At 42.4% G+C, this 243,283-nt stretch overlaps 12 protein-coding genes and 1 long non-coding RNA gene across 22 annotated transcripts; 6 read left to right on the top strand and 7 right to left on the bottom strand.

Moving 5' to 3' along the window:
- Positions 1-2,494: 2,494 nt before the first annotated feature.
- On the top strand, positions 2,495-25,251 carry prrc2c (proline-rich coiled-coil 2C). 2 transcript variants are annotated; one of them, XM_061077588.1, is made up of 35 exons: positions 2,495-2,862; positions 7,686-7,855; positions 8,008-8,182; positions 8,331-8,440; positions 8,758-8,883; positions 8,993-9,267; positions 9,658-9,737; positions 10,076-10,212; positions 10,462-10,549; positions 10,774-10,945; positions 11,027-11,669; positions 11,762-11,934; positions 13,175-13,427; positions 13,536-13,746; positions 13,830-16,484; positions 17,075-17,238; positions 17,338-17,492; positions 17,602-18,016; positions 18,124-18,209; positions 18,303-18,497; positions 18,584-18,838; positions 18,931-19,023; positions 19,175-19,276; positions 19,385-19,556; positions 19,745-19,960; positions 20,846-20,899; positions 20,986-21,107; positions 21,188-21,402; positions 21,531-21,762; positions 21,853-21,963; positions 22,162-22,356; positions 22,455-22,552; positions 22,755-22,881; positions 22,982-23,224; positions 23,328-25,251. In XM_061077588.1, exons 2-35 carry the CDS (start codon positions 7,741-7,743, stop codon positions 23,577-23,579), a joined length of 8,715 nt encoding a protein of 2,904 aa, XP_060933571.1. In that variant the 5' UTR covers positions 2,495-2,862; positions 7,686-7,740; the 3' UTR covers positions 23,580-25,251. The 2 variants fall into 2 exon arrangements, with proteins under 2 accessions (XP_060933571.1, XP_060933572.1); XM_061077589.1 differs by lacking the exon at positions 20,846-20,899.
- A 1,085-nt stretch (positions 25,252-26,336) lies between these two features.
- On the bottom strand, positions 26,337-33,965 carry myoc (myocilin). Its single transcript, XM_061078842.1, has 5 exons — positions 33,479-33,965; positions 29,998-30,063; positions 29,827-29,919; positions 27,000-27,211; positions 26,337-26,918 (listed from the first exon to the last, which is right to left on the bottom strand). The coding sequence occupies exons 1-5, from the start codon at positions 33,963-33,965 to the stop codon at positions 26,337-26,339; spliced, it is 1,440 nt and encodes a 479-aa protein (XP_060934825.1).
- Positions 33,966-38,652: 4,687 nt separating this feature from the next.
- Positions 38,653-49,252, bottom strand: vamp4 (vesicle-associated membrane protein 4). Of its 2 annotated transcripts, XM_061077867.1 has the most exons (9): positions 49,075-49,252; positions 48,495-48,609; positions 46,870-46,971; positions 44,434-44,480; positions 44,190-44,240; positions 42,775-42,875; positions 40,767-40,846; positions 40,049-40,100; positions 38,653-39,952 (listed from the first exon to the last, which is right to left on the bottom strand). In XM_061077867.1, exons 2-9 carry the CDS (start codon positions 48,495-48,497, stop codon positions 39,927-39,929), a joined length of 462 nt encoding a protein of 153 aa, XP_060933850.1. In that variant the 5' UTR covers positions 48,498-48,609; positions 49,075-49,252; the 3' UTR covers positions 38,653-39,926. The 2 variants fall into 2 exon arrangements, with proteins under 2 accessions (XP_060933850.1, XP_060933851.1); XM_061077868.1 differs by lacking the exon at positions 48,495-48,609.
- A 1,295-nt stretch (positions 49,253-50,547) lies between these two features.
- Positions 50,548-51,890, top strand: rangrf (RAN guanine nucleotide release factor). The gene is made up of 2 exons (XM_061078430.1): positions 50,548-50,571; positions 50,727-51,890. The coding sequence occupies exon 2, from the start codon at positions 50,752-50,754 to the stop codon at positions 51,319-51,321; it is 570 nt and encodes a 189-aa protein (XP_060934413.1). The 5' UTR covers positions 50,548-50,571; positions 50,727-50,751; the 3' UTR covers positions 51,322-51,890.
- Positions 51,891-54,586: 2,696 nt separating this feature from the next.
- Positions 54,587-56,472, bottom strand: itpa (inosine triphosphatase (nucleoside triphosphate pyrophosphatase)). The gene is made up of 8 exons (XM_061078171.1): positions 56,402-56,472; positions 56,156-56,213; positions 56,007-56,071; positions 55,850-55,923; positions 55,735-55,766; positions 55,537-55,649; positions 55,085-55,161; positions 54,587-54,870 (listed from the first exon to the last, which is right to left on the bottom strand). The coding sequence occupies exons 1-8, from the start codon at positions 56,462-56,464 to the stop codon at positions 54,735-54,737; spliced, it is 618 nt and encodes a 205-aa protein (XP_060934154.1). The 5' UTR covers positions 56,465-56,472; the 3' UTR covers positions 54,587-54,734.
- Positions 56,473-56,641: 169 nt separating this feature from the next.
- mettl13 (methyltransferase 13, eEF1A lysine and N-terminal methyltransferase) lies at positions 56,642-61,326 on the top strand. The gene is made up of 9 exons (XM_061078361.1): positions 56,642-56,879; positions 57,290-57,562; positions 57,656-58,124; positions 58,217-58,416; positions 58,501-58,690; positions 59,471-59,638; positions 59,771-59,983; positions 60,087-60,218; positions 60,730-61,326. Exons 1-9 carry the CDS (start codon positions 56,727-56,729, stop codon positions 61,014-61,016), a joined length of 2,085 nt encoding a protein of 694 aa, XP_060934344.1. The 5' UTR covers positions 56,642-56,726; the 3' UTR covers positions 61,017-61,326.
- Positions 61,327-69,382: 8,056 nt separating this feature from the next.
- On the bottom strand, positions 69,383-77,076 carry LOC133011158 (uncharacterized). Of its 3 annotated transcripts, XM_061078864.1 has the most exons (9): positions 76,974-77,076; positions 75,214-75,318; positions 73,454-73,558; positions 72,513-72,578; positions 71,881-72,136; positions 71,605-71,748; positions 71,122-71,256; positions 70,754-70,858; positions 69,383-69,979 (listed from the first exon to the last, which is right to left on the bottom strand). In XM_061078864.1, exons 1-9 carry the CDS (start codon positions 77,052-77,054, stop codon positions 69,759-69,761), a joined length of 1,218 nt encoding a protein of 405 aa, XP_060934847.1. In that variant the 5' UTR covers positions 77,055-77,076; the 3' UTR covers positions 69,383-69,758. The 3 variants fall into 3 exon arrangements, with proteins under 3 accessions (XP_060934847.1, XP_060934846.1, XP_060934848.1); XM_061078863.1 differs by having other exon boundaries at positions 71,605-72,136; XM_061078865.1 differs by lacking the exon at positions 71,605-71,748 and having other exon boundaries at positions 72,064-72,136.
- A 3,785-nt stretch (positions 77,077-80,861) lies between these two features.
- On the bottom strand, positions 80,862-84,139 carry LOC133011157 (uncharacterized). 2 transcript variants are annotated; one of them, XR_009680724.1, is made up of 4 exons: positions 83,706-84,139; positions 82,549-82,653; positions 81,871-82,355; positions 80,862-80,921 (listed from the first exon to the last, which is right to left on the bottom strand). It is a non-coding gene; the product is annotated as an uncharacterized LOC133011157 (long non-coding RNA). The 2 variants fall into 2 exon arrangements; XR_009680723.1 differs by lacking the exon at positions 83,706-84,139 and having other exon boundaries at positions 82,549-82,825.
- Positions 84,140-98,605: 14,466 nt separating this feature from the next.
- On the bottom strand, positions 98,606-101,736 carry pigc (phosphatidylinositol glycan anchor biosynthesis, class C). The gene is made up of 3 exons (XM_061077949.1): positions 101,687-101,736; positions 99,877-100,108; positions 98,606-99,767 (listed from the first exon to the last, which is right to left on the bottom strand). The coding sequence occupies exons 2-3, from the start codon at positions 100,102-100,104 to the stop codon at positions 99,111-99,113; spliced, it is 885 nt and encodes a 294-aa protein (XP_060933932.1). The 5' UTR covers positions 100,105-100,108; positions 101,687-101,736; the 3' UTR covers positions 98,606-99,110.
- A 905-nt stretch (positions 101,737-102,641) lies between these two features.
- Positions 102,642-108,565, bottom strand: tmed5 (transmembrane p24 trafficking protein 5). The gene is made up of 4 exons (XM_061077495.1): positions 108,251-108,565; positions 107,542-107,639; positions 106,553-106,733; positions 102,642-104,795 (listed from the first exon to the last, which is right to left on the bottom strand). The coding sequence occupies exons 1-4, from the start codon at positions 108,437-108,439 to the stop codon at positions 104,577-104,579; spliced, it is 687 nt and encodes a 228-aa protein (XP_060933478.1). The 5' UTR covers positions 108,440-108,565; the 3' UTR covers positions 102,642-104,576.
- Positions 108,566-109,451: 886 nt separating this feature from the next.
- On the top strand, positions 109,452-153,329 carry suco (SUN domain containing ossification factor). 4 transcript variants are annotated; one of them, XM_061078826.1, is made up of 24 exons: positions 109,452-109,695; positions 129,217-129,331; positions 131,710-131,814; positions 132,128-132,444; positions 133,282-133,422; positions 133,773-133,962; positions 135,982-136,093; positions 136,864-136,994; positions 137,218-137,285; positions 137,388-137,495; positions 138,652-138,757; positions 140,447-140,467; positions 140,675-140,730; positions 141,417-141,508; positions 141,882-141,947; positions 142,301-142,384; positions 144,486-144,576; positions 144,697-146,070; positions 146,703-146,790; positions 146,907-147,011; positions 148,119-148,273; positions 148,483-148,574; positions 149,600-149,652; positions 150,086-153,329. In XM_061078826.1, exons 1-24 carry the CDS (start codon positions 109,643-109,645, stop codon positions 150,641-150,643), a joined length of 4,281 nt encoding a protein of 1,426 aa, XP_060934809.1. In that variant the 5' UTR covers positions 109,452-109,642; the 3' UTR covers positions 150,644-153,329. The 4 variants fall into 4 exon arrangements, with proteins under 4 accessions (XP_060934809.1, XP_060934808.1, XP_060934811.1 ...); XM_061078825.1 differs by having other exon boundaries at positions 149,597-149,652; XM_061078828.1 differs by lacking the exon at positions 133,282-133,422 and having other exon boundaries at positions 149,597-149,652.
- Positions 153,330-155,060: 1,731 nt separating this feature from the next.
- Positions 155,061-164,870, top strand: mysm1 (Myb-like, SWIRM and MPN domains 1). The gene is made up of 20 exons (XM_061078824.1): positions 155,061-155,116; positions 155,522-155,594; positions 155,724-155,794; positions 157,035-157,109; positions 157,207-157,291; positions 157,436-157,534; positions 159,026-159,554; positions 159,643-159,865; positions 159,941-160,071; positions 160,158-160,261; positions 160,793-160,870; positions 160,963-161,045; positions 161,127-161,181; positions 161,479-161,529; positions 162,615-162,689; positions 162,927-163,115; positions 163,201-163,333; positions 163,489-163,594; positions 163,704-163,761; positions 164,393-164,870. Exons 1-20 carry the CDS (start codon positions 155,061-155,063, stop codon positions 164,729-164,731), a joined length of 2,613 nt encoding a protein of 870 aa, XP_060934807.1. The 3' UTR covers positions 164,732-164,870.
- An 860-nt stretch (positions 164,871-165,730) lies between these two features.
- On the top strand, positions 165,731-176,543 carry oma1 (OMA1 zinc metallopeptidase). Of its 2 annotated transcripts, XM_061078822.1 has the most exons (8): positions 165,731-166,417; positions 168,249-168,477; positions 168,777-168,950; positions 169,583-169,690; positions 171,582-171,710; positions 171,961-172,035; positions 173,298-173,447; positions 175,972-176,543. In XM_061078822.1, exons 1-8 carry the CDS (start codon positions 166,044-166,046, stop codon positions 176,296-176,298), a joined length of 1,566 nt encoding a protein of 521 aa, XP_060934805.1. In that variant the 5' UTR covers positions 165,731-166,043; the 3' UTR covers positions 176,299-176,543. The 2 variants fall into 2 exon arrangements, with proteins under 2 accessions (XP_060934805.1, XP_060934806.1); XM_061078823.1 differs by lacking the exon at positions 171,582-171,710.
- The last annotated feature ends 66,740 nt before the right edge of the window (positions 176,544-243,283 follow it).

Raw genomic sequence — 243,283 nt, 5'->3', positions numbered from 1 at the left:
ATGAGGTCAAACACAGCAATCCGGATTGGTTTCATTTAAATCATGGTACAGTTGTAGCAATAGGAATCAACACATTTAATTGGAAATCAGATACCAATAAATCAAATCAATAGAGAAAGTAACATAATGTCTTTTTCCTTTTCGCACCATTATTATTTTTATTATTAATAATAATAATAATAAAAATAATAATAATAATAATATTTTTAAAGCAGCTTGATTTTATCGTAAAGTCAATTTGTGGCTAAAAAGATTGTGAACTGACAATTGTTATGAGTTAAAATAAAAGTTTCCAGTACATATTCACTTAAAGCTGTTCAGATGATTGTAAACATATTTATTATTTTTGCATTATTATTATATTTACAATAAATCAAGACAATTTATTGACAGACATACAGAGAGACAGAGTTGGACTTTAAATATATTTCAAACTAAGCGCCCCTCGTGAACCGCCGGTACATCCCGGAACAAGAATTGTCCACGCGTGACTCGTTTGCATTCGGGTTGCCAGGTCGTGAGAGTCCTCTGGTGTGAATGACATTACAGGGATAGCGAAGGTTTTTTTTGACAATGAATACAACATTTTTGTAATTTATTTGAAAATATATTTTGTTAATTCAACCACGTGTGTTATAAGTGTTGATGTATTGATTACATTTCTAGACATATCGAGTAACACTGGATATGTTCTACCATACACATTGACCACAAAACGGGTCAGTGGGATTCTAACCAGCATACATCTGGTATTAACATGGAAACAACATGCTCCTGAGTCAAAGACAGACCAACAGCACTTATAGAGTAGATTTGCCATTCACTACTCTGGCTAAAATCAAAATATCTTCACAATATGATATAATACAAATATCATAAAATGATTGTGAATTTATAACACGTACGTTTCTGTTTCATTTCTAACTATACCTACTGTCAATCTGCCTGTAGCTACTAATTCTACATTTTTTATTTTATTACGAAGCTACATTTCTTAGCAATGACACTGCTGCTGGTTATCAAAAGCTTCAGGTAAATTGATGGAAAACCTTGAAAATATTACAACTGTTGCCCCCTCGACTTTTGGCACAACACAAACAGAACTGAGTGTTTGTGTCCAGCTTTTAATTATTGTTGGTGTTAGTGCAAAGACCCTGCAGGATCTATCCCTGTTTTAAATCTAGAGAAATATCTGTGAACATGTGTTTGATATCACACTTCCTGTCGGATCTCTAACAACATGTCTGCATTTAAAATAAATGAAATAATAAATTGGGATCATATATGGTATTAATAGTATAACGTGTTAATCTTTATGTGGTTAAGTGGCAGAAACTTGGACTATGGGCAGAAAAGGTCTCTGGTTCGTCTCTGGTTTGACTCCACGGAGAAACAACAAAAAGACGAACCTGGATTGATCTGTCCAAAAATCCAAGCGGATTCTCCCTACCCTGTCTAGTGCCCCTGAGCAAGGCACCTTACTCCCCCAACATCTGCTCCCCGGGCGCCGTACATGGCTGCCCACTGCTCTGTGTGTCCTGCACCAGATGGGTTAAAAGCAGAGGTTAAATTTCCCTCCTTGCATGAGTGTGCTTGTGCATGTCTGTGCATGTGTTTGAGACAAATAAATGTATCTTAATCTTAACTCATTCATAACGCTTTTTTAGTACAGCTCTATCATACTGATGCCATTGATGTCAACAAGAAACAAGAGTTTTTTTTTATTGTTTAAAGGAAAATGCATGGTAACGGTATCTCCTGTGTGAGCGAGCATATGTGATATGTGTTCATATAAACCATAATGATATTATATATCATTTTATACAATAATATTGTCTTTTGCACACTCTGTCTACATATTCTTAGACTCATAGTATATTATATCACCTATTGTATAGTCAAATTCTTATATTCATATTCATACCTCTACTATATATTATATCATACTCTCTGTATATTCTTTGTTTACATAAGTCTATATACACATATTTATTCATGTGTACATGTTATAATTACGATATTATATCACCATTACTATTATTATTATATATACTGTTGCTGCCATTATTACCATATACTGCTTTTATATTGGTATAATTACTATCATTTATAAATATATATTATGTTTTATTATATACTATATATACTGTACTATTCTTATATACTGTCTAACAATACCATCATATCATCAGTACTATTACCATCATCTTGCATCACTGCACCTTATCTACCTATTTTATTGTATTTTATCTTGTGCTTCTGTTTTTTTATTCTTTCTACCTCAATATTTTTAATTTTATTCTATTGTATTGTTTTTTATTGTATTCAAATATACCGGCTGCTATGACAACTTAATTTTCCTTCGGGGATGAATAAAGTAATCTATCTATCTATCTACCTATCACCTGCCCGGCGGCTCGGAGGCTGCGAGCGGGGGATGAACCGGCATAAATCTGGCAACCCCGGGCTGCCATCTTTGATTGTGAGACAGGCCGAGGCGCGAGCGGGGCCTCACACAACTAGGAACACGGTCTGGAGCGAGTGGACGGGCGGGGACATACACGGAGACACGGGGGACTGAGGACCGGTTTCCCGCAGAGACGGCCGAGGACACGAGGACGGAGCGGCGGACCGAGACGGCGCAGGAGACCCGAGACCGCAGCCGTGCATGTGGAGAGCGGGTTCGCTGGCAGCCGACGAGCTAAGTAGCTAACCAGCGTTTAGCCCGACCTGGGTTAGCGGGCTAGCCAGCTTTTGTAATCCGCCGGCGAGACACACTTCTCCTCCGCCGCGAACCAGAGGCCGACCCCGGCTGGTCCAGCGGAGCCGAGCCGGAACCGACCGGGACCAAGGAGGCACCAGGTGGGTGTGAGCTCCGTGAGAGGTGAGAGCATGTGGAGGTTTCACCGGCAGCGGATGTGTTGCTGGTGGCGCCGGGCTAGCTGGTTAGCACGCTGCGGCCACTGAGGGGATGGAAGTGGGTTTGATGGCGAGAGAAACGAAACTGTGCGAGCGAGGCGAGCCGGCGGCCTGCTCGTGTTCCCGCAGGATGCAGCCTTGAACCCGGGCTGCTGGTCGGATTCGGGAGGTTTCTGAGTTTAGCTTCCATCACAGCGAACGTGGCTTGTGGTCCCGGTGTGGCTGAGTCCCGGGCGCACAGGGCCTCTCTGCCCGCAGCCGGCAGGAGCCACCCAGCCCACCGGGGGTCCGGCTCCTGGAGAGGGATGGCCTGCACATTTATCAATGGCTGAGATTTTGCTGAAACGACTCGATACTACAGCACTTTAAGATTTGATTGTGGTGGGACTAGACATTCCTGTAACGAATCACGTTGCGATCACGTCTCTATTGACGAGTCATGAGGACAGAGCTCAGTAATTCCCTTGCAAGTCCAACCGTCTCCTTGCTTATCGAACAAATGTGATCTTAAAGTATCACATTTTTACCGTGTGCATGTTTTCGGGACTTTGTCATAGTTGGGGTGTGAAAACCCGGTGTGATTTATCATTAGGCAACATGGAGCCGTTCTTCCATATGCATCCATTTCAAATGGGTCCACATCTGGCTCGTTTTAGGGAGGCCATTCAGACATGTATGGATTGGAGAAGTAGTTTATTGATCGGCTAGTCAGCAACATGGCTGTATCAGAGATCTGCAGCTGAAGGTGGAAGTATCTACAGGAAAGCTCAGGTTTTGATTTAAAGACAAGAAGCACCTTTGAGTGTCCTTTTTATTTTCCTCACCTCAATATACAGACTTTAAATATAGATGGATTTGGGGGTAATATGTGCATTATGCATGCAGCTGGATTAAGTTTCCTTAAGCGGTCCCAAATGCATATCTCAAACTAGAATTGGCACCAACAAATGAATTTGAACAGGGAGAAATTTTACATTAAGGTAATGAAAACTCAGCCACTCTCCAGTTTCTCATGTGCTTAGTGAAATCATCAGCAGGTCCCAAGGGAGACCATCTCAGTGGTATTGATGGCCTGGTGCTGGAGCACCACAATAATCTTAAGTGTCTTCCAATCCTCGACTGCCCCCCCCTCCCAAATAATATTTATTCGCTTTGCGTGCGAATAAATAAAATTGAGCCAAAAATGGTAAGCAGCGGTGGAGATGTGGGGAGGATCTCTCTGCATTCACCCTGATCCAATTGAAGATTAGTAGGTGGATGCTGAATGTGTGCTGTCAGTTCAAGGACCGTGTATGATGTTTTTTCTTTTTACAGGCCTGGTCATGTAGTATTAGTGAGGAATGATGGCTTGAATGATTTTCACCTCCTATCACATCTTCAAGTTAGTGCTCTGAGGCTTGTATGTCAATATGTTGATAATTTCTCCATGATTTAGGTGAGCAACAATCTCAAAGATATTGCTACGCAGGATGGTGGATCTCCTGCTGTAAAGCCTTTGCCCCCATGGCAGAAAAACACATTTTACTGGCCACTTGATTTGATGCATGGGAGATTGTCAGCAATTTTTATTGCGTTAGTCAGCCTAAATTTATGAGAAATATTCTAAACATGTTCACATGCGCACTTGCACTCAAAACTGTTTCTTGCCTAGAAGAAATGCCCCCCCAGGGGTGAAGGGCCCTGCTGGAGGTTGGGTTGTGGAGATTGAGACTGGTTGGCTGTGATGCTTTTGTGAGCTTGATGACAAATCTGGGATCTTTTTCTTGCCCCCCCTCTCACAATCACCTGACAACACTTATAGTCCACGGCCCCTTCGGTTTCCCCTCATTGCATGTATGGCCGTGTTAAGACCTTTTATTAATATCTGTGCCAAGCGATCTTATCACAGGTTTGTGTCTTTGCATGCGTCAAGAGTGACCACTTATGATTTGATTTTTTTTTTTACCAGTCTGAGAGTACAGGTGTGAGAGCAGGAACAGATCTGATACAATCAAGGCTCAACGCGTTACATCTTTAGGATTTATAAAGTGAAAATCAATATTGTGACTGTTCCCACAAATCAATGTATTCGAAAAGGAGTAAAAGTGTAAACATATTTTCAGTTCATAATGAAACAGTTGCGAGTCAGAGTCAGCTGAGTAGGAGGTCCATCAGTGTGGCCCATGGATGCCTTTTTGTTCACACAGCTAAAAGAATTTGGTCACATGCATCCCAGACCACCTCTGAATGTGACCTGGGACTTCAGTGTTTCTTGGATGATGTCCTGATAGCCTGTTGCTACAGTTTAAATGATGCCTGCACGTATTTCCACTGACGCAGAGAACATCAGTTGAGTAGTCCTTCAATGTGGCCAGGACCACAATCGCATTCACACATTTTAAAATAATGTGGACACATGTGGCCCAGACAACCTCTGAATATGGTCTGGCGTGATTGGACAGGTATCAAATGATGTCATCTGTGCACACAGGAAGTAGCACTGTTCTTCAAACGCACCCATATCTATCCCATATCCCTCTGATAGCCGGACCTATGCACACTATTTTGCACTCACTCATCACATAATCAAAGCCTCATCTTCCACAGATCCCTCGTCCCTTAGCATTCTCAGCAACATGTTGCCTATACAATCTATGGGTGCTTTGAAACCCAGTGAAAACAGCCTATAAATGCACAATTTAGCCAAAATTTTGCTCCAACTAGCTGATGTGCAGACCAGTGAAATGCATCAGTCGTATCTCATCTGCAGGATGTGCTCTCATCAGTTTTTGAGCCTCTGTGTGAGACACTTCAGTAAATGTATTTTTATAACTTATTTCAATCCTATGCTCACTGCATCCCCAAGCACAGCACACTTCCATGATGACTATTAGCTAGTTGGCAATGATTAGCCTACTTAGCATAGACGTGCTGTGTGTATCAAAGGAGGGTGTAATTGTAGTGTTTTGGGTTTAAAGGGCCCATATTGTGTTAAATACATTTTCTGGGCTTTTACCATCCGTATTAACTTGAAGGGGATCAGTAGGGACCCTCAAAGTATGAAAACAGTCACTCCGGACTTTTTCACTCACTCTATTCTCAGAATTATGTTATAGGAATGTCTCGTTTTGTACTTCTATCTGTCTTTTGGGATCACACTCGTCTCTCAGCCCCACCCAGGCGATACCATGCCTCCAAACCCCCACTCCCCGTCACCTCCAAACCGAACGCGACACCCCAAGCAGACAGGTTGCTGATCGAGAGGCAGAAGAGAGGACATGGAAATACACAGTGCAGCAGTTTTTTGACTTTAAACCACTGATATATCATCTTAGGGGTACCAGTACCTCAAATTAAGTCCCAGAAAGGTGTAAAATATGGTCCCTTTAACAGTAGTGCGGTGGACAGATGACAGGTGTGCATAAAGTGTTTGTGCTCTAATAGACACGTCGTGAGGAAAAGGGACCAAATGGTGTGTGTCCAGCAGGGTGTCCTGTTTACATCACTGCCAATCAGAATGGCGAGGAATTGGCATGAACTAACATGCACACGTGCCTGGACTGGCCACCAAAACAAATCTCATATTACAACACACACAAACAGGACTGTTGGCTTCTCAGGATGCAATTACTGCACCATATCTTTACATGGGAAATAGATGTTTCATTAATGTTTAAGATCTCATATATGACCTTTTGAAGTTGACCTTTCACAAGAGGAGAGTTACATCTTGGACACACCGGAGGCGGAAGCACCACGAAACGCTCTTTGCTTCCTATCTAACACACTCAACGGCCAAAAAGTGAATCTCTTTTCTACTGTGGTAGACTCACTCCACAACAGGAGGGCTTTAAAATTAAGTATTCTTGCTGAATTCAAATTTTCTCCCTTTCCATCCTTCAAGCAGCATTACCGCACCTGACTATTTTGGTTTTAAAATTGATTTTCAATGACGATTAATGCAGCTGTCTCACCTAACAGATTTGTGTAAATTATTCCCACAGACTTGTGCTAGTCTGCTTGGCCAAATGTAGAATCCTCATTCAACCTGGATTTCAACAATGAATGATCCAGATCATTTGTGTCTCAATTGTCCTTTTATTGTTTTTTATTGAAAAGACAGATTTCCCTTTCACTGGATGTTGCTTTGCAAAAATGTTTGAAGGCCAAGTTACAGCTCGAGACTGAGCTCATAAGAGCTGTCAGCTTCCCCCCAGCACACACACAGACACTGTTCCCCCACTGCTACGTTAATAATAAATGAACTCTGTGTGACTCAGGAAAGACACTGCTGCCCGAACATGCTCTGTCCTTGGTACTACTCACTCTTACTCACTGTTACTCACTTTTCTTGTCACCCCTCAATTTCCTAAATTAGGCAGAATGTCCCTTCTGCCCCCCACTCACTAGTCAGTGGGTCTTCCAGCTTAATTAAAAATACTTACATAATAATATTACAAAATTAAACTGATGCTAACCCAAAATCCGGATCCAACCCCAACATTGTCCGATTTCATCATCACCATCCCACGCACCATGTACCATATGTACTAGTTAGGTTAGTGCATAGCTAGTCAACTAAAGGAATACAAATTGCTACTTGACACCAGATATACTGTAATTAAACAAATTTAGATTTTGTCAATGTAAAACACTGCTGGCATGTTGCGTCTCGGATGTTTGGCGGCCACATGTCAAGCTGGGGCTGCAGCCCTCCTTTCCCCATGCTAATGCACACATACTGAGTGTTTCATCATAGATCTCATTGTCGTCTCTCTGCTCTATAGGAGGCTGGTTCTGGTGGCAAGGCCAAAGGACCAGACTCAATGAGGATCCAGCGAAATGTCCGAGAAGTCAGGGCAGAGCACAAAGGCAAAGGATGGCAAAACAAAGTATGCAACCCTTAACCTCTTCAATACCTACAAGGGCAAATCTCTGGAAACCCAGAAGACTGCAGGTAAGCAGGTTCCTTTTTAAAAAAAAAAAAAAAAAAAGTTAATGAGAGAACTGTGTGCAGTAGATAAAAGAAATGTATTATCAACTCAAAGGATAGTCAAATTCCTGGCCTGACATTGTTAAAAACTTCATTTTGCTGTTTCTTCCAACCAGTGGCTGCCAGACATGGGCTCCAGAGTTTGGGCAAGGTGGCTTCCAGTCGGCGCATGCCCCCTCCAGCCAACCTGCCCAGCCTGAAGGCAGAGAACAAGGGAAACGACCCCAACGTCAATATTGTCCCCAAAGACGGTAGTGGCTGGGCGTCCCGCAACGAGGCAGAGGGGGAGAGGTAAATTGAGTAACTTGAGCTTGTGTGTTTGTGTGTTCAAATACTAACAGAAGGTGACATCCCATTTACTGAAGCTCATCTCAACGGAAAAATAGGATGTCTAAATTAGATGAAGATTTTATAGTTATGAGTGTCTTGTGTGCCACAGGCAACAGGATACACCCCCACCGCAGGTCAAACCAGCAGTGGTCCCGCCACCGGAGCCGCCTGTCGTGGGCAGCCGGTCATGGGCCAACAGCAAGCAGACACAGCTTGACGGTAAATATCCTCTCCACTTGCTCCCCTTTTGCACCTATTATTACAATATATATTACCTTTGTCATAGTGCTGTGGTTCCACCTGGCATTGATGGCAGTGACACTGTAAAGTACATTTTCCATATCTTCAACTTGTTTACACCACTTCGCCGTCTTAATGGGTTGCAGACTATTTGATTACTGATAAATGTACGGATATGCTGGAAGAGGTGATTTACAACTGAGGATTCGATCTTTCAGTGCTGCTCTGCAAGTCACTATTTTATATTCAACCTTGTGATTTCCATTCATTCATAACCCTGCGTGTGTGTTGTGCAGGAGCTCCTCGTGTGAGCAGCCAGTTTCACCACGAGTTTCCAAGCTTGCAAGCAGCTGGTGAGGCAGAGAAAGGGGACAGTCAAGAGGAGGAGCCTTATGGACCTGGCCCCAGCCTCAGACCTCAAAGTACGCCCACACTCATGCACATCAACATCATTCAGTGGTCACTGTTAATGTTCTGTGTCCAGGAACCCAAGTTAAATCAAAAATTCTTCTTTCCCCTCTGTCCTGGTAGATGTTGGCAGTTGGAGGGAGGGCGGAGGCAAGAATTTGATCACTGCTCCCGGCCCTCCTGAGATGGATAACAGGGTTCCAGAGGAGGGAAGTGCGAGCCTTGATACCACCACACCACCTGTAGAAGCTGACGACCCTGGCCGAAATGTAACCGCTGACGGTCAGAGGGAGAAGGATGGTGGGCCTCCTCAGCCTAAACTTAATGGGGGGCAGCAACCTCCTGCTGGGGTGCCAACTCCGTTTGATCCTGCTTTCAGGAGCATGATGCCACCCTATGTAAGTCACAGTTTAATATTCTAAACAGAACTCGAAATATCACAGCTAAGCCAGCAGTGTTCTTGTTTTTAATTGCAGGTTTAAGTTTCTATGATGGCTGCCTTACATAACCAGCATTCATTTAGAGTTGCGGTTCTTTCTGTCTAACGCTATGCATACGCTAGATGCAATAAGCATATGAATTGTAGGGGAAATTTAAAAAGAAGTTTTTATAGACAAGCCAATAGCTGAAGCCTGTATCTTTTCGTGCTTTGCCCTCAAGAGGGATCCTTGAGTAGCAAGCTGGTTTCCTATGTGAACGTGTGATTTAAAAGCAAGTATGTTTCTGGCCTCACAGTATGTAGCTGTAGTTTTTATCTTGTCCTTACCCTGTGTGATGTGTGTTTTTAGATGTTCAGCGCTTATCCTCAATTGTCTGCAAGCGCCGGGCAAGCAAACGTCAGATACCCTGTACCACAAGATGGAGCAAAGTGAGTCCACATCTTAATGACTAAGCCCTAGATACCTCTAGGGAAAAGATAAATGTTTTAGTTGTCTTTAATTTGACCATTTAACAAACCGATCCTAATTTGTGTTCTTCCTGTATAATTAACAAACCAGTTAGTCAGTTTAATAAAACAAGTATTTGTAAAAAGAAATTCACCCAGGTTTCGTTAACAATGTCACACAGAATACCGTTGTTCATATCTTTATACAACAAATAATTTGCCTCCATTCAAAGTTTTGGTACATGTCAGACAGATATGACACTTCCTTCATATTCTAGTACTTTATTTTGTCTCTTCTTTCATCTCTACTGGTCGCTCAGAGGTTCGCGTTCAGCACGACCCCAGCAGGGTCCGCCTCAGGCCTGGCGCCTGGAACCAGACAGGCCTGCAATCATCAGTGCGTCAGAGCTGAAGGAGCTGGACATCTTGGACGCTGACACAGACGAGGGCTGGGCAGGTCAGTAACAGCACATTATTTATAAAAAAAAGAAAGTGTTTAAAATAAATGGTTTGGATTTATAAAGAAGTTTTCTTGTCTTGATCACTCAAAGCGCTTTACATTACAGTTTGACGTTCACCCATTCACACACCCATTCATAAAGTGCATCTATTAGCAGCACTTTCTTTTCTATGAGGGGTTCAGCATCTTGCCGAAGGCCACAGCCGCCCAATAGCGAACCTCAACCCTTTCCCTTTCTCATTCCAGGAGCTCAGATGGAGGTGGACTACACAGAGAAACTAAACTTCAGTGACGATGAGGAAAACCAAGCTGCTAAAGAAAAAGGAGAAAACTGGTGAGTATCTTGAGCTTAATATTTAAACATGCCTTGCTTTTCTGTAATTGGCCAATTCAGTCCCTACTAGTATGCATAACAGTTTTTTTTTATCAAAGCATTTCTTATATTTGTAGATATCCTACCTGCAGAAAGTTTCCATAAAACTACAGTTTGAATATCAACTTTAGGAAACCAGTTGGAAGAACCAGTTTTTTTCTAATCATGTTGATATTCTTCTTCAGGGGTTTGATGGGGAAAGTTGAACGTATAAGACCTCGGCCAAAAGAAGGTCATGAGCGGTCTGAAGACCGTGGGGGCAACAAGACCTTGCGGGCAGACAACGTAGATCCGAGAGCACCATCACCTAGCGGTGTCGGGCAGCACAGTAAATCAACTGCTTCACAAGACCACCAGGTAGAGCTGGACAAGTGCACGCTGATCAATTTAGCAGCAATATGGGAAGTCTGTGTTGGTAATAATATCTTTATTCTCCAGGCTGGGAGTCGTTCTGTTAGTGGAGCAGCTCCACGGGGGAACAAGCCACAGGCTGCATCAGCACCTGGTGCCGATGAGGACCCTGAGGCCTGGAGACAGAAGCGCAAGAAGCCGTCAGAAGTTTCTGAAGCTGTAGAACGAGCGAGGCGTAGGAGAGATGAAGAGGAGCGGCGGATGGATGAACAGAGGCTTGCGGCCTGTGCAGAAAAACTCAAACGTCTCAATGAAAAACACCGCCAGGCAACAGAGGGCAAATCCTCCCCTGCTCAGTCCACCACCAATGAGGCAGAAGCTGCCCCTGAGATTGCCCCCTTATCAGCTCCTTCTCCTGTATCCAGTCCTGTACCTTTGGTCCCAGTTTCACAATCGCAAGAACCAATGCAAGCCCCTCTGCCAGAGCAGGTGGTTCAGATTGAGGAGAGGATAGAGCCAGAATTGGAGAAAGTTGAACCAATAGCCGAGGAGGAGGTTCACTTGCCTCCTCAGCCCAGCCCTCCCGTCCAGAGACCTGTGGTCGTTGCTCCGGAACCTGAGAGCGAGGAAGAGAGCTCTTTGGCTGAGGTCGGCCCCCTAATGGAGGAAGACCAGGCTGACCGGACAACAGTGCCTATCCAAGACTATTTCAACATAGAGGACAACAGAGGTGAGCAATATTGACCTCATCTCAAAGTTGTTTGAAAATGATATATGGTTTCAGTCATAAATCCCAATACTATTGGTTTTGTTTTCCTGCAGTGGATGAGCTCCACCTGTCTCTGCCTCACATGGACACACCAACTGGTGAGGATGTCTCCGTGGCACCCCCACAGCTGGAGGGAGAAGCAGCTGCTGCTATGCGTCCATCTCTCACCTCAGGCTATTCCAAACAGTTTCAAAAATCTTTGCCACCCCGTTTCCTCAGACAGCAGGTAAGAGTGTCCACATTCAGCTTCTTCAGTTACAAAGACCTAAGTGTTGCTGGTTAAATCAATGAAGCCGGGCTCTAGGTAGTGGGCTTTTTTCTTTAATCTGAAAGGGACTTGGATGTTGATTTTTAGTTTGATCTTCCACTTCAACATAAGAAATGTAAGAAGTACCTTAAAGGTTAATAACATATTTTTCATTGTGAATCTGCTCATCAATTCAGGCCTGAAGTGCACGTGGGGGGATAGTGTACTGAGAGCAGTATTTTGAGGACATTTACGTTCTTAATGCACACATTTAAAGTCTTGTGGTCGAACATTAGTCTTTGAATATTAAAAAAAATCAATACATTTTGAATGCTTATTTACTATTCAAATGTTTATTTTCATTCATTTTCTAAATGCATTGGAAATGTAGTGCGCAGGTCACAGGTGTGGAGCATGGGTCGGCTGCATCACTGATCTGCTGCTCACACACAGGACATGGTTAAACCTTACCACCCAGCCCGTCCACTCTGCATCTGCCAATCGGCTTGCTGCTCACCCACTGCGAGGGACAGCTAGCCACTCAACAAAATCACGACTCTTTGCTACACATCTTCCACTGCAGGCTAAAGACACATCTCTTCAGACTACACCTATATTAACAAGATGTCTAATAATCGATTTTTTTAAAATTTAGTTTCGTTGCATTTAGCTGTTTGGCTTTTTTAGTTAATGTACTTACTTGATTCTTGGGGTTCTGGGTTTGTACCCTCACAGTTAAATGCGCTTATTGTAAGTCGCTTTGGATATAAGCGTCGTCTAAATTAAATGTAATGTAACATTTGTTGTCCAAACAAGGTGCCTCTTTTTACAGTTAACAACATGGTTTAGTTAACCCTTCTGCCAAGAAAGAGCGCTATGCACACAAAAAAGAAAAGAAAGCGTTCCCAAGAAAACAAAACTGCCCTCCAAATCATGCGTCTGTGACAAACTACACATAAAGACATGAAACTCAAGTAATAGATGCACTGTTGCTGGTGTGATGTCAACATGAGACCCTGAATCTCTAGAGGAGCAACACTGCTGTATACATGGTACATAATAATAGATGACATTTAATTAGAAATGTAATTTTAAATAATTATTTTAAATTCAAATGGGATAATAGAGAAAATTTGACTGCCCAACTGTATTGTACTGTGTGTATCCTTAAAAAAACAATGAACTTTAATCGGCTTACTGTTACTCTTTCGTCTTTCAGGAGCAGATGAAGCAGCAACAATGGCAGCAACAGCAGAGTGGGGGCTCTGTGTCCCCATCAGGTGGTGGCACTGTTCCAACTACGCAGCAGCAACAACAGCAACAGCGCTCCATCTATCAACCTATGGGCCCCCACCACCAGCACCTGGCCTCCATGGGCTTTGACCCCCGCTGGCTAATGATGCAGTCCTACATGGACCCTCGCATGATGTCAGGACGTCCTCCAATGGACATACCAACTAATATTCACCCTGGTAGGGAAACATGTTGAATATGAATGTAGACTTTACTGAATGAGTACGTAGGTTTATGATGATATATGTGTCAGACTGCATGTTCAAGGTCACTCTCATGCATTTCAGGGCGAATGCCTCCAAAGCAGATTGTGCGCAGAGAGCCTGGTGACAACTCCAGCTCCAGCTCAGACTCCTTTGACCACTTGACCCGGCCAATTCGTGACCATGGCCTTCCCTCGGACTCACGGATGGTATGGGGATCGGACCCATACCCACAATCGGAGCCTTTACGTTCTGTAACTCCTCCAAAAGGACACAATGATACCAAGGAGCAGAGGTAAAGGATATTTATGAGAATGTTCGGCTTACATGGAAGCCTTTATTTTAAACATGTGATGCATCTATATTTTTCTTTTACAGAATCGACTCTAGTCTGGATCTAGATAGAGTTCTCCCAGCTATATACCCCCAGGACCATAGTGCATTGGACTCTCGTAAGAGTAACTTCTTCCGGGACCCTCCTGAGTCCCTGTCAGCATTTACCCAGGGCCCAGAGGACTTATCTGGGCCTCTAGACCTCCCTGTAGTCTCAGCTTTTGATTCTGAGGAACCAGGCCTACCGAGTGGGGAGGAAGTAGAGGCTCTTGGTCAAGCTATGCTCCAAAGGAGCGTCTCCCAGGGCTCCAGTAACTCCCTCAAGCTTGATGAGCCTAGGTTTGATGGGCTACCCCTGGGAACGAAGTCCCTAGAGCCACAGGACACAGGGGAAAGGGCTGAAGATAAGCTCCAAAATGAACTCTACTCCCAGGCTACAGTGACGAACCACAGGGCTACACCTCCTGCTGATGGATTACACAAACAAGAGAAGCTGCCTCTGCCAGTCCCCAGCAAGCAGAAAGCTGAGCTGCGCTGGGGAGGTAGATCAGGGGCTGGACGCAGAGAAGGACCAGGTGGTGAGAGACCAGTCCGCAGGTCTGGGCCAATAAAGAAACCTGTCCTAAGGGACATGAAAGAAGAGAGGGAGCAAAGAGAAGAGAGAGAGAAGCGTCACGAGAGAGGGGACAGACTGGAGAGAGGGGAAAGGGGAGAAAGATCCAAAAAAGATCAGTCATCCAAGGCTCCTACTGCAGCTGCTGTTTTGTCTGAGGGCTGCAGACCTCAGAGTGAAGCGAAGAGAGAATCTACAGAGCTTGAGGAAACATCGACTGGCCATCAGAGAGTTAGAGACTCTCAGCCTTCATCGGGTCCTCCTACTTCTTCTTCTCAGGAAGAGAAAGCAGACAAACCACCCAGCAATGACAAACATCCAGAACCCAAACTGCCTTCCAGAAAAGAGTCCAATCTTCCGCCGCGTGCCTACCGACGGGAGGACAGAGAGAGAGACCGTGACAGGGACAGGGTTAGGGATAGGGACATGGTTAGGGATAGGGACATGGTTAGGGACAGGGACATAGTTAGAGATAGGGACATGGTTAGGGATAGGGACATGGTTAGGGATCGGGACATGGTTAGGGATCGGGACATGGTTAGAGATCGGGACATGGTTAGGGATAGGGACATGGTTAGGGATAGGGACATGGTTAGGGATAGGGACATGGACAAGGACAGGGACATGGACAAGGACAGAGATAGAGAGTGGCCTGTTGATCCAAGTTTCAAAGGACGTGGCAGAGGGGAGTATTACGCTAGAGGACGCAGCTACCGAGGTACTTACAGTGGTCGCAACAGGGGGGGTCGCGGCAGGAGTCGAGCAGAGTACCCTTACAGAGAGCCCCGATCACGCTCTGATTTACCTGCAGTGGGAGGTGCTGCTGCCTTTCGCAATAGGGAAGAAAGTGAAACTCGCAGTGAAAGCTCAGACTTTGAGGTTATTCCAAAACGCAGACGACGACGGGGTTCAGATACAGATTCTGAAAGTGAAGGCGGGAGGGAGTCTGCTAGTGATACCGGACCCTCTGACCGCGAACCTAGCACCAAACCTAGCCGTCCACTGAGACGAGAACTCCCTGGTGAGGTCCGATCTGGGCCCCACAAGCCGGGCTTTGGACCTCCTCAAACAGGAGAAAGGGCTGGATTCAGAGTGGATGATGAAAATAGGCCCAAGCCAGGATTCCTTCCTAAAGGAGAACCTTCTCGGCGAGGGAGAGGTGGATTATACAATAGACGAGGTGTAGCAAGGGAACGTGGTGGCCCTCGCTCTGCCCCTCTTAGACGGCCAATGCCCAGAGAGTCTTCTTCACAGTGGCCCTCTAAACCCATGGAGACATTTAGGCCTGAGGAAATGGAGTCGGCCCAAAGATATGACAATCCTCCCAATGACCGACGGCCACCTAGGTCTGAAGGCAAGAAATTTGTGGACGGACCACAGAGTAGCCGAGAGAGGCCTCGTAGATCCCGACCAGCACGCCCCCCCAGGCAAGATAAACCCCCCCGCTTCAGACGCTTGAAGGAGCGGGAGGCGGCTGTGATGGGTAGTGGAGAAACAGCCTCAAGTCCACCTTCCCATTTACCCCCAGTGCCTGCTACTGCTGCTAGGTCTGCCCCAATATCCCTTTCCCCAACCCTGTCCAGAGCTCCAGGAACCTCTGTTACTGTGCCTGCAGAAGGAGCAGCAACTATGCCTGCACCCGACCTGCCCTCTACTATAGAAGCGTCCTTACCTGAGACGGGCAGCCCCACAATCGCTGCGGTCGGTACCAAGTCCCCTGATCTGTCCAACCAGAACTCTTCAGATCAAGCCAATGAGGAATGGGAGACTGCTTCTGAAAGCAGCGACTTCAACGAAAGGAGAGAGCGAGAAGAGAGGAAAGGAGCAGCGGAGGCCGCTAACGAAGCCACCAGTGCCTCTGCTGCGGTACCCGCACTTCCTCAGGGCTCTTTGACCCCCAATAAAAGCCCACCTGAAGGAGGGGTGACTCCAAAACGTGAAGTTGCTCCTGCAGCTAAGAGGAGTTTCTCCAATCAGAGGCCGGCGGAGAGACAGAATCGTAGAGTCAACAGTGGAGCCAAACCAGTCCGGGGCTACACTGGGGGCAAAGGGGAGAGAAGGGGAGGGCCCAAAGCAGGGCGCAAAGGGTGAGTTTGAAACAATCAGGCTTTTGTCTTATGTTAGGCATTTACTCTGTCTGCTTCCATTAACACTTGCATGGAAGGGTTATTCACACACAACTTTTGTAAACTAATTGTTGATTAGTAATCAGCCCAATTTATGACTGCACTAAATAATACTGGAGAACAATCTACGTACCTCGATAAGCTGTGAAGATTGGAATGTGTTTAAGAATTATCCTCTAGTGTACTATAATTAGCCGTTAAAATGTTTGGTTAAATATGGAATCAGTGTGGTGGTATTTATAGTCTGTGTACACAGAGAATTTTTTTTACCTTTTATCGTCAACACTTCCTGTCCAGTAGCTTCTTTGTTTACTCCTTCAGTCAGAGGATGTTAAAAAGATAAAGAGGCTTAGTTCTCCGTTTGCAAATGAGATCTCTTTCAGATTAGTTCAGATTCCAAGTCAGTCCTTTTTTACACATGAGCATTCTTATTTTCTCAGGCCTTGTTTACATCCACTCTAATGTCAGTACTGATGTCACTGACTGGTTTGTAACAGTGTCTTGTGATTAATCTAAATTTTTACTTCTGTCTCAACATATCAAACCAACAGCCCTTTAGCCCACCAGAACTCAGAGGCATCAGCATCAACAGCTGGAGGAGGAGCCCAAAGACCTTCGAAGGAGCAGTCTGCCCGTCGCAAAGATGAGACCAAACAGGTCGCCAAGAAGCCCAAGGAGAATGCTCTTTCTCAGTTTGATCTCAACAATTATGCCAGTAAGTAAAAACATGTATTCTCTGATACTGTTGGGCCCGGAATCTACTTGTCTAGATGCTTTTTATCTAAAAAAAAAACTTGTTGTCTGGTCATTGAAGGTGTTGTGATCATTGACGACCACCCAGAGGTCACCACCACAGAGGACCAGCAGTCCAGCACCGTTGATGACGGCTTCACAGAGGTGGTCTCGCGCAAGCAACAAAAACGCCTCCAGGATGAGGAGAAACGGAAAAAGGAAGAGCAGACACCCCAGGTAGGAACAGGGAATTTCAAAACATATCATTTGACAGCAGTGTATTACTTTAGTTGAGAAAGAGCTGTGTGTATAATATATTGTATTAATAAAGTTACAACTCTTACAGAACTGGGGTAAAAAGGGCTCCGGTGAGAAGGGCAGAGGGGGAGGAGGAAAGCTGCCACCAAGATTTGCTAAAAAACAATCACTGCAACAACAGCAGCAGCAGCATCAACAACATCAACATCAACAACAGGCCTCACAGCCTCAGCCTCAGAGTGCTGCAGCCTCTACTCCCCAGGCCCAACAGAAGCCTACCATTGCTGTCCCCCAGCATCCTCACCTGCCCCCGACCCAGCCTGCTGCATCCCCTCAGACTCTGGAAGGAACGGTGGCTCCTCTGCCCACTATCCCCCCTGCTGCTGTGGACTTCACCTCCAAAAACCTTCCCCCCGTACCCACCCAGACGCACATCACTCTTGGTACAGAGCTGTGGGACAACAAGGTTGCGGGCTCCACTGTCCTTCCTGATGTGAAGAAGCGTGAGTGGATAAGTATATGTTGACAACTTGAATGTATTTATCAAAATGTCTCTTCAGGAGTGAATCTGTTGGCCTGTTTTCTAAAAAATCCAATCTGTGTATTCCAGTTGGTCCAATCAGCCCTCCTCAGCCGCCTTCTGTGAGCGCCTGGAACAAACCTCTCACCTCCTTCACGGGCACGGTCTCCTCTGAGGTAGGCAAAATGTGCCTGTGTTTTGTGACAGCAGCATCCACTTGCTGTATGATAAATCATGAAATGTAAATGTTTTGTCATTTTCCTTTTTAGGGTGTGAAGCCAGGAGCTGAGGGCAGTGTAGAGTTGGCGATCGACAGTATTCAGTTTGGAGCACCATCATCTGCAGGCAGCACAGACAGTGATGGAGTTCCAGCGTTGATGGAGATGGGCTCTGAAAACAAACTACCTGCTCCCAAAGAACAGAGACAGAAGCAACCTCGAGTTGGCCCAATCAAAACACAGAAGGTAACACTCCTTTCTGCTCATGCTTACACAATCCAGATTCATATTAGTTTTGTGGAACTCTGCTACAGACTTCATTTCCTCCCCAGCTTCCTGAAATGGAACCAGTGGAAACCAAGGAATATAAGCCAGGTCCCATTGGTAAGGAGCGTTCTCTTAAGAACCGCAAGGCCAAAGACGCACGTGGAGTAGAAGGCGAGGGCATGGAGGGAGGAGTTCCTGGAGGAGGCGTCAGCAGAGCCACCGAACCCAGTCCTCCCACCAGTGACACTGCTGTACCAGAGCTGGGAGACATTGAGGGCATGATTACAGTCCCCTCAGCAGAGTTCATCAGTAACTCAAAGGTATGTCACTATCACAATTACTGTCCCTCAACTATCTGTACTCGTAGTATAACGTGTTAGTTTGTGATTATAATTGTTTGTTTCCATCTCAGGAATCTGTCACTGACTACACCGCCCCCTCCTCCTCACTGGCTGATAGTGTTCCTACAGGAGTCAACAAAATAGAAGAAAGTTTGGTGGCAAATGTGAGTTGACATCCTTACACTTGAGAAAACCTTGTTCATCCTTCATTTTGATTTGAATAAATGAGTACACTCGGTTGTGTATAAAACATTTTTTTAATTCCAATTATTTAACATTCTGTAAATGTGTGGTTTCCTTTCTTTTTTGTCTCAGGTGGCACTGCCTCATTCATTGCCCATTCCCAGGCGAGAGACCCTGCAGCAGAGCTCCAGCCTCAGCACTGTCTCCCCTGCTACTGTTGACCTAACACTCAAGGTACACAGATAGTACAACACATTCCAGGAAACAAACATTTCCCTATGAAATACTCTTCTCCTCTCTAACGTTTTAATGAGAGCTGACGTCTTTCTGTCTCCTGTACAGATGGAATCTGCTCGCAAAGCTTGGGAAAACTCCCCGAGTCTGGAGAAGAATTCTGCGGTCACCTCCTCTTCGTCCCCCATCACGTCATGTGCATCCTCGTACTCTTCCTTCTCCTCGGCCTCCATGCCTCAGATCCCTGTGGCTTCTGTTACTCCCAGCACTTCACTGTCAGGTAACAACAGCTCGACTTGCATTTAGCATTCATTTCCCTCCATATTGTCTGTTGACACACACACTGCTGATGTTCAGCACTGAAGTTACTGATTTATTTTCTTTTGGCATTTCCTGTTGTGCATCAGTAGTATACAGGCCCCCATCATGACTCTGTGTCTGCACCATATGTTTACCTCCACCCTGCAGGATCTGCCACCTACACAACGTCCTCTCTCAGCACCAAGACCACCACAGCTTCTGACCCCCCAAACATCTGCAAGGTGAAGCCCCAACAGTTGCAGGGTGGCAGTTTGTGCTCCAGCAGTAGCAGCAGCAGCAGCAGCTTCTCTCAGCTGGGCTGCGTGCCTGCCCTCCTGCCCCAGCAGCAGACCCCACAGGTGTACGTCTCCCAGTCTGCAGCAGGTGAGATTAACATGGCACTGTTTCCTGCATTCTACTCATCGTCATTTAGTGGAAATCGTTTTAGCCCCGAAAGTTCACAGTTTGTTTCATCTATAGCAGGGGTATTCAACTAACATTTTAAGAGGTCAAGTTAGAGAAAAATTCTTGAAGCAAAGGTCTGGAAGATCATAATGTCAAACTATTAAGTGTAATATATATTTAAGTAGCCTAGTAGTTGTATCAACATCTGCATGTACTCACAACCTGACTGTCAAATCAAATGAATTCAGTACGATTCAAAAACTTTTTGACAATACTTATTGTCACGTAACATAGAACTGAACATATATGTATGATTGCAGATATGTAGAAAGTTCTCATTAACTAAATAAAAGTAAGACTGCATTTGAAAATAAGACAAAATAAATAAAATGTGAAAATTGTGCATGTTCAAATAAAAGGCTTAACTTCAGAAAAATAAAGGGAGGAAAAGCTATAATTTCATTTTTTCTGTTTCACATCTTGACTCAAAAGTCTCAACCAGTTTTACAGATTCTCCGTCTCACTCCTCTGTTTCTCAACTTTCTCCGTCTCACTCCTCTGTTTCTCTCCCTTTTTTTTTCTCTACCTTTATCGCTATCTTTCTTTTTCTTTCTACCGTCTTTTCATGTGTAACTTGCCTCTAACTCTATCTGTCTGCACTGTAGAGTCGCAATGTTAACCGCCTGGAATGCACAGACTTGATTGGTAGAGTAGTATAACGTGGGATGGTTTAACTCGCACGCAATTGGTCTCTGCGTTTCCTCATCTGCTAAACCACTATCGTTAAGACCACAAAAGCTGCACCGGTTACAAATAGAAGCTCCCCGTCAGGTTTTAAATTATAAGCGTCTGTTTTGGCTGTAGGTCCGGGTCAGTACGGGACGGCTTCTGGGTCCGGACGCCAACCACGGTCCACCTGTTAGTGACCCCTGATCTATAGTTTCATATTTGAAGAACTGCATGTCTGCTGGTTGTCACTAATATTTTATTTCTTGTATGTCCAGGTTCTGCAGCTCAGATTCCAGCATTCTACATGGACACCAGTCACCTCTTCAGCAGCCCCCACCCTCGCTTGGCTCCTCCCTCCCTGGCACAGCAGCAAGGCTTCCAGCCTGGGCTCTCACAGGTAGCGTTTTACTTTTTGAGAATTCAGTGCAGGAATGCTTAAACCTTGATGATAGAAATAACCTGTTTTTCCCACCTCAGCCAACAGCAGTGCAGCAGATTCCCATCCCCATCTACGCTCCACTGCAAGGTCAGCCTCAGCACCAGCATCAGCACCAGCATCAACACCAACACCAACACCAACATGCGCACCAACACGCGCACCAACACACACACCAGCCCCAGCTAGGACTCGGCGCTGGACCTCCAGTGTCCCAGCCACAAGATCTGTTCAGCTCCTCGCTGCAGCCTTACAGGTAACACGAGACCCACCGCAGGACACTGAGTTCTCTCCTCACAACAGAAACGCACAGAGGGGCCAGTCTCGCTGCTCCGAGGCGCCATTGTTCCTGTCATCTGATCCTGCTGATGTGTCTTCCCTCAGGTCTCAGCAGGCATTCATGCAGAGCAGCCTGTCCCAGGCCTCCATGATGCTGTCAGGACCATCTCTGCACAGCTACGCCAGCGTGCAAGCACCTGACATGGGCAAGGCTCAGTCCAACCTGGCCTATCAGCAGCAGTCATCCACTCAGCACATTCCCATTCTGTTTGAGCCGCAGCTCAACCAGCCCTCCGGCATGGGAGGCTCCCAGCTCATTGACACACACCTGCTGCAGGTAACCAGAGCGCTCCCAGGGAACATTTCACTTTACCATAAAATACTGAGCCCACTGTATGGCTTCCATCTGACACGTTTCTTGTTTCAGGCTCGACAGGGGATGAATCAGCATTCAAACATGTACTCGGGGCAGGTGCAACAACATGGCCAGAGTAGCTACTACAGCAACACTCAGTCGCCCAATTCAGCAATGCAACAGGTAACACACATGCAAACATAATGGAATTGTAATGTTTGTAATCCTTGTGAATAGCTTTATTCATTTTACCACTTATCAAACTTCCACGTGTTTGATTTCCAATGTTGTGAAAAAGCGCAAGTTTCTGTTGTTTATATAAATCGGTAAATTGTTTGTTTCTCAGTTTCAAACACTTGTGCTTCTCTAATTTCCCTCAAGGTGACGGTCCCTCACCCTGGTTCCCAATTGTCTATGTCGAACTATGGCTCTGGTGGAGGCCAGCCCCTCCTGGCACTGCCCCCCACGCCGCCTCAGGCCCAGCCCCCCAACATCAACCGACAGCCTCCAGTGTCCCAGGCGTACCGCAGCATCATGGGCCCCAGCCACAACATGATGCCGCCACCCACCAGCAAGGTACTGTAGTAGTGTGTACATGTGTGACTCTGTTTGAATCAAGAGGTTGGTTATGACTTTTTTTAAAGTGTATGTTCCTGTGTTATGACACTCTGCAGATGGACATGGATCTTAAACTCTTTGGCAGTGGGATGGACGTGAAGCCTGGAACTCCTCCTGGAGCCAGGAGCACAACGCCCAACTCCAGTCATTACAGGTACAACCCCAAAGCACATCCTCACACTAACTGACAAACACACACCAAACCTGACTTCTTAAAAGGTCAAAAATGGACAGAATCAAAACAAGTTGAAGTGGCAAACTTTGTTTGCAAGGAAATTCTGCACATTGTGAGTTGTGTTTTTATTGTAATTAATCTTGTACACACAATTTTAAATATCCTGCCGGTTTGCCTGCAGGGCCAGCTCCACCTCTCCTAGCAGCCAGTCCAGTAAGATGAACAGCATATTGTACCAGAAGCAGTTTCCACCCAACTCTGCCGGGATGAGGATGGCGCAGCATTTCCCTGGACAGTTCAACCCTCAGGTATATTATTTACATGAATTTTATTTTGACTATTTGTAAAATGCACCTGTTTTAAACATGAATGTAAAAGGATGCATTGATTTTTCCCTCTTCCTTTCAGATGCTCTCTCAGCCCAACATAGTTTCTCCTCTGGTTCGACCTCCTCACGCCAACTCATTCGCTGGAGGTGTTCAGCGGTCTCCCATGGGCCCTTCAATGTCTGGGAATATGGGTGGTGGGCTCATGCCTCATCCCCGACCCCAGTATCCACAGCACAGCCAGCATCTTTCCCGAGGACCCCCTGGTCCCTCGATTATACCCAGAGGCCCACATGGGTCTATGAAGGCTGAACAGGACCTAAAGGTCTTTTCAATTTTCTTATCTTTTGTCATACTGATTTGTTCATTTGGCCAGTCTGAGATGGGTGGGTTGACCATTTTTGTATTTTCCCTCTATCCCCCTCTAGGCAAAGCAGCGGGCTGAGGTGCTCCAGTCTACTCAGAAGTTCTTCGCAGAGCAGCAGCTGCTTAAGGCACCGCAAGTCAGCAACGCTTCTCGACTTGATCAGGGAGGAAAACCCTCCCTCGACACCTCTGCCCAAAACCACCAGGCAGGAGGCGAACGCCCCGATTCTGACAAACCCCCCATCTCCACGGCCAAGCCCATAAGGACTGGCCCCATAAAACCGCAGGCCATCAAACCAGAAGAGGGCAAGTAAAGAGCTCCCGACCGTCCTCGGATGACAATACAAATGGATGGAAGAGAAGAGGAGAGAGAATCTAGCCCCATTCACTCAGTCACCACCTCTTATCTGCCATGGGGGACATTTTGGGGGAGGAGGATGAGTTCGGTAGAGATCCAAACGGTAGTGGTTACTGAGAGTAGGCACTGCCCTGCGTATATATAAATATATATATATTCCTATTCCTCTTCTTTCTCCCCCCGTCTTGTCCCACTGTAGGTTGGGGCATTTGAGTTGGATTCTTCCATCATGTTTAGATGCCGACCAAATGGCCGCACAAGTTGTCCAACAGAAATCTACTGTGACGGTAGATAAGAGGAGAGTTGGAGAGAGAAAATTTGAGATGAGATTTTGCTGCTGAGTTTGCCATTTTTATAGCTCTCGATTTCTGTACCTATTTTATTTTCCCAAATAGTATCGTGCGTATTATAGGAGAGACCTGTTTCGTTAACGAAAGAATGAATCAGATGTTTTTGTAGTCCAAACAATCTTCAGTGTATGTAGTGAAGCACACTTTTTGTTGCCTAATCACCCATCGTAACCAATCCAGAGATTTGTGCTCATGCACACGCTCCCTCAACGGTTTCACCCACAGTCACCGCACAGAGACGTGAAATAAGAAATTATGTTGTCATTTTGTTTTTTGTTTTATCAGAATGGTAATGTGAAAAATCGCAGCATTTGATTGACTTAAAGGATTGATTTATTGATTAGTCTGCCTGTGAGCCTTTGCTCTCCTGCCTTCTGCTCTCATCTTCTTGCCTGAGAATCACTGACGTGTTGGAGTGTGTGTCGGGTTCCAGTAGGATCAGGAGGAACCTCGTATCTGGACTCTCCTGTATATTTAGCCAAAGGTTGAAGCAGCGCAGCGATGTCGCAGCCTTTTGGATTGCTGTTGCCTTGGCAGCAGGGTTTTGAGTGGATTTACAGGATTACATGGAGGATGTATGATCACTACACGCAGCTGTTCCAGTTTAGGGGCTACTGTCACACAACCTTTCACTGCTTTAACACCCATCCTCGCTGTCACACACAAACACACACACACACACACACACTTCCCTGCAAAGCACCCAGATCTGCTGCTATTGACTGAAATCAGTGTCCTTAGGTAGAATAAATCAGGATAGGGCTATTTAGAGGTTATAGAAGTGGCGAAGAGTTGATTGTTAAAACAATAGAGAACTTTTCAGTGCGAGTGTGCGTGCGTGTGTCAACCCCCCACATTAAGGGGGGGGGGGGGGGACAAGAACAGGACAGAACGAAGAAAACAATGGGCAGAAGGGACACTTTTTGTTTTTGTTGTCTTTACTGATGAGAGCAATCAGTGCTGTTTCCTGTCTCTGCCTCACCTCGGCTGGCTATCTCACCCACGATGCTCTCATCTCGGGGTTGTGGTGACGAGGGTCCTTCAGAAATGTACAGCGGTATGCACCCTGAGGGGGGGAGGCTGTCCTCCACACATCCACCCCAGCTGGGGGAAGAGTCCTTGCATTGGAGGAGGGATGAGGGAGGGAGGGTGGGTTATGAATTTTTTGTTTTGTTTTTTTGATTCTTATTTTGTTTTTTTTTTGTTGTACTTGTACAGGGGTTTCATCGCTGTATTAAAAGATGTACGGTCTTATTTACATTCTCTTGGTTTGGTTACAGAAACTAATAAAAATAATATACTGTTGATCTGTGTCCAGTGAGGTCTGGTTTTTACTTGAAGCCTTTTCCATAATTAAGGTGAAGCATTTGTTTCTTTATACCAGAGCTAGAATCAACCTCCCTTCTAAACACTAGATGGCACTGCAACACATAGAAACCTCTCAGATTTAACTAGTCACCACATTCAGATGAGGAAAACCTTTGCAACGCGTCTAATTGATCCAAAAATATGTAAAGTACAAATGATTTACCATCTAATGCCTGAGGCTTATTGGAAATGAGTGACAATTGTATTAAGCCCTGTTTCTGTTTTATTTAATTATTGATAATTATAAAATTATAATTATTGTACTTTTTAAATTCCGTATTGAGGTCAAGAAGTATGAGAAATGCCAATTACTCCCTCAGTTCAACTTAAAAACTGGGAACATCTCCAACCAGATTTTTTAAATAACAATGTATAGCTTGCAAATGAAGTGGTTTTAATAGGGTTTAATCTCTGAGGTGTAAAATGCCATAATAACCAGATTAACTTGTAATTTAGGAAGAAGTTTATTTCATCATGATTTTGAACATCAACAATGTATAGTGCATGCAATAATCCATACTGAGTGAGTGAGCGAGCACTTTATTTAATAAAACAGGTGAAACATGGTACTGTGTTTGGGTTGTAAATAGTATACTTTAATTATCCCACTTTGCTGCTGATGTTAAACCATTCTCCATCTTTCAGACCTCAAATATAATGTGTACTTATATCTTCACAGAAAACAGAAAAACAATAATACATCTGACTCAAAGGCGGTACAAAAATATTTCCTCTACCAACATATTTGTGGTCTGTGCCACAGCAAGAGTCCTCCCGCTGAGAAAAAAGAAAGCAAACCTGCAGGGGGCGCTGCTCCTCAAACGTCTTCACTTCTTTGTGGATTCCGGTAGTTTAGCTCCTCTACACCTTGGATACTGATGTGTTGTCTTTCTAACTGCTGCTACCACACACACACGTTTGTCTCTAACGCTCTGAGTCTTTGAAGCAGGAGCAGGTGAGCACACGTCTCCTCTCAGCACTCACCGGGGTCGGCCTCAGTTGACCTGCGTGCGACCCAGCCTGAGGTCGTAGGACACTATGTGGAAGTTGTCCCAGGCAAACAGCTTCCTCTGAGCCAGGCTGTAGTCGACCATGGAGTTGTAGTGGTACTTGTTCCTGAAGGGGATGGCTATGGTCTTCCCCTGGCTGGTGGCGGTGTCGTACATGTAGTTGATGACGGTGGTGGGCATGGCGTAGCTGGACACGGTGTACATCTTCCCACAGATGATGAAGGAGTTGGCCACCGAGGTCTTCCTGATGTTGGTCTCCCAGCTCTTCTTCACCTCCAGGGTGTTGGGGTCCAGCTGCGAGATCACAATGGCCCCTTTGGCCTTGCTGGTGGAGTAGACGGCCCACAGCCCCTGCTCGTCCACGGACAAGTCGATGTCCGTGTAGCCCCCCCATGAGTAGGGGTACTGGCCGTGGAAGCCGGCGTGGGGGAGGTCCCGACGGGCTGCGGTGCTCTCAGAGGCCAGGTCGTAGCGGATGAGGGTGCGGCTGCGGCGTCTCTGATAGTAGAGCGAGCCTCGGAACACAGTGGCCCCGGTGCTCTCCACCAGCTCGGGCAACAGCAACACCTGTCACAGACAATAACCAGTTATGATCCAAGATATTTTGGGCTTTTTCCCATGAAAGAGTATGAGCCATGTGATACCCACCTTGGATGGAAAGCCTTTGGAGAGTTGTTCCATGTCTTCATACCCAAACAGCTGCCTGACGTCGGTGCCAATGGCGTCGATGCGCCAGATCGTGTTGGGTCCATAGGGGGAGACGGCCTCAGGGTCCTGCATCCAAACACCATATTTACCTGCTATGTTGTCGGCTTTCCTGTGAGTGACAGGCTCCCCAACTGAAACCAGCTCTCCGCAACCTGAGAGCAGGAAGGAGTGGACTTGTTAGAGGGGGAGGATATTAACAAATACAAGTCTTGTTGTTCAGACAAAACATGAGGGAAGTTTGAAAGGCCACACAGCCGCATTCACAACAAAGACACGGATTAAGCAAATTTGCCCAGGATGTAAATGGTGCAAATTGGAGACGCATCAGTTCAAAGGGATATTTAGGATTTATGAATCGTTTAAATAAATATCTAGAGATAAGTTGAAAAGGGGCAGAAACTGGAGTGACTGAGAGCTCAAACCTCCACCAAGGCCCAATGATCTCCTTAAAATCAATCAAGCTGCACCAGTTTGCACACACCTCTAGATATCAGTTCCCTAAATGTGCCAGCTTTTTTACATCAAGGAATTCTTGAATTATTTCATGAGAAATCATAGAAATGATCAAATCAACACCCTGGATCAGTCACCCTGATTTGGATCTGCACCAAATTCACTTCTCCACTGACCCATATACGCATGAAAATCTGTCCAGCAGCTTTTGTGAAATCCTGTTGACAAACAAACCAACAAACAAACTGGCGCCGGTGTCGGAGGCTGAGCTGAACATAAGCGTTCGCTCAGGTTCACTGTCAAAGTCTGTGCATTTGTCGCTGTGTAGTTCTCAGCTGTTTGTACAGAGTGGACTCTAGGGGCAGCATTACTCCACACAGTCAATGAAAAGAAGGGATTCAAGGAAAATCACTGTTCAAAATATTTTCAATTGAATCAAACAATTGACACCTATCCTGGTGATGTATGAATCTACGGTGCTTCAGTACACAGAGACAGTGACTGTTTTATTTTTTGATACTGGGAACACACTAAGACTAATGACCCAATGTGTGAAGCTGGGGAGGGGCTGGTAGGTTTGTTGTTTGCCACTGACTGGTCTGTTTCCCCTCTCACTAATGATTTCCCGTGGCACTGCCATCTGTGGTTCAGATCATGGTTTAGTTTATGGTCATGTGTCCCTGAGATGTTATGAAGTTATTTAGGGTCGAAGCTGAGGTATCGATCCAACCTCAAGAAGCAGATCTTTCTTGAAACCATTCAGGGGGCTTCTGGTTTAAGGTGACTTCAGGACACAGTCAGTGGTCCTCGGGGGGTTAGGGATCTACAGGTACATGTCTGTGGCTGAGGGATGATGGAGGTTATGTGTGAGCTGATCAGAGGTGTGATGATGTCAATGTTTCTCGTCAATGAAGCAGACAACAGGTCCAGAGCTGCAGCCTGAAGTCTCTGTTCGCTTCAACTTTGTCTGCGTCACCACCGTCAGGGCAGCAGCTGCACTATGTCTCATCTCTGCTTCTCTAACTAGGAAAAACGATAAGGCCGTATATTTACCACTTCCTAAAATACACCCTCGCTCTCAGGTCCAGGACCTAGCACCGGATTTAGGGTTAGATGGGAATATGTTTTATAAATACACCTATTACCATGGAACTTGTGTGTGGCACAGCCTCATCAGAGATCATGTGACCTCACGTGGCGACTCCACGTGTGTGTGTGTATGTGTGTGTGTGTGTGTGTGTGTGTGTGTGTGTGTGTGTGTGTGACTGACATCCTTGTTAGAGCCCATTTACGAGACATCCACGAAAAACTCGGGGCGGCCCTCATACCTACAAACTGGCACGACACGCCCAAATGCTGCAGTATTAATAGCTGTATTTGCTTTGAGGCTGTCAGCGGGGGGGGATGAGTGTCATGTTTGCAGGGTCAGATAGACAGAGGGGGATTTGGGGGAGAGGGGGAGAGGAGGGTGAGTGACAGAAGTATGAGCTGGCAAGACTCTGGAATTTAAAGGATCATCATAGTGTGCTAGAAGATCTTGGCTCTTCTGACCATTTGAAGCTCTGACAATCTGACATGTTTGAAATCGTCTTTCTTATTGTAACAAACAGCCTTCGGGTCTTCCTTGTTGAAATATTGGTACGCTTTCTTTGTGTTATCGCCACAAACTGTGGGTCAGTGGAATAGCATGAAACTGGCTGCAGGAAATATGTGTCAAATTGCCAAATTGTGTGTGAGTGTTGGTTTGTCAGTTTGCAGAATTACACAGTTTTTTCCCGATTGCCATTAAAGACAGGGAGAGTCAGGGAAGAACACATCAAATCTGAGTGTGGATCAGGGGGTGGATCCAGAATGAACAAAAATTTACATTGTAAGACAAGTTGACTTTTGACATTTTCATGGATCTAGGTTTTAAAAAATCCAGGTGTAAATAGAAAGTAACTAAATAGAAAGGGCCCATTCTAGGATAAAGAAAACAACAATTCGTAAATTTCAGAAAATATCACGAGGATTATTTTATATCAAATATCTGCAAATAGATCCCTTTCACCTGAATCTTACACACTGGACCTTAATCACTAAATCCATGCAGAGTTATGCAGATATGTGTTCACTTAAATTGGCTTCAACAGAATGGAAGTAAACAGATGCCTCAAATTATTGAAATCTTCATTAAAACCTCAACTTAGCTCATGGTAACTCTTACCTGAATGAGAATGAAAGCATGGATTCAAGACAACGCATATTCGGTGACAAAGATCAAATAAAAATATATTACTGTATATCTCCTATGATAGTTTGAAATAGGTAAGACCTGTGTTGTTATCAGCGGCATCAGGAGCTGGCACCTCCGTCACCTCAGCCTTCAGCTCCTGGAAACCTGTTTGTCCATACTGCCACGCTGAGTCTGAAACAGAGAGACACGGAGTGAGATGGAAAGAAAAGAGTAAAGCTGAGGTGATTCTGCAGAAAAGATATATCCCACCTCTCAGACTGCTGCTGTCCCTCTGTCTGTTGGGTCGAGTCATCAGGTGAGACAACTGACTGGAGCCTAAACACACGCACACACACACACACACACACACACACACACACACACACACACACACACACACACACACACACACACACACACACACACACAATTTCATGATTTTATACCACATCACTTATCATACAATAGGTTGCAGAGTGCTCCCAAACGTGTCTCTGACAGTAGTGACAACAGGAAACGGGACAGCAAATTAACAAATAGCCCTGAGTGGATTCCCAGCTGCTCTGGAGTCAGACAGTCGGTGGCCTGGCCGACTCACACACACGACACACACACACGACACACACACACGACACACACAAACACGACACACACTTGACACCTCATCCCACCCCGACACTGTCAACTTCCCATCTTCAAAACTTCAAACCAGACGTCTGGCTCTTCGTCTTCTCCTCTAACACTCTCTGATATCACTTATTTTTCTCCTCTTCTCTTCTCTCATATCTCTGATCTATGTCTATCCTCTCCTTCTCCTTCTCCTCCAGGAAGTCATTACTGTGTAAAATAAACAAACTGTAAAACACTGTGTGAAACACTGTTTGGAAACTACAAACTGTGAATATAAATAAGAATGGATCATTAAAATGGATGTGTGGTATTTGTTTGTGTTTGTGTGACCGTGGGCGACTGTGAGTATGTGTGTGGCCACGTGCCTGCCGTGCTCTAGCCTGTGCAGTGTCCCGTGATTTCAAGGCGGATAATGAGCCTCAATGATGCAGATAACATTAAATGTTTGCATCTGGAGGCTGCTGCTGATTCTCACTGTTGATGAAGAGGAGGAGGGAGCTCTGGTAACGGAGCAGATGACAAACGCCAGGAGAAGGTACTTGTAAAAGCTATAGGTGTGTGTTTGTGTGTGTGTGCGTGCATGTGTGCGCCGTATGTGCCCTTTGTGTGGAGAGGAGAATATAAAGCTCACAGAACGGACAGATCCTAATTTCAATCTGTGGAGCGGTCGGTCTAATCATCCTCTGCTACCAGAGTTCAGTGCAGCTGTTAGCTCTCAGCTGGATCCGGTCCTCTGCCGGGCTGAAGCTCACTCCGAAGACAATTTTAATGTGGAGTGTACAATCAACAAAGAGACCAGTTCATCCAAAGGGAGTCACGATACATGGACGTCCGAGATCAGCTCGGTGATTGAGACATCACAGGAGTTCACTGAACATTATTTATGTCTCCTTCTGGTTCACGTTGAAAGAAAACATCTGAACGTCACGGTGAATTTCCCTGAGTGTTGGGAACAGGCTCAGATCCAAGTTAACTTCACGTACTTGCTCTGAGACGAGAACTCTGATAATAAACTTCATTTGGACAGTGTTCTTTTCAAGTTTGAAGGACTTTGGTCTTTTAGGCTGCTGGGCCGTGATAACAGTCCTCCATTAAAAACAATTCCAGCTAAATTTCCCTTTCAAATAACCTTTTCTTCTGTTCACTGTTCACCCTTGTCAGCATCATGTCACAGTTTTAGTTTGCTGAGCTATGAAGCCCAGGTCTCCCTTACTGGACACTGAACAGGTTTGTTGTCTTCTTACCTCCAACTGGACATTATGTATTTGTGTTTGTTTGTTTGATATTTATCAGGTTTAGGCAAAAACTACTCAACCAATTTCTGTGGAATTTGTGGAGAGGTGGGACATGATCCAAGACAGTAGCCTTGACATTTTGTTGTGGATCCAGGATTGTAAATTTTTTAAATTTCTTTAACATTTTGACTGACTCCTTGATTTCTCAGAGAATAGTTCATGGATGGATGGAAATGGTTGGAAATCTGATTTGGTTAGGGGACTGATATTTCTGAAATCTGGATCTTGTGAATTTAAATGTAGTTTCACAAGGGGAGTGTTGGAATGAGCTCTACTGAGCAGGATTCCCATTAAATATTCTGGAAGGATCTGTTGATGTTTGGAGATAAACAGAACCAGGATTTCTTTTCACTTTCTTTAACATAGTCAGAGAGGGCGTTAACCTTGGGAGAGGTATCGTCTCTCTAGTTGTGGTTGCAGTGTAAATGTTTTTCTTTGTCTTTTTTACTTTTAAAGTCATAAAATACTATAACAACTTATCAGATGGTTGATTTTGAGAGACAAGTCTTGGTTTGACAACAATTCAAACTCATCCTCACAATTAAATATGAACTTGTATCTCCTCTCTGCTCTGGTGCCGCACGTCTTCCTCTCACTATGATCTGTTCTACATGTGTCTGTCACCCTGAGGGGCCCCCTCTGTGTATTTCTGTCTGCAGGTGCAAACATGAGGAGCTCAGCAGATAACCTGGAGTATGCAGGAGATGGGCTCTCCTAATGCACAGTATTACCGGTGAATGGGGCCCTGGCAAAAAAAAAAGAAGGATTTACTGCTGCCAGAAATCCTGGCTTTTACAAGAAACATATTCTGAGAGCCAGGAGGGCCGGCTTAACTGAGAGAAACCAAGGAGCTGGTGACCCACAGGAGAAGGTGGGTGAAAAGAGGAGCATGGAGGCTAATTAGAGGGATATTTGGCCACTGCAAACACACAGCATACCAGAGCCTAACCTCACTGGCTCCAGGATAACTCCTAACGTCTTTGGAGCCCTGATGGTTTTATGTTCTTAGACTCCAACCCCCACATTTCATCAGCCTTGACCCACCCGGCGTCATCAAAAGCCCCCGAGGTGAGACTCAACCGCCACTTCAAGGGGGTGCATCATGTTTCAGCCGCCCCTCCCCTCTCCCCCGGCCAGGTTATTCGCACCCTGCTCACCATGCGTAGGGAAACACCAGTCATAAACAAAGCAGGACCTGCTCATAAATACCGAGCTGACCCTCCATGGCCTGCCTCCATCACCCCTAAATGTAGGCAGGAAACGGGAAGCAGGGAAACCTGAGACAAGTGTCTCTGCAGACTCACAGGGCAGCCAAGACTTTAACTACACAAGTGGAACGCACACAAGCAGGTACATGTGTCATGTACACACAGTGTTCCCGCCCTGCTTTTTCTTGTTTGTGGGTGGATATGGGATCAGGAGGAATCTGAGCACAGAAACAGATACACACACATACCTGGGACCCCCCAAGCTATGCACTGGAGGCTCTATACATGCATGGTATTCCATACATAGAGACATTTATGTCATTAATATCACTTCACTGCTCCACTTAACCTATTATCCTGAAGTCAGAGTCACCAACACATATATCATCAGGGAGACAGTTGTTGGGACATGGAGTTCTACATCTTATTAACAAAGGATTAGGGCAGATTTTATATAACAAATATATATATAGAGTATATATTTACATTTTCTTTGATTTAGCTGTACACTTAAAATAATAGAATATTTACAGAAAAAAAACTTTTTCTTAATTATACATTTCACTAAGCTTTGCACATTTTTCTAATAGCTGTAGAGTGTGTGGGGTTGTTGCTCACCTGCAGCAGGTCTCATCGGGCCACTGTTCTGCAGAGATTGGCTGGGCGGCGCCACGGGGGTCTGCAGAGGACAGGGTCTGCTCCTCAGCTTCTCCATCTCCCTCCTCATCTCTTCCATCCTGTGCTGCAGTGTCCCCAGCTCCCTCTCCAGACGCTCCTTCTCCCCCCGCAGCAGGTTCCTCTCCCCAGCAGCCCGGTCCAGTGCCTCCTGAAGCTCAGCCTGGACCCTGGCTCCGGACGCCTGGGGACCCCCGGTGTCCCCACCTGTCAGACGGGACACCAGCGCCTCCAGCAGACCGAGCCTGGCCTTCAGGCCCTCCATTTCTGGGCCACTGGTCTGTGGGCAGGTGGACTCCGCAGGGCTGGGGACAGTGAAGGTGTATTGGCATCGCCCGCTGCGGTCGTTTCCCCTCCAGAGAGAAGCTCGGTCCTGTGCTTCACCTCTCAGCAGAAGACCACACATGCACAACAAGAGCAGGAGGAACATACCGGAGACAGTCCCTTAACACAGACTCAACCTCAAATTCTATGAACAATATCTTTAATGTCCAGACTTCTTTATTTCTCAGCTCAGAAATCTCCTCACAAAAACTCCCAATGTCAGGTGCTGTCTGCTGCTCTGGTTTCTCTCAGGTGTCTCTCGTGTTCCTGCTGTGACGAGCTGCTTCACCTCCTCCTCTCCCTCTCTCTTGTTCTTCTCTCCTCAGTGGACAGGTTCTCTTAACACTGAGCTCTCCTCCAACAGCTCACAGATATTTATACAATCTGGAGGGGACGGACGGAGGGAAGCAGGGGAAGAGAGGAGAGGTGAAAGGGAGGGAGGGGAATAGAGGAGAAGACTAAAGGGGAGGGTGGGGATCAGAGGCAAGTGCGTGTGTGTGTGTGGGGGGGGGGGGGATGAAAGAAGTAGAGTAAAAACATCACATTTGCACACACATTTTAAGTGTTTAACTTTCTGCAAACCACGTGTCTTGGATTTTGGAGTTTGGCTTTTTGATTTCTACACTCCCCCCTGCTACGTCTTCATCTATTTGTGTTTTATCCGCCCTGATGTACACAATGCTGACCCATTTTTCCGAGGGGATTTGGAGGACATTTGACCCCAGCGTGGTTGGGTGAGCCGGGCCTCGTCGGATATAATTACCTCCTGAGGAGCCGGTGTCCTTTTTCCTTATTGGTAGGGGTCCTGAATGTGACACAAGCAGCCAAAAGGGCCACCGCTACTAAGGGTCGGCGTTACGAGTCAATCAATGACCTGATCCCCAACATAGACATGGGCCCAGACTCAAGTCACCGCCGTTTTGAAATGTGTGAGTGAGCCGTCAGGGGTCATCTGCATCTGCGCTCACTTCCTTCCACTCGCTGCCTGGGTGGATCTGTCTGCCTCTCATCTCTTTTCCTTTAACACAATATCACAGACGAGCTCCAACCGCAGCCTCCGAGGCTCGCTCCCGCAGTCATGTGATACATCGGATGAGCGCTTGTTTATTTTCAGAGAGGATGAAAGATTTGAAAGTGAGACACTGCGCCGACACGTGCATCTTTCAAATCCCCGGCTTCACGGCGCTCAGCCAGTCCTCATATCCTGCCTCTTTGTTCGGGGCTCTCTGAATCCCGGCTCTGTGTCTCCTCGCTCTAGTGTGCGTTCAAACTCCTCAATCATCCACCTCTGCTGACCCGCCAGGTCACCCTGAGCTGTAAAACATCACCTGACGCAGATGCCTCACTCCAGAGAGGCCAGAGGGCAGAGGAGGCCTCCTTATGGAGGTGAGGGGGGCGGGTGAGTGTGCACACTTCAAGGTGAAGTGTGCACACTCTTGAAAACACACCTCTTCTTGCAGGTTGATGCTTCTCCTGCCTCGTGTCTCTGCACATGTTCTGACATTCATCTGGGCGAAGTTAACTTGATGATTGGGAGGAAAGTAAGACAAATGGATGAGTTTGATTTCCTAAACAGTAGTGTTGCAAAATATCAAGGTGTCGACACATCCTGTAACGGGAAATACCTTGAAGAGAGGGAGGAAGGGGAATGTGTGACACGTGTATAACATGATGGAATAGAGCTGTTGAAGAAGGAATAGCTGGAAAGAGAGAGTAAACCCACATGTAAACAGATATGGAGGCATAAAAGAAGAGTGGGGAAAGAAACACATGGGAAAGTAGGAGAAGTGAGGAAGAGGATCAACTTCAAAGTGGGAATATTCGAGAAAAGGACGAGATGTGTTTAAAAATATCACAGTATCGTGTGTAGATGGTCTGGAGATTGATTCTCCACTTCCTCTGGCTCCTGACACATCCACTGCTCTGTGTGTGCGATCAACAGTCTCCCCTGGACAGGGTGTGTGGGAGACTGACTAATGCCGGTTGGCACGTTGTCCACTGTTCTCAATTGAGAGTTTATTTCACTTTAATATGACTCATATAACCACTGCTATGCCCGGAATCTGAAGTCATCCAGCATGAGCTCCTACCAGAGGATCAAAACATCCTCCGCTGCCAGTGCGGGTGTGTCAGCAGAGGCAGGAGGGATAAAAATGTCTCATGGTGTACCGAAATACAGCTTGGCATGACAGGGAAGGATTTATTTTCCTTTCGCTTGAGCACAGACAAAATCCTGACCAGAATCAAACACTATCTCATTTTCTGGTAAATTTTTGAATAGATTTTAAGATTTTTTTGTTAACTTTTAAGGCCCGTTCTGGAGTTCCACCTAAGCCCAGTCGTAACCTGAGGTACTCAGCTAAGGCCCTGCTCACCATTCCACAGTCTCGGCTGAGGACCAAGGGTGATCGGGCCATTTCTGTTAAAGGATCCCGACTCTGTGGAACAATCTCCCTGAGGAGATCTGTCTGAATCCCTGTGTACTTTCTCATGACCTCCCTGGATTATTTTGAACAACTTTTTAACCTTTAACTATGCAAAAAAAAGCTCTATTATTATTCTTATTTTATTTTATATATTTATTTATATATTTATTTATATATTTATTTATTTTCTGCCTCTGTTCTAAACAACTGAATTTTATGTGTCCTTAAGACCTTTTAATTGTTTGTTCTTTTTTGCCTTAAATTCAAACTCATAAAGTACCTTGCAACTGCATTTTAAAATGTGTCGTATAAATAAAGTGCACTATTATATTAAATGCTGTAAGAGCTGTTACATTTTCGAGCTGCTTGTCCGACCAGGACTTCAATTATCAGAGTCAACAATGCATCAGGAAAAACCTCACATGGAAAAACAGACATTAAAACTATGTACCTTATATTAAATGCATAACTGACGATTATGCCAACGGTACGCAAAAACAAAAACCTTCCAACCACGGTTCTCCAACCCAGAATCCACCAGTCCTGTCACAAAGAGCATTGTCCCTATAATTTCAAGGGAGATTAATTATTTAACTTTAAATTAGGGCTGGGCAAGTTAACTCGTTTTAATCGAGTTAACTCATCACTTACTTAACTCAGACAAATATTTTATCTCGCATTAACTCAGGTTTGATTATTTATTGTTTTATTGTGAAAGTCAGGCTTTTATTTTGTGAAAGTCTGTTGTTGACTGCTGCGGAACCGGAAAAAAGAAAATAATTGCTGGATAAACAACCATGGATAAGGGTACGGAGCTTTTACGTGGCCATTTTCATTTTAAAGTTCTTCCAGACGGCGGAGTCGACAGAACCAAAGTAATTTGTAGCCACTGCCAAGGTGAATTTTCTTATCACCGGAGTACTTCTAGTCTAAAATATCACCTGAATGCAAAGCACACAGTTGATATCGAAGAGGATAACATTAATGCCCTGGCAGTGGCATTGAGCTTTAATTTTGTATTTGCTTTGATAACATTGTTAAGTTGAGATTTACACTGAATATTTTATTTAACTGCTACTGTATTAAATGCTGATCTTTGGGTTTAAGGTAAGTGTTTGCACAACAAATGTTATGGCACTTTCGTTCATATGGCAGAACATTGAAAATAAAATTGCGCTATACACTACTTTTTAATTAATTATTGGATTTTGCGTATACAAATGCGATTAATCGTGATTAATCAGGGAAATCATGCGATTAATCGCGATTAAAACTTTTAATCGTTGCCCAGCCCTACTTTAAACGTCACTTTAAATATCAAAGGTGCTTATGAGACAGTATTCTCACAAATCTTAGATTGGACTCAGTCTTTCACCAGAATCTGGCTACTGGAGGACACTCCCTAAACATGTATGTAAAGAAGTCCCCATCCTTAATGAAACACAGTGTAAGTTGAGTTACTGGTCACTTTCATTATACAATTCATATATATACAGTAGTAGTTTGAGTTACATGCACTCTATAAATAGAATTATAGTAGATTTGTTGATGATGGGGGTTTGTGCAAAGCATTTAAATGTTTGACCAGACTTCTGCTTCTTGGATAGCGTCTCTCTAATAAGCAGCTAATGCCAGGGGCCCTGTAAACGTGCAGGGAAATTAACAAATAGTCCCAAAACTAAGCCGGCATTGCCTCTGATGGAACGTACAGTTCCACGAAATGGATATGATGAACTCTACAGGCTCAACCAGGACGATACTACCTGATGTCACTGAGCAGGACTCAGCCAACCAATGGCATCAAAGCTACATCTGCACTTGAAAGCTCTGGAAGAGATGACACGACCTCTTTATGGTAAAAAGCTGCAATAAATCCGGCACCTCCTGCCACGTGCAGCAGCAATGAGTGCGGGCTGTAAGGCCATCTGCCTTAGATCAATGAAGAAGTAATAGAACTGTGTGGTTTTATGATCGACTCCCTCAGAAGGGTTGTGCGGCGGTGGCAGAGCTGTCGCAGCGCGTGTGCGTCTCCTGTCCTGTGAGGGCGAGAGCGTCTGTCAGAACAATAACTCTTCTCGGGTCCTGCAGCTTTACTGCCATCTTGGGACTCCGCGCTGTCAGTGAAATAACAGAGCAATAAAACGGTCGGCTAATGAGAAGAGATAAAAGAAAGCAGAGAGAAAATCTTAGCGGTCCAACGTGGAGGGATGGCATGACCATTAGTTTTTCCCTCTTCACCTCCAGTCATCCGTCTTTCCATCAACCCCACTTACTCCTCTGTTTCCTCTCAAGTTTTTCCACTGATCCCCCTCACTGTTCTTTTGCGATTTGGTCAATTATTTCCAAACACGACCAGTGCCCTTTAAAACCACTTTATTTCAGAGCAGAAATTATCAATATATCACAGCCTTTCAATGCAATGCCAAAATATTGTACATCATTACAGAATCAATATTTACAGCTAAAATAAATTACATACAAAAAATAAAATGACAATGTAGTTTAATTTTATTATACAATTAATCAACCCAGACACAAAGACGCCTATGTGTGTTTTCACAGTTTTAAACTTGCAGCACTTAAAAACAACCTAAACGTGACAGTACAGAGACAAAGTGTCCCGTCTGCGGCGATGGGAAAACCAGCGTCCGTACAGAGCACCGCACTGACTGACCAGCAGAAACAGGAATGTAAAAATGGCGAAAAAAGAAGCCGTACTAAAATTACCGAAATTAAAACATCAGTGAGAGCCGGTTTAATGTCACTCGCAGGAAAGTAGGACAGCTGTGACCAAACCGGCCCAGAGCTCAGCAGGAGGGGGACGGTGGCTAAGAGACATTCATAACCCGGATGTTTTGGTTTAGCATGGTCCTGTTGTACAGTACAACAGACTCTGAGGAGGAATGTGGAAAGGAGAACTTATGGAGGTAAGAATAATGTTGATTAAATAGAAGTCACCTTTGACTGTGCAGATGAACCTCAGATGTTCCCTGCCTGGTGTCACACAGACAAAATGTTCCCTTTAAGCATTCTCCTCGTCCGTTTGGACCCAGAGAGCACAGAGAGAATCATGGGTGGACATCTGAGATTCATCTTTGTACCAGGCTGCTGCAGCAGATTCAGACCAGCTAAACTAAGAAGAGACGGTTGGCATGAATAACCTGCCTTTACAGTATATATATCTATATGATGTAATATACAGGACCTGGAGTTTCCCTGCTTTCAAAGCAAAGCCAGGGTCTGACTTGTGATATGTATCATGGAATGGAACGATCCTTCACGATTGACAAAAGCTCTGAGAGTCATTCTTTTCTCCCACACTGCATTCAAATATCTCCCACCTTTTCTCACCCGCTGTGTTCCCTTTCTGTAGCAAAGTTTCAAGCCAGGGATCTAACGGAGCCTTAGTGCTGATCTCACAGCAGATTTTGGAGGCAAGGCCAACGGTAAGATCTGTACTAAGGGCAAGTCGAGGTCAGACCCTTGAGGGCACACAGGCTAATACTGGGGAGGGTTATGAGAGGTTGGCTGGCCCCCCCCTAGCAGGAGTGGAGGACTGTGTGCAGAGGAGAGGAAGGGTGGGAGAGGTGAGAGAAGGAGTGAGGAAGACCAAGGTTCTCCCCTGTCCTCCTCCTCAGACACTAGCGATATCGCAGGATCACCGGTACTGAAAGAGAAAACCATACAGAGAGAATATTTACTGTGAAGTTCAACACATAACGTAATTTCAAACAGTGCTGGGGGGGTTTGGTCTCATACTCACTGATGATGATGAGCAGGAGAGCGACCACGACCAAGGCAATAATCATCTTCATCTGTCGGAGAAATCATGCCCATCAAACACAAACCCTTTAGAATACTAAACATCTCTGACAGTGGGCAGGACACAACACGAATGCAAACCAAAGGGAGATATTATCAGGGTTCATACACATTTTAACCAATGGATTTCCATGACTTTTCAATAACTTTAAACCAAATTTCCATGACCAAACATTTTGTGAAATCTCTGTGTATACATGAAAAAGTGACAATTTAGTAGTTAATCTAACAATGAGAATTTCAAAGCATACAGTATACCTTGAATTACACAAATGAATGAGACAATAGTTTAATTGAGGTCTTTGTCTGTTGTAACCCATGACATGTACTTTTCCATTTGTAGCCAAGCCATGCATTATCTACCATTATCTATCATTATCTATCATTATCTAACTTTTCAATTAGTATGAGAGCTTATGCCTGCTTATATTTTGAGCGTATTTCTTTTAAAAGCATATGAATTATTTAAAACTCAGCGTAAATGAACGACATGAAAATATGAATATAACAAAATTCCATGACTTTTTTTCAAGCACTTTTCCAGGCCTGGAAATAAACATGTAACAAGTCCATGACTTTTCCAGGTTTTTCATGACCCTAGGAACCCTGTATGATGAAATTCTTGCTCTCTCACACACACACACACACACACAGCCCACCTTCATGTCTCTCCACCACATCCTCCTGTGCATCTGTTTGGCTCGGCTGCTGAAGGCAGACGCATTGTCCGATAGGCTCTCTGGAGAATCACACGAACGCAGCACGGATAGGAACACGCGAGGAGAGAGAGAGAGAGAGAAAAAGCAGAAGAGAGAAAAAAGTGAACAATAAACAAGCTATTGTTTGCAGGTTGATGTTATAAATCAGTTTACTCGAGCTGTGTGGCCCTGTGCTGTGCATGTGCGGTTATTATAATGTGTTCAAGTTACGTAAGGCTGCTGGTGAAGATTTAAACGTTAACTCTGTTGACGTTAACAGCAAGATGCCAAATTTACAGCCAGCGGAGGAAAAGCACATTTCCTCCGGCTTCCTCCCTTCTGTCCTCGCTGTGAGATCCAAACTGCTCGTGCACCCCCCCCCTCTGTCTTTCTGTGTCTTGGATACTGTTGTTAACTTGATGTTTACCAGAACGCTGCGGCTCCCTAGCGTGCGGCGTCCTACTTGTCCAAGCCCCTGTCCCCCTTCAGACCCTTTGTGTCTGTCATCTGTGTGCGGTTTCCTCGGCCATGTGCCTTTTAACGACCTGTCGCTACTACAAAGAGAAGCACGCAGACGGGACCTCTGAGAAGATGCTTGTTAATCGGGTGGAATTTAATTGTTACCAGTTTAACTGCAAACGGCTCAGAGGGGCAGACTGCACACGACAATCTCATGATATTATATACTCGGATAAAATCTACTGTTAAGAGCTGCATGTACTGCAGAGACACACACAAACAACAGATGTGTTCCAGATGAGCATCATTATCTCAGTTGGCTGGTCAACAAGCCTCATCTCTTCATCAGTGGAGGAGAAAGAGAAGACGACCTGCGTGTGTGTGTGTGTGGAAAAAGTTGTGTAACATGGTGAGTCTAACAGGTTTCACACACATGCTTGATATACACCAAGTGAAAAAAAGTGGAGCTGTGTGAATGAGAAAGCTTTCAGACACACACAACCTGGTAAGCGATAAACCTGGTGTGTAAGTAACTGCTCTCACACACACAAATTCCTGCTCCAGCAAAGTTGTACAAGGTTGTTTAAAAGTTTTACTACTCCTGGACACGTATTTGTACCTCAAATATTTGACAAATATTATACATTTTTGCAATGTAAATGAAATGGGGCAATTTTTTACTTCCACCAGGGAGGTTGTGTTACCAGGTACTGTGTTAACTGTCGGTTGTTTGGTTTGTTCATTGTCAGTCAGATTACGCAAAAACTACTGAATGTATTTTCACAAAACCTGGTGGACAGATCATGCATTGGTCAAGAGAGGACCAATACGATGTTGAGTGGATCTTGAATTTGTAAATCTTTCTTTAATACTACCAGATGCTTTTGGACATTTTCACAAATTTACCCAGGGAATCATTTATGGATGTGTCACATTTAGGAGACTGAATCCACTTGGTGCAGCTTGGTTGAATTTAAGGAGAATGTTCTTCTCTTATGTCATGATTTGACAGTTGGAGTGTTTGGACTGTTGCTCAGACACAAGCCATCTTGTTAGTTACAGCGTGTGTTTGAGCCTAACTTCTTTTTGTGATGAAGTTAACAAACAATAAAATGCAAATGCATCAATCAACTCAGCCAGAACATCTTAAGTTTCTATAATAAATATATAATAAGTTTATCTCATAATACAGGCAGGTTTGAGATCTAACCACTGATTTGAAATTACATTATAGTCAAGTGCATTCCTCACGTTTAGGATCACTAGGCATCATTACTTTGTGTTTTTCTTTTAAATTGGATGCACATTGCACAAATGCAACTATTAACAAAAGTAAATTTCCCGTGACAAAGCTCACATGAGGTGAGATTAATGATCCACAGAGCCATGTGCAAACCATGTGTAAGCTACCTGTGGAGTTTGTGCTGGCGTCATTTTACTTTGCAAATCAAAGAAACACTTGTTTTGCTCATGCAGACACACACACACACACTGCACAGGTGGGACTTACCCGACTTGTCCTGCAGGTCGTCGAGACGCTCGCCCCTCTCGATCACTTTTGAGATGTTCTCCTGCATCACATCGATCACTTCGTCAACCTGCGACTGCACCCTATGGACACGAGTTGGCGTGAGACAGAATCGTAAATATCGGATATAAATCATGAAACGGGAAATGTGCAGAATTTGTCAAGAATTCGTGCTCTTCCAAAGCACGGCAGAGGCATTACATTTTTGGGTTGTCTGGTCATCCCATTCTCATGAAAACAACCTTTCAGGCATCTTCTCAAATTTGGCACAAACATTCTCTTTCATTCGATTTTTTGGGGGGGGTCAAAGGTCAAGGTCACTCAGAGCTCACATCCATCACATTGTTGAGAACTCGATACATCAGTAAGGCCTACAGGGAATTTCACAACATCTGGCACGAATAGAAGTTGAAAAAACAGGTTTTAACTGAAGCATTCGTACGCTAATGCCCTTAATATTGCACCTTTTATTAAATTCGTTAAAATTCGACACTACATTTATTACATGAGTCCGGTCAGACATGGGCCTAAACAGCAGTTTGTCTGGCCAAAGTTCTGGTTTTGGTCCGCAGCACAGAGCACCTGTTTTCCAGCAGCATCCTCCACTCTACATCTAACCTTGACCAGCTGGTGGGCAATAAAAAGCCTGTCAGATGATTTTCAGCCTTACATTGACCCGTCTGAAAAATCTGCTCTATTGCTTTATTCACGCAACTCATACCTGAGCATGGCATGACCAGGACATATTAGCCTTCTGTCGATCTTATTTGAAAGTAACCTTGAGCAGGAGTTGCTTGAGGGATGCAGGGTCCGCAGGAAGGGTTTGTTTACTCTAACAGAAAGTCACATTTTCCACCATCATTCCACTGATTGTTTGTCAAGAGTTGGACTTCAGCTTTGTATTAGAAACATGAATATACACAGCCACAGTAAATATTGACATCAGGACGTGGGGGACAGCTGCCACAAACACACATCAACACATTTGAGGGACCTGACCTCAAAGGTTCGGACACACAGAGGTGAGGAGCATGAGACTTCCTTGGAATCAGTAATGCCTGGCACTAACAACAATGACAAATTGTAAAGTATGAAGAGAGCGTGGAGAAACAACTCTGGATGCCAGACTGTCTCAACAATGACCTCCTCTGTTCTCCTGCTCGTCTGTAACTGCAGTTTAATGTGGAAACAGACTGCAGTGGGACGGAGGTGTCCTGGGAAGGTTACACAATAAGCTGCATATGACGGCCTCTCTTACACAATATGCTAATTACTACGGCTTCTGGTAAACACGCTGAGCCACGGTTACATAACACCAACACCAAATTTTAAGAGCACTGGTTATACAGCTCTGACCTCTGGCTTTTTGCTGTAATGGGGAATGTGTTTGTACTTACTGCTTGATTTTGTCACTTTGAGGTCCAAACCTGGGTCCTGTGGGGCCTCTCCTGGAGAACACACATCAACGAAGCCAAGGTTACCGACTGTATGTAGGAACTTTCAACTTTACTCTACTCTTTCAGTACTCTGCATTACTGCTCTCTCAAATAGTGATTAATTGTGACTCTGTTGTGTAAAATGTACTTTACATATCTAGTGTTGGTCTAATAAGCTAGTTGTCCGAATACAATTCATCCTTACAGAAAGAAGTCTTCCTCCTCGTCAGAATCCTCTTCCAGCAGATTCCTCTGTAAAAGAGGAAAAGGTCACAGGTCAAACAAGGATCAACTCTGGATATTGATATTATTCAGAGGACGTCTTGTGACGAGAGCAGGGACGGTGGCTTCACTGCAGAATCAAGCTTTTTCTGCTGTTCTGAGATCAGTATCTGTGTAAGGACTGGGAACGACCAAAGTGGTTGTCATACCAGTCAAAATTTCCACTGTTTTTTAGAAAGTTGTGTTTGTCTGACACCAACTTTGTATTTCGGGGGGTAAGGACCCTGCCACCAACAGTATGTCATTGATTCCATTGCTGTGGATAAACACTATAAAAACAAACGGCCAGAATTAAGTGTTTTATAGCTGGAAATGTTTCCGATCAAGTTCAGGCCAGTTGCAGAACCAGAATCCAGTCAGTCGGTCAGAGAGAGGAGATGGAATGATGTGCAGATAGGGTCCAAGTGCACTATTATTATTGTAGTGCACTTAAGATATGATGACTTACAATAAAGTTCTGCTGTTGTGCTTGCCAGCGCTCGATAAAAACCAACCCTCCTCTGCTCACTGAGACACCTGAACATCTCATTCTGACAAGGACACTCAGTTTGCTGGAAGTCTAAAATGCATCTTCAGATTCAGGTATATAAGAAAGGACAGATCTCCGTGATCTTAAGGGAGATTATCAGACAGGAGAAAGAGTGAGGACAGCTGCATTAAATTCTCACAGGAGGAGACAGTTAGGAGTCTGTTTTTCATTGGATAGTTGTAGGCAGGATTATATTCCCTGATACTGGGAAGGAATGGTCTGCATTTTTACGAGATAATATTTAAGGATGGCAGCAGACATTGCGTGTCTACAGTATGTTGATCCATGTGTTCTGGAGCATTTATCACATTTGAAAGACAGGACGCAGGAGAAGTTCAGACGCTGGAAGTCCTTGATGCTGGAGTCTTTCACAAAGTCAGCAGATCCTTGTTGTTAAGCCATTTTCAGACACTGACCGTGGTGCAGCCCGGCACGCAGGAGGCAACACATTAACTACATTGTTCCTGTTTACCACTCAAATTTTGTTGTCTTTACAAGTTGACATCCTTATTTGTGTCTGGTGTTATGACACCTCTTTTTCATCCTGAGGTATTTGTATTCTCTTGGGGGTATTTGTGTTAGTTTTGCATCCGTCCCCTGTCAGAAACGTCGTTTCGTTTCTCGAAGTGAATCCTCCGGAGACTTTCCTGCAGTGTGGAATCACTCGAACATTCTCCGTAGTTGTTTGTAGAGAGCTGGCAGGATAAACTCCAGAGAATGTCCACTGTAAAATCTTTTAGGAGATTATCTGGAGTTCAGTTCTTGTCTGAAAGCAGCTTCAGTTATATCTTAAACCTCCTGTCATGGTATTCACCTTCTATCCTACATGACACTCAGCACGGAGTAAACCATGGACGCCGCCATGCCAACATAGGCCTTTATTTTCTTGTAAATACACGGCCATCTGCACAGAACGCTGAGGGGATGGGGGCCACATGATCATTAAGACCTTTATAAGCTGAGGCACTAATAGTCTCCTTCTGTACTATTTCTTACTTTCGGTCTAAGATGGGCTACGTGAAGGGAACTGTTAGCTATTATCAGAGGACAGGGGGGTGGGGCACTAAAGGAGAAGCAGGTTAGGTGGAAGGGATCATTGTGTTCTCCCCCGTAAGCTTATCTTTGATCCCACTTCAACACGAGAGTAAACAAGAGGACAGAGAGGAAACTAATGATGGTATAAAGTAAAGAATGAGCAAGAGGACAAAGCGGGGTTGAGGTGGGTGATTGCTTTGATTAACTCCAGACATTTGGCCAAGGGAATTCTTCACGTTAACATCCATGAATTCCCCAACCTCCTCCACTCCCTTTTATTTTCTCCGTTACTCTCCCCTCAGTTTTTCCACTAGAACAACAACGTACATTTAAAAAGAAATCCTACAGTACGCAGAGATCCTCAGCTGGACTGTTTTTCAACACATCTGACTCTGTCTGTTTCTAAACGTATTCAGAAATTAACCCTTCTTCCTGATGATGGTGTTGAACTAAGTCTTGGGTGTGTTCAGAAAGGTATGAGCCAGATGACGTGGGTTTAAATACGTGTGTGATACTTCAAAATTTGCTCGATGTTACTTTTGCTTCTCTGTATTTACTGGTTGTGAAATCTTTAACTGATGCAAACACCAAATTGCAGCTAGCCCATTTGTAGAGGATTTTAGAATCCAGTGTGTTTATACAAACCCTGCCGAATGTGTCCTGATTGGGCAACACTTCTGACACACCCACCAAATGAGAGAAAGCATACTTCAGAAACTGCTGCACACTCTGTTCGAGCAAACATGTTGTTCAACCCACAGGCCGGAGCAAAATGGTGAATCACGTGCGTCTCACCCTCTCACTGCGGATAGATCCCGTGACCTCGTCATCATTCAGGTGTCTTTTAAACTTGGGGGGCATGGTGGCTTCAGGCTGCTCCTCCTGATCTGGCTCCCTCTGGAGGACAGGAGGAAAAGATTTGTTAAAGAATGTGGCATTGTGAAGCAGGGAACACAAACAGTCACTGCACTGAGCCTGCTGAACGAAAGAACTTTACTATTGGCAGGTGGAAGTAAGTAATCTGAGTTGCAGGCATAACTGAAACCAGACCGCGGCTGGGAGCAGAACAACAACAAAATTCATTCACGTAGTAATTATTGCATAAAAGGGTCTGGTCATCATCAAGAAATATGAGGACTCTGGCCCCAACTCGGCCTGTTAAACGGTCTGACTTTGTTATTAGTCACAGTGAGGATTTCTTTCATTTCCTCTGCAGACTTACTTTCAAATGGAACATGTTTAAAAAACATCACTTTCTGTGAAAAACAGTTTAATATCTTGTCAGTTAAAAATACATAAGTCTTGATTTCTCATATATCTGCTGTGAGCCGTCTGTAAGTCTCACTCTCTACCGTACGAAAGGAAATGTCATCACTGCTCTGTGTCTTTGAGTGAAAAACCCGACAATGTCGGCTGTGGAAAACATAATGTTCTTCCATCTGTACCCCCTTGAGTTTGTGTTGGTGTGTTACATGTTCCAAACAATGTGACACAACACAGCAGGGCCTCTGGCCCTATTCAGACCTGGTATTACCATGTGTCCTGGGAGATCTGACGGGACCTGAAGTGGACAGCGCTAAGTACGTGTGGTCACACCTGGCATTTGCATCTGCCTCCTGTTACCATTTGTGAATGGATCTTACTTCCTGACTCTGTATACAATTAATCATTTGTGTTCACAAAGATCAAATGATGTTGTTTTTACTCAGGCTCAGTCTACAGATGGGCATGTTGTATGTGTGTGTGTGTGTGTGTGTGTGTGTGTGTGTGTGTGTGTGTGTGTGTGTGTGTGTGTGTGTGTGTGTGTGTGTGTGTCTGTCTGCCATGAGTGAGCAAGACAGAGAGGTGAAGAGAGAGAGGGGGGGGTCAGGTGTGGTTAAATGAATCTTGTGCAGCTCAGCTCTGAAGGCAGATAATACTATAAACTACACTATCAATCATTATGTGGGGATCAGTGTTGATACTGTGGCCAAAAACCAATCCAAGTATGGACACTGAAGAGAGTATAAACGTGTTTATTGTGAAGGTGCAGGGGGTCAGAGGACCTCAGCTGACTGGACGCCCCTTCACATGTGGCCCAGGATGCATTTGCTTTCACAGAGACAAATAATGTGGCCACATGTTTCCCAGACCACCTCAGAATGTGGTTTGTGTGTTTGAATCTCAGGACACATTGAGGACGCATTTGGGTGCGTTGTGTGTTTGCGTGTGTTCATCCGGACGGATGTTAATACCAGATTTGAACGAGGTCCCAGTGACTCTAAACTGAATAATGATCCCCAGCTCCTACTTTATTACTTATGGGGGGGGGGGGCACTGCAGATTCTCTCTCTCTCTCTCTCTCTCTCTCTCTCTCTCTCTCTCTCTCTCTCTCTCTCTCTCTCTCTCTCTCTCTCTCTGTGCAACAATGCAACTAATACCATTGAATCCAGTTCAGTCTGACACTGGGGTTTTCAGCAGCGTCCTGTTCTGGCACTGCTGAAGGAAAAAGGCCTTTCAGAGGAGGAAGTTCCCAGTGAACAGCGGAGAGGAGGACTGAGGCAGTGGCAGCATGAAGACAAACACAGACACAGAAAGAAAGAAAAGAGGCCAAGTGGGACTTTAGAAAACAAGTCAAGGAGAGAAGTCAGATCAGAAACATGTCATAAGAAAATAAAGGACACTGAAACAGATGCTACTAGATGAATGTGGGAAGATGCTGCCCCCCCCCCCCCCTGAGAGTGACAATGAAGCTGACATCTCTGGAATGATCACATCGCAGTTAGCTAGCTTAGCTTAGCTGCCTGTTAGCTTGAGCTACAGAGCAAATACTGAGGCTCGCCCACTCCAGCCCTCTGCCACGCCACAGTGATACAAGTGAACCTTTGCTAATGTGGCTAACTATAGCAACTCATTCTGTGCTGTTTCAGACAGGCCACCTGGTCCACTGTCAAACCTAGCTACCCGCTACCAAGCTAAGCTAATGATGCTAACGTGGCTAGTTATCTGCTGCTTTCCTACCGGATGCGAGGCTCGGTGTTGGACTCGGAGACTCTGGTGTTGACCCGGTGAGGCTCCGTGGATTCAAAGCGTCTTTCACAGGTTGATCTCATTCATTTCACTCGCTGTGCGGACGACGAGGCTGGATTCTCACCATGGAGGCTAGCGGTGGGCTTATCCCTCTCTCTGGCTCAGCCTGGATCAGCTGACAGGGAAGCACACACAGCTGGCGGAGGAGAGGGATCCAGATGTTTGACAGCTGATTATTATTATTTGCCTAAATTCTTATAAATTTGTCCAATTCATCATTAAAACAAACAACATTCAGGCACTACTTTGTACTTCCACTTCATCACATGTTAGAAATATTATATGTTTTTACTCAATCAATCTATTTAGCAGCTATAACTGCTAATAATACGATTTTATATATTGAGATAACACAACATATGGTTGTCGTAAGCTCACCGGCCTAATGGTGTTAACGTCACCGCAACCAATTACAAGATCACTTAAGTAGTCTAATATAAGACTATGTTAGTAAATCAGTCGCAGGGGAGGTTTTTCTGTATAAATACTTCAACTTGTGTTAAAATGTTACAATTGATTTGATTTATTTAAAAAACAATTCCTCTTAATAAAAGGTAGTACACTTCAAAGCTATTAATGATTATCCTCCAATGAAGTCATCAAAGGAAGATTTGATTAATGTATTTTCAGCCATTAAAAAAAATTTGTTTATGATAATGAAACCATACAAACCTTATGGAGAGCAATGCACGGTTACCTCAGATCCAAATCCATAAGCATATATTTATTTTTCCTTCTTTCTTTCATATCTAAACAGATATGAGTCATTTGGGACTACACAAAAATCGAATCAATAGCAATGAACCTTTGAGTCAGTATTTGCTCCTAACCCTCTTTCACTTATTCCTTATACAGCTTTGTTTAAACGTCTGTGCTCTCTGCACATGTTTTGTTTGTTTAAAATGTCGACAAAAGGACCAAACCACTCAAATGTCTTGCTTTCAGTAGCTTTTCAGCAGCACTAAACTTGAACCCTTGAAACTGTTGTTTTGGAGGCTTCACACTGGGGTTTTGGTAACTCTCTGTCATCAATATGAGAAAACCCATATTTAATGTAGTCGCTGCAGTAGTTTAGTTTTATTTACAACTGCTTACTTTGGTACTAACAACTGATAAACTGTTGTCATGACAGCAAGGGCTGTGTGTGGTGCTGCCTAATGGGAATGTCCTTCAAAATAAAAGCACAGCATTAGCGTCCATGACTTTTCCCCAAAAACATTTTTTTTCTTTCACACAGAAAACTGGGTTCCATTCAAAGGGGCGTGGCCGACCAGCTCTTGGGTTTGCGACCCACCACTTGAGAACCACTGGTCCAAGCAACATCCACTCTTGGTCTGTAGGGGGCAGCATTACGCTCTATAGGCCACAGCATGCCGGAAACTCTGAAGAAGAAGAGAAGCCGAAGAAGGAAAGAAGCACAACGTGCAGGTCGGTAAGACCCGGGTCTGTGTGCATCCCGCTGTTTACCAGCTTCTTGTTGTATCTCTAGACTTATCATATAAACCGGGAGTTGTTTGAGTGGCAGCAGGAAGTTGAAAGCAGCCCAGTGTTGGTTGTTGTGTTGATCTGATGTGTGTGTGCAGATCCCCTCGCTGTCCTCCCACAGAGATGCAGGGAGCTGAGCAGCCTCATCCTCTGTTCGGAGGAGCCCTGTCCGCAGTCATCCCCCCCACCGCCACAGACATCAGCGAGCTGAGGGAGATCCCGGACAACCAGGAGGTGTTCGCCCACCCGCACACCGACCAGAGCCTCATCGTGGAGCTGCTGGAGTACCAGGCCCAGGTAGCAGACCAGGACTCCGCCCGTTATCACTTTGAGGACATCGCAGGCAGCAACAAAGCTCTGGAGGCGGGAGCCTGTGCAGTGATCAGTGTCGTGGCTCTGCCCAAATCGGACCTGTCCCTGTCCCAGTGCAGCTCGGCCTGGATGCTGACGGGGACGCAGAGTGTGTCCAAGTTCAACGAGGAGGCGAGGAACGCGGTGACCCTTCACCTGGGCGTGTTCCGGCTGCCTCAGTTCTCCACAGACCTCCTGATCACCTTCAATGACCCGCAGAGCATCAGCCCTGACAGCAGCAGTGCAGCAGGTCTGGAGACACACAGAGGGCCGTGGACCATGCAGGACTTTCAGCGCTTGTTGCAGACTCTGACTCTGCACAACCCCGGGCTGTTTGAATAGAACCACTGGCAACCTCACCTGATAACATTCAGTCTATCTGTGACACCAATGGGCTACATTCAAACCTACCAGGACTGTGCTTATCCTGGGGCCCAATGACAATCTTGAGTCTCAGCCCAGAAGACTTGAAAGCATTCCTTCCTCTGCCCTGACACACATGAATACACACTCTGTTCCACCTCTGGTGTTTACTTTGTCGTACATTGAAAATTAACTGAAAAAAAACACGATCACACAACGTGAAGTTATTTTTATCATAATACATTTTAGAAGAAAAGAATAGGACTATTCCATTATTTTTGGATGGCCTGAGTAAGGCTTATTCATAATTTGAATGTGTTTAAAAATTACCTGCAGATAAGATTTGAGACAAATATCAGACATGCAGATGCAGATTCTCCACTTAAGTTTCCCAACACTTGAGATAAGATGATATGACCTTTATTGATCCTCCGTAGAGGAAATTCACAATCGACTCAGCAGCACAAGGAAGTCGCACAGCAGAGGTGAAATGTAGTAAGAATAAATATGAGAAAATATGAAAATAAATACAAACCTATTCTTCTAAATGTGCCAAACAAAGATTGGGATCCATTTTGTGAAATTTGTCCATTTCTTTGTAATATACAATACGATATGTGCAGCACTTTTCCCTTTACACGGCCCTTTCCCCCCCGAGCCTTTCCTCCCTCCTCAGCTATTATACCTCTGCTATTTTACTCCAAAAATTCTGCCCTCATCCTCGGGTGTTTTCATGCTTACACATTAATGCTTGCAGTTATATTGGAGGTAATATTGAGGGATCATCAGTGACCTGGGTTATGGTCGTTAAACAGTGAAAATTGAGAGGACAGGTCACAGCAGAAATATGTGTAATGTCAACTGTTTCCATCATTTACTGCAGTGGCCTCATGGTGGAGTAATCCATTAGCTGGAACCCTGGAATGAAAATACTTAATTGAAGGGTTAGTTTGGTGAAGTAAAAAAAATAAGGATTATAAAATGGCCTTTATTAATCGTTGCTTTGAAATCAAAACCAGCCCTTTGAACTTTGGAAGTCTTAAGTCATGCTAAATTGAAAATAAGCCATTTCGCTCCGCTATTTGAATTCTAAATGATTTTAACTTCAGTCTGCCGTTAAACCAAACTCATCTCTGCAGGCATTGGCATCCAGTGAGAGTTGTGTAACATATAAGAGGAAGCACAGTCTGTCTCCTGAAAGCCAAGTCAAACCCTCCTCGTCCTCCGGTGCAAACACGTCAGGTTAACATCTTATAAATTCAGGCATCCCAGTGAAGCACATTCCTTCGTTCATCACAACATTCACTGTGTCACAACAACAGAGTCTTCCTCTGTCTACTTGGGATAATTTGCTGCTGTTGGTTCTGGTTGTAATTAAGTCTCCAAACATCCTGTCTTTTCAGACCTGACAAGGGTTTGAGAAATTTGACTTGCAGCCCACAGGAGGAAACAATTCCCCAAACATTATAAAACTATTTCCAGGTCCTGAAAAAGCCCCTATGGGGTACTCCTAGTGGAGTGGTCTCAAACTGTTTACATCATGATATTTCTCATATGAACATGTTTATACAGAGTGATGAACAGTTTAGCGAAAGAATGGCTGTTTCTATTTATGTTGTTTCATTTGAAAGTTGGGAAACATTTTTTTGTGGTAGAGAGATTCCATACAGAGACACGGGACATTAACTGGGCAGTTATGTGGTATCAGTGGCAGAGTTCATGTTGTAAGCTGAAAAATATCTTGTATAAACATTTACTAGAAACTATGTTGGCTTAAGAGGCAAAATGTGTATCCTGTCTTGGGTTAAAATGATGAACTGTGAAAATGTAACATATAAAAAACTAGAAATAACCATAGACTGTATATATGAACACACTGGGGTTGTATGAGTCCAAGTGACAACTGATGAAAAAGAAATCCCTTAAAGGCACACAAGATATGTTCAAGGGGCTAAACAGGTTTTGCCATGTTGACCAATGACCTTTGAGGACACAAATCTAACAAGTGAACATTTTTGCCAAATTTGAGAAGATCTTTTCTTACGTTCTCAAAGTAGCTTATACAAAAATGTTTTGAATAAATATCCTCAGTGTTTTCAGCCTCTGCATGCTGCTGACATGTAGGCTGAAGAGTTTCAGTTACAATAGTTTTAGAGTTAAAATTGGAACATTAAAACTGAAGAACACTCATATTTATCCAGATGTTGGAGAAAGGGGAAGATGGCATTAGAGGAATGATGCTGTGAAGAAAGGAGCCAGAAAACAACAGCATGTTCTTTTAAATTTAGCCGACATTGTAAATGTTAAAGGTTCTTAATTCTCAGAAATGCAGTATGTAAAGCCCCTTGTGGATCTACAGCATTGAGAGAAACGATGTTTACTCTCAGTCACCGGGGGAAAAGGACGGATGCCTGTGCCGTGGTGATGTCTTTGACCTCCAGTGACCTGAAGTCTGGCCCTCGTCTTCCATGTTCTGCTAAAAAAAACTTTGCTGACACGTGAAGTGACGTCTCACTGATGAAGACAAATACATCTTTCCTGTTCCTGCTCACAACACCTGGCAGCTTCCTGACGAGTCCCTGAACAAAACTGGATGTCCAAACAAGCAGAAATCCAGTCCTGTCACAAACAGTGCTTTTGTTTTGCTTAAGTGGTGCTTTTACTGGTTGAATGTTATCAACAACCTGGTGTAATCTGTGCTGAATAAAGTAGACACCTCTTTTTGTCCCTGTCTCCTGGTCTCACTCGGAGGATGTGTGACGTTGTGGAGCTTCGGTACATCTGGGAGGCATCAGTCACAGGTGTATGCACAGTTCCTGTTCAAAGATTTCCAGTCCCAGGGTCATTTATTACCCGTACTCACTGTTGTGTTTGCACAAATCATCTCCCTCTCCACTACTCCCTCACCCCCGCCTCACTCCCCCTCTCTTTGGACTCCAGCACGAACAACCCTCTGTTTTCCTCGCCAGGTCCAGGAGCCGGTCTTGGCCCCAGAGTCGTCTGCTCCTCTCATCAGGACCTCTGAGCTCCTCCTTTCATGATTTATGTTCTTCACCAAGTCTATCTTTGTCTGTCTTTGAAAGCAAGAATTCAAAAGATCTTCTTTGAGTATCCACTGGACAACAAGAGAAAAAAAAGCTTGGAGCAATTTCAGTTATCTTTCCATAACATAGGAAAGATGTTTCTACTACGCTCAACTGATCAAAATTCTCACTACAAATCAGAAGTCAGCATCACATAGAAATATTTTTTTAGAAATGAATGCAAGGTTTATTAAAAATACTGTAAAACATTTCTACAGATTCTTAATGTGAAGAAGTATCCTCTGCTTTGGCAAATCTGATGATTTGAGGTTTGATGCAGAAACTTGAAACTTGGCCTAAAGTGACGGTTTAATCCTCCTGCTCCTTCTTCTTCTTGTTCTCTGGTGAGGTGTCCTTGGTTTGAGAGAAGTGCTCAGACATGGCAGCCAGTGCCCGGTAGCGGTGAGAGATTGAATTCTTCACTTCTTTGGCCAGTTCAGCGTAGCTGTAGATTAGAGCGACATAATTAATAGTGAGTATAAATCTCTTTTTAACGTTGAAACAAACGAGATATAATGGCGACCACAGATCATTACAATGATGTGTTTCAGCCAATCTAACCTAGAAATTAAATTCTATCTACGTAGTTTCCCCCACACAATGAGTTAACATCTGGCTCCCCCTTGTGGCATGAATAGGGAAATTCAATCCTTGCTCACGTTTCGCTATATCCCTTTGGCTGGAAACATGGATCCCATCCGAAGTCTCGAGGTCCACGGGGTTCCACAATGTGCCCCTAAAAATATCCCAGAGAAAAGAGTTAAGGGAAAGTAAACACACTTAAATACCTTCTTGTACTATCTTAGTGAGGACACATATACCTTAACCTTCACCATAACAACTAAAACCAGAGCCTCACCCTTACTCTAACATACATGCAATTCTAACCCTATACCTAAAACCATAGGTTCCTAAAATCTTAATCCTAAACCACCCCATTAAAAGTAGGTCAGAAAGTGAGGAGAACACACACACACACACACACACACACACACACACACACACACACACACACACACACACACACACACACACACACACACACACACACACACACACACACACACACACACACACACACACACACACAGAGAGAGAGAGAAGTTCTGACCTCTGTCTTCCCTCTGAAGAGCTGCACTGGTTGGTCTTTACCAGCACAGAAAGCAAACGTGCAGAGGGCCAACGCTGATTTATCCTCAAACCCAGCCAGGAGTTTAAACAAGCCTACAACAAAAGATTAAGCATTGATTAGAGAGGCCTAACAACCCACTTCCTGTTTATCCAGCTCTAAAGTTCTCACCACTCTTACCTTCTGGCTTGAGTTTATCCAGGAACCATTTTCTACAACAACAAAGAGCACTTGTGATTATTACTGTGCGTTACCACTATGAGAGATAAACAGCTGAAGAGGTTAGTATACGAACATGTAAGGACCGGGCAGGCCTCCTAACGCTGTGAAACACAGACAGGTGTCCTCCACTATGACTGGCCCATCGATCTGCGGGGGGGAAACAAACACACATCTCAATCATGTCCCAGACACGCTGCCCACACACAGACGTTACAGTGTAGGGACTGTACCTCTCTTACAGCCTCCTTACACTTCTGTATGGAAATCTCATCGGGCTCACCCTGGTACTCAGGCACTGGACAAAGGAACAGATCAATTATTACAGGAATCATAATCAGTAATTCTTTAAAAAGTGTGATCTCTATAGTTTGATACTTACAGTCGATCTTTCTTGACACCAGTTTGTAAGGAAACGTGTCTCCCAGGATCTGGATGACCTGATGGGTGTGAAGGGAAAAGCGTGAATCCAGCAGGACTGATTATAGATTATTGTGGAACTACAGACTTCTGGATTGGACTACAGCTCGTGCTCACTGTCTGTCGAGCAGAGTCAGTAAAAGCACAACAATGATAAATTCGTAATTAATAATTAATAAATGTAACGAATGATTTTACACAGTCTGACCTCTTCGAGTTTTTTCGCGTTTCCAGTCACGAAGACTACAGATCTTCCTGCTTGCGCGGCCATGATGAGCGACACCCGGACGACTAACAGAGCTGGACCGAGCACTTCCGGCTCAGCAGTGGCCAATGAAATCACATCAGGGAGCTTCAGCGAATCAGCGGAAACTTCGTAGCTCCGCCTACAAAGCCCCCACCAATCAGTGAGTGGTACATCCAACAAAGTTGTCCGGAGTGAAAAGTCAGTGCGAAGTGCCATGTGGAGAAAATAACAGGAAAGTAACCAAACACAGGTTGTGACACAGTAAAGAGAAACGTGTTAGTGGAGAATGAGTCTGTTACCTCGCACCGCGGAGGAGTTCAGCTCCGCGGAGTACTGGGAGAGGTTCTTCAAGAAGAGAGGGGACAAGGCCTTCGAGTGGTATGGAGACTACAACTCGCTGTGCGGGGTCCTGCACAAATACATCAAAGTTCAAGATCAGGTAAACATGACGTCTATGTGCAAGTGATCTACAGGTACAGGATGTGCACAGGTACAGAATATATACAGGTACAGGATGTGTCTAGATACAGGATATTTATAGTATAGAACATATCAAGTTATAGAATATGTAAAGGTTCAGTATATGTCTAGGTACATAATATAGGCACAGGATATGAAAAGTTACAATATATATATATATAAAACATATACGTTAGATATACATTTGATCCAATATTGGCGTAGTTAGGTGTATCAGCATAAATGCATTTCAAGTATGAAAAGAAAAATACTCTTTAATCTATAAAAATGTCAAATAATTAACCTTATTTTTTAGGTAGTATCATTTCTGCATATTGCACTGCCAGTGACAATAGCTGAAATAAATATATATATATTCCTGTCCTTCAGGTGTTGGTGGTCGGTTGTGGTAACTCTGAGCTGAGTGAGCAGCTTTATGATGTCGGCTACAAACATCTGACTAATATTGACATCAGTGAGACGGTGGTGACTCATATGAACCAGCGAAATGCTGAGAGCAGGCCGGGACTGAGCTTCCAGCAGGTGGATGCTACACAAACCCCGTATGAGGACGCCTGCTACCAGGCTGCTCTGGACAAAGGGACGCTGGATGCCATGGCCTCCCAGGAGGAAGGAGCTCTGGCCAGGAACATGCTCACCGAGGTAATAAAAGCAATCCGCTGTTATCTGCACAGATATCATATCATCAGCATACAGCGTTTCATACTCCTTACAGACGTTTGCTCGTATCCGCAGGTGGGCCGTGTGGTACGTGTCGGAGGCCGGTATGTCTGTGTGACATTGGCTCAGGAGAGTGTGATCAAGTTGGCCGTGGAGCACTTTGTACAGCTGGGCTGGGCTGTGAGGCTCCATTGCCTGCAGGGGGAAAGTGGAAAAGAAGAGGACTCGTTTTCTCTGCCCGTCTTTGTTCTGGTCTGCACCAAATTCCGTCAGCCGATGCCAACCCCCATTCTGGAGATGTGTCTCGGGGAGGATGGAGCCCCAACGCGTCTCACGCAGGTTTCAGAGTTGTTGTCAGCGGTGAGGGAGCACCAGGCTTACTCTGTGTTGAGGAAAAAGCTCCGCACAGGCACAGACGCCAGCTCCAACCTGTCACTCACTCTCTGCCACACCAAAACCGGCCTTCCCAGATACACACTCACAGTGCAAGATTGTCCCCCAGGAGCCAAGGTGCAAAGATCAAACCATTTTGCTATATTTATTGGTGAGTTTTCCCATTATTTCATCATGTTTCTACCTTCCTAAAGTTGTATTCAGTTTTGGGTGATCCCTTCTTCCCTCTGCTTATTGTGTCAGTGCCTCAAGGCAGCGAGACAGCTTGGCTCTATTGCTCCAGCGAGGGGCAGAAGCAGCTGGCAGCCAGTGCTAACTTTCGACGCCTGGTTATTGTGGCAATGCACAGGAATCAAGAGTACACAGACATGCAAGCTGTCCAAGCAGAACTCTCACCAATGGTGATGGACCTTGCTCCTCCGGGTATGCCAGCCAATCAGCAGGTAAATATTCGCTTTTAGAACAACCCTTAAATGTTATAAGATATCTTTCCAAAATTAATTTTGATTTTTTTTGTCCCCACTCAGGTGCCATTTCTGTCGGTCGGAGGAGACCTGGGCTGGCGAGAGGAGGTCAGCAGGGGAGTGAGTGAGCTGAGCGGAGAGTACTGTGTGGAGAATATCAAAGGAGAAGACGGAGAACTGTATCGCCGGCTCGTCTTTCTGTCTAATGCCGCCCTCGTCCAATCAGAAAGCCGCCTTGTTTCCTCAAAGACCAGTCAGTTATTTTTCCTTCCTCTTGTCTTTCAGTTTTTCATCAAGTAGTTTTCTGCAATCTACAATGAATTAACCAATTAAGCATTACCCACAATTTTAGTTCTTTCCTGGTCCAAAAATTAACCCAGGAATGAACCTGACCCGGACCAGTCTATCATTTGAGATGCAGAACTGAGTAATGCTGGACCTCAACTCGACCGGGGGAGACACAGACCCGATAGCCACAGATTTCACATCTGATTACTTTAACAAGTTGACATATTCAAAAGGTGTCAAAACAAAACCAAACATATTATACCAAGCATAACTTCAGGAGCAGTCTTCCGTGTGCCTGTCCGTCTAGAAGATAATCCATTCTCTAAGTCAGTTCGTAAAATACATCCAGGTTTTCTGTTATTCTTCCCCTGGTGATTGAAATACCAGCTTAGCTAACTTAATCCACTCGTGTTCTCAGATTTAAAAAGTCCATATATTTTCCAGTGACAGCTGAAAAAAAGCAACTTTTTTCACAATAATCTTTGTAGTTTTGTTGCAGTAAAATAAAGATGGCTTGGACTATTCGCCTCTTTAACAAATACACATTTTTCCTAGGCTGTTACTGTTGCTAATTAGCTATGATCTGCACTCTTCAGCCGGGTCTTCTTGAGACCAATCAGTAATTACACATCATTTTTGACAGACCCAGGACCCAGGATAATCGAACAGGTCTTGGATCCTCCAGTTTAAATCATTTATTTAGGATGTAAACGGTTTGAATAAATGACTATTTGTGTCCCTGCAGCCTCAAGTCACAAGAAAAGGAACAAAAAGAAAACCAAGCCAGCTGCTCCTCCAACAACAACGTCCTCCTCCTCTCTGTCAGTGGACAGTGGCTTCCTCTGCTGCGCTCACCATGAGGTCATGGTGGCCGGCCTCACCGTGCTCGGGGTGGGCGCGCCAGAGAGCAAAGGTCAGTTCAGCTTACAACCAAACAGTCATGTCATTGTGGTAGAGGAAGAAAAAACAACCACAGGTTTTCATCCTCTCGCATAAAACATCCCACTTGACCGAGCAACACTGTGACATTTCTCTCCCTTTGCAGACGTCCCAGTGTCGGTGCTCCTGGTGGGTCTCGGTGGAGGAGGTCTGCCTCAGTTCCTGCGGGACTTTGTGCCCAGTGTCACCGTTGAGGTTGTGGAATTAGATGCAGTCGTGCTGGAAGTGGCGAAGGAATGGTTCGGATTCCGACCGGATGATTGTTTGACGGTCACGCTCGGGGACGGCCTCGATCGCATCTGTGCCCTTGAGAAGGAAGGTTAGTGGAGGAGGGAGGAAGAAAGAGGGCAGTTTAATGTGCAACTACACCAGTAAATATATTAACTTTACAAAGAATTGACATTGTCTTGTTTTCTGTGCAGGTGGATGTTTTTTTGACGTCATCATGTTTGATGTAGACAATAAAGATAGCACTGTGGGTATGAGCTGTCCCCCTGGTGCCTTTGTGGAAACCTCCATCCTGCAGAAAGTCTGCAGCCTGCTTACGCCCAGAGGTACAGTTCCATTACTAATGAATACAAAATATTTATCTGTCAAGTTTTCTATAGAATAATGAATAATACTGTTTTGGGAGAAGCTTTATCAGCAGCATGCTAGAATGGCACTCAGTAGAGCACATACCTCCCCCCCGGGCCCAGCAGTCCACTTAAATTGAACCAAGCTAAACCAAATTGCACATTCTTACAGAAATCTGTCCCCTTAATGTGCCTGACTCATCAAGAGCCATGAATAATTTCCATCAACAAACATCACCTTATCTCACAATGTTAAAGAAAGTGAACAAATATTCCTGCATCTACTCCTTTATCCAAAGAGTTTTCTGAAATCTTGCTGACAAATAAAATCAAGCAACAAATAAAGGAGCAGGGATGAAACCTTTTTGGTCGATTTAATTACAAGGCTATAAAACATTTGAATTTGAAACTTGAAATACTTGATCATATTTGTTTTTCACCTATCTTTAAAAGTGTCTCCCTTTTGTATCTCTCCCGGCCACTCAACCAGGCATATTCATGTTGAATCTCGTGTGTCGTGACTCGGCCCTAAGGAACAGCGTGCTGCAGCGGATCAGCACCTTGTTCCCCAGCATTCTCTCTCGAAAGATTGAAGGGGAGGTCAACGAAGTCCTTCTGTGCTCTCGCGGAGGAAACCAGGCATCGGACGGCGCCCGCATCCCTCAGTCCCTGAACCAGGCTGCCAAGAATCTGCAGAGCTGCCTGAGCTCGAGCAGCAGCGACCACAGGCCACATATAGACATTGCAGAGCTGTTAAAAGACCTTAAAGTAGAATAACTTTTGTTTGTGTCAATATGGGGAATGTGATGAAATATGGGAATAAGTACTTTGTCTTTGCCAACTGTAAAGTAATATGATGTATAACATCAACATGCAATTGCAAGTAAAGAATGTTTTATCTTTACATCTTATTGTGGTGCTTCTACAAACAAATTAATATCTATGTTAGGATTGCAAAGGGGCGGAAGGTTCCGGTAAATTTCCGGAAACTTTCCGGAAACATGCCATGGGAAGTTAAGCTCGGGAATTTGGGGAATTTTGAAAAAAAAAAACGCTGAGCAATAAAAACATCATTTAAAACTCTAAAGATGTATGGAATGCAGCACACGCTGCACGTTGAATTTCCACCCTTCACTGTGCATTCTTCCATCACATGCATAGATAATTCCCAGCATCCTGCACACTACTGCAGGGCTGATTGAGAAAATATATTAGCATGCTGATTGAGGATTGTTCATCTGTTCATCTAGCCTATTCCATTCATTTATCCATCAATTGTAAAATATTTTTACAGACGATTCCAATTGTTTGGCTAACTATTTATATCTCTGGCATTGCATCAGTGTTTTTTTACAAACTTTTTTCTCATCTTATTCTACAGAACAATGCCACGTGCACTTCTCATGTGTAGAGACATTTCACCCCATCCAATGTAGAAGGAAAGGCTGTGTACATTTGCAAATACTGTGCAAAGACCTATGTTAAGAATGACACAACGATGCAGAAGCATATTAAGTCAAGTGCCCAAAGTTTCCTCAGGGCTCAAATCAGCCTATGATGACAAAACAAAATGTTTATATTTATGTCTGTTAATGACAAGGTAAACACAGTTAGTTAGTATAAATTACGTACAACATTTCCAGTTTATTCCCGTTTATTCCCGTTTATTCCCGTATATTCCCGGTAATTCCCGTTAATTCCCATGGAAAGTTTCCAAGTTTGAATATTCCCGGAATTTTTCAACCCTAATCTATATAACTATAGTTTCTCTTCGAAGTTACTAGTAGTTGTTGGTACAGAACACAGTGCTTGTTCTCTCCCTCATTGCTCAAGAATGGATCAGCTCAGATCAGTCTGGTACTTTCAGAATGGGCCATGAGGTTTTTCTGTGTTCTATCAAGGGCACAGAACATGGCCAAAATAAAAAATATGTATAATTCCAGGAATAAATAAGTCAATTAATAAATAGATTTAAAAACGTTTACATTTTGGTGAGGGAACAGGTAATGAATGTAATTCTACCTTGATCTGTTCCCACAATTGTGTATTTATATAAATTATGAATATGTATTTGTACTATTATTTATTACGATAAATACTATAATAATGTATTTCTCTGTCAGTATGTTAATTATGAAGGTGGTGTTGACTCAGTCTGAAGCCGGGCTGGTTTTAGTTGCACAAAGTGAAAGTTGTGCACTCACAACACAGTCTATGAAATGTTCAACACCATGATACACTTTGAATGACGGCACCTCATTTGCTACTATAACCTGTCCGACTACAGACACAGTAAACCCCGCCTACATAAATAACATATTATACATATACATTATCCATATTATTTTACTAATATGGTTGTATCTGAGCATGTACATTATGTAGAACATGTGTAAATATGTAAATGTAGGTTAAAATGGTGGATGTGTGGAGCTAATGTTCAGGCCAAGACTATATTATGAATTCCTATCAGATACAAGTGTGTGCATGTGTCATGCATCAGTCTGTGTTTTTCAACAGACACTTCTTCCATGGAGCTCAGAAATTGTCACTTGTAGACCTTTAATCCTCCTGCTGCCTCATGCCAACACCAGTGGGTTCAACACACTTGTTTCTATAGTTAATTTTGGGTCATCTGTTATGTAAAGCTGCCACAAGATGGCAGTATAATATTTCACTTGTTCAATCAAATTATACTTGGCTGTTATGGCACAACACCCAAAACCCTTTTTTTAAAGTAGCCAACATTTGTATGCACGGTACACACTTCCCTGTGTTTGCTGTGTCTTGTTTGTCCAGTTGATGCTGAATTCTCCAATGTCAGAGAAAGACGTTTTAAGGAATTCTGCAAGGACATAGAGGCAGAGACGCACAGATCTAATGATGACAACTCTCCTGTCCCCATCAACCTACGGATGCATTCCCCACATGGTCAAACACTGTGTTTGTGTATGTTCCGCATAAAATCGAATTATCTGACATGCGTGTTTGCAGTGATATACCTGAGTCTCGTGGATCTGCCTGGAGGAGACCTGTCAGTAGGTGTAAAGTTACAGGTTTGAGATGTGATCAGGCAATTCATCTGTCTGTGTGTGTGTGTGTGTGTGTGTGCGCGTATATGTGTATGTGTGTGCGTGCGAGAGAGAGAGAGTGTTGTTAATATGTCTTGTGAATGTGACTCAAAACCTTCTTCATCCTTCATCTTCCATTGAAATGGTTGTGTGTGAAATATGTGTAGTTGTGATCTAGTCGTACTGACTCTTTGTTGAGGATCGGCTTTATCATTGTGTCTGTCAACACCAGTAAGAGGCCCAGTTCAGACCTGGTCTTCACATCAGTCTCAGCTGATCCGATCACAGGTGTACAGATTTGAGAACATGTGTGAACGCACCAAAGACACATTGAGATTGAATTTAGGATCCGATCATGTGGCCACATTCTTTTTAGTGTTGAGTTTGTGCCACATTGTAATATCAACATTGACCACTAGTGTTGGATTTGAGCACAGTCTTTGTTCAGATCACCAGGTCTGAATAAGGCCTGTGTATGTGTGCACACGTCTATCTATAGTTATGAGGGCCAATTTTGGTTAATACCATTATTGTGAGGACCTTTTGACATTGGGAAGACATTTTGGCTGACCCTCACAAATTCAGTGGGCTGGCTTTAAGGTTATTAAATGTAAGTAAGTAAGTGTAAGTGTAAGTATAGACAGAGAAAGAAAGAGGGAAAACCAGACTGGTGAAAGCACCGTAAAGCAGCACCAGGTGCTTGCTCCTTCATGCTTCTCTTACAGTGCTAATGCATTAGCTATGGAAGCCCACTGAAAGAACTGCCCTTGTGCAGCAAAGGGCTGAAACATTAGATATGGGGCCTGGTGTTATTACATCTATTACTGTGCTAAATAGGGGATTTGGCCCCACTCTCTACCACATGCTCTCTGCTGCTGCACAGACACACTCGTTTCCTGCTTGCATGGTATAGTCGTAATGGAACAAACTCTGGCAAGAGCTGCCAAGGACACATCAGAAAATGCATTGTGTCTGCACATCAGTGTCATTGATTGGAAGTGTATATATTACTATTGATAATGTAAATAGTTCTGATGCTCCTGCACACAAGACCAAGGTACTGCTGCAGTCGGTCACTCACTCACTCATTGGCTGTTGACTCAAAGGAACTAATCGAAGTTAGAGGGAATTGACAGGGAAAAGGATATAAAGACAGAGAGGAACTTCTTTATTTCCTTGCTGCCGATATAACTCTTCTCTTTTTTGTTGTCTTCCTTTCCTCCATCTGGACAACATGGCCTTTGACCTTTGAAGCCATAGTGAGAAAGCAAATATCAAGGCTAAAGAGTATGAATCTTATTGACTTGGTCAGTCGAGAAATAAGCCTTGTACCAGAGTTTCAACAAGTTATAACACTATTTAGGATAACGCTATTCGAGTCTCTTTAGATAGATAGATAGATAGATAGATAGATAGATAGATAGATAGATAGATAGATAGATAGATAGATAGATAGATAGATAGATAGATAGATAGATAGATAGATAGATAGATAGATAGATAGATAGATAGATAGATAGATAGATAGATAGATAGATAGATAGATAGATAGATAGATAGATAGATAGATAGATAGATAGATAGATAAGTATAGATATATCAATATACAGTATACAGATATAGACATATATATGTTGTAGAACTGTGAGACAAGGAATTAGTCTGAAGCTTCAGAGCATTAACACAGGCGTAGAGAACAGCTCAGTCCAAACAGGCAGGTTAAGTACAGGCTGGGCATCAGTTCATTAAAACAGACATCAGAGGCTAATACAGGAGCAAGCAACATATTTTTAATGTTTTCCATTTTTAATGTGTCTTTCAACACGTTAATAAAGGGTAATTTGAGCGGGTCAGTCCACCCATTGGTCCATCACTCCAACACTTGGCAGAATTAAATATCTCAACAACTATGTTAGGATTTTACAATAAATTGAGTAAAAGCATCACATTCATGATCCCCAGAGGATGCATCCATGCACTTGTGGAACCACAACTGATGCAAAGTGGCACCAAGCGATACATAAGTGATTTTTTAGTGTTCAGCGCCCACATTGTGTTGTTAATGACAAATGCTCTGGCCTGAGTGGCAATAGTTGTGTTCATAGTTGTCATAATAATATATTGAAGCAACTGTGCTTTTTCAATAAACCTGGTTGGAGGTCAATATTTTCACCGGCATTGTAAAGGTGCATTATCAAGAACCTAAAATCTAAATACAGGGAGAAAAAAGGACTTTGTAGAAAACTAAGAATTTCCATTGGAAGTCTCCTGTCCAGGTGAACAGAAACAATAAAACACTCAAACCTATCACTGCCACTATAAATGGAGACGCAAGCACGTATAAAGAACATTGTCCAATATATCGATATGTGAATTTTCTTTATTCCTTAAAATCATATCCAGTATCTGCCCCGAAAATCCAATATCCCTGAGGATAAACTAAGAAAAACACTTTTGCTTCCAGTAGTTCTTTGTAGTGCAGAATGTGAGCATGAGTCTTAATTAAACTTTTCCCATCCATGTTATATTTTGTGTTTCATATTCGTGACGTCACTGCCTCATGTGTTATACATTGTTCATTATTAATCAGCATTCATGGCCGCAGATAAACTGGAGTGTTGATTTTGGCTTTTTACAGGAATGTAGTCAAACAATTTGTTTTTTTCTTTATTGTCTCAGTCCGATATGATTAATGTAAAAGCAATGAGGAACATAATTACACCTCCAGAAAGAGTGCTGTATATTATCCTCCCATCTCACAGGTTGCTTTGATAGTAGCTCAATCATCGATATCAATGTCATCCACAAAATACATAAGATCAACCCCTAACTGAGTCTGGTTCTCCCAGTTACTGAGGGAGGTTTTTCTCTCCACAGTTGCCATTGTGATGCTCATTGTGGGAGCTGTTGGGTTTTCTCTATAAACTTCAGGTCTCTGTCATGATTATGTTATGATTTGGCTCTTAAATTAGACTGAACAGAATATCTTTTATTGCAATTGATTCTTAATTTCCCCATGGATTTATGTGTGAAGCACTTTATAACTTTGTTGAGATAAGTGCTATACAAATAAAGTGATTATTATTTTAAATATTATTATAATTATTATTATAAATATGATGAACAAATAAACTCCATCTTAAGGTTTGCATGGTGTGGCCCCTCGTTCAAGTCTAGTGGGAGACCAATCTCTGTTAACCTACTCACTCACTACAGCCTCACTCCCACTGGGAATATGAGTGGGCACTGGGCAGGAACAGAGCTGGTTGTGGGTTGGCATTAGTTTGCAGTATTCCACAAAAACTACTCGACCACTTTCCATGAACTTTTGTGGAGAGGTGAGACATGACCGAATTTTTGTTTGGATCCCGATCAAGGGGCGTATCAAGGATTTTTTCTTTAACATTGTGCATTTTTCAACGGTTTCATTCATTTCTCAGATAATAATTAATGGATCGTGATGAAAAAAATCTGACATTTTACGGGATTGATGTCTACGAGAATGTGAAATTTGGTGCAGATCCAAATAAAAAACTCGATCAAATGAATTTACAGCTGGTTTCATAAGAAGACTGTTGTTGCTGCCTTTATCGAGGTATGTGCTCTACTAAGTTTCATGTCTCCAAATGTGTCCGGTCACTTTTATTACCATGGGACATATCTATCCTTCTTCTTTATGATCAATGATGCCCGCTGGTAATCAGTTGTGGTAATTGCCCCATGCCTGTGTAATCTAAGTCATATATTTCACAAACATATCTGTGTATGTTAGGTAAGAACCCATCACATTTTGGTGCAAATCCCTTTAATTTTTCACTTTCTTAAACACTCTGGTATATTTAGAGGGCTGATATCTGTGTGTGTGTGTGTGTGTGTGTGTGTGTGTGTGTGTGTGTGTGTGTGTGTGTGTGTGTGTGTGTGTGTGGTGCAGCCTGATTAAATTAAAGTAACTGTTGGGTCTTGGTGGAGGAATGCGCTCTTCTGAGTGTCATTCCAGTTTCCTTTCTCTTTATTATGCCTTAAAACCAAAGGATGACACCAAGATGAGTTTTAATGTCGACCCCTATTAGAATACAGCAAAATGGAAACACAGCAGTTTTTTGGAGTGGTCACAAGTTTATTAACACATAGTTCAGCAAGGTGATTATGAAGTGGTCCGAAAATCAGGAAGAAAGGAGAATCTGGTGATGGCTTCTGCAGTTTTTTTTGGGGGGGGGGGTCTGCAGATGTGTCCCTCTGTTGTGACGTCAGTGGGGCTGCCATGTGTCTGCCTGTCTGTGCCTGCTGTACAGGAGCAGAAGGTCTGCACAGCAAGTGTAGACAGGCAGACACAGCACAACAGTCTCATCCCGTCACAGCTTGTGTCACTGCTGTGATGGATCCCAACAAGCACCTGTACCTGTACATCCCAGCACCTGGTGTAGCATGACTCGAGGGTCCATGTTGTGGCTAAAAATAAACAGCTCGGCCCGGTCCTGGTGGAAGCTGTGTGTCACGTGACACGAGTCGATGCGTATTTAAGAGAGAGTCTTTAACCCCTGGTCCTCTGTTTTCTTTGTAATTCCCTCCCGCCCACCTGGACCTGTAACCGAACCCCTCCACTTCCCCCTATTCATCCCTCCGTCGATCCCCCTCCCAAATCCGTCCAGCTCTCCGCTCAGTCTACCCCTCACTCCCCCCTTCACTCCCCCTTTCTTTCCTCTTCTGGGAGTTCAGGCATTTGGAGCGGCTCACTCTGACACAGCTGGAGCTGTCCCAAGCCAAACGAAAAGACGCACACAGGCACGCAGCAAACACACACACACACACAGTGGACAGACTTGTATATACATCAGACAGTACACACTGAGACTTTGATGTAAACAAACTGGCACGCACAAAAGTAGAGAACAAATACACACACGCACTCAGATGGACACATTGGGACTTTTACAGACAAACAGTGCATCGCTTGAACACAGTGTTCCCAGACACACAGGCCCCAGGCGTGCAGACTGTACACTCATGGTGTTGTAGGTTTCCTCTTGTGTCATCCACTTACTAAGCGTTTACAAATCGACTCCTCACACAGACTCGGCAACATCTGGGACAAATAACGCAAAGACAGGCAAGTAAACATCTGGGGCACCACATCAGAGTTGTGCGGTCTGCGGTTGGGACGCTGTGTGTTTCACGACGAGGATGAAAGTGCAAAATCTTGATTGTGGTTCATTGGGACTAATCATCATTATCTCTGGTGTGTTGGAAGATTTATCTGCAGTGTGTGTGTTTGTGAGGCCTGAGTGCATCGTCAGTCACCCGCACTATCACAGGAGATCAGATCGGCTGCTTTTCCACATGCGTCTGTGTTTGTGCAAACACTCACACACACACACACACACACACACACACACACACACACACACACACACACACACACACACACACACACACACACACACACACACACACACACATACTGGTTTCCATGGTCTGCGGGCCTCGAACTTGTTGTCATCATCTGTGGGGACCACCCTTTCTAGAGGTATTTGAGGTATGAAAAAAATCAGGGGCACTAAAAAAAATTCTGTTAGTACATACACAACTTAAAATATCTAAATTTATGAAGTAGTATTTTGACTGTGCAAAATGGGGACCGAAGAAAAAACGGGTAGGTATGGCTGATGGGGACCTTATTTACATATCATTTGCATGACTCACACAACTTGTCATAAGACTGATGGGGACCTTGCTTCAATAACGCATTATTACATATATATATATTACTACTGATACTGTAAGTCCTTCCATTATTACATTTGTTAGAGCAGTTTGTTTAGTCTAAACCAAAGAAGAAAAATCAATCTTGGCTCAGTTGTTGATAGATAATGTAGCGATATAACATGAGGCCTTTAAATGGTGATAGGGATGCAAAGCATCACTTTGCACAGAACATCTTGCTGTTAATGAACTCTGCCTTACAATGAAGCAGAATTTGATAGGACTATTAGTGTTATGCGGTTGAAGTGAATATTAACATATCAAACAGTGACATCTATCTACATCCGTACAAAGAATAAATCTTATTCAGTCAAATTTGTAAGATATTTTTAATTACAGCCAACTGCAGAGCAACAGCTTACTGCTATTCAATCACTTTCAAAATATTTGGTCGAATGAAAGACAAAATTCAAGTTATCTGAGTTGTAGGGAAAGACAGGATTTTTTGTAAACAAATAAAATCTCAAGTTTTACCGATCCTTCCTTTTAACATAACTCTTTTAGTAAAAAAAAAAAATATATATATATATTTTAGAATTTAAAATAACAAAAATGTTGGCTATTATTGGCACTTCAGAACAGAACAATAAAATACATTTTTTTTAAATGCCTTAGTCATAGTAAATAAACATTTTCAGTAGACCAAGTTAGTATCTGCCATACCAGATAGGTGGTAATCTTCCTATTATTAACTAAATTTCCTCTTGTTGGCTGTAATGCGGTTATATATGTAGAATTTCACATTCTGCCAGCTCCGGTCATTAAGAGCTTCTGGTTCAGCTCTTATACACTTCTCACAGTCAAACTTTGCTGGAACAATACAAGATGTGATGAATCGATTCATGTGGCTTTCCACTGCCTCCACCTCTGTCTGCTTCCAGGGTGTTTTCTTCTTTTGGGCAGTTGTACCTTTAAGTGGTCAGAAAAACAAATTTGTAATGACAAAGTGTGTAAGAGTTATAATCCAAAGTTACAAGTTCTGTACAGTATAAACTAGCTTCTAAAGTATAAGAAAACTAATTTATACAATTACATTGCCAAGAAAGCACTGATTTGTGCATTCTGCCTGAAATGGTCAGTGGGAAAGAGGATTTTGATTCCATTTTCTTATAAGCTGTACATGCTGTGTTATATTAAAAAATAAACTGTTAATTCTGGTCACTGACATGGACTCACATTTACTGACATCTATTTCTCAAAATTGTCATGAAGACAATAATGTATTTATTAAATGTTGGATCTGTTGGATAAATAAACACAATGTACCCATTCACTCATTAATCTATCTAAATATGGATTTGTGAGTACCCAGGACAGGTGGTTGGTATAGGGGCTAGTTGTTGTTTGTATGTTTATACTATTAAAACTGTTACTGTTATGAGTCCTACTTTAAGCACCTAATAGACTATAGAATCAGCCTAAAAACCCTTTATCAGACTATTGCAGGCCTGAATATACAGATAAAACTAAAATAAATGGGTGCAGCAACAGTTATGCGGCAAAGTATTGGTGGCAACATCTTAAATGGGCAACACCGAAAACAGACTCTGATCTGGTCTTTTTTTTATGACTGCTATCTAACAAATTTGGCAATTTCTATATATTTCTAATATCCATGAAAGAAGCAAACATAATAAATACTGACATTAAAAAGACAAGAGGTACTACATGTCAAACGTTTACCTTTTGAGGAAGGCCTCATCGTACTGACTGGTTTTGGTTTATTGGGTGGTTGTGGCTGCATTTCATTCCTCTCAGTGGGAGGAAGTGACTCCTCTGCTGGTGGTGCTATAAAAGAAAAAAAAAAGAAGTAAAACTTTAACAACATTTTCCAGGGACAATTTTTAAATGACAAAATTATAAACAGCTTTAACATGGTCGGGGATTTGAAGGTGTGCTGTTTCTTTTTCTGTTCCCATATGGCTGCTATGACACATTTTAAAACATTTGGACATTTCTATAATTAAAACACTAACAATTAATATAAAGAAAGAAGCATACATAATCAATACTGACATACAAAAGATAAAAGAGAAGTGTCATGAGGTCACCTATTGAGGAAGGCCTCATTCTGCAGGATTCTGAAGGTACCTCATCACTTGATGAGTGTGGATTTTGTCTCTTGGGTGGTTGTGGCAGCATTTCATCCCTTTCGGTATGAGGAAATGTCTCCTCTGTATGTGGTTCTATGAAAAAACAAAAAAAGAATTTCACTTTAAAGACATATATGTACTACAGAATAATGATAATACAAAATTGAAAATTCAGTTTAATTAATAAAAGTGTATTCAACCATTCAAGTGTTGAGTACACTTTTTAAACTACATATTATTAAAAAGATGAATAAATAATGTTTGTTAATTTTTATTTTCGATTGATTTCGAGATAAATGTGTGTGTCAATGGGTGAATGACAAAGCTGTACTGTAAAGCACTTAGTGGTCTTCAATTATATCACACAAACATCAGTGTAACCATGCGAAATGAATAAATGATGAACAAAAACAAACAAAAAAGTGAAATAAAATAACATACCATTTGGATCTATTCCAATTTCATCCAACCCTTTAGGCGGTCGTGGCACGAGTTTACCCTTTCCGTACTCCATAACTGCTGCATTGTGAGCAAAGTTTCCTCTGTTGCCAATATAATCCAGGTGTCTTTTTTTCTCTTTGGAACCTTTTGGAAAGCTTAGAGCTTTAGCCACATCTGATTTATCTTCATGTGCACGCTCTAGATGCCTTGCAATTTTTGAAATAGGCTTACTGCAATACAAGCAATAATGTTTTTTGTCATACACACCCTTCCCACCTTTTTTTTTAAATGAACTGACAACGACGCTGTCGTTTATGGTCTGACTTGAACAGGGTTCTTCTACTGCTCTGGGGGCTTCAGGTGTAATGTTGTGACTGTCCAAAATCATGTTGTCTGGTGTTGTAGAATCGCAGACAGGGGGGCCTATTGAGCTATCCGGATCACTGTCACTTTTGGTACCTGGTACGTAGTCATCTGCACTCTCTGATGACGAATCAAATAGCTCAGAATCTTCCAGATCTGTGTCTTTCATCTAAAAAAATTAATGAAAACATTATAAATATGTAGAGCTGTAATGGTTAGATTAGAAATTAGTCAGTAACCTAACAGAACCAAATTAAAATTGTTAACAGTGTTGATGTATCAATTAAACCATCATCTCATTTGGCTGTTTTGCAAGTTTTGTTTCATAATTTGTTTATTTTAGCAGTTTATATTAATAATAAACAGGGTATTTTGACTGTTCTGAAAAAAATAAGATTATATCAACTTGCATCAACTTGAAAAAATTGATGTTCAACTTAAAGTGATTATTTTTTACAGACTACATTATATATATTGTTAAATTATAATCCACTGAATTATTGGAAGTTATTTGTGAATGATGTCAACTCACAGTAAGTACTTACCAGAATACTTTTAGTCCGTCTTAGTTTTGGTACAAAAGTCTCAGTTTCATTTTCGAACTCTGTAATCTGTAAATAAAGGCACATGCACAATAAATAATATAGTAAAGTACATATAAGAATATTTGAGACCAAAGTTGTGTCTGCTCTGCTAAACTAAGTCTGAATTCACAATCTACAAAAAATACATTTCATACATTTTACACACAACATTATAGTTCATTGTGGGGACCAGTTTTATCTAACTTTTCAAAAGTTACAACTTGCACACTGTCAGAAGGTGTTTTGTGGGGACCTCGTGACTCCAAACTGTAGAGTGATAATTTATCAAGAAAGAAACAACTGTGAAGTTTGAAATCTACCATGAATATACCTCTAACACTAACCTTCAAGATGTATGACTTCAAATGTCATTGTATACCAATTTACATTACTTCTGACCAGTGAAGCTCTTTCTCGTTCACACAACTTAACACAGGCTTTGTGGGGACATTTTACACACAACATTATAGTTCATTGTGGGGACCAGTTTTATCTTACTTTTCAAAAACAGTTTGTACTTGCACACTCTCAGAAGGTGTTTTGTGGTTACACACTGTCAGAAGGTGTCTTGTGGGGACCTCGTGACTCCAAAATGTAGAGTGATAATTTAACAAGAAAGAAAATACTGTGAGGTTTGAAATCTAGCATGAATATAGCTCTAACACTAACCTTCAATATGTTTGACTTGAAATGTCATTGTATACCAATTTACAATACTTCTGACCAGTGAAGCTCTTTCTCGTTCACACAACTTAACACAGGCTTTGTGGGGACATTTTACACACAACATTATAGTTCATTGTGGGGACCAGTTTTACCTAATTGTTCACACACAGTTTCTACACGAACTCTGAACATAGAGTGACAAAATAATGAAAAAATAGTGATGGACATGAACTTACCTCTTCAGGTGTGGTCTTTGGCGCAAAGGCACCATCTATCAGACTCTCTGAGTGGACAGGATCAGAGTCATCCTCCTCCATGGTGTCAACAGTGATGCTGGTCGTCTGTAACAACAAATTGTATGACTATTTCAAGAAATTTAAACATAAGAGACTAATGGTTCATTCAATGTATATAATACATTGACATTCAAAAAGACTGACCATTGAGATTTTACCTCTAAAATGAGAAACACCCTGTTATTAACATAAAACAAACTCCAGAGAAAAGAAGCTTGAATTAATTTTCAACTATTTCTTCCTGCCCAGCCAAGCTCTATCTCGTTCACACAATTTAAATAAAACAGGCTTTGTGGGGACATTTTACACACAACATTATAGTTCATTGTGGGGACCAGTTTTATCTAACTTTTGAAAAACAGTTTTTACTTGCACACTCTCAGAAGGTGTTTTGTGGTTGCACACTGTCAGAAGGTGTGTTGTGGGGACCTCGTGACTCCAAAATGTAGAGTGATAATTTAACAAGAAAGAAAATACTGTGAGGTTTGAAATCTCGCATGAATATAGCTCTAACACGAACCTTCAAGATGTATGACTTGAAATGTCATTGTATACCAATTTACATTACTTCTGACCAGTGAAGCTCTTTCTCGTTCACACAACTTAACACAGGCTTTGTGGGGACATTTTACACACAACATTAAAGTTCATTGTGGGGACCAGTTTTGTCTAACTTTTCAAAAACAGTTTTTACTTGCACACTCTCAGAAGGTGTTTTGTGGTTACACACTGTCAGAAGGTGTCTTGTGGGGACCTCGTGACTCCAAAATGTAGAGTGATAATTTATCAAGAAAGAAAATACTGTGAGGTTTGAAATCTAGCATGAATATAGCTCTAACACTAACCTTCAAGATGTATGACTTGAAATGTCATTGTATACCAATTTACATTACTTCTGACCAGTGAAGCTCTTTCTCGTTCACACAACTTAACACAGGCTTTGTGGGGACATTTTACACACAACATTATAGTTCATTGTGGGGACCAGTTTAATCTTACTTTTCAAAAACAGTTTGTAATTGCAAACTGTCAGAAGGTGTTTTGTGGGGACCTCGTGACTCCAAAATGTAGAGTGATAATTTATCAAGAAAGAAAATACTGTGAGGTTTGAAATCTAGCATGAATATAGCTCTAACACTAACCTTCAAGATGTATGACTTGAAATGTCATTGTATACCAATTTACATTACTTCTGACCAGTGAAGCTCTTTCTCGTTCACACAACTTAACACAGGCTTTGTGGGGACATTTTACACACAACACTAAAGTTCCTTGTGGGGACCAGTTTTATCTTACTTTTCAAAAACAGTTTGTACTTGCACACTCTCAGAAGGTGTTTTGTGGTTACACACTGTCAGAAGGTGTCTTGTGGGGACCTCGTGACTCCAAAATGTAGAGTGATAATTTAACAAGAAAGAAAATACTGTGAGGTTTGAAATCTAGCATGAATATAGCTCTAACACTAACCTTCAATATGTATGACTTGAAATGTCATTGTATACCAATTTACAATACTTCTGACCAGTGAAGCTCTTTCTCGTTCACACAACTTAACACAGGCTTTGTGGGGACATTTTACACACAACATTATAGTTCATTGTGGGGACCAGTTTTACCTAATTGTTCACACACAGTTTCTACACGAACTCTGAACATAGAGTGACAAAATAATGAAAAAATAGTGATGGACATGAACTTACCTCTTCAGGTGTGGTCTTTGGCGCAAAGGCACCATCTATCAGACTCTCTGAGTGGACAGGATCAGAGTCATCCTCCTCCATGGTGTCAACAGTGATGCTGGTCGTCTGTAACAACAAATTGTATGACTATTTCAAGAAATTTAAACATAAGAGACTAATGGTTCATTCAATGTATATAATACATTGACATTCAAAAAGACTGACCATTGAGATTTTACCTCTAAAATGAGAAACACCCTGTTATTAACATAAAACAAACTCCAGAGAAAAGAAGCTTGAATTAATTTTCAACTATTTCTTCCTGCCCAGCCAAGCTCTATCTCGTTCACACAATTTAAATAAAACAGGCTTTGTGGGGACATTTTACACACAACATTATAGTTCATTGTGGGGACCAGTTTTATCTAACTTTTGAAAAACAGTTTTTACTTGCACACTCTCAGAAGGTGTTTTGTGGTTGCACACTGTCAGAAGGTGTGTTGTGGGGACCTCCTGACTCCAAAATGTAGAGTGATAATTTAACAAGAAAGAAAATACTGTGAGGTTTGAAATCTAGCATGAATATAGCTCTAACACGAACCTTCAAGATGTATGACTTGAAATGTCATTGTATACCAATTTACATTACTTCTGACCAGTGAAGCTCTTTCTCGTTCACACAACTTAACACAGGCTTTGTGGGGACATTTTACACACAACATTAAAGTTCATTGTGGGGACCAGTTTTGTCTAACTTTTCAAAAACAGTTTTTACTTGCACACTCTCAGAAGGTGTTTTGTGGTTACACACTGTCAGAAGGTGTCTTGTGGGGACCTCGTGACTCCAAAATGTAGAGTGATAATTTATCAAGAAAGAAAATACTGTGAGGTTTGAAATCTAGCATGAATATAGCTCTAACACTAACCTTCAAGATGTATGACTTGAAATGTCATTGTATACCAATTTACATTACTTCTGACCAGTGAAGCTCTTTCTCGTTCACACAACTTAACACAGGCTTTGTGGGGACATTTTACACACAACATTATAGTTCATTGTGGGGACCAGTTTAATCTTACTTTTCAAAAACAGTTTGTAATTGCAAACTGTCAGAAGGTGTTTTGTGGGGACCTCGTGACTCCAAAATGTAGAGTGATAATTTATCAAGAAAGAAAATACTGTGAGGTTTGAAATCTAGCATGAATATAGCTCTAACACTAACCTTCAAGATGTATGACTTGAAATGTCATTGTATACCAATTTACAATACTTCTGACCAGTGAAGCTCTTTCTCGTTCACACAACTTAACACAGGCTTTGTGGGGACATTTTACACACAACACTAAAGATCCTTGTGGGGACCAGTTTTATCTTACTTTTCAAAAACAGTTTGTACTTGCACACTCTCAGAAGGTGTTTTGTGGTTACACACTGTCAGAAGGTGTCTTGTGGGGACCTCGTGACTCCAAAATGTAGAGTGATAATTTAACAAGAAAGAAAATACTGTGAGGTTTGAAATCTAGCATGAATATAGCTCTAACACTAACCTTCAATATGTTTGACTTGAAATGTCATTGTATACCAATTTACAATACTTCTGACCAGTGAAGCTCTTTCTCGTTCACACAACTTAACACAGGCTTTGTGGGGACATTTTACACACAACATTATAGTTCATTGTGGGGACCAGTTTTACCTAATTGTTCACACACAGTTTCTACACGAACTCTGAACATAGAGTGACAAAATAATGAAAAAATAGTGATGGACATGAACTTACCTCTTCAGGTGTGGTCTTTGGCGCAAAGGCACCATCTATCAGACTCTCTGAGTGGACAGGATCAGAGTCATCCTCCTCCATGGTGTCAACAGTGATGCTGGTCGTCTGTAACAACAAATTGTATGACTATTTCAAGAAATTTAAACATAAGAGACTAATGGTTCATTCAATGTATATAATACATTGACATTCAAAAAGACTGACCATTGAGATTTTACCTCTAAAATGAGAAACACCCTGTTATTAACATAAAACAAACTCCAGAGAAAAGAAGCTTGAATTAATTTTCAACTATTTCTTCCTGCCCAGCCAAGCTCTATCTCGTTCACACAATTTAAATAAAACAGGCTTTGTGGGGACATTTTACACACAACATTAAAGTTCATTGTGGGGACCAGTTTTGTCTAACTTTTCAAAAACAGTTTTTACTTGCACACTCTCAGAAGGTGTTTTGTGGTTACACACTGTCAGAAGGTGTCTTGTGGGGACCTCGTGACTCCAAAATGTAGAGTGATAATTTATCAAGAAAGAAAATACTGTGAGGTTTGAAATCTAGCATGAATATAGCTCTAACACTAACCTTCAAGATGTATGACTTGAAATGTCATTGTATACCAATTTACATTACTTCTGAGCAGTGAAGCTCTTTCTCGTTCACACAACTTAACACAGGCTTTGTGGGGACATTTTACACACAACATTATAGTTCATTGTGGGGACCAGTTTTATCTAACTTTTCAAAAACAGTTTTTACTTGGACACTCTCAGAAGGTGTTTTGTGGTTACACACTGTCAGAAGGTGTCTTGTGGGGACCTCGTGACTCCAAAATGTAGAGTGATAATTTACTAAGAAAGAAAATACTGTGAGGTTTGAAATCTAGAATGAATATAGCTCTAACACTAACCTTCAAGATGTATGACTTGAAATGTCATTGTATACCAATTTACATTACTTCTGACCAGTGAAGCTCTTTCTCGTTCACACAACTTAACACAGGCTTTGTGGGGACATTTTACACACAACATTAAAGTTCATTGTGGGGTCCAGTTTTATCTAACTTTTCAAAAACAGTTTTTACTTGCACACTCTCAGAAGGTGTTTTGTGGTTACACACTATCAGAAGGTGTCTTGTGGGGACCTCGTGACTCCAAAATGTAGAGTGATAATTTAACAAGAAAGAAAATACTGTGAGGTTTGAAATCTAGCATGAATATAGCTCTAACACCAACCTTCAAGATGTATGACTTGAAATGTCATTGTATACCAATTTACATTACTTCTGACCAGTGAAGCTCTTTCTCGTTCACACAACTTAACACAGGCTTTGTGGGGACATTTTACACACAACATTAAAGTTCATTGTGGGGACCAGTTTTGTCTAACTTTTCAAAAACAGTTTTTACTTGCACACTCTCAGAAGGTGTTTTGTGGTTACACACTATCAGAAGGTGTCTTGTGGGGACCTCGTGACTCCAAAATGTAGAGTGATAATTTAACAAGAAAGAAAATACTGTGAGGTTTGAAATCTAGCATGAATATAGCTCTAACACTAACCTTCAAGACGTATGACTTGAAATGTCATTGTATACCAATTTACAATACTTCTGACCAGTGAAGCTCTTTCTCGTTCACACAACTTAACACAGGCTTTGTGGGGACATTTTACACACAACATTATAGTTCATTGTGAGGACCAGTTTTACCTACTTGTTCACACACAGTTTGTACTTGCACACTGTCAGAAGGTGTCTTGTGGGGACCTCGTGACTCCAAAATGTAGAGTGATAATTTAACAAGAAAGAAAATACTGTGAGGTTTGAAATCTAGCATGAATATAGCTCTAACACTAACCTTCAAGATGTATGACTTGAAATGTCATTGTATACCAATTTACAATACTTCTGACCAGTGAAGCTCTTTCTCGTTCACACAACTTAACACAGGCTTTGTGGGGACATTTTACACACAACATTATAGTTCATTGTGGGGACCAGTTTTACCTAATTGTTCACACACAGTTTCTACACGAACTCTGAACATAGAGTGACAAAATAATGAAAAAATAGTGATGGACGTGAACTTACCTCTTCAGGTGTGGTCTTTGGCGCAAAGGCACCATCTATCAGACTCTCTGAGTTGACAGGATCAGAGTCATCCTCCTCCATGGTGTCAACAGTCATGCTGGTCGTCTGTAACAACAAATTGTATGACTATTTCAAGAAATTTAAACATAAGAGACTAATGGTTCATTCAATGTATATAATACATTGACATTCAAAAAGACTGACCATTGAGATTTTACCTCTAAAATGAGAAACACCCTGTTATTAACATAAAACAAACTCCAGAGAAGAGAAGCTTGAATTAATTTTCAACTATTTCTTCCTGTCCAGCCAAGCTCTATCTCGTTCACACAATTTAAATAAAACAGGCTTTGTGGGGACATTTTACACACAACATTATAGTTCATTGTGGGGACCAGTTTTATCTAACTTTTGAAAAACAGTTTTTACTTGCACACTCTCAGAAGGTGTTTTGTGGTTGCACACTGTCAGAAGGTGTGTTGTGGGGACCTCGTGACTCCAAAATGTAGAGTGATAATTTAACAAGAAAGAAAATACTGTGAGGTTTGAAATCTAGCATAAATATAGCTCTAACACGAACCTTCAAGATGTATGACTTGAAATGTCATTGTATACCAATTTACATTACTTCTGACCAGTGAAGCTCTTTCTCGTTCACACAACTTAACACAGGCTTTGTGGGGACATTTTACACACAACATTAAAGTTCATTGTGGGGACCAGTTTTATCTAACTTTTCAAAAACAGTTTTTACTTGCACACTCTCAGAAGGTGTTTTGTGGTTACACACTGTCAGAAGGTGTCTTGTGGGGACCTTGTGACTCCAAAATGTAGAGTGATATTTTAACAAGAAAGAAAATACTGTGAGGTTTGAAATCTAGCATGAATATAGCTCTAACACTAACCTTCAAGATGTATGACTTGAAATGTCATTGTATACCAATTTACATTACTTCTGACCAGTGAAGCTCTTTCTCGTTCTCACAACTTAACACAGGCTTTGTGGGGACATTTTACACACAACATTATAGTTCATTGTGGGGACCAGTTTTATCTTACTTTTCAAAAACAGTTTGTACTTGCACACTGTCAGAAGGTGTTTTGTGGGGACCTCGTGACTCCAAAATGTAGAGTGATAATTTATCAAGAAAGAAAATACTGTGAGGTTTGAAATCTAGCATGAATATAGCTCTAACACTAACCTTCAAGATGTATGACTTGAAATGTCATTGTATACCAATTTACAATACTTCTGACCAGTGAAGCTCTTTCTCGTTTACACAACTTAACACAGGCTTTGTGGGGACATTTTACACACTACATTAAAGTTCATTGTGGGGACCAGTTTCATCTAACTTTTCAAAAACTGTTTTTACTTGCACACTCTCAGAAGGTGTTTTGTGGTTACACACTGTCAGAAGGTGTCTTGTGGGGACCTCGTGACTCCAAAATGTAGAGTGATAATTTATCAAGAAAGAAAATACTGTGAGGTTTGAAATCTAGCATGAATATAGCTCTAACACTAACCTTCAAGATGTATGACTTGAAATGTCATTGTATACCAATTTACATTACTTCTGACCATTGAAGCTCTTTCTCATTCACATAACTTAACACAGGCTTTGTGGGGACATTTTACACCCAACATTATAGTTCATTGTGGGGACCAGTTTAACCTAATTGTTCACACACAGTTTCTACACGAACTCTGAACATAGAGTAACAAAATAATGAAAAAATAGTGATGGACATGAACTTACCTCTTCAGGTGTGGTCTTTGGCGCAAAGGCACCATCTATCAGACTCTGAGTGAACAGGATCAGAGTCATCCTCCTCCATGGTGTCAACAGTGATGCTGGTCGTCTGTAAACAAAAGTAAAACGTTCCAAACATTAACTTCTATTATATTGTAATATTTCTATTCAGACAAAGTTTTCAGATTACATCCATGTCATAAGCGAGACTGAATACATTTAGAATATGACCCTGATTCTTTACCATATAAAGTAATAGCATTTCAATGCTTTGTGCTTATGCCCGAACCCATTTCGCCCCTTCTCCCTAACCCTATCCCTTGTTTTACAGGGTTATCTTGCCCCTTGAAACAGTTATAAGGGGTAGTGGTTGAAATCTTCCCCATCAAATTGGGACAGCCCTTCAAGAGCCATTACATAATCAGTGGTCATCGCAAAAACCCGCCACGTCATCAGTAGTATTCGATTTAAACAGAAGCGACAAAAGGTTTTCCTGGAGATGTCATTGTAAAAACATTGTTGAGATCCTAAATTAACCAAAGCTATTGCTTGCAGTCACTAAAGTGACAAACCTATAATATCATAATCTCATCTATGCTAATGCAGGTGAATCAATGACATTTCCATTCATCCAATGGAAATTGAAAAGCTTGGACACGCTGCACTATTTCACATATAAATCAAAAGCACAGCTTCAGGCTGCTAGCAGAGGTTTGTAGACAACCCTGCTAGGATGAAGTGTTAAAAGAGGATCATTCAGTGCAGTAACATAATATCTATAATAATCTAAACTGACCTTCAATAGCTCCTTAAAACTTTTGTAAATCAGATTCCTGTTTGTAATTACATGTTCCTGTTATTTTCACTATAATTAGTGGTCACTCATGCATTGCAGCTTAAAATCCAAACAAGTTGTGTCAATCCTGGTATTTTTTGTATATGTATAGTGTACATGGTTATTGCAAATATGAATACAGCCAAATTAGTTCCACATATTTCTCATTCTACTAAAATGTTGTCATACTTGACTCATTGTATTTACTGTGTTTGCAACATACTTGTGTTCGCCATGGGCAGTCTTCACCTCCATAATCATAGGTGATTTCTTCTCCTTCTTTGATGTCATCCAGGGCAAATACACAAAGGTGGGGTACTCCATTAACATACATTTTTTTCATTTTCGAGTTAGGACGTCTGTGTTCATCATTAACTAGTCGCCCAATTGAGCCATCTTCTCTGGAGGCATCAACACTTGAGAAATTGGAAAAATTGGAAAAGAAAAAATACAAATGTCACAATATATCACGATAAAATCAGAGACCCACGTAGTAGAGCTTAGTATAGTATATGGAGTCTAGTTTAGGTATTCTTAAGTCTTACCACCATGTTTTCCCTCTCCACTTGAAGGCAAACATGAATGCAGCACATGAGGGGTGGTAAAGTTTTCTCCTTCTCTGTGATTCTGCATCACTTATCATATCCCCCCTATATTGTACAACAAAGTCTCCTTTACAAATTGTACCCTTTGCAAATACGCCACGTCCTGTAAACAATAAAAACATTTTCAATAAAGATCCATTAATTATATTTGTTAACAATGAGTTTATGCTGATATATAATACAAAACAAACCAAAACTGACCAGCATTCTAGTCCATATTAAATGTATTCTGGAGCTTTTCTTTAGATTTTAAATGATAATTATTTATTGATAATTTACAGCAGATACCACCTCACCTTTTACTGCATTAATATACTGGACCTCTAATTTGCAGATTTTGTCAGTCTGTGAAATAACATGTTGAATTGCATCCTGAAAGGGGCTGATGCATGGTGCCATTTCTGCAGGAAAAGATTAAAAAAAAATTGTTTACTTGCTTAGTAAGACTGGTGGTATTAAAAATTGCTGTTGTTGCCTCAATCCTCATGAGGGTTGTTTTTCTTGCAAAATTCAACTACAGAAACCTTCTCCTTTACTCTTTGTCATGAGTATAGTTTCTGCCTACAGGGTGATGCATACTCTTGTGAGTTGTTGCATAAACTTTACACACATACAAACATATATGTACTGTATATCTGTCTTGTGCATGTGTGAAAGGTAAACTGGGTCAATACTGTAGCCAATTATTTGGATTTTACCTGCAGGTCATGCCTGAAAACAGCTTAAATGAGAAATGATAATGTCTGAATAATTGTGAAGGAGTATGGCTTTCACATATAAAGAAAACAGCAGGAGAATTCAGACAGGAGGACGTGCCTGGGTAGAGCAAGCCAGAGGCATGACATGATGTACACATTCAGTAGCAGAGAGCATAGTATTTTTGTTTACAGCACATCGAAGATGATGGCAAAATAATAGTCATTGTATTTTGTTTTGCATGTACACCAATGTTACAAGCATTTGGACATGTCCACATTATCAACAAAGAGTCAAAAGGGAGATTTTTCATGCTGAGATATTTTTATTCTCCCAGTCTCACGTCTGTGAGCTGTTAAAAACACTATGAACTTTCCTACTCGCCGGCTCTGAATCCTCCTTCTATCATTTAATTCCAGATGTATGCCTCTGACCATGATGCTTTAATAACCTGCTCTGCCTCTTCCACATGAACGTGCCCATTGTTAAATAAGAAAAGTTTAAAGGGCCTGTTCATAACCAGCTTCCAAATAGAGGTTATCCAGAGCAGCCAGGTTACATTTCCTCTGCACATAAACTCCTTCACATATGCATCATGCTTGCAAGTAGTTAGAGAAACGCAGTAAAACATTTGAGGTCATACACTTAGCCTTTGTAGCTAATCAGAGCTATTAATCATGCTAGCTAGGTAATGGTAATTAATGTAATTTGAGGGTTCAACACTGCTTATACTTATTTAAGATACAACTGTGCTTACCTTATGTCTTACTTTTGCTCCTCTGCACAAGTTCTTATCTTCTTAGCTAGTTTCTCCAGCAAAAAGTCTTCTTTTACTGTTGATTGCTGAAAATGTCATCGCTGCTTTAATCATTACTAATGGGGACCAGGAAGTGGGTGGCACCCAACCATATTTGGAAGATGTGTGTGTGTGAAGCAGTGGGTGCAGTACTAGCTAGAAAAAGTAGGGACACTACTGAGCAATGCTCACACACTAACATTTACCAAAAAACATGTAATATGGGCCAATGCTTCAAACTTCACAGGCACCTTCAGAGTAGCTCTAGTATTCATTTAAAAGGGTAATCCTCATGGGGACCGGCATTTCGGTCCCCACACCGCAACCGGTCCCCATGACGTGACTGTGTAAACAGTCACCGGTCCCCGCGGTGTGATGATTACCAGAACACACACACACACACACACACACACACACACACACACACACACACACACGCAGTCAAACACTGAGCGCCTGCTTCTTCTCTCTCACAGTTCCCGCCTTCTCTCTCTCTCTCCTCTCTCTCTCTCTCTCTCTCTCTCTCTCCGCCCGCGCTATACCTCTACAGACGTTTCTTTTTTCTTTCGACTGCTGCCCTCCTCCCCTTTATTTTCTCTGTCTTCACCTCTGCTGCTTTTCCTCCTTCCTTCTCTTCTTCCCTCTCTCTTTTTCTTTCTCTCTCTTTCTCCCTCTCTGTGTCTTAGCCCCCTCCTCCCTTCTTTTCTCTCCCCCTTTTCTGTGGTTGGCAGTCTCCCTGGGACTGTGCACATTCCTGGCTGGAAAAAATCTGAAGCTTTGTCCAAACACCAGCTTCCAAGATCTGCCCAGAGAAATCCCACATGGCTGTTTCTACACTGCAGACCTCCCCCCTTTGACTCCCCCCGACCAACACCCACCCTCCTCTCCTCCCTCTCAACTCCTCCGCACAAAATGACCCTCTCCCCCATCGACTCCCCTTCCCCACCTCCTCTCTCCATCCTTGTGAGGTTCGTTTCTATACACTTCTTCTAAAACCATACATTCATCTTTCTGTCTTCTACAACATGAACCCTGCACTGACCTGGTATTGGAGTTAAATCTCCACAGCACACTGAACAGACAAACATTCCTTTGACCCCTCAACTGCCAGGGCTCCACCAGGCAGCCTGAAGAAAAACAGACAGTTCTTGCCCATACACTTTATCTACACTCCCCTGTGTGTGTGTGTGTGTGCGTGTGTGTGCGTGTGCGTGTGTGTGTGTGCGTGTGCGTGTGCGTGTGCATGTGCGTGTGAGGCCTGGTCCCTATCTCAAATCCATTAGTCTATAGGAGACGGAGCCTCAGACACCACAGCTCTGATGTATGATGCTTCACGACCACCCTGACACCAGTGGGAATATGACCTACACACACATACACACACACACGATGCGGCGATGCCTGTGAACACAAACGTTATCAACACAATTACACATGCATAGACTCAGAAAACTCAACATGAGGCACTCTTTGTGGAAAGTGTGGAGCCTCCCATCAGTTACAAGTTAAAGCGTATATATACATTTGCCTTGAATGTGCATACCACCTTCCAATAATTTGATTAAAGCTGACAAATGCTACACAATGAATGGCACAAAGTGTGACTTAAGGTAGAGGTTAAACTGTTTGAAGACACAAAAGCTGGTTGCACATTTAATGGCGTTTGCACGTCCTGCAAATGAGAAACATCAGAATATACAGGAGCCCTATGTTAGACGGTTATCGCCTCAGAGTAGAATGCACATGCAGGTTTGAGTCTTGACCTGAGTCTCGCTGCCGCAGCTCTTCCCTGCACAGTCTAACCAATGTGCAGACTACTGTACACCAGTAAGATCCTGAACAGGTAGTCTGAACACTGGGATGACGGAGCAGGACCATTCCTCACGTTTTTCCACCTCAGGTTTGTTTGCTAGCAGTCCTGCCAGTGGCGGCGGCCGAGGCCAGCGAACGGTTTCCCTCCGTCCTTCTCTTCTCCCTGGTCCTGAGTCAGCGCAGGGTCCGAGGGCGAGGGGTCTCACACATGCATCGGACCTCCACTCCAACCAGGCGTCCCTCCTTTGTGGAGACGTTCTTGGGCCTCGGGTCGGCCGTCCGCTGGGCTGTGTGGCGGCGTAGTATCCAGTCTTGACGTGGCACACTCACTCATTCAGCTAGGGATCTGCCTGTTCACTTGGGGAAGGCATCAGGAAATAAGGGGAGTGAGAGAAGGAAAGGGATTGAGGGAGGAACTTAGCAGCCATATATGGGTTGATGGGACCCTTGGGAATCAACTTTGGAGTGGTCTGCAGTTTCTCCCCGCTTCTCCTGCACACACACGCTCTCTCCCGCTCTCCATGTTCCTCAACCCTTCCTCATCTGCTCCAGCTAAAAAAAATCACCTCCCTCCGTCCACCTCCATCCCTCCTCTTCCTCTCTTCCTCATCTCAACTTTCTATTTCTACCCCATCAGAGCGCCCTGTACTCGCTCCAGTCTCCTCCCCCCTCCGTCTAAAGCGATCCCAGATGTTGCTCCATGGGCGCCAATCGCGTTCTGTCATTTTTTTTTTTTTTTTTATCCTCTGTTACAGGAAGTGGGCCCCTTCAGGAAAAAAAAGGGAAGAGGAACGAAGGACTAGAGTCGTAGGGTTCAGGGGAGCACAGGGAGAGGGAAATGTGCAACCAGCGGCACGCTCACATCTAGTACCACATGTGTGCACGTGCTCTAACGCAGGCGCACAACTCGGGCAGCATCCAGGGCTGTAGGGATGAACACTCTAGATTTCGTTTTTCGGGAAAACACCTTTCTTCTTCATCTCTTCCTTCTCTTTTCCTCATCCATGGCCCTTTCCTATAACCAACCGTTTGGACGCCCCCTTCTCAGAGGAGAGAGCGAGGGAGCAGGCCAGGGAAGAGAAATGTTGTGTTAGAGCTTGAGTCTGAGTAATGACTTTCACATGTGGGCCCGGACTCTCTCCCTCCTTTTTTTCCCTTTCATACTCCTTCTCTCCTTCCCTCCCGCCCTGGTTCATTTCTCTGCACCCTGCCTCCATGCTGTCTGGTTCTCCTCACGCCGGCCGCTCCACTCCTCCGACTGTCCTCAGTCGTTCATAAGTCCCCTCGGAGGTGACAGACTATAGACTTACAGTATCTCTGTCCCCTTCTCTGTCTCTCTCTCCATCTCTCTCTCTCTCTCTTTCATTGTCTTCCTGTCACTGGTGAGTGGGTTGTTAGCATGAATCAGTCTGCAGGCATCATCTGAACTGGGATGCTCTGCTCGCTCTGCGCTCCACATCTCCTGTTCGCCTCTCTGTCCCACATCCCTCGTTCCTCTTTAGATGCAGGCTGAAAAAAAAATGTACTACCAGACACACAACTATTTCATTTAAAGCCCCCTAGTGAACCGTCTCCAGTCTCCGCTGCTATCAACGCCTGTGTTACCTCTCGCCTGTGATTTCATATTTCTACTCTGCATTCCTCTGTCAAACTTTATCTTTCTCTATTATGTCTCTTCCAGGAGAGGGAGAAGATGTGTCTGCTTCCTCTGGACAAATCGCAGCTCAGAGATGCGGAGAGGGGCTTCGTGTCCAGCGAATTACTCTTTGCGCAGAGTTAAGGTTTGTGTGTCTGCGTGTGTGTACGTGCACGAGACAGAAAAGGGAGTAGTGCTCTTGTCACCTGCTCGCAGTGATATTTTACAAGGGTGGACACTTTGGAGGAGGAGAGGAAAGAGATCTTGCACTTCCCTTGACCTCTCCCGTTCAACTCCGCCACCAGGACTGAGAGGATATCCAGTGGGTACTGAAGTGGGTGTTGTGCTTTTTTTGTTGTGTGTATTCAGAGTATATGCCAGGCCAATAAAGGCAAGCCAGGGTTTGAGTAAGCTGGTTGTGTGTGAAGCAGATTGAGTAAGACAGAGAGACAAAGAGAGAGCATGAGCGAAGGAGAGAAAGAGAGAGAGAGAGAGTGTCTAGGTGGTGGAGCAGAGCCAGAGCCTGGCTGATTGTACCAGAGCATGTGGGCTTTGTTTATAATTCTGTGCAACGCTGCATTCAGATGCACAAACTGGCTTTGTGTGTGTGTGTGTGTGTGTGTGTGTGTGTGTGTGTGTGTACGTGTGTATGTGCTTTCACCACTGTGTGTGTGTGTGTGTTGACCACAGCATACCATCGGCAGGCTCATTAAGCAGCTAATCAAAGCCAGAGAGTTTGGATCAGAGATGAGGCTGCTCTTGTTTGGAAAGAATTGCTCGACTCACCACAAGAAGGAGGGAGAAAGAAGGACTGGAAGGGTAGAGTTTGGGGGGGAGAAAGAAAGTGGGAGAAAGAGAGCGAGAGAGAGAGAGAGTATCAGAGCCATCGGCCAGGAATGTGTCAAAGTCAGTCCTATGGCGCCCCCCCCCAATCCCCAACTCCAACCCACACCCCCTTCCCTGCATGCTCATTCTCTGTTTCTCTTTCTGTATTTGTGTGTGAGTGTGTGTGTGTGTGTGTGTGTGTGTGTGTGATTGTGTGAGTGTGTGTGTGTGATTGTGTGAGTGTGTGTGAGTGTGAGTGTGTGTGTGTGTGTGTGAGTGTGTGTGTGAGTGTGTGTGTGTGTGTGTGTGTGTGTGTGTGTGTGTGTGATTGTGTGAGTGCGTGTGTGTGTGTGTGTGTGTGTGTGTGTGTGTGTGTGTGTGTGTGTGTGTGTGTGTGAGTGTGTGTGTGTGTGTGTGTGGGGGGGGGGGGGGGAGGGGGGGGCAGACATTGCAGTGGTTTTTGTCCCTGTCTGACAGTAATCAAAAACCTCAGGAAATTCAAATCTGAAGCAGTCAGGCCTCTGCAGAAATTCCTCACTATGAGTGAGAAGTGAAAGTCACAGTGGCCGTGAGACGGTGAGAGGACGACAAAAGGGCCCCAGAGAAAAAACATGTTGATGTATAGTGAATAATCAGCAAGGGGAACAATCTGAACGTGTGCTCACAAACGTTGGTGTCCTGATCTTGGTGTAATAGCACTCTGGTATTGTCATCCTTGGCCTGGCTCCCTCTCTGTTGGCCACCACGCCCTGACTTATTAGCCTCACCCATTCTAGCCCGTCCATAAGCTCACAAGCTGAATTTGAGCCGGTTTCTTGATCTTCCTGCAGAGCTTTCTGCTGTTGCTGTCCGTCTGTTTCCTCTCTTCTTTTCTCTCTAACCCTTTCTCTCTCTCTCTCACACACACACACACACACACACACACACACACACAAAGGTTTCACATTTTTGAGGTTAATTGCTATGTGTTCTGAATGTGAGAAGGCAACAACAAAAGGAGGAAAGAAACAACGGAGTGATTAAAGAAAAATGTTTAACAGATGGTCCACAGCCTGCTGCAGATCCCTGGTTTGGTCTCTTACTCTGCTCCACAGCCCAAAGCACAGACAGAGATGGTGTGAGAAGGAACGTGAGAGAAAAGATAGAAAGAACAAAAGAAGCTGGGGAAACAGTGAGAGAGAAGATGAGGGGATAAGTCGCAGAGAGACGGAGGGCATTTCAATCATAAAAGTTTAGGAGAAAATGCTTTTATTTGTTAAGTGAGCATGTGTGTGAGTGTGTGTGTGTTTGAAAAGTTCCTAGTGCTTGTTAGAATTTTCATTTGTTTTTATGTTTTAGCAGGATTATGCAAAAACTACCAGGCGGATTACCACAGAACCTGGTGGAAGGATGTGGAAGGACATTTAGGTGTGAATCCAAATCAAGAAATGGATCCAAGTGAATTTGTTTTTTCCCTTATTAATTTCTCAGAGAATCACGTGTGAATCTTGATGTAAAGATTCAGACATCATTAAATGAGTGTAATTCATGGAGACCCTGTTAACCTGCCACTACCACCAATGTAATTAATGTAGCCTTTGCTATGAAGCTTGTTTTAATTTTGAGACTGTTGAGCCTTGGCAGAGGTATGATCTCGACTGGGTGCAATTCTTTACATTATTCTGGATCATACATTGATAACATACCAGATTTAGTGGAGACTGACCAAAACCACCAAAGAGCTGCTTTCATTTACAAAGACCAAACAGACCCACTGGATTTTATTAAAAGCCCAATGATCCGTTTCAACTTTGTAGAGTGCACCACTTGAATACTTTTACATAAAGTATGTATATAAGACCAGGTTGTGACAATTTGATTCCCTGAAAAATGCATGGATCTTTATAACATCTACAGGGAAGTGATATCTATTAGTGTGTGGAATTTGGTGCAGCTGGTTTGAAGTTAAGGGGTCTGTCGGGCCTCAGCAGTGGAATGAACTTCACTGAGTGCCGTCGTAGTTTTCAGGATATTTACACCCATCTACTGTGTTTTTTTTCACATCGTAAATTTAATGATAAGCAATGTTTCCACATGTTACAGATCAAGGCAATCTTGTTCCCTTACAAAGTGGATCAAGAGCTGCGTTCACTATAGTCGTGTTACGAAATTAAAACATGAATCCTGACATCATCCATATGTTGCTGCTACATTTCTTTGCTCTGATATCCTCTTCTCATTTCACCACACACTAACTCATAATAGGAAATTGGCATGACTGTGGAAAAAATTACAGCTCTAAAGTGACATTAAATGAAATGATGCATCCTGTGGCGGAGCCTGCGTGTTCTGCAGGAGACTCTGACGAGGGACCGTCTTCCTCTCCTCCCACAAGATGTGCAGCAAGATGTGTTTCGTGAACATGGTGAAAATCGGTCGGCTGAAATGATCACATGATAACTCAAGCATCACTTACAGTTAATAAGAGAAACCAATATAGCATCACTAAAAGGTCAGACAGCCATATATGATCATCATATGTTTTTAACCCTGTCTATCTTTTTGTTGGATTGCGTGCAGTAATTAAACCAAAACAAAAGAACATATTTCCATAAAACACGGAAAAAAAAAAAAAAAAAAGTTCTACTTTTACATATACAGTATATACACTCCTGATCAAAATCTTAAGACCAGTTAAAAAATTGCATGAATTTGCATTTTGCACTGTTGAATCTTAGGAAGGTTCTAAGTAGAGTTTTTAAAATGCAAAAAGAAGAAATGGGAACAAGAGCCCAAAAGTTGTGAGCAGGCAATTTATTGAGAACAACAATTTAACTGAAGTAGGCTGTTCATCAGCTGATCAAAAGTTTAAGACCACAGCTAAAAAAAAACAAAAACCTCCTAAAACAGAAATTAAAGTGTCAAAAACTGACTCAGTAATGAGTAGCTCCACCATTATTGTTGATCACTTCAAAAATTCGTTTTGGCATGCTTGATGCAAGTGTTTCCAAAAGGCTAGTGCGAATGTTGCGCCAAGTGGTGAAGATGGCTTCACGAAGGGCATCCACTGTCTGGAACTGAAGTCCATTTTTGTAAACTTCCCTTGCCATCCATCCCCCAATGTTCTCAATTGGATTAAGATCAGGGGAACACACAGGATTGTCCAAAAGAGTGATGTTATTCTCCTGGAAAAAAGTCTTGGTCAGACGGGCATTGTGAATTGGAGCGTTGTCCTGCTGAAAAACCCAGTCGTTACCACACAGACGTGAGGGATGCCCGCTGCAACATCTCCACGTAGCCAGCTTCTGTTTGACGCCCCTACACAACCTGGAGCTCCATTGTTCCATTGAAGGAAAAAGCACCCCAGATCCTGATGGCGCCCCCTCCACTGTGCCGCGTAGAAAACATCTCAGGTGGCATCTCCTTGTCATGCCAGTAACGTTGGAAGACATCAGGACCATCAAGGTTACATTTTTTCTCGTCAGAGAATAAACTTTCTTCCACCTTTGAATGTCCCATGTTTGTGCTCCCTTGCAAAGTCTAAACGAGCAATTTTGTGGCGTTGAAGGAGACGTGGCCTTTGAAGACGTTTCTTGTTTTTGAAGCCCTTCCTTCGCAGATGCCCTCTGATGGTTATTGGGCTGCAGTCAGCACCAGTAATGACCTTAATTTGGGACGAGGATCGTCCCGTGTCTTGACGGACCGCCATTCGGATCCTCCGGCTCAGCGCTGGTGAGATTTTTTTGGGTCTACCACTTGATTTTTTTGTTCCATAACCCTGAGGATCTTTTAAGAAATGCAAAATGACTGTCTTACTGCGTCCAACCTCAGCAGCGATGGCACGTTGTGAGAGGCCTTGTTTATGCAGTTCAACAATCCTACCACGTTCAAAGACGGTGAGCTTTTTTGCCTTTGCCATCAAGAGATCTTCACAGTGTGATTACTTGACAGGAAATTACATGGAATCCAAATTTTTGAACAGATTTTGGCTTTTAAAGGCTGTGGTCTTAAAGTTTTGATCAGCTGATGAACAGCCTATTTGAGTAAAATTGTTGTTTTCAATAAATTGCCTGCTCACAACTTTTGGTCTCTTGTTCCCATTTTTTCTTTTTGCATTTTGAAGCTCTACTTAGAACCTTCCTAAGATCCAACAGTGCAAAATGCAAATTCACGCAATTTTTTAACTGGTCTTAAGATTTTGATCAGGAGTTTATATATATATATAAATACATACATAAATATCTAACATGTACAACCACTTTTGAAAAGGGGATAAAGAGAGGATGTGGTTTGGGACAGGGAAGAACTGGTTCTGACAAGTTTTGAAAAATTTGGTGCAGCTTCAGATTGAAGTGGAAATAGAGGAATCTTTTTTTTAACTCTGATATTTTCTCCCATCTTCACTGGGAATACATTCAAGGGTCTATATGGGAACATCAAGGCAGCTGATATCTCTGGGTGTGTGAAATTGGGTGCAGCTTGATTGAATTTAGTGCGACTGTTGGGCCTTGGTGGAGGTATGTGCTCGACTGAGTGCCATTCTAGTTCAGTGCTGCGTGTGTTAGCGTTACAACTGGAGAATGATTATAGTACATGCTGTTTGTTCCCCGCAACTTGGTGAATTTATGAAAGGTCTGTGAGGAGGTTATGTGTTTATTACCCTGTGCTGTGGAAAGACTTTTATTCCTGGCGAGGAAGTGTAGTTTTTTGGGGGGCGTCTGATACTACTGCCATGAATTGCAGGAACGCGTACAAGGACTACAAATGTCTGGAGTAAGCCTGTAACTCTCCGGATGAGTTGGACAGCTGTGAGGCTTCTCTGCTGCGGGCCGGAGGATTCTCCCCCTGAGAGAGTCACCACCAGTCCGCTGACCCCGGATTAAACCTCATTAAATCCAACCCTGACCCCAGCTGTTTGGAGCGGCACCTGTCTGCACCTTACCGTTGTGTCATTGCACCTTTTTGAGGGATTTTAACCTTAAAGTCTGGCCACAACCCTTCAACCCCCCCCCCTTCTCTCTCCATGTTCCCCCTTTCTTTTCCCCCTTGCCAAAGTGAAAAAGCAAGTCCCCCACCCCTTCCATCTTGCTCTTTCGTTGGCTCTTCAGCGCAGCATTCTTGGCCCATGATGTCACTACAATATGTGTGTGTGTGTGTGTACGTGTGTATGTGTGTGTTCTAGTCTGTTTCTAATCAGCAGCTCCCCGTCACCCACTCCTCCTTTTCTTTCTTCTACCCACTCCTCCTTACCTCCCTCTTTTGTATTCCCTCTATTCTGCTCTCTGTGTTCCTATCAAAGTGGCTCTGCACTTCAACAATAGTACAGAACAGATGACGACTTATAATACACGTCACTTCACACATCTGGATTAGCATGAAATGACCAGCATTGTTACCTCTCACTACATTACATCCCAGGTTAAAATGAAAAATCAAATGGACAATCTCAGCAGTCTATGATGCATTTGCCTCAACTCCAATTTTTCGGTTGTCCAGGCGGGAAGGGCGGGAGATCAAACCAACAACCAGAAGGTTGTTGGTTTGATCCCTGGCACCTCTACTCTGCAAGATACTGAACTCTGACGGCAGTGTGTGAATGGTGTGAGATAGAAAATGCACAGAATAATGTATGTATGTATGAGTTTGTGGCTTAAAGCACTTTGAGTGTTGGATAAGACTAGAAAAGCACTTTGGAAATAAAGTCCCTTTATCATTTGCCCCAGTTGCAGCATCAGGTCATCAGCCGAAGACCATTATGCATCTCATGACCCACAGCGTAAACTCTTCACCACAATCTGAACTGTTAAATCATTCTCACTTTCTTTGAACTGTCTGCAAACCCGCTGTTCCTCCATTTGTATCACTGTTTAGCATTAATCTTCACCATAAGAATCTATATTCCACCGTACCATTATTCTTCATTTGAGGATTTTCCACTGAAAAAAAAAGAAACCCAAGGGTACAAAAATAGGATTTTAACACCCCTTTAAGAATTTGCTGTCATAATCCCAATTCAGAGTAAAATATCACTTTACAAAAGCCCAACGTTTTGACTTGTCACAGCTGTTTATGAACCCTCTCTCTCTGTAGGTGAAAGAGTTCATTAGCTCCTGGACCAGCTCTGTGCTCTGGGGGAAAGCTCAGTACTGATGCATGAGTCACCAGAGCAGCAGCAGCAGCACTGGGAAGAAGTGCTCTGCAAAGCACCCGCTGGCCTGAGGGAGGCGCTCTCCACCACTGAAGAGATCTCCACCTCTACCTGCAGCTCTCCTCCTGGATACTGCCCTCCAGGTGCAGAGATCCCAGTGATGCACAGATGCATGCAGGGAACTGAAGCGTGCTTCCCATGGCTGTCACTTATGGTTATCGTCTCCACTCGGCTCCACCTGTTCCTCCAGTGCCCGCTCCCACTGGAACCACACATTTATGCCCTGAAATCTGACCCCTTACGTTGAGATGACCTCCAGCAGCACCCACACACACTGGCATTTATGCACTCACACACTCGCATACACACACAATCAAAGGTTTTACACCATGGAAGCAGAGGGAATTGTTATTTGAGCTGGGTGGGGGTCTGCTGGAAAATGTGTTTCTCATATTCTCGTTCCCATCAGCCTCAGTAGACAGGAGTTCTCTCTCTGCAGCTTTCTGCTGGAGCCAGAGACAACAGGCCGAGTGCTCTGTCAAGTTTTCGTCTGCCTCTCTGTCCTTCACCCCCCCCCCTACTCCCTCCTTCTCCTAGTATGCATTTTGTTTTATTGCCTCCCTCAGTTTCCTTCATGCAATAACTGTTATTTTTCCTTTTCTCCCCCCGACTTCTTTTTCTTGTTCATTTCTTCACTTCTCCCCTTTCACTGGTTCCTCCCCTGCTTTTGGCCTGTCTCTCCTTTTTCTCTCCGCCTCATTTCCTCTGTGCTCTCCAACGGTTCTTTAGGTTCTTTCCCGCACAAACTCCTTCTTTCCTTCCCTGACTATCTTCATCCAACCTTATGCTTCTTTTCTGTTACCCCGCTCCCATACTGTATACATCATAGGGTGCATGATCGTACTTTTCTTGTCTTCATATTTATCCCTTTATAACTTTAACGTTTGTTGAAAACAAATACAGACCACGACATGTGTTACAATCAGAATATCAAGTAATAATCAAGGTAAACCTAAAGCACGTGATGAAATTAAATATATAAAATACATTGAAATTTGTGAAACGGTATCAGCTGTGAATCTGTGTTAAAACTTTCTGTTCAGTTTTTTTCCTCATTGCACACTGGTTGTACATCTCTTTAGTCTTGTGTGTTTTCAGGGGTTTGAGGGGTAAACAGTGTTGCAGCCAAATCCAATACAATTGACAAATTTATCACCAGTTACTTCAGAGTAGATAATTAGAGAATTCAAATTTTTCCGTGAACTATTTCTTTAATGCAATGTCAAGCCACACTGTATTCCCCACAGCGAAACCTGCACCAGTAAAGACCAAACCTGGTGCAAAGACAGAAGCAGGAATACAGCTCTGAGAATCCAGGGAATGATAACCTCATGTTTTTGTCTGTGTTTGATTGTTTGTGTGTCTGTCTGTGGATTATGCGAAAACAACGAAACTTGGTTGAAGACTGAGTTATGAATGGGAAGAAAACATCACATTGTTGCAGATCTGGTTCGGGGAAGGGGGGATCCAGCATTAAAAAATCAACATGTTTAGTGAACTGATATTCATTAGTGTGTACAATTTGGTGCAGATCCTAATACAAATGTAGTGAATTTAAATGTGGTTTTATAATGGGCCTGTTGGGCGGAGGTATGCGCTCTACTGAGTGACATCAAAGTTTCCTATTTTCAAGCCTTTTTTGATTTGAAATGATTGGTCACTCTGATGCTGTTGTTCTTTTCAACAGTGGTATTTAATGAATTATTCACAAACTTAACAGAGATTGTTTCTATGATTTAACTTAACTGTATTAATAACTCTGTCGTTTTTTATTACATGTTCTTGTTACTGTAATTAAAGACTTCACAAATTAAATGTTGGCGTGACATGAATCAAGGGTAATGTTGTACATAAACATTTATATTTATCCTTCATTTGAGTTGAAACACTTGTTTTCAGTTAGAGGTGACAGAAAATGTGTCACAGCTTTACTGGACGCCATGGGGCCATTCAGTGAGTCAATGATGTGTCCAGGCCTCACAGGTTACCCCTACCTGATTTTGATTGAATAAATTAGTGATGTTTAGGGGACTGGTATTTATGAGTGTGTGCAATTTGGTGTAAAATCCCCCCAAAAATCTGTATCTATTGAATTTAATTGGGACTGTTCAATCAGGGGCTGTTGGGTCCTGGGAGAGTATGAACTCTACTCAGGGATATTATAGTTTCCTATTTGCTATCACCTTCACAATGTCATTTGGCCTGATTCATCTGCATAGATATTTAATTTCATTGTTTTATCTGTGACACTCACAGCTGGTTCTCACCAAAACCTCCCAGTCCAGCCAGGTTTGCTTCAGGAGACAGAATCCTGTATGTCTCGAGCTCTTATTACATAACAGCACACGCACATGAATGAAGCTACACTCGTTACATTCAGGATGAGGGAAACCCTTTACTCCTATATATACATGAAGAACAGCAAGGGCACTGTCTTTACACACTGAGGAAATGTTGTGTACATTTCTGAGCTTACACATGAAGACGTATTGACTTAGAGAGGGGGGGGGGGGGGCCCAATTCTGACAAGAGTTAACCACTGAGTGTATAGCTCCAATCCAAAATATCCAACTGCGTAGGAAAACTAGAATTATTACACTGAGGTTGTTGGCCTCCGCCAACCAGTGCAGTTTCTGTATATACATTTCTTAAATCCCCCCCAAGTGAACTGTACCAGATGTAATGAAATACCCTACGGCAGTCCTCATATGTCCAATTCATGGTAACATGAAGGTCACTGTGCCCTTGACCTTTGACTCCCAGGCACCAAAATCGAATCAGTTCATCTTTGAGTTCAAGTGAAAGTTTGTACAAAGTGCGAAGATATTCTTCAAGTTGATCTTAAGATATCATGTTTGAGAAAAGCATAAATATACCCTGTGACGCCACTGTGACCTTGACCTTTGACCTCATGCTACTGAGATGAAATCTAAGCTCAAGTGAATGATTGTGCCTAATGTGAGAGAATTCCCTCAAGGTGTTTTGCTAGTGCTTTGTGTGGTCACAGTGACCTTTTACTTTGACCGTTGGCCACCAAATTATATTCATGTCATCCTTGGGTCCAAGTGAATGTTTGTGCCAAATGTGATGAAATTCCCTTCGGGCATTCCTGATATATTGAGTTCAAAACAACACAAGGGCATGTGACCTTGACATTTTGACCTTTGACCACCAAAATCGAATGAGTTCATCTTTGAGTCCAATTGAATGTTGTGAATGACGCAGAGTCATACAAAGCTTATTACTCACACACTCCGTAATGCCCTACATCTACTACATCTGTCTCAATGTCCCTGGCTGTGAAAGTGTGGTTGTCTGAGGAGGTCGACACTGATACAGACAGCTCATCTGGATTTAGATTTTAAATCTAGATTCATCTGGAGGAGGAACAGCAAAATCCAGCAGCAGAACCTCATTTCCTATGAAGAGGAGAGGTGCAGGTCTGACACCTAGTGTCCAATACACACAGCTGCTGTGGGTTTGACTTGTATTGCTGCTCTCTGCTGTGAACACACTGGTAACTCAGTTTCACAACATCTGCAGGAAAGCTGGTCAAACAGTTAGTGTTAAAACAGTGGTTGTAGTAGTAGTACTACTTCTGGTGTGTTCTTAGCGACACATACTTTCTTCTCTTATGTTGAATCTAAAGCCAGTATGGCAGAAGACAAGCAGTCCTTTATAAATGTCTAGAGAAAAATACGATCTGTTTCCTCCGCACTGAGTGCATAACTAAAGGGGGTTCAGTGGTATACAGTTTAAGCGAGGTACTCCAGGTATGTGAATAGATTTGAATAACTGCTCAGCTACTCTCTGCTGTTTTAAGGTTTACTGGTAACGGAGTGGCACTGTTTTTTCAATCAGTTCACAAAGCCACCACACCTACTGCTGTACTGTATGTCACATGACTGCAGTCATTTGTTTAACACAAGCTCATCACGGGGGACTTATGTTTGTAATACTACATTATAATTACACAGCAGCAGTGAGGTTCACCCAGGCAACAATGCTAAAAAAAGCTATTTTAGTTTTTTAGAAGCACAATTTCATAGTTCCTCTGTCCCTTCCTTATGATGTCATTATGGTTATATTACCACAGGCTATGTGACGGTTTCAACAAGATAAATGGAAGACCTTTCAGGACCTTTTTAAAGACCACAATGAAGGAAATTGAAGACATGTCAAGTTCCACAGATATGAAGGAATATCCAGAATTACTTACGACCTAGATAATTGAAGATAAGGTGAAGTAGTTTGGTAAAGAATCACACTGGAAACCCCACATAATCTTGCAAACTACAGGCAGACACAAAATGTATCCATATTCTTTTCAACAGCCAATCTGAGCGTAATGAGAGATATAGTTTAATTGGGGTGTTTGAAGATTCAGTTATCAGTTACACATTGGTCTTTTTGTAGTTTTATTACAGAGTGCTATTTATAATGTGGAGAAAAAACTACAACACATGGAGACAATACAAACTGCGCATGTCCCCAAAACATCTGTCTGATATTTTAAGACATTTACACAACCATTAACCAAAATCTCCCTGATTATTAAAAACATGTCACATAGGTACATAGCATTAGTATGTGTCTAGTAATTCAGTTAATAATTATAATAATAATCAAATTAAATTAAATATAATTATCCATACAAAGTCTGAGGTCAACAATAACATGAAGACAGTAGCAGGTTTAATGTTAAAATATTTTCATAATCTACAATAGAAGTGTTGTCATACTTCTCCAAACAGAGGTGGATTATTGATAAAAGAGTTACTGTTTTAGTCAGTTTATATGTATAGTACTAGCATAATTCTTGGACTGATGGTAAATTAAATATATTTCTCATATAAAATTCCTACACCCTAAATGTCAGTATGGTTCAGGAGCACTGCTCTGTCTTTTAGTTATGAAAGCGGCTGAGGTCCTCATGAATCTCAGCCTCATCCCAGGGTCCATTGATTTTGTCCTTATCCCTCTGAAATCTGACAAGTATCAAGGGACAGAGGAATGTAACACTTCCGAGGGCCAGGGCCAACAGCACGGCCCCGCCAAGCCACTGGGAGCCCATGCCTCCTACCCCTCCGATACAAATTCCCACACACACCCCAGTAAAGTGGCAAGGGGCGTTCTCTCTCAGCCTGTGTAGCAGACAGGGCCACAGGGCAAACACCAGCAGGGCACAGCTGAGCATGGCGAAGGTGTGCAAGGCCCCGGGTAACCTAGAGGCCAAACACACAGAGGCAAACAGAGCTGCGTTTAAAGAGAGGCTGCCCGGGGGTGACGGCTGGGCGTAAGGGAAGAAAGCTAGGTGGGCCAGCATCATCACAGCAGACATGGCGTACACTGTGTCCGTGCTCACAGACTCTGTTAGTGTTTTTAGAACTGGAGAGAAGCCAAAGGTGAAGGAAAGAAAAATAGTGGCGCTCTGCAAGTTGGCCAGATGTGTGCGGGGCCCGCAGTCTGATTCCACAGGACATGTCAAGGCTTGGTGCAGAACATAGCCCAGCAGGGCACAGAAGAGACTGGTCAACAGCAGCGTCTCAGGGGACAGCAGACCCTTTGGAGAAAAACAAAGAAGTTAATTCATTATAATATTCAGGTACATCATCACATCCAGTTAAGGCATGGTGTGCTGTATGAGGAGCACAGATCTCCTAAAGCTTCACCTTCTCCATGTAGAGCCAGAGGGTGATGAAAATGGCCACACAGGACAGCTGCTGTCCCACATAGCCTGCTTCTTTCACCACGGCCCAGTAATGGTAGTGACGAACTCCCTCGTTCCTGCGCAGCTCCTCCAGGAACCTCGGGTCCACATAGTTATCAGGGAACGGCTGGCACACCCACAGCACCTTCCTCCAGGGCACAGCCGGACCTGGGGCACTGTCTGGCCCCATCACCCTGACCACACACACACACACACACAGATTTGTGAGAAAGCATGTTTGAGCTAACGTGTAAAAGGTGAAGTTTAAGGCTGAACACCTCCAGACCCCCAGGAGACTCTAACAACACCACCAGACTTACTGTGTGTGAACTAGTTCAAGTTAATTCATTTGACTTAGTTTAAAATATCAAGTATATACTTACGAGGGCCATTAGCTAGTTCCTGCACTACACACCCACACAGAAGTAACTTCATTAAACTGTGCAATACTCTTTTTCTGTCTTTGAGAAATCTATATACCTTACTGGGTATATTCTGATTCAATCGTATTGCTATTTTTTTTCTATTTTCACATCTTAATATTAACTTTTTTATTCCATTGTTATTTTTCTTAGTTTTTTACTTGTCCATTTGTACCATACAATTTAATGCTGTCACGTGGCAAATCCCCCCAGAGTGAGACCACACAGTGTGGCAGTAGGTTTTCACAATAAAGCATTCTGAATGATTTAACACTCATCATTCATAACTAACAGAAAGTGTCTTGTCAACATCGGCACTAATTTACCACAGTGTAAACATATCTGGTAATCCCATATAATGAGTGTGTGCAGTCTTGTGTGCAGTGTTGTGTTGGCTTATGAATGTTAGTGTTTTGAACTGAGGGTCCTTGGAGAATGCCTATGAGATCTCTTCCTAAGGAAAACAAAGTCAACTTATGATAGTAAATTAAACTGTTAAAGGTTTATATGCCATTGGAAAGTAAAATGAGAGTCTCTCCTTGCTCTCTTGTAACACAAAAAACTGAATGCATTTATTCATCGTCTTATGTGAATGGGTGAATGTAAAACTGTACTGTAAAGCGCTTTGAGTGGTCATCAAGACTAGAAAAGCGCTATATAAATACAAAACCAATACCATTTATGTAGAATTGAAGGCTAGGATACAAAAAAAATTCTTCTTTGGTTTGTCACAGTTAAATCAGACACAGTATCAGTCACACTGTAACTGATACTGGAAACAGTCTTTGAGTTCTTACCGATCTACAGACACCAGGATCATTCATATGGATCTGATAGATGTGGAGCTTTTCTTGAATCATATTGACTCCAACCCCCCGAGAGCTAACAATCTCTCTAATAAACTTTCATTAACCATATCTCATGGAATTAATCACAAACAGCTTTAGTTGCTCTCAGAAAGTGTTGCAGCAGTGACAACAAAGGCAGGTGCCAAACAGTGTGGCAGCAAAGGCACCAAACAGTGTGGCAGCAAAGGCACCAAACAGTGTGGAATCAAAGGCAGCTAACTTGAAACAGTGTGGCAACAAGGGCAGCTGCCTTGACATATTCCTGGCAGTTCTGTTGACATCGGAGGAGCCTCTACGAGCTTCCGCTGACACGATTTGAGCTGATATTAGTCTGAACTGAGTTTACTGCATTTTGACGTATGCGCCTTTTTAAGCGAAACTATAGCTACTTCCGGTTTTAACGCGATAGTAAAACTACCCACACCACATGTAAAAGTGTGTAAATAAACACTGGAGATCAGGTCTGTCTCCATAAATAAATGGAAAAAGGTTTCCCACCTACCTGGGATGTGGTTGTTGTGAATGTACTTCCTCATCAAGTCATTATCCCGGAAGTGAAACGCATGAACTGAGCTCACAGCGCCCCCTGTTATTGGGAGCCTTGTAAAAGCAGCCTGCCAGCTCGTCAGAACAATATTGATTTCCTACTTATTTTATTTTCAATATGTGTGTGAGTGTGTGTGAGTGTTTATGTGTGTGTGTATGTGTGTTAAACAACGCTGACAGAGACAAGCCAAAATCACCTGTGACGACATTTCAAACTGAAAATGTTCTCACTGTTTGTGTCAGTTTTTACAGATGTTTTTCATGGCGACTGTGGGACTCATCAATAACCTTATCTAAATTCTGTCAAACAGCAGTGTGTCAGTGTGTGGACCACAGCTGCTGGTCTCCCGGTCTCTGTTACATGTAGACTATCGTAGTCTGTAGTTGCAGAGATGATCATTTCTTCATGACGACAGTGTTTTCAGAAGGACTGGATCATCAAATCTGCATTTGATAGGCTAGTGGGTTTAATGAGTAAAAGTGTGATGCTATTATAACTTTGCCAAAGATCGATGGTTCTGTTTGGGCAGAGTCCACTGTGCTTAGCTGGGCTCTCTGGTTCTGTATAACAGGGGTGCCTAAATATCAAATCCCTGTGCCACAGAATGAGCCCAGATGGCACAGTAGCTGCATGATTTAGTAACTGCTATTTCATTTGAGCCGCTGCATGCTCTAAGGATCCCACATATCCATCTTCTCTTTTGACCATTGCGAGATATGGAACTTTTCATCAATTTCCTGGGAAATAATTCATGAATCTAGATGGAGTAGTATAAGTATTTAATGAACTGACATCTATACTAGATGTTATTTAATAGACATATGTATTTTATTATTATTATCTATGAAGTTTTATATTATGTCTCAACATACAGTACAAATAAACACAAACAGGACAAAGGACAAAGGGGTCAGAAAAATTATGATTGTTTTATTAATTTACACACACATTTAAAACTACAGAGCATTAGTGGAATAAATACCACAGTAGATCACATTCACTTCTCCCCACTGTTCCACCAGGGTAGTAAAAATATTTTTTTCAAAAACAGTGTGGCTGTTGCATAAGACAATTAAACAAACTCCTTCTCAGTAACATAGAAATGCTTTTAAAAATATTGTATATTTTATTTTTGTAGAACTCTGAAGGACTTAAGAATGTAACAGAAACTGGTTTCTACTATAATCTCCATCACTTAATCTCAAAATACACTAGTTAAATGAAGCACTAGAAACCATGGTTAAGATTAGCTGGCACAGGAATAAAGGATGGTAATAAGCAGCGAACAGAGGATGAACATTTCTTACAACCACACATCCTGTGTTTTTGCAAGTATGCTAAATACTCTGTTTGATATACCCAAACTGTATGGAAAAACGTTTTGAAAACAAAAATAAGTATATTTTTAAAGCACTTTCACCATATGGCTGTTAAACAATGACTCACTGTATGATCTCTGCCCAACAGCAGAGCCGGGGAAAATAGAAATGATGGCAGCATGGAGCTTCCAACCAGGTTTCAACTGTGAAGATCAGTAAATACCAATGACAGAAATACTCTTGGCAAACACAATCACAAGTTACCAGAGTATCCGACTAGTATACAAACGACCAATGAGAGAAAAACGCCTCAAAGTGCTCCTCCACCGAAACATCAGGGCAAGACCCATTTCCAGGGGGCCCCGATAATTCAATAATACTCCAGGACTCATAATGTTAAATTGCTAAATTGGCTAATAAAATGGGAGTATCAGAATAAAGACACAAGCATTTAAAAAGAGCACGAGTGTGGCCAAAGCAGTGACATGTTTGTGTACATCAAACTGAACAGTGCATCCATGTAGCAGTGGTAATGACCTTGCAGGTGTCGCTAAGATAGAAATAGACTTCTGTCACCAGAGAGACAGGTCAGGCCGAACGTCTTCACACAGTAGGTGGCTGTAATCGGATACCTGCCATGTCACAGCAGAGGGTCGTGGAGTTGGCAGCCATTTAGGCCACTAGGCTACAAGTCACAGCAGAGGAGAGAAGTCCCAGGGTAGGGCAGAGATTTTGGCTCAGTTGTGTTCCTCTTACTCCCTTGTCCCTTGGGTGCTAGAGAGCAGCAATAGCAAAGTGTCCCCACCTGAAAACCTGGCGTTTCAGTTTTGGCATAAAAGATGAAAGAGTGACTTATCTTCTGTTAACAACGCAAATGTTTGTAACAATGGGAATATATCCAAAGGCCTCACAGACTGACAACAGGCAGCTATATACAAACCTCTAAGGCATCTCAGTGACATATGGGTACATTTTAAGAAGAAGCTAATGTATGGGAAGACATTGGGGCACACTGGTGGAACTTCCCACCTGTTTGTCAGGAAAAAAAATCTAGTACTCCAGACACCAGGCCCCTCTTCATATAATTTAACTCAACACCCAAATAAAAACCTCAGAAGAAGAAAAAAAAGAAGACATTTTTGCCATTAGCTCTTTAGAAAAATAGACTCATCATGATCATGCCAGGGATGTCGCTTCCTTTGAAGACTTAGCAGAGCAAGGATGAACTATAGATCAACAACAAACAACAACAATAAAAAGAGAGAGACAAGGAGATTCCTCTAGTAAAGAGACTGAGGTTACTAGTTTCTGCTCAAAAACAGGGGCTCCTGCTGTCCCGCAAACTGTCACATTTTCTTATTAAGAATATCAGTATGTCTGTGTGTATGCATGGTCATGTTTGTGTATTGAAAATATCTTGTGTTAGGAGTCACAAGCCTGGGAGATCAGCTGCAAAAAAAAATATGAAGATATCTGTGGGCGTTAGTTTCTCTCTCTCTCTGTCTGTCCCTCCGTTGGGAGTGGGGCTATGTACGAACTTTCCTTTTGTCTTCAAAGAGCGAGCGAACCAGGTAGACCTGAACCGACGACACCATCATCATGACAAAGAGACTTATCACTGACCAAATGTTCACCCTGTCATAGTTGCTCTCCTGGATGTTTCTGTCACGAGCCTCGAATGCCCGCAGCACCGTCTGGATCTGTACACTTTTGCCAAGTCGAGCCTTGACACTGTTGATGGTCTCCTGAAGAAAAAGAGACAGGTTAGACTGAGTGGAAGTATAAAAAAAAACAGACAGATACAAAAAGAAAGCTCAAATTCGTTTTATGTACCTGAAAGTAGGCTAATAAAAAGGTTTAATTGGTACAAAATAAGAGAGGGATGGTTGTAGGACATCCTGTGTTGGGAGTAATGCGTTACTGTAATTCCACTACTTTTAGCTGTAAGGAGCATGTAACAAATCATTTTTTGAAATCAAGTAATGCAGTTACAATTACTTACATTTAAATGAGTTTGTTACTCGCGTTACTCTCTTTTGTGAAAAATGGCTACGGAGCCTCACTACGGAGTCCCTCTGGTACGGCCTCTGGTGACATCGGTAGATTTATTTTTTATTTAACGAAATTAACGAATTGTGTTAAGCATGCGTAAAGCATGAGTCATAATGGAGTGGATCCGGTAACTTTTCAAAATAAAACACTGTACACAGTATTAACACTAATTAAATTAGAAATTTGTTGTCTTTTTAAGCATAGCGACTCACCTTGCGTAAATGCCTGTAGCTCTCACGGAGCGGACAGATTAAATAGACACACCAAATCTCCGGCAGAGTTGTTTTCTCAAACATACTTTTAAGGCATATGCGATGGTGGTTGGGGACCACTGGTCATGAAGAAGCAGCTGTAGGGCAGGTGTTTATGTCTCAGGCTCGGACCGGAAGCAAGAGATTTGGTGTATTAAATCTGTCCGCTTCGTGAGAGCTACAGGCATTTACGCAAGGAGTGTCGCTATGCTTAATAAGACAACAAATTTCTAATTTAATTAGTGTTAATACTGTAGGCCAATCACTTTTATTTCATTGGGAGACAGTTATTTTGTATTAAGTTAAGTATTAAAAGGGACTTTTGTACTACTGCTTGATTTGAAGGCCTGTTGCCCTGTTGATTACAATAAATAGGTCTAAAAACTGTTCAGTACTGTTCATATTAATTACATTTAAAAAGCAGACATAAAGTAAATTAAAAGTTACTTTCCCTAGTAACTAATTACTTTGGATATACAGTTACTGGTGAAGCAATTCAATTACTTTTAAAAGAAGGAACTAGTAACTGTAACTAATTACTTATTTTCAGTAACTTGCCCAACACTGAGGACAGCCCTTCGATATGGTCACAAACTGTCTAGGGTGTCCACCACATCTTGCCCAATCTCCGCTGGGATTGGATCCTGCCACCTCCCAACCACTCAGGCTAAGCAGTAAAGAAAATGGATGGATGGATGGAAATTAAGAGCGTTGAATCAGTTTTGAGGTTATAAACAAAGCAGCTCCCTCAGGTCTGTTTGTTCTACCATGACGAAACAACTTCCTCCACAGCTGGAAGTTACACTTCCTGTTGGCCTGATCTGACTTCTGAAACAAATTAGTATGAGGGAGAGGGAACGCAAGCTGAAACATTTGGCTGCCCAATAGGTGAGAGTTCAGGACATTGTCTATTGTAGTAACTCACTCTCTGTGCCTTTGGCTGTATGTGGTGTATTGCAAGCTTTTTTGTGGCCAGCCTGCTTGCCTGGTCACTTTGCACGCCCTGTGTCAGCATAGACGGAACCGTGACAAATGTCTCAACGGCAGACAAGAGAGGGGCTTGGTCTAAAATATTCATGAAGAAATCCCATATTTCTACTTCAGGCTAAAAAGTTAGCACACAAGCAAACTTGTTAAGACCTAACCCTGGAAAAGCGATGCCTGTCATCATCTCTATGTCAGAGTGTCTGCAGCCTCACCATAATGTCCTCCAGCCTCATGTCCAGCGTGTCTGTTCCCTGGACATACTCTTTCCAATCATCTGGATCTTTGTCTGCATCCATATTGTCCAGGATCAACTCAAAGAAGATGATCTTCTCAGAGACGGAGCTGAATGTGTTGTCAAAGCAGAACATGTAGTCTCCATCCTCGGTTTCAACACTGCAGGAAAGCATAGGAAGTTAGAGCTTACATATTGATCTCTTCCATTAATGTTTGTCAGATGATCTATGTACATATAGCATGTGTTAAAATGCATGAGACTTGAATCTGAACTACAATCCCATAGAAAACTATTGGGATGTCAAGTCCTATTCATTTGTATTTATCTTTTGTCAAAATCAAAAGATTGTGTGAGACAAGAGTTCAGAATTTCAGCTGTTATTCCCTGGTATTTTACATCTAGATGTGTTGAAAAACATAGAACATAGCAACTTTCCACTTTATTGTTTAAACATGTAAAAACACTGAATGTATTGCCTTGGGCTTCACATGTGAGGACTGCATTTCTTGTCACAAAGTATAAACCAATTTGGAGACCAAAGAGCTGTCTATGAGAGAAAAGAAGGCCATTTTGAAACTGATCAAAGTAAAGTGATAGAACTCAAGCACGGTTGAGTCTGGTCTGCTGCTGGAATGGGTTCTCTCATCTTTATTGATAATGTAACACATGATGGTAACAGCAGAATTAATTCAGAAGTCAATGGAAACATTTAGTCGTCCAATTTAAAGAGAAATGCATCCAAACTAAATCGAGAGGAAGATTGACTTATTTATTCTACCTCCATGCATCATGCCCTCGGAAATCTTGCCATGTTAAAAAAAGTAAAAACAGGTTTTGGATCTCCCCTGGAATTTGATCCACAACTAATTTGTATTAATTTATTGTGGGGGCGAACTCTTATGAAACTCTATACAAAATGAATTGGCCATGACACTCCAGTACCTTTCGAGAGAAGTGTGTACTTACGTGTGTACTCCATCCGATTTGCGGTAGTCACTATACAGCACTTGGCCAGAGGGAGACGAGATATCAAAATCAACATCGAGACCTGCGCCATCTAATACCTGTAGAAGGTGGACACACAGACACACACACAAGGTAAATGGTAGAGAAAAAAGAAGAAAATTGAGAGATATTAAAACAACAGTAGCAGTGTCTGTAATATTCACTTCAGACATCACACTTTGAGGAATGCTAGTTTGTTGTTCTCTCAAGGTCTCCCCCATTCTCCTCTAGACTTGGATACATTTTCCTTCACAGCAGACTCTACCACAGATACATGACATTTCTGGGAATGTGTCACACAGGCACTTACATCACTTAACATGTACACACAGTCACAGCTATATTCAGTGCTCTGAGCTGACCAGCTTAACAGGTTCCTAACAATATAGAAATTGAGGTGTGAACAACTGAACATGCCTGTACACTTGCACAACACAGGATTGGATTTAAAATGTGGTTTTCATCCAAGCCAACCTTGAAACGAACCATGCATGCATGTATGTGACTGAGAAACACAACAAACGTCAAAAACAGAGGCTAAACAACAGGTTTAACAAGAATAATTTAATGTCAATGTTGACTTAACAGTTGACTGCTGCCACTGAGGGAAAGTTGTTCTGTTTACTCGGCTAATGTCAACAGTCTGCTGAGGTAGATAAGTAATTAGGACCTGATATTCGATCTCCAGGGAGGCATCTTTCCTCATGGTCTGATAGAAACACTCCTTCCGACCGGGAGGCAGGGTAAACGTGAAGTCGCTGTCCAGGGACTGGGAGAAGGCAGCCAGCGCCACGAACCTGTCCGAGAGCAGAGCCACAAACACGGGCAGGACACACAGGAACGCCCGGTGTGCCTCCATGGTGAGATCCAAGAGAGCCGGCTCGGTGTTAGTTTGTCCCCGCCACTGTGTGGCTGAGAGGAAGAGCAGCTAACGACGTCTACACAAACTTCACTGGAGTTGAAATGTTCTTAATCACTACTTCTGACTGCCCATACTTCAGGACCCCGCCTATTCAAATCCCTTACACTTAATTCATCACCTCAAACAACACAGGATCAATGCACTGATCTAGTTTGAGTTGTAATAATTCACGTTATTTATTTTACCATCACATATAAGATATATTCAATAATTGGTACAGGCACATTTTTAGAGTCCTTATTGAATTGCATTCTGGGATACGTGGTTCTTTTGCTCAATTTGGTGTAAACATAGATGTGCTATAACAATTGTTTTATTCCATCACTGCAATTGACAAATGCAAGTAGTTTATCGAATTTAAATAAGGAGAAAGGAAAATTAAATGAAACAAGGTTTAAAAAAAGAATAGGGGGTAGATAATACAATGTAATACAATTTATCTGTATTTAGACTTGAACTTTACAATCAATGATTGTATTGTAAATGTTCTTCCATTGTTGTTTGAATCCTACATTGCTTGCATTTGATTTGAAGGTGTTTTGGGATGTTGAGGAAATAGTACACAATGTTCAGATTCCTCACAGCCCTCACACCCCCCACACACACTTAATGAAGTGATGCACACATCAACACAACTGCATATGCATTTACAAACCACATGCATCCACACAGCCCAGTTTGAGTGAAACATGACGGATCAGTGGGTTGTGATCACATCTGTGTGTTTATTGCGTTGTTGCTTTTATATCAGAAAGGTGACGCGTTCTGCTCCACATCTTCAGTGCAGCGGAGGAGGGGGCGGGCTCTCATCCAGACACGGCGCTGCAACCTCTCACGCGATTGAGCCGACCAAATCCTCAACTGCTTCCTGATTGGCCCGACGCGGGGCGGGGGTTGACCCTACCTAGAGAGCAGCTGCCCGTCAACAGCATTAGCTGCTACAGCACAAGAAGAGGCGGACAAGCGCCGCACAATGAAAACCAGTAGAGCTCTACAGTGCGGGGCTTAGCCACAGGAAACGTTGCCCTGCTAACTTGTGATTAGCAGGTTAGCTGGTTGTGCTTCGGGGTGTTTCTGTGAAGCCGTGAGGGATCAGACAAGAGCCCGGAGAGCGAGGATGTTGGTCCCCGCGGGAAGATAATGAAGAGGCTGCGTGGTTTGTTGGTGTGCCTCGTTGTAGCTCTCCTGTGCTGGTAAGCCTAGCTCCTCCACCCACCTCACCCACGACATGTAGCCACACACACGCCAGCCAGGAGACACACGTCCAGTGGTGACCTGCACCGTCTGTCACGTCGCTTTTCTCCCTGTGGTGGTCTCTATTGTTAAATCTCCGCCGGTCACCAGTGGAACCATCCCCCGCAGCTGCTCAGCTAACATGGGCAGCCACACTGTGGGATGAGGAGTTGACCTCCAACTGGAGAAAACAGCCTGGATATGTTTGTCTGGTGTCGTAACTGGCTGACAAACTATGTTAGTGTATCGGTTATATGTTGTTGTTGAATATCAACACAGCTAACTGATCCAAACCGTTGAAATTAAGCTGAGCAGGCAGTTTTTCTGTATGTTAATAGTGACAGGCTACTTTCTCTAGAATTATATTTCCTCTACCTTTCACTTGATGCTTCGCCTAACAATTATTGCGACATGTATTATTTTTCAATTAAATGAATTGTCCACCTAAAGAGTTTGTGCCACAGCTATACCATCAACTAGTTAATTTCAACTTGAAATGGTTTTCTCATTTTGGGCTACAAATATAAACCCAGAATGAATATATTTATCCAACAAGCTTTGGAAAGAAAGACATTTTTTCTGTATTAAGCAAATAATACGTTAACAGGTTGTCATTGTTTACCTTATTAATAAATAACTTTGTCAATAGTTGGTGAAGGACAAATAGATTAACCTTAAGTCAACAAGGGCCGGGCAATACAACAATATAATTGTTTCAATCTTATTCAAATAATAGCAATATAATTAAGGGTTCAGTACATACCAACATTACATCTGCATTGTGCAACCAGGCAAAGCAAAGAGGTATAACATAATTGATTTACTTCAGATTTTATGAGGGGTGACGTCAGGTAGATGAACCTATCTAATGAAATTGTTTAATCTCACAAGCACGGAGCAGGTGAATCTAACAGGGTTTGTGAAATGGGATTATCAGAGCAGCTCACATGCCTCCTTTATCATGGTAGGGGACTCAGGTGCTCAGGTGCTTCTCTTGGAGTGACACGAAGAACTCTCTTTTCTTGACAGTATAGAGACTGAATGACTGTTTTCTTTGGTAGAGTATATAGCCTTATTCATTATAGTTAGTTGGAAATAAGTTATTAATATCACAACTCCAATAACTAAGCTCTTGCAGACACCATGTTGTATGTGTAGATCGTTTTGTTTCCAGGAAATTATTAACCTAATACCCGGGCTGCCAGTAAGGAGTTAACAATGATTCTGCAGACATAACTTTGGGGGTAATGGTCATAATGGATTCCATTTAGGCTTGAGTGCCCATCTTTATATTCAGTAGAGTTTTTCCCTCCTCCCTGCTTCCTCGTAGCTTCAGAAGCAGATCTTAGTCCTCATATTTGATTTATAATCATAGGAAGTATGAGCGTAACATAATGTCTTCATCAATAAGTCAAACTTGCTCTTGTGCAACTCTGCTGTATTTTATTCACAGTAGTCATGCTTTACTAAAAATAGGCAAACTGGCATGAATAAGTCTAAATATTTGGTCAGACTGAAAAGAAGAACACTAGGGGACTTGATGGATTGCAACAGAATCAGATGAAGCCTCCACCTCTTAGTTTGTAACCCTTGTACCTTTTTATGAAGAATCATCACATTCACATAGATTAGATAATTTTGAAAGGTTTCAGGTATTGCTCAGATAGGAATTGTCCGGGCTGGTTGTCTTTGTAGAGGACAAACAAAGAAGGAAGGAATGAAAGACCCAACAGTTAAGCAGGGTTCTACTTTCTGCCTGCTAAACAACTACCACAGGAATCCAGAAAGATGTTGTCAGTCATTTTAATTCAAGACATGTCCAAAGACTAAATCTACAAATCAGACTGTTCTCAATCTTCAATAACAAGTGGTTTTTATTACAGCTGTGCATCTCCAACGCTGGTAGCCTGACGTTGTCATACTCATTATTCTAGTCAGAATATGAGTCTGAGACCACTCCATTGGGCTGTGATTATGGGGCGTGTTTCAACAGAACCAGGAAACAAAATGCCTCTTCGTTCAATTGGATAGACCTACAACCAATCAGAGCAACGTAGTATGTGACGTATGTCAAGCGACGCATAGTTGTTGTCAGTTGTCTGTTTCACAAGTTTATTCACTCTCTAAATAAATCAATGGAAATGCTGCTAATGCCGCTCGTATATCCACCGGAGGCAAAGCCCCCAGGAAGCAGCTGGAGGCCAGGGCTGCTTGTGAGAGCCCCGGCCGGCGGCGGCGTGAAGAAGCCCGCTACGGATCTCTCTCAGAGCCTCGCTACCGGCCCGGGACCGCGACCAGCCCGGGAACGGGGCTCTGAGAGAGATCCGTCCCTACCAGAAATCCACGGAGCTGCTGATCCGCACGCTGCGCTGCAGAGCTCCGCTGTCATGGCTCTGCATGAGCCAGCGAGGAGGAGAAACGGCAGCTAATCGTTTTACACTTCCGTGTTGCTCCAACATTAACTACAACAGCGTCCCAAATTGTGTCTTTTTTGTCTCATGTGCTGAGGAGCGTAGCCCCCCCCCACTCTCTTTTTATTTATATGACTGCTTGTGTGGCTGCAGCATCGGGGCCAGCTGATAAATTAAACTTTTTATGAATCCCGTAGGAGGACGGCAAAAACATCTGTTCGATCTACAAATGCCTTGATCGTGTACCTCTGTTCCTCTTTCAAAATGAATGCGCTGTCGATGTCTGCTGGAACAGACTCGATGGCAGCATCGACACATCTCAGCTCTGCAGGCAGCGCTCTCTGGTGACGTGGTTGATTACATCACTGTAGATCATCTGTCAATCATTGTATAAAGGCCGCCCTGACGATTTGATTGGTCCGATCAGCTCCTGATCGGCCATAGTTTCTCCCCAACGGAGCGACTCCAGACCGAACTTCCCGAACAACAAATGTTGTGGGCGGGGCTAAGTTCGTCTGGCACCCAGGCTAAAACGCTGGTGAACTCTTTCACTTTCCTACAGACTAATTATTGACTTTGCAGCCACACTTATAGACTACATTACTAATGCAAAACCTGTTTAGTGTGTTGCTGATGGCTTCTCACTCCTCCGTGTCAACTCTCACACGTCCCAGCGGGAACAGCGAAACAGTGAAGGAAATCGTTGCAGTAATCCAAAGGTTTCCAAGGCAGCCGTGATTTCAGGCATAGGAAGCGGCTCTTTAGTGGGGGATAATTAACAATGACAGTTAAAGCATTCTGTCATTGTGCTTTAACTCTTGTTTTTAATCAACCTGTACTTTATGAAAAGACATTGGCTAAAATGGACGTTTCAACATCTTGTAGCTATGTGAAGTCTCGCCCTCAGTAGGCTTCATTACTGAAATGCCACAGGCATAGCAGAATGTGTTCTGTGTTTAATGCTGCCCCTGCACTCGCATAGTCAGCAACAGGGATCTTACTGTGCACTGCTGTGGCAGGCTGATGCCTTCAGCATCACTAGTGTGTCAGAAGTGTGTGAATGTGCACTTCAGGTGTGTTTGTGTGAGGCTGCTCATTCACAGCCAACTTAATTGTCAGTAATGATAGCTCCCAACAGACATGTACTTTCTCCCCCTTTTAGATTTTAAGTCCAGTGCCGAGATGTTGGCTGATTGTGGTGTGTCAGCACTCCTCTCTGTTAAGAAACAACCCTTATTGCTTGTTACACACTGATCGAACTCAATGTTGTTTAACCTCAAGAGTTGACATCTAATTGTATATTCTGTAAAACTACCAACTAGGCAACGTAAACAACTGGACTGCAATCATTGCATTTGCTCAGTAGTATGCTCAACAGAAATAGCTGCATGTTTTGTCATTCTCTCATTCTGTCCCTTGTCATACCAATCAAAGCCATTTGGAGATTATTATTATGTAATGTGATTAGCACTCATGAGATAACTCTGAAGCAAAGTGTCCAGTTGGGATTATCTAATATATTCCCCTTAGACTAGAATAAGAAATCTTTGCATTTCTCTCAATATGTGCAGGTGCAATAAAGTTGTCAACCTAGTGCTGTTAATTAATCTTATACCGGTTCCATACTAGTCAGGATATTTTGTAAAGTAAACTTTTCCTCTGCTTTGGGCCTTGCGTGTAAACGCAAATGATGATGTTTTTGGCATGTGCCAGAAACAACAATAATAGTGGTTATGTACCAGTTTGTGGCTATTACATGTTACAAGTTTGTTGCTAAATTGATCATTCACAGGGTCTGCCACACTCCATACGTGTTGGACCACAGCGCTATTCTCTGGTACTTGGCGGATTGTTGATGGAGACTTTATTGTCACCTACTGGCTGCTTGTTTTAGCGTTTTTAGTCAATTTTGTGTTCTCATCTGGACAAAGATGTTGTCATGTGGACAGGGTTTAATGACTTTGAGTTAAAATGTCTTTAGAGTATTGTTCAATGTGTTTGCCTCTACCGCTTGTGTTTTGAGGTTTGTCCTTTATGTTTTGGCACCAAGCCATGAGAAGACCACAAGGTATTGCTTGTTTAACCTGTCTTTTTCCCCCAACCATCTATAGGATGTCATGGTCTATATGGACTTGTACTTGCCCTGTGCTGTAGATAAGGGTTTCGCAACTCACATTTCCAGTTCTTCAGCAAATGTTAACTTCTGCTCTGCAAAACAAACATGTTGTCCCTAGAAATTCTCGAAAGTAAGATCACAAAATGAGTAAGTGCTTTCTGAATGCAGGGATTGAAGTCAGCACTACACCTGAACTCTATCAGTTGGAGTCAAACATCTGCGCAAGATGGATGCACCCATGTGGTGTGTGTCCTTACCACTTGGCTATCATAGGAAGCTTCACAGAAATTTGGAAAGTGTCCCAGGAGGGACAAGATCGTCTCTGCATATTGAAACAAATCCTACTGGGCCACACCAGTTAAGATGGGCCTGTGAAAGTTTTTGACTTGCCCTTCATGTCTCTTTATTTGTCCTTCTCTGTGCACAGAAGAACAGGCTGCATGTAGTACACACACTGTGACTACGCAGTACAAAGAAGCAAGTCACATTATAGCTAGAGGAGCTTCTCGTGTTTCCAGCCCACATTGTAAAAGTTCCCTTTTTGAGGCAGTTATTGCATAAGTAGATCCTCCGAGTCACTGTGCACTTGTAGCCATGGAGCCTGTCATACTGCTTGTGTTTCCGACTGGTAGATACTCACGGCCATCTGTACTGGGCACTGAGAGCAAATGTCAAAGAAACAAAGACAGCTCTGTGTGTGTCTTGGGTTATTCCATCCTTGGAAAGGGAGTGGTGTCGGAACATGAAGGTGAAATGGAGGTAACAAAGCCTGCCTTTGGTCACGATGATGTTGCTTACTTTAGCCTTTTTCCCGAAGCTCATCACCTTCCAGCTATTCATTTAATCCTGCAGTCACTTTTATGGCCCTGCAATACCATGTGGCTGCTGTGATTTACAGCATGTGTGTCTCTACATGTGCTTCGTTTATCTCTCCTCTTTAGCTCAGCATTCATTAGATGGCCCTTTGTTGTTCTGATATTGTACCGCTGGAAACCTGGGCTTTGTGAATAATGTGACCGACTGCAAGGGTTAAGGAAGAATTACAATGTATGGATTTAGTTCTCTGGTATCTTACATCTTCCCAATTTTATTAATAGTAACAGGATGATGCCACATTCTCACTTCCCTATGAGTTATGTGTAGGCTAAAGGACTTAAGCAACACAACCCAGTCATGTATGATGTTATACCACCGTTCAAGGAGCAGGGCGGCTGTGGTTAAGGGGGTAGAGCATTCGTCCTCCAACCAGAAGGTCGGAGGCTCAATTCCAGTCTTCCCCATCTGCCTGCCATTTAAAGCATATTGAGTTGTTTACAAGACCAAGTGCTGCATACCAGAAACACATTTTTTTTTCATCTCACAGTATAAAGTGATCATATCATCAAGTAAATTAAATTAGCGCTTATTGTTAGGGATGGGCGATAAGACTTCAAATCAACAACACAATTGTTTCTAACATTTACCTCGATTTCTGTAATGAACGTAATGCAATGCATCGGCGAAAGTATTAACCGACATTAAAAAAATTAAGTAGTTAGGAGGTTATAAATGTTGGCTTCAATACATTTTCGGTTAATTGGCCAGCCCTATATATTGCTAGGAGCTTGGAGTGTATCCATGTAGCTTGCTTGTTTTCTTATTCTTTCTTAACTAGCCTAACTTTCTAAGCTAAGGTACCTCTTCTATCTAAGGTGCTTTTTGTCAAATAAGGGCTCTGTTTGATTTACTTACATTAATTAATTTACAAAGAACGGCATCTTATACTGTATGTTTCCAAAGCAAAACAGAGTGTTATCTGTCAATCTCAGGCTTCTTGTTCCTGGTTCAGTTTGAAAGTAACCATATATTGTTTTTTTCCAGAGATAGATTTATATCCAGGTCAAATCAAACATGTGTGAATTAAGCACAAAAATGACAAATGTAACATTTACCTTATAACCGCACAATTGTGACGACAAGCACAGGATTGATGTCAATACCGATTTTAAAAAAATATTCAGGATTATCATTCACTGATGTCCTGAACCAGTTCTGCAACTTCATGTCAGTATTTAACTGTATTGTTACAGCAAACACTCATTATAAAAGAATATGCAAAGACAGTTGGAACATTTGGTCGACCCATCTTGATGCAAAGCTAAAGTTAACAATGATTAATTAGTAAAATCAATGGCTGCAAGCTAACCACTATACTTTTCAATGAATGTCAGTTACTTACTAGCGTGTGTGCTAGAAAAGTGTGTTTTCCTAAATCACCTCTGCAAGCTAGACAAATGGACTGCATCAACTTGAGCTTCTGGTGCCAACAGATTCATTATTAAAAAGCTCCTGCAATTTGAATACACCTTTTTGAGTTTTAACGACTTGGCTTTTTATTAGCTAACTATCCTTTGTTAAATCCAAAATAATGTTCCAAAAATTACTGCCTACATCAGTTTTTTTTGACAATGGTTGGCTGGCTGTACATGTTCAATGTACATATGGGTTTTAATGAAATCCTTTGACTGAGTCTGGGACTGAGCAGCTGTCACTTAATGTTTTATAACTTTTGAAATGCATGACCTACCTTTTGGAATAGAAACTTCTTACTTCCTGAACTTTTGGCTGAGAGAACAGAGTCTCAGTAGCTGAGAGTCCATCTTTCTGTTGTTGTTGTAGCATGCCACAGTTTAGTACAGAAGGCTGACAGCCCTAGTTTAATGTGAGAGGACAGAGTTGGACTGGCACTCCAGAGCACACTATTGTTCCTGCCCACTGGCCATGGAAACTGATGAGCACTCTGAGCTCTTTTGCCTGCTGGCCTTTCTGCTTCCCAGCTGCACGACTCGGTATGTCGATGCTCTACGCTTGTGTCTTTTTTATAACATGAGCAATGTGAAGTAGTCTAAGTGAAGCAATGCCTGGAGTAGATCTGAGGCGAAATGAGGTGAACTCTGCAGCGGTATCTAAAGCATGTGCCCAGTTGTATGGCTCATTGATTTAAATCCAGATGAGATTTCAACCGAACAAGATTCTGCTTGTGACGGTAGCCAGGACCCTGCAGCTGTATTTGTTAATATTATTTGTACTGCACAACATTTATTTTGGTGAATTTTGTGACCTTAACTTCTAGGCTTGTCATCAAAGGAGCAAGACGAAATGTTCTGGCTGGCTGAGTTGACGCATGTAACAGTCCAACTTTTTAAAAAGAATAACGATAGTCTTTTCTTTTTAATTCCTGGAAGGAGGAACATCTTAGCTGGCTCTTGTTGTTCACATAGTTTTTTAGAAAAAGTTAGACCTGAGGTGAGTTGAATGAGGGCCAATGGCCTGAGGCTCTTTCAGTGGTTACAGAGAAAATGCCTCCGTTTACCGTGTTAGTGAATAGAACTCTGAGGGTGGAGACTGTTGGCTCTTGAAGGTGGAGACCTGCGTCAGAATACTAATGTTGTTTGGGTTTGGCAAAGAGAAGACGGTTCATTGATTAACTGTTTGATTAATGATCTTTCAGTAAGAATTTGTGTTGTTGCACTTTTTGAATTTGTATGGTAAATATTGTGTAAGATTTTCAGTCTTAAGTTGTGTCACGTTTCAGGCATCTTAGTACAGCCGTCTGTTTAAATTACTTGTGGATAGTTGACTGCACTAAAACCATTTGCTTTTCCTGCCCTGCTAGAGAAAGGGACTATTTTTTTCCTCCTGAAAACGCTCTGGTTTCCCCCCTCCCCTTCCCCCTACTTGCTCGCTGCTCTTTTTGTTTACCTTTAAGAGCAACTGAGTGGTTCTCAGTCTTCTTTACTGTGTGTGTAGGTCTTTTTCATTGTTCGCGTCTTAGTCTCCTATGCAGCATGTGTGTAACTGTCTTTGTGTACATGTGCCTTTGTAAGTCTGTGTGTGGCTGAGGGCAACATACAGAGGGCAGGTCCTGGTCATGTCTGACTCACGGTGCTCCTAAAGAACATTATGTACTAAAGCTAATGAGGGCATGTTTTCCTAAAGCCGGCACATATAGACATACCCACCAGCTCCCAAGTACCCCCACCATAATACCAGTGCCTTAAAATCTACTTTCCAAACCTGCCTGCTAAGTGTAAAATCCGTTTATCAGATATCAAATGCTGAAATTATATATGTACTACACATTAGTTTCGCTGAATATGTTGCTTTTAGTATTCATGTCATTTTTTTCTTACATTTTTTAGGAAGTTGTGCAATGTTTACATTGTAGCGCCTATGGGACATTACAGTGTTTCATCACGCTGCACGTTAGGACATTGTGTACCGAGGTGAATGTTTGATGAGTGTCTGTGCTCCCACTGTGCTTGCTGATGCATGCATACTGATAGAGAGCGCACATGCATTGTTGAGTCCACACCCACGCCAACCTACACTGGGAAAAATGGCTTTTCCTATCAAATTACATTATATCACATGACTGCGTCCTTCAGTCCTTTTGTTCTGAGTCACTGTTCCTGATGTTACGTTCCCAAACCTCTTTGATCCCCGTCTGACTCACACTGCTGCGATGCTCGACACTGTCACAGCTCTACTGTTGCCCCCGCCCACACCGATTCCCTCAGTTTTGAGATAGTATTTGACTTGGTTTTAATTAATTTCACTGCTGATGAATGCAATGTTGTTCAGGCATTTAACAGACTGATACATGATATGATTCTGAATACAGTAGAAACGGATGTTAAGTCCAACTGTTGATATGGTTTCCGTTGTCAACCCAGATTATATCATAAATGTATTTTGTAGCTACTAGCCAGGAACTAAAATAAATGTAAAGTAGAACCTTGACCTTTTTTTATTTTAATCCCCACTGACAATAATGTTCTTGCAATTTGAACTGTTTTAATTGGCCAAACCATTAATCAAGGGAATAATAAATCAATTCATTGGTGATGAAGACAGTTGTAAGATGCAGCACAAAACACAACAAGGAGGAGACAGCTTCTGTCTATGCATTTACACAATGGTTGATTTTTATTTGTTGTTGTGCCCAGACGATCAAGTCAGTTTTCACTTCCACTTTAACACTAAGAATATGACTTGTCTGTACCATTGTTTTGCAATTGTGGTTTCAGTGATATTAAGCATTTCATCTGAATGGTTACTTTTATAATTTCAAAGGGCCAATATTTAGATCTGTATAGCTGCTAGGTTTTGGTTCTATGTGAAAATTATCTACGTCACTCTGTATCGGGGACTTGTTAGGTGAATCTTATCTTACAGGATCAACCCTCTCTCTCCCACCTGATGACTTGGCCTACTTGGCACCACAAGCTTATTTCCAAATAGAGGTGTGTCTGTTCATCCACACTGCAAAGGCTCCTGTGTACATGGAAGTACTTATGTGCGTCAAAGAAGTCGATCAGAAAGACAAACAAGGTTCACAAATAACTTAAATTAGTGTGGATTGTCAGAGTATACCTCCATTGTATGGATTGACTTTAAGATTATGATCACCTGGCTCTGATGAGAATCCGGATGAAGTGGTGTCATTCTGCCGGGAATTACTCAGCATGAGTAAGTGAGTTTTTTATTACTACAACAATTTCCAAGAATAATACTCCACCAATCCAGTTCTGCCTGTACAGAATTATGGCATGAGTGTGTAGGCTCCTGAACAGGACTTCAAGATGACAAAACATCATCCAACGTTGTCATATGAAGTTTTTACTCGGTTACCTTTCAGTTATTTCAGCTCACAGTTTGAAATAAACACAGCAAGTCATGGCAATGAGGATTAAATATGGAATCTATCCATAGCAAGAGGTCATAGCAAATCTTACCAATACCTGCAACTTGAAACTTTTTGATTTGACTTCTGCCCTCCAAAGACTTCTAAGTGCAGATTATTTTATAGTCTGCTGGTTTTAGTGATTAACCTACCTGTGCTGCCAGACTATTAACAAAATGTATCACTAACTGATTATGTGTTAAAAGTTGTTTTAAAGGTTCTAAGGTTAAAACTCTAGGAAAAACCGAGGCTCTGTCAAATGCTGCTCTGCTTAGAATTTTCAGCATTTTGAGTAAAGATACATTGGCACGGTTATCATAACCTCGTATAAAGATGCACTGACAACTTAATTTCTGATAAGTTGGGTGTCATGATTCAAATTTACAGGGGTCTGTTGGACATCTGGCACTGGCGGTTCATTCCTTAATCTGTGTTTTGAATTTAACAGTGTGGATCAGAACAAATTAAATTTCAGAAGACAGAGGGTTTCTTGTTCCAAACTAAATCTTGTCAGGCCTCAAGCTGAGTTTGTGGGTTTACATAGGAGGAGGTGTTCTGGGAAAGCACACAGCCACAGTTTCTCTGTGTGTGCAAGAATTCAGGAGAGGATGTAGAGGGGAAAAGAGGACGGTGTTTCCGTTTCAGTCACTAATAAGGACCTTGGTTGCCTGTCTTCGTAAGGCAGTTATAACCTCAGTCACGTGGTAACAAATAGGGTCTAGTGCAGGACTTTGTGTGTGATAGAGCTATTCACCAGTTCAGCCACGGTGCCCTGGCTACACTGAGGATGCACCAGTGGACAGGATTATGAAGGATCAGCAGGCTTTAGAACAAACTGCTGCCTGACATTATACCATGCTTTAATGTGGAGGAAGATTGGGATGCACATGCAAACTTCAACAAATAAATACAGGCAGTCCTCTAAGGCTGGATTTTTAGGCTCTACTTCCTCCTTCTCGTCCAACCAGTGACGACATGTTTTTCTCTGCCTGACAGATGCGCTGGCCTGCTTTTACTGGCAAGCCCTGGTACACCCCCCTGCCCCACAATCCACCTCTGCCCACGTGGATCCTGTTCTCTCTCTCTCCCTATCTCTCTCTATACTCACTGCTCTTTCTCTATACGTTCCTCTTCGAGATTGTTTTTCTTCCTGGGTGAAAAGCAGGGTGTGTTAGTTATATGTAGGTTGTCTGCCTGTATGAAGGATTGGAGATGTAGCACTGTGGGGGAAAACGTTCGTTCTCTCACTCTCTATAATCATATGATTAGGCTGTGGACGATAGGGTAAAAAATGTATATCAAGATATCATTTACGTGATAAATAACATTTTTATTTTTTATAAGGTTTAATGACTGTCTCTCTGCTCTTAAAGGTGAGTTAAAATCACAACTTTCACTAAGGAGAAAAAAGTTTAACTTTTAAACTAAATTATACTAATACTGTTTTATTGCCCAAACCTAGTCACTACATAATAACACGTGTCTCGCCTTCTTGCATCATTTACCCAGCTCCAGGCCCAGCACAACAAGTCATATATCAAGAATACTCTGAACGTCTCTGAAAACTATCACAAGACTTTGCTTCAGGGACGATCAGGCAGATGCACAATTCACTTTCCTGTTAAATTCACAATTGCCTTAACATCTAGTCGAGTGCCTTTGGCATGTTGTTCAGCACTTTGTTTGAACAGTCGGCTGTGACACATCTCTTATTTATCCATCTCCTCTTTGTTTTGGCGTCAGAGTTGACACAGTGATGCAGTTCAAGTTTCTTTATTTAAGACCATTATGGAAGTAAAGACTTGGTGTACATCATGTGCTGTTGGTTAGTTACAGTCAGTGTGTGTGTGACAGAGAGAGTCTATGTAATGAAGCGCAACAAGCAGCTCTGAGATTTAGGCCAGGGGCTGGACATGCAGCCACTAATCTGTCCTGGCTCAGCTTGTTTATAGTACGTGTGTTGCACTGTCAGGCCATGACCAAGATGGGTGTATTATTGTATGTCGCTTTGGATAGAAGCGTCAGCTAAATAATAAGTAATAATGTGTATGGAAATCAAACTCTGAGACCAGGTAAACATCCTGCCTGAGAACAGATCAGAGCCTAGTTTCCATGCCATGTAGCTTGTGAGAGTTTCTGACTCGGCCTGTTGTCTCTGCAGGTTTTTGTTGACCCAGTCAGATGGTACGGTCCAGTACAGTTGAATTGATCCAGTTATGGCCTGAGTCTGAATGGTCCTAAAGCCAACAGGAAATATCAGGGGATTTGGCTGCTCAGAACCAGCACAGACAGAGTATCAGGAGATGTAGTCAGTATGTCTGGGTGCATCTGTCAAAAGCTGATAATGTCGACTCCAGCTCATTACCTCTTCAAAGGAGGTTATGTTGTCACCCGTGTCTGTATGTTGGTGTGTTGCATTGGCCAAGGGGTTTTTCGCCAGCATTTGCCTGTAAGTTAACAGCATTACACAGAAATATACTGAGCAGATTACAACTTAACTTGGTGAGGGATGAAGTATGGGACAGGGAAGAAGGCGTAACCTTTTGAGGTGAATGCAGGCAAAGGATTTTTATTATTTGTTTTTATTTAATTTAATTTAGGGTGTATTTGTTTGTTGAATTGTTAACCAATTTCTCAGGGAAAAGATCATGTATCTTGATTAAATATGGGCATGATATTTATAAGTGTATGCAATTTGGTTGGGAATGGATTGACTTTAAAAGGTAGTGATGGGCCTTGGTGGAAATATTTGGCATTTTGTGTTAATGTGTCTTAAGTGTTGAATCCAGGATTTTCTTTATACTTTCTATGACTGTTTTGACAGATATATCATTGACATATGACAAATATATCATTAAAGTTATCAGTCCATTCCCTTTTTCTTTTATTTTTCTACAAAAGAAGCAGACTATCTTGTGCATGATTGTTGTGGAGGTATGCTTTGCCATTCTAGCTCTTTAAGAAATTGTAGTTTTTGTATTACTACCCCAAGCTTCCGTAAGTGGGTCAAAAATGACCCGCATGCGTTTTCTATGGAATCCAATGGGAACCTTTGATTCTTATCAACTGTTGCTGTCAGGAATAAATTAACTGTGGACCACACAGACTATATCAGAACTTTCACCCCTCAAGAAGATTATTTTACACAGCAAGAGCTGATACATGTAAGTATTATCTTCATATAATATTGTGTGTGTGTCTTTCATGACTGTTGTTATTATTATTTATCAACAAATTAGCCTACTTTATAACTAGCTAACACTAGCTAGCTAACTATGATAGCTAACATTACTATATGTATTGTGTGTGTGCGTGTCATTCATGATTGTTGTGTGAAAGAGTATTTTATTGTTATTTTTCAACAAATTAGCCTACTTTATAACTAGCTAACACTAGCTAGCTAACTAAGTTAGCTAACTTTACTATATGTAGTGTGTGTGTGTGTTTGAGTGTATTTATTTATATAGCTACATATTGATCTATTGAAAACATTGCTCTTATGTTTCCTCATCCAAGGTGTCATGGCTGCTAGATACACAGCTGAAATGGTCCTACAGAGGATGGAGAGGCAGTAATGGGGTTGGACTACAAGTCTGACATTTCTGATGATGAGGACCCAGACTATTGTCCAGGTGGCAGTGGCAGTCGTCCACCTGGAAATCTAACTGAACAGGATCAATCTAACTCAGAAGATTCCTCTTCTGTGTCCTCTGAAGAAGACAGTGTCCAAATCATGTCCAACGGAATGAGTCGGAAGGGCTCTTACTGGAGCGAGTTACCTCCCACCCAGGGCAGAACACAGAGCCACAATATCCTCAGAAGTCGGTCAGGGCCTGCACAGAGCTCTTTATCACTGATGATATAATACAAGAGGTGATGAAGTGCACAAACTTGGAAGGACGGAGAGTAGCAACAGCTGGAGGAAAAGAATGGAAAAATGTCACCAAAGATGAATTCATGGCCTTCATTGGATTGACCCTGCTTGCAGGAAGTGAGAAGAACTGGGATGTATCAAACCCCGATTATTGAATCAATGGAAAGGTGTGGGGTAACAAAAGCCACAACCTAGCCACAGGAAAGAAGCAGACAGGGCCAACCAAAGAGAAAGAGGTGTCAGATCTGCCCATGTAACAAAGATCGCAAAGTCAACAATAGGTGTAGGAAATGCAATGTACCTGTGTGCAATGATCACAGCCGGAAACAGGTAGTTTGTCTGAACTGCATACAGTGATGAGACAAGAAGGCAAAACAGGGAAAAGAGAGAGGAACTGTCAATGACTGGACAGTTACACACACACACACACACACACAATGGATGTACACATTTTTCTATTGCTGTTCTGGGTAATTTTCTTTTTCAAAAATGTTAAAAAGTGAAAAATAAAGATATTTCAAACATGAAATCATTCTTGTGTGGTCCTACATATAATACTAAATATTATACAAGTGATTATTCCTAACCAAAATGACGAAAATGGCATAAAACCCCATTGATTCGAATATGGGTCATTTTTGACCCACTTATGGAAGAGTGTAGGGTCCAGTCACTCGTGCATCTAAGGGTTAACTGTTTTAAACGTCAGAGGGGAACCTATAGGAAAGAGAGACGGGTGCCTCTGAACTCGGACAGGAAACGGTGATAAGGAGAGAATGAGGAAGAATGCACCTGCCGGCTGCTGACTCATTAATCTCCTCACAAGCTCTTCCTTCCTTAGCTTAGACATGACCCACTAACGTACAGTACATGGCATACTTAAACATCCATTCCTTTTGTGATCTATGCATTTCTCTCCATATGTGGGTCATATGTTCTCCCCTCTTATTGTTTCATAACCATTAAAATTCAAAAGTAGGTCAGAGTCCGCCCGCATCGCAGATCCTGAAAAGCAGCTCCTTCACCTTTTTCCTCCCCATATTTTCAGCGGCTTTTTTTTTCATCCAAGGAGGAATGTCAACACTCTGTTCTTTCATTTCATTAATTTAGCTGATGCAGTGCAGCGGAGGGGTCATTCAATTAACAAGTGGCTCATTATGTCAAAATCATTTGTGGTCTTGATTTGCTACACATAATTTAATCTCTGCAATTGAATATTATTTCAATAGCGATCTGTGACTTGGCTGTTTACCATTCAAGTAGGTCAGTCAAATTTGCAAGCGCCATCACGGAAGTTTATACAGGATTGTTTACTCTGTGACGTGTTCACTTAAAAGTGTACTGTGTTTTGTCATCGCTTAGTCACCTGTAACAACAAGCGTCCTCTTATCAGAGTGATTCAAAGGTTTTTACATTGGGGTGTATTGATTCTCCAAATCTGTGTTTACATTCAGACTTTGATCTTTGAGCTATGATTTGTTCCTTGGGTGGGGTAACTTTTACTACTGACATGATCTCTCAATCATGGTTGGATCAAAATTGTCAGGGGACAAACAACAAAATAGGTATAATGCGAGATATCTACAAAATGTACAGCTTGACCTTTAAAACAACATGTATATAAATAATAACTATATTATGCTCTTGATGTGTTTAAGCCTTAATTTTGAAATGAAAAACAAGTTTTCTAAGTAGTTGCCTAAGTAAATAATGAGAACTCATCAGGCTGCACCTGCAGTGGTGGTAGGGGTTTGGGGTATCGCTGTTTTAGGTCCTATAGTGCCAGATTTTTATCATGTTTTCGGTCTTGGTTTCTGAACTGCAAATTATATGTAAAGTTTGAGGGTTTAAACAGATTAGTTGATTAAACATTACTCTATGTAAGTTATGACTTTTTGATCTAAATGTAAATACAACTGTAAATAAAATCTTTAAAGGTTAGGTTTTAGTAATTTTGCTTTCATTTGACAGTCCTCTCAGGGGGTGACTAACATGAGCCTGACTTGCAACAAAGTTCCCAAAACTCAATCAATGCATGGATGTTGTTTTTGTGGTATGTTCTTTTACTATTCGGGTCTTTAAAAATGTATTGAATTTGTTGTGTAGTTACATGGCAGACAGAGGAAAACATCTCCTTATGTGAAAGTCGACTGTGAAACTAGAGGATGGAAAATCAAAGGTTTCTCAGAAAATGTTAGAACTTTGAAGACCTTGATTTAAAATAAGCTCATTGACGCAAAGCATTCAGACCATGTGGGACCTTAGAAAAATGTGTTGAGCAATTTTATGGCTTTGTGGTATTCTGCGCAAAGACGCCAGAATGCGAGTCTCTCAACTTGCAAATATTTAACAGAAATTCAGGTCCATACAAATACTGCTCTCTTTACAACCCCAGAGATCCTTTGACCAAAGAAGGATACATTCTAGCATATAGGATCTTCTGTGGGAAAATCCTGGCACTTAAAATGTTTAGCTAATTATTACAAGTTACTTATTTGGAATACAATAAAATGTTTTTCTGTATAATTATTGTATTCTGACCGGCACATAACCATCATGTCATCCTCTCATAACTCACCATTTTGAGCATTGACTTTGTTTTCTTGTTTTTAGTTTCTTGTGTCATCTCATGCTGGTGGACATACAGTGTACTAAGTTATGCATAGACGTTAGGTAACTCAATGCTTTCAAATACTAGACAGAGATTAAGTGCTGTAACATATATAATGTTGTGAGAAATCTGAGAGGTGTTGTGTCCAGGAATAAGGATATTTTTGTTACCTCAACTAAGGTTATGTTGTCATCATCACTGATTTCTTTTAAGGACAAAGGGCATCAACTTTGGTTGAGGAATGCTCTCTCCAAGAACCCTTATTTTAATGATTTTTCCTTTGGGTTCTTCCACATTATTGTAAACAGATTATAATAATATATGATAATAACCTTTGCATGTGTTATCTGTTGTTTGTCTGTTGAGGTGCAACTGGCTTGACTGAACAGAACTTAATTTAGTGTCACTTTCTCTTGTTTACTCAGGTCCTCATGGCCCAGAGTACAATGATTACTAAATATATTATAAAACATTTTTACTTTGCGGTTTTAATTTTTTTTTCAATTTGAGGTAAAAGAAAAAGCTAAGTGAATGCATTAGTGAGAATTTTTTCCCTGCAGGGATGTCACGTTGTCCTTGTATATCTGTGGACATTTTACAGCAGACTCTTTAATAACTGTGTAGCATCGTCAGAAAAACATGTACATCAGTTTGAGGGGGTGAGGGTAGGAGAGGATACCTGAGACATTTGAAACGTATTGCAACATAGTTTCCAGCTATGGATCTAAGTTTAGCCAGGAGCCTATATAAGCTCATGGTTCATATTTACAGCTTAGTATCTGTACACTCCTGGACTCTTAGGTTTCCCTCACTGGCTTAAGGTTGAATGTTAGGACATAAAGGACATTTCATTTTCAGCAGAGGACCAAAACAACAACATTACATGTCATGCCTTGTTCAAATACATTAAATAATGAATTTGGCACCTATGTTCAATATTCAGACAATAAATCATTGACATTTAAAATGCAGATAAACCACACTTTTGCAATATTTTAATTGTATCATTCGAGCACTTGACCACAGGTCCTGTGTTTCTGTCGCCCATTGGCAAGAGATGATGGTGTCTGTCCTCCATCAGTCCTACCGGAGCAGAAATAATTAGGCTACAGAGCCTCTTTCATTGCTACTGTTAAACAGCCAACAGACATGTTGTATTAAGCAAATATCTGGTGATTTGGTAAATGGCATATTGAAGTAGTTCCAATATCCATAAATCCAATGGAACAGTTCCTGTTGCTCAAAAGGATGTTATCTCATCTATCCATCACCTCAGATGTGAATAAACGTTGTCCTGATGGGGAGGCGTTCTGAGTGACAGGACACTGACCTGCACAGATGGTTGCAGGGCTGACAGGGTGCTAACATGACTGTCCATGTGTCCCGCTCCCCCCTGTCATTGATATTGGAGTGCTCAGGGGGGGGGAAGCTCCAGTTACAGAATCACATGGTGTTTCTTTCCGAGCTCTGTCTTTGTGTCTTTTGACATTACAGTCAGTGATGCAAGGCATTGTCACGCGCTCAGTGCAGCTTTGCATTTTTTATTTCCATAATGTGTACAGGCCCTCAGGTAGAACAACACGCATATGTGAGCTTGTGGTTCTCTTTACCAGAAGCTGCACAAAGCTGTTGCCTTGGTCTTTGAGCAACACTGATTTAGTAATTGAATCTGTGTGAATGTCCAGTTTAGGCCTTTCCAAACTGAGGGTCAGTTTGTGAAGAGGACTAAGTTTAACTCAACCTTTGAATCATGAGAAGATTGTGCACAAAACTGTCTATTGAGAGGAGAGAATCACATTACGTCTTTCAATATTCCGACATTATCTTTAAAATCTCCCCCAAAAGAATTCTTCCATATTGCCCTAAGGCTTGGTTTTGCTAATTGCTTAAAAACAGACTCATAGGTCAGGGAAGCCCTCGTGTATTAGGGGTTGATTCAGCATCAAAGTAAAGGGAACATGTTTAGACAAATGTTTTCAGTTGAGCTTTGCTCTCTACTTGGGTAATTCTTCTCTCCATTTCCACCCCTGCTGATAAAGAAACCACCTAAGAACATGCTGTTTTTCTACCTATCTTTGTCTGTCCTGATTTCTTATCATTTTCTTACCTCGTCTGTGTTATTTCACTTGATGGTTTTTATCCATTCATCTCTATTTTCACATTTCCTGTAATCCATTATTCCACTCCATTATTGCAGAGCTCTGACATTTATATATTAGTTTTGTTTGTTTTTTAAAGAATGGCATGGTCATTATTAACGTGAATACAGAAGCAGCAGTCCTCATGTTTTTATGCTCCAGGCCCAGTGCAGGTAAAAAGGAGCTATATATTGGTGCAATTCTGTGGCGTACCTAATAGAAAGCCCTGTGGAACAGGGAAACAGGCAAAGAGTATCCAAAAAATAGAGAGGCTGAAATCAGACTATCACCTAAAATTAGGCTTAAGTGAAGCTCAAGAGTCACCACAATACCATAGTAGAAATAAGGAGAGAAACATGGATGAATTGATAGTAAAGACTGATTCAGTGAATGAAGTTTGTCTTGAGTGATTCAGAAGAATACAAAAAAAAGTATACTTTTTAACTGCTTATGTAACCATTATAATATTATCTTTATCTTTTGTTTATCGGCTACGCCCAACAAGTGCCTGTCCGTGCATCATAATCTTCGTCTGTTTTATAACCTCAGCATGATGTTGAAATGGGGACAAAGTAACTGACACGTTTTCCTCTTTGTGTGTTTCAGGTACCCCAGTCAACATGTGTTCTGCTCAGAGCAGAGCTCGTCTGACCCAGGTCAGACGGCCAGGGACAAAAACCCTGATGGCCACAAGCAGGAGCAGGACTCCAGGCAACACAAGGTTTGTGCAAAACAGCTTAAATACACATTGTTTCCAATATTTGTGTTGAATAAAAATCTGATTTCTCAATTACCAACCATTTAAACCACTGCAGCTCGAAACAATCTTCTTATTAAGAACAATGGAACTATTTTAGAGTGGTTAGAATTGCTGGCTCATCTTTTTGGCCAGCTGTTCAATGATGTGCAGTATTATTAGACCCACTGCTCACCATGAAATGTATGAGTTAGCAGACCACCCAGATGGTAGAGGGGAGGGATTAGGGTCATGCACTTAAATGACCCACTAACCCCTGGTGACAAATAGGAGCCATGGAAGGAGGAGGGGCAGTTATAGAGACTTGGTGTGAATGATCCATGATTCTGGAGGCCACTCTGTGTGAGATGGGGGGTTGAGTGTATTGCATAATTCCACCAAGACAAGTGAACATTTTTCGATTGCCTCACCTTATCTCTTTTACTTTTCAACTGACAACTTTTGTGTAATATTAACTTATGGAAGGAACTGGGTCAGGAACACTCACTTTTAACACTTTTCCACTTACTATGGCTCTTCCATGCATTTCCACCAAAACTCCAAAAGTAACCACTGGTGTCGGTGGGTATATGACAGGTCCTACTACAAAATCCTGAAGAAAAGTATGAACAAGATGCCTTCCAATCCAAGACTTTAAAAGTACATTTATTAAAAAAAAGTAAAGAAGTTACGTTCCGTCAGCCAGGAAACTTCTTCAATGGAAATTACACCAATTCCCACGATGTAACATCCTTTGTCTGCTTTTGGTGGTTGGCAAACATTAGATTAGTCAACGTTTGTGGACTGAGTGTGGACTACATATGGTTGTCAAACCTGTTGAAATGAGGGTCGGCTAGAACATTTACAGTACATGAAGATAAGAGCCACTTCCAGTGAGATGGTTTCTTAGAAAGCAGCCTAGTTACTGTACATGTTGTCAGGAACACTGGTCTAATAAATCATAGAAACGGAGGTGATACAGATAGAGAACGACCCTGTGGGGTTAGAGTTCAGGCACAGCTCATCCAATTCTCAGACATTTTTACTGCAGCCTTAGTGGATGAATCATGCTGGTGACTTATGTCATGTTCACACTACACGACTTTCAAAGTTGTCAGATTACTGTACCCATTATACTGCATGTGTTTGCTTGCTGGTGAGAATCTTGATATTATCTTCCACAGGTAAAACTCTCCAACAAAACTGTCTGCTCTCCCAAAAGACATTTTGTCACAAAAACATCCAATAAATCAAGGAAGAAAAGGAAAATGGGAGAGAGACTGGCAGGGATTAAATTCCCCGAGGACAAGAAATGTCTGCACCAGTTATTGCTCCGACAAACTTATAATTTCTTCATAGTAACTTTTTAGATACAGGCTTTCTTTTTGGCAGCATCAACTGGTGTGCAGACATTTCTTGTCTTCTGGTCTAGGGGGTATATTTCATATACTTTCTGAGCGATGCATTCCCCCAGGTTTCGCATTCCCCCAGGTTTCCCATTTCCCTGTTTTTTGTGCTCTCATTGGCTAATAGCTTGTCAGCACACTCTTTGCCCGTCACCACAAAAAATGCCACAGTACTGCATTTTAACTGCCTTTGTGCTATTTAGTCTGTTATAATTTTCTGGCTTCTGCGATGCACCAATAAGTCTAATATCAACTTTGAAAAGTTTACAAATGGTGATCGAGTGCTGGCACTTCGCAAACGCTAATTAGTCCCTGATCTGATGTTTTACGTGGCGATCTCCAGTCACCGTAGATGAGTGGAAGATCGAGGCTACAATAGTGAAGTCTGAACTCTTCCTAATCCATTTGAAGTCTGCCAGTGGATATCATTCACTCCTTTTAGAGTGGAGATGTAGTTTGCCAGTGGAAGGCTGACGTTGGCTCACAGAAAGTTTCCTCTGCTTTGATGAATTCACCCTCAAAGTTGTGTGCGTTGCTGTGTGAGAATCAGTGAGTGGTTTTATGTGTGCTTTAGGGTCAGAATGAAAAATGATTTAGGTAAGTGTGTGTTGTTTCAGTTTGGCTGTGTGGGGACAGAAGAAGGGGAATCATTGTTTGTGGGCCACCAACAAACAGGCCTGTCAGGGCAGTTGAACAGGCCTGGCAGTCTGTCACTGGCCTTACAACACTGGCTCTGCCTGTCAACAAAAGTTTTTTTCAAAGCCTGAGATGCAATGACCTTTTATATAAGAAAATTACACAAAAATCTATATTTGTTACTTTTAACACAATCCATTTATAATCGATTGCTAACACATTGAATTGTTGTGGTGCAATGGTTCAGACAAATTAAAGTTCCTATTGAAGACTGTGGAGGATTTGATGTATATTTATTTAAAAAAAAATGTTTTCCCCTAGGTGGCGGAAGAATGGACGACACACACATCATATGATATAGGACTAGAGACGGTGAAAGCAGCACTAGAGCAGCCCGCAACACAAAACAACGAACATCATGAACAGGTAACAAAATATGTATGTCCATTATTATAAATGATAATGACAGAATTAAAATGTATATAGAACCGAGAAAGGTTACGATGAAAAAGAAAAGTATTGATAGCTAATCCCAAACTAGGGGTCGATGTTAGATGTTAGACAGAAATCAAAAGACTTTTCTTTTTTGCAAATTAGCTCAAATAAACATAATTTGTGCTTCAACCCACTCCAGCGAAAATGGGGGTCACAATGTTATTTTGGTCGTCAGAGGCTGACAAGTTTGGTAACCTCTGAGGTGTATATGATATGTGAATATTTTTCTGTTTTCTCTCCCCAGACTGTGAATCCTCAGGAAGCTGAGGTGGAGGAGGCAAAGCCAGACCCAGAGTCTGACACTGGCCCTGTTGCTGCTGAGCCAGACCCCCAGAGTGATTTGGACCTGAAAACTGACGCCCATGAACAGGAGACCTCATTGTCATCCACTCCAGAACCTGTTCCAGCACAGGGCCAAGTTTCCACAGATATCCTAGCCCAAGCAGAAATCCACAGTGGCTCTCCTGCTGCACACCCCAGTCTGGACTCAAACCCAGTCACACCCCCAGATGAAGCTGAACACACACCTACCTCAGAGAGTGCCGGCCCACCCCACACAGGGTAAGCTCACATTCACTTCCTCACTGCAGGGACCTGGTCTCTGGCATTAGAAGTTGGCTATAACCACCGAACAGTCACACTGCTGAAGTGGAATTGAAATCATAGAACACAATCTGTTCCTCTTACGGTGGTTAAAGGCAATTTCAAACCTATTAATTTGTTCCATACATCATTGTTCTCTTTCATCTTTTTGTTTGGTAACTTTTATTACTTTCATTTTTTGTTTTATTTCAATTATCGTGTTTTGATTGGTTATGAACTGAAAGAAAAACTGGAGAGTTGGTTATTCACAGCTCATGGAACTAGTGGCCAGCGCTGTGAACTAACATGGAACCGCTCATACATTTATTCCAATGGACTTTGCAATTCAAGTTTGTGGGATTGTAAAAAAAGCAACTGCATGGACATGGAACTGTGACCAAAATGACTTCAGAGGATTCCCGTCAGACCTGTGATAGAGAGGCCACCCATTCAGGAGGTTTCGCCTCTCGCTGAATCGCTGCTGGGATCAGCTCCAGCTGCTCTGCCACCCTCAAAGGATAAGCAGCATGGATAATGACTGGATGGAAACTTAAGAAGCGAAAATGTCCCATTCCATGGGGACATCTGAATTCCTTTCTCGAATTGACTGTCAACGTCAGAACATTTGAAGACGTACACAACACCTGCCCCGCCAGAGAGGGACTCTACATCCCTTTTGTCCATCTTTCTCTTTCTTTTGCCCCCTCTGTCTCCTGCTCTGTGCCCGTCTTTTTCTCTCTCCCACCCACCTTCCTCTCTCTGCCTTCCCCCAGTGTAAGGAGGTGTGGTAAACACCATGTCCTTTCTTTCCCTCAGTGCAGCGCGAGCTGCCAGTGCAGGAGATGAGCTCCCAGTAGACATCTTTGTCTTTGCTGAGCACTCTGATTCACAGTGCGGGGTCATCCCCCCCGAACTGGCAACCTGTGAAAACTCCCCTTTTGGCATCCCTCTCTTCAGGTGAGTATCTAAAGTCCAGAAGTCAATCAGAGCGCAGAGACAGGTAATCAAGGTACAAGTTGCACCTCTCTGCTGTGCGCAACCGTCGACCGCTGGCCTTGCTCTCCACTTACTTCTATTTTTTTTTTGTTTTTTCATTTCCTTTTTCCATCGTTTTGCCTGCTCACAACAAGGACTGTCAATGCTGTCAAATAAACTGTATATCTTTTTTTTGTAGGCACCATGCGTCCAACATTGCAATCCACTTATTTGTCTTCTTCTCTATCCTTATTCTTCCCCTCTCCACTATCTCTCATCCCTCCAATTCGTTCTCTCTCTTCCCACCTCTTTGCCCCATGTCTGTACTGTAGAAAGGACGAGGCTGCCATAGAACACCAGCGGTCAGATCAGGGATCCAGTTCTGGTCCAGAAGCAGAGGTCCAGTCTACACCAGGCCTTTTGGATCAGGAACAGCAGCAGCAGCGGAAGCAGAAGCTGGAGGATGGGCTGTTGGATTTGGACCAGGAGGGCAACACCTCCCAGCATCTGCAAGAAGAGCAGGTCAGCAGCTTGTTCCCAAGTTTATAAGAAGGGTTTTGAGCAGATTGCCACAGGCAGACACATAGCAGTGCTGAAGGTGTCATGATGAAAAATGTGACTCAAAGAACTAATCCACATAATCATTGGACAGAGTTGGAAGCTGTCTTTTTATTGAACACAGCAGGGTCAACAAACATGGCTCAGGTGAGGTATTACGCCGGGTTTACACCGGGCGCTGAAGCGACCCGTAAGCGAAGCGTAAGCGCTAATCCCTAGCGCGCCGGCGCTTGGCTGGTCACACTGGACACCCTTAACTCCGCGGCGGTCATCCTGCGATTCCTCTCCGTGATCACACATACTGCTGATATTTGTCATTAACTGCAACAGCGTCCCAACATTTTTTCCTTTGTGGTGTTGTCTTTATACAACATGTGCCGAGGATCATACAGCTCACTGTACTTCTCCACTTCAATTATTAATTTAATGTCATCCATGTTCAAGAACTTTTCCGCTGTTTGCTCCGTTCAATGTCGGGTGTCGAGGGTAAATTGCGTATTCTCCGCTCAAGCCTACGGGGAGAGTATGTAGACAACCCCCCCCCCCCCTCTCTCTTTATCTTTATGACTGCTTGTGTGGCTGTAGTGGGGGCAGAGGGGGACATTTAATAATGTGATCGGTAAAATTGAAAACTCCAGGACAACAGAAGGGGAATACAAACTATGGGATGCATATTTGATCATTTATATCATATAAAATATGTCATCAATATCGTTTAAAATCATTTTTCAGTGTGTTTCCTGCAGCGATACGCTCGCGTCAAGCGCAAAAAATAGACTCGACGCCGAAACGATCACTGCACTGCGCTCGGCAGCCTTGGCGCTGCGCTGCACTTCAGCCTCTGGTGGGACCGGCACAAAGGATTAACATGGGAGTGGATGGGAGTCAGCTGTTATTTAAGGCATGGCGCTGCGCTTACGCGACGCTTCAGCGCCCGGTGTAAACCCGGCGTTAGGGTGCTTTGACACCTACCCTGTCTGCTCAAGACTAAGGACCAGACGAATGGCCAAAATTGAGTCCAACTGAATTGCATGGTCTAGTTCCGGATCAAAGTGGCCCATGTCTCTTTTAATTTGCTGTGTGACATTTTTTTTGGGGGGGGGATGCTTCGAATTTTGGACCGACCAACGAAGATGTTAATTGTTTGGTATAAATAGCATAGTGATAACACAGAATTAAAGAAGTGAACAGAGCCATTCATTTTCTAAATACAAACGGAAAGACAATTTTTTTACTACCATTTGTCCACATCTTTTTGCCCAGTAAAATGTTGCATAAACTCATGGCCAGGTTGCCATGAATAATCTTAAATATTCAGTGTGTGCACAGCTGCTCCAGCAAAGGGCAGCTTTGAATCTTTCAATTGGGAAATACTGAGTCAGCTTGTTTTCATGGATGAAGCATAATTAAAGATGATTGTTTCCAGGGGGCTGTACCCAACCTTGGGAGGGGATTGTGTCCATTTCTCATTTCTGCATCATTTTGCTGTTGTGGCGCTATATCTGTTGACTAATCTGCATAGTGGCTGGCAGTAACTGTTGAGATGTTTACATAAGAGATCGTCTGAGTCGGGGGATTTTTAAGGCTCAGACGCTTTTGTGAGGTTCAAAAGGGCGCTTATATAATGCATCAAAATAGTATTCACAGCTCAATGCTTTAGTGGCCACAGGCTAGCTGACTCCCACCAACTCATTTTCAGTGGTTCTAGCATGCAAGTTGTCGACAGCAATGTTAGCTATAGAACAAATGACTAATAGCTATTTTTTTCCAAAACCTAGATTAACTTAAGTACACTGCAGAGAAGAACTCGTAGTTAAGTCGTCATGACAATGAAAAAAATATTGGATTGCATTCTTTGCGATATTTGAATTAAATTTGGTAAACCCTAATGTTTGTTACTGGGATTAGGATACTAATGGCTGGTTTGCAGTTCCTCTGTCCTTCTGCACCTGTGTGACCGTTCCACCTGTCTGTGGTTTCCAGGCAGGAGACGCCAGCGTTGCCAGGGAGGCTGATCCCTCCGTTCCCAGCAAAGAAGATATCCCCACCTTCGACGAGTGGAAGAAACAAGTCATGGAGGTCGAGAAGGAGAAAAGTAAGTTGAGTCATTAATGACATACCCATTTTGGTACGTATGCATGAATGGAAAGAAAGGCACAGCATCGAAAAATGAATGTAGTGTCCATATAATTACCTCCACCAAGGAAGGTATGTTTTATATGCGTGTGCTTGTTTGTTTTTTGAGCAGGATTGCATAAGAACTATTAGGAGTGGGGCATGACTCAAGGAAAAAAACATCAAATTTGGTTGAGGATCAGAATCGGGGTGGATGCTGTCATTATTTTTCACTTTCCTTAACATTGCGAGAAATGGTGCTGTGCATTTTTGATTATTCATTAGGGGACTGTTGGGCCTTGGTGGAGATATAAACTACTGAGCACCAATCCAGTTCTATTTTTATTTTTAGGCCCACATGATGCTTCCGAGTTTTTAGTCTCGCAAAGCTGTGTAACTCCAATATTATCCTTGATGATAATAATCTAACTTGGTGATGCAGACACGGATATCATCATTGCTTTTGAAGTCATAGGGTCCTTTTTATAAGCTGCATCTCATCTGGTTGTTTGTGTCCTTCATGCTGTAAGTTTTACATTGTCTACCTCTATCTGTCTCATTTGCTTCCTTCCTCATGTTCTATTCATGTCTCTCTCACTCTCTCTCTCTCACATCTCTTTTTCCCTGTGCACGCAATGTGCATCGGTCAGCAGAGCGTGTGTTTATGTGTGTTGCGTAACCTCTCAACTCATTGCTCGCAGGCAATGTCCTTTTTCCAGTCTCTCTAATGAAAGCCTCCCCTCTACTCAGGTCAGTCTCTCCACACCTCAGCCAGCGGCAGCCCCCATCCAGTGAAGAAGAAGGTCCAGAAGAACTTTAAGAATAACTACGCATCTGTGGAGTGTGGAGCCAAGATACTGTCTGCCAACATTGAGGCCAAGGTTAAACACACGTTACTTCTGTTTCCTACACACAGACACACACATTATCACACAGCAAAGGATACAGAGGTCATTCTGTCATGTTGTGTCAGCAGATGGATAAGACAAACATTTAGTTTATTTGGTGATGTTAACTTAAATAGCTGTTAAATAACTAAATACAAAAAGTGATTGTGGATGCTAATTCACTCACTTGTTCATTTTGCTTCGGTTTCCTATTCAGAGTACTTCAGCAATTCTCATGGAAAATATGGACCTTTACATGCTGAATCCTTGCAGCAACAAAATATGGTGAGTACAATAAAACACACCCATAGTAGACAGTTCATATATAACATAGCTATAGATGTCAGTACACCTTTGAATGAACCGTGTGTTTGAACCTCTTTGCAGGTTTGTGATAGAGCTCTGTGAGCCTATTCAAGTCAAGCAGCTGGATATCGCGAACTTTGAACTCTTCTCATCAACACCAAAAGACTTTCTAGTGTCCATCAGTGACAGGTATACTCCCTTTTGTCTTTTTACATGTGCACACAATCCCTCATACACGGGCAGTACATTTCAGACTGAATCGGCATTTTCTCATACGTACTGAGGTTGGTTTGCGACAAATAAAAAGCCCCGATCGCACTTTGTGATCCCATTCCGACCTGGTATCTAACCTGAGTGGTCCAATCCCATGTTGTCAGCAACACCCAAGTCTGACCCCATTTAGAGATGGTCTATTGCCACATTGCGAATCTGTCCTGGGCCACATATGAAGCACTGCCTACTCAGCAGACGTCCACTGACCTGCTACACTTTCATAATGAATCAAACACATTTTTATGCTTCTCAGTGACCATATGTTGATGTGTTAACGGCTGCAATATCAACACTGACCAGCACATAATGATTGATTCTTCTCTTGAATTGGTCAAATCTTTATTCACTGCACAGCTTCATGAAACTCTTACTCTCTCACTCTCACTCTCACTCTCAGGAGATACATTCAGGACATATTTTAATGCCAGGGGTTAACACATGAACTTAGAGCTTTCCACTTATGATCAGATCTCTCAGGACGGATGTTAATACCAGTCCTGAACAGGGTCTTTGTGTGACACAATGCCTATCGGTCACAGTGTCATTCCCAGTGCCCCATTGTCGATGAATACACGTCACACTATACGAAGCTGGCAGTAAAATAAAAGGCAACTGGATATTATCTGGGAGTATGGAAAGAAGAAACCTTGTATTATTATATTGACCTCAATAATAGCTGCAAGTCAATTGACACTGCATTTTCTAACAAGGATGTAGTCAAAATTAAATCATCTATATTAAATGTAAATTTCACCAACATGAACCCTTGATGTAGAATTGAAGTTAAATATTTAATGTTGTCTAGTTGTGAGTCAGCCATTTTGGTAATCACCTTCTCAAACAGCGGTATCACTCGTCTTTTTTTTCTCCTGTATTATTGCCTCAAACTTTGGTACACTTTTTCAGCGTCCTCTCGTACCACAACTCATAAACTGTTTATCATGGGAGCACAGACCTCTGGTCATACATTTGACATTTGCATCCAGCCTACGATAACATGCTAGATTTCCCTGTAAGTGCAGTCTGGCCATCAGATATACGCATCTTACTTTGGAATTTGCTCCGTTTGCAGATATCCTACCAACAAGTGGGTAAAGCTGGGTACTTTCCATGGCCGCGATGAGCGCATCGTCCAGAGCTTCCCACTGGATGAGCAGCTTTATGCTAAATATGTGAAGGTACGCCCTTTTTCTTCCCACTGCTACAACAGAAAAATGATGTCTGAAGGAGAGCGAATCATTAGCAATGGATAAGTTATTCCTCCGTAGTATAGCAGATACATATCCACAGAGATGCATTGATACACATGGCTTCAAGCTCGGGGGACCTTCTTATGACTTCATGGTAAATTAGCCCTGCTCTCATTGCTGCCAGTCACCCCCCCCCCCTCAACTGGATGAAGAATGTGCGAACGACTGTGAGGGATTCAGCTCATGACTGAGTTGAACTAGTAAGACCTTGTAAGGGTGGATATAACATGTTACAATTCTTCTTTAAAATGTCCTTAACCTATGTTATATTCTTTGTTAACTTGTGTTCTTGCATTATCCAAAATGTTTCCAGCAATGATCAAACCCAGAGAAATGAATGGTTTTATTCAAGAAAGCTGGACATTATATTTTGATCGCCTTTTAATTTCTTCTGCGTTACCCGTCTCTGCAAAGAAAAAAGTGACCTTCCACTGTTTGTATTGGTGACTCGTAATGCATCACAATTATTCCTTTCCTATGTAATGTGAATAAACTTTATACATGACCTCATCTGTGAACAGGATTTGCCGCAGAGTCGCATCGCGTTGGTTTTCTTCGACAATGGTGGTGAAGAAAACAACTCCCATGATCCCGCGCTGCTTCACAATCTTTTGAAACGAAAGGATTGCAATTGTTTGTCCTCTGCTCACAAAGATTAATTCAAACTTGAGATTTTCAAGCATTTGAATTATAACTTAACTAGATCATTTTAAAACCCAGTTCACACAGTTTCCAGTTGATACTCCTCTCTAATTAAGTTGCTCTACCACCCACTCTTGACTGCAGGGTTTACAGTCATTACTGTCCACAGCTCTTCATCCACAATTTCTCCCAAATTAATAAATTTCATTTTATATGCAGCATAACTCTACAAGATGGACATCCATTCCATTTTGTTTGTTGAATGTTTTGTTAACTGTATTTATTCAGTCTTTTCTGGTGTGTGTGTGTGTTCCATTCTGACTGAAACACTCTGCGTGTCAGTGAAAATAATGTGTATGTGTTGGGTTTCTTTTCATTTGTTGGTGTGAGTTACTGTTGAAGAATTTGAATTTCAGTGTTGATGCATTGTAATCAAAGGATATCTGTGTTTCTGTGAGCTGTCCCTCTCCCCACACTCCTGCTTCCTCAGTCGTCCTTGTGTCTTCACTTGTTCTGCAGTTTGTTTATGCTCCGATGATCATCCTTTTCATGTGGTGACTGTGGGTGTCATGTGTGGGTGCTTCCTCTGGGTCATGTGTTCTTTTGTGAAAAAATGTTTTTTATTACATAAACTGGTTTCATCTTGAATGATTCAGGATTATCTGCTTCAGCTATCTCTCCGAGTTAAGCAGCTTCTAACTGTTGTCTTATGTCTTGCATCTGTCCTCAGTTGGTCTACGTCTGTCCTTCTGTCTTGCTTGCTCCTTTTCTTAATCCACTGCTGTGTGTCTTGCCTGTGGACTTGTAACAGAACATTGATGTAGAACATGTCAGCAGTGTGTTTGTCTTAGGAAAGAGCCAAACTGTAATCAGATGCCTGACCTGCTTGTAGCTTGAATCAGTCTTTACTCATTTCTTTTTCTTGTTTTTATTTCTCTCTCCTTCTGTCCTTCTCCTGTCTTCCTCTCGCATCAGATGTTCATCAAGTACATAAAGGTTAGCACTCTTTTCTCTGAGCTTTGGCTCAGCACCTTAATGCATGTGAAAGATATAAAGAAATGTAAACGTGCACACAAAATATTTTGTGAAAGCTTGGTAATATTAGTATTAATCTTCACATGTTTGGTAGATTATGGGTATGTGGATTGGGTTGTGAATTTGTCGATTTTTTTCAATTAAAACCTTTGTCCCTTTTCGCCGCAGGTTGAACTCCTCTCACACTTTGGATCAGAACACTTCTGTCCCCTCAGTCTCATCAGGTAAGATAGAAAACACCTCTTCCCAATCCAGTTTCTCTTCATAGGCCCGCCTGCTGATTTATTCAAAATCTAAATAGGAATAAAGTTAAACAAAGTGAAAGATTTCCTTGTAAGTTTTGATCAAGAGAGCGGCTCGGGACACTTTTTTTCCCGTCTGAACCCGACCGGAGCCCGAGTTAGTAAATAAAAGCTGCACTGAGTTTGTGTTTCCCTCTTCCGCAAATCAGTTCAGTCAACATGACTGACCTGAACATGAATATCATTTCAACGTTTTTCTGCAAACCCAGCCCGACTTATCATGTCTGGACTAGGGGGTCTAACGTGATTGGTATCCACACTTTATTATACATTATACAACATATTAGGATGATTTTTCAGATGAAGAAAGACACTGTTTTATCTTTCAGATAAGAACTTACCCAGGAGAATTATCAAGGTTCTTTATACATGTTGTGACGGAAATTCATCTTGAGATTTGAAGTAATGAAATTCTCAGCCTTGAGTTGCTTTTGAGTCTTTATTACAATAAGCTCTGCAGAGTTTATACAACAAGCACGGGTGCTCGAAATGGAAAAACTGGCTGCACACACATACTTCTCTTCTTACTGTATGGTAACAACAACCCATAACCTTTTCTGTAGGTTGGTTTGTTTTTATAACATTGTGTGGTTGTGTGTTTTGTGTAGGGTGTTTGGTACCAGCATGGTGGAGGAGTATGAGGAGATTGCAGATTCCCAGTACCCTTCAGAGAGACTGGAGTACTTGGATGAAGAGTATGGTGAGTTGGTGACAAGTTGCTCAACTGCCTTTTCAACACTGGTTGCAAATCATCTCTTTACTTAACAAGTAAACAGAAGAAGAACGAGCACAAACGTATAGTTAAGCTGCATCACCTGGCAGTAAAAACACATTTGCTGTAAATCCTTGGACCCTGAGAGGAGTTGTCCTACAACTTAGTGACCAAACACCTGGGACGAGAGTTAACCATTAACATCAGCTGTCTTTTTTTTCCATTTCCAGTCCTTCTCTTCTGGACACAGTGTTTGATAATTTTATGGCAAAATTCCATGAAAGAATAACTCAAATCATGTTTAGGCTGATGTCATTTTATTGTGTTTATTTTATTGTGTTTTATTTTACTTTGTCTTCAGATTATCCTCCTGGTTACCAACCGTCAGAGGACAAGGGCTCTAAAAACCTGCTTGGCTCAGCGACCAGTATGTACATGTATATCTTGCTATACTAGTAAGGACTAAATGGTGCAAAATATATCATAACAATGCAGCTGAAATCATGAGAATATAAGATTTAATTGTACTGAGACTAAGATCCATCTTGATAATGAAGATCACCTGCACAAACTCGTACTCTACTTGGAAATGTCCTCACATACCCAAGATGGCCTCACTCTATAGGTCTGAATCTCAAACTAAAAGATAGAGAGGTACCAATCAGTTCAGAAATGCAATGTTTGAGAAAAGCAAAATGGAAAAAACAATGTCAAAGCTTGTGGCTCAGTTGAAATATGTCTCTAATCTTCTAATCTAATATGTCTATAATTTTCCTTTAGACGCCATCCTAAACATGGTGAATAACATAGCTGCTAACGTGATGGGCGGAAAGTCGGAGCTGGAGGGTGGAGCAGTAAAAGGAGGTAACATCACGTCCTTGTTTTCTGTCCTAAATCACTTTTACATCCATATTATAAATGTCCTTATTGCTGCTTTTCACCTGATTCTTGTCTCATCATTCTTGTGTCATTGACACAAACATAAGTGGTTTGTTGAAAGAGTTTTGCCTCTCAGTTTTATACTGATATTTTATATTTCTTTATGCAGCCCCATCTTGTCACTGGGCAGTATGAGGAACAACTGGTTTACCCTTAGGCTACAATTTATCATTTCTAGGTCAGGACATCACACAAAGTAACTCTCAGTCCTCTAATCATGAGTCACAAATCCAGTTTGACCCCATAACGTCTCATTCCTGCAGAGCATTTGATTGGTTCAGTTTGTAGGTTTTGTATATTTCTATGAATCTACTTTTACACATTTCACTTTTGAGCATGAAAACATGAATGGAAAATATAGGACCAGTGTTTTGCTGGAGAGAGGGTTCACAAGTGGAACAAAATGAGATAAAAGTAGAAAAAAACTATTTCGCAAACTAGAATGCCACTCGCATAGCTTAGCCAAGGCCCAAGAGTCCCCTTAAATTCTGCACCAAATCGTCATGATTGTTAGGACATAGTTCTAAAACTATTTAATATAAACTCTTGATTCCCAACTGAATCCACATTATCTCAGCTACACATCAGTGGGAGAAACAAGTTTGTTGCCCTATTTGTTACCATACAGGAGTTTAAAGAATCCCATTATTAATCCTCATTTAAATGTGTTTTTTTTTGCATCATTATCCACACTCATTAATATCAGTCCCCTAAATATACCTGATATCTTTTTATCAAGATCTATGAATTATTCTCTGAGAAAATCAGTCAAAATGTCATTAAAAGCATTGTTAAAGAAAGTGATGAAAAATATCCTGGATCCGCACCTTTGTTCAGATCCACACCATTTGATGGATTCTTACTTGGTTCATGTTGGTCCAAATTTCATGGTAATCTGTAGTTTTGCTGTAAACCTGCTGATAAAAACAAGCAGAGGGAGAGGCGTCCAATCAGTGTGTCCATATCGCTCATAAACTGAAAAGGCAAAATTATGGCCGACAACCGCTCCACACAGTGTTTATGAATAGAATAGATTAATTACAAAGATTAAGTCTTTTCTTGAGAAAATGTAAAGGAAACTAGTTGTTCTTTCACAGATCTTATTGTTGATTCCTCAGGAATCATTCCACAATCACGGAAGAACTGAAGTTTTCCTTTCTTCCTGTGCGCTGGTTGTACTCACTTTACAAATGCTGTTTTTCCTCCTCCCCTCGTCTCTAACCACTGGCCCTCCCACATATTGTATAGATTAACTGCTTCTAAAACTGGGTCACTGTACCTTCCCTTCTGTAAAGTATGAGCATATGTATGGCCTGAATGTTCATATGTATAAGTGCTTAGAGAGCCAGATGTTTATTTGGCTGTTGGCAGGAGGTCTGCAGCAGCGTTTCAGCAGAACTTTGGCTTGCTGTATTTTACTTCTAGGAAAAGAGCTCGGATGAATTGGGCCTGTGACGCAGAGCTTGCTCCTCAGTCTGTTCACCACACGAGTTACAAAAACAACACAACTCTCTCACTCCGCTTTTCCCCAGTGACATCCAGATTTAACCTTCTTATATTATTGTTTACACGCGCTGTGCTTCGCTTCAAAATAAGTGTAAGAATCATTTTAAAAGCTGAGAACACTCAAAAACGCGGATTCAAAGATGACAATTTAAACCATGAACTGTCATATGTGAAGTTTACATCTTGTCCAGTTGTTAGGAGAAACTATGAAGTGTCTAACTTCCTGATCCCTTTCTGTGGTAAAGTTATCTTCCCCTTTACACCCACAAGAGCAAAGGAGAGGGTGTACGTGAGAGCACGATTCTAACTGGACTAGACTGATTCCCTGTATTTCTGACTTACCCAAACATGAGTCTGCCAGCCACACAGTCTCAGGAATGAGGTCTCTGTTCTTAACGACAGCCACATAGGACCTGGGGAGAAGTTTGCCAATGCCAAGATCTGTGGGTCTGAGGCAGCTGTGACGTTTAATCAGTCTTCCCAGTTTGTAAATTGTTGTTGTATTTTTTTTTTGTCAAAGTACCAGGTAACACAACAACAGAGGAGAATGAAAAGAAGGGAACTACTGAAGTTAAAAGTACCCCAGCTGAAACACTTCCCGACCCTGCAGAGTAAGGACAAACAGACAAACCATTGATTGATCAAACAAGGTGGAGCAGTTGCATCACTTTTCCTCTATTTTATTCCCCCAAAAAATTAAGTTCTTTGTTGTTTCCCAATCTTTCTTTCAGACTGGAGCCTACAGAACCTGAAGACACTATAACCCAGGAGGACATCTCCAAGGACAGCTCCACACCCTCTCCCTCCTCGTCCGACTCCCCTGAGGGCAGACAGATCGTCACTCTGGTAGAGGAGGACGACGACGAAGAGCCCAGACAGTCAACTGTGACCCTCATGGAAGAGGAGGGCGAGGAGGAGGAAGAGAAGAGGGAGGAGGACACGAGGAGGGAGGCGGACAGGAACCAGCGGGAGAGCCAGAAATACTGTCCTTTCGCTTCGCTCTCCTCTCTGTCTCTGTCGTGCATGGCCACTCTGCCGGAGCTGCTCCACCGCTGGTGCTCGGCCCGGCTGGCGAAGGGTCGGCTCCGCAGCCTTCGGCGGAGGCAGCTGAGCGCTCAAACCCAGATTCACGCCACTGCAAACACCCCCATCCTCACCCACCAGCCACCAGTGATCCCTGTCCCCTCCCCGACACCTCCACAAGACGCCCTTCCCCTCACAGACAAAGCTCCAGAGACTGAACTGCCTAAGGGACAAAATGAGGACAAATCTCTGGGTGAGGTGCACACCACCTACACACATCCCCACTCTGGCATGCCTGATGCACTCACTCCAGAGATCAGCACCCACCTGGAGCCGAGTAGAACCTCCACCATCCCCCCGAACAGTTTCTCCGACATGCACAGTTCTCTGATGCGGCCGACCCCCACGCAGGAGGAGAAGCCGCAACCTCCCATCAAAGACGCAGCCATGAACCCTGTCCCTACACCCCCCCTCCATGTTGCCTCTATCCACGAGACGCAGCAGGCCAGTAGTGCCAGTGCCTCCCTCGCCGTCAGCTCTCCCTCCCAGCATGTGTCCCCTGAGACGGCCTCTCCCGGTGTTGTGATTCCTCCTGTCAAGGAGCAGCCCGTTCAGCCTCTCCCCACGGCTTCAAGGCCCGAAGACCTGAGCCCCCCTCCCACTGAACTGCCACCAGCGGTCCCTATCACCGATACTCACACAGATTCTGTGAATTCAGGCACAGACAGCGGGGACTCGCAGAGACGCAGTGTCCACGCATCTCAGACTCCCGGGGAGCAGGGGGACTGCATCGCTCACACCGGAGAACCCTACCGGGGGGACGACACAGGGGACGAGGACCTGTTGAGCACTAATGGGAACAGCAATGTCCACCGGGCCGCCACGGACTTCTATGCGGAGTTACAGAATGTGGGCGACTACAATGGCGGGGGTGTGAACGGAAATGGCGTGTCGTTGAACGGGGGAGCGGTGCACGGCTCCAGCCAGAAGGAGAGCGTGTTCATGAGGCTGAACAACAGGATCAAAGCTCTGGAGATGAACATGAGTCTGTCCAGCAGATACCTGGAGGAGCTGAGCCAGAGGTACACTAGAGCCGGAGTCAGCCAGAGAAACACTTGTTTGATTGAAATTGATCTCGGGTGGAAATGAAACGTATATAATTTAGTTTAATCTAGTTAAAACTTTTTGTATGCGTCTGTCAGTTTGGAGCAGATTCAGGGTTAATGTTCAATAATTGTTATATAAGTGGACAACAGAAGTGAGACTGAGCCGTCACGGACCAGGACATTATGACCAAGCAATCGACTATAGCCCTACTTTACCTTGGGTAAATTGCTGACATCATAGATATATATAAAGACTAGATGTCTCGTTCGACGGAGCCGGACGTCACCAGAGATGTAGTTATGACACTGCATACTTATTAATAATTATGTTATTATTATTTTTTTTAATTAATAATTTATGCAGTGTCATAACTACATCTCTGACGTTTATAACAAACCAGACCGTTTCAAAATCGGTTAAAAATTGAGCAAGTTATGGTTATTTACCACTACCAACACAATGTTATGGGTGAGCGAGCAACCTCTGGCAAGATGGCCGCCATGTGGTGACGTCCGGCTCCGTTGGCCGGCAACGCGGACGAGACATCTAGTCTTTATATATAAATCTATGGCTGACCCGTTGTGATTTTTGGATTTGTCCCGTTCAGGTACCGTAAACAGATGGAAGAGATGCAGAGAGCGTTCAATAAAACCATCATCAAAATGCAGAACTCCTCCCGCATCGCAGAGGAGCAGGTCAGTTTGTATTTACTAAGTCAGAACAAGAATAGTCGACCTATGCACAGTGAATACCTGTGAGTATTTGGTGAGATTGTCTGACAGCTCAGTATCTGTTGTCTCCTCTGTTCCAGGACCAGAGGCAGACAGATTCCATCCATCTCCTGCAGAACCAGCTGGAGAACGTCACCAAGCTGATGTTAAATCTGACTTCTGCCGTCAGCCTGTTGCAGAGAGAGGTAACTTCCACATCAGCCATTTTCAGACATGACCTGCAGATAAAGTCCGGAGAATAGGGTTCGGACTGTATCCGGTGTTTTATTTTCATTAGCAATCGTAGAGGTTGGTGATATTACTGAGAGAGGGAGAGAAATCACTAGGCTGTGTACATATAGAAAGTACATGATGACATTCACATGCAACAACATTGTGGTTCGTTTTACTTCAGGGAAAGACATAAAGTGACCAAGCAAACATGAGTTCCAGTGTATTGGAAATATTTGTGATTTATTCCCAGAAGAAGCTTTTTTTCACTGCAGAATCAGGATCAAATTTCACCAACAGATTCTTCATATTCACATGCAGAATCTGTTTATAGAGATTATGCAGACATAGAATCGGCCATTTTTACCGACTTAAATGATTTCCCAGGATACAATTTTAGCCCATTTGGGGGTGGGGATTTTGCAATAAGTCCATATTACCACATATAATGTACAACTCGCTATTGACTAATGTGGCACTCGTGTCGTTCCTTCTCTTAAAATATGGATGTTTTTTTTGTTTTTTTTAACTTATTTTTTATTTAGTTTTCAACAAAACAATATCCATTTTCAGACAGTTACTTTCTTTGTCCATTTTTCAACTGTATAAAATATTGTTATACATGGTATTCAAGTACAGTGTACAATGCAAAGAAAGAACAACAGACATCAAAGAGTTCTCACTCCAAGAGAAAAAGAGGGGGGATAAGAATAAGAATTTATTAAATTAAAAGAGAAAAGAAAAAAGAAAAACCAAGTAAAATGAAAATGAGGTAAAGAATTAGTAATTGTCCACTCCAGAATGTAGAATATGCTATATATACTTTTCAGAGAGGATGGTGTATAATGTATGTGAATAGGGAGAGTTGGCAGATAACCGCTCAACCAGAGGCCTGGAGCGAGATTAATTAGTGACCCTCATTGTATTAATAACGCAGAGACAGGACCCCATCGTTTAGTAAAGATAGACAATATAGATGGTTTTAATAGATTATGCAGGCTATTAGTCACAAAATGATATCATTTCAGATGTATGTGATTTCCTCAGCTTCTGATTTCGCCTGATGACGTTTTCCTCCGCAGGTGTCTGATCGCCAGAGCTACTTGGTGGTCTCTCTGGTTCTGTGTCTGTCTCTGGGCCTCCTGCTGTGTCTGCAGTGCTGCCGCGGCTCCTCTCCCAGTCCCAGCTCCACTGCTGCTGTGCTGCCCAAGAGCAACCACTACCCCAGCCCCAAAAGGTTTGCCACTCACACACACTCCTCTTCTGGTGTAGACGGGACATTTTATCTCGGTGTGTTTGGCTTTTGATTCATGAAGTAATTTTTAACGGATTCCACCATTGTCAGATCTGTCACTGAGCTCCCCCACACAGTAAAACTTGTTGGATCACTTCCAGACTTCTCACCTAAAGCTGTTATTCGTGATGACATTGATATTTCCTTTTCAGATGCTTTTCCTCTTACGACGACATGAGCCTAAGGCGCAGGGTTACCAGTCCGCTGGTTCGTTCTAAGTCCCTTTATCTGCCCTCTTCGGAAGGTAAGAGACCCCCAGCCCAAAACACACACACACACACTGCAAACAATTTTCTCCTTCAATCTGCCCTCGCAGCTTCTCTGTCTACTGTGATTCTCCCTCTGTATTTGCCAGTAGAACATAAGCAGCACTGAGACTAGATATCACAGTCGTAGATCATGGCAAAGATTGCATTGTCGCTACTGTCGACCTTTTTCACTGTGGATCTCACTATATAACTGTCCACATCCAAGCCCTGCCCACTCTTTCTTCATTCTTTCTTTTTCTTTCCCACTGTCCCTCTGTCTCTATCCCTCCACTGTCTCCTCTCACTCATGTTGCCATGCTCAGTGGCTGATATCCCTGGTTGTTCCTGCTGCCTCGAGCAAGAGAACTCCTCAGGGAGAGGCTGGTGCAGGCCATGCAAGTCTTTGACTCATGACACTTAAAACTCCCTCTGCTGTTCATTATCTCTCCCCCCCCCCCCCCAAGTGTGTGTAAGTGTGTGCGTGTGAGGTCCAGATATTTCTGATGTTGTGGGGACCTAAGTCAGTTAACACAGTCCCATAACTTAATTCATTACATTAGGTTAGGTTTAGGTAAGGCAAGTAGTAACTGTAGTTAAGGTAAGAGTAATTCTCTGAAGTCATGGAGACATGAGTGAGTGTGTGTGTGTGTGTGTGTGTGTGCATGTGTCTGTGCATGTGTGTGTGTGTGTGTGTGTGTGTGTGTGTGTGTGTGTGTGTGTGTGTGTTTGCCCTTGAGGCTGTCATTGCCAGCTTGTCTCCACATGCAGGCTTAAGAGTGTGATGATAAAAGAGCACGATGCTTCGCTGGCTCATTGTAGACGATTGCAAGTAGTAATTAACAATAAGTTAAAACATGATGATTACTGTGATTTAGGCTTAATTCTATATTCTAAGTAAACTGATTTGTGCTATAATTTATTTCTTGAAACTACTTGCAAGGTCACGTCACGCTTGTTACATGTATGTATTCCTGTTTGCCATTCCATCATTAACCTGGCCCCTCTCTCCCCTCCCCAGTAGGTCCAGATGACTTGTACATTGTAGAACCTCTAAGGTTTTCTCCAGAGAAAAAGGTACAGTGTCTGTTTCCGACTGCTGCTGTTGGCCGTGATGGCCACCTTACTTTTTAAAGTGCTGTGTTGTTTTTCTAGTGTCAGTCCAGTGTGTAACATACGTTCAGCCCCCCCCTCCACCAAGCTGATATGTCTGTTTACCACTTCTTTGCTGCCACTGTGGGCGTGTTTGAATAAATCCAGATTAATATCGCAGCAAAGCACTGAGATCCGCTGTAAATACTTTGTAGAAGTTTTCTGTATTTTAAATCCTAGAATCCAACATCCCTAGTTACACGTTCCCACCCTTCTCTGACCCGTTTGTGTGACCCCAGTGTTGAGCACATAGGTGATTAACATGGCATTGTATTATTACATGAATCTTGTCTTGCTCTAAAAGTTTAACGTTCTTCTTTTATCATTTTCTTCCTCTCTGTTCTGTTTTCTTCTGTAGAAAAAACGTTGCAAGACAAAGTCATTGGAAAAGGTTGAATCTAATTCCTCTGCCGCCCTCCCAAACGGGGGTCCCGTGAGTAACGGCTTCCACCCCTGCCTCCCTGAGCCGATCCCGGCCCTCCTCCCCCCTCCTCCGCCGCCTCCTTCTGTTATCCCTCTTCCGCCACCACCAGTTCCTCCCCCTCCCTTCACCAAGAGCGTGTCGTCGTTGCCCACCTGCGCCTCCAAGGAGCTCCTCTCCGAGACCAGCAGCTGCTGCTCGTCCACCCACTCCGAGGAGTCCTTCACGAGCTGCATCCCCCCTCCCTCCCCCATCCCCACCTCCGACCGCTTGTGCAACGGCCACGGCCTCAGCATCCCCCTCCCGCCACCGCCCACCAAGTCCCGTCAGGAGAAGCGCTCTGTGAAGCGGCGGAAGTCGCGACAGACAGAACTGCAGTTTGTGATGCCCGGGGAGGGCGTGGCCTCTCTGCCCAGCCTGCAGCAGCTCATGAAGGGAAACAAGGAGATCAGCGTGGGGACCATCGGAGTGACAGCCGGCACCGGACATGTCTGAAATACTCGCACGTCACTTCTACACAACTTTCTACACAAACACACCAAGGCTATATGGTAGCGGACTTACAAGGAGAGAGGGTCCTACTGCATCCCAAAGAACCACTTTTCCCCGCGTGCCCCCCCCGGGCGCACCGTGGAACTGACACGGCTCCGGCACCAGTAGTTCCACATCATCCAGTCCTTATCCACTCCTGTCAAAGACCTGTTTACGGTTACGTGCCTTTATATCTGTTCCAGACCTTTTTATTGCTAAAAGAAAAACCCGAAATGTAAAGCATAGTCGGAGTGGGCAGAGCGAGGGAGACTCCGCTGGGAGTGACTCATTGATACAAGTCAAATCCATCGAAGTGCGTTCAAGATATTTGTTTGTTTTTTCTAACAGATAAGCACATTGGCCTCAACTCTACGTTTCTTCACACACCAAGAAGTATCAGGCTGCTCCTTTGGGACGGGAAGTGTCATAATGAGAGAACTGTAGAGCACCACAAACCTCTTCTTTTGTCCTTCTTTCATTCTCTCTATCATTTTCGATCTTATCCATTCTGTTCTTGGCATTGCATCCTTACATGACTGCAGGTGTTCGTACGGGACCAGTGTTAAACTTCTCTCTCTCTGTTTGTCTCCGTCGGTCTGCTCCGAAAACAACCGTCAGAGCTGAATGAAGAAAATGTCTTTGCATGGAGTGAAACGGTTTGAATGTGTTGGTCCTTTCACTTGTGTGTTCCACTCAACCCCAGACTACAAATACAGCAGCAGCAGATTGTCGATCTTAACGAGTCCTCCGCGATTAGTTTGGGCTGGGCCCGAAAACCTTTGATCACACAGCAAGTGGAGAGAAGTTGTGCTTTTTATCAGTGGATATTGTGACTGAGAATGCTGGATATTTACAGCGAGTGTCGACAGGCTAGAGCGAAGCTGAACTTTCTTCTTTTTTTTTTTTTCATATTCCGATAACTGAGCCCTGCTCTTCATGTTACAGATGTGCTTTGTTTGAATTATTGTCACAAGTAAAGTTCTTTTTCTCCTCCTGCAGTGTACTCACTGAGGACACTGGGTAGCAGAGCTTAATGTTTACACTATTGACTCACTCTCTCACACACAGAAACACACGCACACAGACACACACACACACGCACACGCACTACTGGGACCCTGTAGTCAAGACTGACAGACCAGTTTTATTTATCTATTTATTTATTTAAATGACTTCAGATTTCTCTAAAGTAGGCACTTGTCCGACAGTTCCTGCAGTTTCGCAGTAGTTAACCACGTGAGTGTATCATAAAGAAAATATAACTGTGAATATACTCAGCGGTGCCGACGCACGGTCACGGTGAGCGGCTCAACCACGAGGACCTTCTCTCTTCTTTTTTTTAAATTTTTTTTTATTACCTTGGGCTCTGACGTTGGAACAGCCCCGAGCTCTGTTTGCCTGATATGTCCGACGTATATCAGCAGTCACATGCACCTACAGCACCCTATGTTCCCGACAAGATAACGGAGTATTGATTTAAATGTCGGTTGAGATAGGTCCGCTGCTGCTCTTGTATTGGTTCAGATTGCTGGGAGGTTGGAAGGAGTGGAACCAGTGTGTGTCTTCTGCGTGCTTGTTACTGTGTCTCCGTTAGGATCAGCTAACTGATTTTAACTCGTGATTTCAACTCGCCCTCAGCATTGAGTTTAATATTTAAACGCAATGCATGGGGATCCGATATTGAAAAAATAGATTCACTTTTTGTTTGTTTTTAAATAATAAAATGTAAGCAATCATTATCTGTATGAATGCAGTTTCTGATTGGCTCTGTGCGGTTGGACTGGTGTAGCGACGGTGAACTCTCTTCTAACTTTACTCTCATGACACCTCCTGACCAGCTTCTCTTTACATATCTTCCTCTGCCGGGGTCACCTCTGAATCCTTTGCACAAAGTTTTTCGTGACTGTGAAGAATTTTGTTTATTTCTAAATGCTTGCTCTTATCAACCACTCTAACATTTTCCCATTAGGGACTTGAAATGCTTTATCCCTCTGAAACACCTGCTTCTCTCACTCGCTCATCTGTCTCCGCAGCCCCACTCTCACCAGACCCCCCCCCCGAACGCTCTTTTAGTCACTCATCACTGCTCTATGGCTTTTTGTGTTCACCCCACCATGACCGATAACGTGCTCTGCAAAGATAAGGACATTGTTGTTAAGTAAAGGGAACACGGTAAATGATTAGGAACACTATTAATTTGTTCCATAAGCCGAGCTAAACAGGAGGTGTGTTGTTTTTTTTACCCTCTTTGAATGTGTATGATCTTATGTTTGTGTGTGTAAACCTGTATGCATGTGAGAATCTTGTTTTGGTGTTGATCTCATGTATGTGTGTGCAAGTCTGTGTTATGAGAAAGACTACTTTAATGGATCTACCTGAACCCATAACACAGCGACTTGGGAGAAAGCCCAGGGGGAGAGATTCTTGGAGCTCAGTGTGCACTTTGTAGGACTCCTCATGCCTTTTATTTTTTGTTTTCTTTTTCTACCTGACATGTAAAAGTGCTATCTTTTCTTTTCTCTATCTCTCTCTCTTTCTCTTTGTGATTACTCTGAAGATCTGCACAGTATTTTTGAGCAGGAGTGAGTTACTGCAAAAAAAATGTAGTGCCATTAGAAACTGTGAATTTCTAAATAAAACTTTCGTCGTCTTTCGCCTCGCCTGACTTTTATTATGTAAAAGTGTATTTTTTACATTTTTAACATTAGTCCAGCAAGAAAACAGTTAAATGCATAAACTTAATTAGGAAAATGACACAAAGGTAAATTCATTAATTAATTGTATTCTTTATTTGAAAAGGGACAATGCATTATTAAACATTCATGTAAATGCACATGAGTTAGCTGAATTGCTATTTTTCATTTGCATTTTTCATCTCTTTGACAGATGTTGGTGGGCTTCCTGCAGTGATAAAATATATAGGGCAATAATAAAACAATTGGAGCATTAACTGAAAAGCATATTCCACTGTGAGTAGACAGCAGCCATTTGCATCTCAATAAAGTCCTGGTAAACTTATCAGAGTTATACTGTTGCTTCTTAACGCTACTTTTAAACAAACTAGACAATGAGGAACTATAACAGATAGTGAACAAGATACCTGCGGTTTTCCTCAGTGGGATTGTGCAGCGCCCCCTGGTGGTACATCTGGTGGTTCTATTTGTGGTAGATCTAAAGTTGATCAAACCAGACAGGAAGAGGAGCAAAATAATTCATAATCTAGTGCACCTCTCAAATCCACACTAGGCGTCTATTTTGTATATGATGACGTTTTTCCTGATAGGCCTTTTATATTTATTATGAAAGCTGAATGGCTTCTTGTCTGAGATGATGTATATTGTGTGAGAAAGGGAGAATGTTGTGATTATCATTAAACTGACCTTATACAAGACCAAGAGAATAACGTGAAGTATGAAATAAAGGTCCGAGGCCAGTTTGTGTATCTGCCTTCATGTGTTGTTCATATATACTGTATATATAAAAAATGACGGTCTTTGTATTTATACATTTCATATAAGATGCTTTAGCAACTTAGATTTATGTTTGAGAAATGAAGAAATTGGTGCTAAACAGCAACATTTGAATGACCAAACTTTGGCTGCATATTTAACATTAAATGGTAATGAATTATATTTCTCCAGAGCTCTTCCAGTCTTTTGGACCACCCAGAGTTTCACAGTACAAGTTGCATTCACCTATTCAGACATTCATCCAGTGCTTCTATACACACTTCTTGTTCTATCACACAATGTGGCGCTATCTTGCCCAAGGACACTTCAGAGTGCGGCCTGGAAGAGCTGCGGATTAAACCACCGGCCCTAGGTTAACTGCAGTTAATCATCCATGGAGCAAGACAGCAAAACGAACAAAAGGACAAAAATAAAACCATAAAACGGTCAGTACTTTGTGGTAGACGTCCGTTCTGAGGGTCTTTTCTCAGTGCCTGTGTAAATAAAAATGAGCAATTAAATATGCAAACCACTCATGAAAGCTTTCTAAGAGACATAAAGTCTAAGGTACTTATACCAATATAGATTGAGTCATTAAAATAATAAAACATTTTTATTAAACAACTAAGATCAAATCAGGATAGACTTTTTGGTAGATGTGCTTTTCAAGAAGTTTAAGTTTAATTGTTAAACTGTGTTTTTATTATACTGTAATGTCATATCCACCATTGTGGATAATGATCATTGCTGTTTCCCTGCTCCCTGTCTTTCGATTGTAACATTTTATTTAAATAACTGTCAAACAACAGAAACATGAGTAAAATCCATACAGCCAACCGCAAGATGTCGCTGTGGGTAAAACTGAGCACAGCTTCCAGTCCGCGGTTTCCCTCTGTCCCGCTGCTCTCCTTTGTTTACGTTTCTGCAGCAACATGGAGGACGAGGTGGATGTTGACATCGAGGGAGATGAGACCGAGATTAGACTGAAGTAAGACTGTGATCTGTGGTGGTGAATAAACATGTGACCTGCTAGTAAGACGTGTTTACTGCTGGTTAACACCGAGCTGTGGTAAATAAACATGTGATATGTTAGTAAGACGTGTTTACTGCTGGTTAACACCGAGCTGTGGTTAATAAACATGTGACCTGTTAGTAAGACGTGTTTACTGCTGGTTAACATCGAGCTGTGGTGAATAAACATGTGATCTGTTAGTAAGACGTGTTTACTGCTGGTTAACTCTGAGCTGTGGTGAATAAACATATGATCTGTTAGTAAGACGTGTTTACTGCTGGTTAACTCAGCAGTAAACACGTCTTGTTCAGCTCCTCACTGCAGACTCACTAGTAATAGATGTGAGTTCACGACCAGCTTCTCTCTCTCTCTCTCTCACAGTGAGCTGGACTCGGGGGGATTAGTTCAGGAACACTTCATTCAGTCTGCGTGGACGAGCAAAGCGGGGACACTGGTAAGAATGAGATCATCAAGCAAAGTCGTTCAGCTCTACTCTGTTTGTTTATTTGTCTTACTGTCTATCTGTGTCCCTGTCTCCCTGTCTGCCTCTGTCTCACCGTATCTCTGTGTCTGTGTCGTGCAGCCTTGGGAGCTGGACAGCTCCATCAGCCCAGAGAACAGAGAGGTCATACAGAGGATGCTGCTGGAGGAACAGTATCCTTTCACTGACCTTGAACGCATCACACTGACGGAAACATATCGAACATGTCATCATCTGAGATTTACACTGATTTCTAAAAGAGTAATTCATGGATCTTGATGAAGGAAAATCATGCATCCTCTTGTGGAAGCGAACAGCTAATCACAATTTGCCTTGGTTTATTCTGTGGCCATAAGGCAAAGTTGAACATGCACAGAGTGGAAAGGAAGGGAGAGTGTGTTATTATTGCACATTAATATGGATAATGGTTAACATGCAAATGTGTTTATTGAGCACAGAATGGATTTTTGTTTGCTCAAATTAAATTGTTTTGGCTCGCATGTAACACAACATCTCTTCAAAGTATGATTCATGTGCTCGCAAAACATTTTTTCTTTTTGCTCCAAATCTCAAATTGCTTTCTTATGAATGAGGTACAAATATACAGAACAAGTCAAGGATTGAGATGAACACCTTCAGAGGTAGAAGAGCATTCAGAGAGTGCACACTAAGTGAAAGCCCTGTCTCACCAGGATAAAGCAAATGAAAAAAGATCCCTGCCTCTGCTCATTTATCTGGATCTGCTCCAAAATGTAATGCAGTCTTCCGTGGGCCTTGTCCTATACATCAACATCATTCTGTGGAAAGCAGTTCAGTAGTTTTTGTATAATTCTGCTGAAATGACAGAAAACAAAACCCCCTTGGCAGAGGTAATTCTTTTTATTAAGTTTGACCAGACATATTCTGTAGCGTCTTCTGAATTTACATAAACATAACGTTTTTCAGAGTGAGGAGGCTTATGACAAACTGAGATAGCATGTCAATTGTCTTGACAAATGGCTGGTGGAGCTGAAGTCTAACAGAACTAGAAAATAAAGACATAAAGTTTCCAAAAAGAAAAAGTTCTTTATGGATTTTTTTCAGTAAAATCAACAGAATGTTTTCCATCAAAGCTTCTTGAATTTGACTACTACAGAGTTCTACAAAAATGGAAGAAGGATGGACCAAGAAAAAATCCATTAAATTTTGGACTAAGGAACAGATCCTGGAATTTTATTTATCACTTTTGATAAAATTGCGAATTGAGGCCTTTGGCGGAGGTATCCACTCTATTCAGCGCCATTCTAGTGTTTTTATTGTATTTATCAGTTCCACGTCTCTGCTGGTTGAACTGTGTTGGAGAGTTTATTATTCTGACACATAGTTAGGATCCCATTCATTATTACATCAGTTGGTCCTGAACTATGATCACAGATACTACCTGACAGGTAAAGAGATTCCTGATCATATTTGGGAAAGTGATCTGAACAACAAGCCCAAAGTGAAGACGTAAGTCTGTTCTTCTTTCAGCACTCACATGATCCCAGTTCACAATGTACTGGTGTTGTTGGCAGTGATGTCATGCTCCTTTCTGTTTGGTGGTCAGTTCTCCAGCCAAACCCTCGGCCGCAGCCTCTGGATCCTCTTCTCATTGGTCCAAGCAGGAGAAAGAGCTGTTTGAAGAAGGACTGGTGAGCTCCCCTTACTTTCTCCAACATCCATTGCTTACATTTTATATTCAGCATGTCTTAATGCTCAATTTGAGTCTTTGTGTGTAGAAGTGGTAATTTCTGTGTGAATCTGAATTGATATAACGTGGGTGTGCTGTTCTGCAGGCTCAGTTTGGTCGAAGATGGACCAAGATTGCCAAACTGGTGGAGAGCCGTTCTGTCCTCCAGGTCAAGAGCTACGCCCGACAGTATTTCAAACACAAGGTGAGATTCAGCTGTACATTATCCCTGAGTGACGCTGCTACTTAAAGCAAAACTACGCAACTTTATTTTAACCTTAAAACAGCAGATCCAAATTGAGTTTGATGTTTCACAGAATTGGAGTAGGGAGAATAATGCAGCTTTAATTTCCCTCCCCTCACCGTGAATGCCTGATCTTGCTCTATGTAACATTGGTGAGGGCGAACGATCTGTGGAAAGTGTGTAATAGGCTGATAGTTGCAAAGAATAATGCAGAACTGTAGATCTGAGGAAATACATTAACAAGCGTTTGTCTCCAATATTCAGTGAGGAAACTTTTGAGCAAGCTACCTCAATATTTTCTTTCAAAACCTTTTCAAAAATACATTTTTATAAAAGGGCTTTTGAGTGTTTCTACTGGTTTGCTGCTTTTCACTTGTGTTTTTTATATTACTTCAAACCAGTCATTTGTTTGTTTTTGCTTTATTTTATCGATTTTCTTTGATTAACATGTTAATATTTTGAAATTTTCAATGTATTTTCTGTTTTTATGTGCTAGTTTATTATTATTGTTATTTATTTTAAAATAGGAAGAAGTTGAGTTTGGTGAATTTGTAACAGGCAGCTCTTCTAATAAAGGAAGCTGGGAATCATGAGGAATGTCCACCGTTGAGTTGTCCTTCAGATCAGAGACAACACAGTCAAAGCTCCGGTTGACACGCCCCTGGTCTAGGGGAAAAACAGACATAACATATGGTGCTCTCCCTATTCTTCCCACTCCCAAGCAGGCCAGTGTCCAGGTATTTCCGTTTGGTGGTAGCTTTTTATTTTCAACTTCAGAGGGAGAGATAACCAACAACAAACAAAACAATCTATCTCCCTAACTTCCTGCTACAAACCAAAAAGGTTAACAAAAAGACAAAGGCTTACCTAACTCCTAACCAAGAAACACAGGAGAAAACAAGGGTAAAAGAAAAAGGGTTCTCCCTCCTACAAGGCTACCACCCACACTTTGCTACTTACACACAGATGCCACAAAACAACACTTAAGTCAGACACTGGTCCCAGTTGGATGTGGAAGGATTGGTGGAGAGAGGGAGACTGTAGTCAGTCAGTGCTTCTTGTAGGCTCCTCTCTTCAGTCTGGCCAATCCTGGAGCCGCAATCAGGCAGCTCACTCCAATCAGCAGATCCCACCTGCTAACAATCAGGCACACACACACTCAAAGAAGACAGCTCACATTCTAGGAGGAGGAACAGAACAGAATCACATATGCCCACAGGGTCGTAACAAAACATTGATGGGTGTCTTTCGTTTGTTGAAAATCACTTGCTCGCCTGCAGAGGGCACTGTTGTTCAGTTAAAGTCACATAGTGTTACTTAAATCAAGGCCCTTTCCAAATATTTGAATGTGGTTTCCTAATAATACATTCACAACCAGAGGACACACCTTGTGACAGCTTTAGAAATAATGAAAGACAAACAAACTCTTTCAACATCTGTTTATTTTCTCAGGCTGAATCAGAGCCCAGCTCTGCAGCTCAGTCGGCTGGACCAGACCTGCACCCGCCTCCGACCACATCCAGTCATGCGTCCTCGCTGGTAAACACCGTCCGCATAGAGAAGCTTTCTGATGGCGAGGACGAGGATGTAGACATCACAGATGACCTGAGTGATGAGGAAGATGATAAACCGCATACCGGGATCAAAACTGAGCCAGAGCAACAAACAGAGATCCAGATAGACAGTTCAGAAGGAGAGCAGGAGGAGTCAGGTGAGGATGAGGTGGAGAGCACCCAGGAGATGAAGGACCAGCACAGCCACATCTCTCCTTTTCCACAAAGTCTTCAATCTTCATCGTCGTTCGCTTTCACTGAGGAGCCTGTTGTCACCGAGCAAGACGAGACGCCTTCTCTGAAGAGCCCTCAGACAGAAACTCAGACAGACTCAAGGCAGATGAATGATGAGCACGAGGCCCAGTGTTCCCAGTCTGAGAGCTCAGCACAGACTGGTCTACTAGAGGACGCCTTTTGTGATGAGACAGGTAATCCATGCTGTCTATGATCTCATCCATGTTTCTTTGCCTGTGAATTTACTGTATTTTTTAATACTTCTGATGCTTTTCCTTCAAGACTCAAGGATGTTTAGTCAGGGATCAGATGAGGACCCAGAGGAAGAGGAGGAGGAGGAAGATGAGGATGAAGAGGAGCTCAAGGTACCTGAGGAGGAAATTACGATGGAAAGCGAGAGCGTCACTGAGGATGAGAAACAAGCTATCCCAGAGTTCTTTGAGGGACGGCCATCCAAGACCCCTGAACGATATCTGAAGATCAGAAACTACATCCTGGATCAGTGGTAAGAGACACAGTGGTTATTCAGTTCCTCAATATCACCACAACTGTGCAGGGTTTTAATGTCTTTGTTCTCCAGGTTGAGGAGCAAACCCAAGTACCTGAACAAGACCTCTGTCCGCCCAGGCCTGAAGAACTGCGGCGACGTCAACTGCATCGGGAGAATACACACCTACCTGGAACTTATAGGAGCCATCAACTTCAACTGTGGTAACTTTGCTGAGCTTGAAGCAGCATTTACTCTTGTTCTATTTTTTTTTCCATATTCACTCAGAGCTCTGTCTCTTCTCTCACAGAACAAGCCGTGTACAATCGCCCTAAGGTTGTGGACCGCTCCAAGCATAAGGTGGGCAAAGACGTGCTCGAGGCCTATCAGCTCGCCCAGAGGCTGCAGAGCATGGTAGGTACTCTTTGACACACAGAATGTCAAGCAGCTAAACTAAAGCTGCTTTCAGACATGTGCTGAACTACAGATATTCTCCTGAAATCCTCCGAAGGGCAATAAGTGAGATTGCAAATCTCAGAGTCAGAGGCTGTGCACATTCTCTGTAGTCACTCCCTGGTAAAAACTATGGATATTGTCTGTGAGCCCTTCTGAGATTTCAGCAAGATCATGTCTCGGGCATTCACAGTGGACAAGACTTCAAGACGTCAACTTGCAAGAAAACGAGATTCGAGAGCCTTTAGTAAAAAGGGCTAGTGGTGAATGAAAACGTTATGTCTTGTCTCCTACATCCTCTACCCAGACACCACCTGGTTCCTGTTTTGTTTTCCTGTTATTGTGAACACAACTGACCAAGTAAATGTTCATATGTGAAAGGCAAACTCCGGAGAAAGGCCAGATCCCATTGTCTAGACATTTTCCAGAGTTCCCGTCTGAAAACAGCTTATGGCACTGCTGGACTTTAACCTAACTTCTGTTTGGTTACAGCGGACCAGGAAGCGCCGTGTTAGGGACATATTGGGAAATTGGTGTGATGCTAAAAACCTGGAGGGACAGACATATGAGGTTTGGACACTTTCACACCCCCACACACACACATCACTGAGAGATTCACACTGGTATATTCACTGACCCTATATGGTTGGTGTTTCCTTCAGCATCTCAGTGCTGAGGAACTTGCTCTGCGGAGAGAGGAGATGAAGAGGAGGCCGAGGCCCTGCAAGATGTCCAGATACAGAGGGTGAGGGTGTTTTTCTGTATTCTGCATTTCTCACTTCATTATGTTCATTTGTAACACGTTGGATCTCACTCTCTCTGCTAGGTCTTTCGATCCCTTCCAGCTGATTCCCTGCAGGTCTTTTGGGCAGGATGTACAGGTCAGTGTCCGTCTCTTCCACCGTTCACTCACCAGTCATATTCGATCATGCAGGATGGAAATCTAACCTTTCATTTAACCAGCATTATGTCTCTCTTAACTTGATAAAGGTTTTTTATAGGAGTCAGTTTCCTCCCAAAACCAATCTTTGAAATCAGACAGACAGTTTTAAAAATTACATATTTAATATGAGATCTTCATTCACTGATCCTACTTGTATTTGTGTCGTATATAAACTCACGTTATATATGAACAGTTCTCACCGCATATTCTCATTGTCTTTTTTCTGTTCTCTCAGGAACCATTCCAAGTCATTGTGTGTGCAGAGACTCTTCTCATCATGGACATGGTACGCTACACACACCACCACCACACATGCTGAGGGTGATCTGTGTGAAATCATCTTGACAAATATGGCTGGATTTACAGAACTGCCACAGTACTAGAAAATAAAGACATAAAAAAGCTAATAAATCACAAAATATTCTTATAGTTGTTTTTATGTATTTATTAAATATACCCATGAAACATTCAATCTGCAGGGAGGACAAGTAAGTGATTCTGTGGATTAAATAAGTGGTCAAACGCTCCTTTGGCAGCATTAAACTCAAGTGAGCTTCTCAGGCAGCAGAGTTAATTTCCCCCTCGATGAGGATGAGGAACAGATGTTCAGCAGCTGCAATGATTCATTAAATACTTCAGCTGGTTCTCTGTTACTGGGGAGAGCAGCCACAGAACAAAATCATCTACAAAGACAATTTTTCAAACTGTTAACTGATGATTATCCAAAGTATATGAGATTATTTTTAAACTTCTTTTAGCTTTTTAAAACCAATACTTCGAGATACATGTGAGATCTGAGACTTTGTGTTTTTTTCAAGTCAAATTTACTTAAAACTACATCTTTCATCTGGTTTCATTGACTGGACTAATTTTTTCCCCCTAAATCCTAAATCCTGAATCCAGTATTTATCTTTGGGCGTCATTAGTTGAGGGAATCTCATAATATTTACAACTTCACCGAGTATTTGAATGCTATTCAATATGATAATATGATGATCATTTGTATTTTATTAGTTGCAATAGATGATGTTTGTCAATTTGTGATTTAAGTGAAGTTATGAACATATTTTAAAACAGATTTATACATAATGTAGATGCACCTGAATTTATTTTTCCTTTTTTCTCTTTACGGTTTTCTACAATTATCTTTTATCATGTCGATAACAATCTAATATTTGGTATTGTCTCACTTTTAAAGAGTTTGAAGATGGTCTTTTCAGAGTGCTGTATGCACCATGAGCTAACTAACTCAACCTTAACTTTTCTTTTCTTTTCCTAAAAAACCACCATATCTCTTTGTTATATTTCATTATAGAATAATTGTCTCTTTTAACTTGTTCCTAAATTGATTAAATGTGCTGTGATCCTCAGCATGCGCACGTGTCACATGGGGAAGTCATCGGTCTGCTCGGCGGGACTTTTAATGAGAAAGACAAAGTGTTGAAGGTAGGAGGAGGAGATGATGAGAATAGATCATCTATTAGAAGACGAGAATGTCTGCACACCATTCTCATGACTCACCACATTATCGTTTGCCAATTTGTGTCTCTCCGGTCCAGCACCTAGTGTCTATCAAGTTTGGATGTGCATGCTTTTTTTTATACTTTCTGAATATATCATTTATTGACTATGTATTTTCAAATTGGTATTTAGTGACAAACTGCTCCTTGTGCTTGTGTTTAGATCTGTGTGGCAGAGCCGTGCAACAGCGTGAGCACAGGTTTGCAGTGTGAGATGGACCCGGTGTCTCAGACGCAGGCCTGTGACGTGCTGTCGTCCCTGGGCTTCAGTGTTGTTGGCTGGTACCACTCACACCCCTCCTTCCACCCCAACCCTTCAGTACGGGACATAAACACACAGGACCAGTTCCAGGTAACACGAATCACTGAGAGAGGCCACTTTCACGTTTGTCTGTGTGTGTCCGTGGGTCTGATCTCCTGTGTCCTGATTGTTCTAGAGTTATTTCTCACGAGGCGGAGCCCCCTTCATTGGTATGATTGTGAGCCCGTATGACCCAGCAAATCCATCCCCCCACTCCCAAACCACCTGTCTGCTGGTGCAAGAGAGCCCGGAGCCCTCAGGCCCCCAGAGTATGTCTAACACACACAAACACACACACACACACAGGTGCACGTACTTTATAGTTAAGATCAAGAAAGTTAAGTTGTTGAAATCAAACAGACTATGTAGGTCAGAGACTTGTGCAGTTTATCCTCCGGCTCAGTGTGTCTCTGTTACTACACAGAGCTGCCCTACAGATTTGACTTCCTTTCATCCCAAGACATCCCAGACTGGGAACAGACAATGAAGAGGGCAGAGTGGATCATCCACAAGTACTCTCAAACACCCGGGTGAGTGAGACAATAGATTGTAGTGGACATTCTAACATGTGTCATCAAATGTTGATCCCTTCTTTTCGTGATATTGAACATGTTTTTGTTTCCTGCTGTGGTTGGTCAGGACTGTGAAGTTGGACAGATTTTTCCGGAAAGACTCTCGTCTCACATGCTTGGAGAAGGTCAGTCTATCCGGTCATTACCGCTTACATGTACATTCCATAAACTGAGATGGATGATGTGTCTCCACTTTCTTCTACTATCCAGAAATTAAGCGAAAATATCCAGGATACGAATGCTGCCATCTGGCACAGTTGTAGCCAGAGTCTGCACAGAAGTGATTGAGGAATGGAGCCGTAGTAGCGAGGTCCCGTCAATACACGCACTTGAACAATCAGGAAACTGTCTCAGCTGTCAAATAACGATGTTTAACCAAGTATTTATAGCAATAAATAACTAATTAAAACCAAACTTAGCAGAAAATTAACATTCTGACATATATTGGCATGATAAGAACTAGCTCAATCGACAGAAACCATCTTTAAGAAAGAATGATTTTATGTGACTTTCCAGTATGGCCCATGTCCCATCCACTTACATGGGGGAGGCAGTTGAGTACTATTCTGCAGCCAGCCACCAGGTGGCAATCGAGATGCTTTCGCTTCACTTTTGGGAAGCAGTCATGTCGTCCAATCTTTATTTTGTATTTTTAGTCTCTTGTTCACCCTAATGTATAACCTGTTTTTTAACAGATTGACCTCATCTTAATGATCTGATTGTGTCTCTTTCATTGACTCAACTTTCTCCCTTTAGATGCTGTCGTCTCTCGCCAGGTACCTAGAGCCCTTGCCAGATGAGGAGGGAGAGTCCTTCCTCACCCAGGTCCACGCCCTTCTCCAGTCAGACTTTATGACTAAGCAGCCATGGGAAGGGGAAGGCTCTTTAAATACCTCACCCAGACCAGTGGACAACTTGGGTGCTCATCAGCTGCTCAGCCAGAACAGGTTCCAGGAAGGAGACTCGGATCCGGATTGTGGCAGAGCGTCATGCAACAATGAACAGATCACCACGGAAACAACCTCAGAGACAAACAGCAACGTAGTGTTACACATGGGCTCAGTATTATCCGCCGAACATGACTATTTACTGTGATGGACCAGTTATATCGGATTCGTCCTGTAACATTTAACGAATATAAAGCTTGATGTAAATATTATGACTTGTTATCAGTAGTACAACCTATCTGATTTATTTTTTTAAATAACATCTTATTATGCAAGAAACAGATTGTGTGAACAGAATTCATATTAAATTCCTTTAACCAAATACCCTGTGACTCACCCATGATTGTGTGTGTGTGTGTGTGTGTGTGTGTTGGATTCATTTACACACAAAAATTAAATATATTTGCAAACTTTATTACGCAAAGAATTACGCAGAACTACAGGCCAGATTACCATAAAACTTGGTGGAAGGATGTGGTACCCATGTGTCCAGAAAGGAACCCATTCAATTTTGTGTGGATCCAGACCAGGGAACATTGTGAGTTTCCAGCAGTCAAGACCCATTCACACATAACACAGCATAGATGTAGATAGAAAAGACATTTGTCGCACACATTGCACAAGACATCACATAGAGATAAATTATATCACATACCTATTAATTTATAATTTGTTAAAGTTTTATTTTCGATTTCTTGGGAAAATTGTTCATGGATCTTGGTGAGGAAACAAATCAATCATGTCTAGGAGACTGATATTTATAAATGTGTGTTATTTGGTGCAGATCCAGACAAAAATATGGATCTGGTGAATTAAAATGTTGTCTTACATTTTTTTTAGTTATTCATTTTAAATTTACAAATAGAAGTAAACAAGACACGTGCCTGTTTTCTTGATCAAACAATTGTGTGGATGAGCAAAAAAGAACACCTACAAACAAGAACGAAAATAAGTAAAACACAAATAAAACTAAATAAATACATAATAAAAGCAGAGGTCGGGCTCTCATATTAATATACCGTAAACATATATTGTAACGAAAGCTGTTTAAAAGACTTTCTTGTGTTTCCGTGATATATTGTCGTTCCAGCCGGAACCTTTGGGGCGCGTCATGTTTCTAGACGGAAACATTTTGGAAGCAGGAACCTCAAACTGCACCACAACAAAGTTCAGCCCAGTTCGTTGTGCGTGTGTTCGGCGTCACACGGAAATGAAATGATAAAGTGTTCGTGTTAGAATATTTAAAAAACAGAAACACAGCATGAGTTCGGCGGCGGCTCGGTGTGACGTCAACGAGGACAGCTGCAGCTAACGTCCTCCGGAGCCATGACATTGACTCTTGTCCGATAACAGCCTAAAGGAAACCTGAGACAGTTCTACAGTGAGATGAAGTGTCTCCTGCCTCGCTTCACCAACACCAGCTGCTCCATGAGGAGTTCCAGGAGAGACTGAAGGGCGACATGGGCTCTCTCGCTGTTTGTCTGTCCCGGGGCCATCGCCTCCTCCCTCTCTCCGCTCACCTGAGTCGACTCGTCCAGGGAGGTAAACAGGCTTCACGCCCTGGGAGCTCCGGCTGCTCTCAGATCAGCTGTCACCGAGCAGGGAGCTCTCTCCACCTCAGACCTGCTCCATCACCTCTGCGGCTCCACAGCAATGGACCGACCCTGTGTCTCCAGGTTCGCCCCAGACCCCCGTCCCCCCTGCAGCCGGGTCCTGTCCCCAGCTGGGGGGGACAGCAGCTCCACACCTCAGCCCCCCGCAGAGCCCTTCCTGCTCCTCTCCTGTGGCTGGTGCTCAAACCTCTGCAGAAGATCCTGGCTATCATACTGGGCAGGTAGAGGACTCTGCAGGTCAACACTGAGCATATACAGACTGTATTAGGAACACCACACTAATGCTGGGTAGTTCATTTGCTCTCAAAACCTTCACCTTTTATAGCATTGATCAAACCATTGTAGGTTGTTGGTCCTTTTGTGGTGAAGCTATCTTTTGTTTTGATCTGTTGCTTCTGGTCACTTTGGCAGGGCAGGGGACTACAAATGTAAATAAAATAGCTTGCAGTTAAATTTAGTATATTTGTTTATTCTATTTATTTAATTACCCAGCACGTCTTTTCCTGCGTTATGTTTCCTGCATTCTTAATGTCGCATATTGGATATCATATCGTTCAATATGTAATCTGTGATAGACCATTCAATTGAAACCCAATGTGCTCTTCTTCTGCTGTAGTCCATCCACCTCAAGACCACCACCACAGTTGTAAAGAGTCATAATCTCTCTATACACTCTCTATATGTAAGCTACAACCACTTTGGAGGTTACATATCCCCCCTTAAACTATATGAAACAAATATTAACTTGTTTTGATACAATTCTGTATAAAAACTACAGAATGATGTGTCTCTCTCAGGAGATCAGTTTCTGAAATACTCAAATCAGTCTGTCTGGCACCAACAATAGTCACATGATCAAAGTTACAGAATTGCATTTTCCCCCATTGTGATGTTTGATGAGAACAATTAAATTGGATAATGATTGAGCAGGGGATGAAGTGACCACTGTTGCCTAGCAGCTGTGGGTTTGAATCTGTCTGTATAGGTTCCCTCCAGGCTTCTTCCCAAAGTCCAAAGACATGCAGCTTAGGTTAATTACCAGTAGGAATGTTAGCGTACATGGTTGTTTGTTTGTGAGATCGACTGTGGATCTGTCCAGGATGTACCACACCTCTTGCACAATATCAGCTGGGACTGACTCAATGAGCACACACACTTTAAAAGAAGACATTGGTATTATTTTGCAAACCAATTGTTAACATTCAATATATTTATTCGGAAAACTTACATCAGGTGATTTTAGTGCAATCCGCAAGTATAGTGTTTAAATATGTTCCATTCTTTAATTGCACTTAAAGCTTTTTGTTCAACACTTCTAACTGTTTTATGAACAGTTGTATCAATTGGGTTATTTAAATAAGAACAAATAAATTAGTGTATTAATTGTCAACAATTAAAAAAAATGATGATAGTATCCTTTGGCACACATGCCAAATATTTACACGCATAAGTATAGTGTGTAAATATGTTCCATTCTTTAATTGCACTTAAAGCTTTTTGTTCAACACTTCTAACTGTTTTATGAACAGTTGTATCAATTGGGTTATTTAAATAAGAACAAATAAATTAGTTTATTAATTGCTAACAATTAAAAAAAATGATGATAGTATCTTTTGGCACACATGAGGTTCAATAACACACACAATAGGTTAGGTTTTATTTATTTATTTTGTTTTATTTTGTTAAAATTATTCATTTAGAATTGTCTCTGTAAAAGAGAAAGTTGATTTATTCAAGTCAATTATTTCAAGCAACGTCTCGGCCTACTTTTAGATTTAATATTTCACTGTTTCCTCGGCAAAAGCTCACAAAATTACCTTAGCATTTTGTGCAGGTACATTGTGTGAACATCTTTAATGCATGTATTATTTTAATAATAGATTATTGATATCCATGCATCTGTCTGGATTCTAACTTTCCTACCAAAGTCTGAGCTTGTACTTAGTCTTTCATTTAGCTTTTTTACCAGTATGATTTTTGAATTGACCTTGTGAGGATGTGTGAGCTACACAAGCAGATCTCACAGAGCATGTGGCCTCTCTTTGTGTGCAGGAGCATAAGGAAGTGGTGGGTTTCTCTTCCCTCCAACCGTCGGCAGCTCCTGCACGAATGGGTCCGGAGGCGTCGTTGGCATCTGGCAGGAGGGGCGGGTGTTGCCATGGTGATTGCGGCTCTACTCCTACTGACTCACCTGGATGAGTCTCCTGTGACGGGACGGACCCGCCTCCTGGTGTTCAGCAGAGAGAACTACATGGAGCTGGCTGCTCTGACTTCAGAGGCTGTGAGAGAGGGAGAGGGGACAAACAGGATGTGTGTGTCGGTTTTACAGGATGACTAGAGATAGAAATAATTTTAAGTCATTTATTGAATCAGTAATGAAAACAGTAATGCCAATAAGACAGTCTAGATGACATATACTGTAGTTAGTTCCATGTTGGGGGGGGGGGGGGGGGGGGGATGTGGTGTCAGAAAACAATGTAGCCAAAAAGATCTTCCTTAAAATGTGTTTATTCACCGTGTGTGTCTGTGTGTGTCTGTGTGTGTATGTGTGTGTGTGGTGTATGTGTGTGTTTGTTTCAGTACATGGAGGAGTTTGCAGACTTGCTCCTTCCAGTCACTGACCCCCGTCACAAGGTGGTGGAGCGGGTGGTGCAGCATCTGGCACAAAGGAACAAGGACATCCCTGAAGTGTCTGATGTCACCTGGACCGTCCACATAGTGCAAAGTCCAAATGTCAACGCTTTTGTCCTTCCAGTAAGTAAACAGATATTTTTTTTATGTAGTATCATATTATCAACCTTGAACCAGTGCATCCTGAATCTCACATTTGAGAATGTATTATATTCCTTGTGACAGAGAAAGTTAGTTTTCACACCACCTTTTGCTGGTTTTTGCATTCTACCTTCGTTATAAAAACTAAGTTGACAGAAAAGTAGATGAGTGCACAGAAAGTGCAAACCTCTGCCAAGACTGACCTTCTATCTCGCCATCTCGAAACTGAACAATAACTCCTGGATTTACCAGTTTATCCAGATCCATTCCAAAATTGAATGGGTTTACCCTGGGGTCATGACAAACCCCTACACAAAATGTCTTGGAAATAGGTCCTGTAGCTTTTGCGTAATCCTGCTATCCAACAAGCAAACACTAAGGAAACATAACTTAGGAGAATATGTAGTAAAATAATTAATTTTGAATATTTACTTCACATTTTTTTCTGATTACTAAGTATATGGGATTATAGAACTGGGATACATCACTTCAATTATATGTTGAGGTGACTTATTTTAAAGTCTATGGTAATTGCCTACAATTTCTTGTACATCTGTAAAGACTATATTTACACCATATGGCTCAAATTTGCATTTTATTCTTCTTGTATGTAGAACGGGAAGGTGTTCATGTTCACGGGGATGCTGGACACTGTGGTGGATGTTCACCAGCTCACCATCGTCCTGGGACACGAGATGGCTCATGCATTACTGGGACACTCTGTAAGTGTGTTAGCCTCTTCACACTATGTTTATGATTGTTGCTTTGTGTTAAAACGTTACCATATCACTTTGACTGTCGTGTTTGGCCTGATATTGGCAGTCTGTCACTTCTCAGTGACCTTTAAGCACTCTGAGCAATTTCAACTGACAGTTTTTTACAGAAACACTGAAGAATTTCTGTGTAGAACAAACCGACCTTAGTGTATGTAAAGATTTGTGTTTAGTAATGTAGATAATAAACCCTGTGAAAATTTTGTATAACAATTTTCATGACCACAAATTGTCATTGTATTATTAACATGTGCTGAAAAAGTCTGAAACATATTTATTTATATAATATATAGCCATTTAAGACCATATCAGCACAAACATTGAGGAGGGAAGGCATTAGTTTGGCATTTAATTTCAGTCAGAAAATCCTGATAATGCTGAAGACAGCTAATTAAAAAGCAGTGATTTCCAGTGTTGACAAATTGACCTTAGAATTCGTGAGTTCAACGATTTACTCAACTTCAGACAAATCCAACAGAAGAAGCAAATACAATGGTTTTAACAGCAGTGTTTTCTCTACCACTGTCTGGAAAGAAACCCGGGAAATAATTTCTGTTTCATTTATTTCCTTTGTGCGCAGTGTAAGTGTCAAGGTCCAGTTTGGTCTCTGCTCTGTGTGTTTGTGGCAATGGGTCAAGACATCAAGCCCAAACACTTGAGTTAGGACCAAACTCATGCAATTTGACAGTGGTGGATGCTAACAACAGCTAGCTGTGGCCAGAGCACTAAAGCACACTCTGACTTTGGCAGCTTAGACAACTGAAATAACTCAGTCGCTCTGACACAGACCGCCACTCATTCTACCACGTTTCTATAGTAAATGCACTTTGCAGACAGGCCAACTTTGGTTGATGCTCGACACTATGAACTTATTGTATCACAAGTACTCACAAATCATCACAGTAATTACAGTAACCCAAATTGAAGAGGTACAACTAACCGTCTGGAATGTGACCATGGTATACTGGTTAACAGGTAACCGTTCACTTCCTGTTAGTAAACACATCTGAGGTGCTTCGTTGATAGCAGACCTTGCTTGTGGTGCAGAAGGATGACTCATTGAAAACACTTAGAGTGCAAATAATTTCAAGAACAAAGTGAAGTCATGTAGAAGCCCTTGGCACACAGAGAAGCTTCAGCTGGAAGACGGCCAGGTCTCTCCCATATAAGGTCATAAAATATGTATGCAGACCTCCTATAGTTAATGCGCATTATACACTGAGAGACCTGACTATTCATCATCAGCCCCCCCGCTCTGTCTCAAATGTATAGTATTGGCTGAGGTGGCATCAGTTGCTGCGATTGCATCAGACGGGGATAAAGGCTCACTGACAATCACCTCCAGACACTCACTAATCCTGCGTGTGCTGTGACGACCGCAGACCTGTCGACCTAGGCCACTGTCATGCTTTATTAATTTTCCTCCGATGGCTCTTTTTATTCCGGCAATAAAAGCCCATTTTTCTTGTTCTAAAAAAGTGTCTAATGAAGTGGGTATTTCGAAACTTTAAACGTCCTCGGAGGAAATGCTTGAAGGAGATTTTAATTAGATGAAAGGAATGAGCATTGATGGGCTTGGTATTACCCAGTAGGTGTGCGCTATTGGATTGGCTGTTAAAACCTCTAAGTCTGTTACAGAGTTAAGTTCCACTAAAATAGATGGGAACAATCAATATGTTCCAGCTGCCTTCACATCCCACTAACTTTTCCCCTCTATTTTTCTCTCCCTATTATCTTTTAATCTGTCTACCAAACCTTTACTTTCCTCTCTCTCCTTCGCACCTTTTCTCCTCTGTCATCTTCTCCTTGTCATCCCGCGTCCCTTCGCTGTCCTCTGAAGGCAGAACAGGCCAGTCTGTCTCATGTCGTGGACCTCCTGTCTCTTATTCTGCTGACAGCCATATGGGCTGTTTGTCCTCGAGACAGCCTGGCACTGCTGGGACAGTGGGTGCAGGACAAGCTTACTCAGGTTTGACACATTGCACAACGTTACCCATGTTCAACTGTATATCACTATTTCCTGCCACTCAATTGAAAATTAGCTTTACACACATGCATATATTTTTACTGACAAGGCAACAGCACGATTCTATTATGTTATTTTAAAGACATTGTTCTATATTTGTCTGAACTTAAAGCACTCAAACACTTTCTAAGAGGAACGTGTTTGACTGTTAAGGTTTGTATCTGATGCAAACATCATGTGTCTCTCCCCTCAGCTGATGTTCAGTCGTCCCTACAGTCGCAAGCTGGAGGCCGAGGCCGACAAAGTGGGATTACAGTTGGCTGCTAAGGTATCATCATCATCTTCATCATCTCCAGTGTGAGGGGCACTCCACTGCTTTTATACATTAAGTTTAGTTTTACTCAGCCTATGCAATCTATGATATTTATACAATCTCTTCTGTGGCTCTGGAGGATCTTGCATTTATTCTTTATTCAACGGGGACAATGGACAAAACGACAAAAAGTTTTTAATGAGATAATCTTGACATCATCATGGTCCCTCAGTTTTGGGTTTTCTTAAAATGCTAAACTTGAAGCCTACACCTGGAAAAGATGAAGCAAATCCTGCTTTTCTTTCTCTGTGAAACTAAAACTTGTTGGAATCTATCCTTTAACCTGTTCTTGACTATGGAGATGTGTTGAATATCATTTCCACAGATCATTGTCTTCACATGTTGGATGTTTATCATGGGACACAGAGATTCTCGACAAAGCAAATTCGTCTCCCTTATGTCTTCATATACAAAACCCTTCTGGGCAAAATTCCTACTCCTTTATCTTCCCTTTAAGGAACTATGGGAGATTAGGATTTATTCTTACCAAAGTCTGTACTTACTGGGAACAGAACGTTTTAAGCTTTTTTGCACCTAATGCATGGAATCATGCACAGATTGATTTTATGCTTCCAAACCTTATAACCTTTAGCGAGTTTAAAGCCTCGACAAAATCTCTTGAAAGTGTTTCATATGATCAAGTTTTAATCATGTGTTCGTCTTCTAATTAATTTTACTTGAAACTCTATTGCTGCTATTCCTGGCAATGTCTTCCTTGTAACAGAGATTTTTAATGTCAGTGGGACCAACCTGTTTAAATAAAGTTTAATAATTAGATGATAACAAACTGGAAGTGAGGGATTTGAAAGAAGTGCATGTAAAATGAAAGTGGCTATTGGCCAGCATCATGACAAATGTAGGATAGACTGTAGTATTTATGGATCTTGACCCATACAAGGTGTTGAAACTGTATTATCTTATTATATTAACAGAATATGAGAGCACTCGCAATCATTGGTGCTTTTTGGAGGTCACACTCCTTAACTCTGAAATAACTTTGAAAACTTTTTTTGTCTTTGGAGTTGAATCAGTATTTTATCATGGATTCACGCAGTCCGTTACCCTCAATTCCTGTAGTACGTTTTTAGAGCACTAGGGGGCACTGTTGTCAAACGGAACTTAACTTAGTGTGATAGTTCACTGAGGATTTTCATCTCAGCACAGCCACATTGTGTGTTTCTGACTCCATGGTGTGCTTTTGTGTGTTTCCTTCCTAGGCATGTGCAGATGTGCGGGCAGGACCTGTTTTCTGGCAGCAAATGGAAATCAGAGACCAGCTGACAGGAGAGCCCACCTTCCCGGAGTGGCTGTCCACACACCCGTCGCACAGGAACAGATTCACTCTGATGGACAGCCTCATACCAGAGGTACGGACGCACAGAGCCCTACCCCTGTCTGTTGTGTAGGAGACAGTAGGAGCTGTTAGTAGTCTTCATTTAGCTAATTAAACATCTGAAGAGACGTGTGCTGACGTGGAGAGAGAGAGGCCAGAGAGAAAAAGAACAGAGGAAAAAAAACATTTTCAACACTGGGCTGGATATCTAACTGCATTTCGTGGAGGCTTTAAAGGAAACATTAGCAGCTGAATCTCACATTCTCACTCACTGTGCACGCACTGTGGTGGTCAATGGGATCTCCGGGCTATAGGGGAAATAAACAAGCAGTCACTAAAAGCAACTTCATGTTGCACATGTGTGTGTGTTTGTGTCTGAGGCAGAGAGAGATTATAAGAGTACCAGGCAGCGATGAATTTAACCTTGACTGTGAGTTGGACTGTTGGAACACAGTCACATGCTCCAACCACTACTGACGAACAGATGGGTAAACCACTAATTGTCCATCAGGTGCCTGTGTCGTTGAGTGGGGGCATGTTTCCTGTGCTTGTGTGTGTTGGTGTGTGTTATATGTTTGCGACCATGCATCATTTCATATCCCTGTGTGGTAGCTGACCTTTAGCAGCAGTCGTTGCAGAGGCCCGGCTGTAGCCACAGGCAGCGAAGTGATGAAGAATGGTTGTTTAGGGGAATTGTTGGCCTGCATTGTGTTTGTGCAGAGGAAACTCTCTGGCTCCGCTATCCGCTGCACCCTGCTCCTCCCCAATTCATTCAATCCAGCATAGCGGCACATATGAGCCACTTAACAGCTGAGCTCAGTCGGGTGAAAATGATGCATAATGTGATGTTTTTAACCTTGCGAGGGGTGACAGCATCAGGCTAGTTAACCCCGGCTCCTGTGAGGGCACTCTGCCTCCACTAGTGCACTCATCACCCTTCAGCAAAGCGCATTAAGTCCACTGCTAGCATGAGAGGGGAGCCTGTTGAGTGGTGAAACAAAGTGCATGTGTATGCGCTCGTGAGTCTTGCAGGTGACACTAAGTGTGAGATTAATGAGTTGTGTGTGAGAGACAGACAGAGAGGATGCGCCTAATTGTGGGGGAGGGGCTTGTGGTTCGTTCTTGGCAGCTCAGCTTATCTAACCCTTCTGGGATTGATATCCATAACCAGCAGTCTGGTGTTCACTGGCTGCACCAACACAATCAAGACTAAGTCATTTTATTTCTATAACTGACTTTTACATTTTCACAATATTCTGATTATCTTACCAAATAACTGGAAAAACTAATGGCATCCTGTCATTTGTGCTTCACTTGTTTGTGCTAGTACAACCTCAAAAAATCAGTAGCCCGGCTGCAAACTTGTTCCTCTGTTTATTCTCTCCGTGGCGTCTTCGGGCTTCATGCATCTGTTTATCTCTGCACTTCAATCTCTGTCGTCTTTGTCTCTGGTCCTTCACATTCTCCTCTTTATCTGTCATCACATTCATTTTAGTTCACTGCTGCATTTTGATGATTTCTTATTCCACTACACTGTGAACAAAAGCAACAAATGAGCCACAACTGAAGGGTTAAATATGTCTACAGTTATAAATCAGTGCATGTTTACCTGTGAGTATGTCTGCTGTTTACGCATTTCTGTGATGAGATTTAATGTTATTACAATTTATTTTGAATAAAAACAAAGCATTGTTTAATATGGGCATTTTTTTCCTATCTTTATTCGAGAATGTGGTCTTTAGGTTTGAGAGTAGGACTTATTGATTTCAGACTTTGTAATTCTTTCACTCAAGATTCTGTGCTCGCGCTCAAATTGTTCCATTTTTAAGTAGATAATAATAATAATAATACATTTTATTTATACAGCACCTTTCAGACATAAAATGCAGCTCAAGGTGCTTTCAATAAAATCAAAGACATGAAATAAGAGATCAATAAGAACACTCTAGCAATAAAACAGATGTGCTCTGCTTTGCTCAAACTTTTTAGTTAGTTATATTTGTTTCTGTTGCTTCAGCTCTTGCCACACACACTGCTATCATGAAACATCTGCCCTCGGATTTCTCCTCTCTCTTTTTTTCAGATTTTTTTGAAAGAAGTCTGTCAAAATTTCCCCCAACCAATAGAAATTCAGATGAAATGTGGCAACCCAGAAAGTTACCTCTGTAGGGGAAGTAAAGCTACCGCACCCTCAAAGGAGGGCGGGACAGTTTCATTAATCTACACCTGGCATTCCAATGGATGGGGAAGTTTGACAGACTTGTTGCACATAATAAACAATCCAAGACCAGAAAGAAAAAATCTGTCAGCAGACATTTCACATGTGCACAGAGGCAGCGTCTACGTGAGGAGAAAGTCTCAGGACAAGCAGGGGCCATTTGAGTTTGAATGCAGGTTTTTGAATCGGAGCATTACAAAGTCTGAATGTGAAATCAATAAGCCTTGCTCTCTTAAATAAAGATAAGAAAATAAACTGAGTTTCCGGTATTTCTTTATACTTGCTGCATTAATGTTTTGAAATCACCTGTGTGACTGTTCTGCCTTGTATTTGTGTCCAGGCTCTGGAGTTGAGGGAAAGTTGTGTCTGCCCTGCTCTTCCTGAATCGGACCCCCGTGTCGTCTTCGCCAAGAGCGTCCAGGTGTTGCTGAAAAACGCTAAGGATCGAGAAAGAGGACCAGAGGGGGCAAGCAAGACCCACCTGCCTCACAGCCCTGCCTCTCTCTCTCCTGCACTGCCTGCTGCTCTGCTTCCCCAAACTGCACCTCTCCCTTCCCCAAGTGTGGGTCAACAGAGCAAAGGTCCTGTCCCAGCTGTAGCTTCAGAGATAGTAGCAGCCCCTGTCCCTGCTCAGGACAGAACACAGGACGGGTTGCAGATCAGCTGACAGGGAAGTTAAATCTTCACTCTGGTTTTTCACTGACCGGACTGGACTGTTTACTGCTGCTAACTGATATTTCCTTAATTTTAATTTAAGGGGTTTCTGGTGAGACCCCTACTGGTCAATCAGGGTATCAGTGCAATAGAGGGTAGAGCTGGGGTTGATAATGTGAAAAGAAGTAGACAGGGGTCTTTCTAGTTTCAGAGAAAATCTTTGGAAAATGTTGCCATGAATAAAAAGATTGAAAATCACTGGCTCTTCTTATATTTTTTTATCTAGTGCAACACGCTGCTGAGTGAACTCTCAGAGAATGTTATCAATGCCGAGTGACGACAAAGGAGCCACATTAATTAGATAACCTCGAACGGGGAAATGCTGAATTAATTAGTACAGCTTCCATACATTGCACGATTAATATGTGCATTATTCATGGACACACAGCAACCGACGAGGGTAAGCACTTTCCGTGTGCATGTAGGAGGGTGTGTCCATGGGAGGCGGAGGACATCTACATTCTCATTATGACTCCTCCATTCTCATGCTACACACACAGCAATTTATGCATCCTCCATCCTGAGGGATTTAATGGTATCAATTTATGTCAGGTTGTTTGCAGGTTTTCGAACACAGCCCTCCGCTCAGGAATCCTAACATCCGCCGTCAAGCTTTGAGAAATCTTTCGTGGGATTTTGTAAAAACTTATTTAACAAGGCAAGTTGACTGAGAAAACTCTCTTTATTAACAGCAGCCTGCAGGAGCAGTCACACAATGAGGAAGGGGAGGGCAGTTATGGTTCAAATCTTGGTAGTCCTTTGTGTCTGTGCTGAAACAAAACACACACTTGGTTCAATTGAGAAATCAATAGGGCATGTCTGCGTTTTCATTTGGGATGAATTATTTTATTTGTGTCTCATTTTCAGTGCTGGATCTGTATCAGCTTGCAAAACACCAGCCTAAAGTCTTACAGCTGCTGTGGAAGCTTTGTTTTACTGCAAACAGGGAAGGTCTATATTAGAGTCCGTGTCTGCATTAGAGGAAGTGGCCAAGTGATTGGTTTTGTGCAAAACAGTGCAATGAAAAGCCGAGGCAATATAGGTTTTTGCATATCAATATCTCAGCAGAAATGTGCTCCGTTTGCAATTGGCAGGGAATAAAATTAATTTGTGAAGCGAGACAGAAGTATAATTTTGGCTATTTTCCATTGCACATTCCACTTTTAATTCAAATGCTTGAAAGATCCACATTTATCAACAAGAGAAACCAGGATTATGGAAATGTAGTGTGTTATGAACATGTGTGTTTCTGTGTGAGTGAGAGTGTGTGAGGAAATTATCATGTTCTGTGACATCGCACAACAACATCAAAACTCTTCAATCGTCACACCAACCAATTAAGACTGTGGGTGAAAGACGAGTGTGCCTTTATGTGTGTGTGTGTGTGTGTAGAAACTCATTGATGAACAGAAAATACCTGGCTGGCCTCTGACAGCTGATCAGACAGATGTAAAGTCTTGAAATCGCATAGACAAGATTACACCGAGCCAGTCGAGATCTAATAAAAGCTACTACAATTACAAAGAGACTTCACCAAAGTGCTTCTCTAATGTCCCCAAACTGTTATGTCTTCTAAGTTGTTGAGTACGAGATCAATGTTGTGTTATCTCTGGGTTATAAAAGCTTTAGAGCTTTTTTTGTGCAGGGACTTCCTCACTTTCTGCCCCAGAAGAAGAAAGACAAACCAGAACTGCGATGTGTTGAGGTGTTCCTCTTCCCCGTGACACAGATCTGACCTCTCTCAGGGCTTTTTTTTTAGACACGCAACCTCCATTCATTCGACTGGAGACTTCCCATTTCTCGTCCACATTGTTACAGGCAACGCTGAACCATCTGGATGCAGCTCCCTCACCACTCACAGAGAAATTGGAACTTGAGCAGGAAACAGATGACACACTCACACCCAGAGGTAATTGTAATGAGCGTGATACAATACACACACACTGCACTGCGTAATTGTAGCCTACTGCCGGAGTCTAAACAATACCACAACAGAGGGCTTAATCACGGAAAACAAAGAGACAGCAGTCGGATGGATGGAAAGGACAGAAATAGAAAATAGACAAAGTGGAACCGCGGGGGTCGACAGGAGAAAAGAAAAAATATTTCATTTCAAGTGGGTGAAAGAGCATTATTTGGTGTTATTTGCATACAAATAAAACATTACATTTTTTTTTAAATAGCATTTGAGCTCAAATGCTGAAAGGGTAAAGAGTGATTCTGCTTGGTTTATCTGTTCACACAGGTAGCCTTGGGCAGATAGGATCTGTCTCACGCACTCAGGGTTCAGGAATCAGATGTCTGCTTAATATCTGTAACTTCACCTCAAGTCTCTTATTGTTTTGTGTTTGTATATTCCTCCGCCCACTAGAGACATCAGACCGCTTTTGAGACTTCCGACAAACTGCTTGCAGGTATTTCAAGGTATCGACAAGCGGAGCAGCAGAGCTGAGAAGTAGACGGAGTCGGTGAACGCAGCACACCCACAGCAGAGACAGCCGAGGAGACGGCAAACTCTCGATTCTGTTTCTCCAACAAAAACACTCCCAGAGAGAGTCAGGGCAGTGAGGGAGCAAACCAACACATCTGCTGTGTAGGTGTCTGAATGATGTCCCAGAATGCAGTCTGGCTGCCCTCTGCCCTCCCTCTGGAGTGTTGCTCGAAGTGGCTCGTCCACAGTTTGATTTCTTGGATCCACACACACACACCCGGCAGCTGGCTGCAGTGTGTAGAGGGAGTATGCTGATGGAAATGTGTGTATATGTGTGTGGTTGTGGTAAAAGTTCCTGTGTCCTTCCGCTGTGCATTAATTATACATGTTGCATGTGGGTGTCTGATTGAAATGAATATTTTACTGCTTTTAATCACTGCCATTGCCAGAGTGATGGAGCATCTGGCTGTGTTACCTGGGTAATTAAAGATGCTGTCTCACACACACACACACGCGAGTCTCGGAGGTTGTGTCTGCAGTACGAGACAGAGGTACTCCAGAGGCTTACCAATGAGTCACAATTAGATTTGAAATGTTTTAGAGCAAAGGGGCCCATAGAAAAATAAAAAAGGAATGCTTTCTTTTTTTTCTTGCTTTTATCTGACTTTGATCAGCAAAAAGCTTTTCAAATAGGCCAGGGACAATGGAAATGCTCCTTCAGGTCATCTGGCCTGAGTGTGGTGGTGCAGAGACTAAGTTATTTTCAAAATGCTGCTGTAGTTTAAGCAGACAGAATATTCTTTGTGTGGAATGGAAATGCAAAATGGAAAAAGACTTTGTTTAGCTACAACATTAAAGGTCCATCTTTTTCTGGATGAGACACTTCGTTTAGCTGTTGATGAATACAAATCAATACAGTCTGCATGTTGTCCAGGGGGTCATTTGCAGGGGCTTTTAATACTAAAACAATTTTTGTGAAGGTTGGGATCATGTGGTTTTGTGTGATTTGTTTCTTTTTGATTAGGTTCACTTTGGTTCGATTTAAGTAAATTTTGCCTGGGGCCCCAAAAGTCATTTGGAAAGCTCCTGGTTGTTGGATAAATGAAGATACTTCTGAGACCAGGAACCAGTCTCTACACGTGTAAAACATAATATCTGATAAACCATCCATTTCCTCACCACCTTTAACATCTTCTCAGCATGGACAGTTTGGTGTCACAAGTCACAGTGGCCCTTATTAGTTGTTACAAAACTCATATTACCGGTGATCAAGCAGTTACTCATACATCCGAATAAATTTGACCACAGCTGTCTGGGAGCAGTTTTTTGCATTTCACTCTGTAGACTCAATTTGTCGTGCATCCCCCTCACTGAACATACCTGGCTGGCACCAGAGTTTATTTTTAGCAAATAGGGCAAAGCTGAGGTGCTCAGGTTGTTCTTGTCTGGTGCAGTTTAGTGTGTGATCTAAGTAGGTTGATAACACTGGGCTTTTTACCCACATAAATACCCAGTGGAGTGCAGCTTTAATGTGAGCTAATGTAGTTGCTGATGTCTGCATCAGTCACACAGAACATTCTGTACATACTGTACCGTGCCAGACGAATCTTCACTCTGGCAACCTTCAGTTTTTTATCATAAAGAGGAGTTAACACAAACATACCCTCATACGAAGGACGTCTATCGCTTCAACGTTTTGACACTTATATAAATTAATATTATATATTTATAAATAAAACTCAGAAATAGGGCATCACAAGGAGCTAGTTGGAATGTGATCCTCTATAAGGTCAGAGCAGTGCCTGGACATGGTCAAAATGATTCACTCACTACCTTTTGCATATTCATGCAGTCCATCTATATGCAGCACTTACACAGACCGACTCAGCGGTCAGGGGCAGTTTGGGGTTCAGTACCTTGCCCAAGGACACTTCAGCTATTGGAATGGGGGAAGAGGGATCAAAATCAACCTTCTGCTTAGTGAATGACCTGCTTTACCTTCTGAGCCACACTGTGGGGGACGTGTTGAATGTATGCATGTGTACATATGCACATTTTCTTTTATTGTTTTGTTATTTTTCACTTATGTATTTTCTTGTCTATTTTGTACAGAGGAAAACGTAGAAATGAATTAATAAAAAGTTTAAAAAAAATGATGATCATTTATTTCCTTTGCTGTGTTTACTGCATTGCTTTTGTGACACTGTTTTCCTGTGAGCTACCCTCGGTGTGAACCACAGCGAGGACCAGTCTGACCCGGGTTCATCGAGGCCATCCAGGTATTTTCTCTCAACACACAGAGCAGGTCTCCCTCTAATGGCTCCTCGTGTCCTCTCTGTTTGCCTTATCGTCTCGATCTGTGCTTGTGCGTGCGAGCGTGTTCTCGGTTGAACTGGTGGAGGTCTTTATAGTCTGGCTGCTCTGATGCTATTAGAGATTAGGATGTGAACACGGCCCTCATCTGACTGCATCAATCCCAGTCCTCGCATCGGTATCCCATTAATACTAACAACGTCTGATGCAAACTTTGTAGCTCTCTTTACCCTCCTCTCTCTCTCTCTGTCTCTCTCTCTTTACATCTGCTCCTCTGTCAGTGTTGATTTAAATCTGAATCACCAGCCGTCTTCCCGCTCTTTCAACAAGGAGAAGGTGCGATCAAATGAAGGGAGCGAGGGAAGGAAGATTGCTGCAGCGGAGGAGGACTGGAGGATGTGGAAATGAGATGAGATGAAATGGTTTAAATCAGTCCTCCTCAGGTGCCGCTACACCGGTAGCTTTCAGTGTTTGAGTGCATACATCAAGTTACAACTCGGGGTAAGTGTATTCAGAGGGCGAACAAGTTCTTTTTATGGGCGTGGGAGTAGAGCGGACAGCCTCGCAGCAGTCTAGCAGGTGAGGGAGCAATAAAGTGCGATTAAAAGCAAGTTGATGACGACTAAATTAAACCTGAATTGGCACAGAAATTTAATTTAAAAAACACTTGTGATAACAGAATCCTACATTTGCCTCATAATACGATATAACGCATTGCTATTGCTTTAAAACCCCTGCAGAGCATTTGGGTGGCCCCAATATCAGTATCTTCATTTCTGTTTCTCTCAGTGCGTTATAGTCTTTCTCTCACCACCTCTATGATCCCTGCGAGTCCATTAAAACCCAACCTGGGAGAGAGGAGTTCAGGCTGTCAGTTGTCAGTCAGTGTCAGGCAAATTCATCAAACTGTGATGGACCTGATTGAGCATTTACACCTACAGGACTGGCAACACCTGCAGCGTGGATAGCTGCTGGTGTTCCCAATCTCTGTGAAAATATCATTTTTACACTATCATGATTTGTTTTACTTGATTTGAACACAATATGATTGGCTTGTCAGTGCAAAGGAAGCAGCACAGAGAGGCCTGATAAGTCCGATTTTGTATCCTCTCAGTTGCTGAGGAGTTGTATTTGGTTTGTGCTTTTGCCTTTTGTTGTTTAAACAGGTAGGTTTTCTGCTGTAGGTATATTTTGACCTAGCCAAAATAATGTCTCATTCTAGCTGTGTTCAAATAGCTCAGGTGAGGCTTTCCCTTGTTACCTTTGCCAAGGGGGTTAGCAGGTTAGCAGGATTACACAAAAACTACTGAACTGTAAAAAATTTTTTTTAATTTTGTGGAAGGAGAGGGTTTGGTCCAAAGAGGAACCCTTAACTTGTGGATTGAATTTGATGAAGGGGATCGATCCAAGATCTTTTTTTCACTGTCTTTAACAGGGTGTTGTATTTCTCAATAAATATTGTAGAGATTCTAATCTGGCATATTAAAAGGAAGGATATCTATTAGTGTGTGTAATTTGCTTCAGCCGGATTCAATTTCAGGCGACTGTTGGTCCTCGCTAGAATTATGAGCTGTTGTAGTTTCAACTGCCACTGAAAGAAAAATTATAATGAATGGATTAAGTCCTCTCATTTACCTACTTCTTGGTTGGTAAACTAAATGATTCTGATCAGCATTCATCACGAGGCAACACGGTGTAAATTATGCTGTTTCAAGTCGAAATTTCTGCATGGAGGCATTTGATGTTTTCTGTTGTTTCCTTCTGTTTAAAGAAGTGGTTCCCAGTTACTTCAATTGTATTGGATTTGGCTGCAACGCTGTTTACCCCTGAAACTCCAAATGGGTTTTGTGGAGTCAAACACTTTCACTCAGCCCATCATCGGAATAGTGGTGAGTAGATAATAAGGGAATTTTCATGAACTATACCTTTAAGGGTTTACACTGTGCACACATGGGAGCACCAGTGAGACCAGCAGGAGGCGGAGACGCGATTGAAAACGGATTAATAAAACCAAAGTAAAAGTTCTGCTTTATTGCGAAACACGTTTACAGAATATGTTTTATATTGAACATGAAGAAATGCGTGAAGAACGATGACTTCCTAAGATTGAAAAGTGCCAGAAGTCTGAGGATAAACTTCCCTGCATGTAAACATCCGGTTTGTTACAAGTTTAATTTGATGAAATAGTACACAAACTACCGTTGAGTTCAATGTTGCTGTTTATTAACATAAAACATTTTATAACTCCATATTTAAGCTAAAATATATGATATGTCAATGTTTGTTAGGCTGAGCATTACACAAGTTACTGTTTCAGCTAAAACATTCTATAAGTATACATTTATTAGATGCCCCCAGCTTCCGTTAAAAGTTGCTCTTTATTAATTTCATAAATGCTATATCTTGTATTGGTAAGTTGTTGTTTAAGGCACTAAATTCTATAAATAATAGGCTAAACATGCTGTAAGTTATTCATGATGGTGCATGCTCTCATTTAAAATGTATTGGCCTAAAATACCGTGTTAAATTAAACTTAATATAGCTTATAAATGCTATAACTTTAATGCTGTTAAGCCCAAACATGCAATAAGTCATTGTTTGCTAGGTCAAACATTCCAGAAGTGTTTATTTAAGATAATGCATGCTATAAGTGTAATTGTATTACGCTAAAACATGCTATAGGTTTACTTTCATGAGGCTGATTTAAGTTAAAATGGATGTTGCTGTTTATTACCTAATAAATAAAAAGTTAACCTTATCAAGCTAAAATATGCTCATTGCTTATCAGGCTAAACATTGCTTACAAGTTATTTTATTATGCTTAAACATACTGTGAGTCATTGATTATTAGGCAAACTACTACACAAGCTATTGTTAAGAAATGATCATCCATTTCTTCATTTATAGTCCTTACAACTTTACTTGTTTGCTGTATTATGTCTCCTTGCCAGCCTCAGCCAGAGGCATTATGTTTGGGATATCTCTCATTTTCACGAGGGATATCTCAGGAACACCTTTGTTGGGGTAGAGTCCTGAATTAGAACAAAGAGTTGTAAAACCTTAGGCCAGGCTCGGGAAACCCCTTACATTTAAAAATCCAGCATGTGGCCCTTATCACCATGTGGCAGCAGGTCACTTCCTGGTCCCCCACGGTAAGCCCGCCCCTGGGGGCCAAAATCCTGACAACTCAATTGGCTGGAGGGCCACACTGACCCCTGACCCCTCCTCCCAGGGGGGAGTCACCTGAGACATGACTTAAAAGGGCTGAACTCACAGACTTCTTTCTCTCTTCACTCAGATGCCCAAGCGACAACAGAACCCCTCCGGGGTTCTACTAGTTAACTCGGTATTCTTAAGAGACTCTCTTTGTCCTCTTCTTTTCCACGCTGCTCAAGTTGTTTTCTGACCTCAAGAGGTCTAACCACACGACTCAGTAACTAAGGAGGCGATTAGACGTTTGTTTAATATCATTTTTATTTGAAGTCGTTTCATTTTCTTCTTATCTCAGTCAAAGTTTTATCTTGATAGGACCTTTCCGGTTTTAACTTGAAAGATCGAAACAGGAAGTGCCCCGCTGGACGGACTCCGACACTTCCATAGACTTCCCTTTTTCCAACGATCCACAAACGGCTTCCACAAAGCCGTTCCCTGCAGAAGCGCGACGTTCATCCCGCTGAGGAGTATGAGACAATCCACTCCGTTCCTGTAAACCAGCACGTTCTCCGCTGTTACAGAAGAAAGGCGAAGTTTCATTCCGTCAAGGAGCACGAGGAATTCGCTCCCTTTTCCGGTCCAGCGGCGGAGCTCCGGAGCTCCGCTCGTGAGAAAGACCACGTGATTCACTGGCCCCCGACACATTCGCGCCGAGTCGCAGGCACATCGCGAGGGTTGTACAGTAAGAGACTTGATTATCTGGGCAGATACGTAGCATATTGTTTAATATTTGAGTGTATTTGTTTGTGGGATCTCCGTGTCTCATTGTTTAGCCACGACGATTTGGCTACTTCCGGTTCATTTCCGGTTACGGCCTTGTGCCACAGTTTTTAAGCGCCGTGACATAAACGTCTCCGGTTGCACTCGTTCCCGTCTGAAGAACCTTACAGAGATTTTACCGTCAGACTTCAGCACACAACGCCGTTTGAGTGCTGAGCGGTAAAGTAAATGTAACTTGTTGCTGACGGTGTTTTTAAGAGCTTCTTTGAACTCTCCTTGCATGCCTTCTCTTCTCTCTCTCTCTCTCCTTCTAAACCGACCTATACACCCGTTCCGATCTGTATTTAGAATACAGTTCATGTGACAGTTAAATCTATATTTAAAGGGCCTGAAAACATCTGGCTGCCATTTTGAAGCCAAAGCTAAACCAGAACAAAGAATCCTTTGTTCCACCTCCTCCTTTGTGCCTCACACGTGGTCCGGCGGCCATTTGAGATTATTCATCGGTAGACCCGCCCTCAATTCTGGCTCTAAATTCATAACGAACCCGCCATTTTGTTTTGTAGTTTTAAGCCTAACATTGTCGGCCTCCATCTTGGATGTGACGTCACTACGTTACTGCGTCATCGCCACGCCCCCTCCCTTTTCTCTCTCGCTCTCTCACACACACACACACCCACACACACACACACACACACAGACACTTTGATAGACACAGACAGATGCATACACACTCAGATACACATAAGTGGATACATGTGTCTTCTAAATTGTGATAAATGCTGCTGCTGTTGTGATCTTTGAAATATGGGAGTTTGTTAAGATGATGAATCATTAAATAACACTAACTTTATTTCACACATAGACACACACACACAGAGAGACACTTTGACACAGACACACACACACATAGAGACAGACATACATAGGTAGACCGCAGGTTGTCCATGTATTTTCTGAATTGTGATAAGTGCTGCTGCTGTGTTTATCTTTGAAATATTGGAGCTTGTTAAAATGAGGAATCATTGAATAACATAACTTTATTTCCCCTTTTTAATAAATACTTTTGTAATTAAAGTATCTGTAGTCTGTGATTATTTGTGCATAAGTGTGTGAATACAGCTGGATTATGATTGCCTGTGCTCGAACTTAGAAGCCTTCACTGTTTATTAAGTAATCGTTAATATTAAAATATTAACATTATTAATTTGACATTTATCATTATGAGACTGATAATTATAGCTTGATTTGTTGGTCCCTGGTAACCAGGGTGGTGCCCCCCCTTTCTCAATTATTAATATAGATAGTATTATTCTTAAATTGATAATTTTATTGTTTTAGACTAATTATTTTCATTATTCTTGGTTGATAACCTTATCATTGTTAATTGATAGCTTGTACTTTCTAATTGATAATTCCTATTTTCTCATTAGTGGTTTTATTGTTATTTGATTACTGATCATCTTCAATTAATAATTTAATTATTTTTGATAGATAATTTTTATTATTTTAATAATCCTATTTCATGATTATTAATAATTAGCCAACGTCAAGTCTACTCCTATTGCACAACACCTTGAAGGGAAATTTTGGCTGAAATATTCAATTGGACTTGAGGATGAATTCATATTTTATTTGTCAAAGGTCACCGTGACATCTGCTTCTGGACATACCCCAAGCATTTGTATGCTAATTATGGGAATATGCCTTTTAGTAAATCTCTCCACAGTCCTCACTTCATACGTCGGGACAGACATCTGCCACTAGACTGGTTGGCGGAGACATGCAACCTCAAGGCAGTAATGGTTTATCTTCTTCCTGATACTGGTTACTCAAGGCTCTTATATACTACTACGTGTCCGTTTCTCGGAGAGGTCTCAGCGGGAGACAAAGAGTCTTTTTGATTTTTACTTCTCCGTCAGTCTACGTCCGGAAAAAATTCACCGCCAAACCCATAGGTGGCGCAACGGAGAAGCCTACCCCATTTGGGAAGAAGAAGTCCACGTGTCTCTGTTTACATGTTAGCTTGCGTCCCACACACTGAACCATGGCAACTAACAGAACTAAATAAAGTGACACCCAGCGGGTCAAAATGCTGATGTAATCGTTTCTTAGCGCAGCGGTTCCCCGGTCTTGTTTCCGAACTGTGTTGCTGATTCCACAGCTTGAATCTGCTTGAGGCTACATGTAGCTAGAAGCTACACGGACCTAGCTCCCCCCAGCTTCCACACACAGTCAGCAGGGACTCCCGACACTAACAACTACTATCCAGTGTTTGCTTCTAACCTGACGGTATTATAGAAACAGTGTTATGATAGAAGTGGAATTAAAGTCGTGACGGCGGGTTCTTGCACTGTTACCACCGTAGTTAGCATGGTGGCTAGCCTAGCCCGCTAGCCTAGCCTGCTAGCGCCGTTTTGAAAGCTCGTTATAACCGTATGTGAACGTGCACACATGCCCTCAGTGCTCTAACGAGCCACCGTCAGCCGAACAACTCCGCTGGCTTAACACACACGTCACATTAATCGTAGAATCATAGTTGTGTTCGTGTTTGTTGCTACATGTAAACAGGAAGTTTGAGGTCCGGAAATACGGAAATGACGTCATACGGAAATGATGTCGTTCGCGGACCATTCACAGCCAAGAGCGGTCCGTCGGGTCTCCAACATGAAGACGGATAGTTAGAAAAATCAGACGTGTACGAAAAGCTGTCCGAAGCCCTCGGAGAGGACGTTTCACGACGGATAGGGCGGTCTTATCTGTCCGTAATAGAAAAAACGGAGAGGCATAAATTGGCCTTCAGGGAGTTGGGAGTTGCTGTAGGCATTACTGTATGTGTGGGTATAGAAGACTGAGCGTATGTGTGTCTGCCTGCTTACAGCTACTTACCAGGGATGAGGGATTAAGCCTGGAAAAAATTTGAATAATTTCAAATTAATCCTCATACATTTTGTTTCTATGATGTTTGTTTTAAATTTGACATTCTAATTCCAGCTTACTGCCAGGAAGAAACCAGCATAACATCTGAGAAAACCTTAATGCCAGACACTACATGCTGGTAGTTGAGGTGCACTAAATGGAATTAGTGCCAGAACCTTAGTGACTGGGAATAACTGCATGCTTTCTGCTGGTTTGAGTCCAGCAGAATTCTGTGAGTAACCTTGATAGCTGCAGCTTGGAAATTGTAAAGAAAAAGCCACAGAGCCCTTATTAAACCAAAGCACCGACTCGCATTATCCCTCAAAGTCCCACAGATCTGCCAAAAAAATGAAGTTCCACTGTGCTGGAGTGTGTCAGTGTGTGTGTGTGTGTGACATGCATGTAAAAGGGGAGGGTGCTGAAAACTAGTGTTGAAAATCTTATTTTTGTTCTCCCACATATCTTCTCAGCTCAGCTCCCCTTCACTTGTCCTCTCAGAAAATCCCATCCATCCATCCATCCTCACTCGGCTCAATCAGTGCTGTCTATTCGCTGTCTCGTTGCCATGGTTTCCATTATGCTTCCTGCCTGCTCTGGTTTGAAGGATAAAGAGCTGATGATGGTGAGTATCTAGAGAAGGGGAAGAAACAAAGAGGCAAAAATGGTGAAGGATATTCTGTACTTTTTGTCACTGCTTGTTTATTGTCATCTCACTCCTACACACGCACACACACGTACACATGAACACACAGGCACACACCCATAATTGTGCTCTCCAATCCACATCCCCTGGGTTCCTGGTGAGGTTGGAAAGCAGCTCTGTGGCAGTACTCCCCCTTGGCGTCAGATATTTAGCTCCAGCAAGTCTTATCTTTTAACTGATCGATAAGCAGCTGGTACAGCACTCCCGCTCCTCTCTACGGGACAGGCTGCAGCTACGCAGGACTGCACCCAACCAAATCAGCCTGCACCAGCCTTGGTTACGCTCAGTGACTGTGCTGCACACTGGCCGGCAGCACAGGGAAAGAGGGGATTTGCTCTGAAAAGCACTTGATGACTGTAAGTGCATGCAATAGTGCCGGTGTATGTATTCATGCATGTTCGTTCCTCGTGCTTGTGTTCAGGCTGTCAGAAATCAGGCTGGAGATGTGGACTTTATTTAGCTGACCTGTTTTGTGTGTGTGTGTGTGTGTGTGTGTGTGTGTGTGTGTGTGTGTGTGTGTGTGTGTGTGTGTGTGTATGTGTGTGTGTGTGTGTGTGTGTGTGTGTGTGTGTGTGTGTGAAAGCAGAACAGTGAAGAGAGATTTCAGTGAGGGAGGGATAGAAAAGGGAGCTTAAACTCAATCCTTTCTCCGCCACACACATCACCCCCTCCACTGTGATCTTTTTTTCACCCCCCCCCCATCCCCCACTCTTATTGTACCCTTCTTAGGGCCTTCCTTAACTTTTAATAAGACTCTTTAATAAGTCCCCAGATCATGGCTCGGTCAGTCAGGGCTTCTATTTCAACACAGCTCTGCTTAATCTCACTTAAAATAGATTTGCTCCCTTTCCTCTCTTACTCTCAGCCCTTCTGCCTTCGCTCTGTATTTATCCACAAGATGGCAAAAGTACTTAATAAACTTCTGGGGGATCAAGCAAGGTTCTATCATCCTCCGTGGTTGGTGTACACAGGCACCCAGGTATATATGACGGGCGATCTACAAGCTTCATTTCTATTAAGAAGGCTCAAGAGGAATGTTTTTGAGGGGAAATACCTCGGTTTTCACAGATAAAAAAATTGGCAATAGTGAAGATAGATGTTTGGATCTAGGAAGTGATACTGAAAATGTAAAAGTCAGTAAAAGTAGCTGTTAGGCCATGTTGAAATTCTGGCCATTCCACGAAAAGCTTTGCCTAAAATGTGTTCCCTGTCCTTGGATTTCCCCGTTTCCGTGATGTGCATGGTGACGCTGCGGTGCGTCTGTGTGTCATACTTTAGTTTCAGTCTCTTTGGCCTACTTAGGCTTGTTGTAAGTAGCACACTGAGCTGCGTCTACTTTCCCCGTGGACTCAGGCTGAATAATTGAGTGGTGCTGAGGCAGGGTAATAAGCTACAGTGCTGCTGTAATAACCTGCTGGTCAACCTGTGTGTGAGTGTGTGTGTGTGTTTGCTCCAGTGCCGTAATGACTGCTATTACTCATGGTTACAAATTAGCACCTGCCAAATGTGGGTGATTTTATGGGGTGTTTGGTGAATTTGCTTCACTGACCAGCCATGGTGACAGGTAAAATAAGAAGCACATGGAAATAAACGATGACCTTTCAGCAGGATTTTGTGACCTTTCTCAATGCAGATTGAATCTCAAGTCTGCTGGTCTCACTCTGACACTAACAATGAGACGCAAGGAGTTTCCAGGTCAACTTGAGTATAGAACGCGAACTACACACTCAGTTCAAACGAATCACGTCAGGTTAGCCTGGAGGATTTAAAACAATATATTGATATTTTCAAATTAATAAATTTTCTGAAAGCTATTAACTCAACATTTATTAATTTAGTAGCTTTTAAAAATTCTGTGAATCTGATTTTCAAGAATGACATGGAGACACTTTCAAAGCATTGAGACTTCCCGGGGGGGGGGGGGGGTTAACTATTTAATTAAATCTCGAACCAGTGTTAATTTAGTCAGAACACGTTCATTATTTCATTCAACTGATTTTAAGTTCATTCTGGAAGGAAAGATGCAACAACATTTTCAAATCTGAGGCAATTTTGCAACATGAGTCGATCAGAACATGACTAGAAAAAACACTTGACCAAAAGAACCGTGTACAACAAACAGCCATGAATCCCAAACTGTAGTTCCAGTTTTTTCAGAGCTGCTGTTGATTTTACTCTGTAATGTTGTAAACCTTAATGGTAGTGTTGTTCTACATCGTGTTCTACAGTAATTGTTCGGTTATAAATCATCATTATGCAAAGAAAGCAATCTATGAACTAACCAACAGACTTTAATAAGCCCAATTTTTACAGAGACTGCCTCACCTGGAAGCAATGCAGCGTCTCATTGTTGTGAGATCGTTTGCATAATATTTAAAAATATTTTATTGTACTTCTGAACATCAGGTTACTAAGCATGCGTAGCTGAAGATCTGAGAATGTAGGAGGAGAAACGTGCAGTCATTCAAAGAGACATTTAGAAAATGACACATTTTGGGGAAAAAGAACAACATTCTGTACGTTTGTGTTCTGCTTTCTTCAACTAAAGTGTATAGAACTACACTTTTTATGTCAACAATATTATACGTTGATGTGTTGCATTTATCGTTTTAACAATGTTGTTGCCCTCTCTTTGTTGTGGAAAAAAGCATTTTACGACTATAGTTGTCATCGCCTTAGTTAACTAAATTAACTCCACAGTCGACCATCTTCAAGACCTGACAGTCGGAGAAGTGAATGTTTACATGACGACCTTTAAAGAGATTGACGGCAGAGCTTTGACATCCTCAGCCTGATTGAATCCTTTCTCTGGACCGGCCTCTACGGCAACCTGTGAGGTTTCAATCAGACGAAGTTGGTGGAGAGCGAGTGGAGGTCTCGTCTCACATCAAGAAGCATATGTGACCTGCTGATGGAGACCGTCCAGCGCTCCACTCCATCTGTAGACGATTATGACCCACATCCCTGCCGTTCAGCTCTGCCAAGTTTAAATATTTACTTGAAGAAATAGCTTATTTGCCTTTATAATCATGCTTGAATATTGGAGAGCGCTTATTAGATTATATAGATACGGCTGATTTTAAAAAATGAAAATCGAGTGGCTGATGGCTTTTGAAATCCACCTTCCACAGTGGCAGGTGGACAAAAAAGTTAATTTCCAGCCCTGGTGTTACTTCAGGGCTTTGGAAGCAGACGGATTCTATTTAAGGAGCCAGACATGTTATGTGAGCGTGTGTGTTTTTGTTATGTCTGAATACAGACACTCAATCTGTTGTGTAAACTGTGTGTTCACAGAGATCATCAGCCATTGCTTTGAAGTTAAAGAACAAGTGTCCTTCATCACTTTCTCATGCTGCTTGTGACTTAAAGTGTCCTATCAAATATGCAGGGCCTTGTTTGCATTTATTTCATTTCATAAGCTGTATATTCATATTCACAATTCTTATGAAGATTTATTATTTTTATTCATGAAAAAGTCATTTATTATATTCATCTGTTTCATCCAGCCATTTTGTTTGTGTTGATAAAGCACTGAAGTTATGTACAAAAACATCACTCCTCTGCTGTGTGTTCACGTGCACATGGGTTTGCATGAACATTCACAACTGCAAAGGTGGAACATGTGTACAAGGACAATTAGCTGAATCCAAATTTCAGGCACATATGCCAATGTAGCCCTGTAAATGCTTTATTAAATATGGTCGCATGTCAGAAATGTCATGAACACGCCCACTCACTGTGAATTCTCCAGATCATTTCCTGCTGTATACTCACATGAGCTCAGATTCTCCGTACTCTTATAGAGTAGAACGATTGTCCCGAGCAACTGGCTCAGACGTTTGTGTTCTCACATGCAGCCCCTCCTGATCATTTATGTAAAATGTCCTGGGTTCATTTTATGTCTAAAAGCAACTTTGAAGATGCTTGTATGATATTCCTCTGCATAATATTTTGTCTACCCACTGTTCTGCTTCCTCCCCATGTGTGTATCTCACAGAAATACCCCCCACTGTCAAAAGTTACACAACTCAGCAGTCCGCCACCCCCCCCCCCCCCCCCGCCAACCACAAGTATCCCCCTACAGCTGAATGAACCCTTCCTCTGCTGTAATCTCAAACTAGCATCACTTAGATCCCATAAATTCTTAATGCACAGTCCTTAACCTGAAATACTTCAAATCCACTCTCTAGTTTCCCTCTCCCTTGTCCCCTTTCATCTCTCCCTCTCCCCTTCGGATGAGTGACTGACTGCCTGCTTGTTTGATTTGTGGTTTCTATTTAATTCAAACGTAAATGATAAGAAACTTTGAGTGCTCAACAGACACTTGTATCACACCTTCTGGTGCTACTGTTCTTTCTCCTTCTGCTTTGTACCTTTTTACAGATGAAAGCAGCGTCTCCTGCTGACTGAAACATGACAAATCGGAGCGAGTGGGGAGAAAAGCCATTCATCAAAAAGTTGGAGTTGACATCTGTTTTCTTCTCGTGTTTTCAGGCGAGTCTGTTCTTTCAGCTTGCTTTGTGTTCCCTTTGAAGTGACTTGTTCTTGTACTGTGTGTGTGTGTGTGTATATGAGATGTGTGGCAATAGAAATTCTCCTTGTGTTACTTACAGTTTGCTGCAGACGTTTTGGCATTTAAACATCTAGAATTCCCCAACCGATAGATTTCCATGAATGATGTTGATCAACGAAACCGTCACCACCTCATCTCGTATGTTTTCACTTTACTTCTTACAAGGGCATCATGACTGATGCATTTGAGTTGTTGTCAACTGGTCGATCTATTGCGTGAGATATGTTTTTTTCGCTGACCATATATGGCAGATACAGAGAGGCTTTGGTAAAGTATTGTACCAACTGTAAATGTGACTTTTCAAAAACAGCACCCCCTGTTTCATATCTGCTGTAAAGGCATCGACACTTTTGTGTTACTGCACCATGCTTAAACTGCAGATGAACGACAAATCTACAATGATGCACAGTGTCGACTACCAGTTTTGTCGAGTAGTCGAGTAATATGTGAAACCCCTACTCCTTCTGGAGTCCCTCACCAGCGGTAACTTTCTAACCAGGTTCAGTAGACCTCTAGGCAGCATGAACCATATTTAATTTGATATAGTAATGTTACTCTCCAGATTTAGCATTATTTTGAGGCTATACCCGTTAACGAGCAAATTGTGTGTATTTGTGGAGGATGAGTGTGTTTGATCATGACTACTTTCCAATTTAAACAAACAAACAAAAATTAAGACACAAGGACCCTCCCCCTTTGACTGTTATCACACTCACACACACACACGCACGCACACACACACACACACACACACACACACAGGCCCCTAGTGGCTGATAAAGACCTTTTTGGCAAACGCTCTTCTCTGTGCTGTGGGCTCATTAATGCTCTGAGTGTGTCCCTGTGACTGAGGACTAAGCCCTCAGCTCTTATCAACAACACCAGGCTTGGTTGGCTACTCTGTCACACACACACACACACACACACACACACACACACACACACACACACACACACACACACACACACACACACTCACACACACACACACACACACACCGGATTATGAAGAGTGCGGATAAGTCGCCAACATCAGTTCAGATATCCCCTTACAGGACAATGACAGACCCCCCCTCTCCCTTCCCACTGTCACCGTCATGGATAGTGTGTGGGGAAGGGGGGTGCACTGCTTTCCAATTGATCCATTTGTGTTTGTTGATCCATCTGTACACAGTTGCTGTCATGGATAGGTCAGTGTGTGTGTGTGTGTGTGTGGTGTGAACTTTTGTGCTTTTGTTGGGTGTGTCATCTTAACACAGGATGACATAAAAGCTTACACCTCTTTCCTTGCAGGGGCCATTTGTTTCCTCCAACACACACACACCCACACACACCCTCACCCACGTGTGCAAACTGTGGGGTTATTTCCATATTTATTACTGTGCTGTTCTTCTGCTCCACAAATTGATGGTGTGTGTGCTTGTGATTAAATGGGTGTTGGTGCAGAGTAACGTTACCGGCCTGGTTCAGTGAGGACTGTGTGGGCGGCTGGTGCTTTATGGCTCTTTCAGATTGGTCTGTGTGTGTGTGTGTGTGTGGATTGTTTGTTTTCATGTATTGTCTGAGTCCTCAGGCTGAGTCTTTTCAGCTTTGTGGAGAATTATTATTACTTCTTCCCCAGGGAGAGCAGAGGTGTGACATACTGCAACACCCACTATCCACCACTACTCCCCGCCACGTTCCAAAACACACACAAAGACACACACACAACTTTTGATGCATCATCCCCTACATATATGTGTTAACACCAGGGTCATGGAGTAGTCCTCCTGGACTTTAAATCATATACCTGTCTCCTGCACATGATCAGGGAACAACATGTTTACATGCAATCAATTGAGTTCATCATTTTGACTTGATTTTCTCTCTAATAGTTGCATTATAGAAAAGTCCGGTTTTAAGGAATGTTATACAGCGGCCTCCTTTTCAGTTGATGATTTTAACAAATGTTTTTTACGGCATTTGTTTTTGATTTTTATTGGTCCTGGGGTCATGACAAATGTAATGCTTATTAAAGTTAAATCACCAAAATTAATATTATAGTTTCAACAGCAGTAGTCGTATTGTTTTACATCTCCCTGCTCTAGGATCTTGCCTTCAGCTTGAGGCTGTTTTAGGAGATGCAGGGGACTCTCCTCGCATCAAATCCCCTTTCCCTGTAGTCCAGCTCTTCCTTTACTCCTGTTAAGGGCAGCAGATGTTGAGTTTACAGCATACAAAAATATGTATTTTTCTATATCATTTTCAGCTTTTTAATCTCAGCTCTCTGTGCAAGAGAACAAGTGGACCGGATGTCCTCTGGTGAGTTCAGATCTAATCACGTTGAAAGGCAGCCAGTGTAGCCTGCAGCGCTCAATAATTGGTTGACCTCAGAAACACTCCAACTATTTCTGAGGATTTGATATCGTACGGCTGACGCTGAAATGCAGACGGCTGGTACTAACTATGGTTCTCTCCGCTTTACTGTCTAATTCGTTAAATTGGCCTCCCAGATTTGGACCAGTCGGGCAACTGGCTTCTTATTCACAGCCATGTTAACATTATCATGGCTAATTAAAGGCTTCATCTGGGGGCTGGAGAAATGGAGAGACAGGAAATGCAGAGTTTAGAGAGCAACGCTGGGAAGGCTCCGACAGTGATGACGGAACTCAAGGACCCAATCTGAAGTTGCAGTTTGTCCGTTTACCTATAAAATGTTATCGTTTATTCTGAGCAGCCGGGATGTTGATGATGGTGAAGTTGATGTTTATGGAAGAATTCTCCGCGGACCCAAAACTTGCTTGTATAGTTAAAGTTTATTACATCGAAGTCTTACAGGTCAGGACGGACTCTAGAAACCCGGAGACATCACACGCCAATAATGAAAGCCTGAATTTGCAGGAGTCGAGCACACATTATATAGAGAGGTTGCGACCCAAGGCACATCAACGTCCCACATCCCGTTGTTTAGCAGGACATGACCGCATGTGTCTGAGCATATAATGTAAATGAAATAATGAATTCATAAGGACGCCTCGTGCTTAAAGACGAAGACCCATGTTCTATACTCCTCCATTAACAGGTCAGAGATCATTCCCTAGGGGAGAGAAATGAAGAGAAACACAAAGAGGAGTTTCTGAGAAACTGAAGATGAGGGCACCATGCTTAAAGATGTGATATCTGGTTTCTACCTATATGTTAAAGGGATCGATTAGCAGAATATACAACAATGTAATATGAATATATTTCTGCCTTTTGTACGTAATCTGTGGTTGATGCGAGGGTAAGGCTTGTGTGTGTGTGGGGAGTTGGGGGGGCTGTCTGGTGCACCCATGTGTTCCTTTTTGTCTGCTGAGGGAGTTGAGAAGCACTCTTTAATTTGGTCTATAATGGAATTTGGCCCGTGGGTACGCCATACTCTTCTGAGAAATGGCAGGATGAGAGGAGAATGAAAAGAAGTGGCAGTGGGTTGGCGAGGGGACGAGAGGAGAGATGGCAGAGCAGGGAGGAAGAGAAGAAAGGGGGGGGGGTGGCATATGGATGGAAGATGAGAAAATGTACAGAGGGAGGGAAAGGAAGATGTAAGCGAGGCTGCAGGAGGACGAGGCATTGCATCCTCAGTCATCTGTGAGACTTCAAGTACTGGGTGCATGGACGAGTGGCTGGCAGTCAAGTCAATATGACATATGAATATTGCAGGAGCCATTCTCTCCCCTCCTGCCCTGCTCAATTATTAATGTCGGGCTCAGAGTTGGCTCAACTCTTACTTGAGGCCTTCCCCTCCACCACTCCTGAAAACAAGTGAGAAATGGACAGATGGACAAACGGACATAAAAACTCGAGTGTTGGAAGCCCAGTGGACAGGGAGACACGTTCACATGAGGAAGAGGGATCTGGAACAGCACGCAGGGACTGAGATTAGGTTAATCTACTCATATTCCGATCATTGATTTCTATTGCAAAAATAAATTAAGTTCATTAGGTATTTTCTGCCATGCGTCATCATTCCAAACGGAAGGAAATGTCCATGCCTATGGCCAAATGATGATTTTAATCAACGTTATTACTAAATATGGATATACAGACTGCCAAGCTCAGAGTACAGCATTCTCAATTTCATGCCTGTGTGGTTAAAGTAATTTTCTGTGAAGAAATGTTATAAGTTAAGTGTGCCCTTAAAGAAAGAGAAGCACCCGGTCATTGTAGTTTGAGGCACCAAGCCTGATGCCAAGATCAGTTAATACTGCATATTCACTGATGTGTTCATATTAAATCCTTGTGATGGGTGTAGAAGAGACTCAGCTCTTTGACTTTCGAGTCATTTCCATGCTGTGCAGTTCTGTGAAGGTACGTTGAGGTTACATCACATTCAGAAGAGTTTTAATCTGATTTTACTTTGCTAAAAAAATATAGGCCATACACAGTCAACTGTTCAAGTATTTGGATTATTGCACATTCTTCAGGGTCTGAGCCTCAGCCATTTTAATTTTAAATAAAGCAGCAGAAAGTAACTGGGTAAGTGACTTGGTTTGTAGACTTGTGTGTAGTATCCATATTTCTTTTAAATAAAAATGGGTAACTGTCCAAATTCTTCAGTCTGGATGGTTTATTACACTATATTGATATCTATCAATATTAATAACAGAGGTATTGTTTTGTCAACGTTAAGCAGTGCATAATATCAGTTTTTTTAAAAATTAGGGCTGGGGTATAAAACCATAGCGATAATTATCATGATATAACTTTTCCTCGATAAGAATTTAAGACATGTTTGTTCGAACTTCCATGTTTTGACCACATCAGGTTAGGTTGACTCGCACAGAGCGGAGGAGCAGCAGCACACGTAGAGAGGAGAGGAGGAGGACTCTGCATGGATTCAGTGACTGAACACAATCAATTCATGTTTTCCGCTACGTTCATGGCTTTAGTTGGTTTCCACCGCTGATTAATTCTAACCACCGTCTGCTTTAGGATCAGATCAGACGCTCATTAAAGGTCCAGTCGTCCTGTGTCAGAGTCTCTGTTGGAGTCTGCTTTCTCCTCACCCCCCCTCTGACCTGCACTCACTTCACACTTTAACAATAAACACCATCCCTGATCACAAGTTATTAGGACCCATACACGACTGACGTTTACTTTGTGTTTGTTTGATTCTCTAGAGATTATGAGACACATGTTTAAACCTGCTACACAACACAAGATGGTACTCGCACAGTCAGGACATCAGGGTTAGAATGACCAGAAAGATCTGGAGTCAATATAAAACAGTATATAGAAGCTTTGAAGAAAATAAATACAATTTAAGCTGTGTAGCTGTTCCACTGCACAATGTATTAATTTGCTGGAGCTAGAAATCTGCCCATTATGTAAAGTAGTAAAATATTGTATGTTTTTTTTCTAAAATATTATGTTACCAAATATGAAATTATTTTATCAGTACATAAACATGTGATCTCTGACATTCCAGTTGCCACCTACGTTCTACTGGCTAAACTGGTGATGTGCAACACATAAATTGAACTGTTTGGAGGATTACCATTAAAATGACTGATAACTTGTGTCATTTCCAATTAGCATGATGTATTATTTAAAGGCATAAAAGCGTGACATTAAGCAGCGAGTGTGTCACATCAGATAAGTGAGAGCCGATAACCTTAAATGTACTGCATGCATGGAATAAAGTTTTGAATAGGTCAGGAAGTCTACACTGATGCAATGTGACTGTTGGTCCTTGAATGACACCATCGCTGGGCAAACGGTTACCATGACGTCAACCAGGTTGCCGACACTATGGTTCCTGTTGACCTTTTCGGCAGTTGAGGGAGGGAGGTACGATGGAGGGAGAAGTTGGGCAAAGAGGTGCGGTGGAGGGTGTATTACGATCCTAGGCCACCTTTAGGGACAAAAAAAGTCAGTCAGTCAATTGGGGACAAAGGCTGTGTCCAATTAGGAAAAAGTGATTTTGGGTCAGTGGATAAGGTAAAGGTAAGGTAAGTCTCCAGGAAATTAATCTAAGTCCAGTGTTGGGGAGTAACGGAATACATGTAACGGCGTTACGTATTTAGAATACAAATTATGAGTAACTGTATTCCGTTACAGTTACAAAATAAAAAGATGGTATTCAGAATACAGTTACATTGTTGAAATCAGTGGATTACATGATGGTACTTCTCGAGTTTATTCACTCTCTTGTAAATCCACCGGCGGCAAAGCCCCCAGGAAGCAGCTGGAGACCAGGGCTGCCGTAAGAGCGCCCGGACCCCGGCGGCGTGAAAGAGCCTCACCGCGACCGGCTCGGGACACAGGCCCGGGACCGAGGCTCTGAGAGAGTTCCGTCGCAACCAGGAATCTACGGAGCTGCTGATCGGCAAGCTGCCCTTCCAGCGCCTGGTGAGAGAAGACCGACCTGCGCTTCCAGAGCTCCGCTGTCATGGCTCTGCAGGAGGCCAGCGAGGCACGCCGGGTTCACGACGGACTCTGAAGCGCCGGGCAGCGCTAATAATATCACCCGTTGACCCAGTAGTATAAAAGCATATGGTCACTTGTTGCTCCAACATTAACTGCAACAGCGTCCCAATTTAATGTCATCTATCTTCAAGAACTTCTCCGCTGTTTGCTCCGTTCAATGTCGGGTGTCGAGGGTAAATTACGTATTCTCCGCCCCCCCCCCCCCTCTCTTTTTATCTTTATGACTGCTTGTGTGTCTGTAGTGGATGGGCAGAGGGGGGCATTTAATAATGTGATCGGTAAAATTGGTAAAATTAAAACTCAGAAGGGGAATACAAACTATGGGATGCATACTTTATCATTTATATCATATAAAATGTCATCAATATCGTTTATTTTTCAGTGTGTTTCCTAGAGCGATACGCTCGCGTCAAGCGCAAAAAATAGACTCGACGCCGAAGCGATCGCCGCATCGGCGGAGAGAGAGAACAACGCCGCAATCATACACTTAAAAAATGCAATACAAACCGGAAGTATTCCAAGTATTCAGAATACGTTACTCAGATTAGTTAATGTAATGGAATACGTTACAGATTACATTTTTGGGCATGTATTCTGTATTCTGTAACGGAATACGTTTTGAAAGTATCCTTCCCAACACTGTCTAAGTCTATACAAAAAGTTTGCTATGGCAGAGTCTGTGTGTGTGTGTGTGTGTTTGTGAGAAAGCCAGAGGGTGTGCCGGGTCAGTGGGCTTGACGGGGTGCTGGCAGGACATGGGCACAGCGGCAGGCTGTTCAGGGTGTAGGAGTTCTCCCCCAGCTGGGTATAAAACTCAGAAAGTGGATGTCAAGGTCTCCCATACAATTTACACACTCCACACAAACACACCCACACACCTGTGCAAGCACAATTCCTGTATCCGCACACATGCACATACTGAATGGTGACCTTGTTGGGCTGACAGAGTTAGCAGGAGCAACAGCTCTCTTTGGCAGCATCATCTGTTTGCCTAGCACTGCAGTGTGTTACTGTGTGGGTTTTAGTGTGTGTGTGCGCGTTTGCACTGCCTGTGTAGTTTTTGTTAAACTCCCGTTGGACTCTGTTACTTCCGTTAAATATCCACAAGTAGAGGATTGGCGCAAGAAAAACAAGATGGGGGTTGGGGGGGTAGGTTAAATAAAAAAATATGTTTTTCAGTTTGTCTTCTGTGCTCAAAGTGGATGTAAGAAGAACTTGCATCAGCTAAACTTCTGAGATACTGTGAAGTCAGTCTTTGAACTGAGCTGATGAAAGCAAAATTGACAGGTTGCATGTATACAGACTATAGGGCAGGGCCCGATATGGAGCCAGCTGAGAAACCGCTCTGTTTGAGACCTGGCCCCTGACTATTTTTCCAATAAAACTGCTTGGAACTAGTTCTAGATTATCCTATAATCTGTAGAGAAGTGTTATTAGTCTTAATTTTGGTCTTGTTTGGATGCTTGCGTAAAACAACTAAACTATCAAAAGATTTCTAGAAAATATCTTTCTTCAAAGTAAGTGGTTAAGGTGAATCAAATCCAATCAAAACCCTAATGGACATGTACATTCATTGAATAAAAGGGACTGAATACTTCTTGTGGTGTATCAGTAGCAGCATTTCCCTGCAGGTTTACATGCATGTGTGCAAATGTTTACATTTTTGTTTGCATGTTGCACTGTTTGAACATTTGTATGTGTACAAGCTTCTGTGTGCTCATACAGTGGCTGAAATGCCTGCAGACTTGTGTCCAGTAGTGTCCGTGCCTGTGTGTTGTAGCTGCTGTAACAGTGATTGACGAGGAACTGTGAGTGTGCAGTACGAGCAGAGCTCAACCCCATCTGACTGATCTGTAAATATTCCCACTTTCTGCTGCCTCAGCAAGTTTCTGCTATAGCACAACGCATGGATCACATTGGCAGGGTACGGGCAGGGAGGGAGCAGGAGGTGTGCAGAAAGCTAACAATTACAGCGAATAAGAGAGGAGGTAGGGAGAAACCTTGGGGACTGGAGAGAGAGAGAGCTAGAAGAGTGAAGTGTTAGAAATGGGGGAAGCAGAGAGAAGAGTTGGGCCGCACTGCTCTCCTCATCAGAGCTGCAACATTAGGTCCTCAGGCTGTGCTGGAACTCGGCCAGCCCCACACAGCAGCAAACGCAATGCTTCGACTCTGCCTTTTTCCCTCTGTTGTTCTTTGGCTCAGAGCTTCTCTGTCCTTCACTGTATCCCCCTCTATTAATCTGTCAGCGTCACTATGTGTAAAAGGGAAATGAGATGAACGAAGGAGAGACAAGTTGAGAAATGGTATCAGAGGAGCAGTGTTAATTTTGGCAGCTATTTTTGATTTAGTCTTAGTCTTTTGACGAAAATGCATATTAGTTTTAGTCTAGTTTTAGTCATTTTTATCCTTCTTAGTTTTAGTCTAGTTTTAGTCGACGAAAACAAATTACATTTTAGTCTAGTTTTAGTCACATTTAATAGCCACATTAAACTCCTTATCTTCCCTTCTCAGGTCCAGGGACCCCTGTGTTGTGTCTACAACTGCATACTAGTCTAGCTTGCAGTACTTAGGTTGTCCATTAGATGTCCCTCCTATAGATCTATAGCAGGGGTCGGCAACCTTTACTATCAAAAGAGCCATTTTGCCCCCTCTTCCCCCAAATAAAATTTGTCTGGAGCCGCAAAACATATTTGATAACAAAGCTGATAAAATTTTATATAAAGTTATACTATACTAATCTGTAGATTATTGCATTTATGATATTATAGAACAACAATAAAGAAAACTGTTGACATTTTATTTATTTTTACCTGTTACAACAAAGGGAAAAACCAAATGCTTATGAAGAGGAGAAGAAAATACACAGGCGTAGTGTAGGCCTACTTTGAAATAAATTAAACGCAGAACTATGTAGGGTTATTTGAGTCATTCCCATATTTGTGGGAAATGTATGAAATAAGAAGTACCCTATTTTGAAATAAATAAAAACATATAGCTGCAGCCTATATATTTTAGTTGGCGTTGGCGAAATGTGAAAACAAAAAGTGAAAGCAGATCAGACCGGAGGAGGAAACTGAAGCTCGGTAGAAACCAGCTGCAGCCTCTGCTCTGATCCAGAAGCTGCGGCGCTGATCTCAGAGCAGCTGAGACCAGAGAAACTCTGTGTTTTCACTGTTTCCATAGTTAAGAAGCAGCCGGGGAGTCAGTGACCGGCCTGCTCCATGTGAACGAGCTCTTATCTACTGTGTCTCTCTGAGCGAGTGCGCGGGGGCGGAGCCTCGGGACCGGGGCACACACACACATACACACGCACACACAAACAGACACACACACTCGCCGCTCCGGGTACTTCATGACGGCCTGATACGATTATGTTTTTAAAAATTGTTGTGACTTAGTCAACCGCCAACATTTTCGTTTCGTCTCGTCTCGTTAACGAAAATTAAAATAGATTTCGTCATAGTTTTTATTTTCAAAGATCCATTTCGTTACGTCTTCGTCTTGTCTTACGCTGGGTTTACACCGGGCGTAAGACAAGACGAAGACGCAAGACGCAGCGCACTAGCGCACCGGCGCTGGGCTGAACACACAGGACGCTGAAGCCTCGCGTAAGCGCCGCGTAGATCCCTAGTGCGCAGGCGCCAGGCTGGTCACAACAAACACGCTTTTCTCCGCGTCGGTCATCCTGCGATTCCTCTCCGTGATCACAGATGCAGCTGATATTTGTCATTAACTGCAACGGCGTCCCAGCATTTGTCCTTTTTAATGTTGTCTTTATATAACATGTGCGGAGGATCATACAGCTCACTGTACTTCTCCATATCAATTATTCATTTAATGTCATCCTTCTTCAAGAACTTCTCCGCTGTTTGCTCCGTTCAATGTCGGGTGTCGAGGGTAAATTACGTATTCTCCACTCAAGCCTATGGGGAGAGTACGTAGACACACACACACTCCCGCCCCCCCTCTCTCTTTTTATCTTTATGACTGCTTGTGTGGCTGTAGTGGGGGGGCAGAGGGGGACATTTAATAATGTGATCGGTAAAATTAAAACTCCAGGACAACAGAAGGGGAATACAAACTATGGGATGCATATTTTATCATTTATATCATATAAAATATGTCATCAGTATCGTTTAAAATCATTTTTCAGTGTGTTTCCTGCAGCGATACGCTCGCGTCAAGCGCAAAAAATAGACTCGACGCCGAAACGATCGCTGCACTGCGCGAGGCAGCCTTGGCGCAGCGCTGCACTTCAGCGTCCTGTGGGACCGGCACAAAGGATTAACATGAGAGTGGATGGGAGCCAGCTGTTATTTAAGGCATGGCGGGTGTAAACCCGGCGTCAGTCATGGGAAAAGGGGCGTTAACGAATATTTTTCGTTATCGTTATCGTCAACGAAATTAACACTGCAGAGGAGTTTGTTCACCAAAACCAATGAAGCCAAGAGGGCAGCTCTGTCCTACAGGCCTCAAAAAGGCCATGTCCAAACATAAGGACTGGGTGATATGACTTCAAATCTCGATTTCACCTAATGAATGATTCTTTTGTATATGGTAACACCCCACCCCACAGAGTGCATCACTCAGTCCATTACTCAGTCAGTCAGTCAGTCAACAAGTGACACTGCTCCTCTGATATTTATAAAAACCTGCTGAATTCATATTTATGTTCAAACATTGGTTCTTCTGCAAAAATGAAGTGAAAACACTGCTACATCCTAATCTGTGGGAAGTATTAACCGACATGAGTGAAATTGTTTGTTAGAGGTTATCAATGGCTGCTCTATACTCTTACTGATGCATGATTATGCTTTGTGCTCTTTCTGGGCACCTGAACTCTTTTTTTCCCCTTTAAGTGAGTTCATATTTAAGAAGTGTAAACTAAAATCAAAAGAATAAAGGGAAAACAGCGTGAGACAGAAGGAGAGAGGCAAGCAATAGATAATCTGCTGCGTTGTTTGCCTTCTGTCTTGTTCCTGGAGTTCAGGCACATGCTCTCTCTGCAGTGATGATGAGATGTTGAGAGCAATCGCTCGACTTCAGATGAAATGGACATTGTTATTAAGGGCTAGTCCTGCAGTGGAGCGGTACTGGGTGATTTTCTAAAGTAAAAGGACATTTTAGTCATGACCTTTTTATTAATCTGTTTCTTCAGATATTTCTCTCTGATGCACACAGTCCCAGTAACGCCTGCGTACTCACATCCTCGTATTCACATTTCACAGCACTGACATGTCGAGTGTTACGGCGCGGAACTAAAATCTTTTAAAGCCACTTTGTAAGGTTGGTCCACTGGCTAATTCCATTCAGTGTGAAATGAAATTGCGAGCTTCTGTGAGGCTTGTCCAAGTTTTGATTCAGGGGCCTGCAGCTCCTTTAAAGACGGATTTAAAAAGAGCAAAGGTTTGACACAAAGTGGCTTTGTTGATTGCGTGAAATTAGGTCCTGCATATGGGCTTTTTACACTGCACTGCTCTTATGCAAGAACCCGCTCCCTCGCTTACTTATATAAAGCCTGCTAGCATTTCCATTACTCTTTTGACAGAGGCATATGACAATAGCTTTCCTGTGTGGTAATATGATTACATTAACATGGGGTAAGGGAGCCAGTGACAGCAAGAAAGCTCAAATCAAACAGACTTCTCTCCGAAGAATGCACTGCAGTATAACATAAAGAAAACACAAGTGGACATCTCCAGAGTCCAACACCAGCTCAATAGTGTTTATTTATTTTTTACCTTAGGAACTCATAACTAGCCTTGTCCCCAAGTGTCTATTTATTCTTGCTCTCAGGTCAGCTCTTAAAGCTCAGATCAGGGGAGGCACTTTTACTCTCTGGCTGCCGACGAATGCTGGAAGAATAATACAAAGGTCAGAGTATTCAGCTTTGTTTGCACTGGAGCCCGACTGATATGGACTTTTGGGCCCTGATGCCACTATATCAGCCGGGAAATATCAAGAATTGACAATGATTTCTTATATAGCAGTCGATATCGAATCCTTATGACAAAGAAATGGAAAAGAGGCATTATACGTTATTGTTTCACCATCAACACAAAGGCACACAATATACAGAGCTAGAATTAAGAAAATACAAAACGTAAAATATAAACATAGGTGCAGAAATTTTCTGCGTTGTTGATTTTGTAAAAAAATCTCCATATTATCTTACCAAGCATAAATGTAGATACCGATATGTTTATGAAAGCCTCGTATAAACCAGTACACCGGCCAAACAATAAGTGGGTTGGGCTCTAGTTGGCACTGTTACCTAATGACATGATAAAGACAGGTGAGAAATCAAAGGAAAAAACAGCATAGTATCCCAGTATGGTATTGGGCCACCATAACTTGCCAAAATGGCTTTAATGCATTGATATGACATGTATAGACTCTTATTCCTTACTGCATGAAATCAGTTGATTCTGTGCTTTGATAGCGTCCATCTTCCATAACACCACATCTATCCTCGTCCCCTCCTCAGGCGATGTCGCTACCATTTCTCTCTTTCTATTGAATCTGTTAAAATTGGCGGTCTGTGCCTAACTCACATTTTATTTTTGTATTGCAATATTTATATGTAATAGTGTACCTTTGCACTGCTGTCATCTTGCCACATTGGCTTGCATCCTACCTTCAGACGCCAGCGGGGATGAGCTCACACAAAATGAAGACATGCCAAGTAGTGTCCACTGGCTAGCATTAAATTGATTAATATTTAATAATAGCAGCTAATGATGGACTAGAATAACTTGTGGACTCGACGAGGGCTTCTGTGCATGCGATATCATAATTGATCTCAGGATGGTGGAAGTGAATAAAAGGCAGCTTGAGAAGCACACGGGTCCGCAGCTAATTACAGCCAGTCACCTTTCAGATTTGTAAAAGTCCAAAACAAGCTGCTCTCTCCTAAGTGGGACACACGGTGACGGCCACAGAACTGATATGATGATAGATTCACCAGCTTTTGGTCAACCTAGCTTCCACAGACAACAGGGGGCTTCCACCACGAGTGGGCAGTAAGTTAGAAAGAAAAATGGTGAATTTCAAATAATTTATGGGAAAGCACACATTTCTAAAATTAGACGTGAGAAGAGGTAATGCTTCCACGTAGTTATTGTCTCTTTGATTATGGTGATTCACTGAGCCGATAGAAGACCATTTTCAAATTTACAATATAGTTTGATAACCATCTTTGATTTAGCTTTGTCCTTATGGACTTTTGTGTGTGTACAGTAAAGTAAATGTGATTGAACTCTGATGACAACAGCTGCAATCGAGCTATGTGCAGATTCCTATTCATCCCTCTTAGCTTTGAGTGGCTTCACGTACAGTGAAGGGGTCAAAAAAAAACAAGGGGGGGGGGGCACTGTCACCTCGATATGACCCCAAGTTGTCCTTGTAATTAACGGATGACCTTTAATGAGGCATCGCCCTTACAAGCCCTAACCATGGAAATGTCACATTTAACCAGACAGTAACACATCCTCGGCCTACACATGGCTGTATGTACACACACACACACACACACACACACACACACACACACACACACACACACACACACACACACACACACACACACACACTTGTACACACATGCAGACTATGGACAATGTGTCAAGTGTCCTGTCATGCCATAAATGTCATCTGACTGTAATGTTCAGGGGCTGCCACTGTGCTCTTTACAGATGGATTGTGTGGGTGAGATGGAAACGGGCTGGGAGAGATCTGCTTGTCACAGTGTGTTATTTAGTATTGAGTAAAGCGTAAGCAGAATACATAATGAAATATGTCTTATCTGTGGACACTTATAATTAAATCAAGTATTTTGTAGCAGAATCCAGATTCCACACAGTTGATATCTGATTAATAAAACTGATTTTCCCTGAGAATACAACAGCACTATCATTTGATAAACAGGAACAGTGGAAACACGTTATGTAGATTAGGCACAAACCCACACGCCATCTCTACGCACAATCAGACCCACTTCTTTAATCTGTGTACTAACAGTTTGCATTCGATCTCTCTCTCCAACTGACACTCAGTTTTTTCCCCTCCTCTCTCTCTATCCACTTCCTTCATGCTTCCTTTCTGGTCCAACACAAAGCCTGACAGTCCATTAATGGGCAGGTAGATTGATGTGTGTGTGAGGTGTAAGTGTATTTCTAAAGATGCACAAAAAATGATGCTCACACACACACGCTCACTGGACAATCTCGTATCCAACCACATATCCATCAGGGAGCTGTTGTTTGTAATAAGGTTGAACTCTGCCCTGAATGTGGTCACTGAAGTAAGCTTCGGAGCTGTCATCTTTTTTTATTGGAGCTGAACAGATTTTCCTCTTTTAGGCTGGAGGAAAAAAAAAATCGACGAAATCAATAAACTCTCGCCTGAACTCTGTCACTTGATAGATCTGCAGGGCTTTGTTATCTTCTCCTGGAGACCGAAATGCTGATTTTGAAAAATGAAAAGAATCCATAAATATTATAACACATGCATGTATCCTTGAATCAGTGACCAACATGCTGGTATGACTTAAAAGTAGGCTTTCAAAAAAGGACATGATAAATGTTTCTAGGTCGGAGCAGTAGACAGATACTGATCTTATTCAGAAACGCACACATCCAGTGACTTCAGCACGTTGATGGTAAAGAGGGGGAAATCACGTGTTTGGCTATTCATTGGCTCGGTCGCAGTGAGTGAGGCTGTGCTGGTGTCATTTCACTGGAATTCTGTTTAGAAGCAAAACCGTCAACTTGCATCAAGAAGACATGTGACGGCTTCTGAATCCTGAAGAGATGTGCGTGTGAAGCTTTGTCTGCTGTCCTGCTCGGCAGCCTGATGTTGGTGGACCCATGCTCTGTACTGATCATGTCCTCCATCCTTGTGTGTACACACGCACAACCTCACATGCACACACTTGCACATAAATGCACACAAAGTGTCAAGATGTACGAACAGACACAATCACATAGATATTCCCCCTGCATCTTGTGCTCTCGTCACGCCTCCCTGACTTTCTCTCATTGTCTGAATTCGAGATGAAAACACACTCAAGCACACACACCCAAAGACACACAAACAAACACACTCACACACACAGTTGCTCAAATTATACCACCCGCATGAACAGATTCTTCTTTAGGTTAGAGGACAATTTGTTCAGCATCTGTGAAATTAGACAAGGGTTTACAATGTAGCCTTTTCAATACTGATCACTGTCATACAACTCTCCCCCCCCCCTCCTTTCTCTTGCTCTCTCTTTTTGTGTGTGTGTGTTTGTGTGCTCTGAAGAGAATTGAAGAACTGTTGTGGGTCTTTTGTGTTGAGTTGTGTGCGAGCTTCACACGTTTAACTTAATTCTGGGTTTGCGCACAAGCAGACAGTCTTAATGTCCTGTATATTTATGAACCTGAGACATGGATTTCATTTCTGCTTCATCCATATAGCCAAACTGTTTCTTCATGCAGGACCGCCTCAGGCCTACAAGGCTCTATAAGCCAAGATTGAATTGCTCTCCAACCTCCCCTTATTTTCTGCCAGCGAGCCATCCGTTCACAAACCAAATGTACATTTTGAGTTTACAATAATATGCTCTGTTTTGTCATGTCTACTGGGGGGGAAAAGCAACACTTCACATTATCTGCAGATGCTGTTGTATGACAGAATGAGTGGCAATGTGCGATACTACAGTCTTCTGTGATTATAGATAAATGTCAAAGTAATAACGCAGTGAGAAATTGAGTAGTGATGTTGAGAGTCACAGGAGTAAACTGAATGAGCTCAATATCATGTGTGTTATTGTGATCATGGGTTATTTTCCCCCAAGGCCGTGGCATGCCCTGACATATTTGACTGCTACCGTGGTAATGTATTTTTTTTTTTTCTCAAAGTAAAAATCGAAATTTGGTTTGGTCTGAGGGCGTGTCAGATTCTTGGTATCTGCGCTGTATTTGGTTTTCATACAGCCAACTGTGTAGCAGAAAGTGTCTCATTGAAAAAGGCTTTTCAATGTACAGCTGCTCACTGGATGGCTTTTGTTTTTCTCACCATTCAGAGTAAACTTTCCTCCACAGACAGTTGAATCCCTGCAGATTCAAAGTTACTTAAACCAGCCCCTCTAGCCCAACGATCACGACAGTTAGTCACTGACACGCCTCCTGATGTTTGATGTGAATAGTAACAGACGTTACTCTGCCACAGGATTTGCTGATTGGATAAATGCATAAATAAGCAGGTGTACATTTTTTCACAGTAAATTGCTCAGTTTGTTGATTGTGTGCTGCTAATTTTCTCATCTCCGTGCTAGCTTTAATTTCTGTTGATAGTGACAGATTTTCGATTGCTGCATTAAATTATGATCAAAACAAAGAGCAAATGTCACTCACCTCTTTCTAAAATCAGTCTTGATTATCACAACATTCTGATGATGGAGACCATCAATTTTTGCCTATCCATCGCAGCTCTAACTTTATTATTCTCTCTACCAGGCTCCCTCATCATTTTAACATCATGACTTTATAGCTGGGTTGTCATTGTTGCTTCAGTATACTGGCTCAGCAATATTTCTTAATGTGACTGTTACATTTTTAATGTTAGAGGCAAATAAAGAAGAGTGTATCTAAGTTCCTGTACGTGTGGGACTATCTCTTGAGTAGTAATCTCTGCACGTGTTCTGCTCCTGGGTCCCAGTTCAGAGACTGCAGCTCACAGATCCCCCCCCCCCCCCAAAGGTGTTGGTCAACCTGACAACCAGCTGGAAAAGCTGCTCTTCCATATACACTTCAAATGTTGTCTTGCTCCCACTATTTTGCTTGCTGCAGTGGACTTTTCATTGGTCATAATGAATGTATGACTGATAGATGGTCATGTTATATTTGATTTAAATTAACTTTATAAATTGATGAGGATTGTGGTGTCAGAAAAATAATCCAGTAATTTGACACCATACATGGATTACATGCACTATAGGTGTCTGGCCTGTAATTTACTGTGAGATCATTGAGGGATGCACAATGATGGGTACAATGTTGTCATTGCACAATTATGAGCAAAATAAGTTTTCATTTGGGGAAAGCTTTGATGCAGCACAGCCTTCATGATGTATTTGGCCTAGAAAATACAAACTGTGCCTGGCTGTCTGGCATATTTCTTCACCGCTGTTACTTAGGCTACCGTTGCAGGAAGTATGTGAGAGCATATCAGATAAGTGTATCACAGGCCTCTGTGCATTAATATGTGTGTGTGTGTGTGTGAGGAGGGAGACCGGACTTCAGTTAAATCAAAGCTCCCTCCGCGCTTTCTCCCTGAATTCCCCGTCGGTGAAAACTCGGTTTGTCTGAGAGCTAAAAGAGACTGGTGAATTATTAAAGCTTGCTGAAGCTTCACTCATAGAGAACCAGCAGACCACTGAGACACCACAACACACACACACGCACGCATACACACACACACACACGTATACACACACAGAGGCCAGTCCAGTGTAATACCCACAGAGTACCACGCTCACAATCGCTACACATGAAGAATGTTGACTACTGGTGGATTTCACTGTTTGTGACCATCGATGGACTGCTGTAGGCTTTCAAACAACCAGGCTCTGACTGTTTTTTACTGAAATGATCATATTATAAGCTTCTATTTCTACAGCTCACAATCCCACCTGGCTCTGAAATCTGCAGCTTTTAGCCTGAACCCGTCTCCAGAGACGAAGAAGATTTATGGGTATATGGTGCTGCCTTGAACTTTGACCTTTTTAAGGATTCATTATAATGGAATTCCTCTTGAACAAGAGCAGACATCTTACCTCCATAATAATGGAGACAAGTGTTGTCTGCTATTCATTTTAATATTAAATGATTTAGTGTGTCCGTTTATATCATAGGGACACCAGGAGGTTTCATAGAACTTTTTCTTTCAATGAAATTGAAATTTCAGAAGGCTGAAAAACCCAAATCTTCACTTTTCTGAACATAAAAACCAGCAGTTGAAGCCTCTCTGTCCATCCCACTGACTCTTTCCTCAAAACTCCTCATTGCAGCAGGTGGAATATAACAGCAGCAGTGTTTACAAGGTTTGACTCATTTTGAGTCATTCATCTTTTTACTTAGTTTTGTTTTTTGCTCTCTAGATGACCTTGTGGGAATCTCGGAATAACACTACCTGACTTTCTGAAGTATGAAGGCGTATTTACTTCCACCAAGAAGGTTATGATTTCATCTCAACTTGTTTGTTTGTTTGCAAAATAACACAAACAACCACCAATGTGTAGCTGGGAATTGTAATGTGGCCTGAGCTATAAGGTTTTAAATTTAAGCGGTTGGGCCATGTTGGAGTTTTACACTGTTTTGATTGTAATTCTAGTTTATGACTTGATTTTGATATCTGTGAAACTCTGAAAGCTGTCCTAATGAGATGAACGTTGTAGATAATTTATAAATCCACTAATTTGTGTTTTTATGATCAAGCACTATTTCCCCTATTATTGAATAAGGCCATATTGAGCAAATGGGCTTTATGACATGTACTATAAACATGTAGGTGGTTCAAGCGATTGCTTTCAGAATGTTTAATACATTTTTCCAGTTGAGAAAAAGTGAGCATACGGAAAATGAACCTGTGGTTTACCATGCATAGTGCTTTAATTAAACTGCTAAAATGGAGCTCATTGCGTAGGTCTTAAGCAGGAACATGAGGTCATTTGTGCCACCTAGATGAGCTGATGATGAGCTGATTCCTCTAAGTGCCATCTTCACCCCCATTCACATAATAGAGTGGTCTATTTCAACGCCCAGCTCCATAAATCTTATATTTGCCTGCCATGTAAGCCATTGCTGCATTGCAGTTGGAAGGTACTCAGCTTTCACCCATAGACAATTTAAATTAAGCAGTTTCACAAAATATTCAATATAACATTTTAATAACCTGATCTCTGAAAGGGTTAGGTACCAAAATCCGGTGCCAGTCAGTCACAGGTTTGTACAGCGCCGGTACCTACCGAATCACAACGCAGATTTTGGTGCTGGAGATATGTACTGAAATGCTTCTTCTGCTTAGAGGCAAAACTCACATCAGATCATCACATGCCTAGTTGACAATACATCTAGCTAAAGTGTAAACACACTTTCTACATATCCCTGGCAGGACAGAACATTAGCCAGTAGCTACATCAAACTCAAGTTGACTCAACAAAATGCTTTACCTTAACAATTAAAAAAGCTGTCTTATTTTCAGCAGACGTTTTATATATATATATATATATACACATATATCAAAAAAATGTCTAACGATACCTTACCCTTCTCTCTATTGCTATGCTATGTATGTTATATACTTTAGCAGTAAGCAGCAGTTTGACACTTTGTCTCCTTTTTCTCTGTTCTTGCTCAGACAATAGAATATTAATGAAGCCCTTGTATTTGCCTCTAGCTAGATAGTATTGGTGACATGGCTTTGTATTGGTATTGGTGATGAGCAGGGCTTTCCATAGTGAAATAAATTGATCACAGAAGCTATTATTATTGTTAATTATTAACTTTTGTCTATAGTAGTTTAAAACTCTAGGCTCTCTTTCTGTTGTCCTATGTGTAAAATGCCACCAATCTGCTCTCCAATGGATGTTGAAACAAATGCGCTCCATTATTTTCTAATGCTGTTTGATGAGGGACAGGTGCACGGGTGGGGAAGCTTTTTCCTATCAAGGGCTATTTCAATTTTAATAACATCCTTCGAGGTCCATACTAAATTATTGAACACATGTATAACACAAACCTTTGCAGCAGATGAACCAGATTCTCTTTCGTGAGGTGTCTGATGGTTGTGATGATGATGCTGCTCACACCTGTAATTCCAAAATACCTTTCAATAAGTCGATCTACGATGTTTATGCTTAATGAATTTGCTGTCCCTAACATGACGTAATCATAAAAAGCCAAGGTTGACATTGTGAAGTCCATTTAAAGCATGGCTTACCTAAAGAATTGCCCACAGTAACTGTTGATTGCTCAAAAGTTTGTTGTTGAATAACACTCAGTCGAAGTTTTCCTCTCATGATAGCTGAACAAACTTGGCCTTTCTTTGTGGAGCATTGCACATCAACAGTTGAGAGGTGGCCGTGCTGGTTGCCGTGCTGTGCTGATTTGCTCCGTCCTTTGATGGAGCCGGAGGATGCTTTGAAGAAGCACCACCATGCAACCGTTTTCTTATATCCATTTCTATTTGAAGTGCAGTCTGAGAGCTACTTGCTCTAACTGACACGTATTAGCGCTGTCTGACATGGTCACTGTACATTAAGTGCTTATGTTGATGTAATGACGACAAATCAATCCAGTTGGTCATAGGTCAAGCACCCGAGTAATGAAATGTGACCTTTTGCAAATATGACCAGCAGGGTGTTTTCTTACTCATATTTCATTTAATTCAATTTTTGGAGAATGTGTTAATTTGACCACAAATATAAATGTATGACATGTTTTGCATCAAAGGTTTGGCCAGTGGCAAGTTGCAGCATTATCTGCTGTGTGTGGCAGCCTCCATTCCACTGCTGCTAGTCAAGCTGGCATTCATTATCAAGCAGGTAATAACACAGAGCACTGGGTCTAACTCAAGCGGCAGTGGACTCATTAATATAAACAGGACCCTAAACCCAAACTCAATTTACTTTAAAGCCTCTTTGGAGACGGGGTTCAGTGAAGAGTCTGTGCCTGAGTGTGTGTATCTGTCTGCAGGACACATGCAGCGGTGTGTGTGTGTGTGTATCTAAGAAAGGTATTAATCATTCCTCTCTCGCAGCACAGTGTGTATGAGCATTACAAAGCCCCAATTAGATAGCTGATCAGTAGTGTGTATATTTAAGTAGTCACTCATCTCTTTTCCCTCCCCACCCCCACTCATATCTCTGCCATTAATGAGTCCAATTAGCACATGCAAATATTTACTTCTAACTAGCATTTGTGATTTATCACACTGTTCTCTCTTTAAAACAAACAGTCTGAGTCATTTTGTTCTGTGTATGTGTGTGCATGCTCATGTGTATGTGGTTTCTCTCTCTTTATTCATGAAGGGACGTAAGCTCATTAAGCCCTCCTGTAGAGTGAGATCATCAGCAGTGTGGGGAGAGGAATCAAAAGACGGGTAAAGAGGAGCAGAAGGGACATCACGATATTCCTCACTGTAATAATCCGCTCTGCAGACACACATACACCCCTGTGAATCAGTCATTGATTTAGGATGTGCAACTGTAATGGTAGCACTCCACCACCATCAGATTAATGACACCCAGACATTGCAGAAGGCACTGGGAGAGGGGGGGTAGGTAGAAGGAAACAGAGAGATGCTCTTTAAAGGAGTTATTGCTGAGGTGTTTTAATATGCTGCACAAAGCATTTTAAAATATCAATCTATCATTGGTAAATGTGTTATGATACCTTCGTAGACTTGGCCCAAAGGTTGATTTGGGAAATACTAGTTTTTCTCAAAATCACTTCTCCTTAAACCATTGCCTTTTTACTCTTCTTCTGCCTTGGTAATGAAAAGCTGTAAAATGTTTCTTGAGCAACAGAATGCTACTGGAGAGTTTTATTTGTGATCGAGTCTTCTTTATTGTCACTAATTCTTACTCAATATTAAAGGGGGGATGGTATATTTCTTTAAAATGCTGTCATGGTGACTGTTCCATTCCTGTTTTTGTTATTCTGCTGCTCTGTTCCCCTCTCAGCCACATCCCTACTTCCCTATGCCATGCCCTCATAGCTACTCTCCATCAATACACTGGATGTCCTTGGTCTTTCCTCCCTGTCCCAGTCACCTAACTTGCACAACTTACTCACCGGTCTCCCATTTATGATACAATAATCTGCCCTGCTCCAGATCCTGCTCCTTTCTCTACTAAATCCTCAACAACCATCTCAGCCATGTCATATGCTTCCCACTCAGCTAGCCTTGGGCCTGTTAGCCTGTTAGTCACTAGCCTGAGGAACAGTCATTTAGCGTTGGACCTCCAAGCTCTGAACCCGTCTCCCAGTAGACTAACCTTGGCCTGCCAGCTTGCACCCTGGAAAGATGACCTCTGGCTTGCACTCCAGTTGACCCTCTCCTGAAATTGTAAGCCTACTAAATCTAATGTCTCCTAAATCAGCTAGCCTTGGACCTGACAACCCCCATCCTGCACCCATTTGGCTGTCGTCCTGCCTGATCCGGCCCATAAACAAAACCTTCAGTTTTTCATTGGATCTTGTCTCATGATTTTTTGTAAAAATCTTTGTATTGGAGCCCTAACGCCATGTTTACACCGGACGCTGAAGCGACGCCAAAGCCTTAAATAACAGCTGGCTCCCATCCACTCCCATGTTAAACCTTTGTGTGGGTACCACCGGAGGCTGAAGCGCTGCGCTGCGATCGTTTCGGCGTCAAGTCTATTTTTTGCGCTTGACGCGAGCGTATCGCGCCAGGAAACGCACTGAAAAATCATTTAAAAGATATTGATGACATATTTTATTTGATATAAATGATAAAATATGCATCCCATAGTTTGTATTCCCCTTCTGTTGTCCTGGAGTTTTAATTTGACCAATTTTACCAATCACATTATTAAATGTCCCCCTCTGCCCATCCACTACAGACACACAAGCAGTCATAAAGATAAAAAGAGAGAGAGAGGGGGGGGTCTACATACTCTCCACATAGGCTTGAGTGGAGAATACGTAATTTACCCTCGACACCCGACATTGAACGGAGTAAAACAGCGGAGAAGGTCTTGAAGATGGATGACATTAAATTAATAATTGAAGTGGAGAAGTAGTACCGTGAGCTATATGATCCTCGGCACATGTTGTATAAAGACAACACCAAAAAGGACAAATGTTGGGACGTTGTTGCAGTTAATGTTGGAGCAACAAGTGACTATATGCTTTTATACTACTGGGTCAACGAGTGATATTATTAGCGCTGCCCGGCACTTCGGTGTTGCTTCCGCGTCCGGTGTAAACCCGGCGTAAGAAGTAAACGTTGGCTGAAGAAAACTTCAACTGCCAACTCCTTGACATCTCAGTAACCCATGCAGCGCCACAGAGTGTCAACTGTCTGGTGCCTTGACTGACCTGAGTCAGTGCCTCACCAGAGCATCAGTTGACCGTCCCTGCTGACACCCCTGATGCTATTTGTCTCATTCAAAAATCCTCCTTACAAAGTTGAGATATTGAACATTGTACACATAACTAAACATGTAGTTTAAGTTGCTATATTGAGATCACAAGTCTGTTGACCTTCATCAACTATTTACTGCCCTGGCAATTCATTAGCGTAAATGCAGCTTAAACATATGGTGTTACTTGTACGACCATAAGCATGTCCAAGGCTCTAAATACCTCTGAATAGGCATTATGTGCATGTGAATATATAGTTATATCCAATCAATTCATCCAGTCCTCTAAATCTTGATTAACACATTGCTGTACTGCCAGTCTGTTGGTCACCAGAGGTCAAATATGTGGGAGTTTGAGGGAGCCCAAATCAAACACTGCTATATTCAAAAGAGTGTACCAATTACTTTCTATGATTATCTCTGACCTGAAGGTGGGTGGGAATTGGTTTCCTCCCATGAATGTGATTGTACAGTATGTGTGTGCTTGCAGTTATGTGTGCTCTGATCTGAAGGCTGCAGCATGGTCATCTATGTTTTATTCATCTGAGAGTCTGTCACCAGCTAATGGAAAAAAGTGAATGTTTGAGGCATGTGTGGTTATGCATGCCTGCATCCATGCATGTTTGCCGGGTTGAGGATTCTTGCTAGTCCTTACCTTGTTACTCAGATTAGCATTGGATAGCTCCTCAGTCTTTAGACGATTGGTTTACCTGGCATCAAAGAATAATGGAAAGAGGAGGGTATTAGGGTTGTTGTGGGTGTCGATGTTGCTCAAACGGTCTAGATAAACTGTAACAGTCACAGCACGCCACTTGTTACCAAAGAAGTAATTTGGGGTGAAGTAACTCCTGAAAAGCTTACTGCTGACCTGCTGTGTAAAGTATCGTTGTATACTCATCTGATTGACTTCAAACTCTTTGAGTATCTCTGAATACTCTGTAATTCTGGTTATGAGGGATTATTGAGACCCTTACCCTCAAAACTGCACTTGCTATTTCTGTGTTAACAATGTTTAACACACAATTCCTAGTTTATGCCTCTTTTGTATGGCTTATTGGTAGCGTTGGGTACCAAACTCAGTACTTTTAGGGGTACCGACCAAATAACATCTGTACTATCTGTACAGTTTTTAGCGGCTCTCAGTAATTTACTGCTCCTCTCTGTGTCTCTATCATTCACACAGCCAACCGAGTGGAGCCAAACCAAACCAAGCCTACCCTCGTCTCCTCCGGATCTTCATGCATTGACTAAGTTTACAAAGTCTGTGACTTTTACCCAGTCCATGAAGAAAAGTTCAGTCAACCCCCCCCCCACCACCACTAGAGGACCAAGATCACATGTTCTTCTGCAGCCTCTTACTATTTATTCAGAGGCTTCCAGTGTCAAATCATTTGAAAGCAGCTTGACAACAATAAACATTCTTGCTCTGTGCCTAAACCAGACAAATGTCTCACTCAAGTGTTTATATTGACTGAAGCCAGATTAAAATATTAGATTGTCTTTGGTAGGATAAGATGATATGGATGGGCGGCACAGTGGTGTGGAGCTTAGCATTGCTGCCTCACAGCAATAAGGTCCTGGGTTCTAACCTGTACAGTTTTCAGGTTTTCCCTGCAGGTTTCCTCCAGGCACTGTGGCTTCCACCGCTCCAAAGACCTTATTGTGTGAACGGTTGTCTCTTTAGGTCTGCCCTGCTATTCAATGGCAATTCACTGGCAACCTGTCCGGGTGTGCCCTCTCACCCAGTGTAAACTGGGATTGGCTCCAGTCCTCTGTGACCCTCAAAGTGGTATTGATAATGGATGGATGGAAACTTGGATTAAACTATTCAAATTAATAAACCAACAAAACTATTATATGGATTTTTTTAATCTTAAGGGTAAGACAAAAATTAAAAAATAGATATTAGTTTTTCTGTTTGAGGTTTAACTAAATGTCTTTGATTTCATCCATGTGAAATCAAAAAAACACACTTTACTATGTAGGAATGACGTGTGAGCCTCCATCCGCAGAGATGTCCAGGGAAATGTACCTTTTGATCTCTGCAGCTCTGCGTGCTGACTGCATACTTCTCAAATACAAATCAGAGGGAGATTTTTTTTTTTCATTACTTGTCAGATTCAGCATTCAACTACTGCCCCCCCATCCACTCTCACCCAGTTGTCCCCTCACCTCACCCCCGACAGCCTCGCTCCCTTCTTTTCTGTGTCGCTCAGCAACCATCCGTAATTAATGAGCTTTTACAGTTCGATCTGATCTGCCTCAGGATTGGACACGTCTGATAAGCCGAATGGAATATACACAGGCCTGCCTCTCTCCGCTCAGCACTGCCTGGAAATATAATTACTTGAGAATGAATACACATAAACACACACTCGCACAACTACACACACACTTAAACACAGAGACTGACTAAGCCCAGGTTAATACCAATCTTTTTCCTCTTCTCTGCACTAATTAGAAATGTACTGACGAGAGTCATTTGTTTGGAAGTTGAATGCACCGTGCACTTGTTGTCATTATTCAGAAACTTAGATAATTAAATCTATTTAATGATACGCTTTAGTGAGTGTATGTGTGTATGTTAATGACATGCTCTGATGCTCTTAATGAGCATGTGACAGTGGCAGAGACAGAACAGGATGCCACATATGAAAACCGTTCAGCATGTCATTACTTAAATATAATATTTCTCTTCTCTTCCAAATGACGGTTAACACTTCATCAATCTGTCCCTATGGCCGCACTCGACACTTGTCAATAGACTGTTCAAGTGGCTCTTCATCGCAACTTCATCACCAGGAAGTGGACAGAAACTGTATTCAGCTTATTGACTTGACATGATGTCATGATGTTCCAACAGGCATATTAATCTAGATCCTATGGGAAGCTTTTATTTACCTGGTCGGCAGTTAAGAGTGATGCAGATCTTTGAATACGTGTCCGTCACATGTCTGACACAATGAACATGTAAGAGCATAAGCACATCCCATACATGCACTGACTCAGTGTGGAGTGAAGCAGCACAGTCAGGTATATTGCTATCGGTGGCCATAGCAACAGCCATGAGTAAAGATGGAGATGACATTTTTTATAGTGATGATTCACTGAACGTCCTTGTTCAGATGAGAGAGGGAGAGCAAGGGATGAAAACACAGTCGGAGTGAAGGATGGAAAGAGGGGAACAGGGTGGAGAGGGCTGAAGGAAATTTTTAGAGAAGAGTGAGTGGAGGCTTTCTTTCATATCCTTTCAACTGTTTGTTCTACACGCTGGCACAGTTCTGTGACAGACTCTTTATGAGTTTGTCATTTTCTTCTCTCTGCTCCCTTTAACAGTAGCTGCACCCACAGCTGGGGAGAAGAGTCTATGTTAGAGCAATGCAACAACAAAGCAGTGGTGACGTTTTGCCCCTCTTCTGTTCAGGCAACATAACCATCTTATCATTGTGAACATGCTACTCGTAAGTTAATGGTTTTCCAACACCTCCATACTAAGCCTGTCTCTTACTGTTGTTACCCCAGTTGCTCTTCTCTCCCAATGGGCGACACTCCACTTGACTTCCCCTCCCACTGTTTATGTGTTCATCTCTCCCCTCTCCTCTGTGTGGGTGCCTGTATGTGTAGTCTGTCTGGGGCTAATCTGTGTGTTAGGGAGGGCTGAATAAGCCTCTCTTTGTCAGGGCATTAGGTTCTGAGAGGATGAATACATTAAATGATAAATGGTGGTGGTGAAGGTGGCGTGTGGATTCGGATCCGTCTGAGTGCCACCATCCCTCTTCCATTTGCCTCCCCTGCTGTCATGTCTGCATGTATGTGATGCATTTTTGCTTTCTAAGGGTCAGTTCATCCAAATTACAAAAACATTTCATCATGTATTGTCAATTGTCTCAAGCCATGCGGAAAGTTGTTTTTTATGTTCCAGTGTTTTTGTGTGAACCTTTCTCACCGGGATTGTTTCTTTGCCAGGAAATAAAACTGCTCGAAATGAGATCCGTGAATTTTGAAGGACAATATACGCATGAAATGTAGAAGCACAACCCTCTTTATCCCCTTTTGGTGTTTTGAGCAGCATAGATGTTTTTCCAAACTCTCTGCAAAGCTTGATACAAAGAGGGTAAAGTGGCCAATATTTTGCCATGAAGAGCCAACTGATTCTGATTCCCATGCTGACATGATCAGTTTGGGTAAAAACCTGCAGAGTTTCAAATTCATTTATTTTATTTTGAATGACAAAGGTCTTTCTCGCTCTTTTCCAAACTATCCCTTAAACAAGAGCTATACGAATTGGTAGGGAAGAGGATGAAGCCTCCACCTTACTTTAAATATTCCTTTCCTTTGTTGCAGGGAAATCACAGAGCTGGAGCGAAACATGAAAGGATGGGAGTGTTGCATACTTCAGTTAAGAGACGATTCTGCTATTAGATGCAATGTGGTAACTGAGTGAGTGAGTGAGTGAGTGTGAGGCAGAGCGAGAGCAGGAGAGAGGCAGGCGGGGAGGGGGGGGTTAGGTTGCTGACTCGGAGCTCTGCAGCGGTGAGCTTTGAGCTAGCGACTCTCCGAGCTCTCTGGCTGTGTGTGTGCGTCTTTAGGATGCTGTGGTGCAGACTGTAGCCTAGCCACACGTTAGCCTCCCTCCCGCACTTCAGCATCTGTCAGCCGGCAGCTCCAGCGCGCTTCGGCTGCAGTTCGGCTCTACAGTCTTTAAGTATCTCTGTCTGCAGCTGAGGATTTTCTCTTCCCTGAAAGGATACTCTCTGTCTCTCTGACAAAGCAGAGAGAGGAAGAGGGGGACAGAGAGTAAGAGGAAGATAGGAGGAGGGAGCAGGACAGCAGGCCGGCAGTGACCTTCGAGGTGTGGTGGCCAAGCAGCAGAGGAGGAGGAGGAGGAGGAGGAGGAGGAGGAGGAGGAACCGGGAACGGGTGTAAGATCCATCAGGTGTGTGTCAGCACAGGGATGAGTAAGAGTCTGCTCCGGGTTTGAATTTATGTTGAGAGGCTGTGCATGAAACTGTGGGCTCTTATATGTCAGAGAGATCTTTACACTTAAATGCATTTAATTCATACAGAAAGTAAAGAGCTGGGGGAGAAGAGTTGCCAAAGAAGTAGATACGTTTTAAGAAGGAGATATTCCTCTGTGGCATTTTGTAGATGGATACATCCTCGCAAAAGCCAGATATAGAGATGCTGATAGTAAGAGTGTGAAAAATATAAATGGAAAATTCAGATGGATGGAGCAGAAGAAAGAGGTAGATTTATGTTGTGCCAGCTCGAGCTTGTCGAGGATGACAGACGTGTTTTTTTGTCTGTCTGTGTGTGTGTGTGTGTGTGTGTGGGTGTGTGTGTGTGTGTGTGTGTGGGTGTGTATTCTTACTGACTTGGCTTGTGAGAATAACGTCTGTGTCGGAATATAACCACTGTGGGCAGGGCACTGCCTCGAGGCTGCAGACTAGAGAAGCATGCCCTCTCTGCGTGTCTGTGTGTGCTTATGATGTGTACATCTTTTTAATGGGATCTTATCGCATCAGTAATTTTTTTAAAGGCACTGCATGACCTGGTGTCTTCATTATAAAATGAACATTTGTGCTTAGGGAGCTGGCCATCAAGTTAGGTGCCAGTTGCAGCATGTCATTTCATCATGTAAAATATAAAATATGCATTTAAAACTAACACCCGAACCCTCTCCTTACCTCAGGACATGTTCACAGTTGAAAAGATGTTGAATCAAATCATCAGGTGAATGTAATGAGCAGGGTTATCGTCCCCCAAGCAGAGGGCTGGGGTTCATATTCTTATATGACAGACTGTATCTGCCCTGCTGAAGTAGCTCCAGGACAAAGAATCTTGCCGTATTCATTTGGACTGGACCTGAACCTTCAGGTCACTTTTGTCATGTTGGTTTAGTATTTGTGTTTCCATGCGTTTTCCTCAATAGCATCACCTACAGATGGACATTGCCCACTAAATGAAACTGGGGATCGAAGACAAGGACCTTTTGCTGATTGTGTTGATGTTAATTAAGGCCACTGACAGCTAGGTAGAGAGCAGGAGGGTGTGGGAGGATGAAAAGTGGAAAGAAAAACTAAAAATGGCTAAAACACAACCTGCAAAGTCATTGTAGAACAGTGTGAGTGAAGAGACAAGATAGAATTGTGTGTGTGGGAAGTCTGTGTTTAATCTGCAATGCATGCCTTGAGGATGGTCTTCCTTTCTGTGTCGTACTGTCTCAGGCTTTTGGTTTCCATTTTCCCATCACGCCTTTCTGATGTAACGACGAGACATTGACCTACTGAGATTTAAGCTTGACTCGGGGTAATCCATTATGGACCCTGTGTGACTCAGCAGCAGCAGACACACACATACACACACTTGCTGGCAATTAGTAGTTTTGAAGTTGGTAAAATTCTGGTCCTTCTTCTGTATCACTACAGGGCGGAATGTTGACTGAATATTGGCACTGATATGGAGTGGATATGAGAAGTATTATTGCTTTTTCTGAAAAACAACAAAGGTCTTCTGTATTATACTGGCAGTTGTAATATTAGTGTCTTCTGTGTACAGGTGCTGTGCATTGCTCATAAATTTTGACCTTCACTACATCAAAACATCATCTGTTAAACCAAGAGGGGAAAAATCCAATTACATTCTCCTTCCACTGTCTGCCAACAATGAGACAGGCTTTTTATATCTTTTATTTTAGAAATCTCTTTCAATCATCAGATGGGGCACATGCTTACTGTATTATGTGGCATGCGGCATGGCTGTGGTTTTGAGAGATGTGTGTTTGTGTGTGTTTGCAGCTAAGGATAAGTGTGTGATCCATGTGCAGGTAAAAGCTTTTCCTTGATAGATCCTGACAGAGGATTTCTATGCAAGTGTTTGTTGTATAGCCTCTTGGACACAGTTTTGTTTGAAGCACTGTATAGGCGTGAGCGTGCGTTAAGGAGCAATATAAATGCACATATTTCTCTCATGTTGTCGCATGTGTGTACATATGAATACAGGCTATATAAATGCACATATTTATTGTACATCCACAACGTGTATATTGTCCTTTTGTGTCCTTTTTGCATTAAAGACCCTTGGACATGGTAAATGAGGGACGAAGGGAATGAAAAGAGGAGCCTCATCTTCTCATCTCTCTCTGGTGCTGCCTGGTGATATCATGGCTGTAATGAAGGCTCATTAATCTCCATCATGGTGCAATCTCATCACTCGCACTGGGCCTGCAGTAGCTGTGGAATGAGGATGAGTGTGTGCTTTGTTTAGGGGATGATCATACATGTGTGTGCAGCATGAAGGTAGATTTTGAATGCAGTCAGTGAAGCAGAAACTGACCTGTTGATATACCTGTTGAGTAGAATATAATGACTGAAAATGGGTCACATTAGATTTTAAATGGCCATGTTTTGTTGTGTTTGGTCAGCATTGTGAGTGCAAACTATTGGCACAGCACTGGATCAATGAACATAGATTACATCCAGAGGTCAGGTTAAGTAAGCATCCATTTGAGTTGTGGAGCCACATCCTCACCTCGTAACAGAGAGAGAATGAAGGGAAGGGGAGAGGGCAGATTGGAAGACACACAGAGACACAGAGGGACGTGTGTAGAGAGATAAAGGCTGGGTAATGTCATCATAGACCCCATATCCTCCAGGTCTGATTAAGAACCTCTCTGAGCACTCCCAGACGCTGCACTGTGATAGGCCAAGGTCATGGCGAATCACAGCGCAACGCTGCAGATTGCTGTTTAACTCCGGCAGGAAATGGCTGAATCTAATTTGGCCAAGGGGCTTCCTTTCCACTTCAGATGAAGAGGACAATTCTCCTTGCCCTAGGGCCCTCCAAGGAAGTGTGTGTGTGTGTTTGTAAATGTCTCCTGGCTTGCTGCCTGGCTGGATGAGTGTGTGCCTGTGTTTAGATTCATTCGTTTTATTACTTCTCACAATGTGTAAATGTGAGTGAGTGATATCTGTGTGGGTGTGTCATCTCAATGTGTGTGTACTACACTTGTCCGCATGTGGTTAAGGAATGCATTGTGTGTGATTGACGGGCTATAATATTAGTTTGGGAATAATAACTTGGTGGCTTTTGCTTCTTGAAAGTGACTCCCAGGTAATCACATTTACTCAACACAATCATTGTCTCACATGTCATTGCTCAGGACAGGACGACGCTCTTTCATTTCCTTTTATGAATGTCACGAGCTGAGCTGTGTGTGTGTGTGTGTCAGAGAGAGAGAAAGGGGCTGATGCAGCTCCACAGCTTGGTTATGAGTGCAGACTGCTTGTCTGTATAAGGCAGTCTCTGTAATTTCTAGTAGCATAGAGTTTGCAGATGCTAGAAATGCATTGGAGCAATCCTTTCAGCCACTATTTGTCTGGACATATTCTCACTTGCCATATTTTCTCCTATTACCCCAAATAATCGTACCATACATATTCAGAATTATAAGTATGTGTCATCCAATATTTTCCTTTTTTATTGCAAACTTAAATAATGATAAATCTATTGCAGGGTCATGTAGTCTTTGTGAGCCTATGGGAATTGTTGTAAGTTTTGAAACTTTAAACTGGAGACGTTTTGTGTGAATGCTCCCTTTGATAAAAGTCTGTGGTGCTTTTAAGGTAAAACACAACTTTAACAGGTCTGTTTGCAACTGAAAACTTTGGCCTCCCTCCTAGAAAAGTTTTAGAAATAATGTGGGTGCAGCAACAAAGTGCACAGTCAGTCTGTTTTTTCTAGACTGATCCAGAGGGCTGTTGTCAGTGAAATGCAATGCAGCAGAAACTTAAACATCCATTATGGTGATGGAGTATGGCAATGCTGGTTGTGTGGAACACATATTTAAAGAGAGCCAATATCTACACTTTGGGCATGGCCTTCATATGGAACAGCAGATGTGTGGCTCTGATTATAACTGGATTTGCTGACAGACCAAAGCAAAGAGTAATAACCAGTGCCATGACCCTGCTGGGATCCATCAGGTTTGCTAAATTATAATTGTTGAAAGGATTAATGAGGGATGCACATTTTCATTACATTTTCTCACAGATAGCCGATGCTCATTAACTATTAACTGACAAGATTCAAATGTTCAACCTAGAAATGACGACTGTGACACTTCAAGAAATACCAATACAACATTTCTATAACGAGAGGTTCATTTTTACATCTGCAAACGGTGGGATAATCAATACAACATGAGTCACACATCACCACACACCTGCAGAAACAGAATAAAACAGACCAACAGGCTGACACAGTGTTTCCCATTAATTACTTAGACTGTGACCTATATCGTCTAATTAGTAAATTGTTATTGTTCTGTATTTATATAGGAATTTTCTAGTCTTGATGACTCAAAGCCCTTTTTGGCATTCACCCATTCCAACACACATTCACACAGTGCAGCACTTTCTCTATTACACATCACTCATACACTGCTGGCACAGCCTTCAGAGGCGGTTTGGGGTTCAGTGTCTTGCCCAAGGACACTTTGGCATGAGGAATGGGGGAGTCGGGGGAAATTGCTGACTTTCTGATTAGTGGACGCTCTACCTCCTGAGCCACAGCCGCCAATTAGTCCTGCAACAGTTTCATAACAAAGCAAAATTTGCTTTACACTTCTAATTAAAACTAAATATGTGTTGCTGTTTTCAACACTATTTGCCTGCTAATGTACAAACACATTGATCAGTTTGTTACAGATAACCACCTGGAGAAATCCTTCCTCTTTGGGAACCAGTGGACTGTCAAAACATCTGTAATGTTTTCACTGTCCTTAGCTGCTAGAAAGACAATTTTTAATAACTTTCGCCTTTACCTGTGGCATGCAGCCTGTCCAGTCTTTTTCCTAAAGGAATTGACATACCAAATGTCTATTAGGCCAGTAAGGGGCATCTAAAGTCAGTGCCTACTTGGATTCTTTGTCGTTACATTTACTGACTCTTCAGATTTTTTTCGTAACTTCTTTTTCAAAAAGCACCAACCAAATCGCATGACTTAATTTTTAGACAAACCTTAGCTACTTTTGACATGAATGAGCTAACTATCTCTGTGAGTCATCAGTTTACCAGTGAATACAGCTGAATTCACAGCACAGCTGTTTATTATGTGTGTTAATTTTGTGATATATTGTGCGTATATAGTCAGGATTTCAGCAGTGCAGATCAGCAGCTGGGAAATGTCTTTTTGGTTAACATACAGTTTTAATGGATGTTCCCTGATATTTAAACAGTGTTTTGCTGCACAGCAGGAGTTTGTGCTTAGCTGGTGAGTTTTAAAGATCTCCATAAAATAATGCATGTTAAATTGTGTTAAATCTCAACAAGTAATTCAACTGATATTAAACTTTAGTCATTTGTCCAGTTGGGTTTTATGGTTATTTTACCTGCATCATATTTATTTTACATAGACTGTTCTGCAAACATACTGACGAAAGCGGAGCCATTAAGTACAAACCTGTAGAAAGTGCTAAATAAATAAAGTTTGATTGTTTCAGTTTGTTGTCTAGACACACTTCCTAAAAGGCGCCTCATCATGTACTCCTTGCATGATTCTGAGGGTACAGGATTATGATCAGCTACAGATGTAACTCCTTTCAATTGCTGCACTTTGTTAATGCAGTGACTTTAGCTGTGTCTCAATTCGGATGCGGCATCCTCCGGTGGCTGCATCTTAAGACTGATTGTGTCACAGCAGTGTCCTGATTTGAATATTCCTCAGAGCGCCTTCAAATGTGTCCTACCACCCCCGAGCAACTTGGGCTCCATCAGGTGGATCCTTACCGGCCCCATATATCCCATGATTAATATTGCCCATGTGACGGTGTGATTGGGTGATGCAGCTGGACAATGACAATAAATCTACGACAAAATGACTTCAAACTAAGAAAACCTACCTGACTATGAGGTTACCCAATATGAGCTCAGAGAACCTTTCATCAGACATATTAGGGATATTTTGACAGAAAAGGTCTGAACTGGAGCAGCTCTGTAGAAGGAATGGTCCAATCCTCCTCCTGATCGTTGTGCAGGTCTGATCTGCAGCTAGGATGGAAATTATTGCTGCCAAAGGAGGTTCAACCACTTACTAAATCTACAGCTCCACTTCCTTTTTCCACCAGGACTCTAAATGTTTAATCGGTGCGTTATTAGCTTGAGTTTGTCTAGATTTGTGAAATAATGCCAAAGGTGTCACACACTTGCCGCTGAAAGTATAGCATGGGTTGTGGTTTGCTGCACTGAAAAGTGTGTGCTTGTCAATTCAGTGCCCACACAAGCAATAAAAACAAGAGACAAAGTGAAGAGAGCTGGTAAAGTGATGCAGCAGTGAAAAGACGGGAAGGCAGCGATGAAGAGAGAAAGCAGTGGAGGGAGGAGACCTGAGTTACAATATGGCTGACATGGCTGATCGATAATATACTCTCTGAGCCATAACGTATTAATAGGAGGGAATACATTATTACTGTTAAGAGATGTCAGGTGGACGGGGCAGGCACACACACACGCGTGCACACACACACAAACATGCACACGAGTGCTGCAGAGCTTTCAGCTGAGCAAAGGTGAGGGACACAACACTGCATCTTGGCACAAAGCCAGAGAATATCCCTTAATCCTTAGCTCTCCACCCCACCTCGAGACACTCGCTCTGTAAAGCGCTATATCTCCTGTCCTCCTCCCCCACTCTGTTCATTTCATTTCCTGTATTAATATCCTGATTGAAGTGGTCACCTTTCCCTGTCGTGGTTAATGAGCAGCAGGTGTCTGGGTAGAGCTCACCGGACCATGGCTAGGACCTAGCTTCTTTGTCAGCCTGGAGAAGAAGAGGGTAGAAGGGCGGTCCACCCTGCTAAAGCATTTTAATGGTTTTTCCATTACTGTGGTTGGAGAAGAGTGGAAATAAAAGAGGGATAGTTACCGGGCGTTGTTTGCTGTGTCATTAAAATAAAGTTTGTTGTTAAAAAAAAGTTGCTGCCAGAATAAAAATTGCTAAATATAAATCCAGTTTAGAGTAGAGTACCAAAGTTTGATTTCTAGCTACAGTTTAAATACACACCGTACCCAAACAAAAATGATTGTAGAGATGTTTCAATACCATTTTCCCTTCCAGATACCGATTCCTGGACTTTAAGTATCGGCCAGCTCAACGTTCGGATCAGATACCAGTGCATTTAATACGATAACTTGTATGAGGTATTTTAAAAGCTGTATGCTAGTAATTCTTTATAGAAGTGATGATTGCTGTCGTTGTTTGGCCTGTCTCAGGTTACACCCTTTAAAAACAAATGCATACAGAGAGGGAAGAACATAACTTTCATAAGTTGGACAGAGCTGAAAGAGATCACAATGAAATACAACTAGGAATCAACAACATTTACCTCCTATAAGAAACTTCTGTAATTGATAACACTAGTTCAACCCCTCGAAACTTTTATACGACGCCACGCACCAAATGCGGAAAGTACTTGACAGTGTATGGTGTCCTTGGGGATCTCCTCCCAGACCTGATCAGGGCATCAGTGAGCTCCTGGACAGTCTGTGCGGTACAACATTACGAGCAGTATGGAGGCATGTTGTTTTTTTCGCCCGTTTTTTGAAATGCATCTGAAGATAGTTCACTAATTTCTTAAATTGTATTGGATTTGGCTGCAACGCTGTTTACCCCTGAAACTCCAAAAGTGTTTTGTGGACTCAAACACTTTACCCATCCCTCCATGGGCATAGGGGTGATTGGAACTGTGAACTATCCCTTTAAGTCAGAGGCAGTAATATAGTGTTACCTTCACTCACCCTCTGTCAGATCTCTGAAACTGACTATTGACATTGTTTTCAGTTAAAAAGTTTTCTTTCATTTACGTACACACAAACCAATACAAACTATACAAAGGTGACCGCACATCATTTCTAAAAAATAACAACTGTTACATTCCATGTGATAATTGCGAGTAGAGAGGGACACATTCTTCCCACAGCAGTGGAGCTTAAGTGTTTCCATTAATCAAGCCGACTTCACTGCACACGACAAACACTCACTTGTTTATCTGGCGTCTTTGCTACAGTGATTATAGACTCAAATATTTGGACACCAGAAATATTAACCTACTTGCTAGCATGATGAATGCGGCTTGTATTTCCCATTCATTGTTTAGATACTATACTCATTATCACAATCAGCATCATAGTGATCATTACCACAATCACGTTACTCATCGTCTTAACCAATCAACACTCATTAACACAACACAACAGAGAGGAATAAAAAAAAACCAAATTGCTCCACTCATGATTTATCTTTTTCTCTACTCTCACTTTCTCCATGTCCTTCATTCTTCTCTTCTGGCTGCTGGTCATGTTTGCAAACATGTGCCCCTGCATTAGCATCACTGCCAAAGTTTTTTAGGATTTGCAGGCATCCCCATGCTCTTACTACTGCCGCCCTGTCGATCTGCTGAAGTGGCTGCAGTTTGCTTTGGGACTGACTGCCTGAGGCTGTTTGAATCAATGGGTGATACAAAAACAACAGTACAACCCCTCTCATTTGTATCAAAAATGCTGGATCTTTATGAAGGGAGAGAAAGATGGATACAAATTAAGCCAGCTAACTGGTATTTATTGTTGATCAAATTAATTGGTATTACTATATTCATTATTTTTAAATGATTTGTTACACCTTGCTTTAATTGTGTCTATATTTGATTACATTTTTGCGCTGTTCATTTTGCCTGTGATTATACCGTAAAACGAGTTTGAACTGTGCTATTTTGTGTGAGTGTGTGCATGTGCGTGTGCGTTCATGTTTGTGTGTTTAGAATTTGGTTTACGTTAGCGTTAGTGTTGGACATTTACACTAATCAAAAAATATAACCACAGACAATTATTCTCTCCTTATCCTTCCTGACTGAGTATTGTGTTCGCTTAGTGTTCTTGGCACTACTGGTTGCATGAGGCGTTATCTGCAGCCCAATCAGGTCGCACAGGTACATCTCCTGTAGGAACATCCATATGTGTGTTCACAAGAAGGTTTACTGCGTCTCCGAGCACAGTCTCAAGAACATGGAGGAGTTACCAGGAGACCGGCCGCTACACCAGAGAACTCTTATGAGGATGTCACACAATGTTAAAGCCCCATGAGACGAATTGTTATTTGTGAATGTGGGCTATACAAATAAAACTTGATTGATTGATTGATACACAAGGAGAGCTGGACTGGGCCATAGAAGGGAATCCCTCGATCGCGATTGACTGGTCGATCTCAACAGTCCTCACTGTCGATCTCTGTAACTCTCGGGACTCACAGGCTGCGGTTGCGCCACTGATCAGCTGTGTGTTGGTTGTCTGTTGTTCACACACGCCTTGTGTCCGCTGCCGGTTTATCTACTGCTGGTCTTTCAATACAAGATGGATTATGTACGAAACTAAATGTCAGGACTCTACGGTATGAAGACGTTTATCTTACGGTCTGTCGATAACACTCAAAGCCCTGTTAGAGTAAATGAAGGGATTCAGAAAGTGAAACAGTTCAGTGCTTTTAGTTTGAAACGGCTTCAGGAAGTGTTGGTAATACATTTGTGACATTGTGTTTCACAGCAGAATTAACTCAGAAAATGAACTTTCACATGAGTTTTAATGTTTATCTGTAGAATTTGTATCACAAACATAAATTGTTTCAATACCTACTGTATACAATTTCAAAATAAAAGCACTCCAGCGATTCTGTTGCCCAAATCCATTCTTTTGTTCAAAAAAGGGATTTTTATTGTGAAAGTATTTGGCTTCATACTGTTTAGTACTTTGAGTACACAGGACAATTTTTTTTTACGAAGAAATAATCATATTTATGGCCTTAATCCATGCAAAGCCTTTGTTAAACAATTTTGCTGTAGTAGCAGCTCCTATGCAAAACCAAAAAAGTTGAACTGAGAAGCTAAAGATTGTGCATTTAACAGATGCTGTAAATATGAATTGATAATGTAAATATTGTTCATGAATAGATAATGATGCATAACTGCCTTTCTTTGTGTACATTTATGCTTATACATTCAGCCTTTAACAGAAATTGCAATTTTTGGACGATATCAGGGTGGTAGATCTCGTCTTATGTTTGTAATTAAAAAGTGATCTTGGGTTTGAAAAGGTTGGTGACTACTGCTCTAGTGGGACCTATCCTCACAGCCCAGCACCATGCAGCTCGATTGGAATTCACCAGAGAACTCTACAATTGGCAGGTCGGCCACTGGCGCCCCGTTCTCTTCACAGCACATGTGACAGGCGTGAAAGAGTCTGGAGACGCCGTGGTGAACTGGTCATGTTACATCATCCAACATGACCAGTTTGGTAGTGGGTCAGTAATGGTCTGGGAAGGCATGTTCTTGGAGGGTCACACAGACCTCCATGTCATAGCCTACGGTACCCTGACTGATGTTAGGTACCGTGATCAAATCCTCAGAGTGAATGTCGGACCTTTGATGACGAAGGCATTGATGCCATTGACTGGCCCTCATGTTCCCCTGAGCTAAATCCAATTGAGCACCGATGGGACGTTATGTATTGTGTATCCACCGCCGCCAACTACCACACAGACTGTACACTGTTGCCCTGATCAGGTTTTGGAGGAGATCCCCTAGGACCTAGGACACCTTCTGCTGACTCATCAGGATGGCCAGACGATGTCAGGAGTGCATACAGACACATGGAGGCCATACACACTACTGAGTCACATGAGTTGCCGTGATGAAAGTCACACAAATTGGATCAGCCTGTGATTTAAAGTTTAGTATTTTGATTTTCTGTGTGGTTTTGAATCCAGCACTCAATGGGTTGATGATTTTGAATTCCACTGACTTGCGTCATTTTGTTTTCAAAAAATTAAACAATGTACATCAGTAAAGATTATGAAGTAGAAGGGATTTTTTTTCATCAAGATCTGATGTTTGATTTCTATGTCCCCTTAATTTTTTGGAGTGATGGGTAGGGTTAGAGGCTAGGCAATCAATTATGTCTCACAACTATAGAGATAAGTGTGTTTGCGTGTGGGAAAAAGGGGCAAAGATTGTCACAAACCAGTTGAGTATACTGTGCCTCAAAACCCAATTATGTACCCTTGAGAAAGTCATTTAACCTCAGCCATGCTCCACTGCACAGGAGAGGACTGAGTATACATACAGAGCACATCTACATACAGTGTATCTGTGTGTAGCACAATTATCATGTACAGCACTTAAAATGCATAGTTGTAGTCCAAATGTGTGCAGGCTTATAATCCTGGGTTTGAGCATCACAATGAAGTGCCAGAGTAACAGTTAATGTCTTTGGTTTTTATACCTGAATTAACTAAAATATTTTTTTTCATACATGGTGTGTTTTCTAGCAATGTCAACATTGTAGCCATTTTTGTTTCATTCTGTAGTCCAGTTTGAATGAACTGTAAAACACTCTTTTATCCAAAGAGACTCCGAATAAGTCAATTTAACCATGAGGGAGGGTACAAACCCAGAACAGCAATAATCATGTAAGTAGATCAGCTTCTAAAAAGCCAAACCACAAAGTGTAAATTAATGCAGATGAATATGTAGGTACTATCATTTTTTAACGAACAAATACTGTATAGTGTGAAGTGTCTCAAAAAAATGCCTTGAACATATTGTCGGGAGGGGCTGGCTGAGACACGCCCCGTCTACCTACTGATTCTCAACAGAGACGTGTGAGGTAGACTGCTTCACGGCTTCAGAGTTTCCTGACAGTCAAGACCACGATCATAAAGAGCCATTTGAACCGCTGTCATAGACGGCCACTGCGGAGCCACTGTCTGAGAAGCATGGTGGTCCCGAGCCGTTTGAACCACCAGCGCAGGCGGCTGTCTCAGCCAGCTGTTAAGATGGTGTGTGTGTGTCCGACAGCCGATGGGCAGGAGGGGATGTGGAACGTCTCCGAATGGTGGTTTAGGATCTAATTTTCAAAATGGCCCCAGATTTCCAGTCACGAGGTGTAGGTTTGATTAAAAGCTCTACTGAACCATTGTTTTTCATTTTATTGTTTGAAACACCAGCTGACGTTATGAGCCATGTTCAACCCATTAATGTAGTTTTATTTTTTCTTTACAAATTTGGTTATAAATGCAATTGTAAATCATTAAACTCTTTGTATTGCCAAAGAACAGTCGTATAATTTAGTTTACAGCTCAAAAACGTGTATCTGTGCATCACTTTAAGAAAATGACGAATTGAACTGTCCCTTTACTTATGAGCTGTGCACTGTCCATCTTTATTTTTAAAGCTAAAAATAACACAGGATTATCTCCAGCACATGGATATTTGTAGAAAGTGAGCAAGGTTTAGAGAAATGGGCAAAAGATTATGTGTCCAGCTCCAACTTTGCCTATTTATCTCTAAGCCACGGCTGAGCTTTAACTAGGACACAGAAAAAAAATGGTGAAGAGTCGGAGAGGTGTGAGAGAACACACACACAAAATACCCATATGCAGTGTACGCACCATTGTTCACATGAGAGAGAGGGAGAGTTGATGTGCTGTATGTAGACTACACTTTAACAGTATATAAAGATGGACAACTCATCTCCACTTCCTCCAACTATCCAGAAATTAAGTTAAAATATCACCTATACAAACGTGTCATCTCGCATCACCATCTTAAGAGTCGGAGTCTGCTCAGTAGCAATCTCGGGATGAAGCTGCAGTATCAAGGTCCTGCTGATACACAGGCCAATCGGTTTCTAACCTGTCAATCATGAGGTCCCACCCCCTTTTTATACCAGGGAATTGCTAAGCTAAACGGAATTTAGCAGAATAATTGCCACTTGAGCGTACGTTCCTGTGAATAGAAGGACATAGAATGACTGAAACCATATTTGAGAAAAATTGATTTGACCTGTGTCCCCTCTGCAAACATGGAGGAGGCCAGGCACCCAGGCTCCAGGTGGTGATTGAAACACGTTGGGTTTGGGGAGCCGTCATGTCGTCCATCTGTATGTCCTGAGAGGATACAAAGGTGAGAACATGAGGATATCAGGTCCATGGACCTGATATCCTCATGTTCAGAAGAGTCAACCTCACCATGTACATCTCGGTTCATACATGGTTAAACTCACTCACTGTGCATTTCTTATTAGTACTATTTAAAGTAGTTTTTTACCATTTTGAACTCACAACCTCCTCTTTCCTATAATGTATAATGCACAAAGCAGTTGCCCTTCAGGGATCATTCGCATGTTTTCTAATTCTGATTACCTTCTCATTTTTTGTAAGTGTCTGACTCTCTCTCTCGCTCACGCTCTTTCTCTTTCTTTCTCTCTCTCTCTCTCTCTCTCTCTCTCTCTCTCTCTCTCTCCCTCTCTCTCTGGTATGAGCGTGGCGAGGCCAGATGAGTTGCTATGTCAGACAGAATGCAGCAGTGAGGGAGGTGAAGCTTTATTTTGCTGTGAAAGGTGTATTTTTCTCTTGTCAACAGGCATGGCTGCATCAGCCCCTCCATGACTCCCTCCCCCCGCAGCCCCAATTCCCAATCTCCATCTTTGTTTTTACATTTCTCCTCCTTTCTATCTTCACCTCCCTCCCTCTCTCCCGCGCTCTCTCCCTGCTTCCTATCTGGAGCTGTACAGAGGACAGATTGAGGGTATTATTTTTCCTCGACAGAGTTTTTCTGCCATGCAGTGATACTGAAGGTCCCATTCTGCTCCTGTGTCCAAGATAAATCAAAAACATTTTTCTTCAGCTGCAATCAATGCTGTAGCCCTTTCCTAACAGCTCTGCCTTCCCCTCTCTCTCTCTTACACATAGGCACACATGTACACACTTTTACTCACAGACACACAGACGCACTGTTCCTCCACTGTTTCTTCCTCGGGCGATGGTTCTCTCTTGAACGCTGACATCAGATAGCCTCCCTCCAGCAGTCCACTCCTCTGGGAGGGATTTGCATCTCATTTACATCTCGTTACCGTTTTAATAGAGGAAACTGTTCTCCATCCTGTGTGAAAATGATGAGGGGGGAAGAGGAAAGGTGAAGACGGCTGGGGAAAGTCAGTCTACTGGCGACTGTCTGCCTCCAAGCAGCTGTTACTGTATATCCCCTGTCTTTTATAACCCTGCAATTAAACATCAAATACCAATAAATCCACAAATCTGTCTTTATCCTTCAATTCTCTCAATAATCCATCAATTTAACGCTTTTGTGTTTGTTTCTGAGGAGCTAGGGAAATGTTCTCAAGACGGAAACTCCGACCCCCTGTATTTTTGTCGCATCAATGATATCACTACTATGTCATCATTAGTGACATCAGAACATGACTTGGAGGATGGGGAGATGTTAGACTGTGGATTTGTGAGTGTGTAATTGAAACCCACTGTGGCACATTTCCAGTGGACACAAAACAGTCACTTGTATTTACCTACTAATTCCACAAATGTCTTGTCTGTCTGTCTAAAACTATTACCAGTGCTCTGTGGCAGCAGCGGCGTACATTAAGTTGTTGATCTTGACAACACGTCCACGACAACAGCAACTGGGTTCTGAGTCAATCTTCTCTGAATTTCGAATAAACAGGTGAACAGCTCTTTGAACAGCAGTGGTGGGGCGACCTCAGGGTTCTGTGGACTGAGTCCCGCAGCTGGTCTTTACTCACGATTCTATCAGTGCAGATCAGTTTTGCAGCTTCAGAAAGAACTGAATGCAGCATCACCACAGGCCAAGTAAACAGCCTATTCTAAACGGTTTAAAACAGCAGTGGTTAAAGAAAAATGAAAACAAAGATTGAACCTTTTATAAACATTGGAGATGTTTGTTTTAAACTTATGAATTTGAAAACACAGTGACAGTTGTAATAACTAATTAATAAGTACAAAACCCCCAGACTTTACATTTTCAGAACAACTGAAAAAAAAAAATATATACATCAGTAAAAGATTATATTCAGTTACATTTGTTAATGGAGCCGATTATAGCCTTGAAGTCACCCGAACTCAACTCTGTAAACCAGGCAAGTTAAGTTGTGTTGCACATTTCAACAACAAGGCAATTCAAAGAGCTTTGTACATGAATTTAAAAAGAGTTACCTAGAAAATACAAAATATATTAATGAAATAAGAGTGAAAGTAACAGTGCAGTGCAAGAAACTTGTGATAATTTTTTTCTGTTAATCTCCATTGAGAGATTTCTCAGACCTCGCTTTAAGTGACCGCAGTATGGTTCATGTTGGCTGAACCAAGTGACATTTTTTGGAATTGTAGAGTCACTCTCGTGTCATTTAAACAAAGCAAATAGGCTGGTATTCACTGAAATGGTAGTTCTTAGCTTTCTCTTCTCATACTCCACAAGCAAGTATACACATTCACATACAGTTAATAGGGCAGAAAATATGATTTGTTTATGTAAATTCACATCAATCAGTGTGTGACAATCCAGAGATAAACCGCGTCGTATCACACTGCTCTTCTTTTAATTAACTTACTGTGCTTTTTCTCCTCAGCTGCAAACTCCTGGAAGGAAGAGGCTTTTTCAATTAGGGACTGCTCCCCCCATCTGAGCTCCGCACCCTGCCACACGCTTTGTTGTTGTGTGTGTGTGTGTGTGTGTGTGTGTGTGTGTTTGTGTGAATTATTTGGTAACCTTTCTAATTTCACACTTGTTAAGTTTCCATGTAAAAGGCAACATTTTAGAAAGAAACCCTCAGGATGGGTGAATGTCATTAGTGATTGTGTGCTAATGTGTGTGTCCCTGTGTGTGTGTTTGTGTGTCGGGGGGGGTTGATGGCACAAATAATATCACGGGCCGGTTGGAGTCCTTTAAACGCCTTTTTCCACACACACTTCGCAAACACACGTTCAAACGCACAAACAGAATGCATCCCTGTACTTTTGTGTACTTTCCGCCGACAAAATGAGGTGATTAGCTATTTGCTGTGGTTTGTGATCTCGGGCCTCCCCAGGCAGACTGTGCTGTGTGTGTTTCTGTGATGATGCTCTTTTTATGTTTATTTCTCTCTCTATTTCTCCCTTCCTTTCTAATTTATGTGTTGCTGTTGTTGTTGGAGCCGGTGCTGATAGGCCCAGAGATGGCATTTAGCTAAAGAGCAGAGAGGCTGTTAGGTTCTCCATTCATCTAATCAATCTCACTAATGAAACCACTGTCCTCTCCACAGCCTCCATCTTCCCCTTCTTCTCTCGTCTTCTCTCTCTTCTGTCGTCCTGCCCCTTGCCCTCTCATCATTTGTTCTCCTTGTGCTTTTATCCCCTTTACTTTGTTTCCCTTTACATCCCTGTGCCACCTACGTACCCATTCTCATTTTGTTTCCATCCTCACTTCTATCCTTCCATCCTCCCTTCCTTCGTGCAGCTGTCCTAGATTCACCACTGGTAGATTTTGTTCCCAGTGAAGCTCCTTATTCTGGTGTTTGCTTCCTCCATTTCAGCAAAACCAATGCTTCCTCCCCTCCCCCTACATAATAGATGGTGGATTGACCCAGTTAGGGTGAGAATGGGTATTTTACAGGGACTGTAAATGTGCCAAGGTGTGTGTTTGTGTATCTGTATCTTCGAATGTGCACATTACATGGGGCCCCAACATTACATGGGGCCCCAACAGGTTGATCATAGCGTGCTAGGGATTTAAATTTGTAATTTGGTAATTTCATCTGTTTTGAAACAGGAATAGTGAGATGGTGTTGTGGGCACAATTTAAATTTCACATTCTGTTGTGCTCTGTAAAGATTATTGTAGTATTTGCATTAATTGATCTACTATTAAAATTCTGTTGGGAAAAATGCCAGATAATTAAAGACTCAGAGTCTCTTAATCCTGATCATTATATGAATATTTGAATAGCTTTGTTTAGTGTTGACAATTTTTTTCCCGTTCTACAGTCCAAATGATTAATCAATACAGGGCTTATTAGTTGACCATGAAAGCTGTTGTGAAATGTGGACTCATGATCTGCACATTATCTGACTTGACCCATGACATTAAATTCGGACGGGTGAGGTGTGGTTCACACAGTTGTAATACAGCAACTAGCATTCTATCAAATACTAGATAGAGATTACATAAAAAACCTTAAAACATTATAACATTAGACGTTCCACCTCACTAGAAAACTGGATGCTGACTGCATATAAATACTTTCATGCAAATTATACAAGCATTTCTTCTTCAAAGACCATTTTTCTGATATCGGGACACTTCTGACTGCAATGTTCGTTCACCATTCTACCCATTGGTGATTAACTCAAAGCAGACGATAGTCGGTCTGGTTACCCGTAGGTTAATGGCGTGTGAACGTTCAGTATGGAGGTGAAACTATGAAGAAGAGCAAAGTTTGTGTTCATCCAGATGTAAATGTTATAACTTAATGTTATTAGATCGCTTTCTTGGGTCTAGTTAAAGACATTTAGTTGTTCTCACCCAACTACACATCCAAGGTTGTGCATAGAGAGGTAGAGCAAAACAAATGAGAAAGTGTGAAAGGTGTGTATGAAATCGCTCTGTTGAATGCTGTAAATCTAAAAAAAAGAGGGGAAAAACCACTTGTGTCTTTTTCCTCTGCAATTCATTCTAAAATCTGTAATAGTGTGTGTGTGTGTGTGTGTGTGTGTGTTTGGGGGCTTGGGGTGTTGTGTGTGTTTGGGGGCTTGGGGTGTTGTGTGTTGGACAGAGACCCTACAGAAAACCTTTGTTGAGGAGACTTCCCTGCAGCAAGGTCGCTCCTGCCCTCCCTCCATCAGTAAATCTCTCTCACAATATCTGTACAACATTCATAGTTTTTATGTCCCTGCCTCTCTCGTGCACATGCACATGCACACACACACACACACAGACTTGCATGTACCAGACTCACATGCTTCATGAATGAATTTTGTGGAGGCACGTCCCTGGTGAGGCCACTGGCTGTAACTTCAGAATATAAAGTGGAGTGTATATCTGTCATGGCGAGTGTGATTATGTGAGAGCTTGAATGTGTGCAGCTGTGACTTTGTGGGTCTTCTGGGTAATGGCAGTGATTATTATGTATGGATACGCTGACTTTTGTTAGAGGACAAAACCTGTCCCTTACAGGGCATTGAATATACACACACAAACACGTAAGCTCATACATTTAAAAGCTGCATTCACTGTTATGTATGTTGCCCCTGTATTATGTACGAATACAGCAGTATATAAACACGCCACTCATTCTCAGTAGCAAATACACAGAGGGACATTTTGTCCTTCTAATGCTTTGATGTACACCCAAGTGCGGCTCTGTGTGTGTATGTGTGTGTGTGTGTGTGTGTGTGTGTAAACTGCAGGACAGTGATACCATGGTTCCCCTGCTCTCCCACTGTGAAAAGAGGAGCCTCACATGATTTTACCTTTGAGTCCGTAATACAGACACACTGTTTTATGCTCACACACTTTGTCTTGCACACCCACCCCTCAGTTGGATGAACATCAATCACGGCTCCAGCCCCACCTGTCATTGTCTTTGTTGTCGCTTATACAAACATCCTCCTTCTGGTCAATGGAATAAAGACCCCAATCCCGATTTACATTCACAGCACATGGTACATTTTTGCTCCCGTACACACTCTCGCCCTCTGGGGAGGAAGAAAACTTAACAGCAGTGTTTCAGTGGAAAAACATGGAGGACAGTGCTGTTACCCTCTTGCAACTGCATGAGAAAAGAAGTAGTGAAATGGCGAAAAAGATATATGTTCTGTGTGTGGGGGAGTTAGTTGATTTGTGATGTGATGAAAAGAGCAGGAAAGGAATGGAGAGATGTTGAAAGAAGGAATGTGAATTTGGGACAATCAAGTCAGAGGGAGGGACATGTGAGGGGTGTGAGGATATACATATATTTGTGTGTGTGTGTGTGTGTGTGTGTGTGTCTGTGTGTGTGTGTGTGTGTGTGAGAGAGAGATGAGCCTGCATAAACATGCACAGAGCTGAATGTGGATCAGGGACAATAAAACCTCCATTAAAGATTTATTCTGGAGAGACGGAAGAAGGGAGGGCCGGATGATAGAGAGTGGAAGACGGGAGGTGAGAGGAGGTAGAGCGAAATGGGAGGGGGGAGAGAGGGTTTGTGTCACAGAGTGGATTATACCAAAGACACCTCTCCACCCATCACTGACACACACCAAACAGACGTGGCTGCTCAGACTTCATTTAAATAGCTCTGTCACCTCCAGCTATAATATCAGACAATGGTTCTTTGAGCAGACCCTCGTCTTCAGAAGTGTCTTTCGTGCTTCCTGACAGGCTCAAGGGAGAGCTAACTGGCTAGCTGGGCACAATTATAGATCCCATCTGTGTATTCACGGTGCAACGGCAAACCTCGGCCCAGCGAGCCCGAGGCCTACTCTGTCAGAATGTCACCTGATCGGGCTGCGCTCCAGGCGAGACACCCAGGCACTTCTCAGTTAATATCTACAAAAGGACTGTGGGTACAAGAGGAGGGGGGGAGGGTGTAGAAAATGAAATGACATGGAGAAAATATAATTTAATTCACCCCCTCTCCTCCTCCTCCTCCAATGAAGTGTGCTGTCAACTTTATCTCAGAGCTCCAACCCCATACCCCCCTCCTGCATTCATCCAGTTTGAGATGATTGAGATTCAGAGTTGATGCTGATGACATTTGAGCAGGTACTTTACTGTTCCACTCACGATTGACTGACTGACCGACTTACGCATGGGGCGGGGAGCTGCTAAATGCATGGAGAGAGGGAGGAGGAGGAGGAGGAGGATGGGTGGCAAGAAGATGTGGCTGGAAATGGAAAATGAGGAAGAGGGAAAGAGACGGAGACTAAGAGGGTCGGAGGGGGTTGTACAAATGGAAGAAAAGCTCAATCAGGAGAGCAGATATGGGAGAAAAGGGGGAGTCAAATGTATGGAGATGGAAAGTGATGTGGCAAGAGGTGGGGACAAAAGGCACTAGGGAGGCATTTTGTGGTGGTCGAGGAGGAAATGGGAGATAGAAGAAGGCGTAGAAAGGGCACTAAAAGGCCACTTGGACAGTAGAGGGCAGGGAGTCTCAGGAGTGGGACATTTACTCTCAAACCAATGAGCTATCAGAGGACTGCATTTTAATAAAGGAGAGCAACAGAATCTATATGAAAATCCCCATGTTGGCTGTCAGGATTACCGCGTCCATAATGTGTGTGTATGTGCTGGTGGGTGTGTGTATGGGAATGTGATTATCAGTGTGTTTGAGAACACTGTGACAAGGATAATTATGTTTGATTACTAAAGACCCCAGCGAGGGTTTGCATTATCAGCCACTGTGCTCCTTTAGTATTTTCCTAAGCCTTGATGGTGAGCTGCCATCGCTCTGTGTGTATTTTGATAGCTCTGTCTTATTCCTCTTCTGTTTGACTCGTTAAACAGGAAGTTTTGCATAGTAAATACAACATTTGTACCAGTGTCTTTCATTGAGAGAAGATTTTGACTGGCTCAGACACTCCATTAGGGGTGAAGCCAAGTTGAGACTACTTCAGTCACTAACAGAGAAAATGCACGTGCTGCTGAAATGAAATCTGTGTACCAATCCCATACCATTAAAAAAAAAAAATATTGGTTTCACCCAGGTAAAACTGGAAATTTCTTTACCCAGACCTCACTTTTCCTCACTGTTCTAAAACAGCAGTTGCACTGTTCAGCCACTGGCAAGTAATGTTTTTAGAGCAGCGAGGAATTTGTGATTTCCAGTAGTGTAGCGTTAGCCAAAGCTAGCTAAGCTGGCTGCCTCACATTTGAGGACAGATTTAAAAAATGAACAAAAAGCAAACATGGAGGAGGACAGAGGTGTGTTCTGTTTTGCAGAACACAACACACGTCAGCTCGCTCTCATTGGATCTTGCGGGTTTTTGTTGGAGCTTTATCTCAAATTTCATCTCATTTTTTTTTTAAATTAATGATTCGAGATCAGGGAGCCTCCAAGTCAATCGATAGCATTAAGATGATCTTATAAACCCCCAACACTTCAGGACTAAAATTGTCTCGATTATGCTTCAGTGGGTAGCAGCCTTAAAATGTCAGCAATTTGGCAATACTAAATTCTGGAAAGTCCCTCAAGTATGAGGGCGATTTGTTCCATATGCAACATTTCAGTTTCAAAGGACGGCTTCATTCCTAGATTGATTTATTCATCTTCTGTTTCTCTCATAACTCACACAAGATAATACAAGTTTGACATTCATTCTCTGTATGTTTTTGTTTTTTAAAGGCTTTAACCTGAGTCAGACCAAACCGCAATGACAGCAATCACCACTTCCATACAAGGTTAGTAGCATCAAACTGTTAATATATAAAATAATATATAAAGATATAAAATTATTCAACATATATACTTTATGTTGAATATGTTTTTTTTGCTAGTTTGTTTTGGTTAAATGCATTTTCGGATGGGTAGTTTGTATTGGCCAACACTCAAGTCGAGGTATCATAATTGGTATTGTGAATAGTCCTTATAAACCTG

This window comes from Limanda limanda, chromosome 9, assembly GCF_963576545.1.
Source record: "Limanda limanda chromosome 9, fLimLim1.1, whole genome shotgun sequence".
Lineage (NCBI taxonomy): Eukaryota > Metazoa > Chordata > Actinopteri > Pleuronectiformes > Pleuronectidae > Limanda > Limanda limanda.
Note: the sequence above shows the minus strand (reverse complement) of the source record. Positions and strands in the feature narration are given on the sequence as shown.

Bases quoted from the DNA above. Each gene is read 5' to 3' on its own strand.
- tmed5 (XM_061077495.1), bottom strand. From the start codon at position 108,439: ATGGAGGCACACCGGGCGTTCCTGTGTGTCCTGCCCGTGTTTGTGGCT. The intron at 107,640-108,250 runs GTCCTAATTACT...CACCTTCTACAG, and splicing joins CCCTGGAGATCGAATATCAG to GTATTAGATGGCGCAGGTCT. The intron at 104,796-106,552 runs GTGAGGCTGCAG...CTTTTTCTTCAG, and splicing joins TGAGGCTGGAGGACATTATG to GAGACCATCAACAGTGTCAA.
- LOC133011158 (XM_061078863.1), bottom strand. From the start codon at position 77,054: ATGGAGGAGGATGACTCTGATCCTGTCCACTCAGAGAGTCTGATAGAT. The intron at 73,559-75,213 runs GTAAGTTCATGT...TTGTTGTTACAG, and splicing joins CAAAGACCACACCTGAAGAG to ACGACCAGCATCACTGTTGA. The intron at 72,579-73,453 runs GTAAGTTCATGT...CTTTATTTACAG, and splicing joins CAAAGACCACACCTGAAGAG to ATTACAGAGTTCGAAAATGA.
- pigc (XM_061077949.1), bottom strand. From the start codon at position 100,104: ATGGGGCCAGACAGTGCCCCAGGTCCGGCTGTGCCCTGGAGGAAGGTG. The intron at 99,768-99,876 runs GTGAAGCTTTAG...TTTTCTCCAAAG, and splicing joins TCTGGCTCTACATGGAGAAG to GGTCTGCTGTCCCCTGAGAC.
- prrc2c (XM_061077588.1), top strand. From the start codon at position 7,741: ATGTCCGAGAAGTCAGGGCAGAGCACAAAGGCAAAGGATGGCAAAACA. The intron at 21,964-22,161 runs GTAACACACATG...ATTTCCCTCAAG, and splicing joins CCAATTCAGCAATGCAACAG to GTGACGGTCCCTCACCCTGG. The intron at 22,553-22,754 runs GTACAACCCCAA...GTTTGCCTGCAG, and splicing joins CCCAACTCCAGTCATTACAG to GGCCAGCTCCACCTCTCCTA.
- mettl13 (XM_061078361.1), top strand. From the start codon at position 56,727: ATGAGTCTGTTACCTCGCACCGCGGAGGAGTTCAGCTCCGCGGAGTAC. The intron at 58,125-58,216 runs GTGAGTTTTCCC...TTATTGTGTCAG, and splicing joins CCATTTTGCTATATTTATTG to TGCCTCAAGGCAGCGAGACA. The intron at 59,984-60,086 runs GTTAGTGGAGGA...TTTTCTGTGCAG, and splicing joins CTGTGCCCTTGAGAAGGAAG to GTGGATGTTTTTTTGACGTC.
- suco (XM_061078825.1), top strand. From the start codon at position 109,643: ATGAAGAGGCTGCGTGGTTTGTTGGTGTGCCTCGTTGTAGCTCTCCTG. The intron at 137,286-137,387 runs GTGAGTACAATA...ACCTCTTTGCAG, and splicing joins CCTTGCAGCAACAAAATATG to GTTTGTGATAGAGCTCTGTG. The intron at 148,274-148,482 runs GTTTGCCACTCA...TTTCCTTTTCAG, and splicing joins CACTACCCCAGCCCCAAAAG to ATGCTTTTCCTCTTACGACG.
- itpa (XM_061078171.1), bottom strand. From the start codon at position 56,464: ATGGCCGCGCAAGCAGGAAGATCTGTAGTCTTCGTGACTGGAAACGCG. The intron at 55,924-56,006 runs GTACAGTCCCTA...TCCCCCCCGCAG, and splicing joins GTAAGGAGGCTGTAAGAGAG to ATCGATGGGCCAGTCATAGT. The intron at 55,162-55,536 runs GTCAGAACTTCT...GGATATTTTTAG, and splicing joins TCTTCAGAGGGAAGACAGAG to GGGCACATTGTGGAACCCCG.
- oma1 (XM_061078822.1), top strand. From the start codon at position 166,044: ATGGGCTCTCTCGCTGTTTGTCTGTCCCGGGGCCATCGCCTCCTCCCT. The intron at 166,418-168,248 runs GTAGAGGACTCT...CTTTGTGTGCAG, and splicing joins CTGGCTATCATACTGGGCAG to GAGCATAAGGAAGTGGTGGG. The intron at 173,448-175,971 runs GTACGGACGCAC...ATTTGTGTCCAG, and splicing joins TGGACAGCCTCATACCAGAG to GCTCTGGAGTTGAGGGAAAG.
- rangrf (XM_061078430.1), top strand. From the start codon at position 50,752: ATGCAGGGAGCTGAGCAGCCTCATCCTCTGTTCGGAGGAGCCCTGTCC.
- myoc (XM_061078842.1), bottom strand. From the start codon at position 33,965: ATGTTCCTCCTGCTCTTGTTGTGCATGTGTGGTCTTCTGCTGAGAGGT. The intron at 30,064-33,478 runs GTGAGCAACAAC...GCGTGTGTTTAG, and splicing joins CCCGATGAGACCTGCTGCAG to GCTCCAGTCAGTTGTCTCAC. The intron at 26,919-26,999 runs GTGGGTATCACA...TGTCTGTGACAG, and splicing joins CCAAAGGCTTTCCATCCAAG to GTGTTGCTGTTGCCCGAGCT.
- vamp4 (XM_061077867.1), bottom strand. The intron at 42,876-44,189 runs GTAAGTACAAAC...TCGTGTCCATAG, and splicing joins CAAAGTGACAAAATCAAGCA to GGTGCAGTCGCAGGTTGACG. The intron at 39,953-40,048 runs GTGAGTATGAGA...TTTCTCTTTCAG, and splicing joins TCTCCTGCTCATCATCATCA to TACCGGTGATCCTGCGATAT.
- mysm1 (XM_061078824.1), top strand. From the start codon at position 155,061: ATGGAGGACGAGGTGGATGTTGACATCGAGGGAGATGAGACCGAGATT. The intron at 155,795-157,034 runs GTATCCTTTCAC...CTATGATCACAG, and splicing joins AGGATGCTGCTGGAGGAACA to ATACTACCTGACAGGTAAAG. The intron at 162,690-162,926 runs GTAGGAGGAGGA...GCTTGTGTTTAG, and splicing joins AGAAAGACAAAGTGTTGAAG to ATCTGTGTGGCAGAGCCGTG.